The sequence below is a fragment of the Urocitellus parryii genome, chromosome 7, assembly GCF_045843805.1.
Source record: "Urocitellus parryii isolate mUroPar1 chromosome 7, mUroPar1.hap1, whole genome shotgun sequence".
In the NCBI taxonomy this organism is placed as follows: Eukaryota; Metazoa; Chordata; class Mammalia; order Rodentia; family Sciuridae; genus Urocitellus; species Urocitellus parryii.
This window is the reverse complement of record NC_135537.1, coordinates 8,934,893-9,165,311: the sequence shown is the minus strand read 5'-3', so window position 1 is coordinate 9,165,311 and position 230,419 is coordinate 8,934,893. Positions and strand designations below refer to the sequence as shown.

At 52.4% G+C, this 230,419-nt stretch overlaps 2 protein-coding genes across 3 annotated transcripts; one reads left to right on the top strand and one right to left on the bottom strand.

Moving 5' to 3' along the window:
• The first annotated feature begins 9,672 nt into the window (after positions 1-9,672).
• Tg (thyroglobulin) lies at positions 9,673-221,261 on the top strand. The gene is made up of 48 exons (XM_026407413.2): positions 9,673-9,739; positions 10,720-10,828; positions 11,892-11,989; positions 13,082-13,285; positions 13,629-13,788; positions 21,446-21,552; positions 22,010-22,153; positions 22,346-22,531; positions 25,797-26,894; positions 27,271-27,858; positions 33,857-34,093; positions 37,197-37,334; positions 37,697-37,774; positions 38,305-38,417; positions 40,519-40,621; positions 41,541-41,741; positions 45,071-45,283; positions 45,977-46,131; positions 49,422-49,578; positions 51,076-51,300; positions 58,229-58,378; positions 62,225-62,395; positions 66,854-66,970; positions 69,994-70,109; positions 72,469-72,580; positions 76,994-77,185; positions 78,838-79,005; positions 86,245-86,310; positions 87,095-87,175; positions 89,677-89,814; positions 90,515-90,691; positions 91,957-92,068; positions 93,803-93,882; positions 94,580-94,723; positions 103,868-103,930; positions 119,815-119,949; positions 121,357-121,541; positions 125,355-125,554; positions 127,065-127,158; positions 129,078-129,237; positions 135,264-135,466; positions 189,070-189,234; positions 190,172-190,339; positions 203,205-203,386; positions 204,627-204,734; positions 218,418-218,552; positions 219,985-220,175; positions 221,146-221,261. The coding sequence occupies exons 1-48, from the start codon at positions 9,673-9,675 to the stop codon at positions 221,259-221,261; spliced, it is 8,310 nt and encodes a 2,769-aa protein (XP_026263198.2).
• Positions 141,827-174,023, bottom strand: Sla (Src like adaptor). 2 transcript variants are annotated; one of them, XM_026407436.2, is made up of 8 exons: positions 173,956-174,023; positions 162,202-162,299; positions 153,359-153,458; positions 152,422-152,508; positions 149,588-149,691; positions 147,207-147,338; positions 144,329-144,461; positions 141,827-143,608 (listed from the first exon to the last, which is right to left on the bottom strand). In XM_026407436.2, exons 2-8 carry the CDS (start codon positions 162,260-162,262, stop codon positions 143,395-143,397), a joined length of 831 nt encoding a protein of 276 aa, XP_026263221.1. In that variant the 5' UTR covers positions 162,263-162,299; positions 173,956-174,023; the 3' UTR covers positions 141,827-143,394. The 2 variants fall into 2 exon arrangements, with proteins under 2 accessions (XP_026263221.1, XP_026263215.1); XM_026407430.2 differs by lacking the exon at positions 173,956-174,023 and having other exon boundaries at positions 162,202-162,379.
• Positions 221,262-230,419: the final 9,158 nt, after the last annotated feature.

The following is a 230,419-nucleotide window of genomic DNA, read 5'->3' as shown; positions in this document are numbered from 1 at the left end:
TGTGTCTCTGTTAAGCGGCATTCTTTCGAGCTTCAGGGACTCTTCGTATGAGTTTCAGTTGAGCCTTCCTGTGGGATGCTGTGTTGTGCCAAGCTATGGAAGAGGCATATCAGTGAATAATCCTTTCATAGAGTGAAATAGGCTTGGACTTTTTTGCAAGCTTGTCCTCGGATGTTCACTGGAGATTTACTAGTAGTGTGATCTCTGAGCTTTGGTTTTCCTATTCATAAAATGGGAATAATACCTAACTTAGAATCTTACTTTGAGAATTAAGTACCTAGAAACTCTTATTAATAAATTTGAATTTGGGTATTCTGGGTGTCCCAGTTCAGAGGCTGGGAATGGATACAGAACTAACAAAATCAGTCTGTAGGCTAATGGAAGCATGAACATTTCCCAGTGAGAGTTTAAGAAGCCAAAGAGGCCAAAGAAAGGAAGATAATTAGACTAGGTGGAGGGACTTGGAGAAAAGGATCATACATGTTAATTAAAATACTGACTTCTCCAAAGGGAGTTTGGAGAGCATCGAGTCTACTTATGGTACCTGCTGTCTTTGCCCCCTAAAGAGGAACCAGAAACCTGACCTGTCTTGAGTGCACAATTTATTTATTAGGGAGATAATCCAAGGAACAGTAGGGGAGGAAGAATGGGAAGAGGGGAGGAAAAGGCTATAAATATGCATAAGTGAGGACAGTACTGTGGGCTTTAGGCTTTGCTTCTTCCATTTGAAGTTCATCATAAATTTAAACAGTCACACGGGGTGTGATTTCCAATTTATAAATATTAATATTAAAATCAGTTACATTTTTAAATGTATGCCTGCATTAGAATGAATAGTTCTTCTGCTTACCAACTTTTATTTTAAAAACACATGAGCAAGCTCTTAACATTTGAAAATTGTGCATATTCTTATTTTTGCTTTTCATGTTTTCTGCCCATCAGAGCATTATCTTGTATACTTACAGATCTTAATTCCATCTTTCTCATATTTTTGCACACAAGGAAAAAATGGCACATTGTGATTAAATTGTGTTTGTTGGCTTCTTAATAGAGTACAAAAATAACAAAGCAAACACTAGCCTCATTGAATAGAGAAGTGGAAAAATCTACAATTAGATTTGAAAATTTCAACCCTTGTTTAGCATACAAAAATCATTAAGGATATAGAATACTTGAACAAAAATAACCACCTAACTTGAATTAATTTACACTTACAGGACATTGCATCCAACAAGAAAAAAAGAATATAGATTTTCTTTTTGAGTGTACATGGAACCCTCAAAATGACATATACTAGGCTTTAAAACAAGTCTTGAAAATGTAAAATAATAGAAATTGTGCATAATATGTCTTCTGACCACAACAGAATTAAACTAGGGATTGATGCTAAGAAAAAATTCCCCAATGTTTGGAAATATAACAACATACTTTTAAATAACTCATGAGTACAGGGCAAAAAAATCTAAGTAAAATTTTGAAAATATTTGAATGAAAATGAAAGCAACATGCTAAGTTTTGTAGAATATAGCTCAATGTTAGAAATTTATAGCTTCTATATTTAAAAAGAAGAAAGGCAGGAAATCATGAAGATTACATCTTAAGAAACTAGAAAAATAAAGAACAAATTAAAACCAAATAAGCAGGGAAAGGAAGGGAAATAGTGTGTGCTGAAGCCAGTGAAGTACTAAGTGGACAAACACAAGGCCATGTGTAAACCAAAGAGCTAGTTCTTAGAATGGTAAGATTGATGTCCTGGGCAGACTTTACAAAAACATTAGAATGGAAAAGGGAATATTACGTATCCAACAATTTCTAAAAGATTTTTTGTGAACAACTATATTTAACAAATTAGAGGCTTAAATACAATGAAAAAATTCTTCAAGGGACAATTACCAAAAGGAGAAATTAAAGACATTGAATTAGTAGTTTTAAAATCATTCCTTGAAGAAAACTCTAGACCTAAATGTGAATTCTATCAAATATTTAAGAAGTAATCATTGGCAGAACATTTAAAAATGAAGAGCATTTAATTTTTGAGACCAACATTGACCTTCAGGGAAAAAAAAAAAACATGGCAAGGAAAGAAAATTACATATCAATTCATTTCCTGAATATACACAAAATCCTCAACAAAAATTAATTGAATCCAGCAATAGATAGTAAGGATAGTTTAGCCAAGCCCAGTTTAGGTTGTTTTCAGTAATATGAAGTGGATTTAATATTCAGAAAATAATATATCAGTATAAGAATATAAATTTTTGTTAAAAGTATTTCACAAATTCCAACATCCATTCATGATTTAAAATTATCAGAAAAAATATAGAAGGAATTAATGTGACTTTATAGTTTCTACCAAGAAAGCAGCATAATGGAAAAAAAAAAAAAGAATATTCCCTTCAACAAAGAACAAAGCAAGATGGTCCGCTATCACTACTTCTTTCCAGCATTGTACTAGATATTATGACACTGGTCAATGCAGGAAGAAAAAGAAGTTGAAGCCATACAATTGGAATGGAAGAAAAACATTCTCAGGTGACATGTTGTATACCTGGAAAAATCTAAGGAATGCTATCAGAACTAATAGTTGTGTATATTAGAAAAGAACAATTGAAATCAGAATTAACTAGCAATACCATTTTCTAGGCATGAAAAATGTCGACAGTTGGACAATAAAAAGATGTATAAGATCAGAGTAAAAAATGCATAAAGATGACAATAAATGAATAGAAAGATATATCAGGACTATGGACTGGAATACTCAACGTTAGTTCTCCCAAAATTGACCTGTGTCATAACAATCCTAATAAAAATACCAGAAGGCTTTTTCAAATAGAAATTAGCACACTGGTTCTAAAATTTATATGCAAAGACAAAGAACCTAGAATACCTCAGGAGCTTTTGGGAAGAACAAAATTGAAGATCAGACAATTCCTGATTTAGAGGCTTATTATAAGCCACAGTAATCAAGGCAGTGTAGAAAATGGCACAGAGATTGGGATGTAGATCAATGATACAGAATAGAGTATATAGAAATAGGCCTAAAACCCAACCACTAAATGGGAATCCCTGTTGTTCCACACCTGTGGCGGTGTCCCTGTTTGGGATTTTAGTCATTTAGAACTGCCTTAGTGGCTCACCATTCCAATTTGCATGTGCAATCCAATTACCCCAGTATCATTTGTTGAGAAGGATTTTTCCCTTGAATTATGTAAGTGCCTTTGTTGAAAATAAAGTAACCATATTACAAGGGTTTATTTCTGCACTAGATACTCTTTTATATTATTATTATGCTAACATCAAACTGTTTTAATTACTGAAGTTTTATGATATGGTTTGGAATCAGGTAGTAGAACTCTTTAAGGCTTTTTTAAAAATTGTTTTTGCCAAATCTAGGTTTTTTACATTTCTGTCAAAGATTTCTGAATCAAATTGCCTACTTCTTTTAAAACCTGCTGAGATTTTGACCAGAATTAAAGCTATATAGATCAATTGCCATCTAAACAATATTGAATAGTCTTATGATCTACGAGCATGATAACTTCCTCCATTTATGACTTTTTTACTAGCATTATTTAGTAGTTTTCAGTGTTCAGATTTTGAACATTGTTGTATTTCTAAATAGTTTAATTTTGAGTAAATTGTAATTATTTTTTTAAATTTCATTTTCAGACGTTTCATTACTAGAAAGATAAAAATCAAATTTTTAAAAACATTTTGTCTCCTGTGACATTGCTAAAATTGCTTACCAGTCATAGAATTTTTGTATAACCCCAATTATTTTCTATATATTCAATATTATATTTTCTATTAATAAAGCCACTTTTATTCCTTACTAATGCATACACCTTTATTATTTTTTCATTGCTTTGTTGCAAAGGCAAGGACACCCAGTTCATTGTGAATAAAAGTAGTGAGAGTGGCAGATACCCTTTAATTGTCCCCTTGAGGGAAGATACTTTATCTTACACCAATAAATATATTTAAGTTTTGGGCATGTGCCTTTTATCAGATTAAAGAAGTTAGGTTCTTAGTTTGTTGAGAGTTTTAATTATGAATGTTGAACTTTATAATTGCATCATTATGGCGCTGGATTTTGACAAATTTTTTTTTCTGTTTCTAGTATCATACAGGTAGTCATATAACTTTTTTATCTTTAATATAGTGTATGGCATTATTCTTTTGGGGGGGTTAAACCAATCTTGTACTCTGTCAATAAACTTTGTATTAGTTTAAAAAGTTAAAGAAAAAGGAATAAGAAATATTTATCTGTTTTTTAGTTTGAAAAATAATTCAGTGAAATTATTACAAACCCACAGACAGCTTTGAGTTCCATCCTTGAATCTCCAACCCTCAGAATCAGGCTGATTCCAGAAATTAAGGAAGAACTGAAACCATTAGAAAAATATGCTTCCTTCTTCCAGTCATCACAGAAGCATTGAAATAGTTGGGGGAGAAAATAAAGAAAAGAAGAGAGTGTTTCTTGGGAGAAGAAATGACATTTTAGAAGGCATTCTGGCAAGATTTCAAGTAATTGAAGTCCCTGATAACTAACCCAAGTGGGAAGTAGAGATACATGAGGAATCAAATTGCTTGGAAAGGAGGTACTGAAGAAAGCATCTCTAGTAATGTCTGGATTGTTATGGTTCAGAACAGACTTAGACTTAGAAAGGCCGAACTAGTCTTCCCTCAGATCTTGGCTCTCTGCTGGATTTCTCCATAGAGAGGCAGTATTAGGATCAAGGGACCATTGAGGAGCTAACCACAAACGAATAAGGTGAGGGAGACCATCTCATTAAGAACCGATCACTGTATCCCATGCTTCCAGGTGATCTAGGCAGATGTGAGAAGACTGGACAAGAAGGACCAACATTGTATGTCAAGGTGAGGTAGCCACTTTCTGCAGAGGTAGAGATACAGATGCTACCTACACCCTGCAGGAACAGGTCTGGGAAATTACAGAATGATGAGGCACACTAAAATAAGACCCATTGAAGCAGAGTCAGAAAAAATAAAGTGTGCATATCTGGATTGTTGATCAGTGATGAACACCTTGACAGTGGGGCTCAGGAAGTGGCCCTGGACAAGATAGTCTAATGCTTTGGGCAGTTCCATGGTGTACTGATTTTCTCTCTTCTAATCTGAGAGAAGCAAAACATGTTTTCCAGAAAGAAAAGAATAGAGAAGGGCTCACATACAGCAAACATACCAGACCAAAATGAATCCAAGAAGAAATGAGTTTCTTAAGAAGCTATTAAAACAAGCTGAGCCTTCCTGAAATCAAAAGAGGAACCACAGTGGGAAATAAAATGTTAGTGCCAATATATATTTACTACATAAAATAAAGTAGCAAAATGAATACTACTCAAGACCTGGAACAATTGAAAACCCCAAGGGAAAGCAAGTGTTTTCAGGAGCATCAGGTTTCTGGTCTTCAACAGTGATGTGGGGCCACACCTTCAAAAACTTAATAAGCTGAAGATGATGCTTCTCTTTAAAACAAAAAAAAAAGGAAAAAGGAAAAGAATATCCCTAAGGATAATGTTTCCCTAAGAGCTACAAAAATGTAAGGAGCCAAAGTCCAAGGCAGCAGCCAATGTGGGACAGGGCTGTAAATGGCTGCACATTTTAAAGCTAGTGGATGACATATTGCCAAATGCACCCCACCTTCAGCATAGCACATTGGTCACAGAAAGCAGAAATTGAGATTTGCAGATATTTTTAAGGCAAAGAAATGCACCTTAACCCTAGTGTCTGGGACTACCACCATTTAAAATTCCACATATTGGCAAGAAAAATAATATTAGGTACTTCTGACATGCCATGTGCTATACTATATGTATGCTTATATTTATTTATGATTACATTATCTAAAGGGGTTAGACACTAATAGCATTATAACTTTATAGATGATGAAGCTAGGGGGGTGAACTGCCAGCTTCTCCAACACCCAATCTGAGATCCCTGAGACAACTCATGACCAGGGATCACTCCCTACACTTTATCTCTATGAGCAGTTCACTTCTTTCATCACTCCCTTTCTGTCTGGAGAACTTTCTGTAGTTATTCTTTGAGGGTAGGTCTTTTGGGGACAGACTTTTATAGGTTTCCTCATCTAAGATTCTTTCATTCCGTCTTCATTCTTAAAGGAAGTGATAGAAGAAGTAAGTTCATAAATGAAGGAACTACTACCATATCATCCTTCTGATTCTGAGGTTGCTGGCCGGTGTACTCCCTCCTCTCAACCTTTTGGTATCTTCTTGTATCTGTTTATAGATAATGCCCATGGATTCAGCTATACTTAGTAGGAAGTCATAAAGAAAACTATTTCTGCTCCATCTTTGTGGATGAAGAAATTAAATGCCAGGAATTTTTATTACTGTCACCCAACAGAAAGAGAAACATGGTTTGGAGTCACAGGGTATATGGGAGTGGGGGAAGCTATCCATAACAGGAGCATGGAATCCAGCAATATGGCAGCAACTACTCAGAATAAGGAAGAAAGGACTCCTAAGTGATTCCCTGTCAGGGGTGACAGCTGATGGGTGAATTCAGAAGAGTGGTGTCTGGAGTTTCATTTGGAACCATCTCTTCCTCCATTTTCCAAAAGTTCTATTTCCTAGCAAGTCTTCATTAAGTCCTTATTATACATAAAGTCATCATACAAGGGGATGAAGGAGATAAATGTTAGGCCACTGTCCTTGGGGCCAAGGAGAGTAGGAGCTTGCCCTTTGGTGATGGTGGAGGCAGAGCCTGTCTTCCATGCAGAGTTGCTGTGAGAGTCTACGCATTTGGAAGCTCTATAGAGTGGGGAGGGCAGCCATGATGGGTTGCTGAGTCACTGTGAGAGGACCCTTTCTCATTGAGGAGGCAATTGGCTTGGTCCTCTGAGCTCCATGCTCTGCTGCTTGGGTGAAGAGAAGCACTCTCCTTGCAGGCATAGGGGGGTCTTGGTGTGGATTCTGAAGGAAGCCCGTGGACTCTGGCCCATGTAGTGTTTGTGCTCCTGTCTTCCAGAGGGCTGTGATTTGGAATCAGCTCACAGGCTGTTGTCTCTCACCTCCATGGTCCTCTTCATCCTCAGTTGCTTCAGAGTTACTGAGCCCAGAGTCTCTAAAGCACAAAAGCCAGTGGAGCAGAGACAAGGGCCTGGCCATATTGATTCCACTCTGTTCCTTCCCAGTGCCAGGCCAGCAAGAGTGACTCAGCACAGAGCCAACCTTGGCAGACTTGGTGCATATCGTATTGGGTTGATGGGAAGCATGGTGAGCCTTTCACACCTTGAACCATGTTAACTTTTTCTAAGACTCATCTGCCGTAGGATCCTTGAAGAGGAGAGATGACAAGGGACCACATGATACCACACCATTTCTGTTCCTCTAGTGAGAAGGATGCTGCTATCTGTCCATAGCATGGGCTGACCTGGGCCAGTACAAAAGGGACAGCAGGGGACTGGGGGAGTTCTTCCTCTCATTCTCTTTTCTAGCAAATGCCAGTACATCTCCCCAAACCATCATGGCCTGAAATCTTAAGTCTTTGTGTGGGTTGATATCCTTCGTTCTCCCAAGGACAAATTAATGTCTCAGCCCTTGACTCTCCCAAGCCTCCTCCTGAGTCTGCATCCCACAGGAGGGTCATTCTTTCTAGGACTGTCCTGCAGCTTGCTAAGAAGCTGCGAGTGTCAGGGCAGGAGCTGCTCTGGTCTAGTCCAGAGCTGTGGGGACCTGAAGAAGGCTGGAGAAGTGGGGAAACAGGGAGTGAGGGCAGGATGGAGAGACAATGAGCCCTTGCCTGTAGGCACTTGGAGGTTGCCGAGAAGTGAGCGGAGGGAGGGCTCTGCTTGGTGAGCTCACACGCCAAACGGCAGTGTGGGGGCGTTGTGCAGGTGGTTTGGGATGTGTTGAACTGGGAGTGAATGTGGAGCAGCCACACAGAGTGGACCTGAGCTCGATGATAAGTCCAGCTGGAGACAGAGATACAAAGCACTGCGACAGCCCTGGGCACGTGGGGTCCCCAGGAAGGGTGGACTTAGCAGGGTTTCCCACCTGGTTTAATCCCACACCTGAGCTCGAGTTGATTTTATTTTCTGTGGTTTGTATCATGAATTTAATAGTGATGTCAGTAACTATTTGGAGGCTGAGCCATGTCCCCAAAATTCATATGTTGAAGTCCCAACCCCAGGACCTCAGAATGTGACTGTCTTTAGAGATAGGGTCCTCAATGAAGTGACTAAGTTAAAAGAGTTTGGAGTGGCCCTTCCAATCTGACTGGTGTTCCCATGAGAAGAGGCACTCAGGACACAGATACACAGAGAGAAGAGACCCCACGAGGACAGAGGAACAAGCCAAGCAGTGATGCTCAGGAGGAGCCAGCCCTGCCATTATCTTCAACTTGGACTTCGGCCTGCAGAAGTTTGAGAAAACCAACATTTGTGGTGGCAGCTGCCGGGTCTGGGATGCTCTGTGTTTCTGTGGTTGCAGCTCGAGCACTGATACGTTGGCCGATATTGGACACAGGACATCACATCCTGTATTAAGAACTTTACATATTAACTGTTCAGCAACACAGGGTCCTGACTCAGAGTGCAGGCTACAGCATGACAGCTAGGTGGCACCCCAGCCTCTCCCAGGGGAGGGTCACTCCACCTCTGGCCAGCCTTCCACTCTTCCTGCTTCCTGGGCCAATTCTCCCCCAGATTCTCTCATGACCCTCCCTCTCTTCTCATGGGCCATGTCCTCGGTGAACTTTCTGGGTCATTCAGTGACCTTTACCCCAGCCTGTCACTGCCCCCTTACCTGGTGGGCTGTTCTGCACACTTATCATTACCTGGCAAAATGCCCTTTGCAAAAAAGAGAAAGTGCCAACGAGGGTAAGTGCTAGCGCTAAGTGTCAGGCACTCGCCAGCATGTCGTTTATTCTCTTTCAGGTGCCCAAAAAAGTGTGGACACATGGTTACTTTGCTTTCCACTTTGCTGTCTAGAGAAAGAGGACCCATGAGTGTTTCCCAGGTCACACAGATCAGGAGCGAGGGGTGGAAGCTGGAAGCCTGTCAGAGCCGCACTGACAGACACGTGCTGTGAAAAAAGGCCAGGTCCTGCTCCCTGGAGGCCACGAGGAAGAATGGGAACGTGTGGACACGGCTTCCCTCATTCACATTCTTACACCCTGTATTAAGGGGAGCAGGATTTTGCCTGTTTTGTTCTCTGCCATAATGTCCTTGCTAGAATAGTACCTGCAAATCTTGGGCTCTCAAAAGAAAATACTGGAGAGAGGAAGGAGGGTAACAGAAGGGAAGGGCAGGTCAGCAGGTGGGAAGGAGAGAGGGAGGGGCAGGAGAGGGAGGGGAGGCTCTCCTCCATGGTGGCATGGTTCTGTCACCACGAAGCTACACAACATTGAGCTACGTGTAAAGGCTGGTGAAGCCACCCCACCCGGTGCCTGCATTGCTGTCTAGACAAGGTTCTCATGCCTCACTGGCCTCTTGAGGGTCTTCCGTGGGTGTGGATACAGGTGAGAGGGGCTCCTTGTGACCAGCAGAGAAAACAGAGTGAGCTGCTGCCCCCCTGAGAGCCCTTGAGTGCAAGGACCGTGCCAGCCACGGCTCTATAAAGTGCCCCTGTCAGAGGATGAGGGTGGACAGTGCTCTTCCTCTTCATCCCAGGAAGGGCCAGGAAAATGGCCCTGGTCCTGTGGGTCCTTGGCCTGGTAGGCTGGTCCTGCTCCGTGTCAGCCAACATCTTTGGTGAGTTCTCCAACAGAGTCCATGGAGCAGGGGAGGGGAGGGAGCTTTCCGACCCCGAGTTGGTTGGCTCCACTCCGCCCAGGGCCTTTAAACATGTGCCATCTGATTTAATCCCCACACAGAGGCCGGCTGTGTGCAGATGGAGACACCGAAGTTCAGAGAGGTGACCTGAATGGCCCAAAATCACAGAGATGTGACTGGTAGAGAGGAAATGGGAAACTAGATCTTCCCAGTTCAATTCTAGCTCTCCTCAGCCCACTCTTATGCCAGATTTTTGACACTGGCGTTAGATTCTTTATCTCATTAGCTACCCCACAGTCTATGTCATGCATTTGAGTATTTGAGAAGTCACTATCAGGCAGTAGAAAAAATAATCTCCCCGAGGAGTGGACTGGACCCCCGTTACATCCTGGGTCAGCCACATGGTGTTTGACTTTGAACTGGTGCCAGCCCTCGGTGCCTTCATCATGAGTACTCAGTAGCACTTCCAGTGATTTGGCTGTGATTCCTGAGTAAGATCCCCTGTTACAGGGGCTGTCAATGAGGAACAGGCTTGTGGAATCTGTCAGTTCCTCTGCACTCCCCTGTGTGTGGACAGGCTGCCTCTGCAGGGAGTGGCTTGACAAGTTCAGGAACAAGTTCCTGTTGGCCTTCCGACCTTGACCCACCAGTGAGAGTGGGGTCCTGGGTTGGGTTTATTCTGGAACTCTTCCTTCCCAGCAGTTAACCTTGGGGCAGGTTACTTTTGATGCCGAGTCTTGGTGCCGCATGGTGAATAGAATGTTATGGGTCATTTCCAGGGGAGTGTGGAGGACCCATGAGCTGATGTTACCCTGGGAAGAGTAGGAGCGCTGCCAGTATGCAGCAAGGCCCTTATGATTCATGACGGTGCTGCTAAAAGCATCTGCACTTCAGGACCCGTCTCTGCTGCTGGAGCCCCACCTGTACCCTCCTTTCATGAAGTACTTCCCTTTGCTTAGAATACCAGGTGGATGCCCAGCCGCTCCGACCCTGTGAGCTGCAGAGGGAAGCGGCCTTTCTGAAGCGGGCGGACCACGTTCCCCAGTGCTCAGAAGATGGGGGTTTCCAGTAAGTCTGACTTCATGAGCTCCCACAGAGCATCTTGCACTAACGCACTCTCTCAGCTGTGCCCTCCAACTCCTCAGTGTGGATGAGACGTGGCCCCATCATTTGGAGGGGGCCTCTTCTCTCTTCTCCAGGACATCTGACCTGGAGAGCCCCAATCCAACCCTCGCCACTGACCGATCCCTTCTCTCCTTGCCAATATTTTTACTCTGATTGCTTTACTGATAAGTGTGTGTGGCCTTTTAATAAAGAGAAGGAGGGAGCTCCTTGGTGCCTCCACTGCTCCCGGTGTCTGTCCTCACAAGGAATCTGGGTAGCAGGAAGCAGAGGCTAGCTGGCTCTCTGGGTCTAGGGTCGCCTCTGGCCCACCCTGCCTGGCTCTCAGGGCGGCTCTGGGCTGCCGTGTCCCAAGTGAACTCCTCTCTGGAAAGGGTCTTGGCCACTGTCCTAACACAGGCATGGGCCCTGGGAGAGTCGATGTGTAGTGCAGGGGGGAGCTAGATACCTCTTCTTGCAGATTCCTCTGAATGAGCATGCCACCCGTGTCCCCTCCGCTCTTGCAGTCACGCTGAGTGAGGGGAACTCTGTCTACACAACTGTGTTCTGACACACTCATGTGAGAAACACCCCCACTGTGGTCTTGCACTCTCTTCACGTGCCCAGACTCACCTTGTACACTCCCAGAGTGTGCAGAGATCTGCTAGTCCAGGGCTAGGACCCCTGGGGACTCTGGGAGGCGAGGAAGGAGGAAGAGGTGCCTGGCTTCTGTCGGCCGTATTTAGGTTCCCGGTTCCCACCTTTCTTTTTCTGGCCACTTGTAGTTTCAGGTCTGTCCCGTCCTCAGGGCTTGGTAGGTGCTCTTCTCCTCTCCTGGTCACCTTCTCTTCCACTGTAGCCACCGTATGAGTCTTGGCTTAGCCATCACTTCCCTGGGAACAACCCCATGGCCTGGCCTGATCCCACCCTGCATCCCCACATAACGAGCTGGCCCCTGGCCCCAGCAGGTGGGACCCAGCCTGTGGCTTTGGGAGCCTATCATAGTGACACCTCCTATGTCTCTCCACAGGACTGTCCAGTGCCGAAATGATGGCCGCTCCTGTTGGTGTGTGGGTGCTGATGGCAGGGAAGTGCCAGGCAGCAGGCGGCAGGGAAGACCAGAGGCTTGTGAGTGTGGACGGGGCACCCAGGGATCCAGGGCCTTGCCAGGACTCCTGGTGTGCAGAAATCAGCACCGGACTGGAGGCAGGGGGCAAAAGTCTGCCCCGGGGCTGCTGGCTGCCCTGGTTAGAATAAAAGCCCCTGCATCCACACAAGGCCCTGTCTCCTGAGGAGCTCTGCGGAAATCAAATGAGACATTCAAATCACCTGTTCAAAAAGTAGCTGCAAAGGTCCTCCCAGGTGCCAGGAGCTGTGCCTGGTGTCGAGGGAGCAAGAGTGAGAGACAACAGGTGCTCTGAAGCCAGACAGTACAGGAAGCGTGTCTCATAGGGAGCATGGCTCTAGGCTGTGGGACTTGGGCAAACGCTGTCTAGTAAAAATGATTGCTATGGCAAATGGTCGAGGTTGTTTGAACCCCATCACCTGAGAAAGTGAAGTGGGGCCTGAGAAAGCCCCAGAGCCACGTGACACTAGAGCCCCAAGCTGAGCCATTAACCCCTGCAGAGAGCTTTCTCAGGCTCCACTTCACTTTCTAATATCAGTGGGCTGGCTCCTCACAGTCAGGTGGCATGACCTTGGCTGGGCTGCAAGCCTTCACTGAGCCCCAGCCCCTCACTGCAGCATGAATATCCACTCTGCCTTCTGGTGATGTGAGGATTAAACACAGCATTTAGTAGGGATTCAACAGGGGGATGGTGGTTGGCCTCAGTTGCTCTCCCTCAGGCACCTGGAGGAAGGCCTTTCCTCTGTAGATTTGGAATGCGAGGCACAGAGTGGTGGAGTACCTTCCCAAGGTCACAGAGCTAGCCATGAGGAAATCCACATCCAGACAAGCTCTGTTAACAGCTGGCCTGAATCTCCCCTGCAGTGCCAAGGCCAGGGAGCCTGCACTTGATCCCTATGGTTCTAGTGAGATCTGCCCTGCTCTGACTCAGATCACAGGATGCTAGAACCCTCTGAATGCGGGTCCTGAGGTCCTGGGGTTGCTGTCTCCCTCTCAGCTGTGTCCCTTGGGGAGGGAGCAGCCATCTCCATGGCCTTGGCCCTGGACAGATGAGTGCCCTGCAACACTGCTCTGAGGCTGCTCTTGTCCCCTAGGTCTGTCCTTCTGCCAGCTGCACAAGCAGCAAATCTTGCTGAGCAGCTACCTCAACAGCACGGCCGCATCCTACCTCCCTCAGTGTCGAGACTCAGGGGACTACTCGCCTGTGCAGTGTGACCTGCAGCAGGCGCAGTGCTGGTGCGTGGACGCAGAGGGCATGGAGGTGTACGGCACCCGGCAACTGGGGAGGCCAACGCGATGTAAGTCTCAGGGGGCATCAGTACCCCCAGGGGTGGGGGCAGTTTTCCTCACTGTAAACCAAGCCCTTCAGGTCTGACAAAATGGGCAGAGAACCAGGTCCTAAGAAAAGGAAAGCGTGATGAAGGCAGATTTTATTCCAATACTTCACACGGTAGACAACCCATGCTCTCTGAAGCAGAAGTGGGATTCCAATGAGTGCATGTGAGTCTCCTGGTGCGGGTCTTAGTCACTGTCGGGGTCCTACCTGTCACACAGGCAGGATCAGCACACGTATCTCAACTGCAGAAACACATGCACCTCCCTGTCCGCAGGAACTTGACATTTTTTCCTGAAAATGTTTAGGTCCAAGGAGCTGTGAGATAAGGAACCGTCGTCTTCTCCATGGGGTGGGAGACAAGTCACCACCCCAGTGTTCTGCAGATGGAGAGTTTATGCCCGTCCAGTGCAAATTTGTCAACATCACAGACATGATGATCTTCGATTTGGTCCATAGCTACAACAGGTAAGGACAGCCATCCCGTGGGGTCCACTCATCACCAGACCCTCGCTTGATGAAGCTCATACTCACATTGGGAGTGGTGGGCCCGTGTGTCACACACCCAGCCTGGTGAGGAGTGAAGAGCTGCCTACAGCTACAGCATTTTTAAGCAAGCTGGCAATTGCAATTAAAAAAAAAATATATATATATATGTAAATATATATGTATATATATACACATATATATAGTATAATTTATAATTGTGATTATAAAATATATATGTATATATATATATATATTTATTTATATATATATATGTGTGTGTGTGTGTGTGTGTGTGTGTGTGTGTGTGTATTTCTTCTGGCCCAGCCAGCCCGTAAAAATTACAATACCAAAATGTGGGACACATGTACTAAGTGCCTGCTACACTACTTTCATTGTAGCAGAAAATGGGGGAAACAAAACTGATCATTAAAAAGTGGATGGCTGAAAAAATGTATATATACCATAAATATTTCAGCAGACATTCAGATGAGTGTGTTAGAGCTGGGACAGTCAACTTGGAGGGGCTTCCATCTCTATCAGATTATGTGATAAAAGTTTTAAAATCCAAGTAATATAGCATGATTCGATTTTTAAGAAGGAAACAAGCAAAAAGATCCTCTGTATGTGCTTATATAATTATGCTAGTGTCTGTGAAGGTCTGCAGGGATAGACATTTGAATAAGCACACTCTACATTGTTAGCATTGGCCACTTAGATAGTCAGGGCTGCTCTTGAGAAGGGGTTGGGGGTGGGCAGAAGGAGGGTCAGCAGAAAAAGACAAAAGAAAGCATGTTTAAAAACATGGATATAACTATGTTTATGGGTTTTTGTGAAGAATGCTTATGTATGCACTTATGAATTTTTTAATTAATTTTTTTATTACTGGAAATTTAACCCAGGGGCACTTTACCACCGAGGTACATCCCCAGTACTTTATATATATATATATATATATATATATATATATATATATTTTATTTTGAAACAAGGTCTTGCTAAGTTGCTGATACTGGCTTTGAATTTGCAATCCTCCTGCTTCAGCCTCCCAAGTCAGTGGTATTACAGGCATGCTCCTCCTGTGCCCATGGGAATAACTTTAATGATTTAAATAACAAATATAGAGTGATAGTTGCTTTATAAATCTGGACAGCCAAGTAACTTCTGGCTATTCAACATGGGCACCTCAGATCACAGGATGCTAGAACTCTTAAAGATGCCTGTAGACTTCAGATGGAATGGAAGTGTATAGAGTAAAGTACGAATCTGTGAACACTGGCAGGAATTCTGCTGGTGAGCTGGGGTCTTCATGTGGCTGGCCTCCTAAACCACATTTCCCTCTCTGAGTGAGGGGAAATTCTCACAGGTTGTGCCAGAGAGGCATCACAGACTAGCAACCTGTGTTGGTCCCATGGATGGGCTTTGTTTGAGATGCATAACCGTGTAAAAATCGGGACTTTTTAGTAGATTATACCCTAAGTTTTCATTTTTATAGGTAAAAGTGTAGTTCAGAATTGACAATTTCATATGTTTAACCTAAAGCCTAAACTTTCAAATTTTTGGTTCTAAAGAACCAGGGCGAGGGCTACTTGCTTTTCCAAGTGGCAACCAGAAGCTGGGCCTGAGCCACCCTCTTGGGATCAAAGCTCACCCTCTGCTTCAGGGTTCCTCTGAGCTTTTCTTCCCCACTCCTGCCAACTCCGTCCATTTGCCTCACTCTTTGGCCCTGTAGCTTTTGCCTTCAGGGCCTGCATTCTGTCTCTGCCACTGCAGAGCAGGGTGTCTTGGTGTTCCCATCTGTGAAACGGAGGGCAATCCCTGCTCATTAGTTCACAGTGAAGATACGACGACAAACCACTCATGAACCATTGGGGACTGACAAAATTGTAGACTATCATTCATCTGTAGGGAATTCTCACATCACCCAGTTTCAGCACATGTAGCCTGGATTTCCCCACCCGGCAACTAGAGAATGGCCTGCCTGTGTGCACGTAGGAAGCTCAAATGGCCTAATTACCCAACGCTCATAGATGCGACCGGTGCATCCTCAATTCACTTCATTGCTCACTATATCCAGGGAATTTTACATCCTTTTATCTACTGTAATACTCATGGAAATGATTGTGTAATCAGAGTCTCTAGAATGCAAACAAGGAATCTGAAACAGAAGTTAAGGAACTCAGGAAGCATAATGATTGTGTCCCAGAGCTGTCTGTCTCCTTTAATCCATGAATGCTAGTAGAATCTGTCTCCCCTCCTCACCCCACCCCCTGGCATGTAGCAGAGTCTTGCACACAGCAGGTCCACAGTAAATGCTTACTGAACAGGAAGATGCACCAAGGAACTGCACAGGTGCCCTGTTAAGGTGATGAACAATTCACAGCTACTTCCACAAGAGGGCAGTGTAGTTCAATGCAAAATTGAGAATGGAGCGTCTGTTGGTAAACATGCAAAGTTTCATCTGGAAATGAGCTCCTTCCTTTCTGGTATGGAAGCATGTCTCAGAGAAAGTTCTGGTTTAGGAAAATCACGGGAAGGGCTGGCGGTTTGTTACTCCAAGCCCAGCAGGAACCAGGAATTCTCTGATCCTTACATAGACCTGGCCAGTCCCAGGCTCAGTGACTCTTTGGGGAGAGTGGAAGGAGCCCTGGAGGCCAGGTAAGAGTAGGCTTAACACCTGGGTTGCCAAATAAAACACAGGGTGGCCAGTTACAGACGAATTTCAGATAGACAAAGGGTAATTTTTTAAGCCTGGCTGGGGGGCGGGGGCATAGCATAATTCCCATCCAATTTGGAGTTTGAAAAGAATGCCCAGGGTGGGGGAAGAGCAGAGTGGGTGCTGGGAGACGACTCTGACTTGAGAGGCCACTGCAGTTAGCCAGGCATGTGGTGGGAGCCCACTGTCTGCAGCAGGTGATGGAGTGGGTGATGGGAGACGAGCAGGACTGGAGAACCGTTTACCAGGTGGAATCTGTAAACTGTGTTAAGAAACAGATAGGGAAGTGAGGGAGGGGGAGAGTCAGGGATTACTTCCTTGTCTGTTTTCAATGAGAATACCTTTGAAAAGGAAAGTCACAATTTGACTTTGGAATATTGAATATCTGAAGGGATTTCCTCGAGGATTTTAAATGGAGATGTGGTGTCGGGCATATCAGTAACTAAGGTTACTCAAACCTCTCAGCAACATGCCTCTCCTCAATGCCATCCTCACTGTCTGGTGGGAGAGGGCAGGTACATCTTAATATGTGCCAAAGTTGGAATATGGAAAAGACCATATGGAGATATCTTGACAGATGATTCCTCTGATACCTTCACAGGAGATCTCTGTGATGCTTGGTCATACCTCAGGCACTGTGCATGGCCATGGACCCTCTCTTAAGGAGCACCCACTGGAGTGCAGGGCAGAATCAAACGTGTTGCTAATTTAATTGGTGGTTAGGTTTCTGAAGGAAGCACCAGAGAGAGGAGGCAGAGAATCCGAATATGGGTTGTTGCTGCCTGAGCCCAGAGGCAGGAATCCTGCTTTGCAAATGGCCTGACTGGATGTCTTGGGGGTACTAGCATTGCAGATTCCACTGAGCTTTATTAAGTCTGGGCTGGACACAATTTGAGCATAAACTCAGCAATGCCATCACCTGCTTCTCCTCTAGAATTTTCTTTTTGAGGATTCTTCTATGATCACCCTGAGATGATCAACAAAATGCAAGCAACCTTTTCCACTAGATGCAATGCGTATTACCTTGCATTGATTTTATCTTTTTTCCTTCTTCCATATGCCCAGAGCAGGATACAAGCAGAAACTAGAGGAAATTGTGAGGAGGGCAGAGTAAAGGTAGAAGATAAGAATAGGTCAAGGTGCTGGTTAGGTGGCACATGCCTGTCATCTCAGCACCTCAGGAGGCTGAGGCAGGAGGAGAGTAAGTTCAAGGCCAGCTTCAGCATCTCAGTGAGGCCCTGAGCAACTTAGCAAGACCCTGTCTCAAAATAAAAGATAAAAAGGGCTGGGGATGTGACTCAGTGGTAAAGCCCCTCTGGGTTCTATTTTCACTATCCCTCCCCACAAAAAGAATAAGTCAGGGCAAAGATTGGTAATTGATTTGCTCATATCAATCATTCTGTAAAGTGATGACAAGTGTGAGAGGTTTCATATTTGTCTCTGAACACCCTATTTCCAGAGAAAAGATGAAAAGATGAAACTGTTATTCAGTTTCTACCAGATGAAAAGAAGCCCGTTTCCCAGGAGAACACAATGTCTCTCTCCTATTGAGGAGGACACATTGGTCCTGGGGTCCTCACAAAGGTCCTCACCACATGCCATATGCCACATGGGGCTATATGACCTGACAATATCCTGGTACCAATGAGCAGTGAAACCTCTGGTTTCCTAAGGCCAGTGCCCACGAGAAGCAGCAGAGACCGTATTGCCATGCACTGTATTTCAGTGACACTGCTGCTGGTCCTCAGCCTTCTCCACTGTACTTGCATCTCTGTCTGACTGCCAACATCTGTGTTTTCTCCTCTGCCCACACTGGTCTGTCTTCTACCAGAAGTTGGAGGCATTTTAATAATCTTTCTGGACACATTCTCATTCTTCCTTCTCTCCTAGTTGAGTCGCCCTTCTGGGCTGTAGAATCCCACTCAAACCCACCACCTCTAGCAGTATTCTTTGGCCAAACCTAGCTGACCTCAGTATATGGATGGAGCCAGGGCTGTCCTCTTTATCAGTTATTTCAGTTCTGTTTCAGAAGTCTGCGTTTCCTTGGTTGAAGTGGGATATAAAATCTAATGAGAAGTTGAAAGCATAGCAGAAAACTTCCTGCCCTGGTGACAGCAAGTCACCAATGACAATAGCAGAAGCAATGACAAAAACAACCTTGATAGGGCAAATTATTATGCTGGAGGTGGAGTCCAAAATTCATTCATTTAAAAAATTATCCACAAAAATTAGGTTGTAGTAGATTGGATTGTAGGAACACAAGAACTTGGAATGATCTGGAGCTTAGACTCACCGCTGGTTGCAGGTTAGGCCTCCAACAACCATGTTGCATTTAAGCATAGTCTCACCATCTGGCCACCCTCTGTGTTGAAAGAGCACTGGAAGTGACCTCAGGATACCTGGCCCAGCTCAGTGAGCTTGGCTTGACTACCTCACCACTCTGAATTCCTGATTTCTCATTTGTGAAATGGAGATGTTATGAAAGGACTCTTGTGAGAATTAAATGAGATAAAAATGGTGAGGGCTTGGCTTCAGTATCTGATTGTTCAATATTTGTCATTTTTAAAGAGCAATAAACAGCAATCATCACGTGTGGGTAGACCAGGGCAGGAATTCTGGTATGTTCCGCTTCAGGTCCTTAGCTCTTCTCACTAGGTACAGAACTGGGAAGAAGGGATTAAAGATGACAGCACAGAACATCTGTCCCAGGGGTGAGAAAAGACAGCCCTAGTGACTCAGGCGATCTAACCCTAGAGCAATGTTCTCAGGAGGATAGGATGGGCCTTCCTCCAGCGAAGCCAGGGCACCCTCCAGGATGCAGGCAGAGGAGATACCAGAACTCGAGGTCCACACCACGAGCACAATAGGTGCAGGCAGTTTATAGGAGCATGCCTGCTAGGAATGAGGGGTTTTGATCCTAACATGGTTGAGTGAAATGACAAAGACCCTGGAGGCCATGCCTTTCCTGGGCAAAGAGGCCAAAGCAGGCCTCTGGGTCGCATCAGGAGAGCAGAACCTGAGAATGATGTGAAGTCCCTGCACTTCATGCTGGAATAAAGCCTCCAGGTAACTGGTCAATGTACATATGCAACACATGTATCTTCAACATCTATTAGATGCCAGGTGACGCGAGGTGTTGGGAATGCGGAGGAGACTGTCAGAACACACCCATGTACCTTGCCCGTTAAGGGAGTGGAGCCAGGTACAGCCAAGCACACATAAGTGACACCACTGATAGAGGCAGCTATCATGAGGTGGCTAAGAGCAGGGAGAGCACACCAGTTCCCACCTCTAGACCAAGACGGCGACACACACCTCACTGTAGAGTGGTCTAAAAATCATACCTCCTTCCTTTTAAAAGCATTAGATGGATTAAATGAGTCAATATATATTAGATATTTCACAGATTGTGTTTTGCAAACTAGTGCTCAATAAATAGAAACAATTCTTATACCATTATTAGTACTTTTAGAACTGAATTTCTTCAGTTTCCAAAAAACAAATGTTTTTCTTATGTGCATCCTATCAGTGGCAACTGGGTAAAGTAATTTTTAAAATACTCTTATGGTAACATTCTTTTTTTATATAATCCACAGACACACAATAACAAACCAACAGCATGAAAAAATCCATAATCTTGCAGTGTTTACAAAGCTTTTGTTTTGCACATTTATTTCCATTCAAATTAGTTCATCCTCATTGCACCCACATGTCCAGAATCTGGGCAGCTACACACATCATGCAATGTCTTGCAGTACTGGTTTCCATAGTGGTTGCTGCGGTGGGTGCACGCCATCTTATATGCACTGCAGCCTTTCTACATACGCCATCATGTCCACTTTTAGCTAGAGTTCTATGTAGCTTCCTCAACTCTGGTATTTGGTTCCATTTAGGAGATGGACTATGCTTTTTTAATTTTTTTCCCCATCACTGACCATCTGTTAGTGCTAAGAGCTCTTACTGTGTGAATTTGCTGCGAGGGGTCCAATCCCCAACACAGGGAGAAACCATGATGAGGACCAGGTGCTAGTTATGTAGGGATTGGAAAAAAAAGTATCGATATTGTCTAAAGATGAAAAATTCTTCTCTGGTCACTAAAGCATTGCCTCTGGGAAGAAATCCTCAATCTGGATTTCTATACTTTAGATTCCTATTAGTTCTAGAATGGGGACCCAGCTGAAGAGCTTCTTGTAGCAATTGACAAGGGTACACATGACTAACGCTGACTTTTCCTCAACTTAAGGTGGTGCCCTTGTTTGTGACATCACATTGATTTTGTGTTTATTTTTCAATATTTATTTTTTAGTTGTTGATGGACACACCATATATTTATTTTATATTTATGCAGTGCTGAAGATTGAACCCAGTGCCTCACATGTGCTAGACATGCACTCTACCACTGAGCCACAACCCCAGCCCGATTTTGTGTGTGTGTGTTTTTTAATATGAAATGAAAATTTTCTTCTTAAAGATCTCCTATGAGAGAATTTTTTTCAAACTCTTGAAAAGTCGTAAAGATCCTTGAAATCATTTGATCTCACAAAATTAGATCATCTACAGTGTACTACATTTGCAAAGCAAACTTGGTTTTTTGTCTCTAGAGATACATGCTAGCGGAGGAGCCAGTTAAATGTCCACTCCCTGGTTTCTACCTGGCCCTGAGAGCTGTGTTCATGGACATAAAAAAAACTAATGGGTAGGAGACAGCTCAGCCCAGTTTTCCTTTACCAGGTCCAGCTTTGCTCTCAAGGGTAGACAGATTGGGAAAGAAATGCACTCTCTGAAGGTGCAGTGAGTGGCTTGCGAGCTACGGTACACATTCCTTCTCTGAGGGAGAGCAGGTGGCCACATCTCTTTGGATGGGGACAGCTGGAGCTGCTTCCCTCCTATGAAGTGGTGACCATGAATCCCATTCTCCCTCAGGTTCCCAGAGGCATTTGTGACCTTCAGTTCCTTCCGGAGCAGGTTCCCTGAGGTGTCTGGGTACTGTTACTGTGCTGACAGCCAAGGGCGGGAACTGGCGGAGACAGGTGAGGGAGCCCCCTCAGGCCCCCTGAAGGGGAGTGGGGTTCCATGATGGAGAATCCTCATCACAAGTAAAGCAGAAACCGTGATGCCTGCTTGTTCCCCTGCCAGGCTGCTGCGGGTGTGGTGGGGCAGTGGCCTTTGCAAACATTTCCCTGTAGTACACTGAATGCAGCTGCTGCTAGCTCCCAGAGCACCCCCATTTGTGCTAAAGGGGAGAATACAGCTCTGTGCTTGGTGAGCGGTCATCTGCTCATTCTCTAGGCAGATGCTTTGTGCAATGAGCAACCTGCCCAACTACACGGGCAGCCCCGATTTTGGGAATTATTAAAGTGTTGTTCAGAACCGATGCATGATGCTGTTGGTAAAGGCTCTGTCCCTCTGGATATCTGTTAGCCCAGAGAGGTCAGGGCTTTCTTTCTGAATGAGTTCCTCCCTAAAATACTGGCTGCCTTTGCTCAGGTTTGGAGTTGTTACTAGATGAAATTTACGACACCATTTTTGCTGGCCTGGACCTGCCTTCCACCTTTGCTGAAACCACCCTGTACCGGATATTGCAGAGACGGTTCCTTGCAGTTCAGCTAGTCACCTCTGGCAGATTCCGATGTAAGTACAGAGCGGGGACAATGTGTTTCTGCTAGAGGGAACAGCCTGGGTTTAGGATCAATGCAGTCTGCGTGGCTGTACCTCCACTTGAATAAAGGCAGGGATGTGAGAATTCACAGTACCAGACAGCAGTGCCTGCTGTGGGCGCACGGGCCTCGTTCCTCTCTCTTTTACCACACCCATCTCTTCTAGGCCCCACCAAATGTGAAGTGGAGCGGTTTGCAGCAACCAGCTTTGGCCACCCCCATGTTCCAAGCTGCCACCGCAATGGAGACTACCGGGCAGTGCAGTGCCAGACGGAAGGGCCGTGCTGGTGTGTGGATGCCCGGGGGAAGGAGATCCCTGGGACTCGGCAGCAAGGGGAGCTGCCATCTTGCGGTGGGTCTCCTCTCCAGGGGTGGGGGCCTGTCCTCCTCGGACCTTCTCAGGTTCCATCCACTGTTTCTGGGGACTGTCCTCTCTCCAGCCCATGGATTAACTGCCTCCCGAGTGCCCTGCTGGCCCTTTGAGCTCCATGTGCATGAAATGGGGTCTGTTGCCATAAACTTCCAACAGGGTCTCATCTTGTGTCCGACCTCGCGAGCTCAGGGCATATCCAGGGCTCAGCGGTGCCATGGGGGAAGGGTGTCTGGGAGCTGAGGGAGCATAAAGGGGGACGTCTGCCAGTGCTGTGCCCTGGGTGTGAGGACGGGGTGCCCCTGGATCCTGAAGGAGGAAAGGGAGGACAGGGTCTCCACAGAGAGAGCAAGAGAAGAAATGACAGGCATGGAGTGCAGGATGGCTCTGTTGAGGGACACTGCGTCTGAAAGAAGGGTAGCAAGGATACCTGGAGTCTGACCAGGACCTGCTGGGCCCTCTAAGACTTGGGAAAGCCCAGGCACACGACAAGGGGTTCTTACATAACAGGGCTCCGGCCTTTATGCTGGAGGGCCTTCATGCTGGAGGTCAGGGGAGATGGAGGCTGCAAGCTGGAGGGGCCTGATGGGCTTCGTGTGTAAGCCGATCCCCCAAAAGGTCAGAGCAGAGCTGAAGGGCACAATGGACTGGAGGCCAGGGCCAACCGGAAGTTCACTGTGGTGTCCTGGAGAGAGAGGTGAGGACTTCAACCCTGAGCTTATGACAAGAAGTCGTCACAACCTGGGCAGCTTAGAACGACCACAGTTCTGGTGACTGCAAGTCCAAAATCATGGGGTCAGTAGGGCCGCACTCTCTCTAGGGGCTCTACAGGGGGGTCTCCCTGGCCTTCCCAAGCTCATAGTGGTCACCAGAAACCCTTGGCACTCCTCAGCCAGGGTGGCATACTTCCAGTCTTTGCCTGCATTGTCACATGCTGTCTTCCCTCTGTGCTGGTGTCTGGTCTCTTTTCTTCAAACAAGAACATCCGTCACGTTGCATTAAGGGACTCCCCCTTCCCCCCAGTGCAATATGACTTGATCTTACTTAACCAATTTTATCTACAATGACACTTTGCCAAATAGGAGTGGATTTTATAACTATGGAAAGAATTTTGAGGGACACTATTCAATTCAGTATAGAGACCAAATATGAAAGTAGAAGGAATTATTACGGTTTGAGTATAAAATGTCCCCCAAAAGTTTACACGTTGAAGATTCGGTTCCCAATGGAGCAATGTTCAGAGATGGGGCATCTGGGAAGTGATGCGTCATGAGGGCTCTGACCTCATCGTTGGATTAATTCACTGATGGATTAATAACTGAATAGACTATTGGGAACTATAGGAGGTGGGGCCTAGTTGGGGAGAGTGTGTCCTTGAGGGCATGCCCTTGGGGACTATATCTTATCCTTAGCCCCCAGTCTGTCTCTCTGCTTCCATGCGGTGTGAAGTGAACAACTTTGCTCAGCCATGTCCCCCTGCCGTAAGGCTCTGTCTTACCATAGGCCCAGGATAATGCAACCAGCTGACCATATACTGAAACATGAGTCAAAATAAATCTTTCCTCTTTTTTTTCTTTTTAAATTTTTTGGTTGTAGTTGGACACGATACCTTTGTTTTATTTATTTGTTTTTAGGTTGAGCTGAGGATGGAAGCCAGGGTCCCTTACGCACTAGGCGAACGCCCGACCACTGAGCCCCAGCCCCAGCCCAGGACTTTTGTCACAGTAACAGAAAGCTGACCAACACAGGAGGGAAGGCTATGAACTTGAGAACTCTCACTGGGCATTCCAGCAAGAGTGTGTTTGTTCCCTCTTCCAGTGAGATCTTGCTGATGGGGTCAGGGAGGAGCTCTCACGGCTTTCAGGAAGACTAGGGCTTCAGGAAGACTTGAAACAGGGAAGGAGGAATGCACGTCTTTGTGTAACTTCAACATGGACACGTTAACATTCACTCAGTAGTTCCTGTTAAATCCTCTCCAACTCAACACTTTAAGTATTCTGCATGGTGTTTAGTTGTATTCTATTTTCGGAGTGTCAGGATGTCAAGAAAGAGGATTTTGAGGTTCTGATTTGGAAGTATTTAAGATCCCTCTCAGTTCTGTTGAAACCTGGAGAATGTTATGCCTTCCACTTTCGAGTGGAGGTGAAGAATTGGCTTTTCAATGAAAGACAATAACTCTATCTGAACAGATGGGTCACAGTGGGGCACACGTTTTTACCTTTTCTCTTGGGTGTGTCAGTGCTCTTGCTGTGGAAACAAATGCCACATGGATTTCTTTGCCTTGGCAACACCCCTAACAAATGCATAGCAGGGTTAAGCTCCAGTGCTGAGGCAGAGCAGTGGACTTTACCTCCCCATGCCTCCCTGCAGGAGCTGATGCTCTTAGGCTGCCGGTCTTTCCCGACTTCATCACATATTCCAGTTCTTTCTCTGCTGCTTGGATACACAGGGAAATTGTCTGACTCTCTTTTCTGATATCTGTGTGAATTGAGAGGAAAAAAATATTTTAAAATGTTGAGGGTGGGGTAGGTTGTTTAAAAAAGCCCCCCAAGATTTATGGTTTCATTGGCTTATTGAACTTGCTGAGATTGCCACTTAGCATTTGAATTTTGCATTTCTTTCCTCATGGTGATGACTATCAACCCAGGCTGTTTGGATAGAATGGCCTGGCCATGTGTGAGGTGACTGAGTTAAATATCTGCTTATTAGTAATCTCAAGGAAAGACCAAGAAGCCCAGAGGATGTGTCAAGTGTGTCTGTTGGGTGGGTATTATAGTATAGAATGGTAAAATGACATTTCCTATAATTTTAATATTACATATTACAATATAGGGAAATATTCCCATTTAAGAATATGTGCTAAGACCCTATTCTAAATAAGGTCACATTCTCAGGATCTAGGTAGATATGAATACTTTTGGGGAGAGGGGAACCATTCAACCCCGTACTGTTAGCAATGTGGTCAGAGTCTCAGGAACAGCCCCACATCTCTGAGACTTGCTTTAGAAAAGAATGGGCCCCTAGGGAAGGCCGGGAGAGTGATAGTGTAGCCTGGAAGTCACGCCCCCAAATGGCCACACGGAGATGGCTCAGAGTGGAAGAAAAAAGTCAAAGGACAAAGAGAAGAAAGTGGTCCAAAATACAGGTGTTCTGGGTTGAATTCTTGGCATCTGACCGCCGGAAAAGCCTGAGGGCTCTCTCAGGGTGTGATGCTAAAAGCACGTCTCTGCTTCTGTGTCTCCTGCAGCTGAAGACCAGTCTTGTGCCTCAGGAAGGCGGCAGGCCTTGACCAGGCTCTACTTTGGGACCTCAGGCTACTTCAGCCAGCAGGACTTGTTCTCTGCTCCCGGGAAAAGGCGGGTCTCTCAGAGAGGAACCAGTTCAGCCACATCCTGCGCCCCCATGATCAAGGAGCTGCTGGTTGACTCTGGGCTCCTCCGCCCAGTGGCACAGGGGCAGGATCCACAGTTCTCTCCATCTGAGGGTCTACTCAAAGAAGCCATGAGGGCCATTTTTCCCTCCCGGGAGCTGGCTCGTCTTGCCCTTCGGTTTACCACCAACCCAAAGCGACTCCAGCAAAACCTTTTTGGAGGGAAATTTTTGGTAAATGTTGGCCAGTTTAACTTGTCTGGAGCCCTTGGCATGAGAGGCACATTTAACTTCAGTCAATTTTTCCAGCAACTTGGTCTCTCAGGCTTCCAGAATGGAGGGGGACCAATAGAACTAGCCAAGACACCCTCCGTGGGATTGGCTTCAAATTCTACCACAGGGACTCTCAGTGCCTCGAAGGACACTGCTGTGAATAAGCCACTTGTGGGCAGCTTTGGATTTGAAGTCAATTTGCAAGAGAACCAAAAGGCCTTAAAATTCCTTGCTTCTCTCCTGGAGCTTCCAGAATTCCTTGTCTTCCTGCAGCATGCCATTTCCGTACCAGAAGATGTGGCGGGGGATCTAGGTGACGTGATGGAAGTAGCTCTCAGCTCCCAGGTCTGTGAGCAGACCCCTGGCAGGCTTTTTGTCCCCTCGTGCACACCTGAAGGAAACTATGCGGATGTCCAGTGCTTTGCTGGAGAGTGCTGGTGTGTGGATGCCCGGGGCAAAGAACTTCCTGGCTCCAGAGTCCGAGGTGGACGACCGAGGTGCCCCACAGAGTGTGAGAAGCAAAGGGCTCGCATGCAAAGCCTCATGGGCAGCCAGCCTGCTGGCTCCAGCTTGTTTGTCCCTTCTTGTACTAGTGAGGGTCACTTCCTGCCTGTCCAATGCTTCAATTCCGAGTGCTACTGTGTGGATGCTGAGGGTCAGGCTATTCCTGGGACTCGAAGTATAATTGGCGAGCCCAAGCAATGTAAGTCTGTGGAGTCCTTCTTTGGGTCCCCAAACCCAGTGCAGTGCAGAAATATGAATTTGCTTATGTGAAAGGGTAGATTGAATGAAGGGCAAAATTAGGGACTTAAATTAGCAATTATCCAGGAAAGAATGAATAATATTAAGCAGTCTAAGGAATGAAGTGTCTTCAAAGAACTGATACATAAGTTTCTGTAGTGCTGTCACCAGCTGGTCTCTATGGGTCTTGGGTCGATCTTTGTCTAGGTGTTATTCAGACAGGTTACTGTGGCTGCATAAAGTTTTAGATCAAGCTTGGACAATAAGTGGTCTTATCTTGGTTTTTCTGGCTTATTAAACTTGCTAACCTGAAGTACCTGTTCCTTGTTCCTCCCCAGGTCCCACCTCCTGTCAGTTGCAGGCCGAGAAAGCTTTCTTTGGGATGGTGAGGGTCCTGATGGCCAACTCCAGCATGCCACCCACCATCTCCAGCATCTACGTCCCACAGTGCAGGGTGGGGGGACAGTGGAACCCAGTGCAATGCGATGGGCCCCCCGAGCAGGCCTTTGAGTGGTACGAGCAATGGAGGGCTCAGAACACGGATGGCCAGGAGCTGACCCCGGCTGCGCTGCTAATGAAGATCATGAGCTATAGAGAAGCAGCTTCCAGAAACTTCCGTCTCTTTGTTCAAAACCTGTATGAGGCTGGCCAACAGGGCATCTTTCCAGTGTTGGCTCAATATTCTTTCTTTCAAGATGTCCCCCTGGCATCATTGGAAAGGAATATGACTCTCCCCGGGGAGAATGTCCTCCTGGATCCCTACCTCTTTTGGCAGATCCTAAATGGCCAGCTTGGCCGATACCCAGGGCCCTACTCAGACTTCAGCACACCTCTGTCACACTTCGACCTTCGGAGCTGCTGGTGTGTGAATGAGGCTGGCCAGGAGCTGGAAGGAACTCGTGCAGAGCCAAGCAAGGTCCCAGCATGTGAGTTAACTCATGTGAAGAACCAAACTTGTGGGTTTCCAAAAAGGCTGTCCAGAGGGAGGGCATGAAGTGCCAATGCTGTAATGGGGTTCAGAGATGTCCAGGAACTTTCCTAGTGTAGGGTGAGAGGATCGGGCTCCAGAGGGAAGCGAATTCCCACATCTGCACAGTCAGGTGTTGACTAGGGTAATACAGTCCATTTTTAATCATCATATAATTGATTATTTAAATCACATACCTTAGATTTTTTCTGTCGTCTTCTGTGTACATAGCATTATCTTAGAGCCCATGAAGACTATGGCAGTGACCATGATGGCCCTTGGCCTCCCATGTTAATGCTTTCTTGAGCTCTGATAAGGTAAGAGCACCATTTGACTAACCAGCAGGTATATGTCTGTCCTGCTGCTTGCCCAGAGCACTACTGGTGCTCAGGACCTCAGGAAAGAGTTCCCTGAAGAGCCTTCATTGACTTGGAGAGATTCAGTCGAGGGACAAATGAAGAGCCACTGATGAAGTCTGTAGGCTCACTTGGTGGCAGGTGGACTTCGTGGAAAGCTGTGGTGTGTGAGGAGTCAATAGAATGCAGCTGACTCTAGGTCTTGAATTAGAATATAGCCGTCCAGCAGTTTGAAAGAACCACCAGATTCAACACTGCTGTTATCACAGCAGCCTCTGGGACCAGCAGTTGTAAGTAACGCCGTAGCTGTCTATGGAAACGCAACTGGTTCCTCGCAGTGCTGAGTGTTCTCAGGACCTTTCATGATACAGAAGCATCAGACCATTTGACGTTAGCCAGGGTTTAGACTTTAGCACAACTAGATGTTGAGAATACAGGGTGAAAGGACCACGTGGTGAGAACTGGAATGTCCCTGGCATTGTAAGTGGCCTGGAGACAGCGCTGCTATGATTCTCATTAAAACACAGGATCCAGCATGGCACATGCCTGTGATCCCAGAGGCTCAGGAGGCTGAGGCAGGAGGATCACAAGTTCCAAGCCAGCCTCGGCAATTTACACCAGGCCCTAAGTAACTAGGGATGTGACTCAGAGGTTAAGTGCCTCTAGGTTTAATCCTGGGTCCAAAAAAAAAAAAAAAAAAAAAGAAAGAAAAGAAAAGAAAAACAACAACTTTGAGATCCAACAATAGGCTCTCAAAGCCAGCACAGTAATGTGGGACATGACTGTTACATAAGTCTTACTTATTTTTGTGAAACCTGTAGAATCATTCTCCATACCAGAGGCCAGGCCTCTGCCATGAAGACATTCCTATAAATTTGGTCCTCTTGGCGTACAATTGTAGGAATCTGAGGTATTACTTCCAAAAGTACCTAGTAACATTAGGAACTAATCTCATTCTCCCAGTTCTGAATGCTTCGCTGAGCATTGGAACTGGGTTAGAGTACAGTGACCTTTTCACTGAGTAACAGGAGACTGCAGAGTAGATGGCTGTGCATATAAGATACTCCATTAGGGAGCAAATATTAAAACTTCCACATATGCTTGGTATTTTATGCCTTCTTTTTAAATTTCTATTTTCATTTTAAGGTCATGTTAACAGCTGAGAACTGCAGACACTTTGCCTAGTGTATTATTTTAGTGTTATGTGCACATGCCTTATGAATAAAGAAACACCTGTATTTTGAGGTGCATATTCAAACTCTCTTGTTGATGGGGAATGAGATTGAATGGATTTCGTTCAGAGCCTCAACGTGTGGCCCAGCAGCACCAGCAGAACTCTGGTGAGATTTGGGATCTTGGGCTTCACTTGCTGAACCAAAACCTGCATCTGTATAAGATTTCCAGGCAAATCAAATGCTCCCAGAGGCTCAAGAAGGCCAAGCCTAGGGTCAGAACTCAGTTGTCTGGAATCCTGGTTCTGCTGTCTGCCTCCATGTGAGTCGGAGGGGACAAACCCTCTCAATCAGTTTCATCTGGAAAATCTGGGTTACAATAAGTCACTGCCTCATGGTGGTTGAGATGCTTATCAAAGGGAACAGACAGAGTGCCAAGTGTGGTACACAGAAAGTGCTTAATAAATGATGACAGAATTAATATCACTGTTGGTGATGAAGGCCCCAGTAACTTCCCACATGCATGCAGGGTCATGGCTCAGGCCTCCAGGAGTGTGATGCCACATTGCTGTCCTGGAGTGATTGAAAATTTGCTTTTCAAAAAAAAAATTTTTGATTTGTTCTTTTTAGTTATACATGACAGTAGAATGTATTCTGACATATTGTACATAAGTGTAGTATGACTTCCCATTCTTATGGTTTTACATGATGTGGAGTTAATTGGCCCAGTATTCACCCTTGCTCCCTTTCCTTCATCCCCCATTGTCTAATCCAGGGAACTTTTCTTCTTCCTTCCTCCACTTATTGTGAGTTAGCACCCACATAGCAAAGGGAACATTTGGCCTTTGTTTTTTTGGGATTGGCTTATTTCACTTAGCATAATAGTCTCCAGTTCCATTCATTAACTGGCAAAGGCCATAATTTTGTTTCTCTATATGGCTGAGTAATATTCCATTTTATATATGTACCATATTTTCTTTATCCATTCATCACTTGAAGGGCACCTAGGTTGGTTAAATAGCTTAGCTATTGAATTGAGCTGCTATAAACATTGATGTGCTTGCATCACTGTAGTATGCTGATTTTAAGTCCTTTGGGTATGTGCAGAGGAATGGGAAAACTGGGTCAAATGGTGGTTCCATTCCAAGTTTTCTGAGGAATCTCCATACTGCTTTCCAGAGTGCTCACACCAGTGTGTATTCCCACCAGCAATGTACATCCTCACCAATATTTGTTGTTACTTGTATTCTTGATAATTGTCATTCTGACTGGAGTGATTTGCATTTCTCTAATTGCTAGGGACATTGAACATTTTTTCATATATTTGTTGACTTGATTGTATTTCTTTTTTTGTGAAGTATCAGCTCTTTTGTCCATTACTGTTTGGGTTCTTCTTATTATTTTTTGGGACATTAACTGTTTTGAGTTCTTTATATATCCTGAAGATTAATGCTCTTGCTGAGATGCAGGTGGCAAAGATTTTCTCCCATTCTATAGGCTCTCTCTTCATGTTCTTGATTGTTTCCTTTGCTGTGAAGAACCTTTTTAGTTTGATGTCATCCCATTTATTGATTCTTTATTTTACTTCTTCTTTAGGAGTCTTGTTGAGGAATTTGGAGACATGAGGGAGATTTGGGCCTATTTTTTCTTGTAGTAGACACGGGGTCTCTGGTCTAATGCCTAGGTCCTTGATCTACTTTGAGTTGAGTTTTGTGCAGGGTGAAACATAGGGGTTTAATTTTATTTTCTACATATGGATTTCCAGTTTTCTCAGCATCATTTGTTTGAAGAGGCTATCTTTTCTCCAATGTATGTTTATGGTATCCTTGTCTGAGATAACTATATCTATGTGTGTTGACTGTGTGTGTTCTATACTGTAACATAGGTCTACATGTTTGTTTTTGGTGCCAATACCATGCCATTTGGGGTACTGTAGCTTTCTAGTATAATTTAAAGTCTGGTATTGTGATACCGCCTGCTTTACTTTTCTCACTGAGGATTGCTTTGGCCATTCTGAGTCTCTTATTTTTCCAAATCAATTTCATGTTTGGTTTTTCTTTTTCTATGAAGAATGTCATTGGGATTTTAATAGGAATTGCATTAAGTCTGTATAGTACTTTTTGTAGTATGGCCAATTTGACAATATTAATTCTGCCTATCCAAGAACATGGGAGATTTTTTCCATCTTTTAAGATTTTCTTTAATTTGTTTCTTTAGGGTTATTTAGTTTTCATTGTAGAGGTCTTTCACCTCTTTTGTTAGATTGACCCAAATGTTTTATTCTTTTTTTTTTTTGAGACTATTCTGAAAGGGATAATTTTTCTAATTTCTCTTTTAGTCTATTTATCACTGATGTATAGGAATTCAATGGATTTATGGATATTAATTTTATATCCTGCTACTTTATTGAACTAATTTATGAGTTCTAGAAGTTTTCTGGTGGAGTGTTTTTTTATTTTCTAAATATAGAACCATGTCATTGGCAAATAGGGATATTTTGCGTTCTTCTTTTGCTATTCATATCCCTTTAGTTTCATTCTTTTGTCTCATTACTCTGGCTAGGGTTTCAAGGAATATGGTAAATAGGAGTGGTCAAAGAGCACATTACTGTCTTGTTCCAGTTTATAGAGGAAATGCTTTCATTTTTTTCTTCATTTAGAATGTTGTTGACCTTAGGTTTAGCACATACAGTTTTTACAATGTTGAGGTATGTTCCTACTATCCCTAGTTTTTCCTAGTGTTTTGAACATGAAGGGGTGCTGTATTTTGTCAAGTGCTTTTTCTGCATCTATTGAGATAATCATGTGATTCTTATCTTTAAGTCTATTGATATGTTGAATTATGCTTATTGATTTCTATATGTTGAACCAACCTTGCATTCCCATTTGATCATGGTGCACTATCTTTATAATATGTTTTTGTATGCAATTTGCCAGCATTTTATTAAGGATTTTTGCATCTATGTTCATCAGGGATATTATTCTGATATTCCTTGATGTGTCTTTCTTTGGTTTTGATATCAAAGTGATACTAGCTTCTTACAATGAGCTTGGAAGGGTTGCTTCTTTTTATAGTTCATGGAATAATTTAAGGAGGATTAGTGATGTTCTTCTCTGAAGGTTTTTAAGAACTTGGCTGAGTATCCGTGTGGTCCTGGGCTTTTCTTTGTTGGCAGGCTTTTGATGGTCTTCAATGTAATTGCTTGAAATTGATCTGCTTGGATGTTCTGTGTCTTCCTGATTCAATTTGGATTCCTATGTGCCCAGAAGTTTGTCAATGTCTTCAAGCTTTTCTATTTTATTAGAGTATAAATTTTCAAAATAGTTTCTGATTATTGTATTTCAATAGAGTTCATCATGATGTTTCTTTTGAAAATTTACTTTCTTTAATATGCATTTATGTACCACCTACTGTGTACGCTGTGCTATATGATAGAGAATCAAGGAAAGAGTGTAATCTGCCCTGAGGAGCTCAGAGACCAGTGGGCAAAACTGAACATGTCATCAGGTCCATTATAAATAGTTGTGATAATGGAACCCAAGGGAGTCCACAGAAATATGCAGAAGATGCCCAGGGCATGGGGCTACTCTCTGATTGGTGACCAAGGTAGAGATTTTCTTGGCACCAGCTTTTGGGATGAAACATGGGGAATGTTCCTTCTGGACAGAGGAAATTTCAAGTGCCAAGACAGAGAAGCTGTAGCACAGCCAGTTTTGTTGCCTGGAGGACAGACTGGTGGAAGGAAGAAGATGATCAGAAGAGGTGGAAGACACATTTGGGCTAGATTTTAAAAGCTTGTAGGTGCCCAGTTAAAGAACTTTTGCTTTATCTTGGAAGCAATGGAGAGTGAGTAGATGTTTTTAAATATGATTTCTTTTCTTTTTTCTTTCTTTTTTTTGTGTCAGGGTACCAAATCCCTGGGATTGATAGATTATTTGATTAGGAATATTCATTTGATCAAGAGAACAATAATGTCTTTAAATTCCAGAAGTCAAAGTGTTCTTCCAATCTCCTGCCCTCACAAGAATCCATGGGTTCCTACCACTGTGAAATTTATATTGTGATTGGCTGAAATAAATCCAATGAGGGTGGTGCTTGGCATGGTGTTGATTCCAGGGACTGTGTGTGCCAGGCACTGTGTGTGGCACTTCAGCTACCATGCCTCATAGAATCTTCTAGAACTCCCGGGCAGTAGGAGTACATGCACAGCATGCAGCATACATCACCTAATAGAGTCCTAAGGTGTAGGTGCACCATGAATGTTGAGTGAGTGAAATCCTGGAGGCGAGGCAGGAAGGACATTCCAGCTGTGGCCAGAGCTAGTTCAAGGGGAATGGCTGAGTGCTGTGTGTGTGCACGTGGGCCCTTGCCCAGCTCAGCGGAGCTGTGCATGGTGAATAATGCCAGGGGGCTGTTTTTGTTCCCCTAGGTCCTGGCTCCTGTGAGGAAGCTAAGCGTGGTGTCCTGCAGTTCATTAAGGAAGCGGAAGAGATTGTCTCAGCTTCCAACAGCTCCCACTTCCCTTTGGGAGAGAGTTTCCTGGTGGCCAAAGGAATCCAGCTGACCAACGAGGAGCTGGGCCTTCCTCCGCTCCCTTCCCGGGAGGCTTTCTTGGAGAAGTTTCTGCGTGGGAGCGATGATGCCATCCGTTTGGTGGCTCAGTCTAGTGAGTGCTGAGTGCTGAGTTTTCCCACTCCACCTTGCCGTCCCCAGGGCTGCACTACTCCATTTCCCCAGGCTGGTGGGTTCCTGGGGAAGAAAAGGCAAAGTGGTTTTGTGTCCCCAGTCAGAGCTGGAAAGGTGCACACTCCTCCTAAATGCTGCCAGACCCACTGGGGACAGGCCTCCATGCTCTGTGTGGCAGATGGCCTGTGAAACCTCACCGTCTTTTTGAAATGTGAGTGGCCCAAATGCTTCCACACCCCCATGGCCTGTTTCTACGCTTTCATCCATATCCAAGGATGCAGGACCCCATGTGGGGAAGGGTGAGGGGGCCTCTTTATCAGGACCATGGCAGGGCAGCTCACTGAACCCAAGGTCACACCTCACTGCCTGCATGGGACAGAGCCACAGAGGATCTGCAGGCCTGCAGCCCCAGCAGCAGCCACAGAACCATCCTCACCCTGGACCAGGCCCTTACCATGTCGAGGAGGACCACATCTTTGCAGTAAATCTTCTAATACATTCAGAGGCACAAAGCTATAATCACCATCTGTGGATATTTTACAAATGGGGAAACTGAGCCCTGAGTGAAGTCACAGCCTGGTGCCACTCATCTATCACCCAAGAAAGCCCAGATGGGCACCTGTTGGTCAGGGCCTCGGGCCCATGCCCTGAGTACCTCTGCCCCCTGCCCAGCAGGTCTCAGGGATGTGCCAAGACCTACTGCCTCCCGGAGCCCATGTTCTGCCTGCTCCACCCTCAACCACTGGCAGGAGGGCCTGAGCCCTGGGTTCTCACCCTGACCCCACACCAACTTGGCAGACACAGGATTCTCCTGTCTGAGCCTTACCTGAGACTCCCATCCCTTTCCAGTTTTGCTGGGTGATCCTCTATCTGGAGTTTCCTGGGCTTGGGTCCCATGAGCTTCTTACCAAGGCAGATGGAGCCAGGCAGAGGGCTGGCACCTTCCTGTCTCCCATTGCTGGAGTCCCCTGGAGGCTTGGGATCTTTGTTCTTCTGACCCCACATGAGAATCTCCTGAGGTTGCCTTTGGTTCCTGGCCCTCTTCCTTACCACGCAACTCTCCTGGAAGTCAAGGCACCACGTCCTGCTCACCTTTACCTCCAGGGCAGCTCAGCACCTGGCCTGGAGCAGGAGCTCCCATGGTGGTTCACCCTCTTACTCTCCTCCTCTCACCCCATTTTGCTCCATCTACTCCCCTTAGCCTGTGCCCAGGCACCTCTGTTCTCTGTTCCTCAGAGACTCAACAACTTCTGCTTTTGAAAAGAAACAAGTTATTGTCAATTTCATGCATGGATAGGGCTTGATGCAATCCAAGAGAGAAGTGGCACTGATGGACCTTCAGTTGTGGCCACTGGACTTGGGGTGGGAAATGCAGGGAAGGGAAGAGAAAGCTAGAGGTGCGACAGAGACTCACCACTGAATGACATGAGGACATTTTCTTTAGAAGTCAAGCTAAGGAAGTTCCTCTCCAGCTAGCCACATGCTCTGGTTTTGCATGTCTGCCTCTGGAGAAAGAGGAAGAATCCATAGACAAGGAACGGGGCTCTTCTCCCTGAGAGTCTGAGCACTCAGGGCCCAGAACAGGGAGAGAATGAGGGCCACAAAGCACCTTTGCCTATAGAACTTGCCATCAGTGTCTAGGGCCTCGGGGCTGTGGGAGGGCTTCAGGATGTCCTTGGAGGGAAGTACGTATAACTGAGCCTGGCATGAGCTCAGTACTTAATGCCTATCGGGACTTTTGTTGCAATGATCACATTTACCCTGTTAAATAAATATTGCAGCTGTTCCATAGAAAAGTCAAGCTCCGACTTGGTTAATGGTTGGTTAACTCACTCATGATCACGCAGATAAGAGGTACCATGCCAGGATTTAGGCACAAGCTTACCGGACTCCAGAGCTCTCCTGCTGTACCAGGCTGCTTCAAAGGTGGCTCTTGGTGTCCCCAGATGGGCTCTTAAGCTCTCTCCCCACTAGAGCCATAAAGCCCGTTTCTAAGGGTGACAAGTTGGGAAGAACTGTCCTGTGTGTAGCAGATGACATCACCTGGAATGCCCTAGAAGTGGTTGTTCTCCTCTAGGACCTGGTGAGAAGCCCCTACTCCCTCCCTGGCACCTGCACTGAGGAGAGGAGGTTGCAGATCCAACTGGAGGAAGGGCCTGGAGACAGGTCATGGCTACCTAGAAGGAGATGGGGGAGAGGCCGGTCAGACTGCAGAGTGGCAGGAGCAGGTGTTGGGGCTGGGAGACCCAGGCCAGTGGCTGTGTGTCCTGCCCACTGCCCTCCTCTCGTCCTCCTCTCACCTCATGCATGCATTCAGTCATTTCCGGGTGCACAGTGTGGCCAGGTGCGGCTGTATGTGCGACGCACGTGCAAAGCTTTGCACCGAGGAGCTTGAATGCCAGCACGGGGTGGCAGGGGCAACCCTAGACGAATGTCTGAGGCCACATCTGAGTGCTGGTAGTGGAGACTGCTGTCTGGAAAAGCCAGGCGGTGAGGCCGGTGCCGGGGCTGGGAGGGGCTCTGGTCCCCTTACCAGGGCACCTGCAGGGGCTTCATGTAGCCCCCCTTATTGAGCCTCTGCCCCTGACTTCTTGGAGCTGCTGTGAAGAGCAGACGAGGTTGTGTGGGTGAGCAAGCTTTGAAGGGGTCGAGAACCCACCTGCAGGAGTTTGCCAGGGAGGCCAAGAGGGCTGACTTGGGCTGACCTCTGAAATTGACTAAAATATGTGCTTACACAGCACCCGGCAGGTGCCTTGTAAGTTATTGTCAGTCCCACCTATGATGAGGTCGGTAGCACATGTGCTGAAGCCGTCCCTGGGCTAGTCCACCTGTATGGACGTCACCGTCACCGTGGGGAGCTGCAGAGACTTTCACTGTGTAGCCCAGGAACTGTTGTTATATGCTGAGAGCCTACCCACCGCTGAGGGGCCTCCACAATATTTTGGGGTTAATGTTTGTCAGATAAATAAGAAGGCCACCCTATTCTGGGTTGCTTATGTCGGAGCGGAGCCGTATTGGGTGGCTCTCTGTGACAGGGCGCCCAGGGCAGGTGGTCACATTCTGCTCTTCTGCTGTGACTCCAGCCTTGAGCTTCTATCAGCGAAGTGGATCGTCTCTGGAGGACCCCTCTGGAACAGTGGGCCCTCTGCGATCTGGCCCCTACGTGCCGCAGTGTGATGCCTTCGGAAACTGGGAGCCCGTGCAGTGCCACGCTGGGACCGGTAAGGGGACCTGGGGTAGCTGAGTGATGCCCGTTTATTTCTCTTAGAGGAAAGAACCCCATTTGGGGAAGCAAGTAGGTTGGACTCCTGGGTCCCTTTCTCCTCGGCAACCTGGACAAAGCCCTTAGCTCCTCGGGCCTCTGGTTGTCTCCTCTGTGTGCTGTGTGAGAGAAGCAGAGCCCTGCAGCCATCTGGAAGGTCAAGGGCGTGGATGCCAAGACCTGTGATGGTGAACGGTGCCAGGCGGGAAGGCCGGCACCTGGCCACGACTTCTGGGAATGCAAGAGAGGGAGGTTGCTTATAGATGCCCAGGAGTGTCCCCAGGGTGCTTCCTGAACATCTGGCTTGTGGCTCTTTTCCAGGGCACTGCTGGTGCGTGGACGGGAAGGGGGAGCCCACTCCTGCCTCGTTGACTGCGCACTCCCCAGACCTCCCCCAGTGTGAGTGAAGCCCAGGATTGTCTAGCCGCAGCCCAGCACTGTCTAGCCGCAGCCCAGCAGGCGAGGCTGATGGAGCCAGCTGTGGTCACTCACACGTGGGATGGCTCCATGGGCCAGCCCTTCAGACCTACCCCTGAGCACAACCAGAAACATTTCCCCAAGACCCCAGGGCCAGGGCTAGTGCTGACCCCTCCTTCCTGGTGGTTGCTCCTGGATGGGTGGGTGGAGGGACGGGCTGGGAGCAGGAGCAAGAAGGAGCCTAGCTCTATTCCCACACGCTGCACATGGGGCAGTTCAGTCACTGCTCTGGCTTCATCTCCCACTCTCAACTGTACCTGCAGTCCCCGCCTGTCCCCTAAGTGCCAGCCCTGTGCCATCAATGGCCCTCGACATCTCAAATCTGGCACATCTCACGAGCTTCCAGCTCTCTGTGAAGGGTACCTCCTCCCTCGATGCCACCTCTGAAACCTGGAGTCAGCCAGGGCTGCTGCCTTCCCTTGGTGACCCCAGCCAACCCGCTACTCCCACAGGCCCCTCCACCTGTGAGACGTCTCTAGCCAACGGGCTGCTTTCCGGTTGGAAACAGGCTGTATCCCAAGAAAACCCATCTCCGGAAGACCTGTTCACCCCCACCTGCCTAGAGGTGAGGCTCCGAGGCTCAGGAGAGTGAGGAAGGAGGCAGAGCTCACCTCCTCTGGTTGAGGATGGCTCTTCTAGTTTTCAGCTAACCTGGCTTCCTCAAAGACTCATAAGGAATCTTGAGCCTGGGTATTTGCCGTGGGCCTAGTAGACCCTGACTGTGTGTCCTTAGGCAACTCAGTTACCTTCTCTGTGCTCCAGTGGCTTTTTTTTTTTTAACATAAAATTAGGCCATATTTTGTTCTGTCTTGTACTGAGATTGATTTGAGGAAATATTTCTCATGAAAAGTGTTTGATGATGACCACGCACCTGTACAGCTGCTACCTTGTGTTTCCTGGAGTCCTCTGGGCCAGATCCCTGGGTTCCGCAGGTTCCCACCCTTGGGTGCTGTGTACTGGCACAGGGCCTGCACTGGGGCTTCATCCCATGTGCTTCCCGGTTTCCTGGGTGACCGTGATGATTGACAGAAGCCCTGACCAAGGCTCCCAGAGAAAGAGCTCGTGCCTGGGATCTCACCCTGACCTGCCAGGTGATAGAACACCTGTGCCCCTGTCTCTTTCCCCTAAGGTAGGAGTTATGGGACACCACTGCTTGCTCTACTCAGCCCCAGGGGCTTCCAGAAAGTGACATGAATTCGGCATAGCACAGGCTGGAAGTGCCGAGCGGATTTCCTTATCGCTATTGGCCACTGTGAACATGGCTCAATTATGAGTGAGTCTGCAGAGAATTAGCCACATGGTGAACTCTTTTGTCTTGGCTAACACAGCCCCTGCTCCTTGTCCCGGCACTGATGCTAGTGAGGGAGGGAAGGTGGAAGCACAGCCCCTGAGATGGGCAACCTGATTCCAGCCCACGGCCTGGTCACCCTGGGACCCAGTGGTTCTCATGTCCAGCCCTGGAGCAGGGCTGTGCCGATAAACAGCACCCAAGGCTCTCCCCGCCCAAAAGGAATGCCATGTCTGTAGCCTGCCCCTAGGTAGAGTCAAGATCATGGCCAGAATGTCCTCAGTTTCAAGCCTGATAACCATAATTTTCTCAAACATTTGCTTGGGTTGGAGTCTTACCTCTGCAGCTTTCAAGCTGTGTGACCAGAGACTCGTCACCTGATCTCTCTGGGCCTCTCTCTGGAGAGTGAGGACAGTAGGGGTCCTCCCTCCCCAGGTGCCGTGTGGGTACAAATGGCACCAGGAGTGGGTGGATGGGAGCACACCATTAGCCTCGTGGTTCCAGTCTTGGCAAATGTCAGATGCCATGTCATTGTCATTGCTTGTTGGCAAACCAGGCACAGCAGATTGTAAGTGAAAAAGTAGCAACAAATACTAGAGGAACCAGCAGCAGCCAGGAAACGCCTCTCCCCAGAGCACTTCGGATGGTGCTGGGGGCCACAGTCGTGGGCAGGGGACTTTCTGTGGTCAGGGAGCCCTGAAGGAAGTTCTGCAGGTGCAGTCCCGGCCTGCCCTGGGTTTCTGCTGGTGGCTTTGGCCCCATGCATGCAGTGCCCTCTCCTCCTGTCTTCTGAGGTGGGGAACTGAGGCTCTGATTGTGTGAAGAGGCATGCCAGGGTCCCAGCTGGCCTGGGGCAGTGAGGTAAAAGGGCTGATCCCAGGGTGCTGCTCTGGGTCCCTACCCAGATGAGTTCTAGTAGTTTCCTTGGATGGCATCTTTATTTCCAGTCAGATACTCAGGCCTTCCCCAGGGTTCCTGTGTAAAAATCACTTCTTCAGTGGGGGGGTTGGCTCAGGAGAGTGAGGGCTCAGGGGCTAGAAGGATTGGGGCCCTGGGCCCGACCTGCCACTCAACCAGCCCAGGCCCTGCTCCATTCCCTCCCCTCTGGGATGAAGGGTCACTAGAATTGGTCCCCAGCCTCAGAGGGGTAATGACATCCTTGCCTTGTGGGGTTGTTGTAACCATCAGCTCCATTTAACCATCAGCTCCACTGTGGATGTGCAGGACAGAAGCAGGTAGTGACCTCCTGAACAGAATGCCCTTCTCTGCTAGGAGAGGCCGTGGTCGGTGTTTGGGGAGGGCCCTCCTACAGACCTCCACCCACCCATAGGCGGACTGCAAAGCACTGCTCAGTGCTGTGACCTTGGCTTTATCTCAGACAGGAGAGTATGCCAGTCTGCAGGCGACCGAGGGGCGCACCACATGTGTGCACCCTGCATCAGGAGAAGAAGTGTCACCTGGCATGAGCAGCAGTGGCCAGTGTGAGTAGTTGTCCCCCTCTTGTCACCTCTCTACCTCCCCACTGAGCGCTGGGTGTGCAGTCCCCAGACCTGGGTCCTGTCCCAGCCCTGGTGCTTCTGTAGCTGTGGGCACATGTCTGGGACCTCACCCACCCAGTTTTCTCCCCAGGGGAAGGGGGGTCTTACCCTCTGTCAGAGAAGCCAGTGCAGCAGAGTGGCTGGGCTTTGTGACGGGGAAGCCCACCCAGAACTGCCCTGTCACAGGGGCACTGGTGCTCTTGGGGTGACCGCTGCAGGGCCTGATGCACAGTGGGCTGCACCTGGCCCTGGCTTTCAGCCTAGCCAGGCAGCCTGGCTTCCACAGGGGAGACCAGGGGTGTGCCTGAAGGGCAAGGTGCCTATGTCTCCCATCTGCCAGAGACCAAGGATGCTTCGTGGCCCTCGGGGCCAGATGGGCCTTTGGCATGGCCCAGGGTCACACCCGGCTCCCTCCTGCCTTCTTTGGTTCTCATGCTCCTCCTCACCTTTGCTGTGGGCTCTGATTGTGATCAGTTCTGTCAGACCTGGGAGAGGGCGGATGCTGTCTCCCCAGGTGCTTCTTTAAGCCCGGCTCCGCTGCCCACAGCGTGTCCCCTGGCACACATCCCCGGCTGACCCTCACGCACCTGCCAGCCTTCCCTCTGGAGCCCTTTGCTGGCCTCTCAGTGCTTCCTGCACTCCACACCTGTCACCCTCGTCTCACTGAACTGTCCTTGCCCCTCACCTACCTCTCCTTTAAGGTCCTAAGCACCTTGAGGACAGATGAGGGGAGAGTGTAAACCCTGGAGTCCTGCAGGCGGGTTGGCGGGGTGGCAGTGGGTGGCAGGGAGCTGTTGTTGCTGTGCCCAAACAGGGAGCAGGAGCCGTGAGCCTGCGCCACCTGACTTGTGTCTTTGTCCAGGCCCAGGCCTCTGTGAAGTCCTCAGGAGTGGAGCCCTCTCCAGGGCCATCGGCCCAGGCTATGTCCCAGCCTGCAGGACACAGGATGGGGGCTTTTCCCCAGTGCAGTGTGACCCGACTCAGGGCAGCTGCTGGTGTGTGCTGGAGAGTGGAGAGGAGGTGCCCGGGACCCGCGTGGTGGGCAGCCAGCTAGCCTGTGAAAGTAAGTTCCGCCCCTTGGACCATCCCTGCACAGGTAGGGCTCCAGGAAGTGAGGCCATGGGGATGGGAGTGGGAAGGGAGCGCAAGAGGGCCCTGGAGACTGAGTGCCACCACGGGGAAATTATGCCCACTTCCTGAAAATGCTCCATGAGACTGCAGTTGGGAAGTGCCTGGCCAGGGACGCTCCAGAGCTGGTGCCTAGGAAGCTCTGTCGCTGACCCAAGGAGGACTCTTGGTCCCTGTCAGAGGAGGGAACCTGATTGCAGGACCTCAGGATGGATGCACCCCGCGGGGGCACTTGAGGTGTCTGTGGAGTTGCTGACTTGTTAATTTTTATCTCTAGTTTAAAAAATTATCTGAAGATCAAATACTGAAAGAAACATCACCTGCCTATGTTAGAATACTGAAGTACATTATTAGATATTAAAGTCTACTCACGGGACATCACAATCATTTAAACATTTTCAGGAGCATGTGCGTGAGACTATCTGTGAATTTCATCCCAGGAAACGGAGACATTAGAAATATTTGTCACATACTGGGGAGATGAGGCCCGCAGCGTCGAGGAATACTGCTGTGCAAGATCCTGCTTTGACTGCACTTCACTTCTTTGGCTGTGCTTATTTTTTGCTTGTTGACTTTACATTTTCCAATCTCTAAGCACCATTTTGGAGCAGAGCTGTAAGAAGGTGGAGCAGGCCCTGGCTGCCCCTGTGAAGGAGGTGGCAGTAGGTGGGGAGAGCCTACTTTCCCTCATCCTCTCTCCTTCCCACTCTGGAGCTGTGCCCCAGGCTCTCCTAGGTGCTTCCTCCCTGTTTTCCCCTGTGTACACAGTGGCCCTCTTCACACTCATCTCCACGGCCCTCGACGGCTGCCACCAATGGGGGTACCTAGCAGGTGCTCAGTGAGATGTTCTTCTGAGATAGGAGAGGGGAGCAGGATCGGCTTTCAGTCAAGCACAGCCAAAATTCACTCTGCGGGGCCAAAATCCACTCTGCGGGCCATCTAGGAATGGTAGCAGGCAGAGACTTATTTATGCCTGCTAAAGGTGCCTTTCACACCCCTCATTTTATTTTTGCCTTTGAATGATGCAGACAAATAGAGCACTCTTCTCTCCCCATTTTACAGATGGCAAAATTGAGGCTAAAGAGGTTTATGGACATGGCCAAGTCACACATTGAAAGAAAACAACCAGAATTTATCTAGGGGTCCTGCTGGCTGACTCTGTTATACAGCTGTAGGAGAGGACAGGAGGCAGGCTCAGGAAGGTCACTTATTGATGGTGTGGAAGATGAAAGAGAAATGAGGGAAGCGGCACTTTATCTTCTTTTCCTGTCGCCGAGCAGGTCTCCTTCATCTGCCGAGTAGTCCAGGGCCGTGGTGTGGATGGTTACTAGGGCTTAACTGTGGCACTGACAAGGGCCTTGGGTCTGAGTTGAAGTCTAGATGGGGTGGGAAATAACTTGGTGGGAGGTGGCAGGCACAGCAGCTCTGTCTGGTCTCTTCCGATTGCCTCAGTTGAGGGAGTCGGCTGGGAAAGCTGCATGATTTAACGTGATGGGACTTAGAGATATCGCCCATATTCCTTCCAAGTTCCGAGTGCCCTGGACCCCTGATCATGTCATCCAGGGCCAAGAAACCATTCATTCAGGCCCAGGGAAGAGGAACAGTCCTGGGTTCCTGGTGTCATTAGGCTCGAGGTTCATGTGTTCACCGTGAGGAGGGCTCAGATGTGAGTCCCCGAAGCTGCCTCCTGACTTTCTGCAGAACGTGGTGGAGGAAGCTCAGAGTTGGGGGCAGACTGCAGTACTTATGTGTCCGCTCTCCACTCACGGGCTAGAGACCTGGAGCTAGCCCCTTAAGCTCCCTGGACCTTGGTTTCCAATAGTAGTTATTTCTGAGTCGCTGTGAGGACTAATTGAGGTCATCGCTACACTGCTTAGCACTGGGATTGCTAGTACACTTAATGAATATGCTTGCACAGAGCTGAGGACCTGGGTCCACACAGCAGCTCTCTGACGGAGGCAAGGTACTCACCCTCTGTGCCTCAGTCTCCTTGCCCTGAAATACAGACGATGGGGCCTAACCCATGGGGCTGTGGGGAGAATTACATGAGCTAATTAATGTTTGCAAAGTTTTTCATAGTACACCTAGCACATAATGAGAGCCCCATAAGTTGTTTTTAAATAACTGCTTCCTCTAGGAGGTAGGCATTACTGTTCTTCTCACTATTTTGAGGAAACAGAGTCATAGAGAAGCAACTGACTTGCTCCAGGGAATTTAGCTAATAAGTGATAGAGCCAGACTCACTTCCTGGCAAGCTGGCCCCACAGCCATCAGGCCAACTCCCTGTTGCCCGCACAGCATTCGGTAAGAGGCAGCTCAACCAGATCACAGCAGGTCACAGCTCGGGATCTTGGCCAGAGGCCAGTGTTCTTGTTGGAATAAAAATCAGGCCATGCCCAGAGGTCGAGCTGTGTCTCTCAGGTCTTGGAGCCCTGCCTCTGGGGCCCCTGCTGTCTGTCACACTTACCCTGCAGATTTTAAAGACTGACATATTCTGGCAGCCACAGTGTGCCTGAGGCCTGGTGATTAACCAAATCTCTAATCACATGTGAAATCGCCACATTGAGTGTGTTTGCTCCCTCATGGGCTCATTCCCCCTTTATTTAACACATCCCCACTGAACTGTTGGGGCGGCATCTAGCTGAGACCCGGGTAAACAGAGGGAAGCCCTCCTTCTACCCAAGGACCCAATCCCCTGAGAAGATTTGGTACCAGGGTCCAGGTACCAAAGATCTGGAATAGCGGACAGGATGCAGGTCCACACCAGGGCCTGGGGCTCCAGGGGAAGGAGCTGCGCTGACCCTGGACCAAGGAAAGGAGTCCCAGGCAGGAGTGGGGCTGGGGTCTGCTCTAACTGGGGGACCTGGCAGTGGGGCTGGAGGGATGTTGGGAAGGCCTGAGCCACAGGCTTCGCTGTGGACATGGGAAGAGGACATGGGACCCAGCAGGAGGGCGGCTGTGCTTCTGTCTTGGGGCAGTTGGGGACTGAGGGTGCCACTCCTTGGGCTCAAGGTGCCGAAGCAGGGGTTGCATGCGCTGTAGGCTGGGGAAGATGGATGAGTGGTCATTGGGCTTTGAGAGGGAAGAAGGGCAAGAGTGCCTGCGCCGAGAGGGTGCGCCCAGCCACCTGATAAAGCTGGTCCAGGAATGTGCAGGCCGGGCCAGCAGTGGCCAGGGGCAGGAGGAAGGGCGGGTGGCTGAGCAGGGCAAGCTGGACTAGAGCCGCAGGTACCCCAGTGTTGCTCTCCTCTCTCCACCCTGCAGGCCCACAGTGCCCCCTGCCCTTCTCTGGGTTGGAGGTGGCTGGTGGAGTGATCCTCTGTGAGGGAGCCTTGGGCCCAGGGGGAGCTGCCGAGCAGCAGTGCCGGGTGCTCTGCCGCCAGGGCTTCCGGAGTGCCTTTGCCCTGGGGCCACTGGTGTGCAGCCTGGACAGCCGACAGTGGGTGACACAGCCTCCACCGCCCCGGGCCTGCCAGCGTAAGTGACCCCGATGTCTGTCCTGCACCCCACTTGCTCCCAGGGCCAGTGCTGAGTGGGGGCTGGAAGGTGAATGTGGGGCTGATTCTTGTCCCACCCCCAAATGTGGCCTTCTCCCGGTAGGCCTGGTGGCAACAGGAGCAGGAGTGAGGGCCCGGGGAGCATTTTCTTCTGGAAGGGGAGATGCTTGGGCTTCACCTGAGGCTTCTCTGGAGCCATGTGTGGCTTCTCTGCTCCTTGAGAGAACTGCCGCCATTCCAGCTCTCCTGGGCATCCTGGATTAAGGACCAGTGTTTAGCAGGCGGGGCCCCACAGGGTGGTAGGGTTGGTTGCTCACAGGTGCTCCTCCTGCCCCTAGAGGGGCTCTGCCCCGCCGCCCTGTCCTCCAGGCCCACCCAGACCTCCAGGGCTCATGCCTGGTAGGGCCAGGGGCCTGCACCCTGCCCAGGTGGGAACATTTTCCAAAGAGAATCTTGCAGGATCCTCTAAAGCACCCTGATTCAGAGACGGAGGCAGGGCTTGCTGTGAGGGTGGTCAGTGTTCGGAGGCCAGCCCTCATGTTGGGGAGTGTTTGGGTTCTGAGGCTGCAGAACAGAACCGAGACCCTTGTGTATTTTAAGCTTGATGAGGAGAGCTGCCTCTGTAGAGGGAAGGGGTCTCGGGGCCTCTCCTGCTGACCCCTGTGTTGTGCAGGGCCTCAACTGTGGCAGACCATCCAGAGCCAAGCACACTTCCAGCTCCAGCTCCCGCCGGGGAAGCTGTGCAGCGCTGACTACGCAGGCTTGCTGCCGGCTTTCCAGGTCTTCCTGCTGGACGAGCTGAAGGCCCGTGGTTTCTGCCAGCTCCAGGTAAGGCCCTGGTTTCTGCCAGCTCCAGGTGAGCGCCTGGCCTTCCCTACAGTGAGAGCTTGGGCTGGGCACAGGGTTCCTGTCAGGGAACCTCCTCCAGGCTCCAATGAACCTCTGGTTCAGATTCAACCCTCCTTCAGTTTACTCCTTGGGCATATTGGGACTGAGACCTGGAGAGAAATTTGGCCAAGGTTAAAAACGTTGTGGCAGAGGTGGAAGCCACCTTGACTTGGCTGTTCTTTCTGTGTTAAGACGTCTGGTGTGTGCACTCACCCTGTGCAAGGCACCCTGGATCCTGTGCTGTAGGTTAGCCAAGTGATCCTCACAGGGACCCTCTGATCATTGCCACTTTGTAGATGAGGAGAGCAAAGACCGGAGAGCTACAATAATTGGCCCAGAGTCACATAGCTGGAGATGGTGGCTGCAGGTTGGCTGACAGGAGCAGATTTGTGGTGACCATGCAGTACTACCACCCCCATGGGGAAAGAGCCTGGGAATCCAGGGGCAAGAAAGCTGAAATGTCACAATGCACTTGGCACCAGGAGCCAGATGTGTGCCTTGACAAGCCACAAGGAGTACTGTAGGCTCCCTTGAAGGAGAGTGTTAGGTGCCGCCTGCAAGGCAGCCCTCGGTCACAGTGACGGGTTTTCCAGCTGTGCTGTACACAAGGGCTTTGCTGGTCTGAAGTCTCAAATGTTCATGGAGCGAGTCTTTACAATTCAGCCAGTCAAAAGTCTTCCTGTTCAGAGTTTGCCAAATCATTAAAGCAGCTCAGGTTTGGCATTTCAGGTTAGGAATTTTGTCAGAAACATATTTTCACAAAAGACAGTATTTATTTTAAAACAAATACAACTGTGAATAGATTTTGTCCTTTTCTCCAAAGAAATACACTTAACAATATTAATTTTGAGAACACTGACGTGTTCCTGGCTCCATTCTGGGATCTCCACATTCCTGACTGCTGACCCTGTGGGCATCCTGCTCCGTGGGTGCCATTAACCTTCTAAGTGACCAAGGCCTATAGAAGGTGGATGGATTGCCCAAGGTTTCCCACAGCCTAGTGGGTCCAGTTCTGCCTTCACTCTTTCACTATTCTTATCTAGCTAGCTAGCTTTCCCTCTTTCTTTCTTCTTTCCTTCTTCCTTTCTTTCTCTTCCTTCCTTTCCTTTCTTTCTTCCCTCCCTCCCTCCCTCCCCCTCTCTCTCTCCCTTTCTCTTTCTTCTGTGTAACAAATGTGAGATCTCCTGTTAAAGGCCAGGCATGGTTCTGATATGAGGACTGTCAAAGACAATCTAATCTAGACATGAATTAACGTGCTAGGGCAGAGTGTAACGCAGCTCTGCAGTAGGAAGGGGTGTAGCATGAGCTGGACTGGACTTCAGCTTGGCCAGGGTGACTAGCATTTGAAAGGGAAAATGCAGGAGCAGGGAGGGGCAAATGGGGCTCAGCAGAAGGGAAGTGAACAATCATGAGGAGTGGGAAGGGGGTGTCCACGTGGACCCACTCTGGGACTGCCAGCTGGCTCTCACCGCAATGGGCTCCTGCCCTCCCCTGGAAGCTGGACACAGGGCCCTGTCTTCAGATATCAACTGGAACAAACAGAATGTTCTCTTGGCAGCCCCGAGTTTTCTGGGCAGGCACTTTAAGGGAGGGATGGGGGTCATCCTGCAGGTGTGACCTTGAGCCATTGGAACTTCCGCTATGTTTGTTCACATCTTCACAGGTCAAGGTCAAGGACCAGGAGGAGGGCTCAAGGGAGCCTGGCTGGAGTTGGGGCCAAGGGAGCCTGGCTGGAGTTGGGGCCAAGGGAGCATCTTCTTAGGGTTCAGTGGGTCAGATCACTTCTTCACCCTTGGGAACTGAGTCCAGGGTCCTTGACAGTGAACACTGGGATGGGAAGAGACAGGAAGAGAAATAACACAGGGTGGGTAGGGGAGGGAGGAGGAAAGATGGGAATATGTCAGAGAGATGGCCAGGGAGGCCCTTCCAGGATGCTGTTATTGGAGAGGACTGAGGCCTAGGGATGGGGGGAAGAGGAACCCTCAGAATCAATAGGAAGGCCGAGCTCCTGTGATAGAAGAACACTTAGCATGCGCTGTAGAATGGAGGAGCCGGGCAGGTGGCTGCCGCGAGGGAGGACCTAGAGCCTGCATGTCGTTCAGGCCCTTGTTGGCTGTGGGTAGGACAGTGGGCTTATTCTGCACTGGGCGAGATGTCACTCACCAGCTCACTCTGATTTCTGAGTGGGTGACAGCTTCACTTTCCTCGGAGAAGCTTTCCCCAGACACCCACCTTCTCACTCACCTTCTAGATGCCAAGCTTGCAAAAGTGAGCTTCCCCTCAGGCTTAGTATAGATGCTATTACTTGTGGCGGTGGTCTGTTTGTAGTCCCCCCAATCCACATGTTGAAGTCTCACCCCCCACAACACCTGAGGTGGTATGTGAGGAGGCAGGGCAATCGGAGGTGACCAGGTCATGAGGCGGCAGGACTCTGAGGGTCAGAGCCTGTGTGAAAGCGACCCAGAGAGATCCCTGGCCTTTCACCAACTCAGGGCCCAGGGAAAGGGGTCCAATGAAGAGGGTCCTCACTGGATCTGCTGGCACATTGATCTTGGCCTTGCCAGCCCCCATGCCAGAACCTAAGAAATAAATTCCAGTTGTCTTTACCACTTTCAGGTGTCTACGGCCTTTTGTTATAGCAGCCAGGACAGACTAAGACCCACTTTCAAAGAGGACGATGTGAAGAGGGAAAGATGCAGCTGGTGTTTGACCCTGGACTGATGCCAGGCCCCACACCTCTGCCTGCTCCCTGGGACTGGAGGAGACTGTGGTCCCTCCATCCTCAGTCATTCCACAGGCCTGGTGTGCTCAAAATCAGGCTGGAAGGGGACAAGGGGCTCTATAGTCAAAAGAAGGAGCCAGTGGGTGCATGGGGTTCAGGTTGAGGGGTATGTGCCCTGCTGGGTGAGTGCATGGTGAAGACATTTTCAGAGTTGGCAGAGGCTGGGATACCAATTAAACACTGTGACATGAGTTAGGAGAGGCTGGGCTTCTGGCCCAGAGCCTGGCTCTTCTGCCTCTCACATCTAGGTAGGCTGTGTGGCCAGGGCAGCTCATTCAATCACCAAACCTCATTTCCTAGGGGAGGGAGAGGAGCTTACTAAGGCCTCATGCCTGAAGCAAGGTGGTGGAGGAGTGTAGGAAGTGACGCAAGCCCACTTGGGCCCCTAGTGTCAGCTCTTGGCCGACTTCCTTCCTACTCTGAATGGAACCCATTGCTCTCCCCGCAGGTGAAGACAAAGGGGACGCTGCTCTCCAGTCCTGCCTGCATGGACTCCTCAGTGCAGGTGGGGTGTCTGGCTGCAGATCGTCTAGGAGTGAATGTCACTTGGAAGTCTCAGCTTGAGGACATCCCAGTGGCCTCTCTTCCTGACTTACATGACATTGGTATGTTTTTCTGCATTGCTGCCTCAGAGCCACGAGGCCTCTCTGAGGGACAGTTTCCTCATCTCTAAAGGGAGCTGGTGAAGCCCGTGCACCTTCCTGTGATGGTGAGGAGCGTTATTGATGTACAGGGCCAGGCAGGAGCTGAGTGTTCACAAGCATGTCAGACTCACGAGCTCTGGTCAAGAGCTTACTAGGGTTGAATAGAACCAACTACCCCAAGCCAAACTGGCTTCTGGCATCAAATTATAACAAATAATAACATCTACATTAAGCCTGAGGGGACATTCTCCTCATTGTCTGTGCGGAGAGGGAGACAGATAGTGAGAAGGAGCATGGGGTAGGGGAGGAAGTCTTCATTGACTGTCATTTCTGTCCCACCTACTTCCAATGATAAACCATCTCAGACCACTGTCACTATTTAAAACAGGCTGTTAAGATGGGACCAACTGAGAGAGTGGCAAGGCTTAGGAAGGACAGAACGGGTTGTAGGGCAGCTACTGGGAGCATGCGCTGTGTTTAGCTCCGAGCTTTCTGGTGGGAAAGGAAACAATCCACACCTTTCGAACCAGGCTGGAGGTGGGCTCTCTTCTACCATCTAGTGGCCAACACCCAGGGTCACGACTAGCTAGAACTTGCCCTCTGTCCTGTGAGGAAGGAACTTCTGGAAAACTTTGCCTGGGCATGATGCAGGAGCACAGCTCTGTCACTCTCCTGCCCTCCTTTGTCCTCATGGAAATAATCCCCCTGTGAAAAGTATCTCCCTCACCCCAAGAGCATTATGAATCAGGGTCCCATCCTCCTTCTTCTAAAGAGTCCTGGATAACTGGTGTATGGGCAAACTGCAAAAGCATGAAACATTTATCCCTGGCTCCAGTGTGAGGACAGTGGACTGTGGATTCAGACCACGGGCTGGCTTTCCAGTTGCCCGCTGCAGCACCAACATCTCTGGGTGCAACCCAGCTCCACATGTGGCACTCACCTGTTTTCTTCCTAGGGAAGAGGCGCTGGAGGCTGAAGGCCTCCCCGGCCTCCAGCTGAACTCTGAAGCAGAGGGCACATGGCCTCTGCAGGCCCTGCCTTCCTTGGGGTGACCCCTTCACAGGGTCCCCTCACCACTGTAGGAGAGGTGTCCCCTTGCCTGCTTTGCAGATGTGAAAACTGGGGCTTGGGTGGGTGCCTTTCTAGAGGTGTTGGTGGCTGAGTATCTGGAGCAGTGACTGAGACAGGATATCCTGTACCAGCATGGGTCATGTTGGTGCCACAGAAGTGACAGGAGCTCAAGACCTGGGTTGTAACTTGGGGTCCTACTTGTGCTTCTGACTCCTATATAACCTTGGGTCAGTCAGTTTCCTTCTTGGGGCCTCAGTTTGTCCCTCTGTAAAATAAGGCAGCAGACGTGCCTATGTCTGCTTTCATGCTGTAGGTGGCTCTGCCTCCCCACACTCCCTGGCCTTGCAGAGAGCAGCAAGGTGACCTCCGCTCATCTATGTCTTACAGAAGAGTCCTTAGTGGGCAAGGATTTCCTTGGGCGCTTCACAGATCTGATCCAAAGTGGCCTGTTCCAACTTCATCTGGACTCCAGGGTGTTCCCGGCAGACCCCTCCATCCGCTTCCTCCAGGGGGACCGCTTGGGCACCTCTCCCAGGACACGGTTTGGGTGCTTGGAAGGATTCTACCAAGTGTCGGCCTCCAGCAATGCCAGCGAGGACCTTCTGGGGTGTGGTAGGTCCACATGTCTCCCTGGAATGCTAGTGGGAAGCCTTGGAAGGTTCAGGAAAGGCCACTGGGGAGCTGAGGAGCTGGGGAGTGGTGAACCACTTGTGTATCCAGTTGGAGAACATTGCCAGCCATCTGCTCTGCGGGGCCACCACCATCAGAGGGCAGGCAAAGGAAGAAGCCCCCTAGGAACCTCCCCTTCTGCTAGTTCTCAAGCAGCTTGGGCTCTGGGCCCGGGCTGCTCTGCCTGGGTGAAGAAGGCCGCAGTCCACCCTGTGTCCTGGTTATAGCTACGTCACTCACCACAATGCTCAAATGGCCACGTCAGCCTGCTCGTGCACGATGCGGGGAGGTAATTTCTGGTGGGGATTTACATGGGCTGTCTGTGCTCTTGCCCATGGGAATCTTTGAAGGCATTTTCATGGGAATGCAGCTGCAGGTTCCTTGACTACAGGCTATATTAGTTTCCAGTTACTCTCCCAACAAATTCCCACAGTTGGGGGTCTACTACAGGTAGCTCCTTACCTCAAGTTTTGTGGGTTGGATCCCCTGTGGGCTTTGCTGGCTGGAACGAGGCGTGGGCAGGTCTCCTTCTTCCTGCAGGCCCTGGGGAGTGTGATGGCCTGTGCCTTTTCCAGGTTCTCAAGGTTGGCCGTGTTTCTTGGCTGGTGGTTTCCTCTCTTCATTGTCAAAGGCATCAGCGTTGCTGCTCTCTGCCCCTTTTGTCCCCAATCGCCTCTCCTTACAACTTAGGAATTTTAAATTACATGTAGTAGGTGATCTAGGCCACTCTGGAGTAGAAGATCAGTCGGTTGGTGACCTCGATTCTATCTGCAACCTTAATTCCCCTCTGCGCTGTAGCCTACTTCATGCATTAACAGGTCCTGGGAATGGGGATGTGGACATCTCTCTACTACCAAAGCTTTGCAGGTTTCATGATGAGGAGGCCTCGTCCCTGTGGAGTGAGATGGAGAAGCATTTTTATTGAGTTGAAGAAAGAGTGATGTCCTCAGTTTTTTTTTCTCCATTATTTATTTTGGTGGCAACACAAAATCTACAAGACTTTGAAATATAGGCCAAATTCAAACCCATGCTGGATGTGAGATGCCTCTAAATCTCAGCACAGAGAACAGAAACTTCCCATGAACATTTATGAAGGATTTTGAAATGTGTAACATGACTGTGCAAATATTTAACTCTCACAGCAGCCCTTGGTGGCAGGCCATCTTCCCTCAAACAGACAAAGAGTCTGAACCTTCATCAATTAGATAAGGCACCTTTAGTGGGCCCTGGGCCCGGGCTGCTCTGCCTGTGCAGAGCAGAGCAGGTCCTGGGAGGGACCTGAGGTGGCCTGATGACTATCAGTGGACAAGTAACCCCAGGTCCTCTGGGACCAGAGCCCTCCTCCCATGTGAAGTGAGGTGGACCATCTTTCCACCTGACTACAAATGCCAAACAACAGGACAAGGAGTAGGAGCAGGAGTGGATGGGGCCTCTGCCCAGGGTGAGAGGAACAGGAAACCGGGAGGGAGAGTCCTCCAGAAACACTGCAGCCATGTTTGCAGCCTTTAACATGAAGACTCCTAGGATATACTGTCAGACTCGAGTGTGTGTGTATGTATGTGTGTGTGCGCGCGCGCGCGCGCAAAATACACTTAAAATAACCAGGCTGACCAGAAATCTCATCTCAAGATCTCTTCTGGGGATCTAATAGTGATTGGTTCCTGTCAACTGGGAGAGGGGAGAGGGATCAACTAGGATGGTTTTGCCTGGGGGGAGAGGCAGGTGTGCCCACTGCAGGGGCCGGGAAGCAGAGCTGGCGTCAGCTGGCAAGGGCTGCAGAGAGCCCTCAGGGGCTGCAGGCTGGTGCCTGGCAAGGGACCCACTGAAGGGTTTTGCCTGGGAGATATTTTCTCTAGAGCAGAAGTCACAACCTTTTTCTGTAAAGGGCCAGATGGCAGATATTTTTTGCTGTGTGGCCCATACCCTTTCTAAATGACTCCACCCAGTCACCACAGGGAGAAAAATGTGAGTGGGTTCCAATGAACCTGGACTTACCAAAGCAGAAGGTGATGTGACTTTAGCTCGCAGGCTGTTGTTAGACAATATCTGCCCAGGATAAACCTACATTCTGCTTTTTAACTTCTGCGGCCTTGACTCGTAGACCTGTCAATCACACCATTAGCCACCTCCCCCCAAAACCTAGAAAGGTCTAGAATGGAATTCACAAAAGCCTGTGTTTTCTGTGGTGTCAGTTATAATATCTAATATCCTTTAGTGGGCTTCTAATTCATAAGGCCTTGCTAGCATTCCTCTGTCCAGAGAGTGGGGTGCTGTTAATCCCATAGTATGAATGAGGATACCAGTGGTGAGCAGTGGTGGGCACTGCTGGGAAACTGCTCTTCCAGGTCAGATGGACCTGGCCTCAAGTCCTGGCACTAGGCCCCTCTCCTTGTGGGATCTCGGGAGCATCCCTGATCCTCACTGGTCATAATCTGAGAAACAGGGATAAAGTGCCAACCTCATGGGACAGGGGTTTGAGCAGGAGGTGACATAGAGAGAGCACATCTCTCAGCACATAACCAGCTCTCCTCAGCACATAACCAGCTCTTAGCACATAACCAGCTCTCCTCAGCACATAACCAGCTTCTGGCACATAACCAGTGCTTGGCACATAATCAGCTCTCAGCACCTAACCAGCTCCCCGTACATAACCAGATCCTGGCACCTAACCAGCTCCCTGCACATAACCAGCTCTCAGCACCTAACCAGCTCCCTACACATAACCAGCTCCTGGCACATAACCAGCTCCCGGCACATAACCAGCTCTCAGCACATGATCAGCTCTCAGCCAAGGTTGACTGGCATGGGCAACATGGAGGCTTAAGCTCAGTTCCCTCCGCCTCTCAGTTTTTTGTGCTGTTCTCTGCTTTGCACATCTCCCTTCTCCATGAGGCGTTCATGGGAAGTCTCTCTTCAGATCTTTCTGTCTGTCTTTATTGGCTCTTTTCCTGCTGAAGCACATCTGTAGCACAGCTGTGAGTGGCTAGGAAGAGCATTGTCCTCTGGAATTAAAGCAGGTTTCTGGATGTCATCTCAGAGGGGCTCATCTAGATGGCCTTCTGCAAGGGCAGTGACGCAGGGGCCACTGGGAACACCCATGCCCTGTGTCCCTTGGAGAACGTGAGGACCTGTGCTACTGTGGGATGGAGGCCTTGCTTACTGCTCCGCAGGACTCAGTCTTGTGCACCCTTTTGCCTTGAGGACAGCCCGGGGCTTCCCTGGGACTTACCTGCTGGCAGCCTGAACTAAAGAGGATCCCAGAGGAACTGTGGAGAGTTTCCATTTCCATTCTGTATGACAGTGACTGTTACTTAGTCACTGTAGATTCTTATAATAGAACTAGTGTCCTGTGAATATTTTTTCTGAAGTGACTTTTCCTTTTCTTCCTTCCTTCCTTCCCTTCCTTCCTTCCTTCCTTCCTTCCTTCCTTCCTTCCTTCTTTCCTCCCTCCCTCCCTTCCTTCCTTCCTTCCATCTCTCTATGCTTCTATAATGTAATTATGTACCCAACACCATGTTACTTGCTCCGGGAAGCAAGACTTCCACTTTGAAGGATCTCCCACTCTGGTTGGGGCAGGCCGTGGGCAGACAGGGGGAGTGTCATGTGAAGGGCCCTGCGCATCCCATCAGGCACCAGGGAGGCTGCTGCAGGGGCCAATGGGTGAGGCATTGTGAGGTGAGGAGGAACTGCTACTCTGTCAAGAGCAGGTAGGAGGTGGCCTGTGTGCATACCTATGTCGGAGATGCCAAAGTGACGAAGAACTTTCCAGAAGTAGAGCTTAGTGCAAAAGCAGGAGTCAGGAGTCGTGAGGCAGTGTGACTTTATGGAGACCCTGCCCATGGTTCAGACAAATGGGGTTTGTGGGGAAAGGGGCAGGGATGGGCTAGAGATATAGGCAGGTGCTGGGACAGAGAGACCGTGGGCACAGGGAGGAGCTCACTGGGATGAATGGCAGAATTTTGAGCTGGAGAGAGACGGGGCTAGGCCGGGCTTGAGTGGGCTTTGTAGGGGATGAAGGACCATGATGCTTCCTCATAGGTATTTTTCTTCAGCAGAAACATGGGGGCTGTGAGGAAGGCTGACAGGAAATGTAGCTTGGCCCTAAAGCTATGCAGACTTGCGAACGCCCATAGGCTGAACGCTCTTCCCGTGCCAAGGAGGTGGCCAAGGCCAAGGGGTTTCTGATGACCTCAACAGAGGGGTGTGGTTGCAGCTGAGTGCCCAGGTGCTGCAGTGGGCTGCAGGGTCTTAAGAGAAGTCAGCTGCTGAGGAGGGGACGGCCACCATCAGCCATGGTCCATCTGACTTACAAGAGAGTTCTTTGGGCAGAGAAGACTCTAGACATCAGGGTGGAGCTAAGCGTTGGGAGGAAGGAGCAGGCCTGCTGCTTGAGCAGAGGAAGCCTCGCACACTTGGTCTCAGAGCCAAAGGCGGCTCCCAGCTCTTCTGTGCCTCCCTGTGCCCCAGTCTGGAGGCAGAGCCGCTCTGGCTGGCCAGGAAGCTCCTATTTCCCTTGGCAATGAATCTGGAGGCACTTATTGAGAAAGTAGTCACAGTTCTGAAGTGTGGAGATGATTGTCAACAACCTGACTCATAGTAAGAACGAAACTCCACTCTCTAAGGGCGGATATTCAGTGCTTGGGGCAGACCCGAAAATACTTCTCAGCTTGCTTGAGTTTCTGTTTACTCAGTAATGCCAGGAATACACACAGACCAGAGAGAGCAGTCGCTAAGTAGACAGGGCTCTGTCCAAGCTCATCCCACCCTGTTGTGCTGATTTGTGCACCACCAGGAAGTGGTTGAATTGATACATGGAACAGTGGCTTTGGGATGAAGGAATGGGGTTCAAATGGTACCTCTAGCCATCTCCCTGCCTGGTCAGCCTTGACCTTGAACCTCAGTTTTCTAGAGTCTTGGATGGGATAATGCCTTCCTCATGGGAAGTAACAATCAGCATCTGACACTGCACTTGACGCACTTTAAAATCTCACTTCCCCACTGCACTTGCCAGAAAAGCACACTAGGAAGTCATGCACGAGCGGCCAAAGGCTTGGCTTCTAGCCCATGCCATGGGGATATGATAGCCACTCTGTGGAGTGGTGTTGATGTACTTAAAGTTCTGGCAGTGTCGTCCCAAGGTAGGCGTTCCCAAGTGAAATCTTGGGGCAAGAATTCAGCTCCCACCTTTTACTGCATAAAAACTCACTTCTGGGAATTATTTGACAAACTTTTTGAAACAAAACACTGAACCAGGAAAGAAAGCACCAAGCTCCTCTTTCCGTGAGACGTCAAATTCAGTGAGGCCAAGTTCCTGCACTATTCCAAGAGCAGAGCTTCTTAGACTTTAAGTCCTGCTTTCCCAGCCTGTATCATATTAGAGAAGGAAATTGGAAGGGTTGGGAGTGTTAGAGCTCTGCAGGGGGATAGTGGGGGGATAGTGGGGAGCAGGAAGCACTGAGATTCTGCAGATTAGCAATGAACATGGGGAAGGGAAGGGAAAGGAGGGGAGTGAGGCAGCTAGGACTGTCACTCTGGGGTCAGGCTTGGGACTTCGGAGTCAATCAGAAGCCCAATAGCCCTGACATCAAGGACCTCCTTTACACTGGGTCCCCCTTAGCCTCACTGTTGTCCCAGGCATGAGAAACGCTGTTCATGACTGACAACAGGGACAGAGGCCAGGAATCAAATGAGATGGTACCTCTTGTCGGAGTCACCCCACATAGAGAGGGTGCCCTGTGTGGACAGAGTGGGTGCTGAAGGACTTGGTCAAATGCAAAAATAATTGTCAGTTGTTGAGCGCGTGTATCAGTCTGGCATTATTATTATTTTATTTTTATTATTATTATTATTATTATTTGGTTCTAGGGATTGCACTCAGGGGCACTTAACCACTGAGCCACCTCTCCAGCCCCTTTTTTGTACTTTATTTAGTGACAGGGTCTCACTGTGTTGCTTAGCGCCTTGCTAAGGTACTTTGACTTGAGATCCTCTTACCTCAGCCTCCCGAGCTGCTGGGATTACAGGGTGTGCCACAGCACCTGGCTGAGTCTGGCATTATTAACGCCCTCTCATAAGGTAGTATCAGCAATCCCAACTCAGAGAAGAGAAGACGGACCCTCAGAGAAGCCCACAGTTACCTAGGAGAAGTGGGCAGTGGGACTTGACCAGCCCTGACCAGGTGGAGTGGGCAGTGGGACTTGACCAGCCCTGACCAGGTGGAGTGGGCAGTGGGACTTGACCAGCCCTGACCAGGTGGAGTGGGCAGTGGGACTTGACCAGTCCTGACCAGGTGGAGTGGGCAGTGGGACTTGACCAGCCCTGACCAGGTGGAGTGGGCAGTGGGACTTGACCAGTCTAACTGCCCCTGCTGCTCCTCCCCATGGAGGCCTTGGGTGGGCCCTGTCGCTCACCTTGTCCCCAGCTTCTGCTCAGGGCATTCTTCCTTCCCTTGGCAAACCAGGCTCTGGCTCAGTAGCCAACTCTGACCTTTCCTTTCCGTCCCCTGAACAATCCAGGCTCACCTTTGGATTTTGCACCTGCTGTTCCCTCCACCTGGAATTCTGGCCTCCTAGATCTTTTCCTGGGCTCCTCTTCATCACTGGGGTCTCCAGTGCCTCCTTGAGGGGCTGCCCTCACCAATGTGTCTCCTCCCTGCTCCATTCCTCCCTCACAGCCGGCGAGTGTCCAGCCCTGGAGAGCAGCACCTGACCACATGCTGCCCAGCTGTGCCCTGGACCTTGGAGCCCAGGCACAGAGGTTCTCAGAGGCCGTTCACTGAGCAGAAGAGCTCGTGGGCTGGCGGCTGGGTTCTGGGTTCTGACTGTGAAGAAGTGCCTCGTTCTTGACTCACCATTCTGTCTCTTGTTCCCAGTTAAGTGTCCTGAAGGAAGCTATTCTCGGGACGAGCAATGCGTTCCCTGTCCTGTTGGATTCTACCAAGAAAGGGCAGGCAGCTCAGCCTGTGTCCCGTGTCCTGGGGGCAGAATGACCATTGCCCCTGGAGCCTTCAGCCAGATGCACTGTAAGTTCTGGGGCCTGCTCTGGGGAGTGGCCGTGCTGTGCAGCAGAGTGCTTAGCCTGGGCCCGGTGGGCATTTGGGGAGGGCAGTTCTTTGCTCTGGGGACTGTCCTGTGCATGGCAGGCCGTTCAGTAGCATTACTAGATGCCGGCAGCTCCCTTTCCCCAAGTTGTGACAACCAGACCTGACTCTGGCCATTGCCAAGTATCTCCTGAATAGGTGGGTGGGCAGAATCACCTACCACTGAGAAGCACTGGGTACACAGCAGAGCAACAAGGGCCACCTTTGAATGCCTGTCCCCTGCCAGACTCCAGGCCACCTTCCCTGTGCTATCTCACTCAATCCTAGCCTCATCTCTTCCAGGGAAATAGGATTAGCTCAGCTTTGACAGATAAGAGGATTAAGGCTCAGAGAAGTGAAGTCACTGAGCCAGATATGCTCAGCTCCTGCAGCTAGCCTTTGTTCTGTCTGATTCTGAAACTTCTGGTGTTTGTCAGTCAGCCTTATCAGATCAAGAAGTAGAAGACTCTTCCCCCATACCCGTTACCACTGTGCCACACATATCCCTTCTCCCGTATTTGCAGGACCGAAAGTGCCTGTGGTCTCCCCACACCCCATGTGATTCCACCTGACCTACCCCCGGACTGTCTCCTGGGATTGCTGTCTTCCTAGCAGGGACCCATAACTTGCCTAGTTGCATATCTTTTCACATTAGCCTTAAATTCTACCTTGAGCATTTGTAAAATGACATTTGAACATGAGACAAACCAGTTCTGCTTACAATGAATGATTTCTAGAACTTTAAAAATAAGTGATCCAGAAGGTCAAGTCACTTTCTGAAAGGGGAGCAGTGCTAATAAGACAATTCAGAGGAAATAAAAGTAGGAATCTGCCACTCCTCCAGAGAGGAGTCCTGCCTGGTGACTGTCCCCGACAGCCGGGTGGCACTCTGTGAACACACTGACCCCAGTACCGGAGGTTTGAGACGACTTGGCGTGCTGTCGGCATGCCTGCCACAGGGGCACTTTCTTAAGAGGGGATCATTGTCATGTGCTGATTCTTGCTGATGGAGAGAAATGGGAAGTGGAGGAGGAGACTGAGTCTTGCACCATCAGATTTGATTTAATCACCACTCCCTCCTCCTACTGGCACTGTGACCAAGGTCAGCTCACCTTCCTTCTCTGAACGTCACTCCATCATCTATGACTCGGGGCCAGTGTCTTACTTCAGGCTGCTGTCACAATCCCAGAGGTTGAGTGACTCCAACAGTGAGCGTTTACTGCTGCAGTTCTGGAGTCTGGAGCCTGGGTCTGAGCCGGCTTGACAGGGGGCTTGGTAAGGGCTTCTGTCTGGTCCTGTCCTCCTGTGGCCCTTGCAGGGGGGTGTGCACAGAGGGAAGGAGAGGTCTCCCATCTTCCCCTTTTTGTGAGGACATCAGCTCCACCAGAGAGCTCATCCATGCCTGATTACATCCCAGAGGCCCCAGCTCCAAATACCATCGCAGAGAGGGTGAGGACTCTTGAGGGGACAGTGCTTAGTCCCTAGCAAAGCAGAATCCACACCTGCTCTCTAGGGGGCTTCAGTCACACATCTGTGAGGACTGTGGTGGTCAGGATCCGACACCTCCTTGAGTGCAGAGTGGCCTGGAATGGACTGTTGTCCAGGGTCAGGCTGGGAGTCTCTGTTCAGGTTCTGTGATACCCAGTCCCTTCTCATGGCTCTTCATCTCTATCCTTACCTGTCCTATTGAGTGACCTGCCCTCCATTAGAATCACACTAAAGAGAAGCACAGGACAGGGGGCTGCCGAGTCTCAGATGATGCTCAGCAATTACACGACCGCCCGACTTCTTTTTGGTTAGGATAGTTTTTAGATTCCATTCCCTCTGGACTGCTGAGGTCTGTATTCAGATCCTCCCATGTCTCCTGCCTCAGTGGGCCCAGCAGACCATGTTTGAGGTTATTGATAATCAAGAAGCTCCTTATTTGTTTGTTTATTGATATATTAACTCACAGTTAGCATGTATAATGTGCAAAGTAATCTATTTAAAAAATAACCTTTGTAACCTCTCTCCTCTGAAAAGTCATTACCAATCAGTGTTTAATAATATAACTTGAAGTCTCAAGATATAAAAGCTCAGATTATTATCAAGCCCCAGAATGCCATAGGAAGTGACTTTCTCCTACTTCCCAACCATGGAGAAACACATGGAGGAGTTCTCTTTTTATATAATTCATCACAGGTTTCCTGAGCACCTGCTGTTTGTCAGTCATATACTGGGCAAGCATAGCAGATGACATCCGGGTCCCAGGAGTGTAGATTCTGATAGGGAAGGGGAGCGTGTGAATAGATGAGAGTCCTGGTGTGGTTTTTAGGTGAGGTAGGTATTCGGTAGATGCTATTCCTGCAGCTGTGCTGGGTCTTAGACAGTTGGGGGGTAGGGATGAGTGAGGTGGGCAGCTGGAGGAAAGACTTCTGGGAGGAGCCACAGCTTGACCCAGAGACTGAAGTATTCATCAGTGGATTCGACTCAGATGCCTGATCTGGAGGGAGCTTGTATCACATGTTGGACGTTGATCAAAGCACCGGGGAATGTATTGAGCAAAAGCAGATCCAGCCCCAGCTCATGGCCTCTTTCAAATGGGAGGCCAGAAGTCACCAGCCATTCCTATCAAGAGGAATTCAGTGATAAGCAGAGGAGCAGGTCCCCAGGAAAGCGGTTGGACCAGACTTAGCTGGCTTCTGGAGGTGCCTTGGTCTATTTGGGCTGCTATAACGAGACATCATAGACCTGGAGTTTATAGACAATAATATAGTTCCTCGTGGTCCTGGAGACTGTAAGTCCATGATGAAGGCAGATTCAGTGTCAGATGAAGTCTTCATAGACAGTGTCTTCTCTTAGTGCTGTCACAGACAGAGGGGGCAAACAAGCTCCCTTGGGCCTCTTATGTAAGGGCACTAATCCCATTCACAAGGAGTCCACCCTCATGACCTAGTCACCTCTCCAAGCCCCACTTGCTAATATCATCACACTGGAATTAGATTTCAATGTTCATAGACATTTAGATCCTAGTAAGAGGGCTTTTTTAAGAAAATGAGGATTGAGGTATATTCGTCTGATTTTGTTACTATAATGAAATACCTGAGATAGGCTAATGTTATAAAGAAAAGAGGTTTATTTTGGTTCATAGTTGTGGAGGTGCAAAGAATTGAGGCTGCCTCTGATGGTGGCCTTGCTTGCTAAGTCCCAGGGTGATGCATTGCCTCACATGACGAGAGACAGGTTGCTTGTGTGACTATGTCTCTTCTGGTTTCTCTCCCTCTCCTTGCAAAGCCACCAGGATTTCAGCAGTGGCCTAACTATAATGACCTTATTCAATCCTGTTCACTCCCAAGGTCCTACCTCTAAACACCACACTCAGATTAAGATGCCCTCTCGATTCCTCACCCTGGGGTTCAACTTCAGTCTGTGTTTGGGGAGCCAACCGTATTGAAGCCACAGCCTGACGTGGGAGCTGCGAGTGCGAGGGGCTGCACAGGGAAGAGACAGCAGGGCCCGTGCTCAAAGCTGGGCCTGAGCAAAGGGGAGCAGGGGCGGGCGGGTGTGGTCAGGACCCGGAGGGGGCAGACGGAGTGCGGGTGTCTGCAGAGCTCGGGATGGGGGGTCCCTGGGGATCTGAAGAGGGGACCTGGGGTCATCCTGGGGTGAGGGTGGGACACTGGAGAGCCTGCAGCCTGAAGGTCTGAGTCACCCACATGCCTTGGTCATCTGGTCCTGGCCTGGGGCCTGGGAGTGGCAGGAGAGGGCCCAGTCACCCACCATTGACGCTGTGCCCACCGCTCCTTCCAGGTGTCACTGACTGTCAGAGGAATGAGGCGGACCTGCAGTGTGACCAGGACGGCCAGTACCGAGCCAACCAGCAGGACAGGGGCAGTGGGAAGGCCTTCTGTGTGGACAGTGAGGGGCGGCGGCTGCCGTGGTCGGAGACAGAGGCCCCGCTGTCGGACTCTCAGTGTCTGGGTAGGTGCTGCCGCTCTGTGTGCCCGGTGGCTGGAGAGGGGTCTCGGGGCACTGGAGAAGGGAGAGATGCAGGACACGCCCTTGTCTCTGACTTTCTATTGGAAAACTTTAACCAGCACAACAGTTGGAAGAACAGTAGGGTAGACAAATGCCCCACACCCAGATCCCAAAACTGTTCATGTTCTGGTCTCTCTCTTTGTGAACCCCCTGAAATGTAACTTTCTGCATCCTGGGACCTCACCCCAGACTCGTCAGCACCTACAGAGCTGGATTTTCATACAAGGCTGCTTGCCGAGGCGCTGTGTCTTGTAGGCAGTCGCCTCCCTGCGTCTGGTAGCATTTCTCCCTCAGTCAGATTTTGTGGAAAAAGTGGGCCAATTCTTGTGAGTAACTTTCTTGCTGGTTGACCCAGAGCAATTTGTTCAACCTCTCTGATCCTCAGTGTCCCATTGGCCTTGTATCTGTTTCCTGAGGCCTTGTGAGGGTCAGTATCATCCTATACTGTCAACAAACACTCCTTGAGCACTTCCGAGAGTCAGGTAGTGTTCCTCAAGGAGATAATAGCGGGAAGGCCTGAGTAAACACACAGAACACCCCACAGGAGAAGGTGAGATGGGAGTCTGCAGCAGGAGGGAGGAGTGTGGCCGCTGGGCCAGGTTCACCCCAGTGGTGCCCTCTGCAGGCTCTGTGGTCTTCGGCACCCTCCTACCCTGGATGGTGCCCTGGTGTGTGCCGCTGGGCCATGCAGGCCCACTTGGTAGGAGTGCTCAGTGCATTAGCACCAACAGGCCCATCAGAGGTGCTGGCCAGGAAGCTCAGGGCAGGGATGCCTGCTTCTCTCACTTGACCAGGAGGTGCCTTTCCTATCCTTAGGACTCAGACCCCTCCCAAAGCCACCTCCCTCCACCTAACCCTGCTGCTTAGCTTCCCTTGCTGCAGGCCTGCTCCTCCATGTCCCCGAGGGAGGGGATCCTGGCAGGTGGGCCTCCTAGGCACCAGGGATCTGTGCTCATCACATTTACCCTCTTGGTAATTCTGAGGGGCAGGTGGTGTCGTCACCAATACTTTAGCCATGGAAACTGAGGCGAGGAGTGTTGAAGTGCCTGTCCCCAGGCCCTAGTTAGGCTGCGACTGGTCCAGAGACGCACTGGTGTGTCTGACGCCCGGACCCTTCTTCCACTGTACCAGCCTGGCCTTCTCCTAGGCGGATCTGCTTCCTCCTCCAACACCCACACGCACCCTCACGTTCACACGCACGTTCACACCCGTGCACGCACACACAGTGTGTGCAGAGCCTCCTGTCCTCTAGGGAGGCGTAGGGCTAGTGATAAAGTATCAGAGAAAATCCAAGGGAGAAGTGATTACTTTCTAAGGTCAGATCATTCCCCTTTTCAACCAAAGAGCTGACAAATCACACGTCGCTATGGATGAATGACAAAGCCAACCAGAGTCGTATTGAGGTTTTCTCATGTCTGTCCTCCCGCGCAGGGTGGCCCCCTATGCAGTCGGGCTGAGGATGCTCAAAGAGCATTTAGGCAGCTGCACAGATGGAGCAGGTGTCCTCTGCCTGCCTGGCCGGATGCTTGCTGGCCACTCTGGGACTGTGGCCCCACGCTCCCATCTCCTTGCCGTGACAACCCTCAGAGCTGAGCCAGTGTGTAGGCTGTCCAGGGCTTGCTCTGCCAGTGTTCAGGCCAGCAAGGGCACTTTCCTCAGCAGCACCGGAGTGTCCCCGAGCCACAGCTGTGCTGCCGCAGCTGAGAGGATGTCTCCTGGGGTGCTGGCTCCCAGCAGCCTCTGCTCCTCTTCGGCTCTGAGCTCTGAGCTAAGCTTCCCTTCCTGGGGACTTCATGTTAATAAGCTGGCCCATGCCACTGCCATCCTGTGTCTTCTCAGAGTCTAACTTGCCTGAGAGGAACACTTTTTGTGTGTGTGTTGGGGGGGAACTGCACTGTCACACTTGAGGTCTGAAGTCTTCAGGAAACTCAGAGGACTTGAAGGTCAGCTACCGACCTCTGTCCCTGCTGCCAGTTCAACCATTTTGCTGTGCTGCTTCCAGCATGGTCATTTAACAGGCAGTTCACTTATGCCGTGTCCCTTAAGGTCCTTCTGTGTGGCTCTCGGGGTGAGGGAAACATGCAGTATCGCAGCCTCTTCTCTGGACTCCAGCCTTGTGGGCAGTAGGTGTGCTCCTTTGGAGCTGGAACAAATCTCACCTTGTTCCATTCCCAAGCAGTGGGCACTGGGTGACAGAAGGAACGGATTGTCTAGTTATCTGGGCTGCTTCTGACTGTGTCTAAAGGCCTCCAGGGAAGGAGAATGTCCCACCCCTTGTATTCCTGTGGCCAGTTTCACAAGCCCTGACACTTGGGCAGGGTGTCTTTGCAGGGATCAGAGGGACCTGGTATTGACCGAGTTGTGACTATTGACCAGTCTTCTGTGCTGTTTTACTTCTCACCAGCAGGAAACTGGGTCTGTCAGAGGTTGGGATATGATCTGGACACAGCTGGTGAGGAGCAGGTCCCAGGACCCATGGGAGGGAAATATTTGAGGTTTATCTTCACAGTTTAACTTTGGATCCAGTTTCCTAATCAGTTCGTTGTTGACTCATGCTAAAGATTTTCTGTCCCACTTCCTATGCCCAAATGGAGGAATTGTACCACCAAGTTTCTCCTCTGGCTTCCTGGTGTTGAGATCATGCTCTCAGCCTTTCCTCTCTGCATGAAGCCATCCATGCGTGCATCCACCCATTCCATAAACATGAAACCAGTGACTCTGTCACTGTGCTAATGACTAAAATATGACCAGAACATTCTCCATGTCCTGAAGAAGACAGGCGCATAAGTAGACCTGCTTTGCTATGTGAGAATCACATGTGCTGTGCTTCAGAGCTGACCCCATGCTGTCTCCAAGACATTTGTCACTATCTGCTAAGTTGAACTCGGACACCTGGGAAAGCCCGGCAGCAGAACGTGTGACCCTGCAGCTCACTCAGGGTCCCACTGGCCCCTTGGTTCATGGCTTTCTTCTGCAGTTTGGCCATGAGCTTCCTCACTGAGCACTGAGTTAATGTGTCCCGTGAAGCTCTCCCTCCTCATGTCCCTTTCCTCTAGGGACAGCCTCTAGGCCTAAATTGGCTGCATCTTAGCAGAATCGAAATGTAAGGAGCTGTCAAACTTTGTTTCATTTCCTGGACTGTCTGAGAACCAGGTCTGCACCAACCTAGACTTAGGGACACTGTGCTGAGTGTAGCATGGCATTTGCTCCATTTCAGGGACCAAAGAATGTAAAAATGAAAAAGAGGAGGAGCTGAGAAGGGCAGCGCAGAGGCGGAGCAGCACCTGGGTGATGGTGTGGAAGGCCCTCTTTGTAAACTGAGAACACGCTCCTAGATCAGAATTTTTGAAGGCTTAAGCATGTCACTTCTATAGTAATGCTCTCTTCTCCTAACCCGTCCAAGCTGAAGGAAGGTTTCTTTGGATGGGCTAGAGGTATCTCCTAACTGGATTTTCTACTTCTTCATCAAACACTCTTGCATGCATTGACTTGGTACAGACCCATCAAGACATCAGTCTCATTTACATGGCAATGGTGTGAATGATAACGATGCTTACACACATGTTATGATTATGTCTGCAAAGAACTGAGACGCATGTGCTTTGGGACTTACAAGTAGGTCTTGCTTTTTGATAGGTGCCTGCAAAATATTGACACACTTGGGCATTTGTGGCTCAAGATGAATCTTATTCCTTGAGAGTTACCCTGCTTGCTTTTTTTGTTTGATGAGGAATGTGTTCCAAGACATATAGCCTTAAAAAATGATATTTCTTCTTCCTTGCTTGACTCATTCCACAAGCATGTGGCTGTGTCATTCCTGCCAAATGGACGTCAAGTATGCTGTTGGTCACTAGACAAACAGATGCGAATATACCAGTTAAACTAGTACTGCCTTAAAAATGACTAAGTCACATGGCATCTCCAAATTTACATGAACCCATTATGCACATGTCTGGTTTGTCTTTTCAAAAATAACTTACCTCATTTCAAAAAGAATTGAAGTTGTTTAGTAAAAAGAAAGTTTTCAATAAAATAATGATATAATTAGTCCTCAAAGACAGGGCAGGGAAATATAAGTTTAGATAGAAAAAATCACTAACAGCAAAAAAGTGAGTTGAAAGGTCTAACATGATATGAAATTTCTCCTTAATTCCTGATAATGAGATAGATAAAGAGAGACATAAGCTACAACTCTCAGAATTAGGTAGAAGGCAGCATGCTGGAGCTACCTAATAACAAAATCGCTCTGCTTGCGACATTGTGTGACAAGGGGTGTAGATGGACAGTGACTTCTTCAATGCCCTCGTTGGCTAGTGTGACTTGACTTTCTGGCCTAAACACTCGTGTGCAGATCCCCCACACCCTACAGGGGTAGAGTTCATAAGTCTACTTTATTTTCAGTGATTCGGAAATTTGAGAAGGCTCCAGGTTCGAAGGTGATCTTTAATACCAATGCTCCTGTGATGGTCAAGTCCAAAGTTCCTGGTTCTGAACCCTCACTGATGCAGTGCTTGGCAGGTAAGGGGAGACGGGGAGAGAGGCACGGGGTAAATGGTGTGGCAATATGCTCTGCTGATGTTGGCAAGACAAACCAGAGCAAAGCAGTACTAGAATGAGAACATACAACTGACCAAAAACATTAAGAACCAACTGGCCTCTACTAACTAGAATTATCTACTGACTGCCAAGAGTTATTCTTAACTTAGGGAAGAGAAATAAGTGAACTTTGTTAATTGTAGAGCTACTTGTCCAGGTTGGGACATGTATCTGTCTCTGGAGAGTTAGAGAGTTAGTAACACCAGTTATAGTTTATTGAGCTTGCATGTTTCCAAGGATGACCTCCTAATCCTGTTCTCACCCATAAAGGAACCATTACATCCCTAGAAAGAGAGGAGAAAAACAGGCACTGGGAGCAGAAGTGATTTGTTTGTCATACAGAGTTAGCAAGTGACAGAACCTGCATCCCAGTCTGGGCTGATGGAGGTGAAAGCCTGCCATCAGCCACGGCCTTTCCCTCTTCTGGGATCGCACCTAGTTTAGTTGTTGAATACTTAACTCCCTGATAGGACTCTGTTTAGGATATTTGCTCTGATATGATAAGCACAATCTACTGTTGGTATCACAGACACAGCACAAAGCATGAAATAGAAGCTGAAAAAAATGTTTGTGGAATGAGTGGTGTTTATAGGGCCTGGAGGGACACCACATGCTGGTTGTGGTGCTTGTAGGGACGGGAGGGCAGAGCCAAGAGGAAAGCAGTAGACGGCAGGCGCTGGCACTGACTGCAGGAGCTGGCTGGCCAAGCAGTCTTGTCCTGAGCAGGGGCATCGTGCACATGGCAGTGCCCACACGCTGTGACACAGCTAGAATGAGCAGCAAAGCAGTGGCTGGGAGGAGAGAGGATGCGGAATCGTGTACGTCAAGGCAGGCAGAGGGGAAGGGTCCGCCTGTCAGTGCAGGAGATGGTCTATTCCGCCAGCCAGGCTCAGGTGCTGGAACGTGCCGACACGAGCAGGCCCCAATCTGAGCAGGACCACGGTGTCAGGAAGGTCTAGAAGACAGTGTTCCACCAGACCCAAGAGAGCAGGCAGCCCAAGACGGGTGGGGTCCAGGTGCCCAGGCTGGCGTAGTCTTCCTGGCTGCCATAGTGAGGCACCACAGACTGGAGCCCTGAAATGACCAGACTGATTTTCTCACAGTCGTGGAAACGAGAACTGAGAGCAAGGGTATGTCTTGCTCTCGGTTTCTCCTTGGCCCTTATCCTGTCCGTGTCTTTACATGGCTTCCCCTCTGCCTGGGTCTGGGTCCCAGTGTCCTTTCCTTGTAAGGACACTGGTCATATTGAATTAGGCCACCCTAATGATCTCATTTTACACTTAATTACCTCTTGAGGAACTTATCCCTAAATATAGTCACATTCTAGGGTCGGAACGTCAACGTATGAATGTGGGAGGGGGATGGGTGGACCCCATACCAAGCATCAAGAAGATTCTATGGAAGGTCAAAGGGCCATCCAAGAGGAAGGAAGCAGGCATGGTGACAGTGCTGTGCTGCGTGGAGGCTAGTGTTGGTGCAAGAACCGGAGCTGGGAAGAAGGCCAAGGACCCTGGAGAGCTGTAGCCTGATAGGGAGTAGGAGGGGTAGCCTGGCAAGACAGCAGGTGACATCCTGCTCAACTGCCACAGCAGAGTGCTGATGGTTCTAGTACCGACTAGATTCTTCCTGCTGTCTTGAGCCACCTTGTTCTGGGCCTGAGGCCAGAAACTGTGTGCAGTGAGGATCAAGGTCACTCAGTTGAAAGAGCTAGGCCAGGGGCAGGTGGGCCAGGGTGAGGTGCTGTCTTTGGGTTCTGAGTGGGCCAGGCGGCCTGTGGGTATAAAGACACCTTGTGCTTCTTAGAGCCTGGTTCATGAGGACAAGGTAGCTCTACCACCCTGGGCTGGACAGAAAGCCCAGGAAACCCACCTTCACGCCCGAGGCTTGGCAGTGGGGCCAGAGCTTGTGAGCTGTCCTGCGGGTGAGTAGAATAGCACCCCAGACTCCAGATAGTGCTGTGCCTTGCCTCGAGACAGCAGGAGGACAGCATGGTGGGAGGAGCAGGGCATGGATGCAGGGTCCCTGGAATGCCGCCAACCACCGCCAGCTATGTGCCCTGCTGAGCATTGGCCTTTGTCCCGCATCTCCACAATTAGCTCTTACCAATGCTGGCACCCGTGTGGACAATACGCGGAAAGTGCCTGGTGATGACACAATCATTTGTAAGTTGCTTTTTTGACAGTTAACTAATTTTTTTTCTCTAAAGCCTCTTATCCCTGATAAACCATTAGTTGCTATCATTATTCATGCATTTTACACAGTTGAACATGGCTCAAGTTTAAAGAACAATTTTAACTCCATTTATCCACTAACTTAACAAACTTCAGAGCCTTCTGTGTGCTGGGCAGCATCCTTCATACCTGTGACACAAGGTGAACAAAAGCAGCCAGTTGTCCCTGTACTCATCAGTCACAGGGCCTCCTGTGACAGGAAGGGCACTTGCTGAGAGCAGGTAGCCACACTGCACCATCAAATCCCCTGAGAGCCACCAGCCCTCAGAGCATAGCCCTGGACTTGGCTGTGACCTCAGTGGACACCTGGGCACAGGTCCTCAAGGGGGAATGGCAACTGGAGTGTCAGGAGCTTCCTGTAGACATGTGCAGTCGAGTACTGGGATATGAAGTCTGGCTCTACGCCTGGCAGCTTTGTGACCTGGGTTGAGGACCTGAACTTACCTGGTTATGGGCAGGGTTGGTGACTTGGTCTCCCAGGGAGCACCAGCAGGCACCTGAGTGCTGCGTCTGCAGCAAATGCCTCTTGCGGTGTGCACTTGGGCATGAGGGTACGTGTTTGGGTGCGCACTGTGGTATGGTGTGCTGTCTGCGTATTTGGGAAGTGTGCTGGGGGGTGCTGTGTGTCTTTGGGCACATGTGGCAGGGGAGGGGACGAGTCTATCCGGCTCGACATCTCCTGAGAGCGGGCGGTGACTGGCTGTGTACTTGCAGACTGTGCGGAGGACCTGGCCTGCAGCTTCCTCGCAGTACTCACAGTGGGCTCAGAGGTCTCCTGTGATTTCTATGGTTGGACAAGTGACAACTTTGCCTGCACAACTTCTGGTCAGGTGAGGAATGACAGCTGCAGGGTGGTGACGCTCCTTGTCTGTCCTGGGTCACACGTGCTGATGTCAGTCTTGAGGGCCCTCAGGGGATGGGAAGGGAGTGTTGGCAGCTGCTCCCGTGTTGCTTCTGTTCCTAAAGCCCTGATTGTGGGAAATTGAAGCGTAGGCCCAAGGCTGACTTAGGGTGAAGAGGTGTAAGGAGCAATGTCATTTCCTCAAGGGTCAGAAGATGCCCCCGCCGGGGGCATATACTCCCTGCTGCCCACCAGGTGGATGCCCTGGGTCATCGTGCAAAGCCCCGAGACCCTGGATGCCAGCAGTCCTTCCCACTGCAGAAGTAAACATGATTACAGTTTGAAAGTTTAAGAAGCTAAATATTCACTAGAACCACATGAAATTCTATTTATTTAAATCAAATCTGGTAGAAAATTAGAAATGTTACATAGTACCCTCAAATTAGGATAGAAAGGTATCCAGTAAAAAGATAGACCCCTGCCCTAATTTCCTCTCTTGTAAGCCCATGTGAATCTATTTTGCTTTCCAGTTTCTTACAAATTCTTCCAGAAAATGTCTACATATTTTAAAGAATGTTTTTATTCATTTATATGCTCATATTTTGTAATTTTTTTACTTTGATTTTCTCACTAGATTTATCTTTCTGCATTTAAAAAATTAATCTTCCTCTTTTGAGGGGCAGCATACCAACCCACGCTGGATGTACATTCTCGATTTCACATGCCCCTAGTTCAGGACATGTAGGGGCAGTTTTGCAACATCACCAACACTGATGCATTGCCTGCCCTGTGCCCCTGTGTTAGAATGTGAGAATATATGTATAGGTTTCATCCTGGAAGGAGCATGGAGCTGGCCCCTGGGTTTTAGGGCCTTGAGCAGGGGTCTTCAAGTATGAGACAAAGAGAGGAGACAGGGAGAGACTTAGGTTTAAATCCCAGCTCCATTTATTGCTTGCTGCTACTTAGTCCCTTGGTAGCTCAGGTTCCTCATAGAATCTTGGATGGTAGTGTCCCTGTGATAGGACCATTGTGAGGACTAAACTAGGTCTCACGTGGAAGGTTTCTGCTGCAGAGGAAGCACTTGGGGACCATTATTGTGATTGTCACCATTGCTGTTAATGTTATTGCCCCTATCAGGTCAGCAGGAAGTTCATGCTGACCTTAATGAGGCTCCTCTGCAGGGCCCTGTTTCCTCGTGTGCTCCTAAGGCATGTGGGGGCTTGGATGTTGGCCATGGCTGATTAGTCCACCCTGAATGTGGAAGCCCACAATCCTGGGAGCTGCCTTAAATCTCAGGCTCTGCCACTTCTAGTTCAGGCTTGGGGTGTGGAGGGGCCTCTGCCAAGGCAGGAGCCCCGGTATATGGGGTTTGTTCTCCTTGGAGCATCTTGCTGTCCCCTGCCCCACTAAGGCATGGCCTCTGCTACTACCAGGGAAGGACTCCTACTCCTCTGGGTTCCTCCACTTAAGTGCCTCTCAGGCCTGTGGCAATCCTTCCCTCTGTGTTCTCCAAGGCCCCTCCTGTCCGCCCTGGCTATTATCCCCTAGGTGACACGAGGCTTACTGAAGAGCAAGGAGAGCTGTTGCCAATGGGTCCCTGCACCTTAGCCCAGGACCAACAGTTCCCACAGGGAACTCAGAGCCTGGCAGCAGGGAGGGGGAGGGGAAACACTGATAATAAAGCACAAATGGATGTAGTCAAATTTATCCCACTGCACCCACACCCCCACACCACCCACATGGCAGAACTGCTCAGAACAGGCCAGAAGAGAGATCGGAGACAACCAAGAATGGCCAGACCTCTGAAACCCGACCTTAGCATTTCCAAGCTTTCAAAACTTTCCCGGGATACTGCCACACCTTTTCTTCCCTGGTTAGAAGCTGTGTGCCTGAAGGCCTCCCCTGAACTGGCTCCTGCCTCTGTAACCCTCTCATCACTACCCTTCACTGGACTAGTTCTCAAAACACCTGTGGAATTCCAGGTCTCCATGTCTGCCATTTATTCTGCTTCAAATTCCCCTCGTTTTCCCTCGGCCAGCTCCTACTCAGACACCAGAACCTCACCCAGATCACTTCTGGGAAACTTTCCTTGTCCTGCTTCTAATACAATGTATCATTCTCTCCTCTGTTATTATGTCTTCTCTAGTTACCTGTCTCTTTGTGGCTACATTCTGAGCTGGAATTTCCTGATTACCTGTCTGTCTGCTCTAATAGACCAAGAAAACTAAGGGCCAGGTGTATTTATCTCTGAGGCCCTGGTGCTTGGCCACAGTTAGGGTGTGATAAATGAGTTTTGAATTGGATGGGTAAGTACCACGGGATGACACTCCGCCTCTCTCCATCTCTAGGAGCAGGATGCTTTGGGGAACTCAAAGGAAGCCAGCATTGGAAGCCTCAGGTGCCAAGTGAAAGTAAGGAGCAGCAGCAATCAAGATTCTCTGGCTGTGTATTTGAAAAAAGGTAGGTTGATGAAGCCGATGGCCGGGGCCCTCAGTCTCCTTGGTCAGGTTTGGAGCTCAGGGCAGGTGTCCCAGGGCTCCCAGCAGCTGCAGGCTTGTTCAGGCTTGCCAGCTTGGGTACAGCTGGCTGCAGGTAAAGACCATGTTGGGTCAGGCGCTGAGCCTCCACTGACCCACAGAGCAGCCTTCAGCCATGGCAGAGACCACCATTGCCATTCCCCCACTCTGGCCAGAGTCCCAGCAGGGTGCATTTAGCAGGGAGCAGATGATCTCCTCCCTGACTCCAGGCACTGAGTCCCGCTTCTCTCCCTTCTGTCCTGCGGCGCACTTGTCCCAGCTGCCTGCTGTGAACAGGCAGTTCTCCCTCCAGTGGCCACCAGGGTTGTGCACTTCATGTTAATTTGTGTCATTAGATTCAATCAATCTTTGTCCCAATCCGCAGGGGTTGCAAGTCTGATTCTCTAGGTAGGAACTAAACTGCAGCACAGACATGGGGGGTCCTGGCTGAACCCAGCGATTCCAGCCTGTGTGCCTTGATGCCAGCCCTGGCGCCAGCCCTGGACGCTGCCCGTGCTGTGAGCAGCCCTGGCAGGGTGGGCTCAGCTCCCTGAGCGGCTGCTCCTGGGCCTTCTGGCTCCCACAGCTGCTCCTCTCCACCCTCCCTGGACACTGCCGCACCTTTTCCTCCCAGCCAGGCCAGACCTGAATGGGCTTCCTCTCTGTGCCCTGGATCAGGGACCATCTGCATTTGCAGAATGCATGAGTATTGCCTGGGTACAGGCTCTGAGCCAGTAAAGGAAGCACACTCCCATCATGTGGGCTTCTCCAGCAGGCCAGCCTGGGTACCTAGGGAGGCCCTGTCTCAAAATAAAAAGGGCTGGGGTATAGCTCAATTCTTGCTTGGTATGTGGGAGGCCCACTACCAGAAATAAATAAATTAATTACATTAAATAAAAAGAGCAGTGCTTGGCACATGGCAAATATTTTAAAAGTGTGACCCATTTTTGTTCTTGCTGAGAAGTTTCCTGATGTCCCAAGGCTGGCTGTGGACCAGAAGGCAGCCAACACTGGCTGGTACCGGGACTTGGGCTGGAAATGGACGGCTGTCCTTCTCTGGGGTCTGCAGCTCAGGGCAAGTGTCCCAGGGCTCCCAGCAGCTGCAGGCTTGTTCAGGCTTGCCAGCTTGGGTATAGCTGGCAGCAGGTGAAGACCATGCGGGGTCAGGCCCTGAGCCTCCACTGACCCACAGAGCAGCCTTCAGCCACGGCAGAGATGACCATTGCCATTCCCCCTCTCTGGTCTTCCTTTCTCTCAGTGCCTCTGTTCTGACTTAGCAGACAGTTTCCCTGGGGGACCAGAATCTGACAGAGTCTGGTTTTTCTGATCCATGGCCAGAGTCACTAGGATTTCTGCCTCAGTGTTGATTCTAATTATTCTTACCATCCATTTTTTTTCTTTTAAAATAACAAAGCATAGAATTATTTTCTAAAAATAAATACCAAAGTAAACAGGTAACCGCTACTAAAAATGTTCTTTAAAACCATAATTAACCTTTTATCGCATTTTTAAAAAATGCAACTGTATTTCTCAAGTGTTTGTTATTTTGTTCTTTCTGCCCTCATCTCCTGAAAGTCTACACTTTGGAGGCAGATTACAAGGGAACACTGGGAGGCCCTCCTTGTTGCCAAACTAAATCAAGGGCAGAATTTGGTTGGCTTTTTTTGTTTTGCTTTGCTTTTTTGTTTAAAGCAGCAGTTGTGCAGAAGGAGAAGGGCGTCTGCACCTAGTCCGTTTGGCCATGGCTCCCTCCACCTTCCATCTCTGCCTCTCATCAGGAGAAACTCCTTAACATCACTTGAAGCTCAATCTGTTTTCTGTAGAATGGGAACAATAAGTCACCACTGAGCAGGAAAAAGGGCAATTTCTGAACAGTCCTTGGTACCTGGAAGGCAGTTAATCATGTCCAGTCACATCTTCACCCTATGTGACCTGGAAGATGGGACCAAAGAAAGAGACACAGACCCATAGCCTGACCTGCCCTCCAGTGCCCTCCGCTGTATACACCTCCTTGATGTCTGTGGGCCTGGAGGCTAGAGGAGGAGCCAGGTGACCTTTCAGAACCATAGGAGTGTCCTCAGAGGTTGTCTAGCCCTGCCTGGTCTCAGAGGGGAGGTCCAGGAGGAGGAAGTACCTTGCTGCCCACTGCACCAGGCAGAACCTCTGTGGAATCTGCAAGACCTCTGTCCCTGGTGCTGTGGTCACACCTGTAATCCAGCAACTCAGGAGGTGGGAGAGGACAATTCCAAGTTCAGAACCAGCCTCAGCAACTCAGCAAGGCCCTAAGTAAATTAAAAAAAATAAAAAGGGCTAGAAATTTGGCTCGGTGTTTCAGCACCCCTGGGTTCAATCCTCAATACCAAAAAACAAAACAAACTCTTCAACAAAAGACCTCCCTGACATGCTCCATCATCTAGGACTTGACACAGTGCGGGGCGTCTCAGCACTGACCCGTCCTTACCTCACTACTGGGTGTCTACTGTATGCTAAGTACCAAGGAGGCACCATGGACAAAACAGAATTGCTGATTGACCAAGGAGTGAATTCAGCAACAAGACCATTTCAAAGGACACTGCTTAGAGAAAAATGGGACGGTGGGGTAAAGGTGGGGATGAGCTGCTCGAGGGTGGTCAAGGAAGGGACCTCAGAAGAGGAGGTGTTGGAACGGAGACCTGCAGCCTGGGAAGGAGCTCACCACACCAGGATCTTAGGGTAGGAGGTCCTCCGTGCCACCTGCCCTGCGTGGAGGATGCCAAAGTCAGCTGAGACATGGACTTCGACTCCAGGCCAACTGCACTCTCTGAATGGTAGTCAGTGGTTCCACGTGACCACTGAGCACTTGGAATGTGACTATTACAATGACTCCGATTAGGTGAAATAGACATTTGAGTTGTCACTTCTGACTGGTGACTCAGGATTTCTCTGGGACCTGCAGGCTGGCAGACACTACCCCATGTAGCTTAAATGATGGAGCCTTTCACAGAGCAGCCAATGGAATGTGAGGAAGGTGGAGGGAGGGTGAATTCCAGCAGTGACAGCCCAGTGTAGACCCTAGGTAAGCTGGGCCTCAGGGAGTGGCTTTGCCTGGCACGGTTGGAAGGCCTCCAGCGGAGGGGTTGAGCGCGCCTACCCTTGGAAGGAGGCAACTCTGGAGTGGGCAGCTCAGAAAGACCTGCCGGGCAGGAGCCAGGTGCAGCTCATTGCTCAGGGATTTTCTCTGGGCTTTATCTTTGTATCCGCTCAACATCCACAAGGGTTAACATGATCATTCCCCTTGCTCAGGCAGGGAAGCTGAGTCTCCAAGCAATTAGGAGCTTGCTTGGCTGGGTGCTGCTGGCGTCTGACCTCAGGGCCGTGGGATTTCACCGTGAGCTCCCAGCCGCTTCCAGGCACCAGCAGCATGAGCCTATGCCCCTGGGCTGACTGACGGGAGGTCCGGGAGGGGAGGAACCTTCGTTCTGGTGTCCCTTTTGCCACACACCAGCTGAAGGCCCTGGCGAAACAGCTCACATGTAAAGGCTGTCTTACATGTAAATGTAAAATGGGATACAGGACAGGACAGGCATTTTGACTGCACTGCTATATGTAGAAGCCCCTGAAAAACTTCACATCGGCAAAATGGTGCTCTAAACCCTAAAATTGACAGGGCTCATGGGAGAGCTGGTTAGCAGCAGGCAAAACCCAAACCCTGCCACTCTTCACCAGAGGACCGGTTTAAAAACATAATTGACATTTTACTTTAAATGCCAACATAGTTTTAACAAGGATGTGTTGAATTCCTAAGATGCTGCAGACAATGTGAGAAGGTGAAGCAGCTGAAGGGCAGGGGTCAGGGAGGGGCAAGGAAGCTGAGTTGGGGAGGCAAGGGCTGGTCACAGAGCAAAGGGAAGAGGTTGCATTTGTTCCTTGAAGGCAGAGTCCTGAGGCCACTATGAGGCAAGGCGATGGCCCTGTGCCCCATCCTGTGTGTGTGCGGCTGCGTGTGGGCCACACTCCTCTGCTGATGCTTAACAACACCAGGCAGTGGCATGGGGGAGCGGCAGACAGAGCCGCAGACAGAGCCGCAGTGCCTGTTCACAGATGTTCCTGGGAATAATAAAAGCAATGTTCCCTTCAGATCCTCCCAGGCTGCGGGGCGTTCACCAGGTCTGCTGGCTGTGGGCCGCGGCCTCACCTGACTGTACCCTCTTCATTCACAGTCAACTCCAGCAGTTTCATGGCACAGACAGCGTCTCGCCTGGCCCACCCGCTGTCCCCTGCATGCCCAGAGCCGGCTCACAAGCTGGCATCTGAGATCAGTGCTCTGCTCCTCTCTGCAGTTTCTGAGGTCTTTTATCTCTGTTCTGCCCTTGCCCAGGCCAAGAGTCCTCCACAGTGGGCCAGAAAAGCTTTGAACCCACTGGCTTTCAGAACACGCTCTCCGGACTGTACAGCCCTGTGGTGTTCTCGGCCTCAGGAGCCAAACTCACGGACGTGCACCTCTTCTGTCTCCTTGCCTGTGACCAAGATTCCTGCTGCGATGGCTTTGTCCTTTCACAGGTCAAAGGAGGTGAGGCTGCTGGGAGTGCTGGGGCCTAGCCAGGGACAGAAAACATGGAGGGACACACAAGCCAGGACATGAAAGTTGGGGCCTGGCTTGGGGAGGTGCAAACATCAGGCCACCACACCCGAATAGTGACAGCCACATGGTGTCATGGCCAGGCACTGACCCCTTCCTCGTGGGGTACACTGTGCCAGCCTCTTCACGCTGAGACTGTTTATTCTCTTCTGCAGCCTTCAGCATTACAAACCAAGATGTGAGCTCTGAGGGGTTCGGGGAACACCTCACATCCAGGAAGGCAGTGCTTGGGTTCGGGCAGTGGGGTGGAGGTGGGGAAAGGAGGCAGATACATGGCCTCCTGAGGAAGCCAGTCCAACAGGATGACAGACACGGGGATTGGGGAATAGGTGTGTGAAGACCATTCTCGAATATCTTGCTTATTCCTTGCCTCAAGAGTCTGCTCATGGGGCAAATCGTGGACACCAGGTGCTGTGTTTAATGATGGAAGAGGGAGATTCAGGGTGGTCCTAAGTTCCTTTGGGGTACACTAAATTTGAAACACCTTTGAGACACCACAAAACATGACCTAAGCTTTTGGGTACAAAGCTCCAGAGCTCTGAAGGAAGTCTGGGTGGGAGGTGTTAGCGGGTGGGTCGCAGCACCGTGATGGTATGAGAAGGTGTGGGTGTGGATGGGTTTTCCTAGGAAGAGAGAAGTTGAAGGGGAAATGAAGCTGATCCCAATAAACACCCACAAAAAGGGTAGAAAATCTGCCTAGAGAACAAAGGAGCAGCCAGACAGGGGAGAAGCCCCAGGAGCTCCATGATGGAGAACCTGGTGGGAGAGGGCGGGCCCAGAGGGGGCTGACAGCCCCAAATCAGCTGAGAGCTCAGGAGGGGGTTATTGGAAAATGTTGGAGTCAGGTGGGGGAACAGGCACCAGGGTTAGGGTAAAGAGATCCCTAAAATCCCTTCTAGGTTTAGTACTCCATGTTTATGTGATGTGGATTCCTGTTAGTGCTTATGTAGGGAAAACACACACACACACACACACACACACACACACACACACACACACACACGTACTCCCCTCTCCTGTGTATGGCCTCATGTGTTCCCATATTTAGCAACCCTGTAATTCCAGCCCAGGCTGCCTCCTTGAACTAAACATGTCTTTGGTGGACACTGCAATTTCTCCAGATGCTCAATTGCTTTCTGGACCATATGATCCTTCAAGTTGGAAAGGCTGATTTGCTTTTCCTTAGGATCATATATGGAAAAATTATTTTGTTCCACGGAGCAGCAAATCCTTTTTCCACCACACTTCTGGCTGGCAACTTGCTTGTTGCTCTCTGGGCTCAGCCTGTGCCCTGTAGCTATGCTAATCTGAACAATCACCAGCCATGGTACGTCCAGCCCTCTCCGAGGGCCGCATAAAGTGTCAAGCAGATGTCCTTCTCCAGTTCGTCCAGTGGGCAGATTTGGAGTTTTAACTACAAAGCTTTGGCTGGGTCTGCTGATGACCAGGAACAGACTCCCACTGCATCCTCTGCCACGGGCTGAATAGTCATTTAACTTTCTGGCGGCTTCGCTCATGACCTTCTGAAGGGCCTGCTGGCTCTCCCCCCATCCCCTGTCTCTTCTCCCTCTCTGCCTCTGCAGGGCCCATCTTCTGTGGATTGCTGAGCTCCCCAGATGTCCTGCTTTGCAATGTCGATGACTGGATGGCCTCGTCTGAAGTTCAGGCCAATGCTACGTGTCCTGGTGTGACATATGACCCGGAGAGCCACCAGGTGACATTTCATCTTGGAGGCCAGGAGATCATGAAGAGTAAGTCCCTGCCTTTTGTCCATATTCCTTCAAAATGCCTCTTGCACCCTGAGAGAGCTCTGCAGATTTCTTCTGCATTCTTTCGTGCTCTGGAAGAATTGCCCCTTCTGAAAGGAGAATGGTACCGATAATGCTGCTAGGAAATGCCCACATCAGCTCAGCACATTCCAGCCAGGCAGCAGCTGAGCTGCTAGAGGCTGGGCAGCCGGATGGGCAGCTCTGCTGGTCTCTGCGGAATCCCTCAGAGTCCAGGTTAGATGGCATTGCTGAGCTTGTCTGGGCCCAGCTAGGAGGCCTGGGCCTGCGGCAGGTGGGTCTCATCCTCACTGGGATGAGCTTCTTCTCTTCCTGTAGGTGGCAGAAGCAGAAAAGAACAAGGAAGCAGAGCCTCTTAAACTCATGGCTTCCTACTCTGTCCTACTCTGTCCTAGTCAGCCTGTCTTTTCTGCCTCGTCTCCCTGCATAAACCAAGTCATGTGGCCAAACCAGAAGCCAGGAGGCAGGACACGTGCTCTGTGCCTTTTAGTAGGAACAATTGCAAAGTCACATGCAAAGTGTGTGGACATGATTGAGGTGAACTTGCAGAACATTGTAACTCACCCCAGACTCCCTGCTGTGGGTGAAGAGACTCCAGGTGGCACCAGTGACCATTCTGCCAAAACAAGGGCTCAGGGTGCAGGAGTCGCCATCCAGGTTCTCCTTCCCTGTCTCTCCTCCGGAAGCTCTTGGGAACTTTCTTTCTTCCAGGCTTTTGAGTGTAGAGCTAGGAGGCACCCTGCAATGACCAGTCTGACCCCTCGATTCACAGATCCTTGTGGTGAGCACCTGGGGCCCTTGGCCTGTCAGCTCTCCTGCCTCTCCCAACCCTGAGCCGCATCTCCCCGTAGACCCCCATCTGGACAAAGGGGCTTCCTACTCTGTCCTCGGACCGGGGCTACTCATGGGACCAGGAATGGCAGGACCAGCCACCAGGTTTGTCATACAGATTCTCAGCCCTCCAGGGGACCTAGGAATCTGTGTTCCAATAAGCTGTCCAGATAATGCCTCTGCGTGCAATGTCTGGGCCACACCAATGCCCAGAACTTTCCTTCCAACCCCAAGAGTCTGAGTGGTGAGGAGAGCAGGGGCCTGGCTGCTGGCTCCCCTCCTCCAGCTCCCGGGGAACCCTATCCTGCTCCCTCTCCCTTCCTCCCTGCTCTGTCTACCCACCAGCACCGAACCCAGAGGCAACGCGTGCTCCCTCCCCAGCCCTGTGCTGTGAGATGGGTGCCCTGGGGCTAGAGGGCCAAAGGAGGCATCCCGAAGGTGCTCCTGGGGCTCTTGTCACTGCAGGATGTGGCCCCCAGGTTCTCCGTATTCTAGTGGTGGAGGGCTCCTGTCACCTCCTCCAAGTGCCCTCTTGATTACTGAAGAGCACACTGCTTCCTCTGCTCCTGCACCTCCTGTGGCCCCTCCCTCCTGTCAGGCCACACCCTCTACTGTGCTCTGTCTGTCTGTCAGCCCTTTCCTGCAGTGGGGAGTCCTAACTTTGAAGTCCACTGTGTGATCTGGGGAAATTGGTGCATCTCCTCTGGCCCAATTTCTTGTCCTTGGAATGGAGTGCTGGCCACGGCTGCGTCAGTGTTGTAGCGAGGTGGAGGTGGGGGGGGAGAGGGAGGAGGACAGGGGCTCTTCCTAGCAGCGCCTGGCAAGGTGCTTACTGTGGCCCCGCTCCCCCCAAGGCCATGTGTGTGCTCGCTTGACGCTCTGAGGGAGCTCCCTTCCTACCTCTGTCCCCATCTCACAGTGTGAAACCCTGCAGTTCACAGGAGGGAGGCAACTTCTGAGGGATTCAGAGCTGGGAAGTGGAGGAATGGGAACCAGGCCTCCTGGCTCAGAGCTGAGGGGCAGAGCCACCCTCCAGTGGCACCCACGGGCAGCACAGGCAGAGCATTGTGTGCTGCCTGATATACAGTGTCAGCACAGGTGACACTGTTGCTATTTTAAAAAAAAATTTCATTTGCTCTTCGTAATATTTTAAGATCTGGACTGTGTGAGGTTAATTTCTGGAATCACACCATAGAGCATAAAACCCAGCATGGAAGATGTACTAGTATCTTCTTGGTACACAGTGATCAAAGCCTGGAAAAAATATTGCAGAATTTGTTGAAATTCCATGAGATTTGAATAGTTTCTTTTGGGGTAAATAAAAGAAAAAAGCTTATTTATATGATAGTCACTAAACATGTGGTATTCATTACTTTAAGATGTAGCCCAGGGTGAAAACAGACATTTCAAGAAAGACATATGATATATTCATGGCAATAAATTCATAGCAAATTGCTTGTCCCAGAGCATGTGCTTGGTATGTGCCCAAGAATGAAGAATTTGCCCTTGCCTGGCCTCTCTGCAAAACACCAATTACTACATGACTTTTCTTGAAGACTTTGGATTTTTTTAGTGACCTTTATGTGTGTGTGTTTTCTGGGATGAGAGCAAGGCTTAAGAAAACTGTTCTATTGTGGGGACTTCAGCTAGCCTGAGGTATCTTTGGGGTATTTCAAACCAGAGGTTGCCTTTATACCCAGACTGGTCAGAAGGCTACCTCCAAATGAGAACAAGAGGGCAAAAACCCTTTTCCACAATAAAAAGTCAGTATTTAAGTAAAATTAACTGCTGGGACAAGGAACACAGGATTTAAATTTTTACTAAAGAGTTAAAGGCTAAGAGCAGATACTGATGGAGGGAAAGAGAAATGAGGATTCCAGAGATACAAACAACTGAAGGACAGGGCGTAGGATGGATTGAAAGACCATGAGGAATGAAAAGCCAAATGAAATAAAAAACAAACGAAAATGACACACTATCCCTTTCAGAGTTGGTTAAGGCCAGTCTCTTTCTTTCCATTGAGCACAATGGGCAGTGTCAACCCTGCAGACCCCAGGATTCGAATTGCATGGCAAATGCTTGCTCAGTGTGTGGCCTTCCCCGGCCTTGCCAATGCCAATGTGAGGAGGAGGAGGAGACTGCTGTCTCCAGGCAGCCGGGGAGGCGGGGGGGTGCACACAAAGCCCACAGAGCAAGGTAGGGAAGGGATTCCAAGCATGGTTTGGGTTTAAAATTCCTGGAGCCGAATCCTGCTCTTCCCCCACAGCTCTGTGAGCTTATCAAGGCACTGACATACCCCGAGTCTTAGGTCTGGATCTGTGAAATAGGGGCCCTTCTGAATCACTGAATGAGGCAGGCATGCTCTGCAGGAGCAGGCATCAAAGACACCATTTCCTGAGTCCCTGGTGCCTGGTCTTCCCCACTGTCCATTGCCCATCCCAGAGATGCTCTGCAGGACATCTTGCTCGTGGCTGGGGTCAGAGTCTGGTTCAGCAGATGGCCTGGCTGATGGAGAAGTAGCATTCACTTCTGAAACAGCGAATTAGCTGCCAGGGGTATGAAACTACCACCCAGAAGACACAAAGTTCTATGCATCAGTATTCACAGAACATGATGCAAAGACTTTCACGTCCACCAGCAAAGCTGGTCTTTTGCTGACCTGGGAGGCAGATGTGACCCAGGATGTAGTCAGGGTGGTGGCACACTTGCTTTAGGAAACTCTTTGTCTTGGTGCGGTGGCTGGGCTCAAGCCTTCAGAGTGGGTGAGTGGCCAAGACAAGAGGAAAACCTGTGGTTGGTCATGGAGGAAGCAAATTGGTGACAGTCCTTGTAGGTGGCCACAGCTGTGGTCTCTCCTCCATTGCTCGTGCAGAGAATCCCTGCCAGGTGACATGAGACACCAGCCAGGTACCAGGTGGCTGGGGTGGTTTCTATTGTCAAGGAGCTCCCAGCGTAGTCAAGCCACCTTAGTGGACAGCAAAGGATTGCAGGAAAAAAGAAGGCTCCGTTAGCAGCTTCCCACCATCCAAGCCCCGTCCAGTTTCCCTGCCCCACTGAAGTTCAGGGTTGCCTTGTAATGCCAGCCCACAGCAGACAAATACATCTACAGACAACCCCACGAAACACCTGGAGACGATTGGACTCAATGTGGACACCTTCCTGCCAGCAGGGACAGATGGGGCCGAGATGAGATTTCTGTTCATCTTGTTCCTAAATGGATGTGTATTTGAAGAGGGGGATTCATCCAGGGTCTGCCTCTCCCATGCTTCCCATGACATCTTTGACCATTTGTTGCTGTTTTGATTGACTTTCTCATTTCTAAGAAAAAAAGCCTTAGATGGCCTGGGCTGGATCACTCACCACGTCTTGAAGTGCAGAAGAATGAGAGCCAAGCTCCCCTAAAGAGCTCTAGCAGCTCATGTTATTCAGGAGGCTCAGAGGATATCAGGGCAGGCATTGGCCATCAGCTGTAAACAGAAGATGGGCATTCTCAGTGCAGGCACGCCACCCTCCCACCAGAGGGTTCAGGGAAGCCTCCAGAAGCAGGTGATGCAGAACCACTTCTTAGAGAATGAGTGGAGGCTGAGATAATGCAAGAGATAAAGGCTGTAGGTGGAGAGAAAAATTTCATGCACAGATGGGGAGCCCTGAGAGCAAGCATTGGATGTGACGGGGAAGACCATCCACGAGGACAGAGCTGGGCACGAGCTGCTCAGAATATGTAGAAGGAGAAATAATCTCTACTTCATGAGAAGAGACTTCTGTAACAAGACAGGTCAACAAGAGAAAAGCAAGCTTGTTAACATTTCTGTTTTATATCTACCTGAGGGACAGGGAGGCATGATTCTCAAAGAGGCTGTGTTGAGCTCCAGCACCTAGATGTACTCCTCAACAAAGAGCACTCTTGAGAGGAGTCAAAAGGCAGAGGGAAGGGCCTTGAGTCTCGAGAGATGGAAAGGCATAAATGAGGTGAAGGCCAGCTTGCTAAGGCTGTGTCCTCTGCTCTCCAGGACCCAGAGGTCTAAAGCTCTTCTCAGCATTGACCTCTGTGCTCCCAGGAGAAGGGGGCCTTTGCAAATACGTGTCCTGTTTTAGGCTTCCAGTCCCCTGTGGAGACTTGGCAATCACTTTAATACTGAACGTCATTAGGGGCTGCTGCTTCCCTGTGCTCATTACAAAGAAGCTTCCTAGGGCACAAAAGCCTCGGTAGCTGCTGGTTGGGGGACCTGCTGGATGGCCAACGTGCTCAGATCCACGTGCAAATTTAACTGTGCTCCCCTGGATTCACCTCCCTTGAATTGTGTTGTGGTGAGCACCCGTCTTCACCCTGGGGTGAAGATGCCTTATTTCCTGGGCCTGAAGATGCCTTGGGGTGGACAAAGGACATAAGTGGGCCTGGAACCTACATAGCGCACTGCATTCTGGGCCCAAGCATGACAGCTGTGTGCACCTGTGTGGCCATCCATTCTTGGTTGGGTGATGAGGGCATCTGTGATTTTGCACTTTATGTAAAGTAGGGCACACACCAGATGACAATAAGACGGTCCAGACAGAGTAAAAGGGGCCACAGCTCAGGGGTCAACAGGCTGCGGAGAGGCAAGGACCCTCCTCTGGGAATCCTGGGAGGATTATTGCTCTTTTCAAGGGGCCAGCCTGGGGGCCCACCATCTAAATGCCCCTCAGGATCCCATGGTGAACTCGTTCCTGAAGTGGTCCTTGGTTTCAGTCTGGGATTTAAGAGCACCAAAGCAGCTTAGGGATAAGAAGTTCTTTAATCCACTCTTATAGGTTAAGACTCCTAACACACAGTCTGAGTATTTTGAAAACTCAGTTTACATCTACATCACCAAAATAGGTTTCTATCTGAAAGAATCACTATATCAAATAGATTTAGGTATTAAAAGATCTAAGAAAACAAACTCTCTGATTTCTGTTGTGACAAGGACCAAAGCTCCACAGCCTGACCTGTATCATGAGCACTTGATGGCGTCACAAGGAGGGTGGGACAACAGCACCAGCCAAGTAGCTGCTGCCACTCTGCCGGGCCGCTGCAGGGAGCACAGGGTGCTCTCCTCCGAAGTGTGCAGAACAAGCCTCACAGTTTCAGAGAGCCAAGGCTGGGGCCCCAGATAGCAGGCTCACATGGGCTCTGATTCAAGAGGGTGAGAGAATCCTGAGCACGTCCTGTAAGAAACGTGTTACTTCAGGTCCGGGGGAACTCAGGTCCAGGCCGACAAGTCCTGGGGGCATTATTTGCTTTGCTTTCTGCAGCATGATCCAATGGCAGCACAGCTCAGGGTCTGCCCACCCCGCCCCCGCCCTCAGGGATGTGATCATTCTGGGGAAGCTCATCACTGTGACAGCTGAGTTTTACAAGTAGTTGAGGGCATGTCTCTTTCAACACAAGAACCTTTAGATTATCTACCACTGGGATGGACAGGATTGTGGGATTTGCGGTCCTCGGTGTGTTGGTTAAGAACATGGGCTGTGAAGCCTGACACCTGGGATTTGACCTCTGGCCTTCACCTCCCTTGACTTTGGTCTCTTCACCTGGAGCCTGGAGACCTTTCCTACAACCTGGCCATGAAGTTTAAATTGGGTGATGTATGGAAGGTGCTCATTACAGTGCTGGGTAATGGCCCAAATTGCCATCTAGAGCAGGCTCCTAGTAATAATTAAACACAGTTGTTCATCTCTTGATGTCCCTTCAGCCAGCCTTCTCCTCCCTCCAGGTTCCTGGCTCAGAGCCCTTTCCTCAGCCTTCCCTGTCTTGGCAGGGCCTGAGGACTGCAGGAGGCAAAAGAGGAACACAGGGCTCAAGGAATGGTGTGAAAACCCAGTCTTGTCCAGGTGGCATTGAAGGGAGCAGTGTTTGCCAGAAAAAAAAAAAAAAGTTGATTAGTAATGAATTAAATGATAGTAGCTGGCAACATTTGGTTGCATGTCAGTGAGGGCCCAGAAGAGAACAGCTCTACATTATTCTGTCCTCATTGGAATGAGGTAGAGGGGATTGGTAGGTGCCAGCCCACTCCTTGGTAAGGAGGAGCTAAGCAATGTGGAAAGCCCACTCTCGTGTCTCCTGGGGATTTGTTTTCTATAGGCCAATCCCAGTGCCCTAAGCCACAGGTTCAGGACTCCTCACCAAGAGTCCCTTTGGTGCCCTGAGCAGGACACTTGAGGTCTGAGCAGCTCTGGTTCTGTACACAGGAGCAGGAATAGAGCTCCAGGAGGCTTTGGGGCCACACTGTGGGGGAATCTGAGTTCTCAGGTGCAGGGGAACTCCGAGGGGAATGTGGGACACTTGTGGTGATCGCGGGTGTCTAGTGAGATCAGGAACGCACAGCACATAAAAATGGCACTCTTCCTTTGCAGGTCTGGTGCCCCTGGAAGGAGCTCAAGACACCATCACCATTTTCCAGCAGGTTTACCTCTGGAAAGGTAAGCTGAGTGGTGGTGAGTGGGACGCTTGTTCCCTGACGTTAGCCCCAGCCCTAGTTCACAGGGCGCTCCGCTCCCCGTAGAGACAGGTAGGGGTGTTTTCTAAGGAGTGTTGCCTGTGGGACAGGAGGCCCAGCTCCTCATTAGGTAAGATCCAAGTCTAAATGGAAGGTGAACAGCGTGGAAACCCAAGGAAGTACGGCAGGGGAGCTCTGTGTCCCTGGGAGATGGGGTTCACTGACAAGCTGTCCTGTATCAGAATGGGCGCGTGGAGGCTGCCACCAACCTCAGGAGGCACTTCCCAAGGGGACTTGCCTCTGTATCCCTCTCCACAAGGCTCAGGGCAGGGGACCAGGACCCTAGGAGAGTGGTGCCATGGAACTTTGTTAAATGTTTTCAAATTCCAATGTGTCTGCTGACCACATTCTGAGCCTCCAGGACCCTAAGTGGTCTGGGATACACTATATCACCCTGGAGTCCCAGCTTTCTCAGGAGGAACATGGGGATCCCATTCCTTACCTTCTCAGGGTGTTGCAACACCAGTGTTCATGAGCATTCTGCTCCTTGTGCAGCACGGTGGACGTTGGTGGTTTGCTGTTGAGGGCTTAGCCAAAGCTGGGTCAAGGCAGGGAGTGGGCCTGGGCTGCACGTCTGTTCCAGGTCTCATCTGCAGCATGTAGCTGGGCCCCATAAGCGTTTCCTATACTCCTGCCACCACTGTTTATTAAACCAAAGGAATGTCCCTCCTTCCCCTCCTCATTACAAGCACTCTTATTCCTTCTAGATTCCGACATGGGGTCAAGGCCGGAGTCCATGGGATGTAGGAGAGATGTGGAACCAGGGCCAGGATTTCCACTGGTGACAGGTATCGACCCCGGACACACTAGAGTGCGTGGCTATGGGGATAAGGTGGCAGCACAGGGCCTCATCCATGAGCATACCTGTTGCTGTCACTATTCCGCTCTAAGCTTGTGACCCAATTATACACTACACAAATATGGGGGCTCAGATGGGCACATGGCACAGAAAACAGGGCAGAATCATTGCAAATGTATTACTGTTTCTAGAAACAAAAACATCAATAATAACTAACCCAGAAACAAATCTACCTGCATTACAGAGCAAGGCTCAGCCTCTGTCAGTGGCTTCACTAGGTCAACCCTGAGGAGTGAAAGCAGAACATAGATATTCCTGGACCGTTTGATGAGCAGATGGCCAGGAGATTCTTTTGAAACAGTCCTGACATGCAGTGGAAACATTAACAGGGACAACACAGTGCAGTGTCTGAGACTTCTCTGCCTCCAGGACCCACAGTTGCTATTACAGAGGTGGAGCTGAAACTTGGGAGTGGGGGGAGGAAGGAGAAGGAGAGAGTGTTAGTCAATTTTGTGCTGCTATAACAAAATCCCACCGACTGAGGTTCTTTATAATGAACAGATGTTCATTTGGCTTATGGTTCTGGGGGCTGGAAGTCCAAGACCAAGGGGTCACATCCAGTAAGGGCCTTCCTGCTATGTATTTACATGGCAGAAGGCATCAGAGGAGCATGACAGAGTAAGATGGCGCAGAACCTGATTTTATAAGCCATTTGTGGGGCACAGCCCTCATGGCTGATCACCCCTCATCATCTCCCCGCATTCTTGCACTGGGAATTAAGTCCTAGACACTTGGACACTGGGGGACATGTGCTCCATAACAAAGTGAGGCAGACCAGTCCTCCAGCACAGGGAGCAGCCCAGAGCGGAGACTAGCTCTGGGGCCATGGCATGGCTGCATGGCTGGGTGCTGAGACAGATGATGCGAGAATGAAAGGACGTGGCCCACCTCGTCTTCACATCTCCTGGTGCTTAGCTCACACCTGGGAAATGGCCGTTCCTTCCCTGTCCCGAGATTCCGTGCAGCTCAGATGGCATGTTACACCTAAGGCACTGAAATCAGGCTCCTCCCACAGGAATGGGTGAGCCCTCTTGGGTTCATTCGGCACTGGAGCTGCTGGGAGCTGTGAGGAGTGGCTCCCAGCTCAGAGTGGGGTCTTGGTCAGGGGACCATGTTCAAGTCCTACTCTGTCTCTGCCTGTGGAACTCTAAGTGGGTGGGTCACCTTCTCTGAGCCTCATTTTCTTCATCTGTAAGTGAGAATCATGACCACAGCACAGGGCGATTTGGGAATGAGATGGAGGTAATTCTGTAAACCACCATGACCCGGAGCACATGCTCATGAATTGGCGCTCATGAATTGGTGTGTTGGGGTTATGATGCTGGCACAGAGCCTGGCTCACAGCTTTCAGCCAGCGCTATCCCCTTCTTCTCTCTTCCTGTATTTCCTATCAGACAGCAGATCCCAGTGTGGATAGGAAGGAGGGGCACAGATGGCGTTCCTGTCCCAAGCCCCCTCGGCCCAGGTGTCCTTCTGCCCCTTCAGAGGTTTTCCACTGGAAGCTTCAGTTTTGCCATCAGGGTGATGGGGGGGGGTACCTGCTCAGGGGACTTTCCCCTGCCTGTCCTTTTGGCTAGGGCCCTCTGCACCATGACCTGGCCCCTCGGCTCCTGATCTCTGCTAGTAAGTTGGCAAATCAGCCTTCCCAGAGCACTGTGTTGTTCCAGGTCACCTGTTGCTGGCCATGGCTTTCCTGCTGAAAGAGGCTGAGCAGGAAAGGCTGCAGGAGAGTGAGATCTCCTTCCTCCCAGCCTCCAGGGTACCAGGCCCTGCATCTGGGGCTTTAGATACGTCATCTCACAAACATTACCCCAACTCTGCTGGCTGGTGTTCCCATCTCACCAATGAGCAACCAGGGCTTCGCAGTGCCCCTTACAGGTGGCCCTGCAGCTCAGGTCAAGGTACATGTGTATGCAGTGGTAGCACTTGAGGACATTTTAAAATCCATCCTCAAACCCTGCCAAGGCCACATCACGGCACTCTCATGTGATTCCCGCCTCAAGGGCCCATCCTCCCTCTCCCCTGGGAGGGGAGCTCCGCGTGGTCCTCACCTTGAGGGGCTTAGGACCATTAGACAGAGCTCAGCTTGGTTTCCCTTTCGCAGTGCTCCCATTCCTGAGCGAAGGGAGACAAACACCTGCAGGAGAAATCCCACCGAGGCAGGGCGCAGGCTGCCTGCGTTCATGTTCTGGTGTCTGTGGGAATGAGCGCTGTGATTCAGGTGCAGGAGGAATCCCCCTCTTTCTGCAGCAGGTTGCTGCGGTGGGTCTGCATGTTTGAGACGAGCATGAGGACACAGCAAGAGCAGACCCCGCTGCAAGCCCCCCACCCAGGAAAGTCTGGGCCCCTCTTTGACTAGAGAGACTCGTTGTCGGTTTCCTATTCCCCAGACCGACAAAGGCCAAGGACCTCGACTCTCCTCTCTTTCAGATTTGACAGCAGAGCTCTTCTCCCCTGTGGACCTTACCCAGGTCACCATCAACGCAAGCCAACCCCTGCCCGGCCAGCAGTCCTGGCTTTTCAAACGCCTGTTTTCCGCCCCGCAGGCAGAACGCTGGTGCCTCTCTCGTGAGTATCCTCAAGCCCAGTCCTCCTCCTTCCAGACCCTGTGGGGCACACCGCAGGCCTACTTCAGCCCCTGCTGGGCACAGAAAAGGTCAACTCAGAGAAGATGACCAGGGGCCGCTGTCCTCCTAGGAGAAAGACGGGAGCTAAGGCCTGTCCCCCAGAAACTCAGTGTGGTCCTTCTCTGTTCTGCTTCAGACCTCGTGTCCATCTGTCCATCTGTTCATCCATCTATCCATCGGTTCTAGGCCTGGCATTTGACTTTGCGGATTAAAAACATACATAAATAAAAGGAATCAGCAAAGTTCTTTGCCCTCACAGATGAGAATGAGCTCACAGATGGACACGGGTGTGGGGACAGGGAGGTCATCACAAAGCTGATTTTACAGTCCCATGGCCTCTGGTCAGCAGGTCCTGAGTGTTGTCTTTCACCTCTGGTATTGCTCAGTGTGGGGCCCAACCCTCACTCCACCTCACTCCACTACACCTGTCTTCTGTCCTCACTCAGGGCCATCTGGGCCCTCTCCAGCCAGCAGAACCCCAGTGTTTAGGCTTTTGTGTTGTGCCTTACAGACTGGACATCCATGACTGCCCTGGGATTCTGCCTTAAAAAGAGATCCGACCTGCCATTTCCTCCCAGGAGATCTTTAGGGGGAACTCCCCTTGGACCTCCCAAGGACTGAAACCCGCTCTCTTCCAACAGGCTGTCTCCAGGAGCCTGCTTTCTGTCAGCTGGTGGAGGTGACAGACAGGGCACCCTTGTACTTCACCTGCTCCCTCTACCCAGAGGCCCAAGCATGTGATGATGTCCTAGAGTCCAGCTCCAGGGGCTGCCGCCTAACCCTGCCCCACCAGCCAAGTGCCCTATTCCGGAAGAAAGGTGAGCACTTGGTGGGGTTTGCATGACACGGATTTCTAATGGGCTGCTGCCTCCGTGGTTTTAGAAATGTCCAGGTTAATATATCATTTTCTAAAAAAATTTAAATTGTCCATGCTCCCTGTAGAGGCGTAGAGTGATCCAGAAATGCATTGTGTTGACTTGGAGAGGAGTCCTGCTCTGGAGCCCAGCTCTCAGAGAGGGCCGCAGGTGGTGTACTCCTCAGCTGGAGCTCCACGTGGGAATAAGCCTGTCCTGCTCTTTCCTCCCCCCACTCCCGCATTTTAGCTCCACCTCAGTAGTAATGGCTGTGAAAGGCAGGACTCGGCCACAGAGAGCTTAACGCGCCAGCTGGCGATTCTCTCCAAGGACATCAGGGAGGACATATCTGTTCTTTTTCACCCTGTGCAGCCTCTATTTCCCTCGATACTGTTCCCTTCAGTTCCTCTTGTGTCTTCTTGGTAGGAGGCCCTTCTCAGGTGTCAGGTGGCCCCTGGTTTTCACAAGAGGCCATGAGACAACTGGAAAGTCTGACAGTTCTGAGGGAGCTTGTCGTGGGTTCTCTGAGGACAGTGTGGTCGGGCCACCCATTGGTCACGCCTGCTGTCAGCACCTTTAGGTCCTTCCTCCAGGGGAGTACCTGCAGGGGCGTGGATAGGTGTGGCTGCTTGGAAAGTTGTAGTAGTCACGTGGAGGTCATGTGGAGGGACCTCCTCTTTTACTGAGGTGTTCATGTGTCCACTCCCTGGGCACCCAGGAGACCCTGTCTCCTTGCTCAGAAGGAAGAAACTTCCGTCTTCTCTGGTGGTGGGCAGGGCACTTCTCAGTTGGGGCATACAGAGGAGGTGCCTGCAGACGAGTTCTACTGAAAGAGATTTTCAGCTCCTCCCTGGCTCAGGCCACCTTCTCCCCTGGCTGCCAACACCAGGGTCGTCTGCGAGACCAGAGGCACATGGACCTGTGTCTCGGTTCCTCCCACAGGAAAGTGGAGTCTGCCTTCTTAGATCTGAGGGGCCAGACGTTACCCCTCCCTGTGCCTTCCAGCCCCCCCAGAGGGCGTGACTGCGCCGTGCCCTCGCCCCCTTCTCTTTACCCTCCTGGGTTTCCTTCACTGTTTTTAGTGAGGTTTGGGGTGAGCGCTGAGTGCAGATTCACGTGTTTACTGTGCCGTCTTTAAGGGGAGCTGGGTCTGGATTTTTCTCTTGACCTCGTATTTCCACAGGTGTAACACACTTTTCTCTCAATGCTGTCATTCCTTTCTCATGCAGTTGTCCTGGGAGAAAGAGTGAAGAACTTTTACACTCGCCTGCCATTCCAAAAGCTGACGGCCATTGCCATCAGAAACAAAGTGCCCATGTCTGCAAAACCCATTTCCGACGGGTGAGTGGCCCTGCCTCACCCAGAGTGTTCAGGAAGACTCTCCGTCCGGCTTCCCGGAGGAGGGCAGCCATAGCACAGGGGAAGGCAGGGCACCACAGAGCTACGTGGCCCGGGGGCTGGGGGGTAAAAGGCAGTAAGGAGGGAGCCATAGCCAAATTGCTAAAAGTACACACCAGATTCAGCTCTGAGCCCCAGGCAGTTGATGGAAAAGAGTCATATTGAACTGCATCTTATCAACTAATAAAAATTGCCAAACATGGTAATAACTTGATCCTCAAAGCCTCACGGTACTGTTTAGAGTCTGGAGAACAGTTAGAACTTTTAATAGACCACAGGTTCATAAGGATATTTTAAAAAATTATTTTCAAAATTTGTGTGTTTATTTGCTCTGCTCTTACCTGGTTGTTCTAAAGGGTGAGGCTTCTCGGCCCAGCTCACGGATTCCATCCCTGAGGCACCAGAGGGCTTCTCACGAGCCACATCCCTGGTGCCTCCTAAACCACGTTCCGGCACAGGGCTGGGGAACTGGGGTTCTAAGGAATTTCCAGGAAGTCCACCACTGATTGTTTTGTACTTTAAAGTCATTGATCCATGAACTGTTGATCCAAGAGTGCTATTGGGTTGTTAAACTATACCACGTTGCTGCATTTAGGATCTACATTTGAAAATGAGGTAAAGAAGATACCAGCTGATGTTTCTTGAGATCCAGCCAGACGTCGCCCATGTGAGGGGAGGGTGGAACCAGGGGCCAGCCAGGCCTGGTGCTGGGACAGGTGCAGAGCTTGTGCATCCCGACTCAAGGCGTGTTTGGCTGGGAAGGCCCAAGGGCCAGCCTGGAGCTTAGCCACGGGCTTCTGAGAAAGGAAAGGAAGTGGCAGGTGGGCGGGGACCTGGAGAGGGAAAGCAGAGGTGCTGGCCTACTCCTGGGCGCAGACACAGCCAACACTGGGGAAGTGCCCTGTGCACACAAGCTTCCACTACTGGTTTCTGGAAGGTTCAGGGAAGGTGAACAACAAGAACGAAGCAGGGTTCCCACACCAAAGGGACAGAGGGTTTGGGTAAATTCTCAGGGATCCGGAATGAGCGGTCAAACTCAGACATGCGCTCAGGGTCCAGGGAACTTAGAGCCAAGCCCTAGAGAACTTGATGGGAGCTACTAAATTCCTCCTTCCATGGCTGGTCTTAGAAGTGGCAGTGGGGTCTACCCCTGGTGGATAAGCAGGTAGGTTCTGGTAGCCTGCAGGGAGCTGAGCCAGAGGACAGAAGCGTACTGCTAGGGCATGGTTAGTCCATGTCGTGGAGTGAGTAGAGGGAGCCCACGGGGACACTCAGCTCACCAGGCCCCTGGCTGGGCTCCCTGGCTCTGAGCCCATGGAGCCCTGTTTTTAGGGAAGCCTTCCCTGCCATTGTGTCCTTTTCCCTGAGCCCAAAGCTGAGACTTCCCCTCACTCAAAAGGATTGTGGAGCACTTTCAGGATCCCAGTTCAGCTTGAGTTGTAGCCTGGCACGGAACCCGTGCTTGGTGAACAAGTGAGTGGACCAATGAAGGGTGACTAGGCCACAGTTTGGGAAAAGAGCAGAATTTTGTTTTCAGGAGGAATCTCAAAGCTAGGAACACACTCCTGCTCATTGGCCAAAGCACCCACCCTTGAGTAGCCACAAAGAAAGCCGGTCCCTGGGCCCACCGAGGTCTTCAGGCCTTTCTTTCTTTCTTTCTTTCTCTGCTGATGCCAGGTTCTTTGAATGCGAGCGCCGGTGTGACGCGGACCCGTGCTGCACTGGCTTTGGATTTCTTAATGTTTCCCAGTTAAAAGGTAATGATCCCAACTCCCTCTCCCTGTGCCCAGCACTTCACAGTCTAGAAACCACATTCACATCTGTGACCTGTCTGGTCCTCGGACACTCCTTCAGGATGCCCCTTCACAAGAAGGGGCGTGGGCTCAGAAATGATTATTAGTGTGATGGTGGGACACGGCTTCTGGTGGGGTGACCTGTGGACCTCACAGAGGCGTTTCTGCCGGACCCAAATAGCCGTCCTTCCTTCCATGCTCCTCGGAGATGTCCTCTGCTCGTGGTTCAGAACTCCCATCCAGTGGCTTGGTGGGGTGAACTTTGGATACCCTCATATTTTAATCTGTGTTTAAAACATGGTTCAGTCACTTACTGGTGGAGTGGTACTGGATAAGTCACAGTCTCACCTACGAATAGGAATACACCTTTACAACTATGTCCTCATCAGGTTGTGAGAGGACCAGGTAAAGTGACACGAGAAGCCCCAGTGCAGCTCTGGTACGTGGTAGGCCGGCACAGTGAGCAGCAGCTGTCTCTGTCCCTGAGCCCCCGGCCAGAGGCTCTCGAGTGCAGGCACCAGGTTTCCCTCAGTGGCTGAGACCTACCTGGAATGGCGGGGTGGCCCCCAGTGTGTGCTGGACCATGATCTGCAGAGTTCTTCTCATCCAATCAGAATCTCCCCTTGTGTTCATTTTTCTGGTCTTGGCTATTTTGCTCCAGGAGGAGAGGTGACATGCCTGACCCTGAGCAGCATGGGACTTCAGACGTGCAGTGAGGAAAACCCAGGAGCCTGGCGCATCTTGGACTGTGGCTCTCCTGACACAGAGACCCACACCTATCCCTTTGGGTGGTACCAGAAGCCCAGTGAGTAACCAGCTCCTCACAGCTCTGTGGGAACCTTTGGTTGACTGTGTCCCAACCGTGCATTAGGACAGTGTCCTGGGGCTGGGAAGGAGAGTGGTCAGGGTTCACTGGGTGCGAGCCACAGAAACTGATTGCATTAAACTTAAGCAGAGAAGAAATGTGTTGGGAGTCTTCTCATTGGCTGAACAGAAAGATGACCCACTAGACCTCAGGAGGGGTGAAAATGGACCAGACTCCATGGCTGGATTCAGCAAGAACAAGGGGCCGGCTTTTTAAGGTGCCATAGTTGTCTCCCATCTGCTCCATGGGGTTTCTTCTTGTGATCAGGCTTTAAATCCAGGGAAGAGAGCATGGGTTGTTAGTCCACCCATGACAGAAGGAGGGTCAGGCAGCTTGAGCCAGTGCCAACAAACCTGGGGTTGGAGGGAGGTTCCTCCAATTATAGCATGTCCATCGTGTGACAGACAGGTGCTGGACCCACATGGGGTGTCACTCGGTATCCATGGTGCCCTTTGGAGTGGACATAATCGCCTCCATTTTAGGGTGATAAGTGTGTCGCATACAAAGTTGAAGGTGCTTGGCCCAAACCTCACAACCAGTCAGGAACAGAGTGAAGTTGCAAACCCAAATCTGGTGACCCCAATCTCCCTGTAGGATGTTGTCTCTGGCAGGTCTTCAAGCTGATAGATGTTAGGATGTCCAGAAGCCTGTTCAGATGGTTTCCCCAGCTCACATGAATGACAAGCAGTGACTTAGTCAAGTGAGGATGAGGAAGGCCAGCAGACTGGTAACCCAGCCCACCAGGGGTGCCCCTAGTCCAGAGCTTGGGAACTGAGAGGAGCACAGGAGGCTCCCAGCAGGACTGGCCCTCCACCCTGCTGAGCTCTGCTTCCTTGACCTCCTGCTGGGAGTAGGTTTTTTTTTTTTTGGTGGGGGGGCGTGGGGATTAATTATTTCCAGAATGACTGGAATCTTGCTGCTGACGCCTGCCTTCTGCCTCTGTGACTTGGTCTGAATCCACTCTGTTGGCCTTTTCTTTTAGCATCTTGAATTATGTTAGGCAACCTGGAGAGCTGGGTAGTGAAGTAGCGTCCGTGGGTTTCTCCTCAGGGAAGGGTGCTCCACTGGGGGCAGTCCCCTGCTCTAGCCGGCAGGACACAGAGGAGGGACGCTTGCCCAGGACGCTGCCCCTGAGGACAGCCTCCTGGCCCGACTCCCCCCTCAGCGCCTCACCCTGCCAGAGTGAAAAATGCCGTTTTCCATCTTCACATGAGTCATGGAAGAGTTGGGTAAGAAGGAGCTCGAGCAGTACTCCATCTGCCGGAAATGTAACAGAATCAGAGCAGGCAGCACAGCTCTCGACAGGAGCTGGCAAGGGAGCACCCCGCGGTCCTGGTCGTCCCCACTCATTCCAGCTGTTCAGCTGTTCTGCTTCTTTCCATCGCCTGCCCAGACCACTGGCTTTTTCCAGGATGTACTCGGTGGGGTCATACTGGGGACTCAGGGGTTTTGAGCAGAAACCACAGGGCAGGGAGTGAAGACCCACAGAGGGGCTCTCACTCGGCAAACATGGCCTGATCATCTGCCAGACCTCTCGTTCTGCAAAACTGGCCCTCTGATCGCTGAGCTCTTACTGTGTGTCTGTCTGGATGCCCGGCATGCAGCAAGCATGACCTCATTTAGTCCCCACACCTAGGTCAGATGAAGAAATAGTGGCTCAGAGAGGTTAAATCACTCAGCCAGGGGCACACAGCAGGTAAATAACAGAGTTAGAATGGGGACCTGGGCCTTTACTACTCTAGAGACTGTCGCATCACTGAGTGTGAAAAGTCAGAGGCCTCTCTCTCTCTCTTTTAACATTTTATTTATTTATTTTTAATTGCTTTTATTTTTTAAATACATGACAGCAGAATGCATCACAATTCTTATTGCACATATAGAGCATAATTTTTTATATCTCTGTTTGTATATAAAGTATGTTCACAGCAATTCATGTCTTCAAACATGTACTTTGGATAATGATGTCCATCCATCACATTCCACCATCATTGCTAACCCCCTGCTTCCTCCTTTCCCCTCTCACCTCTCTGCCCTATCTAGAGTTCATCTATTCCTCCCATGCTCCCTCTCCCTACCCCACTATGAGTAGGTCACCTTATATCAGAGAAAACATTCGCCATTTGTTTTCTTGGGGTTGGCTAACTTAGCATTATCTTCTCCAACTAAATCCATTTACCTGCAAATGCCATGATTTTATTCTCTTTTATTGCTGAGTAATATTCCATTGTGTATAAATGCCACAATTTTTAATCCATTCATCTACTGAAGGGCATCTAGGTTGGTTCCACAGTTTAGCTATAATGAATTATACTGCTTTAAACATTGATGTGGCTGTGTCCCTGTACTTAAGTCCTTTGGGTACTTCTCAGAAGAGGATATTCAATCAGTCAACAAATATATGAAAAAAATGTTCATCATCTCTAGCAATTAGAGAAATGCAAATCAAAACCACTCTAAGATACCATCTCACTCCAGTCAGAATGCCAGCTATTATGAAGGCAAACAACAATACATGTTGGCGAGGTGTGGGGAAAGGCACACTCATACACTGCTGGTGGGACTGCAAGTTGGACAGAGGCCTTTCTCTAGGCACTCAGTCTACTGAGGAGCCACAGACTCTAGATTCATGAACCATCCTGGTGCTGGGTCTCTAATGTCGTAAACCAGAAGCTCTGAAAGTTGTTAATTGTTTATACCATATCCTGTCTGGTGTTGGATACTGAGAAATGCAAGATTAATAAAATATGGTCATTTTTCTTAGCTTCAGACTAGAGGGGGACATGAGCGTCTATGAGTAGGAATAGCATGAAGGGCTGTGGACTAGCGTGAGTCTCAGGCATTAAGTGCTGCGGGATCCAGAAATCAATCCCACTTGGGAGTCCTGGACATTTGCTGCTGAACACCTTCTGTGGGCCCCCTTCTAGCTCCAAAGGTCACTTCCTGCAGTCTACTGCCCAGGCAGGCCGCCTTTCACACACAGGCTGCCTGCTGTCAGAATTGGGTGTGAGAGGAGGGAAGGAATGCTACGGAGCCCCACCTGTTGTTCTGCCTCACAGGGTCCTGGGCGGGGCCACCTTGGGCTGTTGCTGGCTCATGGGCATTCTGGATAAGTAGCTCTGTGGTTCCCTTTCACAACAGGAGGGTGGCTGCCAGCGGCTGTGTGCTGTGTGTGGCATAACTGCCCCTCGGAATGGAGCAGGTTTTTCTCCCTCCAGGGGTCTCCATCAGAAGTGGGGGTGGGGTAAGCCTTGAGTCTATAGGACCCTCCTCCTAGGGCCTAGGCACAGAAACGGAACCTCACTGAAGAGAGTAGGCTGTCCTCCCTGTGGGTCCTGCTGAGCAGCACTAAGCCCCTCTTGTCTCCTGTGTCCTTTGAGCCACAGCAGACACAGGAGTGGGTTCAGCACCTTAGTGTGTCTGGGATCCTGTCTTCCCTGGTAGACAAACCACACTAGCATACTGTTGGAATATTCCAGTGCATAAGTTGACACCGTCATTACCATGTCCCATCCTTATCTGTGAATCAGCCAAGCGCAAGTTGTAGGGAACGGTCTCTATGGGGCAGGGAAGGCTGGGCCTCTGCCCGAAAGGGTGGCAGGACCCTCCTTGCCAGTTCTCGGCCAGCACAGGAGACAGGAACTGTACCAAGGAATTTGTGTGAAGAATCTCAGCCACAGGTGCTGGCCTTGCTCAAGGCTCTGGTCAGCGCTAGGTTCCCTCTTGTTGAGGAACTGCCCTGGGAAGGGACAGGAAGTGATGTTCACTGAACTCTGCCCAATGGGGCACAGAGGGTGGGACACCCTGCCACCAATGGTTGCCTGTCCGGCTAAGGAGGCAGGCACTTCCCCTGGATTCACTTACGTCTGTGAAGTGAGTCCCCTTCCTACCCCACCCAGAGGAGGTGAGCCTTCTCTCTGGGACCAGAGAATGGCAGTGCTGTCATTGTTGCTCTGGTGGGACCCACTGGAGGTGGGGAGGTGTGTCTCCAGAGCTTGACAGCTAAGGGGGACTTCTACCTGGGATAGTGCAAAGTGCCTCCAGGGAAGAGTCGGCCTGGGGTACAGGCAGAGGGAGGAGGCAAGAAGGAACCTGTGTCACTGCTAGGAGACACCAGGCTGCAGGCTCCAGGGAGGCCTAGTCCTGTCTCCCAGCCCCAGGGGGAGTGGCCAGCACACCCACCATTGCAACCCAGTTCTTGTTCCCTGCTCATGAACAAAGGGTGAAGCTGAGCCTCCCCACGTTCCTGAGACAAAGGCACAAAACCGACAGTAGGAGCACCCAGAGGGCCTCCAAGAGCTCTTTCCTGTCCAAGGGGAACAGGAAGCTCTGTGTTTTAGCTCAGTGCCGGTCAGCAGAGGCTCCAGCTAGACAGTGACAAATGCAAATGAGGCTATTTGCAGCCCTTATGCGTAGCAGGATGCAGAGAGGAAATGCATCCATCCAGAGGGCCAGGATGGGAATGCGGGGGCAGGGGGGCTGCTCTGTGGTCACCAATGCCTCAGAGCCCAGAGCTTCCTCAGAGGGGTGGGCTGTGGGGTGGTGTCTCCTCTGCTATTAAAGAGAACCAGGCTGCCCCTCCTATCTGCAGCTGTGCATGGCCTACAAGTGGGGCAGGGTCTTTGCCTTGTCTATGAAGTCAAATGGGTCTTCTAAAAAAAGAAATTCTCACAGTTTCTTGCTTCTAGCCAGTGCACTTGGGCCCTGTTGCAGTTGTAGATATGGAACAGGGCCTGGGAAGGAAGAAGCAAGTTCCTCTAACTGTGCCTTTGTGTGACCCATGTAGAAAGCCCACATCAGGTCAGTCCACCCTAGGACCTGTTCCTTATCACCTCCATCTGGGAACAGCTCCCACAGTTCACCAGCCCAGACCTGGCCAGGCACCAGGTTGGTGTTTGTATGCACTCTCTCATTTAATCCAACAACCTGATGGGGTAGGGCCTATTCTTACCCCAACTTGGTGCTGTGCTGGCAAGTATTTCACAATTGGCCAAGGTGGGGGTGAGAGCTATTTCTTATTCACAACACTTCTGACACCAAATGTGTGGGGTTTATTCCTCTTACACCAGCAAATTCTCTAATTCCTGGACACCATCAGTATGTACAATAATTGAATTCAATTCCGACACTAAGAAACTAGACTGAAAGTCAGAACCCACTGTCAAACCGTCCCTCATTGCAAAGCCAGGTCCCACTGCACTCAGAGCACCTGGCCATAAATTGTGGATTCCTGTGGTAATCTGCACGAATAGAAGCTAGTTATCATTACTAGTTCATTATAAAAGCTATAACTTGGACTAGGGTGTTGCTCAGTAGTAGAGAGCTTACCTACCATGTGTGAGGCCCTGGGTTCCATCCTCAAACACACACACACACACACACACACACACACACACACACACACACACGAAAGTGTTACCAGCTCAGTGAGGCTGCTCATTGGAGCAGAGAGAGAGGCCCCAATGAGCAAGGGAGGGTCAGGCCAGCTCTCAGGATGAACAAGCTAGTTTCATTCTTATAAAGGGTGGTCGGATGTGCTAGCTAGAGTTGGAGAAAGTTAATTGACTTTAAGTGCATTTTAGAAGTTTTTTTCTCCCCTGGTCAAGCACTATAACCCGAGGGAGGGGGAGTTGGCCATTGTGGCACCAAACAGCACATCTCTCATGGGGTGCTGAGTGCTGTGTGAGTTCCATGGTTCTTAAGAGAACAGGGGGGCGTGGACAGCAGATGCCATAGTAAGACCAGGGCCTTGGGATCTCGCTGTCCTGGTGACTCTTCAACAGCTCTGTCCTCTACATTGTGCATCTTTGGGCATTTGTTGCAAGGGTGTCCTGGCTCAATGTGCACCTGGTTTCTGAGGATGGCAGGACTGTGGAGAGGGAGAGGGATGAAGCCGTGAGCTGAGGCCCGAGAGCAGGGAGAGGCAGGCGCCCTTCCACAGTAGCCAGCAAACCAGGGCTGAGGCCGAGTGATGCGTCTGCCCTCTTCCCTGGGGTCCCGGCCTGACTCAGAGGAGATGCACAAGGCAAGGAGGGGTGGCGGCAGCTTCCTGGCCCAGTCTGGGTGCATCCCCTCCCAGCACCTCCCTGCTCTTGCTCCTGGAAGCTCCCCAAACCCACTCTCTAGGGGTTTCTGTGGAAGTTCTGTTCGTAGGCAGTTTACTCCGTCATTGCCACTGGTGAAGGAATGGCCCCTCTCCAGCCCTATCCTCTCCATAGAGGTCTGGGAGGGTTGAAAACCCTCTGATCCTGCCTTAGCCTTGGTGGCCACTACCCCATCCCGAAGCTCTTTAGCCCCACCCCATGATTGCGGGTCAGCTCATTAGTGTGCACTTTACACTCCAGAGAGCCTAAGGGCCCTAGAAGCTCTTGTTTCAGGAACCAGAGACTAAAATAAGATGTTGTAACAAAAGATGCTTCTGTCCCCCTATCATTGAGGAAATGACAGGGTTTTGGAGCTCTGTGCCAAGAGCTAAGCTGAAGAACAGCTCTATTTCCTGTTATGTTACAATATCATAAGTGCACCCCACCGTCCCTGCTGTGAACACCCTGGCTGACTGCAGACTGTCAGCTCGCTGCTGCGGAGAGCAGAGCAGGGAAGCCGCTGCCCAACTGGCTCAGGGCGCCCTTGGGCCGCAGAGCCCAGAGAGGTCATGTTCATCTGTTCAGCAGGTCAACTAGCTGAGCAGCTTTCCACACAGGAGGTGCCCAAGGGAGAGTCCTCCGGGAGTTTCGTCCTCCCAGTGACTGCTCTAGAGATGTTTTCAGTTCCCATTCCTGGACACCATCAGCATGTGCAATAACTGAATTCAATTCCGACACTAAGAACCCTCAGGGCTTGGGAGGGGAGTGAGGAACCCTCAGGGCTCGCCCTGCGCTGGACCCCGCAGGGGCTGTGCAGCTGACCGCCTGTCCTCACTGATGTGGGAGGAAAAGGGGGAGACAACTGCAGCAGACTGGGGCCAGTGCTCTGCACAGCGGCTCCGGCTCCCCAGCACCGGGCCGCGGCTCCCTCGCCTGCCCCATCTTGCAGCAGTAGACGTGGAGGCTCCTTTTTCCATCAGCATTGTGCACGGGTTTCCTTTACAAACAGAGCTTGCTTTGAATCTTTAGATAGATTTCTAGAAGCCAAACTGCTGGGCATTTGAGTGCCCTCACCTCAATATAGATAGTCAAATTGCTCCCTGAAGAGCACACTCTCAAGATTCTTATCCTGAGAATCTCTTCCAGGAAGTACAGTCATTTAGACAAACAAGTGACAGCAAGGCGGGGTGACAAGCAGGGAGCTGCTGGCAGGGTGTAGCGCAGTGGGGAGGAAGTGGGTAGTAGTAGTGTTCTGTGTGGATGTGGATGGTGTGAGCCTTGGGTCAGTGGTCCTCAAAGGGTGTCCCTGGACCACAGCACAGCATCACCTGGAATCTGCTAGAAAGGTCACAGGGAAGCCCTAGCCACTGCAGGATCAGAAACTCTGGGTGGGGCCCTGCAGGTGTTTTCAAGCCCTCCTGGTGACTCTGATGCCTGCTGAAGACTGAGAACCAAAGCCTTAGCATGACGGTGGCCGGTCCTTCCAGCAATGGAGCCAGCTGGGGAAGGACAGTGCGAGGGAAGGCGTGGAGCCTGAGGGGCTGGCATCTCTGCCTCAGGCAGCTAGAGCAGACTGCACAGGCTGCACCACTTATGAGGAAAACAGGCCTATTTCTCACAGTTCTGGAGGCTGGGAAATCCAGTGTGAAAAGAGCCTTCTTGCCGTGCCTTTACATGGTGGAGGGCATCACATGACGAGGGAGAGAGAGCAAGAGAGAGCAAGAGAGAGCAAGAGACGCGAGGGAGAGAGCCTGCTTTTGTAACAGAGCCCCTCCTGAGATACCCGACCCGCTCCCCCTGCAGTGGCACCCAGCTTTTCTTGTGGGTGGAGCCCTTGAGATCGTCCCTTAGGGTCCCACCTCCCAAGGTGGTCACAGTGGCAACTGAATTTCAACATGAGCCCTTTTATCTGAGCACAGCTGACTGAAGTAGAGCAGGCAGGAGACACTAATGAAGGGCTCTGAACCATGGAGGCAGACTTAGATCAGAGACCATGACAACAGTGTGCACTGTGGAAGGCTAATATGATAAAGGAACAGTAGCCCGCATCTATTGAGCACCTACTGTATGACAAAACTGCATATATCAACTCCTGGCAATCTCACAACCCTGAGATTGGTACTGTTAACCCCCTTTTTATAGACAAGGAAACTGAGGACAGAGAGGGTAAGTAGTCTTCTCAAAATCTCAAAGTGGGAAAGTGTCCAAGCCCATCTTGCCATGGGTGGCTGGCTCTAGAGTCCTTGCTCTTGACAGCTGCTCATGCCTCACAGTAGTTCCCGTGAGTGCCAGGAGATCCCGTGTCAGTCCTGGTTTGGGCCATTGGAAGATAAAAGTATGGGGAGGCCTTGGCGAGTTGGATTTGTTCAGGAAGGAAGGAGGAAAGGGAGGAAGATACCAGGCCTTACAAACCACCCCCTGGGTTCGAGGGGCTTCTCATTTGATTCTCACTTCCTCCTCCTCTTAGCAACGCTAGCACTCATCACTCTGCACTGCTGCTCCATGGTATGTCAAGTTCAGACCCAGGTGTCCCCATGCCAGGCTCCCTGCCATGAACAGTTGCTGCTATTGCCCTCCTGTGCCTGGAAGTGCCAAATGTCGTGCACTGCACGTCTCCTGAGGTCTCTCAGCACCCCTCCAGGCAGGCGGTCTGTGTGGAAACAGGCCTGACCCGCTGCTGTGCCTCGCCCAGGCTCAGTCAGTAGGTGACGGGGGCAGGCATTGGTGTGGGCTGCCACATGTCCCTAGCTTCCTGCTCTCTGGGATGTGGCAGGCCTGATTATGCAGAGGTAACAAAGAGCCCCAGGTCCCAGGGCTTAGAGCAGCAGGGCGGGGGCTCCACTCCGTGCCCTCTCCCCCAAGGCCCAGGAGGTGCAGGTTGGCGCAGCCTGTCAGCAGAGTCCAGTTTCCCCACCACTACCCTGGAGCTCTGCCAAGGTCTTCAGAGCTCATGACTCTGGGGGGTGGGGGGATGAGCTAAAGGCTGCCCTTTTCTTCTTTTCAGGTGCTTACAGCGATGCCCCCAGTTTCTGTCCTTCGGTAGTCCTGCCTCCCCTCACAGGAAGAGGTGAGTTCATTGTCTTCCTGCCCTTCCTTGGGAGAGCACCATCTCCTCTTCTGTTTCCTCCTTGCTTTGCTTTTGCTTATAGTTTAGCTGGCAGCAGACTTCCCCCTGAACTCTGTATCCTGTGGGTTACACACTTGCGTGGGTAGGACTCATGTCAGCACCATGCCCACCCCACAGATGAGGAAACCATGGCTCAGAGTTACTCAAGTTCTTCCTGGAATACAGCGAATTGGGTCAGAGGAGCACTAGAGCCCAGTCCTCCAGTGTCTGTTCTGGGTTGCTTCACCTCACCAGTGAGGACCAGACCAGCACCATGCGGGGCAATGTCAAGAAGAATGTGCTGGGGCCAAAAAGTAGAAGAAGCTAGCTCCTTACTAGCTGGACTCACAGTGACTGGGGACAGTGAAGGTGACGTGAGGATGAAGCACTGGCTCCTTGCCTAGGAGCCCAGGGGCAGACCAGGGGCCCAGGAGCTCACCTAGGCTGAGGCTGCAGTTCCTGCTGCATGTTGCTTGTCTGGGTCCCCAGTCCATCCCCACGGCATGCTCTGAGTGGCCACGAGGTGGCAGAAGGTACAGGGAAGGAAGAGCTGGGAGTGTCCCTTCTTGGGACCCAGCTGGGGGCTGCAGGCCCATGTGGCCTTGCCACAGGGTTCCCTCCTCTTCTTCCCTCTGTCAGGAAATTAGAGGTTCAGCCTGGGCTCCAGGCATGGCTCAGCCAGGAGGCCACGTGATGCTAATTCCTGGCCTGTGACATGATGTCTGAGGGGTCCTGGACACCTGTTATTATGGCCTTGCTGAAGAGCTGAACATAGCTCATGTAGGATGGAGTCATTTAATGCCAAGGCTATGGTTAAAGTATCCAATGTCCTCCACCTAAGTGGTCGGTTGGCTTCACACATGAAAATAGCTAATGTTGGGATCGTCTCCGAGAGGTGCGTGCGTGACCTCTTTCCTGGGCGTCTCTGCAGAATGGCCGTGCTGAGCACTTACACTCACGAGCAGGCACTAGCCTCTGGGAGCACAGCAACGCTGTGTGTCGTCAGCCTGCTGTGGAGAGCAGAGGTGGGGCTCACAGCGATGTCAGGACACCAAAGCCTATCTGGTGACACGTGTCTGAGCCAGACTTAATGTACACACTCAATTGAAATAATCAAAATGCCCCAGAAGACTTATGGTTAAAAATCAACACAAATCACCACTTCCCTGTATCACCTCTACCTCCAGTCACTGCCATCAGGAGCCACGGCTATCAGCTGTTTCCCAGCTTCTTTTCTCACCCTGGCCTCCACATATCTGCCCTGTGTGCCGCCACCGTCCCTTGTTCTGTCAGTCCGAGAAGTGGCTGCTGTGCTCTGCTTTGACAAACTGAGTCTAGCTGTCTCTCTTCTTCATCCTCAAAATGTGGCAACGTCAAGATGCGGATGGAATCGGGCAGACATTTAGCCAATGTGGCCACTAGTGTGGTTCCCTGCAGAGCCCAGGAGTGTAGTGCAGCCCGAGGTCGTCACGGCGCCCCAGGCCCGGGTTTTCGGGTCTCCTCCTGTCTTAGCCCCATGCTCCCTGTCTTCCATGGCCCTGGGTGTCCTGGGCATCCTGAGTCCCGTGGAGCCACGGTGCAGCTTAGTGCCCCCCTGGCAGCCCCAACAGGCACTACTCTTTCCTCTGCTGCTCTGCTCACAGGACACCGTCGCCCGCGTTCATCTAAGATGGTGTTGGAATCTCTTAGTGCTCTCCGATCACTGTCCTTCCCTCCTTCTCTCTCTTTTCTTTTCCGTTCTTCCTCTCTCTCTCTCTCTCTCTCTCTCTCTCTCTCTCTCTCTTTCTCTTTCTCTCCTACCTTCCTTCCTTCCTTCCTCCCCTCCTTCTTTCATTATCTTTATGAGTTCAAACTTTTTTTTCCCTTTTCTTAGTTTTGCACAGGTTTGTGGGAAACAAGTAGGTAAGCATGTTGTGTCTGGTTAAAAGTCATCATGTATTTTTAAGACTTTCAAATGTCTCATGGAGACTCAGTTTGTCCTCAGCACTGAGCTATATGTTTAATTGTCAACAAACCTCAGGAGCGGGTTTCTGTTATGCTTGTTTGTTATAGAAAATTCAAACAATATAGAAATGTCGAAGGCAAACCAGAGAGTCACTTAGAAGCTACTCTGTGTCAGCTCCTATGCTGGGCTTCTTACCGGCCCATCTGAGGCTGCTCTGTTCGTCTGTCCTGGTTGTAGTCCACCTGGAGTGTTGCGTAGTTTGTTGTTTCCCCTGGTGTTTCCAAATGGCCAGCTGTCCCTCTCACCATGCATCCTGCATGTTGTGTGCACATGCACTCACTCATCCATGTTCCACGCTCTGCTTGCACAACGCCACAGTCCAGCCAGGGGCTCACAGGTAAGGGCAGCACGGAGGCGACAGCCACAGCTGCCTGTCAGTTCCCCCAGGTCACTAACCCAGGCCCTGGTTGGTGGACCTCTGATTGCTTCTGACTCTGCGCATTATGAGAACCCCACCATGAGGGAGTCACTTGGTACCCGAAGCCCTTTTCTGAGGCCTGATTATTTCATGGGCAGGTTCTGCAAAGCAGAATTCTGGGATTTGAGAAATTGATATGTTAAGACTCAAGATTTATATTGCCAAATGGGTCTCCAGAGTTGTTCCTAGGTGCTCCTTAGCAGCAATGAGGCACGTATTTGCCATCTTTAAGTCTCATCAATAACTGTTAAATATGCAGAGTTGGTTTCCCAACTCTCTTACATATATAAATGTCAAATATTCTTGGTGAAAAACAAATAAACTAAAACATAAACATCTTTAGGTAATTGTATAATGCTTCACTGTTTTTGCTAAGTGTTTGCATTGCTGAGACTTGGAGTCCCCCAAAAAGGAAAAAAGAGGGTGGGTTGTAGAACATGGCCCTTCACACAGCCTGGGGACTGAGTAGGTGTCTCCCAGCAAGATCCAGATGCCGTGGTCATTTTAAATGTGCCCCTAAAGTGTGACTGAAAAGCAGAGGAGAAACTGAGGCAACTCAGTCTGTGCTGAGTTCCCAAGTGGGGGCAAGACTCTGAGCCTGTCCTCTGTGGTGGGGCCCAGGGAGGGTAAATTGGTCTGTGAGTATGTGTTCCGACCTAGAATGCGTGTGCAGGTATGTGTGCACAGTGTGTGAGGAGAATACTCACCTTTATGCATGTTCCATTCAGGAAGAAAATGAAATATTTGTGAAATACTGAACATTTATAAGTCATTTAATGCTCACGAGAAAGTCAGGTGGTGGCATGTGTGTTTTTAGAATAAGGGGTTGAATGAGCTGGGATTTGAACCCACGCCCATCTGGCTGCCAGTTAGATAAAATGACTTGGTTGAGTTCCTAGAACAGATGGCCTTCAGAGCCTAGTCTCTTGGTCTCCTTTCTCCTTTGCCTGCATGTGTGTGTGAGCTGCCCATTCAAAGTCCACTTGGAGAAAAAGATTCTGCTGCTCTAGTTGGTTGGTGGGGACAGTGGGAAGATACAGGTGGCTTCTGAAGTCTGGCGGGCCTTTCTCCACAAATGCCACCTGGTGAGACCGGCTCTAAGCCCTTCATTTCTGTTGCTCTAGAGAAGGCTGCTACCACCTTAGCTGATTTGAAGACAGCAGGAATTTGCCAGATGGGTGAGCTTCAGAAAGTCTTTCCAGAAAGAAGAGTTTGTCTGTGCAAAAGTCCAAAGCAGGAAACAGCAAGAAGCATCCAGGCACTGGGAACAGCTCAGCACAACAGGCACAGGGGGGCCTGGGGTGGGAGAGAAGACGAGCTGGGCATGGGGCCATAGGTGTGCCCTCAGACTGGGCCTGCAGCTAGAGCTCGGCAAGACCTGGGTAGGTGAGGGGATAGAAGAGCGATCATGCACAGGCACCGGTAGTGAGAGGGAGGATGACCACCTTTAGCTCATGGCAGCCTCTCTTCTGAGAATGGATTCTGTATTCCCCATTTCATTCCAGAAAAGGCACCCTGCTGGGCCGGGGTCTTTATCACCAGGGCAGGAGCTCCCAGTCCAGTCAGGAGAAAGGCTCAGGAGGAACCGCTCCAAGGCCATGAGTCCTGTGCACCGTGGGTGGCTCCAGGCTGCATGAGAAACCCACTCCCCTTTGCCTTCGCTGTAGACAGGCAGGAAAGTGCTGCAGGTGAGGCTGAGTGAGGCTGCCCTCAAGGAGGGGCGTGCGCTTGTCAGATGGTCAAAGGAGAAAGGATGAAGTCCTGGGAGGAGGCTGTGCCTGAACTTGGTTTTGGTGCAGGGGCATACAGAGTTCTGGATCACAAGGCCAGCAGGGACAGGAGTGGGCAGATGGGGATTTGAACCCACGCACATCTGGGGCCAGAAAATAAGGCACTTGTGGAACCATGAGTCACTGAAGGCCTTAAGCAGTTGAGCAATGAGCTTCCAGGCAATTCAGAGCTTCCCCATCGGGCTGCGAGGAGGATGCACTTGTGGATGGTCTGGCGAGGTCCTGAGAAAATGGGGACAGTGGCATGTGGCGTATCATTTTAGTTTCTTCAGGCAAAATTGTATGTTTTTAAACATGTGTACTTATCATTTTCTTCTTAAAATACCCACAATGATGACTCCAAAGACAGTGCTCGGGGTCAACATGAGTGCCTTCCCCAGCGTGGGTGGTGCCCTGGGATGCCTGGCCCTGCCCTCCCTACCCATGCTGGCTCTTCCAGGGCATAACCCCAGGACAAGTGACGTGCTACTTCCACCCACTATTTTAGTACTTCTCTTAGAGGAGCCACTGTAGTAAACTCAGTATTTGGATTAAAATCCAGAGAAAACAGGACATGAGGTTTTAGCATTGTGTTGTTCACATTCCAAGCAGCTCACTTGGGGAACTTCAGGATGCCCCTTGGCCAGTACCTTGATACTGAGCTCCAAATTGCAGTGGGGCTGCCAGCCCAGTGAGCTTGGCAGAGGCTGCAGCTGAGGTGTGCCAGGCAGGAGAGGGTAGGAGAGAAGTGCCCTTGAAAGTGGCCCTGCGGGACTTACCAACACCTCTCTCCCCTCACATCCTGGGGCTCAGTGACAGGGACAAGGGCTGAATTTGGATAGATGGAAAGGGCAGTGGCTGCAGGAATGGCCTTTGGGGCCCACGCAGTGGGTGGCAGGGAGCCAACCCAGTCTGCTCTGCCTCCTGTGCATGGGGCTGTGCCAGGGGCGGACGGGAGCCACTCAGTCTTTCCTGCCAGTGTTTCTCATTGAACTGGAGCGGGAGTCATGGGACCTAAAAATGTCAGCTCTGGCGGGAAGCATGCACATCGCCTACCTGGGGAGGCAATAGATGCCTTGGCGCAGCAGGGGACTGTGAAGCTGTGTGTCCTGGGCCAGCTTTCCCAGGCTGTCACTGCCTCTGTCAAAGGAGAACGAGGGGACAAAACAGGAAGGGTCATCGGGATGGTGGGCTGATGTGGAGCAGTGGTGAAGTGCAGGGCTCAGCCCAGATCTGATGGAGAGTCCCCCTGTCCAAGCCTGTCCCTTTACGGGGAGGACGCTGAGAGCACAATCCTCCCAAGCTGGCACAGAGCTATGGAAGTATATGTATCCAAATTCCTAGTCACCAGGCCACGTGCCGAGTTGTCTAGATCTTAATCCTCACCCCGCCCTCTGAAGTCTGCATGACTGGGTGCATTTTACAGATTTGGAAGCTGGGATTTGGGGGGGCCCAAGTAGCTCATGGCAGAGCTGCAATTCAAACCTAATCTGCATGCAGACCCAGAGTCTCTCCACTGAGGACGGTGACTGTCACTGCTTAGGTCCCCAGCGGTCAGACCCTGGGGGGGAGTTTACATGTAGGTTGATTTTCTAGGGGATTCTCTCAGCAGGGGTTGAGGGGCAAAGGGAGACCCAGGCCTGGGCAGAGGAAGTCCAGCTCCAATGCCACCTCAGTGGAGGCCACAGTGACCCATAGGAGATGGCAAAGCAGGGATGTCATCAAAATACTTATGTCCTCTTGTTGGTCACTCATTGATATGGGCCACCCTGAGAAGGCTGGCCTTGAGCTGAGGCAGTCCCTGAAGAGGTGACAGTGGTAAAGCCCTGGAGTCCTGACGGGGGGTGGAGGAACACCCTGCATCCTCCCTGGTGGCCTGGCTTTTTATAGTCCAGTCTGGAGCACATGCAAGGGTGGACTGGGCTCTTGAACACTGTGCAGGCTCTACTGTATCAGCCTAGGTCCACTGTCCCCACCTGCCAGAGCCATCAGGTGGCACAGCAAAGCCGCACAAAATAAATCCTGATTCTTTTCATTCTCGGGCTAAAATGTCCAGGTGAGCAGGCACTGACTCTAAAATGGTTGAATATTTTGTAAAAGGTTTAAATTTCCTTTCCAATCATGCTATTGCCTGTGTATATGCGCACACACCTGTGTCCATCCTGTAGAAGGAGCTCCTGGTGCAGACCCCGCCACTATTTCATGGCACTGGTTGCCCAGGGATTGGTTTCGTTTCCCAGAGGCCAGCAAAGCAGGGCTGGCAGGCACACCGTTCCCCCCTTCCGTTGCGAGTGCTGGGAGAATCATCCATCTAGCAGCTGCCATGCTCTGTGTGTGTCACCTCCACTGCCCAGCCAGCGAGTGCAGCCGAGAGCAGCTTCTGCCACAGCACCACACTGCCTGGGTGACTGGAATTGCTAGACTTGGCAGGGCTGGGCATGCCACACATCTGGCAGCCCCCACCTCCTCTCTGCCTCTTTGAGATCTGGAGACTGAGAAGGGGACAGAAACAGTTGGCATGCTGGGGTGGCAGCTATGGCAGATCTAAGGAAAATGGAAAATGTGAGGAGGCTGATCCCAGCCCCTCCACAGGTGTTGAGGCAGCTGGGAGACACTGGGTTGGGGACACAGTGATGCTTTCCTCTCATGGCAACCTTCCCTTTCATCCATCCACTCACTCATTTAATACACATTTCAGGGATGTCTGCTGCATCAGGCACCAGGTGCTGGGGACATGGCAGTGAGCACAAGCAGGTCCCTGCTCCTCTGCCGGAGCCCAGATTACCTCCTGAAGAGCCCTCTGACCATCTCCTCCAGGGCAGCCCCTCCAGCCTCCCTGACCTCAGGCGCTGTGGCTGTGGAACCCCTGTCTGTCCACTATGCAGTGCTTCCCCTCTGCAGGGGAAGGAGGCAGGGGCCTGACTCTGGCTCGCTGCTGTATTGCCAGCTTCTGTGGGAGTCGGGGTCAGTAGATGGTGGCTGAGGGAATGCATGGCTTCCCCTTCCCCATTGAGGAATCTGCTGAGTTCCAAGACCTCTTGGAGGGACTGAGCTGACTTACCCAGAAAACATCACCTCCTCTCCCCAGGTGTGAAATGCAGGAGGTGAGTGGAGCCCCAGAGGATGGAGTGAGGGTTTCAGGAGGCATGGGGTGTCTGGCACGGTGGGAGGTAGGGAAGGTGCTGGGCGGCTCTGTGATGGAGTGAGAAGAGGTGATGAGTATCCACCAGTGGCACATCCAAGGTATCCAAGGGTCCCCTGCCATGGAGGGGTTGCCTTAAATAGCCTGTGAGTTCCCCTGAGGTTTTCTATAACTCTGTGGATACACTCAGTTGTTCTTTGGGCTGTGGGATTTTCTCTTGTCTTCAGGACAGCTTGCCCACAAGGTGAAGGGGCTGGGCAGGAGCAGAAGCAGGGGGTGTGGATGCTCTGGCAGTGGGCTGATGTCAGTTCAATTCTGTTTCTAGTCTTGCTTTGTGTGACCTAGGGAGTTACCTCACTGCTCTGAGCCCCAGTTCCTTTAACGTCACCCTGATCCCCGGCTGAGATTTGGGTGGAGCCGTGTATGTGAAATGCTGCTCCTATGACACAGTGACTGGGGACGTACTTGGCACAGAGTGTGAAGGTGCAGCCTCAAGCAGTCCAGGGGTTCGAACCAGCTGCATGAGCCCCCTGATGCTCTGGGCAGCCAGGTGAGGCTCAGGTGTTTGTGCAGATTGAGTTGGCTCTCCACATGCTCTTGAGTCAGAATTTCTGCAGTTTGCCCAGTTCCCCAGGATCACACAATGTGACCCCAAGAAGAGGAATTAAGATGCTCATAGGAACCCTAGTTCTTGTGACACTCCAGGTAGCCTTCTGGGGGACTGTTGGGAGAGTCCCATGAAAGGAGCCAAACTTCTTAAAGAGAAATCAGATTCCATCTGAGTCTATGAATGCCACTAGGAATTTCTTGAGGGACTTAGTGTATTCCACAAATTGCCAGAATAGACATAGATCCAAGTCTGGCTTCGTGTGTATGGTTTTCTCTCAGTTATAACTTTCCCTAGAACTGCCTTTGAGGTTGGCAGCATTGAAGTTGGTGACTCACCCACAAGCTCATAACCCTGACAGATGAGGGCCACTGCAGATGTCTCTGGAAACTTCTGCCTACAATGGGCAGGCCACTGAAAAGAAAAGGCTCACGAGACTGTAGCCAAATCCCAGGCAGAAGGAGGTGCTGCAGCAGAGTGAGGACTGGGAAGGGCAGTTGGTCAAGTCCCTGAGATCTCGGCCACATTGTGAGGCACCTCCAAGCCACAGTCCTGTCCCCTGCAGGACAGCAGAATCATCAGACATGCATTGAAGAGTCATGAATCCTCTGTGTAAGTGAAAGTGTTTTATAAATCGCAATATGCCACATGAAAGTGACACATTCAAAATCAACAGGCCTGTTTCCCATGCGACTTCTTCATCAGCTAATTAATTTATGCAATAATTACCAAGGTCTGTGGTATGCAAATAACAGTAGTATTAATCTTTATAGAGATGGGAAAATAATTAGTTCCCCACTCCTCCTTTATTAATTAAAGCACTTCTTTAATCACATCATTCAATACATATTCATGGATCCGGGCATTTTGTGAAAAATAGTGATGCTTAGTCCTGTTTAGCACATAGTGGAGACTTAATAAACGTTGGCTGCAACTGGTTTCTACCTCTGTTGGTGATGTTCCTTCACATGCTGTCATGTTGGTTGTGGAGGAGAAGTCCTTGGTCTCAGGGAGCTCCTGATTTCACAGGGATAAAGTCCAGCGGTGGGAGGGTAGGTGCATTTGGGGTCTTAGATAAGAACTATCTGAGTGGGCAGGGAGCCTTGAGGGATTCCAGAACAGGTTGCCTCTGAGTTGGGTTTTGAAGATGATCTGAGCCGATCGATCCTGTAAATAAACCAGTTTTACTCTGTATGTGAACAGTGCTGTTCACACTTGCAGTGGAAAGGTCAGACAAGAGTGTCACCGCAGGCCCCTCGTGAGCACGTAGGGCAGGGGGTGGAATAATGGCGGTGATGTGGGAGAGGGAGAGGGAGGCGAGGGGGCTCCCAGAGCATGAAGCTTCTTGGGCACTGTGAGGTCTGGATGTGGGGTGTCCCTAAGCTCCTGTCATGCAGGAGTGCTTGGAGGGGAAGTGACTGGGTGGCGAGAGCTGGGACCTATGCACTCCATCTAGTTCGGATGGACTAACTGGGTGGTAACTGTAGGCAGGGGGAGCGTGGCTGGAGGAGGAGGGCCACTGGGGCGTGCCCCGGAAGGACACTTCTTCCCTGCCCCCCGCCACTCTGTCTCTGCGTCCTGACTGCTGTGTTCTGACCTGCTTCCTCCACTGCACCCTTTTACCATGATGCTGGGCCTCACCTCAGGCCCAGAGCTATGGACTGGGGCCAGAGCTGACCGTGGACTGACCCCAGAAACCTAAGCCAAAATAAACCGTTCCTTCTCCATTCCTGTCAGGTCTTTTGGGCACCGCAATGAAAAGCTGACTCACACAAGCACTAGGGTTTTATTCTGGTAGAAACTCCCATGGGACGTGTTTACCTCAGGGAGAATCTGAAATTGAGACTTGACAGGATATTTCTTCTGAGCATGAAAGTAAGACTAAGAGTCCAGCCTTCAGGGCAGCTGTGTGGGGTGTCCAGTAAGCACTGAGTAGATAATCCAGGAGCTTGGCCGCAGGGCCTGGCCTGGCCGTGTTTGACACTGGTGTTTGACTCATGGAGCTAGTGAGATCCGTGGAGAATTTGTCTGAGGTAAATAGTGAAGCCAAGGCCAGAGCCCCAAGGAAGAGCAGTATTTAAGGGACCAGCAGAGGAGGGGAAGCCAGAGGAATGAGAGGAGGACCAGTGGCCTGTGGTGTCACAGAAACCCGGCAAAGAGGCCAGGCAGGAACTGCAAGGAAGATGGGTTAGTCATCAGCAGCCCTCTGCAGATTTGGAGGATGATGAAGGAGAAACTGAATTGGAGTCGCAGTTTGAGGAAGTGGGAGCTGCAGACTTTCCCCAAGAATCTTGGCCCTGGAGAGAAAACGAGAACAAAATCAACAGCTAAAAGAAATTGTAGAATGTTGTTTGATCACCATGTGAAGGCCACGAGCCACCCGTGGCAGTGTATTAAAAGTTGTATTCCCCTCAATGCATCCCAGATGTCACCTATGTTTTCAGAGAAATGGGTCACCTGGAACCCAATCCCTCAGTAACATGACCCTGGGTTAAAGTCTTGTTTTTATGCCAGAGGAACTCTGGATATGTTTTATGCAAAGAGTAAGAGGCTGTCAGGGCAGAGGACAGAATGAGAATACCGGAGGGCTGGGGTGGGGCTGGATTGGGGACTGACTGACAGATGAAGGCCCAACTCTCAGAGCTCAAAAGGAGGCGAGGGGAGGGGTACGGGCCTGAGTGTTCTAGGGCGGAACCTGCTAGTAAGGCCAGAGCCACTGCAGACGTCAGGAGTTGCTCTCTGGGGAAATGCAAGCCGGCGGACAGTGTCCTGTTTTTACCTTTTCCTGATCACGAAATTAACGAGGATGCCTTTTTCCCCCTTTCTATTATTGAAGGAAAATCTGTTTTTTCTAAGTGCTAACTAGGGCAGAAATAGCTCAGTACGACTTCGACGAGGTTTTTGGTTGAAAGAGGGTCTCTGGTAGAAAGCAGGATGTGTGAGTGGGCGTGGTTGGGCCTGCCCAGTGAAAGGCTGGACCTTGCTGGCTCTTCCCTCCAGGGAATGTGTAGTGACCCTTGTGGCCAGAGAGGCCCAAGCCTCGTGGAGTCTGTTCTGTTTCACTTACCCCTTGGGGACATGGAGATTTGCTGGGGCCTGAAAGGCTCATCCTGCCTGAATGGCTTCAAAACTTTCCTGTTAAACCAAGTGCTCTCATACAGCCTGTAGTCCCAGCCACTCGGGAGGCTGAGGCAGGTGAATCGCTGGAGCCTGGGAGTTTGAGACCAGCTTGGCAAACCTGTGTCTTTAAAAAACAAAAACAGAAAGTACAAAAAGCTTTGCTATTGACCTCAGCCCACCCGCCAGGCACAGAGCAGCCCTCTGGCAGTCCCTGATGCTTCCCCGGCTTCAGGGACAGTGCTGGGTGCTGAGGAACACATGTTTTGTGGGTGGAGTTTACTTGATGTCTGAGAAGGAAGGAAGGAAGGAAGGAAGGAAGGAAGGAAGGAAGGAAGGAAGGAAGGAAGGAAGGAAGAGAGGGAGGGAGGGAGGGAGGGAAAATGACATTGCAATCTATAAGCTATTTTTAAAAAGAAAAATGAAACCCAGATGTAGACAAATCAGTTAATCCTGAATCCTGCTTTTCAGCTGACCACCCCTTGGTTGAGCTGGGATATGCTACTTCTTCATCTGGAGGAGTGGGCATCATGGTAGACTCTGGGTCCTGAGCCTGCGAGCTGGGGCTCAGCCTTAACTAGTGCTGCCAGTAACTGGCTCCCCAATACTGGCAACCCAAATGGCTAAGCGAATGGTGTTTTATTGGAAGTTCTGATTTCCTGTTTGCAAATCATGGCCAGTAGCATGGCCTGAATTGTGGGCCATGAAAGGCTGGGCCAGAAGGGCGTTTTCTGCCTGAATGGCTTCAAAGCTTTGCTGTTAACCCAAGTGCTGAGACGCAGCCTGTAGTTCTGACCACTTGGGAGGCTGAGGTGGAGGATTGCCTGAGGCTGGAGTTGGCAATAGTGTGGTGGGTCTCCTGGTAAATGGTAGATGACGTGAAATGCTGCCAAGACCCCCAGCTTGCATGCATGCAATGCTTTTACACACACAGAAAACTCATTCTTGGAATGGTCAAGAGAGGCTGTGGACTCCCAAATGCTGGAGTTCAAACACAGCAAGGGCTCAACCAAGGGCTCGTGCAGGCTGGGGTGGGGGCAGGAGGGGGGCGTGCTAGAGAATTGCTTGGGACCTGGACATGTGGGCTGGCTTTCACTGGAGAGATGACATTCACTCTTCAATCACAGTGCTCTCTTCCAGGCAGCAACCTAAACATGGAGTGTGGTCAGAGCTTCCATTTTAGGGCCCTAATTGTCAACTTTGATCCCAAAACCCCTTCATAACTCTTCTCTCAAATTACAGTGTCCTCACCATTTGAAAATAGGCAGCTCAGTGGGATCATGCTGCAAAAATGCCACTTGTACTGACCAGGAAAATAGCAGCATGTGGAGGAGGCCAAGGAGGAGGAGGCCTAGGGCCTCCTGCAGTTCAGCCAGGCCGCAGTGCAGAAAGATGGCTCCAGATGCTAAGGGTGCCCGTGGCTGCAGGACTGGGTGGGGCTTCACCTGCCTCTTGCGCAGCCCACGAGAGGTCTGCTTCTGTCATTTGGCAACTTCTCTGGATGAAGTTTATTTATTGCAAAAAAGAAAGAAGAAAAAGAAAGGTGGCATGTGCAGGACTGTATGCAGTGCCAACAGTTGAAACTGTACCCCCCCCCCGTGGGATGGCATCAGGGGCGCCTTGGCAGGGCATGGGCTCACAATAGTGGAGCTCTCCTCATGGCCTCAGTGCCTTTCTAAAAAGGAACACAAGAGAAATTTGCTCCCCATCTGCTCCCTGCCCTATGAGGTTATAGCTAAAAAGCAGCCATCTGTCAACCAAGATGAGGGACCAAGAACCCAACCATGCCAGCACCTTGACTCCAACCTTCCAGCTTTCAGAGCTGTGAGAATTTCATGCATCTATTTGCGGCCGCCGTCTGGGAAACCCACCAGAGCAGCCTGAGTGACAGACAGGTGGGCTGGGTGGTTTTGCTGCTTTACTTAGCATTCTAACTTTAGTGTCCCCGTGCTGGTCGTTAACAACAGGTTTGAGCTGGAAATTACAGCTCCCCATATAGCTGAGAGCCTGGTTCGGTTAAAGGCCAAGAACCTTTCATGCCTGGGACAGTATTCTGGAAAGGGTGCTCCAGGACAGGGAGCTCAGAGGGGTAGGAGGAGCACTGGCCTCAGTGGGGAGGCCTCTTTCCACCTGGCGTGGCCACTTTCCAGCTCCTGGTCCTTGATAAACTCGCACAACCTCTCCATGCGACGAGGAGGCATTAGGGCCCTGGCTCTACTCTATGCCCAGGGTGCCAAGAGGCCACAAGTGTCAAAGGAGACACGATATGTAAACTGTGAAGGGCTGTACTAAGAGGGCAATAGTATTCTATAGCCTGAGGCTTACGTTTAGCAATGTTTATTAGAAGGATAAGCTACTGTGGTCTTCTGAAAAAGAGAGGAAAGGAAGAAAGGGATGGAGAGAGGAAGAAGGGGAGGAAGGAGTGAGGGGAGGAGAGAAATGATATTCTCCACTGAGTTTCAGTGCCCTCACTGAGCCCTTCTCTGGAGTGTTCTAGAACCAGCACTCCTGACCACCCATGGAAGCCCCTGCTGGGAGCCAGCCGTCTGACCTCTTCACTGCGATTGTGGACAATATAATACATGCTAGACTCCAGCCCTTCCTCAGAGTGGAGCCTTCACCATTGCTCAGGACTATCCCTGCTTGCAGGGACATACCGTCTGGCTCTGGCCTTGACTTTTGCCCCCAATTGAGATGAACTCCCAGACCTCTTGGCCTCTGACCAAGCAATGTCTCTGGGTGCCACCCCTGTGCCTCCTACCTGTGCCATGTGCAGGGCTCAGGAGGTACCATGGGATGGCAGTCGAAGGCCTCAGGCTGTGGAGAGAGCTCCCCTCTTGCTGCTCAGGAGCACTGTGCCCCGGGCAGGCCTTGCAGTGTTTCTTGCCTAGTTTCCCTCATGGCTAAAGAAGGCTGCCTTAGCTGGTTTCCAGGAGACACCTGAGATGAGAAGGAGCTTGGCATGTAGTGGGCATGGCACACAGAGCCCCAGGATCACCGGCTGTTGAGAGTGGGGCACAGGAAGAGCCCCTGCAAGGCAGGAGAGGTCTTCAGCGTTCCCCATTGGGCCCAGGGGTTCATCCTTGGTCTATAGCGTCCCCCCGTTGGGCCCAGGGGTTCAGCCTTGGTCTATAGCATCCCCCTGTTGGGCCCAGGGGTTCAGCCTTGGTCCTCAGCGTCCCCCCATTGGGCCCAGGAGTTCAGCCTTGGTCCTCAGCGTCCCCCCATTGGGCCCAGGGGTTCAGCCTTGGTCTATAGCATTTCCCCTGTTGGGCCCAGGGGTTCAGCCTTGGTCTATAGCATTTCCCCATGGGCCCAGGGGTTCAGCCTTGGTCCATAGCGTCCCCCCGTTGGGCCCAGGGGTTCAGCCTTGGTCCATAGCGTCCCCCCGTTGGGCCCAGGGGTTCATCCTTGGTCTATAGCGTCCCCCCATTGGGCCCAGGGGTTCAGCCTTGGTCCTCAGCGTCCCCCCGTTGGGCCCAGGGGTTCATCCTTGGTTTATAGCGTCCCCCCATTGGGCCCAGGGGTTCAGCCTTGGTCCTCAGCGTCCCCCTGTTGGGCCCAGGGGTTCAGCCTTGGTCCATAGCGTACCCCCGTTGGGCCCAGGGGTTCATCCTTGGTCTATAGCGTCCCCCCATTGGGCCCAGGGGTTCAGCCTTGGTCTTCAGCATCCCCCCATTGGGCCCAGGGGTTCAGCCTTGGTCTTCAGCGTCCCCCCATTGGGCCCAGGGGTTCAGCCTTGGTCTATAGCGTCCCCCCGTTGGGCCCAGGGGTTCAGCCTTGGTCTATAGCGTCCCCCCGTTGGGCCCAGGGGTTCAGCCTTGGTCTATAGCGTCCCCCCGTTGGGCCCAGGGGTTCAGCCTTGGTCTATAGCGTCCCCCTGTTGGGCCCAGGGGTTCATTCTTGGTCTATAGCATCCCCCTGTTGGGCCCAGGGGTTCAGCCTTGGTCCTCAGCGTCCCCCTGTTGGGCCCAGGGGTTCAGCCTTGGTCCTCAGCGTCCCCCCATTGGGCCCAGGGGTTCAGCTTTGGTCTATAGCATTTCCCCATGGGCCCAGGGGTTCAGCCTTGGTCCTCAGCGTCCCCCCATTGGGCCCAGGGGTTCAGCCTTGGTCTATAGCATTTCCCCATGGGCCCAGGGGTTCAGCCTTGGTCCTCAACGTCCCCCCATTGGGCCCAGGGGTTCAGCCTTGGTCTATACACATGGACTAGTTTGGGATGCAGACTGTTCCTGGTCTAAGGAGCAACTCTCTTGGATCAAGGCCAGTTCCTGGAAGAGGACTCAGTGGAGAGTCAACCAACTGCCCAGCAAGTGAGAGTAGGCAGCACTCAGTTCTTGAAGGGAGCCCTGGGCAGCACCCAGCAGGGTCCCCTCAGCCACAGGATTGGGGAGGGTAAAGTGAGGTGGGGTCTGTGGGACCAACACAGTGTCTCAAAACAAGCCCACGAGTCTGCTCTGTCCTTGGCCCCGGTCACCCTGCCTGTTGCACCTGCCACTGTGTCAGAGGCTCCCGTCTCTCCTCGTCTCTCCCGCTCCTGTAAACTGCTCATGGAAACGGCTGGGCTTCTGTTTGTTAGTCTTGGTTTTAAGTTTGTGTCCCTAGAGTTGAACACAAAGCTTGGCTCATAGGAAAAAACAAACAAACAAACAAAAAACTCGTTGTAAAACACAGAATTGGATAAAGGCATAGGTGACATGGGAATGGTGGTCCTGTGGAGAGGCCCCTTGGACCACCCTCCACTCTCTCCACACACACCAGTGGCAGCTGTTGCTTGCTTTCTCTTCTAGTCGCTCTGGACTCGTGGCAGACCCTGGCCCTCTCTTCAGTAGCTCTGGACCCATCCATCCGGGACTTTGATGTCGCCCACATCAGCACTGCTGCCACCAGTGACTCTGCAGCTGCCCGAGACTTCTGTTTGTTGGGTAAGGAGAGTCTGTCCCCCTGTGGGGCTGGGCGGGACCTGCCCAGGTGCTGCTCAAGACTCTGGTGTCAGAAACACGAGTGAGGCTTCAGGAGATGGGGAGCACTGGGCAGGGAAGGCCTGACAGGGAGGAGGAGAGCTGGGCCGTCTCTGCGTCCCCCACAGTGCAGGCCGCGCCCTGGGTCTGTAAGAGGATCCGCCTGGCAGCACAAGACAGCCCCTGCTCCAGGGTGGAGGAAGGTCTGGAGCATCTGGGGGCTAGTCGGAGGCAGACTCCAAGCGTGGGTGCCGTGACCCTCTGCAGACAGTAGGTAGGCCCTGAGGGCAGATGAGGACGGGTCCTCTGGCCAGGCTCATGGGGCCAATCAAAGGCCTAAGGGTAAAACTTAAATTTCAAGATATATTTTTCAATGCAATTTAGAGGACTTTCTAGTAGACAAAATTATTCACAGATGCATAATTCCTTTAAAGAGTTTCTAGTTATCCCTAGTATTCAAACAAAAACTGGGTGACCACTGTTCAGAATGTTCCTCAAAGACTTTTTAGCTTCTAAAAGTGGCTGAAGTTGGATACCATTTATTCCCCTCCAAGATTCTGAACCCTTCTGAGATTCCACAAATTTCGTGAATCTCCCCTACAAGATTAGATAACAGTATGCACAAGGCCAAATTTATCTTACAGACCAGGCCACCATGTACAGATGTACCAGTGGTGTACTGCCCAATTCTGGTTGGTGCCATTCAGAAACTGGGCTCTGAATGGGGCCCATAGGCCATGCATTGGTTGCCTAATCAAATGAAGCAGCACTATTTCACATTTGTTTTTAGTACTGAGTGCCACGGAGTAGTTTCAGTTGTCTAGTATAATAACTGGCTTGCTTGGTGAAGGACAGTCCCTGCTGGCGTGTGGCAAGTATGTTGCAGGGTGTGGAAGCATGTAGAGGGGACAGAGAGAGACAAGGAGGAAGAGGAAGGCAAGGGCTGGACCAGGAAGAGCCCTGTATATTAGGATTCCATCCCGAAGCCCACAAGGAGCCAGAGAAGTGTGCTAAGCAAAGAAATGACAAGAGCCCTTTGTGAACTAGGTGAACCATAGATGACCTACCATACTGGAAGGTGGATGGGCGTTCCCAGCACCATCTCACCCCCGCCTTCTCCAACAAATGCCTGGGGTTTGCAGGGGGTGCTCAAGGAAAGAATGGTTGCGTGGTGAATAGGGGTGGGTCGGTAGTGGAAGGGAGGTTCAGGGTGGGTGGGTGGATGGACAGTGGACAGAGGAGGCCTTACGCACAGCTGCTGGTACCTGATTAGATGGAAGGAGGGATGGACGGATTCAGTGTGCACACGGCCATGCCTGGCTGCGCCAGCGAAATCACACTCCTAGCCCAAGCCTCACTCTTTCTCTGTAGAATGTTCCCGTCACCAGGCCTGCCTGGTCACCACTCTCCAGGCCCGTGCTGGGGCCATCAGGTGCGTGTTCTACCCTGACACCCACAGCTGCACACACAGCCTGCAGGGCCAGAGCTGCCGCCTTCTGCTCCGTGAGGAGGCCACCCACATCTACCGGAAGCCTGGTGAGCCTCTCCTGGGCTTTGCAGCCATTCCCCGGAACCCGCAGAGCTAGGAAGTCACATGGTGAATCGGTGGCACTGGCTTTGTGAAGTTTAAGGGAAAGTTGGCCAAAGTTACTCTGGGCGGGGTGGTGCTCATCTGGGAGGGAGGGAGAGGGGGAGGGAGAACACTTAGCTTCTCATCACTTTCATCATGTACTTTTTTGAGTATAGAAGCCATTTTAGCCTTTGGATTTTTTAATCTAATAATTAAATAAGCCATTTTTTATTTCTGTCTTGTCATTTAGTGAGCTCTTTCACATGCCTCGCTCCTCTCCTTTGGTGCGGGGAGCAGGATGCGGGTTTTCCCCCCATCTTAGCCATCAAGAGACAATTGTCCAGGAAGCTATTCTTTCTCTGATCTTTCTCAGCTAGGGATGCCAGGCCGCGGCTTGGAGCCAGAGCTCCCCCAGACCCACATGGCCCACACGCCATGCCATAAACACCAGGGAGAAGCAAGCTGTCCCCAGAGGAGCTGAGTGTAAGACCACTCAGGGCCGGGTGGGGCTCAGAGGCAGAGTGCTCTAGATGTGCAAGGCTCTGGGTCCATCCCAAATGCCACCAAACGAAACAGCACACAGCTCCATGGGATTATAGATGAGGAGCCGGGGCTGGGGAGGCCGGGATGAGGCCAGGGAAGAGCAGCTTGCAACTCCATCTCTGAGGAAATCCCACAGCAGCTGTTGCCCAGGAAACAGGGAGCTGGGGGGCAGTCCTCCCCCGACATGTTTATTGGAGAAAACATGACCACTGAGTGCTGCCCACATTTGCCACCATCTCCTGAGCAGGGGTCTCACATTTTTTCTCTGAAGGGCCAGATAGTAAATCCGTTAGACTCCATCAGTATACCTTTCTTTGACAACTATTCAACTGCCTCCGTAGCACGAAGGCAGTAAGAAACAGTATGTCAAAGTCACGGACACAACTGGGTTCCAATAAAACTCCATTGACGAAGCCAGGGAGCAGTTGTGTTTGGCCCCACCTCTGCCCTTGAGCACTGACATCCTTCTCTGCTATCTAGGGCCAGGACATCCTCCTCTCCTGACCCTCCTCTACTCAGCCTTCTGAACACAGGGTAGATTCTAGACCTGGGGAGATCTTAACCCCTCAGTCTTATCTTCCATCTCTCTGGACATTTATTTATATTTACATGGACAGTCAAGCTGGATAGATTTTAATAGATTTCACCAACAGTGTAGCTGATGTGTGTGGTGGTTCTGCTGAGAAATGCCTTAACGTTGAGGTCTGAGTTCTACAGAAAAAAAATTAGACTGCTTCTCTATTAATTCAGCGTGACTAAAATTCCCCATGAAATGCTCACTTCCTAAGGCAGCAGCACACACATATGCACCTTCGCTGACACACGGGATTTTCCTAACCCCGCCAGTCACGTGTCCTAAGTATGTGGGTATTTTGGGAAGAATCCTCCTGTTCTGCAAAAGAGTTCAAAAGGGGGAGCTGCACCTCTAACATTTTCCCCAATCTTGATTTCACTGGGCAGCCTCGAAGGGTGGATCAAATACCTCTGTCGACAGGAAAGCAGCGCATTCCCTTGACAAGCTTTAGCCTTTGGATTTTTGTATTTTTCTGGCTTTCCTCCCGACTTAGGATGGGGCCATGTTCAAGAACTGTAGCTATTTCCTGCATAGCAAAAGGAATCTCCTCTGCATTAGCACTACTTCCTGAGGGCTCACCTGGGACCCTCTGAGTTACAGCTGAAACAGGAAAACCTGTGAGAAGGAACTGGGGGGCTGACTTGTGATTGAGGCCAGATTCAAAACCAGAAATAGGCCTGTGGCCATAGGTACCTCTCCATAGTGGAGAGACAGGCTGGGGCCGCAGGGGGGGCCTGCCAGCATCACAGGCTGACGCAAGGCCAGAGCTTGCCCTTCTGAGCCAACCCCTGCCATGCCCGTGCACATAAGTCGGGAGCTGGGTCAGGCCTTTCTTGCCCCTCAGAGCCTACCTTCACTTTTCTTCTGTCTCTCTTCTTCTCTTTGCTTTCTCTGCTCCTTCCCTCCCTCCCTACTCTACCCTTCCTTTATTCCTTCTGTTTATTCACCCAACCATCCACCCATAAACCCATCCATGTATCCATGCATCCAGAAACCCCCGCATCCAGGCACCCATGAATTCATCCATAAACTCATGTGTCCATGCATCCATCCATCTACATGTTGAGCGCCTGCTGTTTGCCAGGCTCCAGAATGGAAAATCACTGGTATATCGTTTATTCTTAGCACCATTGCGTTGCAGAGGCTGCCGCCATACCTACTTCAGAGGAGGGGAACTCGAGGCTCAGAAAGATTGCCAAGTTTTCCCAACAAGTAATATTCCTGTGGAGTGAAGACAGGCGTGCTTAACTCCCCAGACCATGTGGGGTTCTGCCTTGCTGTGCTGCCCCTCAGCGTCCTGAGGTCCTGAAGAGACAGAGTACCAGGTTCCTCAACCTGAGAACCCACTGACATTTGGAAATGGAGCATTCTTTGTTGGGGATGGCCTGTCCATCCATGCCAGTAACATCTCTCCCCTACCCTGTGACAACGAAACATGTCTCCAGACATGGACAAATGTCCCCTAGGACAGCTGATTACAAGGTGCTCTGGGATGGATAGACTTGTGCCCCTTGCCTGCCTGCCCGTCTGCCCCCTTGCCCCACTTTTCTGTTCATTATCACTGTGACAGATGTGTATTTTAGAAGGAGCTGTCGAGCAGCAGAGAGCCTCTGCCTGTCACTTAGCTGAGAGTGGAGTTGAGCCGACCAACCCTACTCGTTAGGATGAATAAGAGACTTCTGTCCCCCACATAAGTGTCTCCTCACCGGTGTTCATCAGCTCCTTTGTGCGAGGCCCTACGTCTCTTGGGTAATCAGACATGGGCCTGTCTTAAGTCCCAGAAAGCAGCACTTGGCACTGAGCCCAGGTCCCACAAAAGTTTATTGAATCTGTGAATGAACGAAAGAAAATGTGGTTGAGGAAATAAGATAGGGAGACAGAGGAAGCTGGTAACCACGGCTGGCGATTAGCATCATGGTGGGTGGACAGGACGGAGGCTCACTCAGCAGAGGTGGCAGGTGGCGGCAGCCTTGACCTATGGACAGGGGAACAGGAGGGAGGGCTTGAAGGTGTGGGCCCCCCCTGCGGCCCCAGCCTGTCTCTCCACCATGGAGAGGTACCTATGGCCACAGGCCCTCCTCAGCAGCGCTCAACTCTGTGTCTTTTGAAAACCCTTTTTATTTTCATAAATTTGCTGAAAACTCACTTATTGGCCAGAAAATGAGCTGAAATGACAGAGAAACTGTGCTTCTCACTCATCCCTGGTAGTGTGGACGGCCTGTACAGTTCACCACAGCAATCACTGGCGTGTTGGGTGGTGGGCCCCGCTAGGTGTCCTGAGGACTGGGCACTGCCTCCTGAGTGCCCTGGCATTCCCTGTAGAAGCCCCAAGGGCAGACCAAGGGCCTGGGCCTGGGTCAGCATTGGCCTCCCAAGGGCCTCAGCTTTGGGAAGAACCCAGGAGAAAATCCAGAAAAGACAAATCAGTGCTGTGCTCTGCACATGCTTGGTTCCTAGTAAGGACCAGAAGTCTCTGCAGTTATTCACAGCTGTTGTTGACGCTGAATGCTGATTGGCTATACCGAGGCTCCGAATAAACTACTGACATTTTCTGAGGCGCAAGAAGCAGTGATAGTTTTTCTTTTGCAGAAAGCACATTCAGAATGCCTGGGACCAGAGCACTCACTGCTACCTCCTGTCCCCTCTCCCCTCTCTCTAGGTGTCCCTCTGCTGCGCTTTGAGGAAGCATCTGTGCCCTCTATGTCCCTTGCCACCCATGGCCGGCTGCTGGGCAGGTCCCAGGCCTTCCAGGTGGGCTCTGCATGGAAGCAAGTGAACCAGTTCCTTGGAGTTCCGTATGCCACACCACCCCTGGCAGAGAGACGCTTCCTGGCACCAGAGCCCTCAAACTGGACAGGCTCCTGGGATGCCACCAAACCGAGGTAAGGGTTGAGTGGCAAGATTTGGGTGACTGGTACATTCTGGTTTGAGCAGGGAGTGGGTGGGGGAGACATATTGGTTAAGGTGACATTAAATGCAGTAACAGGTGTGCTCCAAGTATGAGTGGATCAACCCTGTGTTGCTCATGTAAAGTTTATCACTCGATGGGTGCCAGGGGCCTGGGAGCCCTGCTCCAACTGGTGATTCAGGGCCTAGTCTGGAGGTCTGCCCTCTTCAGCGTGAGTTTCCCCAGGCCACCTGGGGAGTTGCATCTAGAGAGGAAAGTGCAGCATTGGAGACATCTATGAGGAAGGTTCCCATGGGCCACACCTTGAGGTGGGATACATGTGTCACTTTGCACATGTTTTGCACTGGCCAAACTTACCCTGTCCCCAGTGACATCTAACTTTAATGGGACTGGAAATGCAGCATTGCAGGAAATGCAAATGAGCTAGTGGGAGAAAATTAAGAAAGCTCAGACCCCAACTCCCAAATGAGACAAAATTACAGGATGCTTTCTTTTCTTGTTGTTGTTTTGTTTTTCAAAAGTACTTATAACCTATTCTTTCGTCTCATTGAAATTTTTTATTTTTAATACATTTTGAAGGATAATTTTATGACACTTTCCTAGTTAGAGCACATTCAGCACACCTGTGAAGAGGCACCCACTCTGTCCTCCACCCCTCATCTGCACTTTCCGTCCAGCAGGCCTCAAAAGGCTCTGTCCCCAGTCCGCTGCATCCTCCATGTTCACTCCTGGCTGTGGCAGCCAGCTAAGCAGCTTCCCAGGCTTGTGGACAGATAGAGGGATGAGCTGACAGTTCCTGAAGTGCTCCCAGAAGAGAGATAAAGGCCTACAGTGGGACAGAGGCAGCAGGTGCACAATAGCCTGGTTTGGTTCTGCTGCACTCCTGGGGACATACACTGATTAGAGCACCTTGTTGGGTTGGACACGCCTGCAGGCAGATGAGGCCAAGGAGGTTCAGGAGTCTTGAACAGAGAGTGATTGGAGAGCTCAAGTCACTGTAACCCAGGGCCAGTGAGGCTGAGGGGCTAAGTCAAGTGGCCACTTGGGTAGATTTGCCTGTGCTGCCATTAGGCCTGGTCCAGGATGTGTTCTTAAGAGATGCTTGAACTGGCCCCCTACTCAGTGTTTGGTGTGGAAAGCAGGTCAGACACCTCCTCCCAGACAAAGGCCTGCACCTGTGGAGCAAGGAAGGACCTAGTCCTGAGGCATCCCCTGTGCCCTTCTCTATCTTGGGCCGTTCCCTCTGAGTTGCCATTTTGTCCCTGGGGAACGTCCGTCCACAGGCCAGCCAGAGATAGTTATGGGCCCCACTCTTCCCTTCCCTTCTCTGACCACTCCATCTCACAGTGTTGTTGCCACAGAGTGGGTGGGATGCCAGGTCTTTGGGACGGGGCAGTGGGCTCTGGCCTGGATGGTGGGTGGGAGGGGGATGGGGCATTCCTGCCTGGTCTTTCGTCCTGGGAGTTACCAGTGTGTTTCTGCAGAGCCAGCTGCTGGCAGCCGGGCACCCAGACACCCACCCCTCCTGGAGTCAGTGAAGACTGCTTATATCTCAACGTGTTTGTCCCTGAGAACATGGTGAGCTCCAAGGGCTGGCATGCTGGCCCCAGAACTGTCCCCAGAGAAATCCTGGCCCTGTGGCTCACCTCCCTCTAGCAGGAGGATAAGTAGAGATAAAGTGATTGATCAAATATAGATAGAAATATTTCTCCCATTTTAAAGGTGCAGAGACTGAGGCTGAGAAAGGCTAAATGACCTAAGGACACAGCACCTGACAGAGTGGGCACGGGGCCACCTTCTGATTCCAAACCCAGTGCTCCTTTGCTCGGGGAAGCTTGTCGTCAATGACAGTGTGCTGTTTCTGTCTCGGGCTGTTTTCACAGCCCCATCGTGGCCTTGGGGGAGGAGCCTTGACTCCGATGGGGTGAGCAGTGTCCCAGGTGATAGCCCTGGAGGAGTGGCCAGAGTCTTCTGGCCGCTGGGTTTGCAAAGGCTGAGCAGCAGCCCGCCCTGTCCCTTGCCCCACACCACCAGCAGGGCCTGACAGCAACCCTACCGTCCTCGCTGACTGATATGGTCACCAATGAGAGTCACTCAGGCCACTTTAAAAGGGGCCAGAGCTTGTCCCTGACCTGTGGGGCAGCCCCAAACCAGGAGACAAGAGTGTCTGAGCTAGCCTCCCGTGGTGGCTGAGAAGGCCTCGTGTTTTAGGGACAGTTCTACCCAGCTGTGGCACCTGCACGGCATCACTGAGAGAGTTTCTGGAGAAGGTGACAGAGGAGAGATCAGGGTGGGGTCCTGGTCAGCCTCTTCCTCTCTGTGGCTGCACCACACAGAGTCTGTCCCCAGCCCTGTAGGATGTGGGTGCCTCGTGGTGGGGAGATAACGAGATGGTCTAGATGTGCAGCCACCCTGAATGGAGGGCTTGTCAGTCAGGGACTGAGACGGTCCTGGCAGATGTATCTGTGCCAGAGTCCCTTGTCCATGGAGTGAAGAAGTTGCTGCTCAGTTGTTAGGTCCTCAGATGGGGCACGAGTTACCTGGTGCTGTGCATGCCCCGTACCTGGAGTGAGGAATGGCACCCCTGACCAGACACATTCTAATGCAGGATCTCAGATGATCCATTCCACATCCAGAAGCCTGCTCCCTCATTGGAAATGGATGATAATGCCGTCCTAGCTTCAAAGAACTGTTTGAAGACCAAATGAGAAACATGGGTGCAGACTTAGAGCAGTGTCTGGCCCTTAGCAGGTGCTACTAGCTAGCTGTGCATTGCTGAGGGGTGTAAGCACAGTGGGCTGCTGGCAGGAGCCACCGAGGACCTGGAATGTTCCTCTGGAATAAAGTAAGGGCCAGAGCTGGGGTGCTGGGAGATGGCATGTGCCATGAACAGGACTCAGGAACTGCCATTCCTGCCATCTGCCCACTCTGCATTTGGGCACAGTGTTCTGTCCTATGAAATGGGCCCAGTAGTTTGCTAGGGCTGCCATCACAACGTGTCACCAGCTGGCTGGATTAAGCCACACACATTTGTTTTCTCACAATTCTGGAGGCCAAAGTCCAAGATCCAGGGGCCGTGGGGCTGGTTTCTTCTGAGCCTCTCTCCTTGGCCACCTTCTTCTGTGTCTTTGTGTGGTCTTTTCTCTGTGTGTCTGGGTCCTAGTCTCCTTTTCTTATGAGGATACCAGCCATAGGGAATTAGAACCCAGATATATGGCTGTATTTTGGTTCTTTTACCTCTTTACAGGCTCTGACTCCAAATACCATGACATTCCGAGGTATTGGGTTTGGGACTCTAACACATGAGTTTGTGGGGACGAACTTTAGCCCATCGTGTGGGGCTAAGTCTACTTCAGGGCAGGGTGGACAGGCAGAGTTGTGTGTGTAGGCTCACAGCTGGGACTAAGCATGGAAAGAACCCTCCCCGGGCTCTTGCAGTGAAAATGGATCCCAGCTGAACAGCCCCAAATGCATGGACCCCTTTGCAACCTCCGCAGGCCCCCAACGCGTCAGTGCTGGTGTTCTTCCACAACACTGCAGGGACAGAGGGAAGCGAAGGGCGGCTAGTGATCGATGGCTCAGTCCTGGCTGCTATTGGCAACCTCATTGTAGTCACTGCCAACTACCGAGTGGGTGTCTTCGGCTTCCTGAGTTCCGGTGAGTTGCTGGCGCTGGTGGGTGTTGGTCAGCTTGGGCAACGAGACACCTAAGATAACTTACTTATACAAGGGAAGGGTTTTCTTTGGCTCAGAATTTGGAGCTCCCAGGTGACAATTGGTTGGGCCTGTTGCTTTGTGCTGTGGCAGGGCAGTGTATCATGCCCGCAGCATGTGGCAGAATGCCTGTGCTCACCTCATAGACAGGAGGAGACAGAGGAAGAGGAGGGCTGGGTGCCACAGTTCCCTGCAAGGGCATGTCCCAGGGACCTGACAACCTCCCACAAGTCCCCACCTCTCAGAGGTTCCATCAATAGCCCTTCCCAGGACCCAGCTTGGGGGGCCTTCAGGACCCAAACCACAGTGACATTGCTGCTGAGCCCTGAGCTGAGACTCACTCTGTGTGCATGTTCGTCCCTCTCTCTCAAAGCCTCAAAACCTCGCTGCCTCTGCTTCTCCTCCAGCCCAGCTAGGAAATTCCAGCCAGGCCCAGCTAGCAGAAAATCTAGCACATTCCCAGGATCCTGCAGCAATACTAACACCATAGATGAGAACAATAGTTGTCATTTTCTGAGGACTTCCTTTGTGTCTGAAGCTCTTCCAAGTACATTTCACATTTTATCTTGGCATCAGTGTGCACATGTCCATGTGTGTTCAGAAGAAAAAAACTGAGACCCAAGGAGGTTAGAAATTTGCTCAAGGTCATATGGTTAAGAAGTGGCAGAGCCAGGACCCACTGGGACTTGCCTTTTCCTGGCCACACCAAGGAGGGGATTCTAGCTCTTCTGCTAAAGGGAAGCTATTGGGTAAGGGGTGAGGGCTCTCTCAGTAGTCTACCACTGCCCTTTATTTCTGGCCTCACTAACCTGAGTATCACCCTGGTCACACCCTCCTCCATGCCCACCACACCCAAAGCCCTGCCACCCATCTCTCCTTCAGCTCAGTTACCACCAGCGTTGGGAGAACAGAGGCACTGGCCATAGGATCTGGAGCCGGCAGCCAGTGCTGCTCCTCACTGGCTCTGCCACCCTGGACTAGACCCGCCACTGTCCTTAGTCTCATTGTTTACCCAGCTTCCAAAGTTGCTGGGAGGGTAAAGTGGGAGGATACATGTTCGAGGCTTTGAGAGATGGTGAGGAATTTTACGAGCCCCAAAGATAGGGGCTGAGCTTCAGCTCTGACCTCCAAGGATCTCATTTAAGACCCAGAGAGAATGGATGGGCAGGTGGAAGGGCTGGAGGATGGACCACACTGGACTGTGTGAGTGGGTGGGCACCCAGCATGATCAGCTCGGGGTGCTGAGGAAGAAAGGCTAGGGAGGCCACGTGGCATGAAGCCAGAGAGCCTGGAGACTCTCAGGCCTGTGTGATAGGAAGCCAGGGGATACAGTGTGGGAGATGAGGCTGGAGCACGGGTTTCAGATTCCCTGGGGAGCAGGCCCACAGGGACCTCAGGATGCAAGGGGCTTCTTGCCTTCTGGCTCTCGTTCTCTGAGACCTGAGTGGCCATGGATGCCAACATCGGAACTGAGGTTTTGTGAAAGATTTGGAGGAGCAAAGAATTATTCCCTTGCGAATCTGTTTTCTTCTTCAAGGAGGAGAAACTGTGCGCTGGGTTTGTTCTCTAGGAACACAAGCTGAAGAGGGTGGGCTGAGCCAGAGGGCCAGTGAGCTTGTACTTGCTGTCTGTCCCTAAAAGGACAGGTGACTATAACTTCTAGAGAGCAGTCTTATGGAGAATTCATGTACTTCTGGAAAGGCAGACACGTTCTGGCTTCCAGCATGGGCAACCAGTAGGGAAACCACGGAAATGTCCAGAACACCCACCCTTCTCATTCCTGACCTGCTCCAACACTGCTTGATCATTTTACTCAGAGGGAAACCTATCAGCCACAGGAGGACACATCACACTTACCGAGTGCCTCCCTTCCCCAGGTATTCAGCAGGATGACCTCTAGTTCTCAGCGGCAGAGAGGTAGGGGAACTGCATGGCCCACAGTCAGCGCTGACTTGGTGTCGAACTGCTGGTCTCTACCAACAACCAGAAACACCAGTGTCGCTGGCTCCTGGAGGCTAGAAGCGTGCCGTGTTCTGTAGGAAGCCCTTCTGCTTGCATTTAGCCACAGGAATTTGATTTACTTATTCACTGGGCCTCCCTGAATGTTCAGGCCTCTCCCATGGTGCCTCCTGCCCTTCAGCCCAAGATGTCAGGATCCTCATCAGATCCAGCAGCAAAGACCAGGGCCACCGAGGAGCGGCCAAGCTGTGTGTAGAAAAGATCCCCCAGTGCAGAGGCCTCTGCTGCAGCCAGAGGTTGGTAGAGAACCTTTCAGGGAAAGGACCCTCTGCCACAGCCGCAGGTTGGTGGCAGGGCCTCCCTGTATAGGTAGCCTTCTCCTTTGGCCACAAAAGGGTCAGTGTTGGGCCTCTTTATGTAAGCAGGATGCCACTGCTCCCCATCTGAAGGAGAACTCGTCCAGCAGAAGGGAAAGGGGCAGGCCTTCCATCCCAGTTAATCTCCCCAATGACCCTGTCACCAGATACAACTGTCCCCTCCCCTTTTTTTAACATCTTTTTTTTTTTTAGTTGTAGTTGGACACAATACTTTTATTTTATTTATTTTTTAATGTGGTGCTGAGGATTGAACCCAGGGCCTTACACCTGGTAGGCAAGCACTCTACCACTGAGCCACAACCTCAGCCCAACTGACCCCTTTTCAATTAAAAAAAAATCACATTTTTTATCATTTAGAGAAGTTTTAAGTGTACAGAGAAATTAGCAGAATGTACAGAGCATTGCGTACCTTTCTATAGCCCTCAGGTTCCCCTGTTAGTGACACATGCTTTGGCATAGTGCATTTGCTACTGTGATAAACCATGAGGTTTATTCACTAAAGTGCTAGCTTTAGTCACCTAAGGGCCAACTCTTTTGTTGTACATTCTGTAGGTCTTGCCAAATACGCGATGCCATATGGCCACTGTTGCAGTATCTTACAGAAGGGTTTCCAGCCCTGCAACCTCCCTGGGCTCTACCTGTTCGTGTCTCCCTTTTTCACTGCACACTGACCCTGTGCTTCACCACACAGGACTGGAAAGAGTTGGGCCACTTGGGTGCCAGCCTCCCCAGGGAGAGCTGCGCATCTGAGTGGGACAGGGCCCCAGGCCGCCCCCTTGCTCTGTGGGAACAGGGTGTTCTGGGCAACTCCTTCCCTCTGAGACTTGCGAGGTGGCTCAGTGGAGTCACATGTTCAAGTGCGTGAAGGCCTGGCACCGGGAGCTGCCCGTGTCAGTGTCCCGCCCACCTTTGACAACCAGCCTCTTGCCCTCAGCCATCCAAGGCTGCAGCAGCAGCAGCCTCTGCCCTTCCTGAGCCAGGCCAAGCAACCGCCCAGGTCCCCGCTCATTTGATAACAAGCATAGCATCTGCTGGGGGACCCCACAGTGAAAATGGCCCCCTGGAAGCCTCCATGTTTTCTAAAAGAGACAAGTGAAAATGAAAGCCGAAGTTCCCTCCAGTCTGGCCTCCCACTTGGCAAACTCATGCTGTCTGCGCAGGCCCAGGGCCTGCAGGGAACCTTGGTTCCTGTTGACATGAGAAGGTAGACAGGAAGTGAGGGGTGGAGGAGGGCCAGGAGAGGCCATCTCCTCCAGCCAGGACCCTACAGATGGGGCAGACCCCAAGGGACACCTGACCACAGTGATTGTCCTCTTCTGGCAAAGCATGGTGGGGAGGGGACTGGGTGGTGGGTGCAGAGCTAGGGGAGGAGCTATGGGCCCTCCACAGGGTGGGGAGCAGAGGAAGTGAGTGTTGGCCAGGGAACTAGTCAGAAGGTTTGGCCACCACGGTAACCACACATTGCCATTACCTCATTGTCCCTTGGCACTTGGGGACCTCCAGAGAGGGTCTGCTATTCTTACAACCAGAAAAACTGCCAGAGAGTCTGGCCACAGAGCTTGCCCCCTCACAGGCACTATTTCTGCTGCTGGAGACCAGGAATTCCTGCCAAGGGTGTTGGTGAGACAGTGTTGGGGCCTACTGTTTCATTGTATTTAAGGGAGAACCACATCTTCTGTAATGCACCATGTCCAGCACAGTCCTGCTGCCTGCACACATGTCAGCAAATGCAATCATCAAACCAAAGCCCTCCGTGTTTTACAGATGGCAAAGCACACAAATGTTAAGTACCTGGTACATGGCCCACACTCCTAGTGCATGGCGTGGCTGAGACTGCAGGCCACCCCAGCCCCACGGCCTTTACCAGAGTCCATCCATAAGACTGGGTCCTGTTCAGGGGTTTCTGTTAATTGTCAAAGAAACTGATGAGCAGACAAGAGCTGATCAGAACACAGAGGGAACAATGTACTGTTTGACGGGATGTTTGCAGTGAGCACCCCTCTCGGTTCCTGCCCTGGGCTGAGCAGGCTGCAAGTCAGCAGGAGTGTGGTGTGTGTGTGCGTGTGCACGTGGTGCGTGCGTGTGACGATGGAGTGAGGTGGGGCTAGGGTGGGGCCCTGAGGATGAGGAGAACTGGGCTCAGCCATCCTCAGACTGCAGGGGACACTATGGATGTGATGAGCGGCCCTGGGAGCCAGAGCCCAGACCCATTGCCCTGATCTGGAGAGACCTGGGTCCAGAATTGTGCAGGAGCACTGAGGCTGTCACCCAGCCCGTGTGAGCAGGAGTTTCATAAGTAAACACTTAAATTTCTTAATACCCATCACAGATTTTTCAACAAATGTCTGTGGAATTGGATTGAATATTTGGACAAAGAGCTCTGATTATGAATTAGGATTTCAGTCCCAACTTGATCTCACATTCACTCCTTGTGTCTGAATAGTCTTGCTCCCAGATTTCTTCTGTTTCACCGGGGAAGGAAGAGGCTGGGCCCGCGAGCTCACTGTGGCTTATAAGCCCTCCCCTGGAGGCTGCAGGCCCGAGCTGGGATCCTGTCTCTTACCCTCGCAGGGCCCAGCACCAGGCACTGGAGGGAGCCCTCTGATTTGTTAGAGGAGTGACCTCTTGCATGACCCCACTCTGACCTCCCCAAGTCTGTGGACTCAGTGTTGGCAGTGTCACTCACACACAGCGGGAAGCGGGTACGTGGGAAGTGGACGTCAGGGCCATCCCCACCCTGTTGTCACTGGTGATCTAGGTGTGGCTGTCACTCTTCAGGTCCCGCTCAGTTGATGCCCTGCTTTCCTGGGGAAACAGAATCCTGCTAGCCGTCACTTGGGGTCTCATGGAGCACTGTGAGGGGTCTGGAGCTCGGGGCCTGGGCTGCTGACGTAGGCAGGAGTCATCTGCTGAGAACTGTCAGTGAAGAAGCGTGTGCGCCTCAGGCGAGAGCGGCAAGGCCTGGGGTTGCGGGTTACAGAGAGAGCAGGTCCTGACCAAGGTGTATGGAGATACATGGAGTCCCAGGACAAACAGGAGGGTGGGGCACGTGGTGTCCCCAAAGCCCCCGAGAAGAGCAAGTTTTTGCTATGCTTTTGTCATGTCTGAATTATTTCATTAAAAAGAAATAGTAAGAGGTCTTCAACAAATAGTTACTGAATTCTATAGAAAAGAAGAGATGTCACCTCAGTTGCACACTATTAAGGGCCACAGAACATGAGGCAAGGGAGAGACTGGGGTCCTCAGCCCCCTCCTGGCCTGGCCATTGTTAGAGAGAGCCCCTGGCAGCTTGCAGGGAGGGTCCCTTCCCTCAGGGGCCGAGCCGGGTGGTGGAACTCAGCAAGCTCTGCTTCCCATCAGAGCAGCTCCCCTGCAAGTCCCCTCGTTCACTGACAGGCAGGTGTGGCTCAGAGAGGTGAGGATGCTCGAGGCTGAGCCAGAAGTCAAGCCAGCTGCATCTGACTCCAAAGCCCAGGTCCTCCCCACTGTCCCTCGCCATATTTGGAAAGTGTAGTTCCAAATAGGAGGCCTGAGGGCCCCTAGAGGAGCCACGGGCCTGACATGGACAGCACCATGAATGTTCGACCCAGAGTTGCAAAGTCACACAGAGGTACCATCTTCCTCTTCTCTGCAGGGTCCAGGGAGGCGACTGGCAACTGGGGGCTGCTGGACCAGGTGGCAGCTCTGACTTGGGTGCAGACCCACATTGGAGCATTTGGCGGGGACCCTCGACGTGTGTCCCTGGCAGCAGACCGTGGCGGGGCTGATGTGGCCAGCCTCCACCTTCTCATGACGAGGACCACTGGCCCCAGGCTCTTCCGGAGGGCTCTGCTGATGGTGAGTGCCGCATCCTGTCTGCAGTCTGCTCTGAGGTGTTCACTTGGCTTCAATTGTTTGGTCTTCTCTTATCCTTTATGCCAAGTGTGAATCTGCTGTAGTCATCTTTCCAGGTAGGAGTGGATCCAGAATGCTGAAGGGCCCCCTCAAATATTTTCCAATCATATTCAAAGTGCTAAAAATTCCATGTGGAAGCTCTGTTTCCTGGGAGAGCCTCACTGGAGTTTAGTGTCCATGATGATAATGGTGATACTGGTGATGATGCTGATGGAGATGATGGTGATGATGAGATGATGATTATGATTAAAGTGATGGTGATGATGGCGATGATGATGATGATGGTGGTGATACTGATGATGGTGATGGTGATAATGCTGTTGGTGATGAAGATGATGCTGTTGGTGATGAAGATGATGCTGTTGGTGATGAAGATGATGGCAATGATGGTGATAATGCTGATGATGCTGATGGTAATGATGCTGATGACAATAACGATGATGATGGTGGCGATGGTGATGATGCACTGATGCTGATGGTGATGATGATGATGATGATGATGATGGTGATGATGATGGTGGTGGTGGTGGTGGTGGTAGTGGTGTAATGATGCTGATTCTGATGAAACTTATGATGGAAGAAATAACCTGGTTGGTCATAGCATAAGCTCTGGTGTCTCTTGTTCTGTCATTGATTTTCTTCTAATTTCACTGAGCAACTAGTGTGAGCAAGTGGTGTGTGCTAGATGCTGGAAATGCCATGCCAACAATACTGTCCCACTTCCCAGGTGGCTCAGGGTCCTGGGGCTGGGGGCACAGCAATTAAAGAGAGCCCCAAGCACAGGGGAAGGCACAGCGTGGGGGAGGGCTTCCCTGGAGAAGGAGTGACCTGGTGACAGGCAAGGCCTGGGGGTGTCATAGTGGGTAGTGATGTGGAGGCAGAGGAGCCAGATGGTCCTGCATGTCCCGAGTTTCATCCTGAGTGTGCCAGGTGATAGCAAGGGTTTTGCTCATTGGTTTGTCTGTTTCATTCCATGATCCAACCATTTTGGTGGCACTGAGTACACTCCCAATTGTGTGACTATCACCATGATCCATTGCCAGAACTTTCTGTCCTCAAACAAGACTCTGTACCCAATAAGCCACCCATTTAGCCCTGGGGACAGCTAATCTATGGATCTGCCTATTCTGAGCACCTATTATTAGTGGAGCTGGCAGGATTTGTGTTTTTGTGCCCAGCTTTTTCCACTCAGCATGATGTCATCCAGGTTTGTCCATGTCATAGGAGGTGTCAGACTCTCCCGTGTTTAGGACTGAGTGATGCTGCACTGTGCAGACGTGCTGTGTTCTGTTGACCCATCGGTTCACTGTTAATAGGCCCCTGGCTGCTCCCACCTTCTGCTACGGTGGAGCACTGTGATGGGCAGGGGTGTGCTGTCAAAGGCTTTCTAAGCAGGTGAGAGCAGGTGCTTAGAGCTGCCCTTAGAGTGGCAGGAAAACGAATGGGAGGAGCCATGTTGGGGGCAGAGAAGGCCATCGGGAGCCTGCAGAGGAACTCATTGAAGCCAAGGTGGAGAACAGCGAGACCCAGCCATGGGCCCAGTTCCTCACTGACCTGCTAGCAGGGCTAGGACCATGGCATTGCTCCCAGCCTTGCTCAGCCTTTCTGGGGTGCAAACCCTTGATCATCGGAGGGGAGAGGGTCATTGGCCATAAGGGAGGCTGGGTCAGCACTGTCTCCATTCCCAACAGAGACCCCACCTGCTCTGGCCTCTCTCCTTTGGCAACAGGAACATTTATAAGGCTCTGGATTCACTCCCCGTGGCGTGCCTGTGCAGGCAACTTCCTCTGATGGAGAGACTTTCTCCCCAACTCCTCTTTGCTCCCTGCTTGTCCCTTAGGAAAGCCTTCCAGACTTCTCCCTTAGACCCGGCCCCTTACATGACTCGTGCTGTGCAGCGTCATCAGGATTTCCACTGGTAACTGACGCTCTCAGTGCCCAGTCCGCCTCCTCACAAGGCTGAGCTCTGGCCGAGCAGGGTCCAGGCACCTGCATGCACACCTTACTGTGAGCAGGTGCTCCAGGGGACAGCGGGTGAGCAAGTGAACCAAGTGACCCGAGAGTGTCTGCGGGAGCCAGGATCCACAGGCTAGCCCTGCTTCTCTCTCCAAGGCTAGCCCAGCTCCTCCACCGTCTTTGGGTCTCTTTCCTGTGAGTCTGGTTTTCTTCCTCTGTTTCTCTGAAGTTGCTCCATCCTAATGGCAGGAGGTTTGAGCACCAGCATTTGTCAGTTCCTGGTGTTGAAAGCTCAGCTTCCTCTTTGAGTTGATCCCAAAGAGACTCCTCCAGGGCCCACTCAGCAACGAGATACTCACTAGGACCCAGACAATGCCCAGACATCTTCCAAAAGGCCTGGAAAGCAGGTTTTTTTCTTTTTCGGGGTTTAGGTGTTTGGGGAATTTCAAAACTGAATCTGTTTTAACAAATGGCAGTATATTTAAAAATAAACCTTCCGTCTGTTTTACTCACTTGGAAGCAGTTTTTACAACTGTTCCCAGAAGTCCTTGGGATGCAAGTGAAATTATTTGGAATTGGGAGAACTGAAATACTTCAACGTATTAGAAATTCTTAAATATGTTCTTTACCACAGATGTTGGGGCAATGGATGCGGGTTGGCAGTTTATTCTTGGGTAAAATCTGCAGTCTCTCTGCAAGTTCTTGGGGCTAGAACTATTAAAATATTAGTGGAGAAGCTCCTTTGATGGTGATTAAGAACCCACATTTGTTTAACATATTTGAGTTCACAAACACTTTCATTATCTTGGATTCCTCACATTGGTTGGCATGGGATCTTCATTTTATTTCCTATGTAGAGATCAGTTTTCTGAGGCTCAGAGACATCTAGTGACCTGCCAAAGAACACACAATAAAGAAACTAAAGCCAAATCCCATGTTTTCCCATTCCTAAGGACGTCTTTGGGAATTGAAGTTCTCTCAGGGTCTGAAGATGTGAGGGAAGAAGCCAGAACCAAGAATCAGAGGGGTGGACATTCAAATCCTGGCCTTGGAAAGAACTCTTCACCTGGCATTTCTCACCTGTGACATTATCATGGCGCTTTCTCTCTGTGTCCTATGGGCTGGTGACATTGTCATAGCATCAGGTTCCCAAAGTGTCCTGGGAACCCAAGAAACCCAACCTCCCCTCCGTGGCAGGGAGCTGCCTCCAACTACAGGTGGCCCAGGACCTCCTACCTGCCCTGGCCAGGTGGAGGGAGAAAGGGGCGTGCTGGAAACATGCATCACCGCCAGAGGTCGGGCAAGCCTTAAGGGAGGAGAAAGGAGGAAGTGACTCCTAGGACCTAGGAACCATTCCCTGCCGTCCTCCTTCCTCAGAGTGAGCTCCTGGCCTCGAGGCAGCCTCCTGCACCTTTCCACCTCTGTTTCTGTGGGAACTCCTCTGCAGCTCCCGGGCTCTCACCATGTGGAGAAAGGCCAACCTCCCCCAGGCTTCTCTCCTCTGATTGTGGTCAGTGTGTCCAGCGTCTGCTAGAAGATCCCTTCCGTGGTTCAGGGCTGAGCCAAAGGGCCTCCACATTTGTTTAACATATTTGAGTTCATAAAACAAAGAATCTCTCTCAAAGAATCTCCCCTTAAGAAGAGACTTCTATTTAGCAGCTTTTAGGAATTCTGCTTGTCCTGCGTGTTTATGATTTTTCTCACATATCTGATTTTGACTATGGCGAGGTGCTGGGAACCTTAGAGTTCCTTAGCACTTAGTAGGGAGCCTGGTTCTCGGGAGGGTCCAGGGCGAGGCTGAGCTCCACTGAGCAGATGGGGAGATGGAGCCAATGGCCGTGGCCCTCTTGCCTCATTGTCTGCAGATCTCACCTCACAGTGGGTGGGAGCGCTCTCCCCTGCTCATCAAAGTGGTCTCGCCAGTCATGGATTTGGTGCTCCTAGAAGGTTTTAGAATAAGTCTTTTGAAGTTTTCTTTCCTTGTCTTTTTTCCCTAATTCTCCTGCTGGTAATCTGAGTATCATTTCATGGAATTCATTGCTAATTTTGGGAAAAGAAAACCTGCATTGCCCTGCTGTTCAGCCTGGCATCACGAATCAGGCTGACAATCAGCCGTGGACACAGCAGTTTGGTTCCCTTCAGGCTTCTCCCTGGGTTTGAACGGTTTTGTAAAAGTCTGTGTGATCAGGTGGTCCTGGTTGACCCGGTGAACGTGCTTTGTCTCCTGTGGTGTTTTCTGGTTTGTGAAGCCTGGGGCCGGGAAGTAAGTGGGCTTGGGACTTCGCTGAGCTCTCTTCTCGGCTTCCATGCCTGGCCTGGTGGTTTTTAGGGTTTCTTTGAAGCTGCCTCTCCATCTTCAAATGAGGGCAGGTCCCTTTGTGTCCCCTTTGGACCAAACCACCCACCTGCTGCGTCTTGGAGACCCAGTAGCAAGGCAGCTTACAGACGAAAGGAGTTTCTTTCCTTCTTTCTCTTTCTCAAAAGCGTCCCCTAGCCATACCTAGCCCTGCCCTCATACCTGAGTGGGAGCTCTGGAGAGGGGTCCAGGCAGCAGGGAGGAGCTGCAGAGGGAGGAAGGCCTCCCTGTGGTCCTGGGCGCCACACCCTCTCCTGGACACTGTTACCAAGGGAACTGCACCTGATTTGCTTTTTCTTCTTTGTCTTTCTGGGCCATGCTGGTTTGTGTTTTGATCTATCATATCAATCTTATTATTTAGACAATGTTTTGGCTTTCAAAATCTTCTCTATGGCTCTGTTTTAGACTCCAAATCACTGACATCTGTTCTTATCATTACGGTCCTTTCTCCTGACTCTGACTAAGCGGTGGTCTCTTACTTCCTGAGTCGGAAGCTGACCTCATCACTTCTCATTCTGATCAATGTCAGATGTAAGCAATGAAGTTTTATCAACTCTTCCCCAGAAATTTTGCAAAGTAGCAATATTGTCATTTGTTTCTGAATATCTTATTTTTTTTTGCATTATTTTCTTCTTATCCAAAAGATTTTTTAAAAGAATTTAGATTCATAGAATTGTTATCCACCCTTTTGCAAATCGTTTCCATTTGTGTTACCCCTGGTCATAGAGCACAGCAGAAGGACTCCATGCCCTGATGTCTGTAGCTTCCTCCGTGTCTTGATGGGTTCCTGTTCATTGGCAGAAAAGGGGCCCAGTGTTATTAAAGTCTGTACACCTCTCCACTTCTGCTTGTTCAGTCTAGCAGTTTCTGAGACTCCAAATGGAATGATCGGTTTATGCATCTATCCTCATGAGAGTGTCCTGATGTATTTTGAAGCTGTTTATCTTTTGAGTGACACAGGTTGTGAGCGTCCCATCTTCTCAGTGGATTGCTCCTTCTGTGACATCTGCCTTTGCCCTGGTGTCATTTAGATTCCATTTGCCTCAACATGAAACATGTTTGTTCATTTTCTCCATGAAAACTTTCCACCCCTTTGTTTCCAAAATCTCTTCATCTTTTGCTTTAAGCATAAGTCAACTAGACAGTAAATGCTGGGGTTTTAAAAATCCATCCTCCACATAGCAGCCAGGTGATCCCACAAACATATGGAGATGCTGTCACCCCCTTAGGTCCTTGGATGACTTCCTGTTTCTCTGAGTAGGCCCTGCGCCCCTCCCTTCCCCTTGAGGGCCTGAGAGCCTGCAGGCCTGCTTCACCCACCCCATGCCCACACTCCCTCTCTTAGCACACTGCGCCCTTGCTACCCTACTGTCCTGCTGGTACCCTCAGCCTGTAGGAGCTGCCTGCTGTCCCTGTCCCTAGATCTGTGCATGGCAGTTAGCTGCTCCTCTCCCAGGCCTCAGCTCAGTGGCTGGGTCCACTGCTGCCTCCCTCAGCATCCATCTAAAGAGACCCCATCCACTGGGCTCTGCAGTTTTCTGCATGTCCCTCCTCCTCATCAGAAAGCCTCCTGTTATGTGTGACATCAAGTTCCATGACATCAGAGGCCCCACGGGTTTTCCCTGATGCAGCCCGAGCACCTGGAGCAGTATTTATTTAGTAGGTGCCCAGGAATCATTTCTAGAAATTCTCAGAAGACCAAATAGCTCACCTACCACCAGTGATGTACGGTTCTCTTGATGGTGGCGAAGATTCTGCCTCCCTCACCTCATGCCCACCTTCCAGGGTGAAGAGACTCCACGGCTCCAGGGAGTCTGGCTGGGGCTGTCCTCAGGAAGCTGCAGAGCCCCTGAGAGAACTTTCCACTCACCGCCACCTGGAAGCTCCCACATTCAAGGCTTAAATATTTATTAGGCTTACTTTAATCAGGAATAAATACATGATTGAACAAAGTGTAATGCTCCCCACTTAGAACCCCCCTGGGGCTCCCCAATGCTCCAGTCACATTGGTCACAACAGAAAATAACAGAAGTCACTGTATAGACATCTGGAGCGCAGAGGCACCAGGCCTCCAGGTAAAAGTCCCGGGTGTCACAGGTGTCACGTTCCTTTCTCACGTGCTGGCTGGTGGCTTTGGATCAGCCGTGGGGGATTGTCAAGGAAGCCACAAATGCCTCCTTGTATGAATACCCTGGAATCTGGTGACACAGCAAATCATGTAAACACATAGGCACGTACCACCAGCAGCATGAACTCATGTCCGTGGACGTGCCCGTGAGCAGACGTGAAGGGCCACGTGCACGCGCCCCCTCCCCAGAGTCCCTGGAGGGGGAAGAGTGAGTCATGAGCCGTCTGCAGCTGCCTGCCTTCCTGGCAGGATCCGACTGTCTGGTTCATCGCTCCTTCTCCGCCTGTGTTTTCACCCGTCTCCTACAGCTATATATGGCAAAATCAAGCCACTCAGGGCCTCCCCTCTTCCTGGAGCTCGGTATTCGCACTCATGTGGATACCAGACCCTTCCTAGGATAAAATGTGGTGTGAGTCAACTCCTTAGAAGTGAACACTTTCCTTCTTTTAAGAATATCCGGCCTTTCTTCCTGTCACGTCCAGCAGCCCTAAGCTCCATGCAGATCCCTGGACATGGGCACCCCGTCCCCTGCCCCAGCCCATCCCAGGCTAGCAGTCCATCTCTCCACTCGAGGCTGCTTTTACATTCCCTGCTTATCCACTCTCTCTCTGCCTCACTGTGACACCTCACTGGGGGCTGGGCTGAGTCACCCTTGTTTCCCTATTTGGTCCCCACCTCACACAGGACTTAACACAGCACCTTTTTACACAATTGTGAAGGAATCACTGGTTCGTTAACTCTGGCAAGGACCCCAGCAGCCAGAGAAGCTCTTTCTGTGCTGCAGACCCTGGCTGGGGCCCCTGGAAGGTGGTGAGTCCCAGGCCACCTCCCTTCCCCACTAGGCGCCGCCCTTGCCCCATGTCCCCTGCCCTCGTGGTGGACCCAGGAATCCACCAACTTCAGGCCGCGTGGCTTTGGTGCAGGAGAACGCCAACGTCTCCTCCTGGTGTGGAGGAGCTAGCCAGTCCGTCGGCTGGGGTTTAGTGTCAGCGGGTCTCTTACAAGGGAGGAGGTGTCACTCAATGGCAGCGCGGCTCACACCTGCTGCCCCCCTCTGCAGGCTGCGGTCCTCCTCCACCTTCCACCTCCTTCTGCCAGTCGACTGAGGAATGCTTCCGGCGCAGTTTCTGGAAGAATTCCTCATCCTTCCCGTGCGTCACGGGCACATCCTGGTCTGCTGGGCTCTTTGAGACACTGTCCCATCCCATTGAGACTTGACAAGTCCTGTGTCACAGCCCTGGTCAGACACGGAGGAGGGGGTCCCTTTGGTCATGATGTGGATAGAGAAGGTGAGAGTTTGGGTCTCACGATGGCTTCTCCTGGCTGGAATTGGGTTGTCCAGGGGCCAGAGAATCCTGCCTTTTGCAAGATCCCAGGTGACAGTCAGAACCTCTGTGGCCTCGGGGGCGAGCCCGGGCGTCTGCTGTGCCGCTAGTCTTCAAAGTACGGTGGCGACGAGAGCAGCGAGCTCTTCCTCTTGCTTCCACTGTACATCAGCGAGACGCTCTTCTTCTTCCGATCAAAGGGGCTACTGTCATCCCCAGTCAGGGACAAGTAGGACGCGATGCTTTCCCGAAGACCATAGCTGAAAAGGGACTCATCCACCCCAAGTGGGTTCCCTGCTCCCTCAGGGTCCTCCTGCAGTCTGTGAGTCAGAACAGGTGGCAGAGAACGGGAGAAAAGAGTAGGATATTGACAGAGAGGGGACAAGGGACAAAGAAAAGGAAAAGGAAGAAAAAAAGAGAGCCTAGTTAATATCCTTTTAGCTTCTTGTTCTAATTCTGGTTCTTACATTTGTTGGCTATGTGATCTTGACAAACCACTCAGCCTCTCTGAATTACTGTTTTCTCCAGTGCCTGTAACTTCCAACTGTAAATCTAAGTGAATTTTTCTATAAGGAAGATCAGTTTTATTCATCTCCTAGCCAATTCTGATCTCTGATTTTCTTTGAACTTACCCATGGTATGAATTTTGATTTCTGTTCAATTTATAAGATAATCCACCAATCACAAATGATGGATATTCACCTCAAAATTTAATGGCTGGCAATGGAAAAAAAAAAAAGACTAAATCAGTGGAAGATGTTTTTTCTCTTAGCAAAACTGAGTCACCTCAGTTTTGTCATGTTTAAGTTCCATGAGTGAGTCTTAAATACTACTAAATGACACAGGTTGGCTCGTGCGTTAGTCTAGGACCTGTGCAATCAGGAAAGCAAGGCGGTGTCCTGCTGGACAATGCCTTCTAGCTTTCAGCAGGGACTCCTAAGGACAAGGGGACTGAGGGCTGTGGTGGGAGTGGCCAACGACTTCAGGCCACGGCTCTCCACACCGTGTCGGGCTCACGCGCTCAGGGGACACCCACACACCTGGACACTCTCTTCCAGTCGAAGGTCTTCTGGCGCAGGGTGACGGGGGAGCTGGAGGCTCTGGCTGCTGGCGCGGGCGTGCTCTGCGTCAGGCAGGGCGTGGTGAGCACACAGCACAGGCCATCGGCCACCTCTGCAGGGGGAAGCAGACAGGGTCAGGCCCAGGGAAGCTGTGGCCAGGGTGGAGTGCAGGCCTGAGCACCATCTGGTCCAGCTCCTGGCCCTTGGCATGGGAAATAAAGGCAGGGACTTGAAAGGGGTGTGGAAGGTAGTGGCCAGGCTGAGAGTCACACACCCAGTCCTTGGAGGGCTGCTAAGAGGCCCTGAATGTGCGGCACACTTAGCTAGGCCCAGGCAGCCGGAGGGGCTGGGGACCAGAAACCAGTGGAAGCTGGAGAGACAGCACCTCAGCTGTCCCTGGCGGTGTCCCCGTGCCTGCTCCTGGCTTCCCCTGTGACTGCACTGACCTCAGATGTCACCTACGTAGGTGCGTGCGGGGATGTGAGGTGGACTGTGAGGTCAGTGGGAAGTCTGGTTGACTGTGCATCTAACATAATTAGGGGGTGGAGACCTAAGTGACCCCCCGGCTCATGAAAGAGGAAGACAAAGCCAGATCCAGAGCCCAGCAGGCAGGGCAGCCCTGGGTGCCCCCCTTAGCCACACTTAGGCAACTAACAGACGTGGAGGAGGAGAGGTGCTGACACAGGAGGGACCCAGGAGCCCTGCTGAGCTGGTGCCGCCTCTGCATCTCACCAAGGCCCCTCTCTGTGTGCAGTCAGTATCTTGGGCCCGTTCTAGAGATGAAGAAGCTGAGGAAGCCATGGACACGGAATGTGGCCAAACCCTGTCTCATGGATTTGGGACCAGGTTCTCATTCCAAAGCAGGTCAGTGTCCCTTAGGAGGAGAAGACAGATCTTCCTCGGCCTCCCAGAGGTGACACTGGTCTGGTTCACTCCCCTCTACACATCTCACTGCAGTGCTCCATCCTCTCACTCCTCGGGCTCCGGAGACCCTGCTTTCAGGGTCCCCTGCTCCCGATGTCCCTGGCCATGTCTTAGAAGACCACAGAAAACATCTTGTATTTTCAGACCATTTCAGTTAGTTGCAGAGGGGAACCTGTGGCTGCCCCCTGTCAACCGATGCTGGGGCCAGGGTCGTCTCTCTGGAAGGCACTTGCTCTGTGCAGCCCTCCCTGTGGTGCAGCAGGCCGAGCGGGCGTGGTGTTCCGAGCCACAGTCTCTTGGCCTCCTGGTCTGTGAGAGCTTTGTTGGGGCAGCATTCATTTCATGTTTGCTTTTGTCTATGCAAAATTTATGGTCTGCACACCCCCCTGATGATTGTTATTAAAAGCCAAATACCACGACCAACCTTCACTCCTACCCAGCACAGTCGGCTGTTTCCAGGACGCCCTTCCTCTTTCATTTTGAACTAACCGTGAGGTTTTCGGTATCACAGAGGCGATATTTGTAATCATTTATTTTGCATCTGCCACAGGCGCCAGGCTGGGCTGCACATGGCACAAGAAAGATTATGCTTGATAATCATTCAGTCCCCTGCTGGGGCCACTGTCACCACCTTCCAGGAATGGGAAGCAGAGGAGGTGGGGCACTTGCTCCAGCCCCCCCCAGCCTGGGCCCCAGGATGGGCCTGCCTCTCCCAGTAGCCACTGCTTCCATATCACCCGCCACTTCATAGGCCAGGGATATCACCCAAAGGCTGTGTGGGTTCCTTTCTCCTTGAAAAGGCCTTTGCTCTTTTGATTCAATACCCTGACTCCTAGAGAGTGCTGGCAAGGTTCCTCAGGGTGAAAGGTCAGGCACCTGAACCCAAGGGGAAGCCGAAGCCGCTAACAAAGTGAGAAGGGCTTCTTCCCTGGCTCCCCCCAGTAGGACAGAGCAAGAGGGGGGGGGGAGCAGCCCCACTCAGGCAAAAGTGGGTACCACTCAGTAAGTCCTCAAGGTCATGGCCATGTCCTCTCCTTAGCACCTCCAGAGAGTTGGGACAACTGGTGTCTGCATTGTGTGGGAAGAAAGTGGGGCAAAAAGAGGCAAATATGCAGTCCAAGGTGGCCCAGCTCCCAGTGAGCAAGCAGAGCTGGAAATAATCACTGAGGTGCCAGAACCAGCTGTTGGAAACTCTGCAACTGTTTACAATTGTTCCTTTGTCCAGGGGGCAAATTCCAACTCCTGAGCTGGCATTCAGGACCTGCACAGCTGAATCCCACTTTCTGTCTTCTGACTCTACACTGACCCATCACTCTATCAGAACTAACCATGCTTCTACCATCTTGGAAGATGCTCCCTGTCTTGGTCTCCCCATCTAGCAAGCACTATGCAAATTAATAAAATAGATGCCTCATCCTTAGGATCTCTTTGGGAAACACAGACCAGCATGCGCTCACCTAGGCCACACTGCACAGTTATCAGAGTGCAAGGGAAAGGAACTCTGGAACACTGGGACAGAGAGGACTGGCCAACAAAGTCTGACTGCTAGGCTTCATCCCAGAGGTGGCCCATGTTGGCCTTGGAGGCTGAAGAGGGGTCTGACAAGCAGAGAAGGGGCAACGAGTGGGACTTCAGAACAGAGTCCCCCAAAATGCAGGGCCACTTAAAGAGCTGCCAGCTGTCTGTGTGTGGGATACAGGAGCAAGTGGATTGTGGGGTTTATAGGTGGAGAGAGGGTGGATTTGAGATGAAGTGCATTGTACCAACTAGGACAAGGCTCAGAGGCTCTTGTACTCTGAGTTAACATGGTAAGAAGTCAAAATGGGCAGAAAGCAAGAAAAAAATCCCTGGCTTCTGTTGGGGAGCTAGGCCCACCCGAGGCTGTGAGGCCGCAGCAGAGGGGCCTCCTCCTCCAGTCCCCACTGTTTCTTACCTGAGTAGTGGTTGACCAGGTCTTCCAGGCACTGGAAGGTGAGCCTCGGGGAGATGTAGTACCAGTTGTTTGGCAAGCGGAAGATGCGATAGTGCTTCACCTGCCTGTGTCTCACCGACAGGGAGTAAAAACCTACAGGAGGAGAAGGACAGGTTAGTGGCTCTAGTGTTCCCTCCCAAGGGCAGCCAGCTGACTGGCTTACCTCCCCAGAGGCACATAGCTGCTCACCCTGGGTCTACTGCAGTGACACTGGGAGGTGGCACCCTGTCAGGACCCACAGCCCCTCCTGCCCTGGACCCCTCTTTTCAGTTTAGAGCCCAGGCAGCTGTTATTTTAGCAGCCCCCCAATGCACTCAAGAAGGTTCTTACTGCCAGCCTGGGTTTGCAGGCACAGAGCCTAGTCCTCCTGCTCTTTGAGGTGGACGTTGTGGTGCTGTCTTATCCCTGTGACTCAGGAGGCCACCCTTAGAGTTCAGGTGCCACCGATAGCTCCAGGCCGTGCAGACAGACCCTGACGGCTTCCTAGTGTGCACTCAGGTGTTTGTGCCCCTGATTTCCTCCCTCAGCCCCTGTCCCACGGACAGGGTGCTCACTGCCACGTCCCCTTTCCTCATCCCTACCCCCCTCTGACTTAAGCTCGACTTCCTCAGGGATTGGAGCAAGTGGCAGTGCCTGGGTGTCCGCGAGTGTCTCTAAGAAACATGTGAAAGATGACATTTCTCCTTCAGCGTCACAGAGTGGTGACCAACACAGGCTGGTAAGAGGAGAAGCTCAGGCACGTACCAGCAGCCCTCTTAGCCTCAGCCCCCCAAAAGGAGCATGAGAATTTGGACTTGGTTGATGTTTAAGGATCCCCCCTGCTCCATCTCCTGGGGTTCTAGGAGTGGAAAGTGCTCAAGAGGTGGCAAGAGGGGCAAGGAATGGGCATTCATCAAGTCTGTGCCTCGGGTGGGGGACTAAGCTACTTCCAGGCAACATCTCCTTGACTCTCAGAAAGCACCTGGGAGGTACTGTCCCCAAATATTTTCCAGATGGAGAAATAGAGGCTCAGACATCCTGAGTGAGCGTTCAGAGGCGCCCAGCCTGGGATTGGCCGCTCTGGGGTGTAAGCTTTGCTTTCAGCAAGCTCCTGGTCCGCCCTGGGGCACAGAGTTACTTGTCAGCCCTGCCCTTTGAGTCACCCACCGTGATACTTCTAGTTATTTCAACTGGAACTTGAAATACAGCAAGCCAGTCCAGGGCAGTGCCTGAAAAACCATCAGAACTTTGCACCCCCAGTGGGCGGAGCCTGCCACCCGAGCCCCACCCTGCCCCACTGCAGATCTGCTGAGGACCTGGATAACTGCAGATGTGCTGGGGGGCCCAGTGGGGGCTCCCCCACTGGCCATGCTGCAGGGCTCTGAGCTGGGTATCCTTCCTCCGGGGCCCAACACATATGCCATGTTTGGCCTCTGTTTGACTTTGTTGCCCTCTGGTATCTTCAAGTATCTGACAGGAGCTGTTGTGGGGTGTTAGAATCCCCTATGTTCCATCTGTGTTCCCCCAAGCCAGGCTGTGCTCATCTTGGTGAAGACTCCAGGGCCAGGTGGCCCCCGCACTTGGTGGGTGCCTGGGAAATACTTAGACTGCGTCTTCTCTTCCTTGACAGGAAGTGAACAAGAAGCAGGCTAAGAACTTGCCAGATGTCCGCTATGCGAACAGTTGCTATTACGATCACCAGTGGGGGAGCCCTAGCCATCCAGGGTTTTGTTCCTGTGACCTGAAGCTGTACTATATCCAGGAACGGTGCTGTCCTTAATGCCTGACCTGAGGCTAAGAGAGAGAGGGTAATTCATGTCTGAAACTAGGACTTGGAACTCCTGCTCTGAACCTCAGAAGGCGCCCTGCTATCTGCTCAGTTGACGCAGGAAATTATGATGATAAAGGTCTGGTGAGCAGGCAAACAGGCACATGGGCTTGTCCCCTCTGAGAGGCCCAGAGAACACTGATCTCATGGCCTTTCATACAGCAGTGACACTGCAAGAATTATTACATTGGAATCTCACCACCTTACAAAGGGAGGTTCTCTCCACTTCACAGATGAGAAATCTGAGTTCAGAGAGGTAAACCCGTGCAAGCCTCAGGACTGATGTCTACAGGCTGGGCCATGCCATTGTCCACCTCTGTGTGCCCAGCATGCTGCCCATGCCTGGGCTATGGTAGTACCCAGTCACCTGCTCCCTGTTCCTGGGCCCCTAGCTATCATGCTGGCCTTGCTGCGGGTGGGTGGACGTGGCTGCAAGGAGCTAACCACCTACACCCATGTGCACATGTAGGCAGGAGGGGCAGCCAGGAGTAGGGCCTGCCTGTCTGAGCCGGGCACGGAGAGACGGGCTGCTCACCTTTCTTGGTCTCGCTCTCTCTGATCATGAAGGAGCCGACCTTTGTGTCTGGCAGCTGCAGCAGCTCCTCCGCCTTCTCCCTGCCCAGTCCTTCGAACAGCCACCTGAGACACAGGAGGACAGCTGTGAGTAACCTGCATGTGCCCTGCCCACAGAACCTAGAGACAGCTAAGACCGAATGTGAAGTTGAAGTCTAGGTACTGTGAGGGTGATGGGGTGTCAAAGAGGAGGGATATCAGCTATTCATTCACTCATTATTCTTTCCTTCATTCATGCACTTCTGTGTTCTATATTTCATATAAAGTTCCCAAGTGCCTATCGCTGGCCAGGTGTTAGCCTGGACATGATCCAGGAAGCATGGGACCTCTCAGCCTGTCCCTCCAATGCTTGCTGGAATGTGCACCGTATGTAATGTGTAGCACGTGCCGTTATACAGGGTCCTCTGTGGCTGTGGCAGTCTGCCTTCCACGTACCACCTTGCACTCCGCGATAGCCACCCTCCCTGTGCCCTTGTCTTGTGGGTTTCACGGTGGCATCCAGGAGGTTGGGCTTGGCCTATGCTTGTGAGTAAGAAGGAAGAGACGAGAGGTGGCCCGGGGAGGCCCCACAAACAAGCCCTGCTGTGCCTCCATCTGGTCTCCAGCACCCTCCATTCTCGCGCGTTCAGACACTCCTCATCGCGCCGGGGGCTTCCTGTGTTCCTTGCTTTTTTCACTAAACAGTAAGACGCGGTGGTCGCACGCTCGTAGCTCACTTTTGGAGTGGGGGTTTCGCACCCACAGGAGACCTGATGCTCTTGAGTCCTCCTGGGAAGCTTCTCTGGGCACAAAGGAATCTGTGTTCCAGGTGAACGGGCTCTTTGCAGACCAGGTTCTGCCAGACCTCAGCTGGGCAGGAAGAGCCTCGTTGGCATGTGGCTGGGGCGCAGGCAGACACAACTCCCATCTCTCGGGTCCAGATCGGTGTGTGCTGTAGCAGATGTTGGTATGCCACTGTCTCGGAAGGCTTTAGTGTTCTCCAGGGCACAGGAGCAGATCCAGGTCAGCAAAGCCTGTCTGTCGTCTGAGTGCCCTGAGCGCCAGGTGGGAAGACCCATAGGTTCTGTTTGTCCATGTATGTGCTCGTCACTGTGGTCACTTTTGCTGCTGGGATCATGATCATGCTGTATTTGGCCAAATATTTCAACTATTCCCTTAGTTCTGCACAGTGCATAGAGTACTAATTATTTTAGTGTATGCAACAAATACTCATTTATTCAAGTTCTTACACAAAAGTCTACTTAGAAAGGGGAGGACAACAGACAAGGAACAGCAGCCACATAGGAATACTCACTGTGTTTGTTATGCACTTTAACCCTAATCCTCACCTCAACTCCCTGAAACAGGGACATTATCCTGCTCACAGATGAGGATGCTAAAAGACAGAATGACTGAGTAACTTGTGCACGTTACCATATCAGTGATTGAGAGAGTAAAATTAGAATACATTTTTCTGGGACATGCAATTCCACAGCTTCTATACTTCACTGCCCTGTTATCTATTCTTTATTCTTTAAGAAATGTCAATGCATCAACTAGATCAGTTGTCCTGTAGGGTCCTGTAGGTTGTTTGTCTGGGTTCCCACCACCCCGGCCCCTGCCAGCTTCAGTCCCACATCTTCAACATGAAGTGTCAAGGTGCATTTGCTAAGGAATGAATGGATCAAAGCCCAGCCCCTGATGTGGAAGTGTGACTTGGGTTTCTTTCAGAAAGTGACTCTTGTGTTCAGTTTCATCAGCCTCAATATGGAAGTGTTTTCTGTATTCATGATTAAGATCATCAATACTGAAATCAATGTACTCAATTCCAGTCTTCAGAATATTTGTGTGGTCATCTCTGTCTCCCTAGATGGGCGTGTGGCTCTGGACAAGTAGCTATTTCATATTTGGACAGTGGTCTTTCCTTCCTTCCTTCCTTCCTTCCTTCTTGTTTTCTCTGCGCTGAGCACTTCTTGGCTGAGGTCTGACCTTGCTAATTTGAGAGGTGAGAAGACAGTGGCTGGATGAGGTTAGGTAACTCCCAAGGCCCTTTCCCTAGAAGGAGGGAGCCAGGATGTGAGTCCAGGTGTGCTATGCCACAGAGCCACCAGGGGCTGCCCCAGCCACCCCTGCACCACTACTGGAGGAAATACTGCTTCCCTCTGCCACGTCCGAGGTCTCCATGATCCTCTTCTGTTTGGCTCCTCTGCTCCTCTGGTGGGTGTGTGGGCATGTCAGGCAGGGAGCACTCTGTGCCTCTGGATGTGGAGTTGACAAGAATGTGGCTCTTTGCAGAGTCTCTCTGTGAAGTCTGGCATTGCTGCACAACTACTTGGAAATTAGCCTTCTTGTTTTCCCAACAGCCCTGCACTTGGGTCATGGCATTACATGTCACTATTACCATCATTCTGTGTTGCGCTTTCTTTTCGACAACTAATGATTTCAGAAACCTAAGCAGCCTGGGCTCCCTCACCTGGGCAGAAAGTCACAGAGGCAGGACTTGAACCCAGATGGCTTGATCTGCTCCACCTCCCTGCCTCCAGTGGTAGGGCACTCGGAGTGTCGGTGCTGAGCAGCAGCAGCACCTCATTCCAGCTGAACAGCCCAGCTCTCTCATTTCACTCCAGGGAACCTGAGTCCCCAGATGGAAGGGATGGGTCCCAGTCTGCATCATTCTCGAGGGGCAGAGATGGGGGGTGGGTGCCCTGCTTGACTCAGTGTCTTCCTTGCCACTCCACCATGCCGGAATCCCTGCCGGCCATCTCCTGAGCCACCCCCACAGGCAGCATGATGTTTAATGGTGACGAATGTACTCACCCGTGGTAAACTCTGGCCACACAGATTCCCGGGATATAACTCTCCCGACCAGTGCTAAGAGAAATGGCTTTCCACCAGCCTCCTTCACTGTCAGAACAGAAAGACAAGATCAGGATGGGTAGATGGACAAGTGAACAGGATCAGCAGAATTACCCCATGGCAGCTGGGGACAGTTCTCTTCTAAGATCTGCCATTGCCCAGATGGACCAGAATTTCTCAGTTTGGGAATTGAGTGCTTAGTGGGTGCAGGCATGCATTCATGCATGCGTGTATGTGCACGCACACACACATGCAACAGACACCCCCATTCAAGCTAGCAGCTAGCTTGGAAGCATTCCCACTTAATAGAAAAAGCCACCTTCAGGGATCAGCAGCTGATGTTCTCAACTGCTATGCTATAGATGGAGACTTTTTAAAACCAGTGTTTACTGGTTTGATTTGTACCCTGAAATATAACCAAAGATATTCTGTGTGTCTATATCAACGAGGATCCAAAGAAAATGGACTTAGAGTCCCTGTTTGTCCTGCAGACTGTTTGGCATCACTCTGAAGAGACAACAGGAATAGGAGGCAATGCTGTCTGTCATCAGAGTGTTTTCAGACCCTGGGTCTCTCTGCCCAGCTTGTGCTGGCACAGGGTTACCGCACATGTGGCAGGGGATGAGGCCAATACGAGAAGCAGAATTGGGATCATAAAAGTCTCAAAGCCTAGTTATAAACAATTAGATTTTAGCCAGCAGTCCATGGGGAGCCATTGAAGGTTTCAGAGCCCAGCCACATAAGGGGTAGGGTTGCAGTGTGAGCCAGACTTCTCACCCCACAGTAGGATCAGGGCCCATGTGGAACTGGACGACTATAGCTAAAAATCTAGTGCTTCCCCTCCAAACTGAGGTCCTCTTGTTTTGAGGATTATAAAAGTTTTGAAAAGCTAACTCACTCAGAAATCACACGCAGTTTCTCCCCACGGCGGAATATTGGGGGGCTGATGTCAGGAGATGGGTAGTCAGTCAGCACCGCGAGGAAGTCACTCTCCAGTCCTAGGAAATGAAGCAGAGGGGCGTTTTGATTCACAGGAAGGAAGCACAGCCCGGCAGTCGGTGGGGACCTGCCCAGCTGCTGCGGGTTTCCCTGGAGACACCTCCTCCTGCACCCAGGTGCCCAGGGCCCCCTGTAGAGGGTGGTGCAGTGCTCCAGGACCCCTGAGGCCAGCCACACGCCCCTGTTCTCAGGCCTGCCTTGGCCCTAGTGTTCTCATCTGAGAAATGGAGATCCAGAGCCTGTGAGCTGAAGTCAGAGCTGGCTTCAGGGTCTGTCCCAGGCCTCCATCTCTCCGTCTTTACAACAAGCCCCATCTCTGTTCTGGGGCCCCTCTGAGATGAGATAAAAGAGTGAGGCACCATCCCACGGATGAAAGAATGCTAGCAAACATCCCTTCTTGTTACTGTGGCCCCAGCTGCCCAACCTGGGCTTGTGTGTCTCAGATCTGTGACATGGGAGTGTCAGGGGGTGAGGACAGATGAGTTCTGCAGACCCTTCAGACCAAGCGGCTATTAACCTAGAGGCTGCAGAACACTTCTTCCTTACAGAGTGCGGGCCCCTATGTGGGCGATCTCATTAAATTAGTGACTTTTGTTGGGGGTGGGTGTGGTGAAAGAAAAAACGAAGGACCTTTTATTATGTGTATATTGAAAATAATTTTAGTAAATTTTGGAAAGGGAAAGAATGCTATTTGGTTCATGTAAGCACAACTTACTCTGGAGATGTGGTGATAAGACGTGAATTTCCTTTCTGATGCTAGCGGTATCTGCTTTGCATACTTATTGGTTCGCCATAGTTCACATTATTATACGCAGGGTGAGACGGGTACATTTTGGGGAAATGATATGGCTTGCAAAGCAGCAGCAGCCATAACTGCTGTGGCTGCTGTCACTCCACCTGCTGGCTAGGCAGCCAAACTCCCAGATCTGGTGACGCCTTTATTCATTCATTTGGTAGCTATGTAGTGAGCATGTACATGAGCCAAGCATCTATGAGAAAGATGGGCTCATGGTCTAGAAAGCACACCCACAATCATGGGAGGAGCCATTCCTGTTCCCTCACCCCAGGAATTCCTGGAGAAATCCCAGCACTCAGTTGTGCAGGCTGGGTGGCCCATGCAAGCCACTTTCCAGGATCCAGACACCCTGCTGAGCACCCCCTCCCTACCTCCTACAATGCACGTATCCTATAGCCTCCAACTCTGAAATCTCATGGACAGACTGAGTCAAAGGAGGCTGAGCTCAAGGATGAGTAAGAAGGGTAAACAGGGCTTCCAGTACAGGGTTTGGTCATCAACTGATAAATGAATCAGGAGGAAGTCATCGCAGTGGAACAGTACGCTCAACTGTGCCGCTCATTTGAGGAAAGCAAGTCACTGACAATAAACTACGTAAAAGTAAGAGTTCCTGTGTGTGAGATGGAAACCAAACGTGACCTTTGGTGTTCTTGCGACCCTTGGAGGAAGGTCAGGGCTCCCAGGAAGCAGCAGGGTCTGGCCACAGAGAAGTGACCTGTTGAGGCCTCTGGCCCATCTTATATCAAGCCTTGCCTGAGCCCCAGGGATTCTCCCTCGCATGTTGCTTCTTTGGATTCAGAAAGGGGTCCTTCCCTTGTACTGTCCAGACACACCTCAGAAGTCCTGAGTTCTAATAAGGGGTGGAGATGGATCTGGTGAGGCATGAAGCTTGTGCAGACTTGGAGGTCCTCCAGATTCAAAACTCCAAATGCAAAACGAGGCTCAGGACTTGGAGGGGGTTGTGCTGGGGAGGGGCCAACAGCACTGGATCTGCTCGGCTTTCTGGCAAATCTGCCTGGACTCTAAGGCCAACTGTACTGAGGTGAAGTGACTGAGTGTGGACACACCCTTCTGTCTTGGCCCCGAGTTTCCTAGTCTGGAAAATGGCAGGTTAGAAATGCCTTCAAGATGGAAACCCTTCTTCCTGGTCTAATGATGACTGAATCTGAAAGGACCATTTATTAACCAAGCTGCTGTGGCTTAGGTGCCAGGCTCGCCAGGCTCCTTGGGCCTCAGAGCCTCTGTGTGGGCTGTGCCCTCTGCCTGCTACACAGGTGCCCCCTCATCCTCCCTTCCCCACCTGTAGTCTCCCCAGAGAGGGCTCAGCCTCTCATGGATCTATACCCACTCTCTGGCATTCTCCTCTAAGTCAAGATACCAGGTTGCCTTTTAATGTTTGTGTGACTCTCAGGGCAATGTCCATGTCCCCACCTGGCAGTGCATTCCAGGAAAAGCCCATGTGTCTTCTCAGTCTTGAGCCCTGAGCCTAGCCATGGGCCTGTCCCTTCAAGGTTGCTCAAGGCAGGTGTATTGAATGCCGACGTGGAGCAACCTCTGTGCACTGTGTCCTCAAGGATGGCCTTTGTGCTGTATTTTAAAGCTGGTCCAGGAGAAAGGGGACTACACTGTGGCTTGAAGCGGGGTGAGCAGCCATCCCAAAGCCCCTTGTGAAAAATGAGCATTGAAATGAGAGTCTCTGGACACGAAATCCAGGACAAGAATGGAGTCTTGAGATGCAGCCTGTGGCAGGAGGGACAAGGAGCTTGCGGTTTGGATGTGTGGTTCAAGAAATAAAAACAAGCATCCCTGGTAATGTTGAAAACAAGACCCAACAGAAACAAGAACCAGAGCAAAATCCCAGTATAACTAATTGTTCCAGTGGAGGAAAAGGGGCTCATGGGGTAGTAAGTTTCAGTTTTGCAATGGCGAAGAGAGGTTTCCTGTGGAATTTCCACAGCAGGGATGTTTTTGTATCTATAACGTTTGAATATCATTGAGGCAACCTTGTGTTTGGGCTTTCGTTTAAAGATTAGATAGCTTCTACCTGGTCCTTTGCCAGGGACGTGACATCCCCTTTACCATCAGCATTAGAGAAACAGGACAAAGGCGTCGGCCAGGACTGAAGCCTGGTGTGCCCTCTGTGGGGGCATGGTGGCCTTTCTGAGCAAGTTCTTGTGCCACGGTCCCCTCTAAGTCTTGTCTGAGCTTTGGTCCCCACAGTGAAATAAATACAAGGTAAGATATTTCCCTTTGCTGCTCAAGTTCAAACACATTCAGTACTTCTGGAGCCCTTGGCATTAAGGACAGCCGCCCATTCAAACCAGACTAGATCAATGAGCGACACTGAGAGAGGCCCGAAGAAGCGGGTGGGATTATCGCAGTTTTAAGGAAACAAATTAAGTGTAGAAATGTGTGCTGAGCAGGAAAGAAATCCAGGGAGAATTTTCAGAAGAGCTTTATGGAAAGAGAATGGGCTTCGAAATAATCAGACCTGGCTTAAATCCACCTCTACCACTTAATAGCTCTGCGATTTGGGGACAGATTTATTTTTAATGAATCTGGCCTTGATTTCTTCATGTATGAAAATGAGAAATATCAAAAATCTGTCTCCTGTGGTGGGGTCAAGGTCCATGGTGCTCCACAGTGACTGGCAGGGCCTTCCCCAGTGGGTGACATCCAGGGCCCCTTTCCTGCATGGCAGGGTGACCATCCCACTGTCCACGACCAGTTTCAGCCAGAAGTGTTGCAAACTTTGCCACCATTTAGTAGTACCAATGAATCTGCTCTATGTCCTCTCATCATCTAAACACAAACTCTCTTTGTGAGCGCAGAAGATGAAATTCAGAATACCAAATATTTGCTGATAGCTCCGCTCAAGAATGAGTGATGTTGAACAGAATGTACAAAAGTATAAAATAGGAAATGAGCCCAGAAAAGGAAGGGGGCCCCTTGGCAGAACTTACTGGCCATAATTATTACTTAGTCAAATACAGACAGGCCTCTTTTGCATTATTCTTTGGTGTGTCTGGACCATTTTCCTTTCCAAGGCTGAAAACATTCTTAGTAGCTTTCATTTTTAACTGTGTGGCAAACTCTCCATTCCTGCCTTCCAGTACTCCACCCAGCCCTACACAACACATGCTCTTATTCGAAGGGAAGAATCCAAAGCTGGGAGAGCTCTTGTAAAGTGTCCAGGGAGAGCAAGAGGATTCCCAAGCCCGTGGTCACCCCATGAAGCCACATGGCACTCCTGGGCACCTAATATCCAGGATCTTCCAATTTCCTGAAAATATCAGGATGAGGGCCACTCCAAATGAGTCCTTGGGCCTGGCACAAGCTGCAAGAGCTGCTGGTAGGCTGGGAGCTGAATGGCCCAGTGATTTCAGCTTCTGGTTTTACACTCCCTTGAGTCATGCCCAAACTCGGGGACTCCTGCCGTATCACAGCAGGTCTGACTTTCAGTAACTTTTTCAGGAAATCACACACATGCAAGAACCAATCATATAGAGCTCCGCAGAGCCTAGCCTGGCAGAAGGTCTGCAGGTTGCGGGTCACTAAGAACTATAGGCTGAGTTCCTCTAAGGTTCTCTTTTTACCCCAAACCTTGGTTTCTCCCTGTGTTAGTGGACAGAGTAGAAGCAGTCCGACTTAAAGCCACCAGGGGTCAGTTCCCACACTCTTAGGACTCAGGGGGAGCTGGCCCAGAACATAAGGATAGAATTGTCTCTGGGCTCCAGGGCCCCAGAATGTGTGCCTTATGAGAACTCAGAGCTCCCCACATGTCAGAGGCTTTCAGCCCTCCTTGCTCTTTCTCATTTCCATCCCGGGGCCCAGCAGCGGGACCAGGTGGTACAATTCTGGAGCGAGCCACACTGGGCTGGTGCTGTGATGTGTTTCCAGTCCAGTCCTCCCCCACCCTGCGGTGCTGACAGACTGTAGCTGTCTCATGGCGGATGTCAGGAAAGACAGGTGGAGTGGTCCAGAGACTGGCCCAAGAACACTGGACTTGTAGTTGCATGCCAAGTGTCAAACTCAGGTCAGCTCATGGTGGAGCACCAGGGCTGTGCTCTGGCCACTGGGCTTTCCTTTTCATGGTCAAGTGCCACTTCTACTACTAGGGACCCAATGACATTTTTCTTAATATTAATTCACTTAAAACAACTGTAGTCCTGTTCTAAGCAATGTAGAACCATGGATTTGATGAGTTAGCTAGTTTTTATGATATTCACTAAATGTATAGTGATATAAAATTTGAATGATCACATTTTACCTAAACTATGTCATGGTCCAGCAGGTGCATGAGATCCAAACAGGAAAGAGAAATCTACTTTGAGATCTGATGCAGGTGCCTCATCCACAGAATCCCTCAAAAAGGCCTGTGAGGGTCTCTGTTATTAAATCTGATGACCAGGCCTATTCCCCAGCTCTAGATTGCCCAGCCTCTCTCAGCTCACAGGCCTCCTTAAAGCTGGTCCCCCCAGAATGTGATGTGGTGGTAAAGAGAATCGCTGGATTCAGGGCCCCTGCTTGCGTTTCTGCCTCCCTTTCTGAAATGGAGTGACTCAGGTGAGTCACTTAACCTTCTTGTGCCTCAGTTTCTTCAACTGCAAGTTGGAGAGGATGCTCTTGATGTTGTGGTGGGGCTATTATAAGAACTTAGAGTTCATATATGTAAATTCACATTCCGATGAAGTATGTAACTGTGTATGTAATGTGTAGTTCATGTGCACAGAGAGCTTAGGCCTGTGTGTGGCATATGGCAAGCACGTGCCATTCTGTAACTATTCCTGTTTTATACTGAGGACCTAGAGTCACTGTGATGAGAAGCTCACTCCTCATCTCTTGCTGTGTGTTGGTGCAGAGGCAGGACTAAAAGCTGCTCTGAGGCCCACCAGTTTTAGGGGTCCTGAGATTTGCCAGGGAACCAGCTTACAGCTACTGCCTATCACCATGAGTCTGATTAGTAGGTTTGGGGTGGAGCCAGGATCCACCCCAGACCTACTAATAACTTCTTTCCAGGGGTTCCTAATGCAGGTAGTCTGAGGGCCCCACTGAGAAGTGCCAGGCTGGGTCTTGAGGTTTCTCTCTCCTCCCTCCCCCGCCCACCCCACACCTTTTTTCCAGGCAGCCACGTAAATGCACCACCTGGTATATGGGTTCCACCCTGGCATAGCATTGGGTCACCTGGCCACCTCTGTGTAAAATGTGACTGCAGACAGGGTGATAAGCAGGGAAGAGACAAAGAACAGAACTGATTGCACCGAGTGACGGAACTGTCTCTATGAGATGGAAACTTGCTGTTCCCTGCAAACCTGGGAGTTTCCTGGGTTGCATTCAATTCTGTGCGTCAGTGTCTGAACTGTGCAGAGTCCCAGGGATGGTTCACTCTGCAGGATGATTTGGAAACAAGCTCTGGAGGCACTAGTTCTACCGCTGTAACACTTGAGGGTTGGCTGTTTGGACACAGCCTGGTGCAGCCAGAGGACCCCAAGTGAGCTTTCAGTAGTCTTCATCCCTCTTCTGACATGGCGCTCTTTGTGCTCTGAGACTGTGGTGAGGGAGGGAAGGTTGCAGCTTCCATTTCACAGTTGAGTCCCTCGGGGTGGCTGAGTGACTTCCCGAAGATCACACAGCTTCCAGGGGACATTACCAGAGGCTGCATGTGGCCTTTGCCCCTGAAACCTGCCGTTTTCTATCAGGTCGTGCTGCCTCTGTGTGTTTTGTGACATGAGTCCCTGGGACTAGACTAATAAGGAATGTTCCGGAAAGCTTAGCTTAGTGGAAAACAGATGGTGAAACCCTTATTCTAAGGCATTTGCGGTCTTGCTGGGGGGGAAGAATGATCTCCCCCAAACTCCGGAAACATGTTTCAGTCCACAGCTTGGCCCTGAAGTCCCTGGGCCTGGCAGCAACTGTGGTATTTTACTTCTGCCACAGAGCTCCTGCCAGAGGACACTGCAATCCCATGCTGGCCCAAAGCAGTCAGCAAGGAGGGTGCCGCCTTCAGGGAGCCTGGGACTGACTGCACCCCGGGGAGCCCTCCATGAAAACCTGGGTCTTGGCTTCACGCAGCAGAGCTAGTGAATGCAGCCCAGCCGCCAGCCCTTGCCCCCACGCTCCAGTAGGCTGAGAGAAGGGAGGGACCAATGTTCGGGTCGCTATAAGGGAAACTTTTCGGGGTGGGGGTGAACACCCACCAGTCCTTGATGTGGTCGCATGGATCTCAACCTGGGCGTGACCTGGGGAATTCTCTCCATCAGGGGTATGGGGGGCGGGAGACTCCTCTTCCCCCTTGCAGAGGTGACCTCCCACCCACACAGTGGAAAAAGAAAAGCTAATTTCACAATAATTTGCATTTTAAAAGTGAAGGCAAATGAGCATGTCCAGGAGGCTGGTGTTTTTGTGGGGTTTGCTCAAGCATGCCGCCCCTTGGCCTGACTGCTGGGTGACAACTAGGTGTACTGGGGCAGGTGGCCCTGAGCCTGCCGGGCCCCAGGCATTGCGCACAGTTTCTAGCAGAGGTTAAGACGCGGAGATCTGTGCCAGTCCCGGGAGGCGTGGTGGCTGGGTCCTCTGCCCCAAGCTCTGGGTAGGGGTAAACAACTTTCTCCTCAACGGCCCCCCAAAATATACACCTTGCTGCCTTTTATCACATGGTACCATCTCTTTGGTCCTGGGAACATTCAGTCTTTCCCTTTTGGCTTTGAGAGGGGGACAGGGCTAGAAGACAAAGAGCCAGGGAGAGTCGGAGACTTGCAAGGGCGTGGCAGGCAGGGTTTCCTCTCCCTGGAGGCATCTAAGGGCCTCGGGTTGCATCACTGGGCATCTGGGTGGCTTCATTTTGGCAGAAGTGAGAGAACTTTTTCGTTAAGGGGCTGCAGGGGCTGAGGATGAGCAGTAGCCAGAGGAGGGCAGAAGCCGTGTCATGTCAAGCGTTGGCTCAGCAGAGAAGGGGGCCATCTGTGCCCGCTAAAGTCTGCCCAGGGCCAAGGCCCAGTGGGTTCAGGAACCAGGCATGGCCACCTCCACGGGGGACAGACACCAGGTTCCAGAGGCTGTGATGGAGTTGGGAGCCAGAAGTGTGCCGAGATCCTCCAGGAGCCACCCTGTGGACACTGACGGACGGCTAGCCTTCCTGATGTCTCCCTCTCAGTCCCCCAGAGGACCCAGGAACCCATACAGAGAGCCCCTCAGAGAGGACCAGGAATCCTCGGAACTAAAGCCAGGGTCTTAGAAGTGGCCAGCGCAGCTGACCCCAGAACACGGGGGCCTTGGCCTTTGGCTGGCAGAGGGTCCCTCCTGTTCTCTGGACAGTGCTAAAGGGCACTCCGCAGCTCTGGGAGTCTGGCCCAACCTGGCATCTCTCCAAAACCTGATTTTTTCCATCACTGATTAACCTGCAGCAGTGGGTCTCCCCTGGAATGCTGGCGCCGGGCCGTCCTGCCAGTGGCACAAGGGTTCCTTTATTTTCAGGAGGGTGTCCTAGGGTCGGTGTCCAACCCAGTGAAAATGATGCTGATAAAACCCTCACAGAACCAGCTCTGCAGATGACAGCACTTTATCGGCGATGGTGGGTATGGCCAACAGGAGGCTGGCTTTCAGGGTCAGATGGTGCTGGGTGGAACGCCGACTCTGTGAATGGCTGGGGCCACAAACCACAGTCCCTTTGTGGGCCTCAGTTTCCCCACTTATAAAGTAGAGGTTGAACCAACTGACCACAGAGATCCACCTCAAAATGTCAGCAACACAGTACTCTTATCCTGCACCCAATACTTTTAAACTTTTAATTATGAAATATTTGAACCACAAAGTGAGAGAGATAAGTTGCAAACCCCCAGACACCATTGCCCCATTTCCACAAGTACCAGCCTCCTCTGTCACCCAGTCCTTGCCGAGCAAGACTCTCTCAGGACAGTCAAGCATCTCACCAAAGAAGTGGGACTTACCATCTGTGCTGGGCAGAGGCCTCTCCGGGGGCGCCGGGCTGGACTTCATGCTGTTCCCCATTTCTCTCTCTCCTGGGGTGGTGGAAGATGCCCGAAGCCTACAGCACAAGAGACACACGTGGACAGTCAGCTGCGCCCCGAGCCCTCTGCGTGGAGAATGACCCAGTTTAGGCTGCATGGTGCACCATTTCTCACGCAGCCTGCTCTTTGAAAGGCGGCTGTTTTTATGTGAAGACGCGATTCGCAAATGTTGGTTACATTTACGCAGCTCAAGTTCTTTTTATCAAGGGAATGACAGAGAAAAACCACAGAGAGGGAAGTTGATAGCGAATGCTGCTGGTGGCAGAAGTTTCCATTCCTCTGCACCCTCCCCACCAAGGGGACACGCAGTGTTTTTGTGAGAAGCTGAGCAGCGTTTCAGTTGGCCCCAAAGAACCTACACTTGGAAAACGTAGAGACAGCTCCCACGCCCCAGAAATTCAGGGCACATAAAACTTAGGATTTGCCTGACTTTATAGCCACAGGGGTGAGGAGGGCCCCTGCTGCCCCTTGCCATCTTTTGTCTGAATTCTCCAATATGCTTTCACAGAGGACACAAAAGGACAAGTTCCTAACACACTCTATCTCACTCTTGCTTTATGTGCTGCCAAAGCACGTTCTGCCAATAATCTTGATCTCTATAAAGTCCTGGCGTCCCTAAACCGAGTTTGCAATGAAGGGAACAGTTTTAGAGAGGGTAAGTGACTTGTCCCATGTCACACAGCAGTGAAGGGAGTGCTGGGGTTTGAGCCACTGATGCTTCATCTCCAGCTTGCTCCACAGTGGCTTCTCCTCTGGCAGCCCACCCAGCTTGGGATTCTAGTGGTGCACTTACAAGCTGGAAGACCCTTGGGTAGGTTATTAAACTTTCCTGCCCATTTTGGAGAATCATAGAATAGCTTTGGTCTTTGATTACAAAATTAACTGAGGTCAGGCTTGTGACATGCACAGAACATGGCCTGGCATGAAAACCATGCTAGTCATTGACATTTCTCGTCCATTTCCTGGTTGTCTTTGATGATCCATGTTGAAGCAGAGGCAAAGGCTGCATCCATAGGTACAGCCATTCCTGCCTCATGTGGAAAAAGGGATGCGGCAGGGTCCCCAGCCAGTGTCCAGGCCAACAGACACTATTGCTCCTCCCCAAAGCTCCGGGAATTTCAAGGGTCCAAAAGCCAGCCAGGCCCCTCCCACCCAGCCTCATGTCCCGTCCGAGATCCGATGTGCACAGTTGCTCCTCTACTGACCGTGGCTCTCTCCTCACCCGCCATATGCTCAGTACACTCCAAGTCCAAATGCACTGAACATATGACCCACAGGATATCATAGCTGGACCTGCCCCGCTGTAGGGTCTGGGTTGTTTCCCTTTGTGACTGAGGGGAGCTGAGGCTAGAGACAGGTCACACCAAATATTACTAGCCTGGGAAAAAGCAGAGATTCAAAATTCAAAGCCCAGTTTCTCCTGAATGTGTGGCTTTTCACCCCTGTTAAGCTGCAAAATCACCACGTCCAGCTGTGATAAAGTGGAGCCATCTGTGTAGACTCTCAGGCCCTGGGCTTTGAGATGAGGTTGGGAGGGTCTGCACTGCTTCCTAATTTGGGAGGGTCAGTGGTGAGAGTGGAATTCTTGGTAGATTCACAAAGAAAGTAAACCCACGAGCGTCTGCATGTTCTAAACGTTTACATGAACAACAGACACCAGCACATCCTGATATTCCCAAGGTCATTAAAAGATGTGCAAAAACTCAGGCGCACTAATATGGTGAGGCCGAAATGGCCTCGGGTCTGAGGTGAAGTGCGAACCCCACGTGCCATGGACCCGTGGGTGTTGGTGACTGGAGGTGCCAGGCCCTCCTTCCTCAGGCTCACCCCTCCCCTCAGCCAGGGCCAGGGCTTCCTCCAGGCTGTGCAGATTTCAGCAGCGATACATGTCTGCCTTGTCCCCAGCACGGGCCTGGTCAAAGGCATTCCTGAAGACACATGTGTCACAAGAAATCCTCTCTCGGTGCCGCAACCCCTTCCAGGCTCTCCCCCCCACCAGGGCCATCGGAGCCAGTGCCTGGGGACAGGCAGGACCCTGCCATCTCCCCACCAAGGAGGCCACAGCCTGGACGTTTCCAGGGACGAAGTGCACGAGTGGCCTTCTCCACTGTGCAGCCCAGCCCCATGCAGGTCACGTATGTCCCACGCACAGGCTGACCCACACAGGCCTGCAGAAGCCTGCTGGGACACACAGGGGCTGTGCTCCGTGGGGCTGCTGCCGCCCTGTCCCAGTCCTACTGCTTCCGGGAATGCACCAGCTGCCCCTGTCCCTCAGCCTCCCCTTCTGGTGTTGCTGAGGCCTCCAGGGTCAGGGAGCCTCAGCATGCAGAGAGAATTCTGAGACAACACGCGCGATGGCCCTGCCCACCCCTGCTCTCCTAGGTGTCCCCACGCCACAGCACAGTCCCACTGGATAATGCTTTCCTATTCTTGGTGCCTGATGCTTGGTGTCAGGTGTCAAAACACCTAAATGACAGTGCCTGCCCCTGCCCCCAGCGTGCCTGCCCTGCAGACACCGAGTGGGAAGGCCCCTCCACCAGCCTGCCAGCCTCCCTCCCACTCCATCCTCCCCTGAGCCATTTCCGAGCAGTAGGTGGGGGCCATAACGTCCCATCTCTGCCTGTCCATTATGTCACAGCTGTGCCAGAAAACTAACCTAGAAAAGTCTGTGCTCCCCATGAAACTCCTCCCCGATGGCCACCCCACTTCTCGAGCACTGGTGTGCTGTCCTGAGGCTGCTCCAGGAGTCTAGTACATGAAACGAAATTTTTAAAAAAAGAGAAATTGGAACTTTGCATCCTTCAGATGGGGAAACTGAGTTCCATCCAAGAACAGACACATACCGGGTCTGGAGAGGAGGAGGCTGAGCAGGTCCTCAGAGCCTGGTCCTTCTTTTCTAGGGCTTCCCCTTGGAGGCTGGACCCAGCTCTTCTGCCTTGCTGGCTGGTTGGCGCTCACTCTCTGTGAGACAAGGGCTGTGAGCCCCTCGGTTCTTAGCAGCCCCTTAGAGGCTGCTCACTGGCCTCTGGGAGCCCCAAGAAGGAGTTAACTCATCAAAAAAAAAAAAAAAAAAAAAAGGACTTTTATTTGACAAGAGCGAAAATGCCCCCAGGGTGCGAGCTGCAGTCTCCCTAGTGAAACGCAGACGATTTGATTTAACCTGCGACAGTTCTGTGAGTGGATGGAGGTGGGAGAGGGTGAGAGATATAATTGCTTCCAGGAACAATAAGAAGAGGGCAAAAGAGAAATGAGTTAATTAACACTGGCTCTGAACATCGGGGCTCCCTTCTCCCTGCCTGTGCCTCTGTGCGTGACTCTGAGGTTTCCGGGGCAAAAGATCTAATCGGGACTTGCCTTATGTCAACACCGGTCCTTAGACCACGGCTGTTTCTCTGTGTGATCTTGGGCCTCAGTTTCCTCTTATGAGAAATGAGATGAGCAGAAAAGCCGATCTCCAGGGAGCCAGCCTTTCAACTCCACTTCATTGTCGCAATCAAGACTCCATGGTTTTGAAAATTATTAATAGGAGAAAAGAGCCATCATAATTTTTACAAAGTCCCATCGGGCAGATCCAGACCTCGTCTTTAGATTCCGCAGGATCAAGGGAAGGCAGGGAGGGCGGGCGAGGCCCACCTCCTCTGTTTGATCTGGCCAGCCTCCCTGCAGGGACTTTCCTCTTTCACCCTCTTGGTATGGAGGTCAGGGTTTTGCTCACCTGCTCTCAGGCCCAGGGATGGAAACCCTGCATCTCCTGACTTCAGACCCCATGCCCTTTGCCCCTGGACCATTGATGCTGTCGTCCTCTGAGAAGATACTGGACAGCCTGGGGGCAGGCTGCCCCTGGAGCAGACAGAGGTGAGAAGAGGCCAGAGCCTGCAAGGTGCTGCTGTAGGCATGAGCTAGGTGCCCGCACAGGGGTTCTGTTTGCCCAGGGATTCTTCTACTGCATGCTCTGTATTATCTTGTAAGTACAGGGCCCAGCCCCTCAAAGTCCTCCCTCCTGGGCAGCATCCTGGGACAGACTGGTAAACCTTGCCCACCTGTGCTTCTACCTGGACTTGGCAGTTAGAAAGGAAGGTGTCCTGGGCCCCTTCTCATCATGGTAACAGGGAGAGGACAGGATTCCAGCCAGCCGAAGGCAGGGCTCCTGCCCTGTCCCCTGGGATCCAAAGCCTCTGTGACTCCTGGAGTCCATGTGGGAACCTTCCAGGCCAGCCTTCCCTTCTTCCTTGTAAACTTCCTCCCCCAAGAGACAGCTGTAGGCCCATTCCTATGACCTTCTCCTAGAGCATGGGAGCACGGGGCCAGGGGTGGAGGAACCTCAAATGCGCGGCACATGTTCCTAGTAACAGCAGCAGTGACACCCAGAGTCACCACCACATCTGGTTGGTCAGCTCTTACCCTCCTCCAGGCAGGAGGCTCAGCACAGTGTAGCCGCCACACCCCGACTGCCCGACCACCCACCTGATACCCGAGCTAGACCAGCTGGCTCGTCCAGGGTCACACAGCTAGTAAGAGATGATGCTGGGGTTCAAACCAGATTGGCCTGGCTTCACACCCTGTGCCTGGGACCACCAGGAAGTGCTGCCCAGCCTTCCTGCCCTTCTGGGTGGCCTAAGAAGGCAATAGAAAAATTATATCTTCAAAGTCATAAAAAGCAAACTTTGAGAACCATAAACTTTTGCAGAGAATCTTTCGTATGAGGGACACGGAGGACACTGAGGTGTCTCAGGAGGTCTCTTGGAAGTCATGTGGCACTGATTGGCAGTCAAAGTCTGGGGATCCTGCTGGGGGGGAGTAGAAAGGACAGGAGCGAGACTGTGAGGCCCGCTGCAGTCAGCAGGCAGGAATGGGCCCCCCAGGAGGCTGTCCAGCTTTTCATGACAGTATTTTACAGAACCATTAATGCCACAGGGCACGACCAAGAAAGAGAAACTAGCTGTGCTTACAGGGTCCCGATTTCAGGAGGAAAGATCTTTCTTCTTTTGAGGCATGGTCTTACTCAGTTGCCAATATGGCCTTCAACTAGCAGTTCTCCTGCCTCGGCTGCTCAAGTTGCTAAGATTACCAGTGTGTGCCACCATCCCCAAAATGATTCTGTGAAGATTTAATCTGCATATGTAAATACCTTATATAGAAAATAGTTAATGAAACTTCCCAAAGTGTTTCCAAGAGCATCCTTGGGTGGGGGATAATCTTATTTATCAATTTTTCCTTCAAACAATTCTGGAATATCCAAATTTTCTTCATGTGCATAGATGGCATTTATGTTAAAAAGTTCAGAACCTGATTTCAGGGTCTTCAAAGCAGGCAGCCTGGCTCAGATGCCAGCTCCCTATCTCCTGGCTGTGTGTCCTCTGGAAAGTTCTTTTTCTTCTCTGAGCCTCGACTTTCAAATTCATCAATTTGGAATACAAGTATGTGCCCTTCAGTGTTGTTTAATTATAAATCACACCTAAAGCTGAGGTGTCTGATAAATGGTAGCTAAAAATTCACAAATGCAGGTCCCTGTGGGGACAAGGTGGCCTGCCAACTCTCAGTGCCAGCTGGAGCCAGTCCCTCCAGTACCATAGGATATCCTGACTGATACCTGTGACTCCTCAGTCGGCTCAGGATGGGCTCAGCTGGGTCTGGAGTCTGACACTTTGCTTCAGAGAAAATAAGAGCTGGCAAAGGTGTCTGGCATCGGTTGCTCTCCCAGCTAAGGTCTCGCAGGATTTCCGGGGGCACCCCACCACATCCTGACCTCAACTCAGCAGGTGCATCTCCCTGAGCCCCAGGCTGGGGGCTGCCAGGGCTGCCCGCCCCGTGACCCACATTGTTCCCCACTGGTCTCCTAGGGCAGGTGCAGCACGGGCCCGTCCTGCCTACCTTGCTCCTGCACCCACCTGGCTCTCCCAGCTCTGCCAGGGAGCGCTGAGGGACAGCCACGGCTCCAGGGCTCTGGGCAGGGGCAAGACCTGCCGGGAGCAGGCGGCCAGCTCGGGGAGGCGCACACACCTCCAGCCTTCTCCTCCCGCCCGCCTCTAGAGTAGAGGGGCCACTAGGGGGACAGCTGGGGTCAGATCCTCCAGGACATCTCAAACTTGTGGGTTCAAACTGTGTGTCAAAGAGTTTCCCCAGAAGCTTAATATAGAGAATAGATAAAGCAGGTACTCGGTGGACGCTGGGCACTCCGTCTCGCCCCCACCACACCGGACACCTCAACCCCAGGGGAGAGTGGGGTGCTGACTGAGAGGGAGCAACTCAGCTCTTGAGTTTTCTATTAGATAGCTATTTCTAATTAGCTAATATTTCTAACATTCCTACTAGAGTTTTCTAATAGAAAAGGCTGGACAGGGCAAGCAGGTCCCAAAGTCACACAGTAGCTTGTTTGTGGGCAATGAGAGGAGGAGTGCTCGGAGTGCTCGGAGTGCTCGGCCTGCCCGGCGGCCATGGGCCTGTGTCGGGGAGGGCGCGGAGGGGCTTCAGGATAGACAGTCTGTCGGGGAGGCGAGCTTTGCCTCCAGGCCACACAGGGTTGCGACCTGTTTCATGACTGCTTCAAGATATGGAAATGGGCCTGCTTGGGGGCCACACAGAACTCTACCCAGTCACCCAGCTTTCCTCCACGGGTGCCGCCCCTCTGCCTTGCCGGGTTTTCACCAGGAAGATCAGGGAGTTGGAGGCCGGGCAAACGCTCGTGTCTCCGCAGCTGTACACTCCGGGGACGCAGGGCCTCCAGGACCCAGATGTGCTGCAGCAGAATGGGCCGTGTGTGGTATGCAGGCTGGACGTCAGGGGCTGTCCCCAACACGGCGTCAATAGTCCACAGAAAGTCCCTCCCAGCTTCCTGAGGCCCCATCCTCTATGACTAGGGACAGGCACCACCCGGTCTGGCTCTACTGGGCTCAGGACAAGTTCTCTGGCAAACCCCAGGATGTGGATGGGGTCTGGTCCCAGGCCAGGTCCTGGGCACCAAAGCAAGCTGTGACCTGGAGACATCAAAGGGTCAGCAAGGAGCAAACAGCTACAAGCGCCATCACCCTGAAGCTAGCTTTTGAGCAGCATGGGAAAGTACTGGCTGCGCAAGAGGATATGTGGGTCCCGGGGAGGAAGTGCTCATCAGAGCAGGAAGAGGCAAAGGGCACCTCTGTGGGACGCTAGAGGCCTCCAGAAATCTAGGCCCAGGGATGGGCAAGGCGCAATTTCTTTATTACTTCTTTATTACGTCACGTTTCCCAGCAAGAGCTGGTTTTGCTATTCATTCACGCGCTTGCCAGGGGCCCTGGGAATCGGATGTGCAGACGGCAAGCCCTGCTTTGAGTCTGCCCCTTGTGGGAATCACCTGCCAGGGTGCCCATGCCCTGCGTCCTGGTCCTGGGGCAGATGGTGGGGTGTCCTCGCTGTAAAGAGATCCTCAGACGTCCCCCGTGGGCTGCGAGGGAGAATGGGCTGTTTGTTTTTTGGGTCCCCCTCCCTGCCTCCCTGGGGAGGATTGCGATGCGCTGTTTGGTGTTGCGGTCGCCCGCCTGCCCTGCTGGACCCTAGGCACCAAAAAGGCAGCCCCTGGTTCTTTTGCTCCCTTGAGCTGGTCATTCCCAGGAGTTCAGAAGAAAATAGAAAGAACAGATCAAAACGGAAGCCGTGTGCCCAGGACAGTGGCCCAGTGGTGAGCTGAAGCATGTGGGCGGTCAGTGCCAGGTGCCACTGATCTGCTGTTGCCAGTCTGGGGTGGGAACCTCCCACGGAGCCTCACTCCCAGCCTGTGCCGCCACCTTTCTGTGTGTTCTGGGTGGGTCTCGGCTCAGGCACACTGGAGTGGACACCTGCTTCACTGATTCTTTCTCTGGACAGTTATTCATATGTGCAATGGCTGCCTGTAGACATCTCCATTTGTTTTTTTTAAAAAAGAGATTGCTATCAATTGCAAGCTGTCAAGCCCAGCTTCCACTATGTGGAAGACCTAAATTCGATACTTAAAGAATGTTTTAAGTATTTCGGATGCGCCCACCCGTTTTATAGATGAGGAAAGTCTCAGAGAGGCTAGTTACTTGCTTAGGATCACACAGCTAGTTCAAGGTTGGGGTCAGCTTTCAAATCTGGGATCTCAGATCCCAGCCCTAATTCCTTCAGTTGTGTTTATACCAGAATGATGGCATTTTACATTAAGGAGCAGATACTTTCAGAACTGGGGTTGCTTGTGGGGCCACAGGAGATGTGCAGAGACTGGGACGCACCGTCCCCTGCCCTGTGCATGCAGCCCTCCCTTCTGACTGTTGGAAGTCACTTCTCACCTGGCAATTGCCACAGAGGACCCAGCTGCCGGCTCTGCCCTTCTGCCCAGGCCCTGAGCTGTCAGCTTGGTGTCATGAAACCCTCTGAACGGGGGGCTCCAGTCCAATTTCCCCCAAATTCTACTCTCCACCATTACATCTTTAGAACCCATGGTGGGCTCACTAATTTCCCCCAAGAGGGTGGGCATGCTCCTTTCCATATGTGGGTGGCCGCTTGCCTCTCTGTAAAGACGGGGGACCTGCTGGAGCCCTCCTGCGTCACCCCAGCCCCTGCCAGCTCCCCTGAGCTCAGCACACAGCCACAGGAGGAAAAGAGGCCCATGTGTGATGTGTGCCAAGGTCCTCGTCCCCCGGGGCTCACGAGCGCTCACCCCGGGCCGCGCCCTCTGTGTGGCAGCATCCTCGAGCTTTGGGCTTTGCAACCTGGGAAGTCCAGGCCAGAGCACCTGCACAGTTGGCCTGGCCAGCCAGCCAGCTGGTAGGCGGCACAGGAAAGCTCTGAATCCAAGCAGTGTGGCTCCAGAGCGGCTCTTGGGTCCACGCACAAGGAAATGCGGGGGCTCGAGTGGAGCTACAGCTCTCCCTTCCTGTGACAAGGTGACGATGCCATTGCTTGTGTGCTGGAGGGACGTGTTCATAATAGGTGTCAGTGGCTGGACCACTGGGGATATTGAGAGAACAACAGGTGGAGAGTGGGTCAGGACTCTCAGGGCACTTGGGATTTCAATTCAGAGGCTGCAGGATTTAAGCTGATCGTCCATGAGGAGGGAGAGCAGCGAGGAGAGATGACACAGCCATAATTTGGGGAGCAGCACTTCCCAGGATTAATGTGAGGATTCCATTCCACCTACATCCCCAGCTCCTCGGTTCCCTCTCCCTGGCTCTTGGTCTCCTTCATGGCGTATACCATGGTGGTCATTATGTATTGACCACCTCACCTCCAAAAACTTTCTACAGATTTGTTCCATGTCTATTCCTCAATTTAGAAAAGAACATGAATTGCAGGAGACTGGCAGATAATCTGTGCACAATTAATTATGCAGAATGACTAACGGTGCTCTATATAAAGTGCCTGGCCCAGTGCAGGGTCCCTAAAGACAGGCCAGGGCACAAGTCCTCTTTCTTCTGAAGCTCTTTAAGTCTCCCTGGCTTTGCTCACTCTTGGTTCCCCTGGCACACCAAGCCCTCCACATGGTCCCAGGCTGCCCAGATTAAAAAAATCTGGCTGGAGCTGGAGTTACTGTAATCAACTGTGGCCCCTCCCTGCGCGGAGCTCAGATGAGAGGAAGTGGTTTGGACAAGATGTACTTAAATCCTCAGGAACCCTGGGGAGGTGTCGAGAGGGGAAAATCACATGGTGTGGCCTCAGTGCATGTTGACTGAGGGAACAAATGGACAGGTGGATGGATGGATGGACAGGCACATGCATAAATGTACCAACATGTCCCTCAGGTTGTTAAAAATTCAAATGATTTGGTCTGACAAGCTGGAAATTCTTAACGAGAATTTTAAGTTCCAGCTTTTCTTGGAGCTGGGGGAAATAAATTCTTGCTGAGTGTGAAATGAAAAATTAAAACTGAGCTGCATCTATTAATGCAGGAAGCTGATGAGACACAGTGGCATGAATAATTTCTGTCTGTAAGAAAAGTGCTCTGCTCAAAAGCACAGCACCCGCTCACGCGGCTCAGAGTGAGGAAGTTTCTCGATCTTAGGAAAATAGTTTCAGTTTGCTGCAATGCAATCCTCCCCACATTTATGTCAGATGGAGGAACAAGCCGAGATATATGTTCAGAAAAATGAAGAAGGAGTGCCTGGCTTGTTGGTTTTGCAACCTGATCCACCATATTTACCATTGCTGGCTAACACTTTTCTGCATAGAAATACCAGAGGGAATAGGTCTACTTTCACTGTTTGATTTAGGAATGATACTAATAGCTACTATTTAGCACTTTGCATCACCTACAATTCTTACACATGAGGAAGTTGTTTTATCCTTTTCACAAGGAAGAACCTGACATTCAGAGAGGCAAAGTGACTTGCCCAGAGTCACAAAGCTCATTGGTGGTTGACCTGGAGTGTTGATTCAGGTGTAGTTGATTACATCACTGGCTTCCTACAATGCCATCCTGCTGCCCTGACTCTAGAGCTGTTTGAGACGCAGGAGTCTTAATGGGTTTCTATCAGTCTGTTTCAGGGGTTATCATTACTCTACTTTCCAGAACTCACTAAGCACTCCTAGATAGTGTTCTTCTAATTGGAGATTATTAATTGCAACAGAATTTGCCAGCTCTTCCATTTACCCCCTACCCAGTTTTAAAAGGACCACAGTTTAATAGACCCAAAACACAACATATCACAGTCAACAGCAGAATCACAATTCACAGACAATGGGATGGAATTCTCCTAAAATGAAGGGTATCACTGTAAACAGTCCTTAGGTGTCCTGTGCTCCCTGAGGTCCACCCTCCCCACCTCAGCCCCTCGACGCCTCTCTGAGACTCATTTTTTCATTTGTCAAAAGCAAATAACTATTGCAAGCTTGCAGGATGGTCCTGAGAGTTGCATGAACGTGAATTTTCATGCCATGCCCCTCTTGTCACTTAGGATGGTCCCCACCTGCTCACACCCCACTCACAGACCCAGTCAGGCCATTCTGAGGCCAGAGCCCAGGTCATTCTCTGAGACTAGACTCTCTTGATAAGTAAACATGTAAAAGAAAATGAAGTGTGCCAGCCTCATTAGGAAGCGCTGCTTCTCCCGAGTCTTTTCCAGTCTGCACTTGCGTGATTTCAGAATTTGTGACTTCCTATATAGACCTTGCCCTTAGCTCCCTCCTCCCCCATGCACCTAGCACCTACTTAGGTTATTGTCACTTATCTTTGGCACCTTCCCAAACAAGATCCATGCTGCCAGACCTCACCCAGCACTGCTGCTATCCCCCAGTTTAGCTAGGCTCCGTGTGCCCTTGGACACCAGGACTCCGGGCACCCAGGGAGTTGGTGTCTGAAACTGACTGGGCACTGTGCATGTTGTTCATTGAATCCAGCCAATTCCTCTGTGAACTAAGTGCAGTTATTTCCTTTTCACAGATGGGAAAATGAAGGCCTGGGGTGGTTTAGAAGCCTGCTGTGTACCAGGCTCTGAGACTGTCTCACCTGGCAGGAATGTGACCTGCCCACCCTCCCCCTCCCTGCCCTTCTTTCCCTGGAACAGTGCACCCAGGGCACAGTGAGCAGCTCCCGTGTGCAAACTCGGTGCTGGGTGCTGGGCTTCCTCCAAGATGCTTCCCTCATGTCCTCAGCTCTTCTCTAGCTCCAGAAAGTCCACCTCTGCCAGCTGTGCCTCGGAGGGGCCCTGATGGCTCCCCACCCAGTCCTTGCCACATCCCCCAAGGTACCTTCAAACGCTGGGCATGGCCTCCCCTGGGAGTTGGCTGCGGAGGGGCGGCCAGGCACGGGGTCACCGCCTCTCCATCAGTGGCTGCTCCTCCAGAATGAGCAGACGGCCAGGGTCCAGAGGGGCAGAGGAGAAGCCCTTGCTATCAAGAGGCACCACAGTTGCTAAACCGCCGCACACTTCCTCTGTGAGAACGAGGAAGGCGCGGGGCTTGCAGAAGGGCAGGTTCCTGTTTTCAGCAACCACCCGGAGCTGACTTCTCTCTGCAAGGACGGGGAAGAGAGAGGCATTATTAATTTTTTTACAAAGCACTTGAGAATAGAGGCAGCTTGATTCTAAATGGCCAGGGCTTTCAGAAACTTGGTCTCCCCCACCCCCCACTCTCACCCTCTCTCTCTCTCTCTAATTAAAAGGCAGATGGGCTGAGATTTTGCTCATGTGCATCCCTGGAGCTCTCGGGGCCCAAAGAGGCTGTGGCTTAGCTAACTGTCACTTCTTTTTTTTTTTTTTTTTTGGAGTTTCCCAATTCTTACAGCTTTCTTATGTCACTGTCAAATGGATCCCAGAATCAAGTTTCCTGTCCTGGCTCTGCCAAAAGGCAGTTGTCAATTGCTGGGGGCTTGAAACCGTAGGCAGCCAGCCCTCTGCATGGCTGCGCTGCCCACAGCCTCCCTGGCAAGACTTGCCACCACCTCTGCTAGGCTTCTACCAGAAGAAGCTGCAGGGAGCAAGAAGAGCAGATCTTCCAGAGCCAGATCATAGGAGGCCAGAGAGGGCAGCAAGTCCACACCAGGAGGGGTCCTGAATCAAGGGGGAAAGCCAGAAAGAGGATCAGGGCAGGGGCCCTGGGAGTTAGGTGCCCACTTTGTCACTTGGGGCCATGCCAACCCCTGGGGAATGTGCTGTGCTTGTGAGGAGGCACAACTTCCAAACAGTGCACTCAAAATGATGTTAAGATGCAGAAAGAGAAAGGAGGAGACAAAGCAGGCCAGTGTGGCCAGGTGTTAATATTGGATGAATCAGGTGAGGGGTAATGGGTATCCTGTTCTCCCTCATCATGGGTTTGAAATAGAATACGTATTTAGTCTACATATATCTATTTATTATTTTATACTTGTGGGAATGGATGTGTGTATGTGTGTGTGTGTGTGTGTTACCCTATTCATAAGGTATGAGGCTCAAGCAGGGAACCTGGGCACAGGGACTGGGGTGTGTTGTGTTGGTGGAGAGGTGGAGGCCTCTGGAAGGTCAGTCCTGGGATGTGTGGGTAAGCTGGGAGGCCAGAGCACCGTGCTCAGCTGGCCCTCTGCAAGCTCCTTGCAGCGTGTCTGGACAGGAGGACATCACAGCAGCTGGCCCACAGTCACATAGTCAGTCCCAGCCAGATTCAGAACAGATGTAGGGCCGTGCCCCATGGCCCCACCCAGCCAGGACATCGTACCCTGAGACAGTCATTTAGAAACCTTGCTGACTGCAGTTCGTGAAGATAATGAGTTAAAAACACTGGGGCTGTGTCTAAATTTAGAAGACACCCAGTAACAGAGAGATGCTCCCCCCGACAGCTCGTGGAAGTGCCTGCTCTGTGAAGAGCAAAGAAAATATTGCGGAAGACTGAGGGGGCAGACAAGGCAGCAGAAATGTGCAGAAGTGGAGCCTCCCCATGGCATGAGGAGTAGGAGAGCTCTGGACCCAGAAGGCCTGAGCCGCGGGGACTCTTCAAAAGCCTCTTCCATGGTCCACGTGGGTAAGACAGAGTGCGTTCCCTCACTCTGTCCTCCCGTCAGTAAAATTTGCTGAGCAAAGCACCATCTCAGACCCTGGGGTTTAGCTTGGAAGAAATTCAGTCAAAGCCCTGTCCTCCTTGGCCCGCCCACCCTGGAGTCACCCCGTGGAGGGTAGTAGGGCGACCGTGGACTCTGGAGCCCGCTATAACGGGACAGAGGGCCGGGGGGTCCATGGCTGGGGCATGAGCATCTGCAGGTGTCATGAGCTGAGACTTGCAGGAGGAAAAGGAGGCAGCCCAGTCCTGGCCAGCAGGAGGGTACAGGCTGCGGGAACTGCTGATGTGACTGTGGGACCCTGGTGGTCGGGCCCCAAGGTCATTCCAAGTCTGAAGGAAGTCAGGCTAGTGACAACGGGCCCTGCCCATAGATGAGACAGCGCTCCAGACAACAGCCACCAAGGCACAGCCGGGCAGGGCCTGTGGAAGGGCAGAGGCACCACAGAGGACAGCATTGTTAGTTTGTCATGTCGGCCTCTCCCACGGCTCCCGGCACCTGGCCCAGTACCCTGATAGCACACAGGACTTTCCTTCCTGACCCACCAAGGGGCCGTTGAGCACAAGCCTGTGGCCAGGAGAGGAGCCACAGCAAGTCCGAGAGCCCCTAGCGCTGAGGCCTGGCGGGACCAGGTTGGATTCCATGCCAGCAGGATGTCATCATTCAAGGTCCTCCACGTACCCGTCAACACAAGAAGCCCGGACAGAAACTCGGAGGGTGATGTCATTCCCGGGACCTGAAGCAAAAGTCTGGGACAGACGAGGCTTCGCTGCCCCAGCCAGGTGACGGACAAGCCATCGGGAGGGCTCCTGAAGACACCCAGGACCATCTGTATAGGGAACATGTGATTTCCAGAGCTCTGCAAATTAATTAGCTCTTTGGGCCCAGACGGATGGCCACTGGGAGATTACTAAGATGCCAGCCATGTGCAGGCTGAGGATCACTTGATGAAGTCTGAGGGTGAGTGTTAAGGTGGACGGTCCCCTGAGTAGGCCGTCCCCTTACACAAGCTGTCAGGAGCCAGTGGTGGTGTCCCAGCTGGAGCTGGAAGGCCTGCTGATCCCAGCAGAGAGCTGAAGCTCATTCTCCAGCTTGGGAATCGGGATCCGGGAGTTCCAGTGCTCCTAAGATGAGGTGTGGTTATGCGACAGGTGACAGGTGTGAAGGTTAAGCCCCATAATAAGTCAGAGTTCACAGCTTGATCCAGTATGAGCAGGTTCCCAGGTCTCTCCCCCCACCCCCGCATCAGAGCTCACTTAGTCATACAGATCCCCAGGCCTCCCCAAGCAGAAGTGAGTACCCCCTTTCAGAACACCCTGGGGAGATAGGTCACTTTGCACACATGGGTGTCAAGGTCAAGAGCGAGGTTCCAGGTTCCTGGGGGCTACGTGACCTTGCCCAGTTTCTGCGGCTCTCCCGGAGCCTAATGATGTTACGAATGCTCCTTGATCACCAGGATCCATGGGACCATGTGTGTAAAGCACCTCCGTGGCGTGAGGAGCTCATTCCCTGCAGTCAGAGCATGTGCTTAGGAAGGTCAGGGTGTGTCGAAAACACGTGGCGACTGAGTCTAGAGCAGAGCCTTGCCCAGAAGAGATGATCCAGACTGTCCCCCAATTGCACAGATGGATGGGGCTGTGCTGGGGCACAGGACGCCTGTGGGAATGCTGACTTTCACCCACCGGGAGGCAGTGCAACTCTCCCTCCTGGGGCTGGGCAGGTGCTGCTGCTCCCCTGCGAGTCCCTGGGTCAGGGACCAGCTCCTAAGGCGGAAGGAGCCGAGTTCCCCGTGGAGTGAACTTCAACGTGTTGTCAAGCTCTTCCTGTTTCTTTGGGAGGCGTCTGGAGCCAGTGGCCTTCTCAGGAAAGAGACAGCGTGGGAGCCACGGGGCACCGACACGTTGACTCATGAGAGCGCTTGTCTCTCAAAGTTGCTCAAGCACAGCCGCCGCCTGCCCCTCCCGGAGACCCACTATCCTCAGCTCTGCGAGGGTTGGTAAGGAGGGCGGCCGGTCTCCCAGGGCCTGGACTGTCCCTTGAGCAGGATCTGGGATAAGCCACGTCCCTTTCTTTACTCACCTGCTCCAGGTGCACTGACTCAGAGACCTTTCTTTCCCAGGACCTACCCCAGGTGCTCGCTTCTCTAAGTGGGTGTGTGTGCGCGGGAATTCCCTTGGGCTAGCCACGGGGGCTAAGCTGTGGGGACAAAGGTGACATGTGCTCTGCCCTCCAGGAGCTCCACGTGAGTTGAATAGGGATCCGGAAGGAACCAGGACAGGGCAGCTTGGTTGTCAGGGACACCAAAGGAAGCAGCTGGCGTCACTGAGAGGGCATGAGGGTACCAAGAGGTGGTACTCAGGGGCCTTGACATGAGAGGGGCCCACGGAGGCTGGACATTTGAAGCACTGACCAAATGTCCACCCTGTGCCTTCTTGGTTCCTTCTCACGGCGGAATGGCTTGAGCATGTCTCATCTGGAGGTGGAAGTGACAGTAGTGTCTGCCACTTATATTTGTCCTGCCTCCTCGTGCTCTCCGCCCCTCCAGGTCCACTGGAACCAGTGACGGATGAGCTCCGTCTCTGTCCCCTGCTGCTCCAGCCTTCCATGCCCCCCTGTCCTCAGAATCTGCATGAATGCCTCGCAGGTGCCCATCGCCCGCCCGTCTCTCCTCCGCCTCCCTGTGTGCCTGCTGCCTGGGCAGCCCCTGCTGGCCGTGCCTCTGGGTGTGCTGACCCCGACCCCCATGACTCCCCCACTCAGGATCAGCCAGAACCCGGGCTGCACCTGGCTCCTCCCCCTGCCAAGGTGCTCGTGCCCCATCCCTGCCTGGGAGTCTGCGGAAGCACTCTGTGCCCCCTTCGCCCACTGCCCAGGTGGGGTCGAGCCATGCCACCACCCTCCTCTGTCCTCTGCCAAAGGTGGGGTCTTCAGCTGCCCGATGGCCTGAGTCCCTGAGCTGGCTCATGCCACCTGGGAGGAGGAAAGGTGACAAGGGGTGCCATCTGCCTGCGCCCAGCTGTTGCCAGGATGACCTATCCCTGTCCAGGGGCACGAGGCTTCTGACCATGTCTGTACTGCCCACAGAGCAGCAGCTGGGGGTCTCGGATGGCGTCCAGCTCCTTCCCTTCCTCTCGGTCCCTGCTGTGTGGCAAGGCCAACTCCTAACTTCCAGTTGGGGCTGGGGAGCAAAACGTTTTGTGTGAACTTCCCAGTGCTCCTCTCCAGTCGTCGTTACATGCGGCGACTCCGCTACCCTATGCCTTACAAAGGTGAACGCACATTTTGAGATTCCTTAAGTCATCTGTAAATACTCTAGAATTTCCCTGCCGTGCTCTGGTGGATTGTCTTGTTCACTTGCCGGGCCACCACGACTAACAGGGACATTCAGGAGAAACAGACATCATTTCTAAACAGTGACGCATCTCGGCCATGACTTCACTCTATGGTCTTTTTCCTGCGGAGGGCACAGAATTCCTTGTGAACTGTGTTTCAGAACAAAGCCTAGGGTCAGCCTCCTCCAGGGAGAAAGGAGAGCCAGTGTGCCCCAGTCTCAGGTGCCATCGCCCAGGGGGGCAGATCTAGGGGTGTCTTGGAGCACCGCCCCTTTCCACTCTGCTGGCCTGACTCTGGAGGGCAGGGAGCGGATCTCTTCTGTCAGCGTGGTGCCCAGCACTGGGACCTTGCAAGGCCACAGCAGCCAGCTCACACCAGGGAAGGAAGGGGAAGGAGGCAGGGGGAGTGGGAGGGAGAGACCACAGGAGAGAGTTAAAAATAAAAGAGAAGAGCCTCCCTTCCCCCCAGATCGCAAACTTCCTCAAGGCCTTAATCAGCCTCTGGTTCCCTGGGGCATGGGCACGGAGGAATTGCTCAGAGCTCCTGGAATTATCTATCAGTAATAGACTAGCTCACAGCGGCAGGGCCGGCCTGTCCCAGGGACAAGGGAACAGCGGCTGGGCTCCAGGCAGGGAGGCCTCTGCACGGGCCTCCAACATTCCAGGAGTCCGCCTCCTAAGTGCTCTGCCCGAGTTGTCATCTCCTAAACAAGGATTCCAATAAAACCGTCCACCAGCTCTCAGGGTGCTTGAGCAGCAGGATGCTCCTGGTGCATTCCACCCCCAGCGCCCTCATGCTCCCAGGAGATACGCTTCTCTCAAATGACACGTTGTTGCCTGTTATCTAAAAGAGCAGCTCAACGCCCCCTGATGTAATTTAGATCAGTGTCATCCAGGAAAAACCGGCTGGATGGGTGTGAAATTAGTGTCAGCGTCCCCCTCGGTGCCCACTGAGCCACAGCTAATTGCACCCAGCAGTGGGCAGCGTGGAGGACAGACAGGCTCGGGGCTCAGAGTACTCTCAGCCAAAACTGAACTTCAACCTGAGGCACCTTTTCTTAGACTACAGAATATTTCACTATTTTTTTAAATTTTAGTTTAAAATTTAAGTGGCCATAAAATTATAAATAACCGACATCTGTAGAGTGCTCTATGGGTTATGAAGTATTTTTAAATCTGTTATTTCCTTTAATTATCATAAGAACTCTTTGAAATACTGCTGGTGATTTTAATGACTGCTGCTATGTGTCGGAGATGTGGGCGCATGGAAACACGTTCGCGTTCTCCGTGAATCCATCTCAGCAGATGGATAAGGTAGATATTCTACTTGCTTTACACTCAAGGAAAATGGAGCACAGGACTTTGAGAACTTCCTAAGAACATGCAGCTGGTAGGAAGGACGCTGCCCTTGAACCTGTGCTGATGGGCCCGTGCACCTGCTCTTGAGGCCACACCTGAGACTTGAGCACGTGGTCATTTGACAGATGAGGAGACTGGGGTCCAAGCTGTCAGGGCAGGGGTCAACAACATTTCTCTTCTCCAAGAGCCAACGTTCCGCCAATTCTTTCTGCATCTCTTCATCATCGTCATGATTTATAGCGGTTTCGCTCTGGCAGGTTTGGAGGGGATGGCACTGTGGAGTAGATCCAGGAGCAAAACTAACAGGGACTCAGTCCACCTGTTTATTCTTAGAGATGCCAGAACCTTAGCAAGAGACCCCAGCAGGGTCCTGTGGGGAGAGTTGGATGGGGTTCTGTGTGAATGTCCAGCCTGGTGGCTGCCACAGCTGTCCTCATTCTGGGCTCAGACCTTGAGATGAGGTAGTGGCACCTCAGGGGACACACAGGTTGTAGGGCAGGGGCGCGGCTCAGGGTGAAGTGCCATTATCAGGAAGACCAGAGACAGGGTTTTCATCCTGCTGGTCAGCTGGACAGCCGGTCCTCAGGCACCCAAAAGCAGTCTCCCTGCTGGTCAGGAAGCTCGGTCAGTGCCCGGATGTCCTCTTCTGGTGCAGGCCTTTGGCTGTCACCCACCTCTCACCGCAGTGGCCAGTGTGAACTTCCTGAGTCCTGAACATGGCTACAGCGCCCCAATCCACCTCCCCAGCGGCTCCCTCGCTCCCTCCTTGTGACATGGCACAGGGAAGGCCCTTCTGCCTCCTTGTCCAGGCTCAGCCAAGCCACCTCCTCCTCCATTGGCCCTTCTGCATCAGGCGGCTCCCACCTGTCTGCAGGCCCCTGCTCAGTCTTCGTGGAGTGACTCCCAGTCCCTGGCCAAGTCATGACTCCCTGTGGGACTGTCCTGAGAGGACCTGGGCTGCTGCAGTGTCCAGTTCCTTCTTTCTGTCCCTACCAGCATCTCGTGACTTCCTGCACACAGGGTACTTTCTAGGGCAGCCATGGGAAGTCCTTTCTGCTGGTCAGGAGCTGGCCACTGTCATCTACTGAAGGAAGAAAGGAGAGGAGGGAAGGGACCGGGACAGGGGCCAGAGGGCCCTGGTCATCAGGCCTTGGCCTCCTTACTCCTGGCGTCTCTACTGGGTCCGTTCTCCCCCGACTCCTTGGTTTCTTGGTAGTTCTTCATCATTGAGGCTATGGCTGGAGCCAGAGCCTGCAGGGAAACCAGCGGCCACCCTGCCCTGCAGGGACACAAGCGGCCACCCTGCCCTGCAGGGCTGGGGTGCTGAGGACCGCAGAGCCCCCACGCTCTCCGTCCAGCAACGCAGCTCTCCCAGAGCCACACCAGGAGCTGACGTCTGTAGCACTGCACACAGAGATGCGGAAAAGCTCGGCCCTGAAACTGGCCAAGTTCTTGGTTTGCCCAAGGCCACCAGGCCACTAGGCGGAGGAGTCGGGATTTGAAGTAGCATCTTTTCCTGATTACAAGCACTTGCCTTAATACTTTTCTACACTGGAAGCTATTTTTCAAAGTTTTCTTTTTTCCTTTAGTGAATACTGAGTTTCAGATCAGCATGTACCAGTTGTCCACGTCTGTGGTGCGCGGCGTGGCGCTTCAGCACGTGTACACGGCGTGTCCTGACCCCTTCCAGCAGCCAGCAGTCCCTCTCCTCCTTGTGGCTTTACACTTGGGGACTGCACGGACCTCCCTCCCTGCTCTCACGGGTTTAAAGAAGACGATGACGTAGAGCCAGTCAAAACCGCTGGCCGGCAGCCTGCTCATCATGGAGCCTTTAGGACCAAGTCACAGAGGAGCAGAAGCAGGGAGTGTGCCCTCGGCAGCCAGGGAGCGTGCGCAGGCCTCCCCCACATGGCTCCTGGGGGCCTTGTGACAGTCCCGTGAGGTGGACCCTTACAGAGGAGGAAACTGAGGCCTGAAGGGGGCCTGACCAGGTCCCCAGAACGCATGTGTTGACCCCAAACACCAGAACCTCTGACTGCCCCCGTTAGAGCCAGGGCCTTTAAGAGGCCACCAAGCTGAAGGGGGGCCATTCGATCAGGGCTCCTGCAGTCTAATTGGCATTCCCATAAGGAGAAAGAGGAGGACAGCCCAGGGACCGCACACAGAAGGCGGGTGTAGGAGGACGCAGCAGGGGGCAGTGGTCTCAAGCCAGGGACCAGGCCTCAGAGGACACCGTCCTGGCTGGACCTGCTCTCAGACTTCCAGGACGAGGTGACTGCTAAAGGGAGACATGTGTCCCCGTGCACACCAGCAGGGCTCCCGGGCGCCCAGCGGGAAGCTCAGCATCCTGTGTCTTCAGTTCCCTTGGAAATGAAAGGACAGCCATCGCCTTGGCTATCGCTCAGAGTGTCACTTTCAAAGTATGACACTTGTGCCTGGAAAATCAGTAACTTTCGAGTGCCAAGCATTTAAATGGCTCTGACAGCCAGAAGGTGACAGAGGCAATTAGGCACCATGTCTGTGGCAGATGGAAGAAGACGTGTTATCAAGTCTGCAAGACCCAAGGGGAAGCATGACAGGCCACGCTGCCTTCTAAAGGGGCAGAGCCAGGCCCAGGTCTTCTCCAGTCCCAAGCAGAGAGAGAGAGAGGAGAGGGAGCCCTTAGAGGCCCCCCGGGTGCCTGCACGCAGCCTCCCCCCCTCCCTCCACAGGCACAGGGCCATGGTGCAGCTGAGCCACACGGACAGCCAGGCTGGCCCGAGAACCCTAGGCAAGGGAGGTGGGTTTCCTGAGTAGTGCCGAGGCCGTGGACACAGACGACATACCCAGCCTCCGATCCCTGGGTGATTCGGGGCTGTCACTTACCCTCTCTGGGCCTCCGTCAGTCTTTAATAAAAGGAACAGACATGCTCACTGGTGCAGAGGTTTGGTGAGAACAAACTGAGAAATGGGTAAAGGTGCTGGGCCCACCTGTTCAACTACCCGTTGGTGCCATCCTTCTCCTTCATCTAGTGGAGACACCAGGGGTGATTTCAGTTTGCAATAAAAATATAGTGCATTGTAAAAAGAGGTTTTAAAAACACAAAGTCCTGGGGCTGGGGTTGTGGCTCAGTGGTAGAGCACTTGCCTAGCATGTGTGAGGCACTGGGTTTGATCCTCAACACCACATGTAAATAAATGAATAAAATAAAGATTCATCAACATCTAAAATATTTTTTAAAAAAATACAAAGTCCAGAAGTGCTACATAGTATTCTATGGATACCTATTTTTTAAAACTTCTTAGATAGGACACCAAAATTGCAAGCAACAAAAGGAAAAACAAGATACCCTGTACTTCATCAAAATAAAAAAATCTTTCATGTTTCGAAAGATGCCATCAAGAAAGTGAAAAGTCGGCCCACAGAATGGGAGAAGATATTTGCACTCATGTATCTGGTAAAGGACTTGTATCCAGCAAATGTAAAGAGCAATTACAACTCAATAACAAAAGATGGCTGGTTAAAAGCAGGCAAAGGATCTGAAGAGATATTTCTCCAAGGAAGATGTACAAGTGGCCCATAAAACACATGAGAAGATCCTCAACATCATTAGTCATTAGGAAAATGAAAATCAAAACCACAATGAGATACCACTTCACACCCACCAGATGGCTATAATAAAAAACAACAACAACGGAAACAAAACAGAGCAAAATGAAACGAAAAATAGGCAATGACAAATATTTGGTAAGAATGTGGAGAAACAGGAATTTCACAAATTGGGAACACCAAATGATGCAGCCACACTGGAAAATGGTTTCTCACACTGCTAAAAATAGAGCTGTCACATGACCTAGCCACTCCACTCTTCCTCCTCGGCCACCTCACTCCCACCCCAGGAAACCACTGGTCGACTTTCAGTCTCTGCAGATTCGCCTCCTCTGGGCGTTTTGTGTGAATGGAATCATGCAGCCTCTTGCGTGGAGCTGTTTTGCTTCTTCAATGTCCTAGCATGTACCAGCGCTTCCTTCCTTTTTACTGCTGAGTATTATTCCGTTGTGCAATGCGCCATGTTTTGTATGTATTTATCCACTGATGAACATTTGGGTTGTTTCCACTTATTGTCGTCATGAACAATGTTTCTGTGAACACTGGTGTTAGCCTGCTGACTGACACAGCTGGTAAATGAGTCGCCCAGGACCCTATCCAGAGTGGACTGTTAGGTGAAAAAGACAAGTTCAAAATAACACCATGGTACTAACTTCCTCCACCCACATGTGCACACATAGACATCTCCACACACATGCGCACATTTGTATGGAAGAGACAGGTGACGAGACCAGCGTTAGTGATTGGTTTTGATGGGGGTGGGGAGGAAGGTGTGATTTTAAAATCTTTGTTTTGCTTCCCTGTCTTTTTCTATGGTGAAGGTTTATACTGTTATTTCTGCTTTAAAAATTGCAAAAGTCGATCTGTTTTGCCATCAAGTACACTAAGGGAACAGCATTGGGTATACACATGGTCAGCCTTGTCCGGAGGTGCAGGGGGATTGCCGTTTTGCCCAGGCGAGGCTTCCTGCTGGACCTGTCCTGTCCCCCAGCCCCTCCTGCTCCCTGGGGACCTTCAGTCCACTGTTTGCTCCACGCACAGCCCGACTCGTCCTGCTTCTGCGAGCCGGGCTGCTCCCCGAGGTGAGAATCGCCTGCCCTGTCGTGTGGGATTCACCTTTAAATGTGATAGAAATGTTTCTCTCATCACAAATTTAGTATCCATCATTGGAGAAAAGGTAAACAATTTTGAAAAGCATTTTAAAAATCAATAAACTCCATCATCTGCTCACTTAGAATGGGTAGAGGACCCTGGGAACTGGTGACGTTGGACTGTCCTTAGAGGCCCTGTGGAGTGACGGCGGGGCAGGAGGTGGAGGGGAGCAGGACTCCAGGAACCTCGCTGGGAGCCACCCCACCGCGGCAGCACGGCATGTGGGAGAGCCCCTGGAGGCAGAGAGCCTGGGTCTTGGCCTCTCCACTTGGCCCCAGCGATGGTTAAGGTGCTCCGCGGACACGCTTCCCGGAGTCCACCGCGTTCTTCTTGGGGTCAGTGTGGCTCGCTCGGGAGAATGGCGGGATCAGTGGCGTGTTGTGTGTCTTCTAGGTGCGTCCGCCCTCCCTGCTTCTCAGGGTGGTCACGGTGTTGAACTGAGGCTGCGAAGGTGGGCCAGACCCAGTGCTGCGGGGAGACTTGTGCTTTAGGGAAGGCTGGGGACCGGCAGGATGGCGACAGCTGAACGGAGCCCCGTCTGCCGTTCCCAGGGCCCTGGTCTGTCCACCTGGCATTGGCGTCACATCCTCACAGGGACGGAAAGGGACTCAGGCCTCGGCTGAGATGGCAGGGCGCGGTGGTTACGGCACAGGCTCTGGAGCCCGCGGCCGGGTTCCAGTCCCACGGTGTCCCGCCCAGCTGAGACCTGGGTGTGAGGCTCAGTCTCTGCCCATGGTCTTGTGGCCTCTGAGGTTGACGTTGAGCGGGTCCCTGCCTCATGGGGCTGCCCTGAGACGGGCAGCGTGAGCGCCGTGCGCATCCCCTCACCTTGGTGGCCTGTGTGGCACTGCTCTGGGGGCGCTGGGGAGCTGGCATGAGAGTGCCCCACATGGAGGTGGCTGAGGACGCACTGAGCGCCCCTTCTCATCCCGTGTCCCTTCCCTGAGGGCGTCCCCACCTCACAGTGCAGCGTCCGTGAGCAGAGGGGGCTAAGGAGCCGCGGACACCAGGAAGGGGCAGGGCAGGCGCCTTCCTGACAGAGCTGCCCCTCCGTCAGGGCAGGGCCCTCGGGGGACAGCAAGTTTGTCACAGGGCCTCCCTGTCCCTGCTGCTTTGCTTGCTGACCACCTCTTCACGGAAGGCCTATGAGTGGTGCCTCCTGGAGACGCCCAGCATCCCTTTCCGGAAGGGCTGGTGTGTGTGTGTGTGTGTGTGTGTGTGTGTGTGAAAGAGAGAGAGAGAGAGAGAGAGAGAGGAGAGAGAGAGAGAATGTCTCTGGGACTGTGTGGGTCTGGTTGTGTGTCTGTACTTTTGTGTGTGTGTCTGACTTGTATGTGTGTCTCTGCATCTGTGTCTGTGTAAGGGTCCATGTGTCAGTGTGTCTCTGTGACCACACGGGTGTGGGTGTGGGTGTGGGTGTGTTCTTGACAGGGGCAGGTCTTGGTCTGAGGTGCTAACTGAGGTCAAGGCAATGCTCAGAGGCTACAGGAAGAAAGAGTTGTGGTCAGCAATTGTGGTTTTGGTCCATGCTATTTTTGAAATTAAAAAAAAAATGTGAGAGGAAACTCATTGACACTTAATAGCTGTGTCAGATTTAGATAGAGACCAAGCTCAGGCTGCCCAGGCTGCCCAGGCTGCAGACCTGCAGCACGATGGGGCACAGGGAGAGGCCTGGTGCCTGCAGGTCCCAGGAGGTCCCACTGAGCCGGCGAAGGTCCTAGCCACCACGCCCCTGTGAAGTGTGGTCCCTTGTTCCCACTAACGAGGGGCAAATGCTGGTCCTGAGATGGATGCTCCTAGAGTGGCAGAGCTGGGTTCACACCTGGACCCTCTGTCCCCTGCCAGGGCTCTGTGCACCCCCCACCCCTGCCTCCTCCAAGTTCTGCGTCTCCAATCAAAAGCTTTAACTCAAGGGCTGGGTTGGCCACTGGATGTTAACCATCAATTTTCCATAGAGAAGAAGATTTCCTTCAGAAAAACTGATTAAATAGAATACTTGGAGAGGAAAGTTCTCTAAGCCTCTCATGTTATCAGCGTCACCCACGCCTTTGACCACTTCCTTACCGTGTCAGGAGCGTGGCTTTACATAGAGTAAAAACACCGGTCCTGGGGTCCACCCATCCGCAGGGCCTGTCTCCGGGCTGCTGGGCCAGCTGCAATTTGCTATTTTGAACGTGGAGCTTTGGCGGAGTATCTTAATTGTGTGTGTGTGTGTGTGTGTGTGTGTGTGTGTGTTCTGTTAAGAAAAAGCAGCTTTTTGAGCTGTTCTCGGGAAAGCTGGCCACTCCTTTTGCAAAAAGAAACTGAGGGCCCGGAACCCAGTGCTCCCTCTAAATCACCCTGACCCGGGTTCTCTGCCACCACCACAGCTCAGGCCCGGGCTGGCTGCGTGTGTGAGCCTGGAGTTAGGACTCTCCCTGCTCCGCAGAGGCTGAAAGCCAGCGGGAGCCACTGGCTGGGGATCACAGGGCTCTGGAGAGCTGCTTGTCCCTTGGAGTGGGCCAGCCAGACCCAGGAGGGCCTCAGGATATCATCTAAAGGACATAAAACCACAGATTCCTCCTGTCACTGCCTCAAGTCAGTAGCCAAGCTGCCAGGCCTGGCCTGCACAGCTGAGCCTGCAGGAAGGGCTCCTTCGGCAGGAGGCCACGCAGCTGCCGTGTTCAGGCCTCCAGCTCCACGCCCTGCACACTCCCCAGTCCCTCCACTGAGCTCCGGCCTGCCTGGCCTTGCCTCTGACTTGGCTGCAAGTCCCTCCTGGGACCTGACTACTAAACAGAGATAAGAACAGTAACAGTGCCACCAGGTCATTGACCCCAGGTGTATAGGAAAGGTCCACCTCACAGCAGCCAAGTGCTTGACCACTGGGTGCAGATCCCGATTCTGCCTCTCACTACCTCTGAGGCCTTGGACAAGTCATTCACCTCTGCCTCAACTCCTCATCTGGAAAATGGGCTGATCTTGTACACATTGATACCTGAGATGCTAAGAGCAGTGCTTGGCATACAGAAAGAATTCCATCCAGGTGAGCCCTGCCCCCAGGGCAGCCCTGGGGGCTGACAGCACTGTTGAGTTGCCAAGGAGAAGGACAGGCGTGTGTTATGTTACATGACTCTGAAACCATCCGCATCCAGCTGGAGCAGGTGTGGGGCACAGAGCTTCTCTTCTCTTCTCTTCTCTTCTCTTCTCTTCTCTTCTCTTCTCTTCTCTTCTCTTCTCTTCATCTGATGGCATCTAGCTCCTTGGACTGGCCTCCCCTTCCCCCTTGGCTGTCAGCTGTCAGGCCTGGAGCTTGGCCCATTCTTTGCCCACGACCTTCCATCCTGACTCACGCTTGGTGGCTGCTGGCACCTTCCAGAGGACAATCTCCCTCAATCCAGGACATTGTCCACGCCCCTTGGTCTCTGGCGGGGCCTCAGGATAGTGGCCTGGCCAGATTAGGGAATCCGCCTGTTGTCTCTAGGTGAGGAGGACCTTGGGTGTGCCTTGATCTGCATTTCTCCAGCCTCCTCTGGGGGCCAGGTGGGCAGCACTGCTCTGGTCTCCCTGTGCTCTGTGAAAGGAGGCTGTGCTCTGGGCTCTGATGCATGTAGCTCAGAACTGAGACACAAATGGAGCTGGCCAGGCCAGAGCTCTCTTACGCTGGAGTGAGGAGACCCAGCTCAGCTCCAGCACAGAAAAACACACGTGGTGTAACTCTGATCTGCCATCGGCCACACTGCCAAGACTGGTGGCCTCGTCCCACCCCCTAGCTTCTCAGATGAGGAAACTGAGGCAACTGTGGGCCTCCCCGAGCAGGGTCCCGGGAATCCTGCATGAAGGAGGCTGCAGAGCCCCGAGTCTCTGGGCTGAGCAGGGGTAGGGATGGTGGAGACCCTCCGCCCTGAGCCTTCTTTCTCTTCCAGGGAGGCTCTGCACTGTCCCCTGCAGCTGTCATCAGCCCAGACAGGGCTCAGCAACAGGCAGTGGCGTTGGCCAAAGAGGTCGGCTGCCCCACCTCGTCCAGCCGAGAAGTGGTGTCCTGCCTCCGCCAGAAGCCCGCCAATGTCCTCAATGATGCCCAGACCAAGGTGGGCACGTGTGTGCAGACTGGGGAGGGACAGTCTCTGGTCTCTTACAAAGGAAAAACAGGCCTGGGGAGGGATGGGATCCACCCAAGCCACACAGTGAGGTGGTGGCCAGCTGGAGCTCGATTGCCACCCCTGACCCCAGGCCTCTGCAGGGTCCCAGGCCACAATGGGCCAAGCAAACAGAAAGCACTGCAGGTCTCTCTGCCACTCGGATTTTCTGTCTACAAAGTGGGACTAGTGAGGCAGACCCTATGGAGTGGGACAATAAAATGAAGTAGTGGGTGGAAGGGTCATGCCCCCATGCCAGGATGGTGGTGGGCACTCACTCAGGTCACACTGCACGTGTTGAGCATTGTAGACATGGTTTCACAATGGCCAGTGGATTGGGCCACCTTGCACCCCACAGCTGTGTGTCCCTTCTAGCCAGCAAGGACCTTGCTCACAGCCACGTCTCAGTAAAGGAGACATTAGCAGGACTCACTGTGGTCATTTCAGCTGACGGCTTGACCCCCACCCCCAGCAGTGAGTCTGGGCTCCAGCCCTGTGTGGGCCTCCTCAGGCCCGTGTGCAGGCTAATCCGGTCGAGGCTGAAGCTGGCTGCCTCTGCCCACTCGAGGCGGCACCTTGTGCTCCCTCACACCCATTCTTCTTGGGGATCTGTTACCGTGGCAGGGAATCCCTGTGACATTCTCCTAGGGGCCCTCATGACTGAGAGCGACATTTGCTGTCCAGCCCCGGGCACTGTCACCTGGTGTCCTACCTGCCTGGAGTTCTGTCATTTCACCTTGCTTGCCAGCGGAGCCCTGGTGGAGAGCCAGCAGGGACGCTCACTTGGCGTAGACACAGTGTTGGGACCATGAGGCAAAGCGGTGCAACTGATTACTCTTAAAAAAAGATAACATTCAGACAAACAGTGGTATTCCTTTGCTATTTGCAGCTGCTGGCTGTGAGTGGCCCTTTCCACTACTGGGGTCCTGTGGTCGATGGCCAGTACCTCCGCGAAGCTCCAGCCAGAGCGCTGCAGAGGCCTCCGGGGGTGAAGGTGGATCTGCTGATCGGGAGCTCTCAGGACGACGGGCTCATTGACAGGGCCAAGGCCGTGAAGGTAGGCAGCCAGGAGGCCTCGAGACTGCAGCTGGCGCGCCCCAGACTCGCACTGCGGACCTGACTGTGATGGGGTCTGCCTCCTTGCTTGTTGGCAAATGATTGCTGGAAACTCCCATGAACCAAGGCTGCGTGTGTTTGGAGGTGGTGGTGGGGTTGGGGGGAGGAGTTGGGTTCAAAAATAAGTCATTGGCAGGGCTGGGAGCCTGGCAGACGCACCCACAAACCACAGCGCTGAGGGAATGTGTGAACACCCTGAGCAGGAGCAGGCCAAGTGCTGGGCAGCTGGGTTCCATGCTGCAACACCAGGGTGCCGGTCATGGAGAGCCCTGCCTGCGAGTCCCACTGAGAACTGGGGAAGGAGAGGCGGGGATGTGGGCTCAGTGACAGCCCTTCCAGTCCTGGAAGCACCCGGACACCAGCATCTGGGGGATTTTCTTCCCTAGAAAAGCTCCTGCCACACCTTGGCACAAAACGCGACTTACGGGGCACACCAGACGCATGGCAAGTGGGGGCGAGCAACCCAGCCTGTTATCTGCCGGGCATGGGTCTTGCTGTGACAGGCAGGAAGTCACCGTCACTCACTAGGAAGGTGCTAGGCCTAGAAGAGGCCCAGCCCCTGGAGTCAGGGAGAGCCCGCTGTGGACCTGGGCGGGAGGCGGCCTCCCAGCACACAGTCTGGCTCCCAGTCGGCTCCACTGACCACAGTGGTGCTTCAAAACATCATTTAAGGTGGCCACACAGGACCCTGCATTCCTTAGGATTATCCTGCTTTCTTTGGGTAATATATCTCACTTTGGGGAATTTATCTCCCAGCCAGAAAAACCCTTGTTTTTACATATGTGTGCAAGGATGTTGAACCCAGCATTAATTATTGTGGAGAAAAAGAAATGGAAGCAACTCAAATGTCCATTAAGTGGGAAATTCTGGAAGAAATTGAGATGCACACAAACTATTAAACTCTATGAAATGAATGAGCTAGGTCTCTCGGCCTGCTTGAGAGTGCCCGTCATCTGCTGCTAAGCGGGAAACAAAGAGGAATGTGGCATTAAGATAGCTCTCCTATTTTTAAAAAGCAATCTTTGTGTATCTGCATATATGTAAATGTCCATATTTTAATGTATTTCTGTGTGGAAGGGTAATGGTTGGACAGATATACAAGAAGCCATTAGTGCCAGCTCCCTGGGGAGAGGTGGAGAGGGAACAGGGAGCTCATGAATTAACCCACCGCTGCTGTATGTGCCTGTGCGACGTGCTACACACAACCTAGCCTTTCCCTGTAGCGAGCTCCATCTCCTGTGGGAGAGGCTGTGTGTTCTTCCTCCCACAGTCTGCGTCTCTGGACCACGTGCTAAAGCTTGTTCCGGCCAGCCCCAATTTCCAAATGAGAGAAAGAACTATTTCACAGTCCCAGGAGCCTTGGGAGATCTAGGCAGGGCACAGGTGGGTGGAAGGGTGCCCCAGTGGCAGTGGACGTGCTGACCACCAGGGAGGCGCACCTCTTGTCTGGAGGTCCTGGGCTACAGAGGGCCTCGATGTGGCCAGGTTACCTTTCTCGAGCACGCCATCAGCTGTAAGAGGGTCGACTGGGCACTTGGCTGCCTCGGGCTCCTCAGGTCCAGGCACTGTCCCAGTCGTGTCTTTGGGACTTTCCCCACTCTGTCCTGAGTTCCAAACCCACATCGGGGAGTAGCCAGACTCCAGGGCACAGGGTCTGGTGCAGCGAGGTGTTTCCGTTCCTCTGTGAGTCCCCCAGGGGCCTCAAGACAGAGCTCTCTCCTTCCACTTGCAAAGGAAAACGGTGCCCAACAGGAGGCCCACTGCCCACGCCAGGCGTGGCTGGAGGGCATGCACTCGTGGTGGGCCACCGAGTGGAGAGACCTGTCTGCGGCGTGATGGCCCCGTCCACAGCTGCTGCCCAGAATGCCGCTCTCGGCTGCCCACTCCCGCCTCCTGCTCCTCTCCCCCCTGAGTGCCTTCGTCCTCCTCTGAGCGCGGTTGGCACAGCCATGAGTGGTCCTGTGGTCCTGCGCCCTGTCCAGAGCACACCTGGCACTGACCCGTGTGCCGGGTGTGGAGGAGGACAACAGCAAGGTCGCCACCTCCCTGCCGTTCTGCGGACACCTCCCCAGTGCATCTCCAGCATGTCTGTCCCTGAGCCTGGCTTGCCCTGGAACCCCAGGCATGTTGAGCCAGCAGTCTGGTTGGTTCTTCACTCAGGTGTCCCATAGCCACTCACCCTAAATCCCAACGGATGGCTCTGTCCCCAACCCCCAACCTGCATACTCTCTCCTATTCTTTGCCATCTCAGTAAACAGCAGCAGCCTGCCACAGCATGTCCAGGTGGCTCTTTCTTCAAGACATACCCAGCCCCGCCGTCCCCCGCCTCTCTGCCATCACTCTATCTAACATCATCTCTCTCCAGGATTGGGGCAGAACCCCCCTGTGTTCCCGCCTCTGCCTCTGTCTGCCCTTCCAGGCCATGAGCGGCCTCCCGCAGGACTCGGACAGGTGACAGCTCTTCTGCTCACAGTCCTCTCACAGCCTCATCTCACTGCGGAGTCAGAGCCCCACCCCTAGGGTGACTTCCAGAGTCCTTTCTGATGTGGCCCTAGTAGCTCTCTGGCCTCCCTTCCTGTACCTCCCATCAGGGCTCTGCTCCCTGGGTTAGCCGTAGCAGTCAGCCTCTTTGCTGAGTGTGCTGAGAACACTCCCATCTTGGGGCTTGGTGTTTGCCACCCCCTCTTCTGGAATGTCCCCAGGCAACAAAATACAGATTTTCCTATAGGGTCTGCCTACCAGCCCTGATTGCACTAAATCACCATGTCTCCTGAGCAGGGCTCGGCACACCTGACTAGCACCAACACGAGTCTGCTGAGCTAGGTAGGAGTTGTGGTCACCTACTGGGTACCAGACGCTGGGCCAGGTGTTTGGACATAAATATGTATTGAATTCCCGCTCCAAGGAGGTCACAGTCAGGTTAGGAAATAGACCAAGAAGCAGATTGACACTCACTCTGTACAGAGAGGGGTAACCTCTCCCTGAACCTCAGGAGATAGGGGACAGGGGTCCCTGGCCCCACAGTGACACAGCCAGCAGGGGTGACCAAGGAATTGACCAGGACCCTATTCCCTTGACCAACTGTCAACCCAACATTGAGAGAGCCCTGGTTTCCTTGGTTGTAATGCAGGGCGTCAAGTTCTCAGGGCCTGAGCCTCAGTTTCCCTATCTGCAAATTGGGAGGCTATTAGTTAATATCCTCATAAACATGTTCAGAGGATTCAAATGTGCTCCAATGTCTGGAAACTAGCTTGATCTCATGAAATGCTAGTTTTTTTCACGTAATTCTTTAATTTTAATAGAAGGATTTGTGACCCTGCTGTAAAGAATCATCTGCAGAAAGCAGGAATATCATCACCAAATCACCTGGTCTCACCTGAGACTAGTTTCCCAAATCACAGCAGACCCACGCGCGCGTGCGCGTACACACACACACACACACACACACACACACACACGCTGTCTCTTTGTGCCAACCCCATATAAATGCCAGTCGGAGCTCAGTCCCCAAAGCCCAACTTCCCGTGAAGTCCCAGGAAGGGAAGGAGCCCACTCGACCCAGCCATCACATTGGCAAGTGTCACAGGACTGGGAGAGTAGGGGCTCATCTAGTCTGTGAGAAGACCCTCACCCCTGCCCCCCAGGCCGCTCTGGACTCCCAAAGAGTGCCGATGACGCCCGCAAGTTACCCACGTACCTGGGAGCTTCAGCGCGGCTCAGATCCTAGAGAGGCTCCGCCACCGACAATGCTCTTGTCTTCTGGAGTAGCAGCTTTCTATTGAGAGTCTCCATCAGTCTCGTGCGGGGACGTCCCCCCTTTCCCTGGCTTACTGGTGAATTGACAGTCTGCCTGCATCAACCGGGCATTCATTTGCATGATCAGAAGCAGATTTGTTCCAAGATGCTACATTCTGCTTCCCCTCCAAGCACCAGCATCTCCAAGGAAGGCAAGAAAAATCAGAAACAGAGCGCCACTGCCGAGTGCCCTGAGCTTGGCCAGGCGTCATCCTCATTCGGGAGCAGGTGGAGTCGGGCCCTGTGGCGGGCGGGGGGCGGGGAGCGCCTGAGAGTTGGAAAGCAGCACCTGGCAGCAGAAGGGCTGGCACCCGCCCCAGCACAGGAAGATTGAGTCCTCGGTGACAGATCACAGTAGGAAGTGCTCACAGGAGTCCCAGCTTGTGCAGGAGAGTTCCTGAAAAGAGGCGCTGTGCCACTCAGTCCGGGCACTTGGGGCAGGGGGTGTCAGCTCTGGGCCCAGGGCAGAGCAGGGGTGCAGAATCAGGAAAGCAGGTCAAGTCCTGGCTTTAGTCATCTCACCTAGGCAAGTTGCTGAGCTGTGGTTCTTTGGCCTTTGAGTGGAGTGTGAGCCCGCCGCCAGCCTCCTGCAACATGGTGAGAGGTCAAGCACATCTAACAAAGGAGACAGCTCCCACGACCTGGGGACCTTGAGGTCTCCCTGCTCTGGCTCCCTGGCACACTGTGAGTCCATCCTCCCATGCTGTGAGCTAGGCGGACACAGCCCGATGCTCACAGGTCACTTCTAATTCTCCCTGTGACGCTGGGATGGTACATTCAGAGAAAGCGGAGGCCCGAGAAGGGTAGACCTGATACCCTCCCAAATATCAAACACTGTGTTTTACTGTTGCATTGGTAGAAAGATGAAGGCAAACCAAGCTGACATCATTATAATATCTTCATTATTTTTTTCTTCTGATTTTAAAATAAATGAACAGGAAATGCTTTTGTGGGTCCTTCCAAGTGTGGTAGCACTCTGCGCTGGCCTGCCGCCCGGTGGAGAAGTGGGCCTTCTCCCTCAGCATGCTAATATGCGGAGGGGTCCGAAGTCGTGCGTGGGTCAGAAGTCCCTTCTGCCCAGCGCTGGGACTTTCTCCTGTGTGGTGAACCGTCTTCTAGGCTCTGGGGCAAGTGGGGTAGCGAATCAGAGAAAGCCCCTGACTTGCGGAGTCTTTCTTGTCACTGGGGACCACAGACGATGATTTATAACAAATGTATTAAGAATTCAGCGCGCAGAGCGCTGACCTAGGGCGGTTGCGATGGAAGTGACCGTGTAGGGGGCAGCACAGGGAAGCTTGAGGAGGAGGTGACTTTGGGTTGAGACCTGCATGTTGAGGAGGAGCCAAGGGAGATCTAGGGGCATTGCAGGTGCAAAGGTCCTGAGGGGGGACAGCCCAGACTGCCTGGAGGCTACAGGAAGGCCCTGTGCAGGGAAATGCAGGAGGATACGGAGAGTGTGGAGGAGGTGTGGGGGGCCCTGGAGGGGACCACAAGTGAGATCTGTGGCCATCAGAAAGGTGATTTTATTCTCCTGTTATGGACTGTTCTTGAGCTAGGAAATGAGTGTACAAATTTACCCTTTATAGAAAGAGCATTCTTCAGGGCATGGAGGCACTAGCCTATAACCCAGCAACTGGGGAGGCTGAGGCAGGAGCATTATGAGTTCAAAGTCAGCCTCAGCAATTTGCCAAGGCCCTAAGTGACCCAGTGAGACCTGTTTCAAAATGAAGCATAAAAACAGGTGGATGTGGCTCAGTGGTTAAGCATCCTGGGTTCAAGTCAGGCTCCAAAAATAAAATAAGTGAAAAGATGATTCTGGCAGCTGAATAAGAAATTAAGACGGAAGAACGTGGGGCCCAGACGCTGCTGTGGCAGAAGCCCAGGGAGTGAGCTGGTCACTTGGACAGGGCCGTGGAAGCAGGAACCATTAGAAAGGATCCAGCTGGAGCACACTTGGTGGCAGGTGGGCATATGAGTTGGGGGTTCAGGGGGGAGTCAGTGCTGTAGATAGAGATTTAGGAGAACACCAGGAAAAATCAACGTCACAAAAGCCAAGGAAAGGAGGGGATTCCAAGGGGAGGCCAAGGTCCAGTAGCGAGGGCCCCCGGAAGCTGAGCCAGAGGAGGGCTGAGGTCTGAGCCCTGGGCCTAAGGGCACATGGGCCATGGGAGAGGGCAGTGGGGCCAGTTCAGCCAAGTGAGGGGAAGCAGGGGAACAAGGGAGCCAGTGAGTGTCCCTCTGCTTCCCAAAGCCCCCTTCCTTCCTCGGCAGGGCCGCCCTGCAGCACAGAGCGTTGCCAGAGGGCTGTGCTCCTGCAGGGCTGCTGCTCCACCCTGCCAGCTCTGCCCCAGGGCAAGGACTGCGTCACCTTCACGTGGATTCCTCAGTTCTTGGCCAACAGTAGGTCAGACTTCAGTTCATGTCCATCAGATGGACAAATGGGTTCTTGTGTCCACCTCCCAGGGAACTTTGAGAAGTCCCAGGGCAAGCAGGTATGCATTCATTCAGCCAAAATAGTCCTGCAACACTCAGGTGGACTCTGATTGGCTCTTTTCCCTCTGGTGATTCTGCTCTGGGTCTCCTCCTTCTCAAACCTGAGGTGCTGCTATCTTTCTAGAAACTTCTAAAGTAGCCAGTGTTCAAACTGGTCAAGGGCCTTTGTGTGCAGTGCACCCCACCCCCACCCACGGAGCAGCATCCGGGCATCTGCATCAGGGTGGGGCAGGAGGGGTGGGGAGACTCAGGAGAACCACCAGGACGGGGAGCTGGAGGGAAGAGGGGAAGAGGGAGGAACGGGAGACTCGTTGGTGCAGGCCTCAGAGAGGATCAGAAACGGGGGAGGGGGGGAGGAAGATTCTCCCTGTGAGCTAGAACGTGGAGATGGGGAGCAGGACTGCGCCTGCCGGGGCCTGAGCCCTTTCCGGAGGCAGGAGAAGGTCTGAGCCTGGGGCTGGAGGGCGACTTAGGAATCCCCGTGTACAGGGTATTGTTGAGGCAAAGGGAGGAAATGACCCCACCCTGCAAGCACGTGTGGACAAAGGGGGAGGAAAGGGGCAGTGTGTCCACTGAGGTGTCCGCACTCAAAAGTGGCCAGAGATAGCAGCAAAGGTGCCAGAAAGGGCCTGAGCCAGTGCCATTGAGGAGTGAGGAGCTGCGGGCGGACTGCCCAGGTGAGTGGGCAATGTGCTGTGAGACAGTCACCTGGGGACCACACAGGGACACCAGATGGCCTTGGTGGGGGCAGGGAAGGGAAGGGCAGGGGAGCCACGTGGCCGTGGGGAGGAGTGTATGGAGCCACCACATGGGCGTGCCAAATGAGTGTGCACCTAACCAGAGGCCAGGGGCAGTCCGCGGAGACCCCTGCCAGGACCTGCAGAGGCTCTTGTTCTAGGTGGGTGGGGGTCACCAGAGCTGTGCAGTGTAGGCCCGACAGGCAGGGCGGCCTCAGAGGGAAGAAGGGGCCTTTGGTCCAAGAAGAGAAAGGGCCACGGATGGACCTTTCCCATTTCTGTGAGCAGGAGGGGACGCAGGCCTGGGGCTCGGGGAGGACACAGGTTTCCTGCCATCCTGGGGTGGGTGTGGCAGAACCAGAGCTGGGGAGCAATGGCCTCTAGGTCCTTACTGGGACCCGGAAGCTGGGGATTCAATTCCGGGTGCTGGTCTGCTCTGTGCGCCTCACTGTCTGCCAGCTCTTGTCTGCAAACCACAGTGGACAAGCGCCTGGGCTCCTCTGGAAGCAAACAGCAGGGCGAGGCCCCCAGCGGCCAGCTCCCAGCCTCTGGCCTGGCCTCCTGCTTCCCGCCCTTGCTTCCCTTGCTGTTTGCCTCCTGCTCTTCCTCACCCTGCCCCCAGGTCACTGCCCTCACCCTGCTCCCTCTGCTCTTGGCTCAGCTGTCCTTCACTCTGCCCACCTGGGTGATCTGATACACAGTGGGGACCCCCACCCTCCAGCTTCACCTCCACCCACTCTGCAGCCTCCCTGCTCCTAGAACATCCCACCCCAGCAGTCGCAGTGTGGATGTGTGGGCACTGGGTACTGCCCCGCCCCAGCAGTCACAGTGTGGATGTGTGGGCACCGAGTACTGCCCGCCCCAGCAGTCACAGTGTGGATGTGTGGGCACCGAGTACTGCCCGCCCCAGCAGTCGCAGTGTGGATGTGTGGGCACTGAGTACTGCCCGCCCCACAGGACGAGCTGCCCTTCCCGGAGGCCCCACCCTCCCACAGGACATGCTGATGGCTGTCCTTCAAACCACACGCAGGGACCTGCCCGTCCTTGATAGCCCCTTAACTCGGTGGCCCGTAACAGGGCCTCTGTCTGGCAGATCCTGCCCTAATTACAGCTCGGGCAGTGCCTGGTGGGGCCAGCCGCGGTGCCCTCCTGCTGGCTCCTGATTAAACTAACACCGGGTCTGCCCCGGGCCACGCCAAGAGTGGAGAGAAGAGCCTGAGGGTCCTGCTGAAAGACGCCCCTTCACATCCCGGAGCCCCCCGGGGCTTGGTGCACGTGGTCATCCCGGGGAGCGATCCCAACCCCTTCAGAGGACTCCAATCTCAGTCTCCTGGGAGTGAGAAGCCTCCCGCAGCCGCCTGGCTGCTGAGCTGTTTCCACCATTTCTGTGAGAGGTCCCTCTTTAGTGACCCCTAGGGCCCCCAGCCTGCTGCTGCTGAAGGCCACTCGCTGTGGGGAGGGCTTCTGCGGCTCCCACGAAGGAAGCTCTGCCCTGCTTCAGGGGCCGGGTGGGGCCGTCACTGTCTAGTGGTGCCCACAGCCCGCAGGGGCCCACAGCCACCAGGACCAGCCCTTTAGACCCGGGTTTCCTTTCCCACCTGGCTGGACACCAGGTAGAAGCTGCCAGAGCAACAGTGACAGCAGCCAGGGGGCTCAGCGCTCCAGGGACCGCTGGGACCGCGCCACTGGGCATCGTGAGCATCTTATGAAGAGGGAACTCTATTGTGCCCCTGTTACAGAGGAGGAAACAAAGGTCCAGAGAGATCAGTGACTTCCCAAGGTCACAGGGCTAGCACTTGACAGTGTCAGCAGCCAACCCAGGGATCTCGACTCCAGAGGCTTGACGTCCCAGCTCCTCCCGCCCCGGCCTGCGATGGCTCTACAGGGACGGCGGTCCTTCTGGGCGTCCCTCCTGGTCCTGTCTGAGGGGTGCCTGGCCCACGCTGAACTCGGGCACTGATTCAGTCCCTGTCCGGCCTGTGGACGTTCCAGAGGCAAATGGGCTGTCGAGGGCAACGCCTGGGAATTTAGCAGGGGTCCCAGAGCACACAGAGGCCCCCCTCACCTGGGAACAGGCTAGTGATCCCATGCATGGCCAGGTGCCCGTAGCATACTGAGGCTTTATGGGCAGATTCATTAGACTCCGAAGGTGATTTATGCAGTAGGGATTTCCATCATCTACCTGTGTGATCAAGAAACTGAGTTACAGCATGGGTAAGCGATGCTCTCAAGACCCCAGAACTAAAAGGGTGGAATGCATCTGGACCCAGGGCCTGCCCTGTCCACCATGATGTCCTACTTCCAGGAGAAGGTGGCCCCAGAGCAACCCCTGCATGTCCTTGCACTTGCCATTGGGGTAGCATTGCCCGGGAGCTTAAATGAACTTTATCAGCACTCCCCACCATCTGCTGAATGAGAATGTACCTGAGGACATTCCAGGTACCTGAGGACACACTGAACCTACACATGGTGGGTCCAGTCCAATAGCTGATACCAGGCTGAGCCAGGGAAGGGTGTTTAGGCAGAAGGAACCACACATTCAAAGGCTCAGAGTGAGAGGGCTGTTTGGTGTCTGGGGAGATTGGCACTACTCACACTGCCTGCAGTACTTTGGATCATGTGGCCATCTTAGCTGCAGATTCTCAGGCCCAGCAGCAGCTTGTTGGGGTCAATGGCAAAGGCAAGGCAGAGCTGGGTTAAGGCCTCATCTTAATGTCTCACTTAGCTGTGTGGCAGTGAATATAGCACTTACCCTCTCTGAGCCAATCTCCCCATCCACCCTTCCAGGTGGTCATGGGATGATCAGGGTCCAGCACAAGGTCAGTTGTGCCCCTCAGTATGGCACTTCTAGTCCTTGGCTGTCCTTAGGTTGCTTCAGAGTGTGGCCCATCAGTGACATTCCACCATGCAGGGTCTCCATCCAAGGGCAGAGCGGAGGCAGGATGCTGTCTGACCCATGGCCTCTGCAGCCAGGCAGGTAGGGTGTTGGCCTCGCTGTTCCCCTGTCCCCTTCTGGCCGCATGGGGGGCTCTGGGGCCAGAGCAGTCAGCAGAACGGGCTCGGGGGCTGGTGCCCGGCCTCACCTGGACACCTCGTGTCGGGAACTGGAGGTGGCCTGTGCCTCCCCAGGGCCAGTCAGCAGCTGGGGACCCAGCTGAGAGCCATTGTCCTTGGGTCCTCAGGCTCCGGAGGGATCCTCCTGCCCCCACTCCTGCTCCAGTCCTGGTGTCAGACGCGCCTGGGTCTGAGGTGGCCCGGTGACTTGCTCTCTAGAGAGCACCCACAGACAGCGAGGGCCCAGGCTCTGCCCCGTCCCTGCCCTGTCCCTGCCCAGCCACCTCCACTGTCACCTGGCCTCTGCTCTGGCTCGTAGCTGGGCCCGGGCACCGCGGGTCCCAGGCACACCCAGGCCCTGGTGGCTTCCTGCAGCCTTTCCAAACTCCACGTCCCTCACATGAAGGAACGGAGAGGGGAAAAGGAAAAGGAAGGCGTTTCTTCCAGGAGGTCAGACGCGCGGAGGGTCTTTCCCTGTTTTCTTCATTTGATGGAGTGGTTTGGGGCTTGTGTTCATCCTTGGTTTCTAATTGAAGTCACGGAAGCCCAGGATTAATAAGGAGAGATCTTTTATTAAGTGTTATAGGCCAGGCTTTGAGCTGGGTGCTTCAACCTGTCATTTCTAATTCCCAGGACAACCCTGTAAAGTAGATTTTAATTAACTCCAGTATGCCTGTGAGGAACCTGAGCATCAGAGAGGTTAAGTGGCTGCCCGAAGTCACACAGCTGGGAAATATAAAAGATGGATTCAAACCTGGGTGGCTGGCTCCAGACCAGGCCCTGAGACCTCCTGGCTCCTCCTAGCCCACCCCATGAGCAAACAGTCATGAGTTCCCGCAGACACTTTGCAGGTGACTAAATCCTTAAAAAACAAAACAAAACCAAACCCCAAGGCTGGCTCAGTAGCACTCTACCCATTTTAAAGAGAGAGGTAAACAGTCCCAGGTATCTGGCAGCTGGCCTGGGACCCCTAATGTCAATTTCACACTCAATTCTCTCTCACTGCTCTGACCCAGGGTAGATTTCCAGCCCTGGGTGGGGAGGCCCCAGTGTCCTGGGTTCCAGGGTGGTGAGGAAGTTGTGGGGTGGGGCTGGGGTGCACCCAGCAGTGCTGCCTGGGCTGCCACCCTGCACGAGCTGTGGGTGCTCTCAGCCTGGACAAGGGTGTGGACACCGGGCGGCCTGGGGCCCAGACCTCTCGCTAGTTCAGTGAAGCCCGTGTGGGATGTTGGCGCAGGCGGTGAGGACAGTAGGTGTGAAATATTCCAAACTGTCAGAAAAGAGAGAATGGTATAAAGCCATCCCCGACACCGTCCGCAGGCGTGATAGGTGGCAGGTGGGCATCGAGAACCGCGCAGACTGGACAGGGCCAGAGCCACACTCTCAGAGGCTCCACCCACCGTGAGGGTAAGGGTGAGTCAGGTAGGAGTGTCACTGTGGGTCTGTGAGCGAGCGTGTGCGCGTGCACTTGTGGGTTCCTGTGCGAAGCCTCCACAGGACCTTGGCCTCTGACCGTGGCCAGTAGCAGCTGGAAGCGGTTGACATGGCGAAGGCTCCAGGGCTCACACTTCAGCGTCAACACACACGAAAGTGCTTTCATGTTCGCCTGGGACTTCTTTCCAAGAAATGAGCCGTTACAGAGAGAATTAAGTGGAGCCCTCTTGCCACGCGGCTCCCTCCTTGGCTCCCTGCTGTCCTCTGAGGCCGGCGAGCAGCGCCAACGGCTGTGCTTTGGATCAGTTTTCCACGGCTGGGTCCAGGCGCTGCCGGCTCAGCCGGGCTCACAGTCAGCCCGTCCCCAGGGAGAATGGCCCCGGCCCAAGGGAGCAGCTGACACAGGCTCCTCCATTCTGACCTCGAGTCTGTGTGATGAGCAGGACACAAGATCTAGAGAGACGTAAACATGGGGGCCTGAGCCTCACACCCAGGACCTCACCCACGTTCCACTGACCATTGTCTGCAGGACCCTGAGTCCAGGAGCAAGGAAATGCTCTGCCTCGGGCTCACGCAGCACAGAGCAGCAGAGCCAGGTCAGGGAGGGCAGGGGCAGAGGGACGGATGCTCCCACCTGGAAGGGTGCCCCTGGCTGGCCCGCTGTCCTGGCGTCCTGTGTAAAGCAGCCCCAGGCTGCAGGCTTCTGTAGGCCTCAGGACCTACCCTGTTCCTCCAGAGCTCACTCCCCGATGGAGATGCATTCCTCGCTATGCCACCTCTGGCACCAGAATGTGCGCCCTGGGGACAGGGGACATGGCCCACATGCCTGTGGCTACTCCCCAAGCCGGGCAGCAGTGGGCCCGAGGAGGAGGGTGCTGCTGGCAGGAATGAGCGTGTTCACTTCCCCAGAGAGCCAGGCGCCGAGAACTGAGCTCAGCCCTCACAGCAGACCCCGTGAGGCACCCGCTGGCTGAGGGCAGCCCAGTTCAGCCAGGGACACGCGGGTGTGACCTGCTGCGGCTGGATTGGTCTCTGTGGTCCTTCGGGTAACTCTGAAGAAGGAACTCTCATTTTCAGATGAGGAAAGGGAGCACAGAGGGGTGCAGCCCCTCATTTAAGGCCCCAGGAAGGAGGAGGCAGAGCTGGGACACAGACCCCAATGTCTGGCTCCACACCCTGTCTCATGGCTTCCCAGAGAGAAAATTCTAGAACAAAGCTTGAGGGGCTGTGACTTGGGCCTTTCAGAATATAACTGGGGAATCTCATGCCTTTTATTAATTTGTTTATTTTAAGCAATTTGAGGAACGTCAAGGCCGGGCCAACAGCAAAACAGCCTTCTACCAGGCGCTGCAGAACTCCCTGGGCGGCGAGGACTCGGACGCCCGCGTGCTGGCTGCTGCCACCTGGTACTACTCCCTGGAGCACTCTGCCGACGACTACGCCTCCTTCTCCCGGGCACTGGAGAACGCCACCCGGTAGGCCAGGCCCAGGAGGACCACCTGGATGCCCAGGCTGGGTGGCCCCGCGGCTGCTCTGAGGTGGAGGGAACAGGGGGCATGGGGGCCTCCTGGTTCCCTGTCCCTCCATCCAGTCTCTGGCATGGGGCAAGCAGCCCCAAGGAAGGGCAGTGCTGGGGAGAGAGGGCCCGCTGCCAGGGGACACTGACCAGTGCGGTAAGGAGAAACCCAGCTCCTCCTGGGCCACTCTGAGCCCTTGGAGAGCAAAGAGAGCCAGGCCTGTCCCAGGAGCTCTGTGGGACGCCCAAGGTCCACGCTTCCGAGAACCCACTCCATGCCAGCCTCGCACGCCTGGCAGGCCCTTACCCTGGTGCCCTCGGACCCCTGCCACACTCGGCCTCCACCCAGGGCCTGGGATCCCCCTGGAGGGTCACTAGCTCGGAACAGAACTTCCTACCACCACTTGGATCTTGGGAGCAGAGAGGCTGCTTGTCCTCTAGTCGGGAGCTCTGCTTTAAATCCAGAGCCAACAGCTAGTCTGGGGGCTCAACCCTAGGCTGGACCCTAAGAACCCACAGATGTCCAGTCCCTTCCCCAAGAGACTCTGCTCGAGTCAGGACTTCCCCAGCCTGAGTGGTCGGAGGAGTCAGGGCCAAAGCTCAGAAAACCCAGGTTCTTGCTTCCAAGTCCTACATCTGGCTTTAAGGACAGCGTGTGTCCTAGGGTGAGGGCTGAGACCCAGGAAGGCAGTGTGGCCCAGGCAGCTTCGGGAGGAGACGGCTGCCGTCTGACCTCTGCTGAGGCCAGCCTTCTGCCCCGGCCACACTCAGGCAGTGGCCTCTCACAAGCCCGCTGCCTCCAGGCTGCTGGCATCATATGACATGTCTTGGAGACCTCCATCTTCTTCTATTCTTCTAAAACGCACGGCTACTCTCTGGCCTGCTCTGCGGTGGACTGACCGTGCCCTCACTACAGAGTGCTAGGCTTCCAGATCTTGAAGTGAGACTGGTGTCCAGGAGCTTTATCCTGGGGGCTTCTTGACCTGGGGATGCACAAGGGTGGGCTCATGGTCTGCCCTGAACCACAGCAGGCGATATCCCATCCCTGGCTCTCCCACCAGAGAGTTCTGGGAGCTGGAGAGGGGTGTCCTCTGCAGGGCTGGCAGGGAGCTTGGGGGCTGAGGCGTCCCAGTCCTGGCCCAGCCCAGCCGTCCACGGAGCTGTGTGTCACCAGACTCCCTTCTCTGTCCTTGCCCCAGAGACTACTTCATCACCTGTCCCACGATCGACATGGCCAGGCTCTGGGCAAGACGGGCCCGCGGGAACGTCTTCATGTACCACGCCCCTGAAAGCTACGGCCTTGGCAGGTAAGGGGCCCAGGGGTGCAGGCAGTGATCTGCAGGGAGGCTGGGCAGGAGGGCAGGACCAAGGCCTGGTCTTGGCTCGGTGACGTGCAGCGTTCCAGAAACCTCTCTAAGCCTCTGTTCTTGTTTGTTTGTTTTGTTGTTGTTTCGTATTAAACAACAGTAATAGCCACTGTGTGTCACTGCAGTAAGAGAAAGCTTTGTGAAGGGGACGCGCTTTGGAACTGTGGCACTAGCTGTTCACTGGTGACCCAGCCTGGGGAGGAGCTTTGTGTGGACACTACGGCCATACGTCCACCTCGTTCCTCCAGGAACTGAGCACAAGGGCTTTATTCCAACCAAAGGAAAGGTTTCTTCCCCCAGTTTATAGATAATTTTCCCAAAATAGTCCAAGACCTCACGATGGATGTCCCAGGTGCAAAAGAAAATCATCAAAATAGGGAGAGAAATGAGAGGTCCAGGAGAAAGGGGCCCAAGGCCCAGGAGAGACAGTGGGGAGCTTCCCAGAAGCAGGGGACATTGAGCAAGGGGGAGGCTCGCTCCTCACACCTCCAGAAGCTGAGCCGAGGACGCGCAGGCTTGGTGTGGCCAGGCATGGACTTGGCCTTGACCACAGAGTCAGGGAGCATGGCCAGGAGGGCCTGGGGACATGGAGGTCCCTGGCTCTGCAGGAGCACTGTGGACACCTGTTCTGCTCGCGTGGCCCATAGCTTCTTGCCCACATGGAAAAATCACGGGACCCTTCCTGGCAGGACAGTGGCCTCCACATCATTCCAGGTTCAATGAGCCACTTCCCACAGGATGCTTCCCGAAACTGTGCTTCTCTAAGCGGCACTACCCTGTATCAGCCTCTGGGAGCACCCCAGGGACACTGTCTGGGAACAGGTGTCCAAAAGATGCAGGAGCCTTGCTGCCTGGTTTTAAGTAAGAGCAGAGGCAAGGCTGCCACCTGGGGTCAGGGACCGCAGCCATCACACCTGGGCAACAGGAGCTGGGATGGGGGCGCCAGCTCCAGAGGGGCAGACCAGTCCACACTCACCAGCTGTGCCATCTCAGGCCAGCTCCTGTGTCTCTGATCTGTTCTCTCTCCTTGTGAATGAAGCTGATAATGTGCCCCTCAGAGTCGGCACTAACCATCTCTGGGAAATGATTCTCTAGCTCACAGGTCTGTACTGGGTACTGCTTTGCAAGGACAGAGGGCAGCCTCATAAACATGACAATGAGCCATGTCCCTGTGGTAGGCTGAATAATGGCCTGATCCCTGCAGCCTGCGATAGCCTACAGCCTTCCCCCGTGTTCCCAGCAGAGCTACTGCACTTCAGTTCCACAGTCAGTTGGCATGTCACGGCTCTGTGATACCCAGGACAAAATGTCACCCTTCTGATGTTCTGTCAGCAGGTCAGCAGAAGCCCCAGCCTGGGTCCTGACACCTCCCTCATCCTTCCTCCGTCTTCTCCCATGGGCCTTGTGGGTCTCACACCTTCTCTAGAAGAAGGGTGAGCCCAGTACAGCAAGACGCTTAGCAAGCAGGACCCGCTGCTGGGATTCCTACGCAGTACGTTGTCACAGTGGCTCTATGCCGAGTCGTGGTTACCAGTCTCTTTCTGTGCATAATTCATAAATTAAACCTTATCATCTATACGTATAGGAAAAACCATAGTATATGCAGGGCTCAGTGCCACCTGCCTGAGGTTTGAGGCATCCTCTTGGGTCTTGGAACTTGTCTCTGAGGATAAGGGGGCTGCCGTGCAGGCAGTGATCTGCAGGGAGGCTGGGAAGGAGGGCAGGACACAGGCCCGGTCTTGGCTCCCCGGTGACATGCAGTGCTCCAGAAACCTCTCTAAGCCTCTGTTCTTGTTTGTTTGTTTGTTTTATTGGGTCTTGGAGCTTGTCTCTGAGGATAAGGGGGCTGCCGTGCAGGAAACGAGGGTCCCGGCAGGTGTGGTTAAAACCCTGATGTGAGGAAGCCATGCTGGCTCACTGGGTGGGCCGGCCCTGCACACAGTCACTAGGACCTGGTGAGAGAGGCAGAGGACTGGAGGAGGAGAGGGCCACGAGCCACAGCAGCAGCAAGCCAAAGAGTGCAGGCAGCCCCCAGAGCTGGGAGGGAAGGCATGGGCCCTCCCTGGAGCATTGGCCCACTCCCCCATCTTGACTGAGGAAGCTGATAGTGGACTTCGGGCCCCAGGTCTCTGAGAGGATGCTTGCTGTGGCTTTCAGCCCAGGTGTATGGTCATTTGTCACAGCATCCAGGGGGCCCCTCACAGTGCTCAGGCTTTCTGGCCTCTCCAGGCACCATGGTTGCATGGTTCCCTGAATAGAAGACTCGGCCTTTACAGCACAACACAAGATGCCCAGCGTCTGGTGCACTGGCAGGGTTGATGTGACTGTCCGCGTTTTACAGAGGGACAGTAACTATGGCCCTTTAGGCTGCCATGATGACACACCTTGGGCTGGACAGTTTAGGAGCCACAGGGTTTATTGCCCAGTTCCTGCAGGCTGCAAGTCCAAGCTCAGGAGCTGGCGAAAGCAGTGGCATCTGGCAAGGGCTCCTCCAGCCTCATGAATGCCTCTCGCCACGTCTTCACATGCTGGAAGGACAGCCAGGCTCCTAGGGCCTCTTATAAAGATGCCATTCCCATCTACAGGACCTCCACCCTGTGGACTGGTCACTTCCCAAGGCTCTACTGCTTAACACCAACTCAGCAGGGTGGTCTTAGGGGAACACAAGCATTCAGGCCATGGCAGAGGCCCTGAAGTCCAGGGGAGTCACCATTGTCCCCGAGGACCACAGCTGGTTGGATAGAGCAGCATGCTGCCGTCACTTCTCTGAGCCTGGGGACCCTTCCCACTAACACCCATGGTCCCCGCTGAGAGTCCTCATAACCCCAGCCTGACCCAGCTCCTAAGTCCCAACAACCACTCCAGTCCTGGGAAGGGAGCTGCATGGCAGCCACGGCTCTGGGGAGAGGCGTGCAGAGGAGGGACAGGGCGTCAGCTACATGCTGGGGTGGAGAGGAAGGAGCCCTGGTAGTCCAGGGGCAGCAGCCACCCACACCTGGAGGCCGCTCACTTGGGGACACTGGCTCCTGGAGTGAGCCTCAGCAGTCCCAGGCCAGGGCACATCCCACTGGCCGGCTTGCTGTACTTCTGTGGGTGTGTCTGCCTCACCCTTAGGGCCCAGGGGACAGCAGAGGGGAAGCCCTGCTGCAGCCAGCTCAGCTCCTCAGAGGCCTCCACCCCCGGGGCCCTGGCCCCAAACTTGGCAGTGGAAAAGAACAAGGAATACATCGGCAGTGACAGCAGAAATCAAGCCAGACAAAAGGGAGCCCTCAGGTTCCAGCCGGATCGGTGGTGCCCGGCCCCCCTGGAGCAGGTTCCCAGGCAGTGCCATGGGGGCCCCCAAACCGGGGCCCAGAACAACCCAGATGCATGTCTCAGGCAGGTGCTGGAGGCCAGAGTTCAGAGACCAAGGTAGGCAGGGCCACATGCCACAGGGCTCCACAGGTGCTCCCAGGCCCCTCTGGCTGCTGTGGCCCCCGAGCCTCGTAGATGGCGGCCTTCTTCCTGCGCATCCTCACCATGTCTTCCTTTGAGTGTGTCTGTCTCTGGGTCCAAATTTCCCCTTTCACAGGGACATCCGTGGCTGGATCAGGGCCCAGCACAGTGACCTCATTCAACTCAGTTACCTCTATGGAGAAAGACCCTCGCTCTAGGTTCTGGGGCTTAGGGCTCCTTTGGAGAGGACAGGGTTCCTACACGACACCTGCTCCTCTGTAGGATAACAGCTGGGACAGGGGCTCCGAGGGTGAGGGCCTGGGTGGTGTGGCAGGGCCGGGACTGGGGCTCCGGGAGGAGAGTCCTAGACAGAATAAACCGCACCTGTCTCCCGCGGCTGGTCTGGGCTTCTCTACTGCTGGGTGGCCTCTCCTGCCCTTCCAGGGTTGGGGCTGCCGGGTCCCCGCACTGCTCCAGGACCCTCCCATGGGCAGCCACAGCCACGCACCATCCCCACCGCTGCCTCACGAGTGTGCACGGCTCTCTGCTTCTCAGAGCCCTGACCTCCGGGCACAGATGGGGACTGGTGGGTGCTCAGAGGTTGTGCACAGGACAGACGCTGGCCCAGCCACCTCACTGACAGGTGGGAACGGGTCCTCAACACTCTAGGCTTAGACTCCTTGGTGGGAGGTGAGGTCCTGAGACTGTCTTTGTTGGAGTGGGACCCCACAAGGACCCTTGAGGTGGAGATCAGGGTGGGCTCGGCACCTCCCGGCCCCTCCCTCATCTTGCAGACCCAGCTTCAGTGACCATCCCAGGCCACTCTGTGGGGGAAGGTGTGAAGGCCACTGGGCTCGGTCGCCTCAAGGGCACCTGTGGCTCACGCTCTGCCACAGGAGACACTGGTATCCACTGCATTGGGTGAGGAACGTGCCCTTGACCCTTATCAGCAAGTCACACAGCCCTTGGTGACTCAGTTTTTTTTATCTGAACAATGGGCACAATGACAGGACCTGCCCCCAAGGGATTATGACCAGCACACCATGGGGACTAGGAACAGGGCCTGGCACACCATGGGGACTAGGAGCACCTGCCATCCCGGCCGCCAGAACGTGTCCCCAGTGACTCCTGTGCAAAGCTTCCCTCCCGCCACATCGCAGCATGGGCTTCTCTGCTGCCCCTGGGATGGGCACAGGAAGGTGCTATCTGTGAGCAGGTGGCAGTAAGGGCTGAGTGCTGGCCAGTTAGCCCTTCTCCAAGGCCTCTCTCTGTCCCTCTCCTTCCCTCTATTCCCCTCTCTTTCCCTCCTCTCCTCTCTCTCTCTCTCTCTCTCTCTCTCTCTCTCTCTCTCTCTCTCTCCCCCCATCTCCCTCTCCCTTTCTCTCTCCCTCTCCCTTTCTCTCTCCCTCTCCCACTCTCTGTCAGACTCTTTCCCTCTCTTTCCCTCCTCTCTCTCTCTCCCTCTCCCCCTCTCCCCTCCCCCTCCCTCTCCCCCTCCCTCTCTCTCTCCCCCTCCCTCTCCCTCTCCTCTCCCTCTCCCCTCCCTCTCTCCCCTCTTCCTCTCTCTCTCCCCCTCCCTCTCCCTCTCCCCCTCCCTCTCCCCCTCCCTCTCCCTCTCTCCCTCCCTCTCCCCTCCCCTGCCCTGGAGCTGTCACACCTCTCAATTTATTTCTGGCTCAAATCTACACACTTAAAATATCTGAGTGTGCTGCACAGGGCCATCTGTCTCGAGCCTCCGTGTCTGCTGCATACATTAGCTTTCCTGGCAACGGCTGGCAGACACACAGTGGGTCCTTGCGTTCTTACAGACTGTCCCTAATGGCTGCAGCATAACTGTGGGTCTCTAATTGCCCCTGGATCAGGGGTGAGATTTTCATCCCTGAAATGGGGCCAGCCGGCCTCCACCAGGAAAGACTAGGCATGAGGCTGGGGCGGGGGGCAAAGACCCTGAACCCCACAGCGTGAAGGGAACATCCAAGTTTCAGATTCAAATGATCACAGGCTGCAAGTGTTTCAGCTCACTCCTTGCTTCTAAAGATGAACAAAAGCCCAGGGAGGTGATGGGGTTATAGCCCAGTCCCAGAGCTAGTAAGTGGCCCCTGGACTCATTTCCTGTCACCTGTGTTCTCTTCCATTTTTTCAGTGGCACTCATTTCAACCAGAGCCCTGCTGAGGACCCTCCGTGGCCCAGTCCACTTAATAACTGTGTGACCTGGGGCCAGTCCTAGCCTCTCTGAGCCTCCTCAGTTATACCTTGTTGGAGTAATAACACCTGTTCCATAGAACTGCTGGGAAGGTCCAGGGGACGGACCTGGACAATGCTCAGCCCAAGGTTTTATGTGTGCAGTAGAAATACGCATGCATTGGGCTGGGATTGTAGCTCAGTGGTGGAGCGCTTGCCTCGTATGTGTGTGAGGCACTGGGTTTGATTCTCAGCACCACATATAAATAAACAAAGGTTCATAAACTCTCTCTCTCTCTCTCTATATATATATATATATATAAAAGAAATATGTGTACATGGGTGTGCGTGTGCATGTGTGCATGTCTGCAGCCTCTGGTTACCAAAGCTATTGACCTGAGGGTTGAATTAACTAGGGTTTGGACCTGATCCTGTCTGAACCGTTATTGCTCTTTGCATCCGAGCAAGTTCCCCTACCTCGCAAGTCGGGCGTCGGTGCCTCTTCTTCACAGTCTGGATACTGGGGGTGTTGCTGTTAGACCTGGCACCTCGTAGACATTCGACGTTTGGCAGCTGAGGTTATTTTCCTTTTAGGAAAAACTACCACTGATAGGAAAATGAGTAAGTAAGAAAGACTAAAGCAGCAGCAATGTGCCTCCTTTGTACCTCGTCCCAACTTTGGAAAACAAAGCTGTAAATCCTCCACTTGGGGTGTTTTGTGCAGCTCCGCGTGTGCGTCCTGGAGACTTTGGTGGATTCCAGGGGCCTTGACTCTTCCAGATCCACATGTCATCTTTTCAGGTGACAGTTTGATGGGCCTTCTGGAATTAACAAGCCAAGGAAAATATTGGGGGACTGAATTCTTGAGTTGGGTCCACAGGCCTGGCTCCGTCCTGGGTGACTGACAAGCTTACTCCTCAGAACACGTGAAACAATCATTTTCCAAAACTGACCACTCCGGCCTGGTGGCGTATTAGGGCTTGCTCTGAGCTTCCTCTTCAATCTTTTTTTCTTCTTTTTTTTGGTACCGGGGATTGAACTCAGGGACACTCGACCACTGAGCCACATCTCCAGCCCTATTCTGTATTTTACTTAAGGACAGGGTCTTACTGAGTCACTTAGTGCTTTGTTCTTGCTGAGGCTGGCTTTGAACTTGTGATCCTCCTGTCTCAGCCTCCACAGCTGCTGGGATAACAGGCATGCACCACTGCACCTGGCTCCTTTTCAATCTTGATTCAACCAGTACATGCTGATGCCTTTTCTGCCACAAACTCTCCTCCAAATCCTGGCGCTAGATCAGCCACACAGCGAGGGCTGCCAGCCAGAGACTATACCGTGGAGTAGGGTTGATGGGCAGGTGGGAATAGGGTGAAAAGATGTCCAGCTCACATGGATCAGCAGACTACGTTCAGATAACAGCACTGGGAAGGAGTCTCACTAGGGTGCTCCAGTCAACAGAACCTTCTGAAAGGTGGTGTTTGAACTGGGAACTGTGATGTGAAAAGGTTTGGTCCTAGCATAGAAATGAACAGTGAGTCATCCTAAAAGAAGGATCGTCAAATACCAACACCCTGAGTGGGAAATGGCCCAGTATGTTTATGGATAAAGAAGACCAGGAGAGTGTGGGAGATATGGGGAAGACAGGGTCTTGTGGTTCAATGGGAGTTTGTAGATCCTAGCAGGCAGAGTTAGTATTCTATATGAATATGATGTGAAATAATTGAAGAAAATTAAAAAGATGTTAGAGATGTGGATAGGACCATGTTATTTAAAGTAAACCCAGGAGTTCATTTTTAAAGGATTGCATAACAAAGCCTTTTGCAAAACAGCCATTTGTGAAGTATGTAATTACTTCCTGATTGATTCATAGGCAACATCTAAACTCATTAGATTTGCCCTTTTGTGGTCCTTTGTTCCTAAGTGACTTAGCAATTCCTCAACTTCTAAAAACATGGAGAAGAAGCCCGGGAGCAGGATTCTCACCCCCATCCCCTAGTTTTCTTGGGAGGATGGTTTTTGGAGACGTGGGCCTGATATAAGGAGGGAGTGAGGTCGGTGGAGTTCCTCTTGCCAATGGAGCAACCTGGACAGAAGTCCCTGCACCCGCAGGCGCTGTGCCAGCCCGTGGAGGACTGGCGGGCCCTGGGTCCCTCCCAGCACAAGCGCCTCTCTCCCTCCGTCCTCAACAGAACAGTCAAGAACTTCTGTCATGCAAAACCTCGTGTTCCTTCTGACAAGAAAGATTTCTCTCAGCTGGACATGAGCCCAGGCTCAGCCCTCCTTCCGGCGGAGGCCACTGTCCCGTGCTCTTTCTGGGGACACCACCTCGGTCATCGGCTTCCTGAGGAGCCCAAACATGGTGTGGGTTATGGCTCCCGATGTGGAAAGTGGAACTCAGGAACTTGCGCAACGGAGAAGCTCTGAAACACAGGTGGCTTCTGAGATGCTAGGAGTAAGGCTCAGTCCCCTCCCTGTCCCCAGTAGCACCAGCAAAGCAGAGGACAAGAACAACGTGAGGTCAGGGGCATTCTGTAAAAAGAACCAGGGCTCTGTCTCCTGGACAATGGCGGCCACTACTTTTTCTCAGCTTGGCCTTTTTCCCACGTTACTCCAGTAATTATTGTAAAAGACACATGACTTCCAATCACTGGCTGAGAGACCACCAGTGTCCCCAGCCCCTTTAGGATGTGATCTCCAATTCTTCTGGCCTTTCACAACCTGGAGCCTTCAGCAGCTCAGCAAGCCTGTCATTTAGTGGCCCCACACTTTGAATTTTCCATATCAGGAGAAATCCAGTTTCACTTCTCTGCATAACATAGTCATCTGCATAATTCCCAGACCAGAGTGCTGGGAATTCAACACCTGGCCATCCTCACACACCACCCATCCTCCACGCAAAGCATGGAGCCACCCAGTGATGCCTACTGCACCGACACCGCCCGACATTCTGTGCTCACTTCTTCCACCCGCTGACACCACTCCTCACCAAGGAGCATGCGCACAGCCCCTCTAACTGTGCAAAGCTCCTGTCTACTTCCTTGCCTGAAAAGAGTGGTATCTTTTATCTCTCCTCTTACCGTGTTTTGTAAGTGGTTCTGTCCCCTGATAGGACTTGTCTTTCATGCATGATGCATTTGTGTTTGAAACCCTTGGCTCACCTGCATTTCCTGTTCACCCCCTGAGTTCCTTGAGGTAGGGGCCACCCTGCTCACCTTCCCACGCCCAGCATTCATCAGCAGGACACAGTGCACATTTGGGCAGGGAAGGTTTCAACCCTGACATCCACATCTCACCTGCCACAGTCCTCAGTGAACAGTACACATGCCCTGGAACTAGAGCAAAACACACACACACACGCACACACACACACACACACACACACACACACACACAAAAACATGCCCAGGGCTGTGTGGCTGGTCAGTTCTTCCCACACTCTGGCTAAATGTACTTCACCAGCATTAACTCCCACTTGGGTGGCAATTTCCAGTTTTAGAGGGATTTCCTTCCACCCCGAGCATCGAGGGATACCCTGTGGGAGGCTGAGCAGGGATGGTCAGACCCACTTCTGGTAGGAAAACCAGGGTGCAGAGGGCCGTGGTGAAAGTGGGGTTTGAGCTGATCTTGCTGTCTGGGCAGGGAGCTCTCTGGCCCACATCTGCTGCTCCGAGACAATGAGAAAAAGTAGCTGTGGCCTCCACATAGCATAGGTAGCTGTCAGAGCAGGGAACATCTTGACTCCTTAATTTTAACTGCAGTAAACAGCATCTGGAAGCTAAATATCACCCGGCTGACCACATGCCTGTCCAGCCGCCCCTGGCCCGGGCATATGATTCAGCAGCAACTGAGCAGAGTGTGCAGAAGCCAAGCCCACAGCACATGCTGCCCACCCTCGGCTCAGGAGCTTCTCCCTTACCTCGTCAGGCACCTGCTGGGTCTCCTCTGCAGACACTGACTCCAGACCCCTCTTCCTCCTCCAGAGGGCCTTGGGACTCTCACAGGTTGGCCTCCGATCCTGTGTTCCCTCCTCCATGCCTCCCACTTTGAGTCCCTCCTCCAGATGTCTGCCTCCGACAGCTTCAAATAGCTCCAGGATCCTAATGGAGGCCAGCCCAGCTAAGGAAGAAGCACAAGTCCTCACCCACAGCGGGCTCTCACATCAGACTGCCTGGGGGCTGGGGGGCCAGGCCTCCCCCAGAAGCACTGTTCCCCACTCTTTGAGGTCACAGGCAATGTGGGTCCGAGCCAGCTAGCGCCAGTGCCCAAGGCCCAGCTGGGATCATCTCTGTCCCACTCTGGTTCAATGAAGTCACTTTAGGGGTTTGAAATTGACCATGGCTGCAGTATTTACACCATGGAAGTCGGAAAATGCTTCTGCTGCAGTAGCCAGCTGCTGACCCCTCCCCAGCACACCAGAGGCACAGAGAATGTGACAGCGGTCAGGAGCCTCTCTGAAAGAAGGTGCACATGCTCAGCTTCCTGAGGACTGAGGGGGAGCCTCAGGCATGGCCTCACGTCGACAGCCCTGTGGTGGGCCCCGGGAAGTGGCCCTCACTGTTGACCTTCCAGTCCTGTCTTGGAAGGGACAGGGAATGGGCCTGTGAGCCAGAAATTGCCGACGGTTGGAAATGTGTTGCTGCTCAGCCTTCCTCAAGGCCTCAGGTGAGCCTGATGGCGTCACCACTTCTCAGATGCGGCCCAGGGATTGCTGGCCACTGCTCTTCCTGCCTTGGTCCCCTCTCTAGAGTCCCCTTTCCAGACTAACTTTGTTGTTCAGGACTGTGCAGATACTAAGGGACCGTGCTGGGAGTAAAGGAGGCAGGGCTCGGGTCTCAGGGCTATGCCTGCTCACCAGGCCGCTTGGCACGCAGCGTTCTTTGGAAGAAACAGTAGAGCAGGCTGCTGTGGCAGGCAGAATACTGTCCTCAAGATGTCCACGTCCTGAGCCCTGGTACCTTGTCAGGTTGACATGTGGCCTCACAGGGCAAAGGGACTCTGCAGGTCTGGCAAAGGGTCAGGGCCTTGAGAGGACAGATGATCCCTGTAGGCCCCGTCTAGTGCCTGAGTCCTTGAAGGGAGCAGCGGGGGGCAGAGGAGGTGTGGGAGAGAGGGGCCTACGGTGTGAGGACGACGGAGGAGGCCGGGCCCCTAGTGCTGTGAACGGGCTTCGCAATGGGGACCTTCGCCTTCCCCCCAAGCCATCCAAACCTGCTGTAAACCTCAGGAGCAGCAAAAATCCCCCCACCATCCCCCAGGAGGAGTGCGGCCTCTGGCCTCTGTTCTAGAAGGGCCTCTGGGGGAGCTGCCGCTCTGCCCTCCTCCCTGTGAGCCGAGTACAGCCAGGAAGAGGGGAGAGGAGGGGTGGTCCATGCTGATCTATAGGGTCCTCCCTTGGGCAGACTGACGGCGTGGAGCTGGGACCAAGTCCGTTCCGGGTTGAACCCTGGCTCTCCACGTCACATCACTTTATCTTTCAGAGCCCTGGGCTGTTGCCTGGAAAGAGTGTGGGTGCAACACTGAGCTCTCCAGCTGCTGTGGAGGTTGGCAGACTTGAGGGTCAGGGGCCCAGTATGGAGCCTGTCCATCCTGAGCGCTCAGGAGATGGTGGCTCTCAGCAGACACGGAGAATGCTAAATCCCAGAGGACCTGCAGTGGGAATGGGAGGGGACAGTCAAAGCAAGAAACTTCCAGTAGACAGGAGAGGAGAGAGAAATCTGATTGTTGACATTTCTTTTTTCTATTTTTAATTTTTGAGATCCATTGTGTAGTGTGTTAAAGATAGCTAATAATTTCAAAATATCACTGAGTCAATTTCTAATGCTCTTTTCACAACAAGTTCAAAAAGTTCAATACTTGATATCTTAGCCAACCGTTCACATTGGGCTCAAGGACCTCAGCAGGGCTGGGGCGTGGCTCTGTGGTGGGGCACCTGTGCCGTGTGTGAGCCCCTGGGCCCAGCCCAGCACCGCTCACCAAGCCACAGCGCCACTCCTATCTGCAGGTATGTCAATATATAATAAAGTAAATTAATTACAAACAAATTGATAACACAGACAGCAAGTAAAGCTGGCAGCCTGGGGTCCCAGGAGCCTGCAAATTTCCGGGACGTTTTCTGTTTCCGGCTGCCCTCTAAGAGCTTCAGTGTCCTTGATGTTGCCACCTGAGGAAATTGCAGAGACGCCACAGCATGTGTCTGTGCCTCGTTCTGACCCACTGTACATCTTAGGGACTTGGTCCCTTCACAGCTGCCTTCCACACTGGGGCCCAGGGCTGAGGCGCAGTGACCACGGCCCTGAGAGTGACAGACCTGTGAAAGCCCCACTGCACGACCAGCAGCCATGTGCAGCAGCTCCTCTGACCTGGTGAGGAGACTGAGTCACAGAGACGCAGGCAGGGGGTCCCAGGGCGGAGTCAGCTGAGTCTGTTTATGTCGTCCTGTGCCCTGGGCCAGGCACCTGTCACTCACAGTGCTCACAGGGGTGGTGGGGGACTGGCTCGAGCCCACAGGAGCCCAGCCAAGCCAGCTGCCTGGCACCAGGCCCTGCTGTTAAGGAAGGGCCCTGGACCTGTGCTGTCACTGGGGCCCCAGGCTGAGCAGCAGGGACAACAGGAAAGGCTCCCCTTCAAAGCCCTGGGCTAGGGACCCCTTTCCCAGCCTCCTGGCCATCACAGTGAGTCACACTGAGTCACAGCTAGGGCCAAGCTGGCTTGAGAAAGCAGCGGACTTCACCTCATGTGACCTTCCTCCACACGGATCCCTTCGCCTAAGTAAAGGGACACCCACCCTGCCCCAGCCCTTGCCCAGCACCCCTGTCCAGGGGCCCATCTGCCTGTCACCTGTACCATGGGAGCTGCGGTGACCACGTGAGCCTAGGCAGAGAGGTCCTCTCCTTAAGGGCAGGAGTGGAGGTGGGGGAAGGAAATGAGACCACCCTAGGGTTCAGTACCTCACAGGAAGGGTTGGAAAGTTCTCTGCAAGTGGAAGTACCCATGCTAGTGATCCTCTCTCTGCACGTGCTCCTCTCTCTGCACCCACGTGTGACAGCATACATGAGCATTGCCATCCAGGGTGGCTCCACCAAGTCGGGTGTTTGGATTTTTTATTGGGGCATCATTATGATTGATTGGTTGCCCAAGTGGCCATCTGTCACAGGCTGAGAAAATGACACAAGCCTCACCAGAAATCACATGCATGGTGCTTCTGGCTTGGCCATACCGACCCCAAGACTGTGCTGTATGGCCACATACCCCCTAGGGTCTAGTGCGGTCAGCCTCTCCCTTCAACAAAGCACCCATCAACAAAGCCTTTTACTACCAGAGCCCAAGGACAAGGCCAGGCCTGTCTTGGAGCAAAGCCAAGTTCTTTACCATGAAACTGCAAATCCCTCCCAGATTTCCCTCTTTCACAACCTCCCAGATTCACAACTCAGACCTAAGTACACAGGATTCCCTGTGTCACCCCGACTCAGCCCATGCAAACTCTGAACTGGCTTCCAGATCTTCACCCCTGTCTGCCAGCTGCTCACTAGAGATCCAGTTCAGTGACATACGTTTATTGAGTAACTACCACATGCTGGGTGCTAGAGTGGGCTGCATGGATGAATGCCAACCTCGAAGGGTTGCAAGCTCCTGAGTTATACAGGAAGAAGAGCTAGGGCAGACCAGGGGCTCAAAGCTCAGTGACTGGAGGAGTAAGTAAATATGCAATGATAACAAAGTGTCTTGTTTGGCACACGGTCAAGTGTACATTCTCTTGGGGAGGTGCACACAGGCATTGTTCCTCAGCACTGGTGAGCCCCAGGAGCACCAGAGTCAGCATCTGTCCCGAGGGGCCATGGACTAAGGGCCCAGCCAGGTCTCAGCTAGGCTGAGCTCTGAGCAGGAGTCCTAAAAATGCAAAGAGTGGAAAGGTACTTGTCGGGAGGAATGTTGGTTTTGGCTCATCTGGTTTCCCCAGGGTCTTGCTGCCCCCTGAATGCTTGCCTCTTCCTTCCCTGTGTGCTTAGCCTGGAGTTGCTGGTGGATGTGCAGCACACCTTTGGCCTTCCCTTCTACCCAGGCCACCAGGGGCAGTTTTCCCTGGAGGAGAAAAGCCTGTCGCTGAAGGTCATGCAGTACGTTTCCAACTTCATCAGATCTGGGTGAGTGGACCTCGTCCTGAACCTACCCTCATGATCTCCCGCACCCCCATCTCCATGTTCACATGAGGCCACCTTTGGCATCAGTGGATCCACCCTCTTCTCCCTGGACAGGGATTGCTGGCCACTGCTCTTCCTGCCTTGGTCCCCTCTCTAGAGTCCCCTCTCCAGACCGCCTTTGCATAGATTGATCTTCATGGAGAAAGCTGCAGTTATAGCCCTATCTTGTTCAGTCACATTTGATGGCTCTAGATCAGGGCTTCCCAGTCTCAGCACTCCTCACCCTCAGCACTAGTCACCCAGGAGGCATTGACTGCATCCCTGGCCTCTACCCACAAGATGCTGGTGACACACACCCCCTCCTGCTCATGAGATCAAAATGTCTCAGACGTTACCCAATGTCCCTCTGGGGGCCAGATCACTGGGAGGAGAGCCACTCTGCTCCTGGGGAGGCTGGGGCTGGGTGCCAGGGCCTTAGGATCTCAGCTGCAGTGCCCCTGGCCCTTCCTCCCAGCTGCCTCTGGTCCAGCCTAGGGCTCACTGTGCTCATGCCTCTGCGGCCCCGGGGGCCTGTGCTTCCTCCTCCTGGTGGTTTGCTTGTTTCCCTTCACCTTTCACGGCATGTGTGTGGGTTCCCTAGAACTGTGCTAGACCCCTGGGAAAGGTAAACAAGGAAAAACCTCCTGGCCCAGCTGTGGGCGTTGACAGCCTGAAACAGTGAGACCGAGCCCACCCCCCAGCTGGACCAAGGAAGGCTTGGCACAGTTGCTAGGGAGGTTGAGCAGGAAAGTTTCCCCAAAGAAGTGACTTTGACCCTGTCCCTGGAAGGATGAGTAGAGCATTCAGATGAATGAGGCATGGCTCACTGGAGAGGGGACCGGGCTGGGCCACTGCCCGCAGGACCCAAGAGCACCTTGTATGGTGGGGGCTGGAGGCAGGGCCTGTTGGAGAGGGCCTGGCTGGGGTCTGGGATGCAGCCCAGGTCTCAGCAGATGTGATGGCCTTTTCCTGGAGAAGTTGATTGGCGGTTGGCACGGTAGCAAGCATGCTCCCTGGCTCTGGGCCCAGCCTCCTGCCCAGGTCTTGACAAACAAGGACATTCCAGAGACTGGCCATGTGTCCAGATCCAAAAGTGTCCTGGTAGAAAGGAAATTGAGGCCTCCTGATAGCACAGACAGGAGGGCACCCTGGGTTCTGAGTAATGCCATTGGGAGGCCAGCCCACGTCTCTTCTACAGGAACCGTCTGAGCCAGGCAAGCTCAGAAAGCCTTGTCCCTGATGCTCTGCAGGGCCTGGTGCAGGTCACACAGCCTATGAGCCAGACTGGGCGGGTTCACACGTGGTGTCAAGACCAAACGCACATAGGAAGCGATCCCAAGTGATAACAGCAGGCAGTTTTCCCTCGTGGATAGATATGGCCTTTCTCATTTACCAGAAATCCCAACTACCCACACGAGTTCTCACGGAGAGCTCCTGAGTTCGCAGCCCCCTGGCCCGACTTTGTGCCTGGAGCCGGTGGAGAGAGCTACAAGGAATTCAGCGCCCTGCTCCCCAGTCGTCGGGGCCTGAAGCAAACCGACTGCTCCTTCTGGTCCAAGTACATCCGCACTCTGAAGGCCTCTGCAGGTAGTGAGTCACAGCCTGGGTGGGAGCTGGGGTGGGCTTGAGCTCCATCCTGCCGCTGGCTGTGCAGGGCCTGGGCTGCATGCCCTGGGCTGCGGGGTGCCGATGCCACGCCCCCTTCCAGGAGCTGTGCGTGTCTGGGGAATCCTTTAGCCAAGAGCCTTCTGTTCTGATGGGGCTGGAAGGGGAAGCTAGAGAGGGGTCCAAAGAGAGGCACTGGGGGACCAGACCTGAGAAGCAGTGTGGGGAGGTGGGACAGGGACCAGCATCTGGCTGGAAACCAGGGTCACTGGTGTGGGAGAAAGGAAAGACCCTGAAGCGCATCCTCACATCCTCAGGGCTGGATGGGAAGTCTCAGAGAGGCCCTCTGGCCAGGGTAAAAGCAGGCATCTCTACCTCTTCCTGTTGTGGAGTGACTAAGGAGAGAGAGTGGATCACAACGAAGGCATGAGGATATACAGATAAACATGACACCCCGGAGAATCTTCTAGAAGAGTGGGGATGGTAATGACTTAACCAATCATTGCCCTTTAGCTCTCCTGGCACCATGCTGTCAGGCTGCTGCACCAGGACTGGTGGGAGCCCAGGAGGGAGGACTTGCCTCTCCCTGCAGAGGCCCCCTGGGGAGGTGACACTTTGGCTCAGAAATTCAAAATGACAGTTCTTCAGGAAGGGAGGGACAGGAATGAATGAAGCATCAAACAGAAAAGTGACCTTGTCCAGCACATTTCAGATCATCAGCTCTGCTTTTACCTTCCAAGGCGAGGAGGCTCTGGTTGACAAGTACTATTGTACCCTTAGCACATCCTGACAGCTGGGAGATGAATCTGGTGTCCCAACCACCAGAAATGCCCCTCTGTCTGCCATTGGGAGGGAATGCCCACTGGAGGCTGGGGCATCTTCGGGTCAAAGGGAGAAGGACGGTGGGGAGGTCCTGATCAGGTCGGGATCAATCCCTGCCCTTGTGTTTCAGCTGGAGCCAGGGACGAGCAGCTGACAGGGGATGAAGAGGAGTTGACAGCGGGGGCTGAGCAGACAGAAGACCTTCTGGGGCCCCAAGAACCAGGCCCTAAGAGCTACAGCAAGTGACCAGCCCCTGAAACACCCACCCACCCTGCAAACCCCACCCGAGTCTGCCCACCACATTCCCCTCATTCTCTAGAATAAGCCACTTGCTTTCAATAAAGTGTCTATCTGCAGTGAAGCATTGCTGACTGAGTTGTGATTTCAAGGAAATTCTTGGAAAACGCTGCACTGGGGCTTAGTGATACTCTTGGTGTTTGAATTCCAGTTCCTGGGCTTCAACAAATATTTATGGAGCATCCAGTGGGCACCAGGCCTGGAACTGAGTGCTGGGGAAGAAGGAGCTCGCACCTCCAGGAGGAGAGAAAGCCAGACAAACAGAAGATGGCGACACAGAAAACAGGGACCTATTGAGGACAGGCCCCAAGTGACGCGGTCCCGCCTGAGCAGTGGGAAAGATTTATTAGGGAAGGTTCAGAATGTAGGTAGGAGACCAACTCCAGCAGGAGCAACAGTGAGCTCCGAGTCAAGGCAGAGAAGGTGGAGATGGGAGAGCAGCAGAAACATGGACCCAGCAAGACGTAGAACCAGCTGTAGAACCTGGTTCCTGTGAGAGGGAGCAGGTGCAGAAAATAGGGCTTCTGTAGCTTTCGGGTCCTGAATAAGCAACTGATTAACTGATTTTCTCATTCACCTTCCTAAGGGACTCACTTGTGAAAGCAAATCTTCTGTTTAAAACTCTCTCACCCACCCTACTCTCCTCCTCCCCTGCACCCTCCACACACCCCAGAGTAAGAGCAGGTGGAATTAGTTGTCAGTCTCTGTCATTTACACGGTGCATCATGAAATGTGCTCACACCCATCATTTCAGTTGAGTTCAGCCCAAACTCAGTGATGATTTGTAGGCAGGGTGGGGCTCAGGGAGGCTCGGGTGTGCTAAAGACACACCTTAGATTCTGAGGGGACCAGATTTTGACTCAGGACTCTAGGTGAAGGGAACATTCCCCTGGAAATAGCACAGGAGGCTTCTCCTCACCAATCCCTTGTCAACAGACCTGGGTGTAGGACCACACTTGGCCAGGTGTTTGGGTGACCAGCAGTGCTCCCTCTGACCCAGGTCATTTATTAGACTCACCTGGGAACTTTTACAAATCCTAATGCCCTGGCCACATTCAGGCCAGTAAGAGCATAATCCCCAGGTGCTGGGGCCTAGGCATTGGGAGTGTCAGTGCATAGTCAAGGAAGGACAACACCTTTCTATCCCTGGGCTTGAGTTTCCTCACCTGTAGAATGGATTCAGTTAAGCTTTCTGGTGACCAGCACTTACCAGGTATTAGATGAAAGCAATTTTATGTTTTTCCCACCATTCCACATCTGTGGCAGCCAGAATTATGCACTCCCCACAGAGCTGTATGAACCCCAGCACCCAGAAGGTTTTAGATGGTGTTACAGTTGCAAATCAGCTGAGCTTACCTGACCCAGAATTACTCAGATTAATCCAACATAATCCAAAGAATCATTAAAAGTGGATTAGAGAGGCAGAGAAGAGGACCAGGGACAGGATAGCAGGAGAAGAACTTGGCCGCATGTTGCTGATTTTGACAATGGAAGGAGTGCACCATGGTCCCAGGAATGTGGTCAGCTTCTAAGGCTGGAAAAGGCAAGAGAATGGATTCTCCAGAAAGGAACGTGTCCCATTAACCACCTGATTTTAATCACAGTAGAGATTCACTTTAGATTTGTCACCTACAGAACTATAGCACAATACTACGTGTTGTATTAAATCTATGTGTGGTAATTTGTTATAGCAGCCACAGAAATCTAATACATCATTATACCTGTTTGGGATGAATGTCATATCCTGTCCTTAGATCAAACCTCTGGCATAGCTAGCTTATTGTTTTTCTGATAATAAAAAAAAAATCCACTCCAGTGTAATAGCAAACCCCCAAATTTATCCTCAACAGCCTTGAAAATGCATAGTTTACATTCTTCCATATGGTTGGATTCGGGGGATGGACCATGTTGGTGGAGCTGGTTTTTGACCACCCACTCGGAAGCCCAACAGGTGCGTGCACTCTGGCACTGCTGGATGACATCTGCTATTTTGTTCTTGACCTACAAAACCTGAGATTAAAAAGCATCCCATTTAACTTCCTGTTTTGATAATAATGCCTACTTGGCAGATTTGCCTGTTGATTAAAGATGCGGATGCGTGTGAACGAGAACAGCACAGTGCAATTCACAAAGCCCCCGTAGTTCACCGCGGTTTCGAGACGGGTGAGATGGGAAAGCAGAGGGCTCCAGAGGCCAGGCACCTTAGCCCCTGCCCTGGACCAGCTCAGGAAATTGGAGACAGAAAAGACAATATGTAGTTACAAAGGCATCCAAGGGGGGAAGACTCAAATCCCATTAAGATGAGCAGGGAGCGCAGGGCAGGGCCCCAGAGGCAGCCCTATTAGAGCTCCAGAACCCCCGGCTAGTGGCCTTCCTCACAGCCTACCGAGATTCCCCCAGGTCACGGAGATGGCCTACCCCAGCCCCAGATGGGCTTGGCTGGGTACTTCCTGGCAGCCCTGAAAGCATCATAAGCTCTTTTCTTCCTCTGCAAAGGTCAGGAAGGTCACAGCGCACCCAGTATCAAGGTCAGGGTCATTCTAAAGTCAGGAAGTGAATGGGGCATCTCCTCACATTGAGATCCAGAGTGACCTTCGGGACCAGTCAGGCCCAGAGAGGAAGGAAATGTAGAAATTGGCCAGAAGCCCTGTCACGCTTCCGCTTCCTCCCGAGCTGGAAGCACCCTGGAAGGACACAGAGAGGCAGTGACCTTCTGGAAGGGAAGTGAGGGATGGCTCTGCAAGCCCTCCCCGCCACACCCCCACAACTGAAAGCCAGCTAACTTCACTGACCCCAGGAAGACTTAGGGGCCAGGCAGCCTGTGGGAAGGATGTGTGTGTTCCCTTGGCCCCTGTTAAGAGCCCTGAGCATTTAAAAGGGACCAGTTCTCTCTGAGACCCAACGGTCTTCTTGTCCTTGCTAGTTGCTTGCAATCACACCGTGTTTAGAGCAGGTCCTGTGCAGACCATGTGCTGCTGAAGAGAATCCCTCCGACATTTACATCCTGCGCTTCCTCCTCCCCTCTCCCTCCCTTGACACCCAGTCCTGCCTGCGCCGGAGCCGGTGACACCCCCAGAACCAGACCGCAGACCCCAAGGCTCTGCCCCTGTCACCATCATCGCTATGGGGGCTGATGCGCTGGGCCTTTGGGTTTGGGAGAGTGTGTGAAGGTCACAGTGGGGGACCTGAGGAGGACACTCTGCAGCAACTATGAGGGCAAGGCGAACACTGGGCCACACCCGAGGGTCACCGGGCCACAGCATCTGAGTACCTGGAAGTGAGGCGGGCCCAGCATCCCCCAGGCCTTCCCAGCATGCCCCAGGGCTTCCCAGCATGCCCCAGGCCTTCCCAGCATGCCCCAGGCCTTCCCAGCATCCCCCAGGGCTTCCCAGCATCCCCCAGGCCTTCCCAGCATGCCCCAGGCCTTCCTGGTCCTTTCCATGATTTGTGGGTTCCTTGTCTTCTTTCTTATTCCCATTGGATTTCCTTGGCTCTTCCCAGCCTCTGAATGGAACCTAAAACCCATCCTCCCTCATTCTCATCCTGAGGTCCCCAAGTATCCCTTGAGCCCCATCCTGGGCCAGAGGCAGGTGTGACAGAGAGGAATGGAGCTCAGGGCATCTGTGGAGTTGACTGATGAGCTGGACCCAGCTGAGGAGGTCCTCTATGGAGAACAGCCGAGAGTCGGGACAAAGCCAGCCATCGAGGCGGAGAGGAGACTTTGGCTTCCAGGCTGCTCCATGAGGTGGACGTCAGAGCGACCTCACAGCGTGGCCTACTGTCTGCAGCAACCTAGACCTGGAGACGCCTGGGAAGGCTGGTGTGGGTCTCGGGTTCCAAACCTACGCCCCCTCCTTCCCACAGGGCCTTGCTCACCAGGCTCCGCTCACCAGCTCTGCTCACCAGGCCCTGCTCACCATCCCTCCTCACCAGGCCTCCTCACCAGGCCTCCTCACGAGGCCTCCTCACCAGCCCTGCTCACCAGCTCTGCTCACCAGGCCCTGCTCACCATCCCTCCTCACCAGGCCTCCTCACGAGGCCTCCTCACCAGCCCTGCTCATCAGCCTCTGCTCACCAGGCCCCACTCACCAGGGACCTTGGTCAGGCCCTTGCCCTTTCTGGGACTGGCTTTGTTTAACTGCCAAATGGAGAAAAAGCACAGCACTGATGTGGAAATAAAATGACAGCCTGAGTGGCTCCGTGGGTCTCTGTGTGGCACTGTGGGTCTCTGGGTGGCACTGTGGGCCTCTGTGTGGCCCAGTGCAAAGGTGCTCTGGCAGAGGGCCCATCTGTGTGAATCTGCACCTTCCCTGTGTCCTGGAGGGAGTCACCTAGTGCCCCTGCGCATGTCCTTGGTAAGGCCCCCTCTTGGGCACCCCTGAGCATGTTCTCGCTAAGGCCCCCTTCTTGGGGTGTCGTGAGCAGCCATAAGCCAGCCTGCACCGCGGCACTCAGGAGGGCCTGGCGCACCCCAGCTGCCCAGAGGTAACTAACTGCCGCAGTTGCGGATGTCAGGTGAATTTCTCTTATGAGCCAGAACCTCTTACTTGGATTTTCCTGGCTTTTTTCGGGGGGCCCTTCCACTGACCCAAAGCACCAGCTTGCCCCAGGTTCTCAAGACCGTGGTCTGAAGACTGAAGCCCACAGCTCGCTGCTCTTTGAAGGATGAGCTATAAATACATGGGGTCATTGAAAGAGGAAGGAACGCACCTGGGTTCCCAAGAGCATGTAAATGTGGCCCTGCCAGACTTCAGGGGCCAGGCCTGCCTCTCCCCGCTGTCGCCCCCTGAGTTCTGCAGAACTCTGAGTGTCCAAGTCAGGGAACGCAGGCCACCAGCTGTGCCCAGGAACAATGACCCCGGGAAACAGGGGCCCCACAGGAAGGTCCCAAGCTCAGGCTGGGTGAGTGGCAGGTCTTCAGTTCAGACAACCTCCTGTTGTGGAAGAAAGGGGACAGTGACTTTGTTGGGAGGGCCAGGGCTTGGTCCATCACCTGAGTGCCTCCCTCTGAAGTCCTGCCCGCCTCCCGGGGGTGTCCTGAGAGTCTGGAATCTGGAGAGTCAGAGAGGACAGAGGGTAAGTGTAAGAAGCACATCACGGCAGCCGACGAGCTTGGCAGGTGTCTGAGTCCCTGAGCCCCAGTTTTCTCAGCTGTACAATGGGGTGCCTTGAAGCTAGAGAGAACAGGAAGCGTGCCCGGCCACAGCGGCTCTCGTCGGGCTTCAGGTGGTCCCTCGTCCTTCTCTCCCGGCTCCTCCCGGGAGGCTCGTCACTTCTGGTTGTATCCCAAGCACCCAGAAGAGTCTGGCGCTCAGTGGCACTCGGCGGACCTCTTAGGGAACACTCCGTTCATTCCACCGTGGGGAGAAGTGGGCCGAGTGTGGTGGATAGAAGAGTGACCCACCGCCTGTCCCCGACTCTTCCAGGAGGCTGTGCCTCATGACCAAAGGGACTTTGCATATGTGATTAAGGTTAGGGACTTCAATACAGGGGCATTCCTGGATCTGCTAGTCGGGGCCCAGGCTAACTACCTGATCCCTTAAAAGAAGAGTAAGTTCCCTGGTCACAGTCAATAGGAAGAGGGGACAGAAGAGAACCCAGGAGTGAAAAGGACTCGGTGTGTCATCTCAGGCCTGGAGATGTGGGCCCCCTGGGAGCAGGACAGGGGACAAAGCCGGCCTCTGGGCACCATCTGCTCTTGCCAGCTCCCTGGAGCCTCTTGAGCTCTCCTGATGCCTTCCTCAGGGTCAAGATCAGAGACAAATCTTTGAGGAGGGGCAAAGGGGGCCTCATGAACTCACCTCTGCAATGCATCGGTCACAAAGCCACCCAGCCAGACAGCAGATGATGTCATTGCCACAGCCATGAGCTGGCCTGCCTGGTGACATCACTGACCCCAAACAGCAAGGACCCATGCCATCAGAGGCTCTTGGCAGGATGGCAGGAAGATTGAGGATGACATCACGTGGCCCCACCACATGGCTTCACTCATGGTTGTGGGGACCAGGCAGGGCCACCAGACCTCCCCTCTAGACTCTTCTATGTGGATTCCCCCATGGCAGAGTGTCCAGTCTCTGGTGACTAAGGCTTCTCAGATCCTCACAGTGGCTTTGGGGTGGGCCAGAGGAGCGGTCACCATCCCCATTTTACACATGGGACACTCAGGCTCAGAGAGTGACTGCCCGAGATCACAAAGGAGGCCAGATCCGTTTTCTTTATAACGTTCCTTCCCACGCATCTGTCATACCACCATGTCTCCATGGGTCAGTGGGGAGGCCGGTCGCTCCTCCAGGAGTCGGTCAGCCCTATGAGGAGCCACAGGGGGACTTCCTGGTCACCCTGGTGAGACTCATCCTTGATGCTCAAGGCCCGGCATGGATCTCAGCTGCATCATGTGTCCCACAGGAACCAGGCGACACCATTGTACAAGACAACAACTCCCTCAGCCGGATAGAGCAGGCTTCCTCTCCACCGCGTCAGGAGGAGCTGAGCCAGACCCGTCCGTGTCCTTCTGCAGTGTCAGAATTAACTGAGTGACCATAAATCCACCACCGGCTGTGACACTTGTGGCAGTTCACCAAATACTTGTGGGTCCCCTGAAGCCATAAGCCAGGCAAACGCCATGTCTTCTAGACCAGTCTTAATTTCTATTATCTGTAACACTCAAGTCACACGTCATTCGTCACACCATTATATAAACACATGGATATGCATATATGTCACAGAAAGACTAAGAGAGGGTCAAGAGGGACCTAGCGTTATAAGAGCCTGTTCCTGGGCTCGGGCAAAGAACGAGATGACTCTGGAGTCGGGGTTGCTAGAGTTGGTCACATAGGGACTTAACAAGTCCATTCTGGAGAGCTGGCCCAGCAGAGGGTCCGGGTGGGCGGCAGGCTCAGTTTCAGAGGGCCACTTGGAGTGTCAACTCGAGCATCACTTGGAGTGGGCTGTGCTTTATTGTCACAGGTAAGAGAAACAGACCTCTGCTGAGCCTAGTAGGACAGGAAATTGAGGCTCATCCACGTGGCAATTTTCCTGGGCAAGAGTCTTGATGAGTGACCAGGTAGTAGGGTCAGGTGCTGTGTGTCCAGTCTCACGGCTTCCTCCTTTTTTGGGTCTTAGGTGGAGGGTTCCTTATCTGGTGCTATTGATAAGCTCCATGTCTGGTCTTCCTGATACGATTGGAGATGTGCCTGTGTCTGGGTGCTCCTTGGTTTAGTTGGATAATTTACCAAGTGTAAGTTATTTGTCGATTGATCCCGGATGGTGGTGCTGGGCAGATGGTGGTTGTTTGTTTGTACAAACAAGATATAGAGTCATTCTACCTTGGCACCTGCCTCTACCAAAAGGAATGACTCAGGTTTAGGGACAGCCTGAAGAGTGCTGTCCTCTGCACCATGGAGTCACCCAGCGCGCACAGCCTGCTCTATAACCTGCTCCACCCGGCTCTGTCCTGCGGACCATGGAGCTCCGTCAGACCCCCACCACTCCGCGCAGGCTGGCCGAGACCTGCAGCGGCACAGCTCCCAGCATCATGGGATGTCCAGGTCTGAGAGAGGCAGGAATTCCTCTCCCCCACCTCAGGAAAATGGCAGGAGACAGGAGGAAGGGCCTCTGGGCTGCTGAACACCCAAATCCAGGTGTGCAACATGGACAACTGTCCTAGTACTCTCTCTCTCTCCAGAATGCAACGCTCCAAATGGCATCTCCTCAGCAGCTGGCCCTGGGCTGCAGCCTTTTCCAGGAACGCTTCACCCTCTGTGGCTTCTTCCCTCACCCTTGTTCTGCAAACTCGGCAACTTGTGTGGCAGACACGTACTAAAGACCAGGGTTCAAAAACACAACCTGAAAAACAGCAGGAAGCCACTCGCTAGGTGATGCACCATGGTCCTGATTTCTTGCCGTTGCCCCAGGCACAGCCGTCACTTTCCATCCTGTCCCCGGGCCCAGCCTCCACCAGCCTGGGAAACCTCTAGTGAGGACTATTCCTACCTTCTCTTCCCTTCCTTCCGGATCCTGGCCCTTCTCTACCTCAGTGCACCCCAAAACTCAGAAAGCTCTTTCCCATTGTCAGGTGTGCCATCTGCGTCTACAGCGAGACTTCCCACATCCTGAGCAGGGCAAGGGAGAGAAGTTCCTATGGTTTAAACCCAAAGAAAAGGCCCCCTACCCTGGTTTCCACTGCTGTTCCACCAAGAAACTCCAGAGGCTTTGAGACGACAGCTGACCTCAGTGTACATTTCAGGGTGCCCCGCCCCCTCCCCACTACACTGATGATGACGGGGAGGGTCCCTCACTCAGCTTCCCCAGTCCCGTTGTCCCTCGGCCTCCGCTTCAGGGGCCTTCCTCCACCTGGTGTGAACAAGCGAGTCAGGGAGCAGAGCCTCTGTGTGCTGAGGGCAGGGTTCACATGCTGGGGTTGGAGGTCGTGTGTGTGTGTGTGTGTGTGTGTGTGTGTGTGTGTGTGTGTGTACACGTGTGTGTGCATATGGATGCACCCCCTGGGCAGGCCCCGGGGGAGGGTGCGTGCACGTGTGAGCTGACATGTGTGGGCGCAGGAGGAGGTCCGCGAGCTCACACCGTCCAGAGCTGGAGGTCGGGTGGGGTGTGGGAGAGGAGAGGTTTGTAGATGGTCTGAGATTTTACAGGCTGAGTCCTGCCAAGTGGTTTCCTCTGAAGCTCAGAGTCAGCCCATATGGCCTGGTGGAAAATCCCGCGGCAGGCAGCCTGTCTCTGATTCATTCTGAAAGCCTGCAGGCCGGCCACTGCTGTGTCCCACACTCAGACCTGCTCGCCCTCCTGCAGGCCCGGGCTCTGAGGCCTCATAGTCCTCTTCCAAAGCTCAGGAGCAGCCGCGGAGACCCCTGATCCCATCCTTCACCTCCCTTCCCTCTCCTCCTGCACCCACTCCCTGGAACACAGCTCACTGGGTTTCTGCACTCCTCTGGCCTCAGCCACCCCACAGCCCAGGAGGTAGAGGTGCCTTCAGAGTCCTGTGGCCCATCTCCTCCGCTATTCCTTTCTCCTTGTACTTCCTATGGGGAACCCATCACCCCAGAATCCTGTAGAAGTGACATCTCACCCCTGGAAACAGACTGTCCCACAGA

Bases quoted from the DNA above. Each gene is read 5' to 3' on its own strand.
- Tg (XM_026407413.2), top strand. From the start codon at position 9,673: ATGGCCCTGGTCCTGTGGGTCCTTGGCCTGGTAGGCTGGTCCTGCTCC. The intron at 26,895-27,270 runs GTAAGTCTGTGG...GTTCCTCCCCAG, and splicing joins AATTGGCGAGCCCAAGCAAT to GTCCCACCTCCTGTCAGTTG. The intron at 125,555-127,064 runs GTAAGGGTTGAG...GTGTTTCTGCAG, and splicing joins TGGGATGCCACCAAACCGAG to AGCCAGCTGCTGGCAGCCGG.
- Sla (XM_026407430.2), bottom strand. From the start codon at position 162,379: ATGCAGCCTAAACTGGGTCATTCTCCACGCAGAGGGCTCGGGGCGCAG. The intron at 144,462-147,206 runs GTAAGAAACAGT...TTCCCCCTGCAG, and splicing joins CCTGGTCAACCACTACTCAG to AGGTGGCCGATGGCCTGTGC. The intron at 143,609-144,328 runs GTGTGTGGGTGT...TCTGACTCACAG, and splicing joins GACTGGAAGAGAGTGTCCAG to ACTGCAGGAGGACCCTGAGG.